Genomic DNA, 248,206 nt, shown 5'->3' with positions numbered 1-248,206 from the left:
TAGCAGTTAGCCTATTTCTTCTTATTTTTGATTCTTTTATTTTCTCTTACTTTCACCTCACTTTCGCACCCAATTTGTATGCAGAAGTGAGAGTTCAATAAAGCCTTTCTGAGAGACCTTAGGAAAGTTCTTATTTATAACTATTAATAATCTTATAGTTAACTAATAATATTTCTAACTATAGTAAAATCCTCTACTGAAGAATCTAATAGTAAAAATATTAAACTATTAGCAGTAGAAAAGGTTTTTAATTTTAAACTACTATTTAGATATAATAATTACTGTAACATACTATATCCTATAGATAACTAAAAAAAAGAATTAGAATTATTTAAAAAAAAATAGGTTAGTTAAATATAGAATAGTAGCAGTTTATTAATTTTAAAACTAATTCTTATTATTCTAAAGATATAGTAAGATTTTAGTAGTTAAATACTGAAGGGAGTTTTTAAGTTGTTGATATTATAACTCTTCCGTCAGGAATATGTAGGCAAGCTGTTGGTGGTTCACCATACCCTTGAAGATTACCCATAACAAAAACTCTACAGTAAGACTTTACTCATTTAAAAATACTTATTTATTTTAATTAATTTAAATAGTTATATATTAATCTTAATACTTGCTATATTAGTATAGATATTATAATAGATTATATTATATTTATATATATATATAAAAACCTTTTAAAGCCGCCCTTTAGAATATTTATTTATCTAGTTTTATTTTTTAATTATTTATTAACCCCTGCTAAAAAGAATAATAATATATTAGCTAACTAAGTTAGAAGTATTATGTTTTATTTAGACTTTTCAAAAACTTTATTATATAATATAAATAGCGAGCTTTTTTATTATTTTTTATACTAATTATTCAAGCACTATTGCTTTATTAAAACAAATATTTTTTAATACTGTTATTTTTAAATATTATAACTTATATTTAGTTTATATAAATTAATATATATAATAATTTAATATATATATCTACTACTATCTAGGTATTACTAATATAGTAGCAGATACATTATTTTAGCTTTTTTAAAAAAAAGTTTTATATACTACTTTAAAAAAGTATAACTTAAAAAATACTTCTATTAATATATATTCTATAAATATTAATATCAATATAATAAAAATCCTTACTATATTTCTATATATTTGTTTTATTAATACTATATTCACTATATATTCTATTAATTTTAATAAAATATTTATGTAATATATGTATAATAGCTATATATCTAATAAACATACTTCTAAGATTATTACTGTTTTTAAAAAGAAATTCTAAAACTAATATATTTTATATATTTGAAAATAGTTCACTTTTTATTTTTTATATATATTATCTATAGTACTGTTACCAGTTGAATCTTAGTTTAAGTTTATAAATATATTAACAACCATACTAATAATATTAAAAATAATAAATTTAAAATTTCTAAAAAATCTTAAGTATACTTATCTTATTTACTTATATCTAAAGATTTTTATATAATCTATAACAATCGCTGTCATTAAGACTATAATAAGTATATTCAAGAACTTCACAGTTTTATTCTATATAAAAAATATAAGCTACTTTATTAATATATTACCTATTATCCTATATATTTTAAAAATAAAATATATTATTATTTATTATATAGTATACTATAACCTATTATTCCAGACAGCCTGTTTAAAATTATTAATATAAACTTTATTATTAAGTTTTTAAATAAATATAGATATAATACTGCTTTTATTATAATTAACAAATTTACTAAGCATATAAATATTCTAAAAAATTATTTTAATTAAAAAGCTGATTAATAGGGACTTGCCCCTATTAATTATATAAAAAAATATAATTAAAATATTCTAATATTCTTTATATTAGACTGTAATACTAAGCTTATATTTTTTTTAAAAATGACTTTTTAAGGCTTTTAATTTTATATAGTTATATTCTATTATATTCTATTTCGAAACTAATAATTAGTAAGAGTATATAATCTAAACAGTTAAAATAATAATATATTATATATATACTTAGTAATAATAGTAGTTTATAGTAATCCTATTAATTATTATTTTTATTACCTTTTTTAAAATATATCTATAAATAAAACACTCTATAGATTAATATTTAGTATAAATCTTTATTAGATGTAGTATTTAGTTAAAAATATTAATACATCTAAATCTTAGAATATTACTATATTGAATATTCTAAGTATCTCTATATCTTATAAATATCTAACTATTTAAGTTATTATTTTCTTTTTTTAAAAAATATTAAAACTAAAAGATATTGCAGTCGTCCCTGTAAAAATACTAATATTTAAAGATATAATATAAAAAGAATTATTCTAAATAAAAATATCTAAGTTATTTAAAATTTTTGTTATATTTTAATACTAATAAAGTATTCAAGTTTGCTGCTGTTTATATAGAAAAGATGTATAACTTATATTATATACCCCTTAAATTAAAATTAGTAATTGTATCTATTTTTATTTATGTAAAGATTATAGTATTTTTATTATTTATAGTATCAAAGCTAAATTACTTTAGCAGTATACTAAACTATTCTATATTATTACCCCTTTTAAAAAATATATATATAAACTTAATCTTTTAGACTTTTAATATATCTATGTAATTATTTTTATTATATATCTTAAACCTACTTTTGTTAGAAAAGACTTGTTTAATTATTTATATTCTTATCTACCGCGCGTTATTAATAAATATTTTCCTAATAAAAAGTAATAAAAAGGTTTTACTATATTTAATAAGTATACTGTTTTTTATAGCCGATACCATATTCTTATAATATAATACTTTGTATATTAAGAAAAATATAGTCTTTAGTATAATAAATAAATCTGTAAAAATAATATTACTGTAGATAAATTAATTTATAATTATAAATACTATATTACTATATCTAACTCCTATATTTATAATAAATATTTATCTATTTATTTATTTTTTTATATTTATATTCTAGCTTACTCTTATTTGTTTGTTCTAGCAACTTTATCTTTTTTAATAATATATATAATTCTCAACATAGGTGTTGTTTTTAAAACTGTAGGATCTGTAGTATTTTATAATATTATTTATAATAATATTCTGCTATTTGTTTGTATGGCCGCCTTCCAGACCACTTACAGCAATCTTTTAGAGTTCTTAACTTTTGCTATTCCCCCATCTTATAATAATTAATCATATTGTTATATACATTCATAAATACTTCGTACAGCGCCACACTACTATTTTTACTTATTTTCAAAAATTAAATTTAAAACTTAAACTAAAGGAAGCCTATATAGAACTTTTATTTATTATATTTTTAAAATAAAAAGTTAATATTCTTATCCTTCTTATATTTAAGTTAAAAGTTAAAGCTATCTATATACCATTATATTTCTATAAACTTTAATAAATTAAAGTATTTTTTAGTTTTACTAGTTAGCTATATTACTATATAAATTAATATATATAAAAAGCTGCTCTGATCTAAGATTAAAAAATATAGTTATTACAACTATATAAAAATAATAATAAAAAATAAAATTACGTATTAAAAATTATAATTTTAAATTTTACTTTTAAAAAACTTTAGTTATTTTATTTATTTCATAATGAATTTATAAATCTGAAGTATCTGGCTTATTTTTAAATAAATAAATATTTTTATATCAATATTAATATAAGCTGTTAAAATATAGATATTATAATGTATTATTTTAAATCTAATTTTAGTTATAATATTTTATTCAAGCTATTTTTACATACTATAATAATATTTATTATATTTATATTTTAGACTTTTACTAATATTAAAAAACTATTAGCTAATAAAGCTTAAAGTATTTTATTTAATAGAAGTACTATAAAATATATAATATTCAATTAAGATATTATAATTAAATATAATCATTTATATTAATTATATATTTACTATTAGAATTTCTAGATAAATCATTTTTAACAATATTTTAGTTAAATAATTCAGTCTATATTTTATATATTTATTTTATTTTATTTAGAACTATTAAGTTTTTATCTATTACTATTTTAAAAAGTTAAATACTATAATAAATATATTATTTTATTTATTTCAAATAAAAAATATTTTTTATATTCGGTATATACAACTATAAGATTTAGAAGACATTTTATTTAATATATTTATATATTTTATATATATTTCTAAAATTAGTAATAATTTTAAATACTATATTATTATTAACAGCTATACTAAAGATCTTTTTATTAAAAAAATTCATTTATTTTTAAATCTAATTTTTAAACCTTTTTTTATATTTTATAAAAAATAATTTATTTTATATAGTTAAAATATTATTTATAATATTAAAATTTGCAAAACTATTACTAATTTTAATAATAAATATTTAAAAATAAATATTTTATATATACTACAGACAGTAATTGTTTTGTATCTAAATATACTTTTATTTATAAAAGTTTTAAAATTGTTTATAATAATAACTAATATTAAGGCTATAAAAAGTAAACTTTTAAGCTAAATAGCTTTTTAAAATATTAAAAAATAGTAGTATATAAATATGTTTAAAAATTTTTATATATTTAGGTAATAATATTTAATACTATAAACAATACAGCTTATTTTAGCTAATTATTTTTATTATTTTATTTTATACTATTATTATAGACTTTTTAATATTACTTTCTCCTAACAGTCCTAATATATATAATTTCTTTATTATTATTAATAAATCTATTAGATATGTTAGTACTATTTTAGGTAAATTAAGCTGAAAAACAAAGCATTAAAGTATTATTTTTATTAATTATATATCGTCTTATATTTGGAGTATACTGTACTATTTTATTTTTAATCAAAACTATTAATCTATAAATACATTCTAAAAGGGTTTTTTTATTTGAATATAAAGTAGGTTTATTTTACTGTAGCCTATGTTTAAACTAATAGATAAAATAAATATATAATTTAAATAATTAAAACTATACTATATTATAAAACTATATAAAAATATACATTAAGATGTTAATATTATTATTTCTTATGTTTATAATTAATTTATTTTTTTAGCTGCTATAAAAAATATACTATATTATTTTATATATAGTATTTTGCTATAATAACTATAGCATTTAGTTGAAGTAATTTTATATAAAATTATTTTAAAATATATTATATTTAATATTACTTTTTTAATATTATATCTATTTTAACTAAGCTAAATATTTTAAATATTATATTTACTCCAATTCTTTCAAATATTAACTTTAAAAATATTTAATCTATTATTTTTAAGAGTTGCTTTAAGTAAAAGTCTAAATATTTTAATATATTATAGTATATCTATTTATTTATTTATTTTATATTTATTTTATATTTATTTTATATTTATTTTATATTTATTTTATATTTATTTTGTATTTATTTTTATATTTATTTTTATATATTAAAATAGTTGTTTTTTTATATCTAATAAGTAAGATATTTTATATAACGTTGTTACTTTTAGAAAAATACTGCAGTTATTTTGAAAAATATTTTATTATTACTTTATTACTAATCTAAAAAATATATAGAAAATTGTTTTATTTTAATATGAAGAAAGCCCTCAAATTTACTATTATATATATAACATATTTATATAATTAATATTATAAGCCTTTATTTTTTATTTTTAGTAATATAATATACCTTTGCCTTTACTATAAATATACTATACTATTTATTATAAAAAACCTGTTACTATAATATATTAGTGTTAAGGGAAAATGGGTTGGTTAGATGTAGAATAGTAGCAGTCTATTAATTTTAAAACTAATCCTTACTATTTTAAAGGTATACTAAGAATCTAGAAGTTAAATAAATACTAAAGGGAGTTTAAATTATTAATATTACAACCCTTTTATTAGAAGTATATAAATAAGCTGTTAGTAGTTTATTATAGTTTAAAAAATTACTTATAATAAGTAGACTTTTTTATTTACAGTTATTTTTAGTAGTATAATAATAGTATAGTAGTACTATTTCAGCAGTTAAATTACTTTATTTAGTTAGTATAGTAGCAGCTGGCAGAATCTAGCTAAAACTAGTTTTAATTAGATATAACTATTATAATTTAATACTATTCTATTTTAGAAATATAATAGTTCTTTATATAGAATATTAATATTATAGTTATATTTTAATATTTATACTAAATAATTTCTTTATTATCTAACTTTGTTGCTGCTGTACTTTACTTATATTTTTATATTATTTTTATTATTATTTATTTTTGAATCTGTTTTATAAGTATAAGTATATATATTTTCTATAATTTTAGTACTACTATAATACTAATAGAGTACTATAGATTTCTTAATAAATTAAAATATTTATATTATTAATTTTCTGTTTTTTAACTATTTAGCTTTTTTTTATACTATATAGTACTTAAAGTGCTTATATACTTTAGTTAAAATTTTTAATACTGCTAATAGAAATAACTTTATACCCTGCTGTATTTTTAATATAATATTATTAATAAAGTACTAGTAATATACTGCTAAAAAATAAACTATAGTTTAGTAAGTTTTTTTTAAAAATCTATTTTATTTTTTTTATTTCTATATTATTTTAATATATAAACTAAATATAGATTAGATAATTATAGTAATATTTAAAAATACTACTAATCTTACTATAATTTTAAAATAAACTAATTCTATTTAGAATATTAAAAATAAAGAAATTTAGATTTTAATATTATATTATTTAATTATTTATACTACTGCTGCTCTGGCCGGTAAATTTATTAATATAAAAAATATATTATATAAAATATTATATTTTACTACTATAAAAAAAGCTATAGCTATAAGTTTTAATATTAATATAATAAGTAAATACTAATAGTTTAATAAAAGTATATAAATATTTACTATAGTTTTATATCTAAATACTATACTCTAACTATTTAGACTAGAAGTGATTTTAAATCTTTTTATCTTTTATTTGATAATATCAGCTATTTATTTTAATCAGTAATAGTAGTTACTTTTTGAATAATATTTTCTAAAAAATTATCTGTTTATACTTAAATAAGTAGAAGATAAAAAAACTGTTAGTATAAATTTTACTAAATAGTTTTTTTATAAAATTAAATAACAGTCTATAAAATCAATATTATTTATTAGTATTTATAGCTTATTTTAATTATTTTTATACTTTTATAATACTATTTTAGTCTGTTAGATATATATAACCTAGATTTTTATTATTATTTACTATGTAGCTTTAAAATATAGATATAAATAAAATTAATATATAATATAACTAATTTATAATATTTTTATTATAATATATATATATTATATACTTTATAATTATTTTATTATTATTTTTATTATATATTAATTTAATTTATGTTTTATAAAGTAGGCAACTGCAACCTAATTATTAAATTATTAAATTTTTTACTGGTAACTATTAATTATATTTTAAAAACTATTTTTATTATTTTATTAAATAAAACTAATTTTTTTATTAGTATAGGCTGTTTAGTATCTGCTCTACCTATTTTTTATTTTTATCTAAATCTAGTATTAGTAAAGTTTTAGAAACATCTCCCCTACCTTTTTAAAATTCTAGTAATAAATATAAAAGATATTATATAACTAAATATATTTATTTTCCTACAGCCTTTAAAATTTGAAAGGGTTTTATAAATTTTAGAATTAATTTTTAAAATGCTTTTTTTAAATTTAATATTTACTATAAATAATTTAATCAAATCTTCTTAAAAGTATATGCTGGTTTATTTTTTTATTTAAGAATAGTATACTATAATAATAATTATAGTAAATCAAATAGCTTTTATTTACTTTCTACTAGTTTTTTTATAGATTGTTTTATAAAATTTTTAACTTTTCTAGTTTTTTAAATATTAATAGTACCACTACTTTTATAGAATTATTTTTAATCTAAAGTCTAAATTTAAAATAATATTCTATTAATATTTTAAAAAAATATTATTTTAATAAATATATTTAAATAATTACTATAAGCAAATTTGGCTTTACTAAGCAGATTTATTGAATAGTTCTGATTTTTAGTAATAAAATACTTTAAATAGTATTTAAGTATTTAGTTTATTTATTTTATTTAGCTATTAGTTTAAAAATAAAATATTATTAACAATTATTATTTAATTTTAGTTTAATAATAAAAATTAGATTAGAATTAACTAGTAAATAAAAAGCTTCTATTAATAATAATACTATATAAAGCTTTATTTTTTAGTAAAATAATTTAGCCAGTTCTCCAGCTTAAATTATATATAATATTAAAAAAATAGTATATTTTTATAAATTATTTAACTATTATTAAAATAAAATATATCCAGTAGCCTTAATAATATAGTTTAAATAATCCTATAATAAAATTTATAGTAATTTTAGTTTATAGTTTTAATAAAATTAGTAGGCTTTTAAACTTTTTATATAGTTAATATCTAAATATAATTTAATATTAGTAGATAGAATATATTATTATATAATTCTTTTTATTATTTTAAAAGCTAATCCAGTAGATCTTTTTTAAAAAAAATTATTTAGTTTTATTTTATTTAAAATACTTACTAATAAATTATTATAGTATTATTATAGTAGCTTTTAATATAGGTCTTCTACCTCTAGTATATAAAATCTATTTTTAATATTCAATAATCTATTAGTTATAGTTTTTTTAAACAGTTAACTTTTTTTTTAAATCTTAGAATATTTATTCTAAAAAGCTTTAATTAAATTTTTTAAATAATTATTATAATTAGATTTATAAACTTAGATTTATTTTTTTTTCTATAGCTGTAATACTAGTAGTTTATTTATAACTTATTATATATATTATAATTTAGTTAGCTAATTTTATATTAGTAGTATCTATAAACCTGTTTAATATTATATAAATACTAAATCTAAATCTTTTTTATAACAATATTTTATTATATCTAAACTAGAATTTTTTAATTTTAGATACTACTAGGATTTTAGATACTACTAAAATAAATACTAACTAATTATAAAATATCTATATAATATTTTTATTATATAAGTTTTTTACTAGTTTAAATAGTTTAAATAAAATATTAGTAGGGTTGCTTTTACTAGATTTATATTTAATTATAAAATTAAAAAGTAAAATTATATACTAGTATATCTAATATCTATTAAATTACAGTTAGTTTATAAAAAACTAAAAATTATATAGTTAAATAAAACTTTAATTAAATATTAAATCTTATTAAAATATTAGTATTAATATCTAAATAAATAAATAACTATAAAAAGTTCTTACTCTAAAGTTCTTTAATTTAGCTTTATACTAAAAAACCTTTTAGACTAAATAGGTACTATATAGTATTATTTTATTAGTATAGATTAGATTAAAATATTTATTATTTTTAATTTTAATAGACTATATAGAATTAAAAAATTAAAAAAAGTAGTTTAAAATATATAAATAAGCCGGTAGAATACTAGTTTTTTATTTAAAATCAAATAATATATACTAGGTCTTTTATTATTTTAGCTTTTTTTTAGTAGATTAGTTAAAGGTAATATTAGTAAAAAAAATATAAATAAATCTTTAATAAAAATTATAAATTTTTAAGATCTAAATATTATAGTCGATAGTAGATAACAGCTATAAAATAATAATATTAATTTAACTAAAATCTATCATAATTCTTACAAAAAAATATAATATAGGCTAGAAATCTAACTTACTATTAAAAAAAATATTTTAAAAGTTTAGTATATAGATTAGTTTATTATAATCACACCAGCACCTATTTAATATATTTAGTATATTTAAATTTTATTATAAAAATATAGAAATATTATTTAGATATATAATATAAATAATATTAAAAGTAGTATATAATATAAAATATATATAATTTAAAAAAAGTAGATATATTAATTTAAATAGTATTATTATATACTTAAAATAGCTGTAATATATATAATATATAGTTTTTTATTTATTTTCTTTTCTAGTCTAGAAATAAAAATAAGTATTTTAAATATTAATTTTACTAAAATATTTATATTTTATAAAATAATCCAGAATCTGAAAATTAAAAGTAGTAGATATTAATTTTTAACTATAATCTTATTAAATCTACAGTAGTCTATATATAATTAAAAATTTTTATTTTTTTTAAATATAGAAAAATAGGGGCCCCTGCAGAACTTTTAAATAAATAAATTTTTTTATTTATAGTATTTTTTATTAATATAGTTTTGAAATATAGACAGTTTTTATTTTAATATCAAATAAATAAATCTAAACAGTAGTAATTTACTTTTAAAAAATTAATAGTATAATTATTATTATAGTATTTTAAAACACTTTAGATTAATTAAATAAAAAATATTAAAAAATTTAATTAGTTTTATTAGAATAGAATTATTTTAATAGTATTTTTATAAATTATTATTACTAGAAAGCCACAGCTTTTTAAAAGCTTTAATAATAGTATAAATATAAGTATAGTTTTAGCAAGCCTTACTAAATTTGTAAAAATTTAATTTTTAGATTTTATTAAATTTAAACTGCTATTACTTACTTTATAAAAATAAATAAATTATATAGTTAAAATAATTATAAAAAATAATATTAAAATATTTCAAATAGTAGTAATATATAGTCTAGTAAAATATTACTATATTTTTTAAATTAATAATATCTAATAAAATATTCTATATTTTATAGCTGGTTATAGTAGTATAATTAATAGCTTTTAATTAAAATAAAACTTTTAGTAATTTTATTAAAAAATTATTATACTAAGTTAATACTAACTAAATTATAGACTATATAATTATTAATATTTGTATAAATTTTTTTAATATAAAATATTTATAGTAGTATTAATATCTTATTAGCAGTTTCTACTTTTTAATATAAAACTAAAATAAAAAGATTAGCTTTAATATATTTTATTTTTTTATATTAATTCTTTTACTTCACAGTTCTTAAATTTAAACTGGTTTTTTTAAAAATATTAATTTATAAGATACTTAGTACTGTTATATAAAAACTATTATAATAATTTTATAATTATATTAGTATATTTAAATCTAAAAATTAAAAATTAGGTATTCTTATAAAATTATAGATATTTTTAGAATATATTAAATATATTAAATTCCTATTTATATTTTTACCATTATATATATAGATTCTAATAATAAATACTAATAGATATTATTTTATTTTATTTTTTAAGCAATTAATATATATACTTCTAATATAACAGTTAAAATTAAAAATAATTATATAAAAAAATAAAGCTTTACTCTTTTTTAGTGGCTCTAGGAAAGTATTATTTTAAAATATTAAAATAAATATAAAATTTATAAAAATTTTAATTATTTTATTAGTAGGCTTTTTTTAACCAACTTATTATATTAGGTTACAATATAGTAGTATTTTAAATAAAAAAATATTTATTTAAAAAAAAGCAGGCTATAAATAGCTAATGTTTTTTTTTTATTTTAATAGTAATTTATTAAAATAATAGTACTATTTTTATTTATAGGTTGTATTTATATAGCTTACAGCTTTAAAAATTTTATAATAATCATTATAAAATTTAAATAGTATTTTTTAAAAGTTATAATTTAGATTATAAAACTACTTCTAATATTTTTAAAAATTAAAAGAAAATTTAAATTACAAAATATCCTTAATTTTAATTTCTATTTTAGATTTATTTAAAAGTAAGACAGTTTTTTAATTCTAAATTAGTTATAATTTAATATTATTATGTTATATTTTTTATTATAGTTCAGCAACTTATTTTTATAACAGCTAATAATTTTATAGAAAATTAATAATATCTCTAACTATAGTAAAATCCTCTATTATAAAATTAAATAATAAAAATAATAAATTATTAGTAGTAAAAAAATTTCCAACTTTAAACTATTATTTTAATATAATAATTATTATAATATACTATATTCTATAGGTAACTAAAAAAAATTATAGAATAATTAAAAAAATAGATTAGTTAAATATAGAATAGTAGTAGTTTATTTATTTTAAAACTAATTTTTACTATTCTAAAATATAGTAAGATTCTAAGAGTTAAATATCAAAAAAAGTTTAAATTATTAATATCATAATCATTCTATCAGAAGTATATAGGCAAGCCATTGGTGGTTCACCATGCTCTCAGGGATTACCCATGACAATTAGCTTATTTTATATTTTAATATTATTAAAGATTCCTAATAAAGCCTTTTCTAATAATAATAATTATTAAAAAATGAACTATATTTTAAAATTATATACTCTTTATTATAGCTGATATTATATACTGGTCTATTATTTTATTTATTAAAAAATATAGTTTTAAGAATAATATATAGGTGTATTTTTTTACATTAATATACTTAATTATACTTATTTATTTAGATAATTTAAATAGTTGCTATATTAATATTTTATTTATTTATTTATTCCTATATATTAATTAATCTATTCTTATATTTTTTATATTTTTTCTTATAATTCTTTATATTTTTTATATTTTTTTATATATTTTTTTATTTTTATATTTAGATACTTATTTGTAGTAATATTCCACTATTTATTTATTATCTTTACTTTTTATACTACTTATATAGCAGAACTCTCTGCATCTTACTGTTCTATAGCTTTTCCGGGAATAATAACTTTGTCATATTTAATACGGATAACATTCTTGCATATAGCAACTTTTACACCTTATGTTAAGAGAAAATGGGTCAGTTAGGTATAGAATAGTAGCAGTCTATTGATTTTAAGACTAATTCTTGCTATCCCAAAGGTATAGCAAGTTTCTAGAAGTTAAATACTGGAAGAAGTTCTTAAATTATTAATATTATAATTTTTCTGTTAGAGATATATAGGCAAGCTGTTGGTAGTTTAATATATTTTTAAAAATTATTTATAATAATTAGATTCTTTTTTATATACAGCTGTTTTTAGCAGTATAATAACAGTATAATAGTATTATTTTAATAGGTAAGCTAATCTATTTAGTAAATACAGTAGTAGTAGGCAGAACTTTTTTAAAGCTAGTTTTAATTAAATATAGTTATTATAATTTAATACTATTCTGCTTTAGGAATATTATTATTTTTTATATAAAATATTAATATTATAATTATATATTAATATTTATACTGGATAATTTTTTTATTATCTAACTTTATTGCTGTTATACTTTGCCTATATTTTTATATTATTTTTATTATTTATTATTTTTAAATCTACTCTATAAATATAAGTATATATATTTTTATATTTTTAGTACTGCTAAAATACTAACAGATTACTACAGATTTATTAATAAATTAAAATATTTATATTATTAACTTTCTATTTCTTAGCTGTCCAGTTCTTTTTTTTTATACTATATAGTATTTAAAATACTTATATACTTTAGTTAAAAATTTTAATCCTACTAATAGAAAAAACTTTGTACTTTACTGTATTTTTAATACAGTATTATTAGTAAAGTACCAGTAATATACTACTAGAAAAATAAACTACAGTTTAATAAGTTTTTTTTTTTAAACCTATTTTATTTTTTTTATTCCTATACTATTTTAGTATATAAACTAAATATAGGTTAGATAGTTATAGTAATACTTAAAAATACTGCCGATCTTACCACAGTTTTAAAATAGGCTGATTTTTTTTTAAAATACTAAAAATAAAAAAATCTAAAATCTAATATTATACTGCTTAGTTATTTATACTGCCGCCGCCCTAGCCGGTAAATTTATTAATATAAAAAAAGTATATTATATAAAATATTATATTTCTACTACTATAAAAAAGACTATAGCTATAAGTTTTAGTATTAATATAATAAATAAATACTAATAGTTTAATAAAAAATATATAAATGTCTACTATAGTTTTATATTTAAGTACTATACTTTAACTATTTAGATTAAAAATAATTCTAAATATCTTTATCTTCTACCCAGTAATACCGGCTATTTACTTTAGTTAGTAGTAATAGTTACTTTTCTAAATAATATTATTTAAAAAATTATTTATTTATACTTAGATAAGCAGGGGGTGGAAAAGCTGTTAGTATAAATTCTACTAAATAGTTTTTTTATAAAGTTAAATAAAAACCTATAGGATTAATATTATTTTATTAGTATTTATAGCTTATTTTAATACTCTTATATCTTTATAATACTATTTTTTCTATTAAATATATATAATCCGGATTTTTATTATTATTTTTTCTATAGTTTTAATATATAGTTGTAAATAAAATAAATATATAATATTATTAATTTATATTTTTTTTATTATAGTTTGTATATATATTGTAGATACTTTATAATTATTATATTATTTTTACTATATATTAATTTTAATCTATATTTTATAGAGTAAGCAACTGCATTCTAATTATTAAATTTTTAAATTTTTTACTAAGTATTTATTAAATTTTCTGCCAGTAATTATTAATTATATTCTAAAAACTCTTTCTATTATTTTATTAGATAAAACTAGTTTTTTTAATAGTATAAACTATTTAGTACCTGCTCTACCTTCTACTTTTTATTTTTATCTAGATCTAATATTAGTAAAGTTTTAGGGATGTCTCCCCTAGCTTTTTAAAATTCTAATAATAAAATATAAAAAATATTATACAGCTAAATATATTTATTAGAAAAATATAGATAAAATATCTGTTTTTTTACAGTTTTTAGAATTTTAAAGGGCCCTATAAATTTTGGGATTAATTTTTAAAAAGTTTTTTTAAACTTAATATTTACTATAGATAATTTAACTAAATCTTTTTATTTAAAAGTATAGACTATTTTATTTTTTTATTTAAAGACTAGTATACTGTGATAATAATTATAGTAAATTAAATAGCTTTTACTTATTTTCTACTAGTTTTTTTATAAATCTTTCTGCAGAGTCTTTAACTTTTCTAGCCTTTTAAATATTAAAAGTACCCCTATTTTTATAGGATTATTTTTAATTTAAAGTCTAAATTTAGAAAAATAATCTATTAGTACTTTAAAAAATATTATTTTAGTAGATATATTTAAATAATTATTATAAACAAACTCAGCTTTACTAAGCAGATTTACCTAATAGTTCTGATTTTTAATTATAAAATATTTTAGATAGTATTTAAATACTTGGTTTGCCCGTTCTGTTTAGCTATTAGTTTAAAAGTAAAATACTATTAACAGCTGTTATTTAATTTTAATTTAATAGTAAAAATCAGACTAGAATTAACTGGTAAATAGAAAGCCTTTATTTATAATAATACTATTTAAAATTCTATATTTAAGTTTAATTTTTTAGTAAAACAGTTCTACTAGTTCTCCAGCTTAAATTATATATAATATTAAAAAAAACTGGTTTATTTTTATAAACTAATTAACTATTACTAGAATAGAATCTATCCAGTAGTTCTAATAATATAGTTTAAATAATTTTATAATAAAGTTTATAGTAATTTTAGCCTATAGTTTTAATAGGATTGGTAGGCTTTTAAGCCTTTTATATAATTAATACTTAAATATAGTTTAATATTAGCAGGTAGAATATATTACTATATAATTTTCTATATTATTTTAAAGGCCAATCTAGTAGAACTTTCTTTAAAAAAGTTGCTTAGTTTTATTTTATTTAAAGTATTCTGCTAATAGATTATTATAATATTGCTGTAGTAACTTTTAATATAGGCCTTTTACTATTAGTATATAAAATCTACTTTTAAAATATAATAATTTATTGGATGTAGTTTCCTAATTTTTAGATAGTTAACTTTTTTTTTAAGTTTTAAAATCTTTATTCTAAAGGGCTTTAATTAAATTTTTTAAATTAGTATTATAATTAGATTTATAAATCTTTTCGGCTTTACTTATTTTTTTTATTATTATAATATTAGTAGTTTACTTATAGTTTATTGTATAAACTATAGTTTAGTTAGCTGATTTTATACCAGCAGTATTTATAAGCCTATTTAATACTATATAAATACTAGATTTAGATCTTTTTTATAAAAATATTTTATTATATCCAAACTGGGATTTTTTAATTTTAGATACTGCTAAGATTTTAGATACTACTAAAATAAATACTAACTAATTATAAAACAGCTATATAATATTTCTATTATATAAGTCTTTTACTAGTTTAAATAATCTAAATATAATATCAGCAGGATTACTTTTACCTAATTTATATTTAATTATAAAGTTAAAAAAAGCTAAAATTATATACTAGTATATTTAGCACCTATTAAATTACAGTTAGTTTATAAAAAACTAAAAATTTATATAGTTAAATAGTATTTTAATTAGATATTAAATTCTATTAAGATATTAGTACTAATATTTAAATAAATAGATAATAGTAAAAAGTTTTTAATCTGGAGTTTTTTAGTTTAGTTTTGTACCAGAGAACTTTCTAAACTAAATAACTACTATATAGTATTATTCTATTAGTCTAGATTAGATTAAAATATCTACTATTTTTTTATTATAGGTATCAGTTTTAATCCAAATAGGCTGTATAGAATTAAAAAAATAAAAAAAAAGCAGTTTAAAAAGTATAGATAAGCCGGTAGAATACTAGTTTTTTATTTAAAATTAGATAATATATACTAGGCTTCTTACTGTTTTAACTTTCTTTTAGTAGGTTAGTTAAAGATAATACTAATAAAAAAAATTATAAATAAACCTCTAATAAAAATTATAAAATCTTAAAAAGATCTGGATACTATAGTAGGTAGTAGATAACAGCTATAAAATAATAGTATTAACTTAACTAGAATTTATTATAATTTTTATAAAAAATATAATATAGCCTAGAAATTTAACTTACTGCTGAAAGAAAGAATATTTTAAAAGTTTAGTATATAAATTAGCTTATTATAATTATACCAGTATCTGTTTAATATATTTAGTATAATTAACTTTTATTATAAAAAATATATAAATATTATCCAGATATGCAATATAAATAGTATCAAAAATATTATATAGTATAAAATATATATAATTTTAAAAAAAAGTAGGTGTATTAGTTAAACTAAATAGTATAACTATATACTTAAAATAGCTGTAACAGATATAAAATACAGTTTTCTATTTATTCTTTTTTTTAATACAGATATAATAATAAGTATTCTAAATATTAATCTTACTAAAGTATTTATATTTTGTAAAATAATCCAGGATCTTAAAAATTAAGGGCAGTAGATATTAATTTTTAAATATAATCTTATTAAATCTACAGTAATTTATATATAATTATAAACTTTTATTTTTTTTTAGTATAAAGAGGATAGGAGCCTTTGTAGGACTTTTAAATAAATATATTCTTTTATTTATAGTATTTTTATTAATATAGTTTCTAAGTATAAAGAGTTTTTATTTTAATAAAAAATAAATAGGTCTAAACAGCAGTAATTTGCCTTTAAAAAAATTAATAGTATAGTTTTTATTATAGTATTCTAAAAGAACTTTAGATTAAGTAAAAAAAAAGATATTAAAAAGTTTAACTAGTTTTATTAGAACAGGGTTGTTTTAGTAGTATTATTAAAAATTATTATTACTAGAAAGCCACAGCTTTTTTAAAGCTTTAATAATAGTATAAATACAGATATAGTTTCAGCAAGCCTTAATAAAATTCTAAGATTTTAGCTTTTAGATTTTATTAAATTTAAAGTACTATTTCTTGTTCTATAGTAATAAATAGATTTTATAATTAAGCAGAGTAGTTATAAAAAATAGGATTAAAGTATTTTAATTAGTAGTAATATACAGTCTAATAAAATAATATTATATTCCTTTTAAATTAATAATATCTAAAGAAATATTCTATATTTTATAGCTGGTAATAAAAGTATAATTAATAACTTCCAGCTAAAGCAGTTACTTTAAAGATTTTAAAAAAAAATATTACTATATAAATATAATACTAACTAGATTGTATACTGCGCAACTATTAATATCTGTATAGATTTTTTTAATATAAAAAATTTGTATTAGTATTAATATCTTATTAGCTGTTTTTACTTTATAATATAGGACTAAAATAGGAAAGTTAGCCTCAGCCTATTCTATTTTTCTATATTAACTTTTTTAGCTTGCAGTTTTTAAATTTAAACTAGTTTTTTTTTAGAGGTATTAATTTACAAGATACTTGGTACTATTATATAAAAAGTATTATAACTATTTTTTAGTTATATTAGTATAATTAGATCTGGGGATTAAAGATTAGATATTCTTATAAAATTCTAGATATTTTTAAAATATATTAGATATATTAGGTCTCTGTTTATATTTTTACTGTTATATATATAAGTTCTAATAATAAGTAGTAAAAGATACTATTTTATTTTATTTTTTAAACAGCTGATATACATATTTTTTAATATAGCAATTAAAATCAGAAAGTAATTTTATAAAAAAAGTATAGCTGTATTTTTTTTAGTAGCTTTAGAAAAATATTACTTTAAAATATTAAAATAGGTATAAAATTTATAAGGATTTTAATTATTTTACTGCCGCGCTTATTCTAGCTGGCTTATTATATTAGATTTAAAAATAGCAGTATTTTAAATAAAAAAATATCTATTTAAAAAGGCAGGCTATAAATAGCTAATATTTTTTTTATATTTTAATAGTAATTTATTAAAATAATAGTACTATCTCTGCCGACAGATTACATTTATATAGCTTATAGTTTTAAAAATTTTATAATAATTATTATAAAATTTAAATAGTACTTTCTAAAAGTTATAATTTAGATTATAAAACTACTCCTAATACTTTTAGATATTAAAAAAGAGTTTAAATTATAGAATATTCTTAATTTTAATATTTATTTTAGATTTATTTAAAGGTGAGAAAGTTTTCTGTTACCGGATTAGTTATAATTTAATATTATTATATTAGATTTTTTATTGCAGTTCAGCAACTTATTTTTATAACTACTAATAATTTTATAATTAGCTAATAGTATTTCTAACTGTAGTAAGATCCTCTACTAAAGAATCTAATAATAAAAATAATAAACTATTAGCAGTAGAAGAAGTTTCTAACTCTAAACTACTATTAGAATATAATAGTTGCTGTAACATACTGTATTCTATAAATAACTAAAAAGAAAGAATTAGAATTGTTAAAAGAAAATAGGTTAGTTAGATATAGAATAGTAGCAGTCTATTAATTTTAAAACTAATTCTTACTATTCCAAAGATATAGCAAGTTTTTAGAAGTTAAATACTGGAGGGAGTTTTTAAGTTGTTAATATCACAACTTTTCCGTCAGGGATACATAGGCAAGCTGTTGGTGGTTCAACATGCCCTCGGGGATTACCCATGACACCTTGGTCCTATAACAACTTTAATAAAAAGATACTATTATTAGATTAATACTTTATTCTGCTGGTCGGCACCGCCTTCGAAACCCGCCTTTTAACTCATTTATTCGGCCTGGCCTTTTTAAGAGTAATAACATCAAGCTTTATATATAATTCATGATTTATACATTTGTATACTAGATCTTCTAAAGATCTGACATCTACATTGCCTATTTTTTGTATTTGAGTAATTTCTAGATAGCTTTATATTTTTGTATATTTCAGCTTTCTATACTTAATTATTTCAATATAGGTGTTGATTTTAATAGCCCGCTTTATATAGCAGTTTAGTTGGTGGTTTTGGTGATATCAATTAATTCTGCTGTTATTTTCTACCTGAGGTGATTTTTATAAGTTCAACCTCCCATCCAAATCCTTAATAGAGTAACTATCATGATTAACAATATTAAGTATACTAACTAAATTCATCGGCTGCAACTGTCACAGTCTTACAGTAGAATCCTGTCAAATTTAGATTATTAACAGTAGACTCGTGTTGTCCACTCTGACAAAGCCATTTTGGAACTATTAGTAGCTTTTCATAGACCCATTACATTCCTGACATGGCTCATAGTCTGTTCGGCATTAGTCCTGGCTGTATGCCTGCCCTGTTCAGACACAGCATCTAAATACCCTCCCTTGTCTGCAATTAGTTGTAAGTATGTTTCCCTGATAGGCGCAAGCTTGCTCGATATCTGATTGGCTAGTGTTTCCTTCAGAGCCTTGAGACTAGAAAATTGGTGCTCCGCCACCAACTCCTCGCATGTTCTTCCGTCAAAATGACTAAGAAGCTCTAAGAGATTCGACACACCGGGCCTGCGAATGGGGTCATATGTTACGCCAGATTCAGAATCCGTGAGCGCAACCTTGATCTTCTTACGTATATCCTCAGGCGAGTCGGTGAGAAGAATTCTGGACCGTGGGTCACTATGAGACTTGGACATCTTAAGAGCAGGCTCTTTGAGAGACATCACTCGCCTAGCGGGTGCTACAGGGCATTCCATAGTCAGTAATGTTTCTCTGCCGTGGTAGAACCTTCATTCGGAAAACCAAAGGCGCCTCACATATAAGAGCCTCCGGAACCGGGAAAACCTGCCCATATCGATGGTTAAAACTATTTGCAATATTTCGAGAGAACTCGAGATGTTGCCTTTGGTCCTCTCCAACTGGAACATGGGTTGCTCTAATCGGCGTTAGCCAAGATCCACGGGGTGTTGAATAGCACCAGACCTGTGAACGAGTATGTCCGCTGCTTGAAGAACAGGGTATGAGAAAAGGCCAAGCCGCAGCTCCGATCTTGCAGCTTGGCTTTCGAGAGTCGCTTCGTCAGGTAATTGAAGCTTGCTCTTTTCAATGTTAATGCTCATGGTTCAATGATATGTCTTTGTTGCAATGCCTGCAACCCGCAGTCTCCGTCTTCCGTTGTGATTACTCACCTTCCATTGAGTCATCCGTGATAGGTATCCCATAGATGCTATCGTACATAAGATCCAGAACAGCTCAGCATGGGATTGAACCTGACGGTGGGTTAGTGGACAAGAAAAACAATCGGCTAATAAGAGCAGCACAGCGTACGGCAGACTGATAGAAGAGCGTGGAGCGACTCGGATCTAAGCCCACGGCAATCAATGCGGCGAGCATTTGTTTCCTCCAATCCCTCAACTGGCTGCGTTCTTGGGGCACTGTGAGCGCATGTAAATCCACGATAGAGAATATCAATCTCGTCCCTTCAGTCGCAGTGTCTTGCAATCGAACCCATTCCTTCAAAGCACCTAAGTAGTTACCCAAGTGAGGCACACCTGTAGGCTGGATACCAGAAAAGATTGTGCGAGGTGCATTGGAAGCGTGGTTCGTAGTACAGATGCCAAATGATCTGTTAGAAGGGCGACAGCTTTTCAGCTTTTCGTATTTGATCGGGGTCCTGGTGGGCCGTCCAGAGCAAGGCCGGTGCCGGTTGGCAGCCAATCTGAGATTCTTATTGAGGCAAAAGCCTATATCATACATGTTGTATTAACAACACCTTGTTAAGGCGAGTTGCATATAGACAAGGTTTTACATACCATGTGGCTTGAAAGCCGCGGATTATACTCGTCCGATATCACGTGACTGGTAACAACTGGTGTCATGTAATATCTCATTTTATGGCACCACCCCTTGATAGGGTGTGTATTGCTTCTACCTTTTGCAAAGTCTACCAAAGAAAACAAGGAAACGGGGCTAATGAGATGATTGTAAGCTGGGGATCCATGGCAACGGTGTCATGTCACTGGTGTATTCTCATTTGCATTTGCGAGACCGGTTAAGGACCATGGCAAGACAGAATGGTTTGTGATGGTGTGGACTGCAAGTTACTCCCAAGATCGCCAAGCAGAAGTAATAGAGATTCCAAGGTCTAGTAATACAGATCAAATAAAGCAGCACCTTATATGGAAGTATGCTGGACTAGTCAGCGCCCGCCGACCTCTGCTAAGGGGCTCTTCACTGTGACTAGGTGGTCTTTGTTCAAGAGGCCAACAAGAGAATCGTCCGATTTTGTATCTTGTCTTTGACCGAATTGTGAAAGGAGTCCTTCAAGTGACTTTTCAGTTTCTGGACCCGCTCTGTCCAGGTTCTCGACGACATCTTAGGTACGAACAAATGGTCAGCTCTTACTGACGGTGAAATGCAGTAGAAGACTAAGACATACCGAGACTGTCGTATTCCCACATGTTTGCTTTCATACCCACTCCATGAAATGCATACTTCCTCAAAAAAGCCAGCCACGCCTGGACAGTCTGTGGATTGCCATCTTTGACCTGAATCAGTCGACGCAGGGTTATACGCTCAAAGTTTTCCTGGCTCTTCTTATGAACAAAATTGCTCCGAGGCACAGTCCATCTTTCGACAATACGCGGTAAAGGTACAGGTCCAGAAACCGGAAGACCCAAGTAATATGCAGCTCGTATAGCGAAATCCGAGAAAAATTCGACATTTCGAACGCTGTATGATCTCAGCTGGAGATCACACACTGGAAGACCATATTCGGCCTTTCTACGAAGCGGCCGTAGATATACTGCTTGCACGCTTCGGGGCAGCCGTGCCTTGCCACTTAAACCCTCCAGACGCTGCACCCTGTAGTGATAGTTAGTCCGTTATTTGATCGATGATTGCGTTCAAGTGAAAGTCAAACCAATCTTTGGCTTGCATCTGAGGCGACGTAGATGACTCTGTCGAGTGACCAGAACTAGACTGAAGTAAGCCCAAGAGTTCGGAAGCGGGGGAGTGGGTTATAGCCGCTGACATTCGTTCGTCCTTAAGCAGACTGGAGTTGCGAGGTACATCAGCGCTGGGTGGATCATTCCTTTGCGGCTCAGTCAAGGAGCTAGATCGGTGAGTTAATATAAGAGGCTGATTATACTCGTGTCAATAAGTGCTATTATTTGACAGTGTGACATTGGAGAGTCACCTGAAGTCGCTGGCCTACCCGTGAGAGCAGCCGCGGGTAGAATGATAAAGACATGAGTACAGCGGTAAACAGTAACACTGGTACATTAAAATCATAAGATGATGCAGTTCAAAAGAGCGATGCATCGGTAATATGCTGGGTTTTCCAGGTCCGGGGCTTTCAAAGGCGGCCGCACATCTGTCTGTCTGTCATTGGCTGTTGGTTGACCGCCTTCCATGAGCCGTCACATCCATGATTAGGTAGATGATCCATGAATCAAGCTGGACCGTGGACGGGACATTATACAGCATCCAAAGATGATCTTACTTGCGCGAGATACGCTTCTTTGGGATTAGTATCCATGCTTCTGCGAACGAACCTCTACTCATTCGGGCTACGTCAACGCCACTAATCTAACTCCAGGTATCCGAGCACCTCCTGTTGCTCGAATCATGTGAGGAATTCCTCATTGGCAACTCTGGTGTACCCGGCTTCTCTTGTAAACCGCAGCTTTTCATTGCTGATCACAACGGCATCTGCTCATGTGCTCGAATGAAGCAGTGAGGCCGAAAATCGCCCAAATGACCGAGAGAGCACTTCCCCAAAGGAAGCCCAGGGCGCTCCGGCAGCCGGCTAGAGAATTTGCGCCATCTTTCGAGGCAGGGAGCCCATTAAAATCTCACGATGCCAGGAATCAGAGCATCGCGCAAGCGAACAATCTTCTGGAAACTACACCAAACAGGAAAAGGTCGCGGGCACACAAGCCCGTGCAGCAGAAGAGACAAAAGCTTACGGCCCCAGAGCAGTTGACCTCAATCCAGAGTGATGGGGACGTGTGTGGTAGTTATGACACCCGACAGGTTGGTATGGCATGTTCGAATGAGCGTCGCGCTCCGTCTCGCTCTGCGTTCTCTGATGCCACCACTGCTGCGGTTGGGAACGAAAAGAATGATAGTCACCATCGGTCTTCCAGCATATCGTCCCTTGTGGCAGGCAGTTCAATTCCTCCGTCTCTGGCGTCGGGTGCTCAGATTAAGTCTGATTGCCAAGCACCAGTACACTCGTTAAGCAGATCGCCAATTTTAAGTCATACCTCACAAACTAGGGACAGATCTGAGAGAAATATGCCGACAGTTTTATATCAGCAACGAGTTAGGCCAACGCGAAGAAGGCTTATTGATTCCTTAAGTGCGGCAGAGGAGTCAGTTTTGAATGAGGTATCCGCCTCCGCCTCCGGAACCTGCGGCGCCAATACATCCTCCGTCCCAGGACTCTTTCAATCAGAGGCCAGGTCTTTGCAATCGGACCAATACCGGGATCAACAAGGTCCCGTCCAGTCCCCAAGCAATGACAGGGAGACAGGAACATCAACATCAAGCACTCTTTTACGTTCCAGGATAACGTACGCTCGCCAACGCTCGTTCTTAGGAAGTACCTTGAACACTTTTGACTCTGAATTACATGGCGCCTCGGCTGCAGCTTTGGACGATGTGGAAGCTGGGGGTTCATCTGCCCCCCTCAAACATCGCAGTACAATTTCCTTGTCTGCCGACGGCGAGGAACACGGCAGGCCTGTCCGTAGCATCCATGAGCTGAGGCAGGCTGGGGACAATGCCCGCTTCCAAGAGTCGGTTGAAGCACTATTCGATGATTTTGAAGAGCCGGGTAGCACGGTTTCCGAGAGATGCAATGGGCTCATTCAGCTGTGTTCGAAGCTACTCAAACCTGACTTCATACATCGATTCTCGGAATATGGCTTTGATGACCGACTAGTCAAGAGCCTCGCGAGCGATCTAGACATTATCTCATCATGTCTAGCACTGTGTGCCTATAGATTGGTCTGTTTCAAAGGGGTATATTCGCACTCAAATTTGAGAACATTTTGGACAACTCTGGTCGACAAATCTTCGTTACTGCTCGCAGTGAAAGACGATATAATATCCTTGGCAGGCAATCCGCGATTGCATGTTTCAAGAGCCGTGCAAGCGTCGCTCAGGGATCTCATCCCACGATTGACAGCTTCGATGTTCTCAGAAAGCCCGACACCGAGACTTTCTCCACGTCTAGCCATTCTTTCCTGCATTAGCGTTTGCTTGCCAGCATTTCAAGACAAGTCTCAACCTATACAGTCAATGTCTCGGTCTTTGCTAGATAACCTTATTGCGCTTCTGCCTCCGAACAGTGGTAAAGTCACAACATACCCTCTATCCTACGACGACTTTCAAACAAAGTCAATAACTCTTCTTGTTCTGGAGAGTTACATAATGCTTTCAGCAACACCAGGCTACGAGTACGATGGTCCTTTCCGCAAATTTGTCCTAATGCATGATGACTTCGTTCGCCCTGCCCTGGGTGACCAAGGCCGACGAATCTTGACGTTATATTTGAGGGTCGTACTAAACCTCACCAATAATGATCCTCTGGCGTGCGAGCAATATGCTGCACCTGAAACTATCACCGGATTTGTTCATATCATTACAACTGAGCTTTCTGATGCGTCTGCTATCGTCGGCTTCAATGAGCACGAGTCATTCAACCTCGTCATCTTGGCTCTAGGTATTCTTATAAACCTGGCAGAACAGAGTGAGAGGTGCAGAGCCTCCTTTCTTGCGCCAATACATGACTCGCATCCACCCCTTGGGACACTTGTACATCAGTTTTCTCTCAGCATCGATCTCATCAACCATGTAAGTGTTGAAGGTACACTAGCCAGCAGAAATCACCGCTCATTTAATTTCCAGGCAAATTCACTTTCCGAGTCACATATTAATGTTGCTGTCGGGTATTTGTCAATACTGTTAGCTCTACTCTGTCTTCTTAAGGAGGCATACTTTCAAGTTCAGGAACTGCTTATGGAATGTGGTAAGGAGATCGCCTCGGTCATGGCAACAGCGAAAGAATTTTTGCTATATCATCAGACAGTCGAAAGAGACTCACGACTCGGCGAATTTCAAAACCGTGACGACACATCCACGACACGTTTGGCACATATCATAGAGCAGATAAGCCAACCGTAGAACAAACCGTTACCATAGTGACAACACCTTCATTCACCATAGCTAGATACTCTTTTAGCACCACGGTCTCGAATGATGTACGGATTTTTAATGATAGAGTAATTGCTCGGTACCATCTTCAGGTAATGTGTAATTCTCTTACGCCGCAGAAAAGTCTCTAAACACCAATATGGCATTATGTTCTCCGGCCAAGAATAAGATCTGGTACTGTAACAGTAAGATAATAATCGATAAGCAATGATCGGCGATAAGTTTAACCCAGTGCGCTAACTGCTCTTCCCGTCCTGACATAATATGTATGTGCAGCCGTTTGATTTGTTTGCCACTCTCGGCTGGACTTCTAATGCCCCGAATCCCATCTTATGATGAGGGCTGCTGGGATCACAGGGACTTATAGATTCTTTCCTCATACTAATCCTTTTTGACCATTCCGGGGAATCTGCCACAGCGCTACGCTCCAGAAAGAAGTCTGTACCACCCAAAAGTCTTTCTGCGTCAGTATACATCTTGCCTATAAGCGTTGATTTGTACTGCTATTTAAGAGGAAGATGCCTAGTGCTCCGAAGCAGCGGAAGATAGCTATCGTTGGCAGTCGCTCTGTGGGTAAGACTTGCTATTATCTTTAATTTCTACTATCATCGCCTCCAACACTGACCCATGAATTACTTGTGACTTTCCAGGTAAATCTTCTCTTACAGTTCGGTTCGTTGAACATCATTTCGTAGAAAGCTACTATCCGACGATTGAAAACACGTTCAGCCGCATTATCAAATACAACGGTCAGGACTTCGCAACTGAAATTGTTGACACAGCTGGTCAAGTAAGAAAGACTCATGTAATCTGACTTCGGGGCGTGGCTAATCTTACAATAGGATGAATATAGCATCTTGAATTCAAAACACTTCATTGGCATCCATGGATACATAATTGTGTACTCGGTGTCATCCCGTCAATCGTTTGATATGGTCAGAGTTATTCGAGATAAGATACTAAATCATCTGGTACTACCCTGCATCCCATTCACTACAGATCCATTATACTGATGCAATCATACAGGGTGCTGACCACGTGCCCCTTGTTATTGTCGGAAATAAGAGTGACCTTAAGTCAGAACAGCGTCAGGTATCTCTGGATGAAGGGCGGCAACTGGGCGAAGAGTTTCACTGTGCATTCACTGAGGCCAGTGCTCGTCTTGATTACAATGTTGCGAAAGCCTTTGACTTGATGATTGGTGAGATTGAAAGGTCCCAGAATCCATCTCAACCTGCAGGAGGGAACAAATGTTCCGTAATGTGATTCTTCTGAAATTCACTAGGTATTACTCAATGAGTAATGTGTCTGGATGAGGTGGAAAGATCTGTTCAAATATGCCTTGTCACCTACAGAGCCCACCTTTGTTCTATCTATGGCGTATTCTTGGTTTCTTTTTACTATCTTATATGTTAATCATCTGATAAAACTTCAGTACAATAAAACAGCTCTTCTTTACTGACTAGACTTCCAAAAAGTATAAAGATCAATCAATGTAGATACTGCGTTCAATTTAATTAAGCCAAGCATAACCAGCTCGAGCCTCTGCTCTGTAGTGGAAGCTGAGATCAGGTGGCACTGGGGAGGGGGGGAGGATGTTGGTGTAGATGAGTGAACTCGGCCTAATGTCATTTCAATGCTATACCCGAATAGTCAGGCCACCTAGAATTTTGCCCCTCATTCTACACGGCAAGAAAGTTCAGCCTTTCTCAAATACCCCTCTTTGTCAGTGGCCGACTACCTTACCATTCACAGATCAGATATACATTCTCACAATTGAGTCTGTAAATTTTTACATATACTCGAGTATACTGAATCATTTTCAACACACCGCTCAAAAATGCTTGACCTTGCCGATTTTATCACCGATCGCGGTGGTAACCCGAACAGAATCAAGGACAGCCAGCGCAAAAGATATGCACCCGAACATGTTGTCGATGAAGTCCTTAATTTGTATGAAGAGGCAAGAAAGGGTATGTTGACACATATTACCATTTCACCATGTAATTGAAAGTCCTAACTAAGATTGCCCTCGCCTACAGCACGCTATGAAGTCATGCAGATCAATTCCCAGCTCAACGCGCTCCAGAAAGAGATCGGAAAGATGAAGAAGGTCGGTTGGATTAGTCAAATTCCATCACTGTATTCAAATGAAATACATGTTTCTAATTAATGCGAGTCATCAAACAGAACAAGGAAGACGCGGGCTCCTTGATGGAACAAAAGGCTGGCCTTGAGCAGCGTAAGAAAGATGCCGAGGAACTTGCCGTCCAGAAAGAATCGCAGAGGGACAAGAAGATCCGGACAATTGGCAACATTGTGCATGATTCAGTTCCCGTTAGCAACAACGAGGTTTGTGTCATCTGTATGGCGACGTGTCGATATAATTGAGATTGACTTGCCGCCTAGGATGACAATGTTGTGGTCAAATCTTGGGTGCCAGAAAATGTGAAGGTCGAGAAGCGCGATTGTCTGTCTCATCACGAGGTGCTTACACGTCTTGACGGTTTCGACCCAGAGCGTGGTGTCAAGGTCGTCGGCCACCGTGGGTACTGCTTGACGGGATATGGTCTCTTCTTAAACCTTGCGCTCATCAACTACGGGCTCGAGTTTCTCTGGGGAAAGGGCTATAAACCAAATCAGCCTCCCCAATTCATGCTCAAGGATATGATGGCGAAGACCGCGCAGCTTGAGCAATTTGATGAGGAGCTCTACAAAGTCACAGAAAGTGAGGACAAATCCACTGATAAATATCTCATTGCCACTTCAGAGCAGCCTCTGTCAGCATTGCATGATGGGGAGTGGCTTCAAGACAAAGACCTCCCGATCAAGTAAGTACTATGGGTGTTTATCCACTTATTGTACTAATGGTTTTCCAGGTATGCTGGGTATAGCACGTGTTACCGCAAGGAGGCAGGCGCGCATGGGAAAGATGCGTGGGGTATTTTCCGAGTTCATCAATTCGAGAAGGTAAGAAACCTGTGATAAGCAGCATTGATTGACAGTACTAATAGTAGCATAGATCGAGCAATTCGTTCTCACAAAACCGGAAGACTCTTGGCAGGCTTTTGAAGAGATGATGGCTACATCGGAGGAGTTCTATCAGTCCCTTGGACTGCCATATCAGGTGGTAGCAATTGTCTCTGGGGCATTGAACAACGCTGCCGCAAAGAAATACGACCTAGAAGCCTGGTTTCCCTTCCAAGGGGAGTATAAAGAATTGGTTTCCTGCTCCAACTGCACTGATTACCAATCGAGGGCGCTCGAGATTCGTTACGGCATTAAAAAAGCCACCGATGTCAAAAAGTCCTATGTTCATGCTTTGAATGCTACTCTCTGTGCCACTGAACGAACACTTTGCTGTGTCCTCGAGAACTATCAGACTGAAGATGTACGTTGTGAGCTGCTCTATACTGTGATCCTCTCGCTAAATTTAGATAGGGTATCATTGTCCCGGAACCCCTCAGGAAATACATTCCAGGAATGCCCGAGTTCCTTCCATTCACAAAGGAGCTTCCTAAGGACAGTACCTCTCAGAAGTCCAAGGCCAAGCAGGCTTCGAAGAGCGCGAATAGTGCGGAAGACGCTGCCAAGAAGTTGCAAAACCTCCAGGTCTGAGTGCTTTCGTCCGCAACATCTCACTACCTATTCAAATCAAGAAATGATCTTTCTGCGGCCCAAATGCAAATGGTTGTGGCTAACCCTCAAGCTTCAATGTCATAGATATGAAGCTGAGATGTCTTGGTCTTATACCGGCGGCAGAGCTTACTTTTAGAATTCGTCTTGCTTTCATTAATTATTTGTGCAATTTGCTTAACTCCACTTTTACCCAAGTATAACTAGTAATAGCTTGGCTTGTCTCTTCACAAACTCAATGCTCCAATCATACAGAGCTATATTCTGGCTTTTCTGTAAAGCTGCAAGTGTTCAGCCTTTGTAGACAACAAAGCAATAGTATACAATACATTGAGTAGTAGTTTGGTGTATTGTACGGGGTACTGGATTGAGGATGAAGCAGGAAGGAAAGGGCCGGCCCCGCTCTTACCCCTCCAATACGTACTTCTTGTTTGCAGCGATGACTCAAACATTCAATTGCAGATGTGGAACATTGCTCTAACACTCCGGTTCCGGAGAACTTTAAAAAAGTCGGCCTCTTTCCCTTCCCATTTTTATACTTCTAATTGATAAATTTTTTTTTTTGGCTCACCTATAAATAATTTTGGTCGGTACCTTCAATTGAGGGATAAATTAGAAGCAACAATGGCAGCATCAGCAAGGGATATTAACTTCTCCACGTCTCCTACGGCCTCATTCCAATCTGCACCGTCGAGCCATGGAGGATCAGCTCTGGGAAGCCGCACCATCCCACTTGCTAATGCGAAACACCTGAAGCCATTCGCCACCGAGGACATCAAAGTACTACTCCTGGAGAATGTCAATCAGACGGGCAGGGATATTCTCACGAAACAGGGCTACCAGGTTGAATTTCTCAAATCATCGCTCCCAGAGGATCAGCTTATCGAGAAAATCCGGTCGGTTTTCCACGGTATATTTCTATCATCGTGTGAGATTCATAGCTGACTTAATGATGAAATCTGAAGTGATGTACATGTCATTGGTATCAGGTCCAAGACGAAACTCAGCGCTCGTGTCTTGAAGGAAGCCCGGAACCTTATTGTCATCGGCTGTTTCTGCATTGGAACCAACCAGGTTGACCTTCAGTACGCGGCTGAACACGGTATTGCTGTCTTCAATTCCCCTTTCAGCAACTCCAGAAGTGTTGCGGAGTTGGTGATCGCGGAGATCATTGTTCTTGCCCGTCAACTTGGTGATCGTTCAAATGAAATGCACAATGGTACCTGGAACAAAGTGAGCAACAAATGCTGGGAAATTCGTGGGAAAACACTCGGTATGCTCTCTCGCCTGAGACAGTAGAAAGTTAGCTGACTTGACTTAGGAATAATCGGTTATGGTCACATCGGCGCTCAGCTTTCAGTTCTAGCCGAAGCCATGGGAATGTCAGTCATATTCTATGATGTAGTGAACCTGATGGCACTAGGCACAGCGCAGCAAGTGCCCACCCTTGAAGGACTCCTTGCCCAAGCCGACTTTGTTACCTGTCATGTCCCCGAGCTTCCGGAGACCAAGAACATGATAGGGCACCAGCAGTTTGAACAAATGAAGGCGGGCAGCTATCTCATAAATGCTAGCCGCGGGAGTGTCGTCGATATCCCAGCACTTATCCATTCCATGCGATCTGGTAAGATCGCAGGAGCAGCGCTTGATGTCTATCCTAATGAGCCGGCTGGCAATGGTGACTATTTCAATAACGACCTCAATACATGGGGGGCAGACCTTCGTAGTCTCAAAAACCTGATCTTGACCCCGCATATTGGAGGTAGCACGGAAGAAGCACAGCGTGCAATTGGTGTTGAAGTTGCGGAGGCATTGGTGAGGTATGTCAATGAAGGTACAACACTGGGCGCCGTCAACCTCCCAGAAGTCGCCCTTCGATCATTGACCATGGATGAATCAAATCATGCTCGGGTAAGGCACTCGATATCATACGATCACATACCCAAAATTAAGCATATATCTAATGTATGGCATGCAGGTCATTTTCATTCACCAGAATGTTCCTGGTGTGTTGCGGAAAGGTACTAGATATGCGATACGTGATTTCTTGGCTGTCTAGGTTGCTGACATTTAACAGTCAATGAGATTCTTGGGGATCACAACGTTGATAAGCAAATGACCGACAGCAGAGGTGATGTATGTTTTCACCGATCAGTTGGGTCCCAGGTCCTTCGATTGACTGAGTGCAGGTGGCCTATTTGATGGCCGATATCAGCGACGTCGACAACTCTACAATCAAAGATTTGTATGAGAGACTTGAGAGCCTTGGATGTAAGTACCACTTTGCTCCATGATGTGGTTTTCTCTTCCGCTCAACCATGTGACCCTTCTCGCTAACTACAACCTTCATCGTTCACTCTTTTGGTTTGTTTAGCTCGAATTATGACTCGCATCTTGTATTAAGAAAGCCAGGCTTGAAGCACGAGGCTGCTTGTCGCGCCGAATTTGTCGACGTGATCTATCAAGGCTGAATCTGCATTAGTGGTCCTTCAACAGCAATATCATTACAGTGTCGAGACGAAAAAGCAATGTAAATTACTTGATGCAGTCAAGTAGCTTGCGTTCATTTGGAGCCTATACCTCAATGGACTTTCATAGGGAATCATTTACAGAGCTTCACTCTGAAGCTCCTTCAGCTACTCTGCAACTACTGGCGAAATGTTCAACACCGCCTCACAATTTGATGCATCAACCAGAATCTCCAGTGAGCTTATATAAACGTTAGCTTTAGTATACAATGCTTTATTTGAAGTCACACGTCATAAGCCGGCAGATTGTGAAGGTACATATGCTTTCTATGTCACTTTCGAGTTCATGGATACACAGACTCATAGTAGTTGAGACCAGATCATCTGCGATAGAAAGTTCTATCCGTGTCACGGACACCATCTCTCGCAAAGGGACTCCGGCTCCTTCTGGATAGACACTCACGTGATTGATCATGTCTGGAGTTTTGGTTTTCGAGGTAATCATGCCTATCAGTACTAAGGTTGATGTTGTTATCCCTTTCGCGAGAATAATCAACTGAATTTGTGTTGACATGAGCAGGAACACGAGAATCCATATAAGCTTCGGGTCGCCCACCTGGACGGTTATAATCTCTTTCACGTCCAACTCTGCTCATGTTACCAGAGTGCCATTGATGTTCCGATGCAGGAGGTTTTGGGGGTAAGCCACCTCTACGCCAAGGACCTGAATGTGACTCTTCAACCATCCTGGTTTGTAATGTGTGCGATTCGGCAAGTCGATTGTCGAAAGAACGAGCTTGAGAATGTCCATGGCTCGCACTGAAAGGCGGCCTGCTCGAACGGACGGCACTAGGAAGTCGGCTACTCTTATTCTCGGCAACAGGCGGTCTGATACCAGATGCAGTAGTCCAGCTTCCATTTGCGGCCATTGCTATGGAACCTCCAGTTGGTGCAGGGGGCATTACGGCTCTGTTGCTCCGAAATCTTCTCCTGTCAAGTTCGTGGGAATCTTCGAACGATGGAAGCTCACCCGGACGTGCAGGTAGCGGTGGATCAGCAAAATAAGGATGCTTTAATGCATCAATAGCATTGATTCTTTTTCTCCAATCAAGCCTCAGAAGTTCCCCCAACAAGGAGATCGCATTGGAGCTTTGGCTATGTGGACGTTAGAACCTTGTGGTTGGAAGTTCACGTTGAAAGGAAAGGAGACACCCATACTCTCTGAAAACCTCAGGCAACCTCCCGGGTCTGTTTCCAAAGCTCTTAACACCATCACATCCAGGAAGCAAAGACCATCCTGGCATCGTCTCTTCTGTAGGTGAGCCGACTAAATTGAAGATAAGGTGAGCCTGGTTTAGATCACTGTTGCCAGCGAGAATCGGTTTTCCCTTGAACATTTCGCCGAAGACACAACTGGCGGTTGTTAGAAAGGTGTTTGACTCATCATGGCAAGTAGAACGTGCTCTCACCCGACACCCCACATATCGATTGCTGTAGTGTAACGCCGAAGTTGAAGAAGAAGCTCCGGAGGGCGGTACCAGCGAGTCACAACAAGAGTGGTGTAATCTCTCTTTGCTTCTCCGCCACCTTTGCCGGGTTGAGGAGGAGGTTCCTCATATGGGCGAGCCAGACCAAAATCAGCAATTTGAAGAATACCCTTATTGCTGATGAGTAGATTGGCCGCTGCTGTACTATTAGCCACCTGTCAATTCCTGTTCGAAAATGGCGAATCTAACCTTTCATGTCGCGGTGCAAGATAGAGTTCTGGAGCAGGTTAGAATCATAACTTTGACCACTAGATAAGTGGATGGTACCGCGTGCAGATATTTAAGCCCTTCCAGAAGTTGTAACATATAGCACTTAATCTGGGCTTCAGTAAAACGGACACTCGGATTTTCCAGAAGCCCCGAAAGATCGTGTTCCATGTATGGGGTGACCATATACATGCTTGGCTTCTTTCGTCCTTCCCCTGGAGGATAATCAGTGAGAGCAGATTTTCCATTAATCGCTTTGACCTACCTTTGCTGCGTTCCACGGCCATCTCTCTGAGGTGTAAGATATTAGTGTGAGATAACATTTTGAGGAGCTTGATCTCGCGGAGAGCGGTTATGGGGAACTTAAAAAGGGTAAGTGAGCTTGATCATACTGCCTAGGACAGTCATTCCTTACCCCATCTCTCTCATTGTGCATAAGAATCTTTTTTAGCGCGACAATGGTGTTGTCTCTCTTCGACCTGGCTTTGTATACCTCCCTGTCCGGGTCTCAATATGCGACACGTATAAAGCAGGCTGCTACCGTACATACCCGAAGGTACCTTCACCTAGTTTGCCCAAGAACTCGAAGTCCCGTATATTGGTACATCCACGAAACCTGGAGCTCCCATTCCCGTCTCTCTCTAGAGGGGTTGCAACCATTCTCGAGAACAGCTATCCTGATCGACAGCAAGAAGCGGGGCCCTAAAATGCGATAAGCCCAGTGCGTGTCTATTCCTTGGGAACATTCAAAGGTTTATTTTTTGAGTCGGCAGATGAGAATTCATGTGTGTGACATGCCAAAGTAAGTGCCTTATGAAGAAAGATATAACACTTTAAAAGTGGTGCTGTGTGTGTGGTATCGGAGCACGGTATCGGACTTTTAAGCCGGGTAGATTGGGAGAAGCACTCTAATGATTAGCAAGGAAACAGGGCGATTTAAGGACTTCACGGTCAACATGACAATTTACGCATAGATTTGACTGCCAGAAATGTAAATACCGAGCATTGCGTAGGATCAGTAAGTGTTTGCCATTGATATTGCAGGTCTGACCCTTGGCGGAGTGCCTGGCACCCGCAAGCATTTCGAAGTGTCCTGAGTCACATGACATATATGCGTTCCCGTGACGCCGGCAGTGCAGACATCATAGGCATCCTCAGAAGACTCACTCTATCGTGCACTTTCCAGCATAAACAGGGGATATTGTCTATCACGCTTAATCCCGAACCAACCAGAAAGTATATTGTCATGGACCCCCATATACTTCACTCAACAAGCTAATGTACGCAATATAGACATGGCGTCAAGTCATCCTATCCATGTTCATCCCGCACGACCTCTGTATCGCTTCACGGCTACGGCGTTGGGAGCTAGCATGTGGTTTTTCGTAAGTGGACTTATGGTTCTCATCGTCCTCAAGAAGTCACTAATAATATTGCCCATCATTATAGTTAATGTACAGAGCCAAGAAAGATGGACCCGCCCTTTTAGGATGGAAGCACCCTTGGGATCATTGAGAGCGCAATGGTCGACTGTATCAAACACTTCGCTGAGAGACAATACAAACATGAACCAAAGGGACATGTCTTGAGATATACAGTCGAAGAGATAAATGGACCAGACAAGCGGGCTTGTGGCCTCGTCAAATCTTAACTCTAGACTCGAGACAAGTTACAGGGTTATGGAAGTTGCAATAACTCTTTCTATTCATCAATATGGACCATTGTCCAGAGAAAGCGATCTAATTTTGCATTTCCTCGAGTAGCATCTTATATCGACGGCGTTTCTTCGACTGACCTGGTCGTAGTTTTTGACGTAATTTCCCAACCTTGCTCGCAAGGTTGGGAAAAAATCTTCTTTCTGCCATCCAAGCCATTAGGAAGCTTCCGGCAACAATTGCGAGCAATTGCAAAGCAAAGAGGTCTGGGAGAGAAGTCAATTGCATGGCACGTCTGAGCCACTGAGTCGGTCTGAAAAGCATGTAGCATGAAAAGAATAGAGCCGTCAGGACCATGATCAGGTATGGTGCTAAGGAAAATCAGCTTCTATATCCTGAAGTGTTGACAGTCATTGAATGGGACTAACTGTTTGAGATCATCGGCTTGCGAAATGGCGGTCCGGCGCTGAGCACGACGCTCGACAATATGTATTGGAAGCTAGAGACCAGGAAAAGTACAGTATTTGCAGAATTCTCGATGTTATCCTCTAAGCCTGCGCGGGGAGGTTTGAACCTGGGAAGTGGATCAGCAAATCTCCTGTACATGTTGTACTTCACGGAAAGCATGAATTTCGACGCGTACCAGGGTTGCAGCTGGGCATATTTGTATGCCACAAGCTGCGTAGCTAAGCAAAGGGTAATCTGACCGAGCAATGGAATCAGAACTTTGCGTGAGACGAGGTCGGCGGTGGGCCGCTTGCGAGAAAGTATAGGATGGGGGTCAGTCCATCCCACTTGGATTCCATTAGTACATGCTTTGATATTGGTTGCGAAATGCACTTACTGAAGATCGCAATCGGTAGGATCAGAAATAGATCAATGAAGAGGAACTTATGCTAGTTAGTGACGATACTTGCATGATCGTTATGGTGTGAAGCATGTACCTGAAAATCACCAAGATTTGACGCTGACGCATACAACAGGCTCACAGTCGCAAACTGTATGGCCGAGTAAAGACTCATGTACTTGAAGCAACAGAAGCTCGTTACCAAGGAACCTCTTCCTTCCCTATAGATAAACTTAACAGCAAGCTCCCTCGACATTAGGCAACATGTTCCTTACCTAATAAGCGTGGGTACACATGAAATATCGAATTGGCGACTGGTGAACGGGGCAGCAACAGAAGCTTCAGCATCGGATAGTGAAATACCGACGTCAGCAGCTTTCAATGCACCGCAGTCATTCGCACCGTCGCCACAGAATCCACAACAGTAGTCGAGGGACTGCAGCTTTTCAACAAGTTCATGCTTCTCATCTGGCGACATTCTTGCGAATACGCTGCCACGCACGAGCATCTATAAGTATGTTTGTTAGACCCGAATTATGGCAGAGGCCACTGCCGGCACTAGTCGTCGCTTTTTTTACACATACTCTGTTCAGAATTGTTTCGCTGCCGAAGTCAATTGCCCATCGGAAGACTTCGCCACTGACAGCAAGAGAGTAATTATTTAGATTGGAAACATTGCCAGGCACCGAAAGGTCAATGCTTGCTGCATTTAAATGGGGCTTCTTAAATCAGCGAAAGTCACCAACCAAGACACATGAGTCATACCATAAGTGTTGTCGGGTCAAGCCTGATCGCTGGATCATCTACGCTTTCCCAACAAAGCGAAGCACCCGAATCGTGTCCATACCCTATAAATGAGTTAGTAGGACTATACTTAGATAAGACATAATCGCAGAGCAAAGAGTTGACCTTGCGAAAAATGAGGAACAAAACAATGTTCGTTGTTCCTGATCAACCCACACTCACGAGCAACACTAACTGCCGTGAGTATGTTGTCACCTGTACACATGACGTTGCGTATGCCTGCTTGATTAAGTTCAGTAATAGTCCCTGCAGTCTTTGGCTTGAGCTTATTCTCAAATATAATGAACCCGAGAAATTCAAGATCACATTCAGCCTCATGACGAGTCATTTTCTGAATCTTCATCCAGCTTAGCTTTGGCGCATGCTTGGCAGCGCAGGCAATAACGCGATAGCCTTTGTGTGTATAGTAACTCAAAAGCTCGTCATAATCACGGGGCACTTAGGAATTGCTGTTAGTAGTGTTTACACCAGAGCAAATTGGACCACTGACAGCTTGCTGGGAGACATATAGCCTTAACACTTTCTGGAGCACCTTTGACAAAAGTGCTTGCTCCAGAATCACCAAATTGGCGTACAATGACACTTGCACGACGTAGCTCTGAGACAAATTCAAAGTTGCGCAATATGCCAAGCTCTACATGTGCCTGTTGTGTATCAGCATCCTGCTTTAGTGAGTCGGAATATTTTATTCTATGTTGCCATACATGTGGGCCCTGCTCCTGGGGGGGGCCAGCAAGGGTGCCAGTGGGCTCTGGAGGTTTTGCGATAGATGGCATGATTCTCTCAGAGTCCGATTGCTCGACATGACTTCCTCCTTCTTTATAAGACCATCCAGTGAACTGAAACATTTTGACGTCGAGAGGATCGCCCAATAATTCACCATCAACCACTCTCAGAGAGTGACATGTTGCCATGGTGTAGAGGATATTATCGTAACGACTTGTCCTCTGTATAGCAGTTCTGTCCGCCAATAATGCGTTATCGAAATAGATGGTAGAGATCAGACCGGAGAAGCTGCAGCATAGTCAATAGACGCACAAAGGACATATATATATTTCCTCAAACCTCGCATTGTTATCGGCGACCCGAATTCCGAGTACGTCTAGTCCGTCCTCAGTGAGGGTTCCAGTTTTATCAAAACAGATTATATCTAGCTTTCCGCCCACATTGACCCTAACTAATATTAAACCAAGTTCTCAAGGCTGGAATATCAGATTTCTCACCTCTGTGGACTGATGCAGAATATTTTATGATTCTTCAGTCTAGAAAGAGCAAAATTTGTTCCTATACTCAATGTAGCGGGTAGCGCCGGAGGCACGACAATTGTGATTAGATCCAGTGCTCGGACAATAATGAATTGCCAAGGAAGCTTGTCTGTGTTAGCAAGGATGAGTCTGGTAGTACAATGGGATTCTCTTACTCCTAAGCGGACGAAGTTCACAAAAGAAGCAATGAACCCTAGAATAGCAATAATGCCCATAACTGAAATATACCGGAATGAATCCCGATAGAATTTGAAGCCCGAGGGCTTAGGAAAGAGCATCGACCGGATAAGGGCGCCTTTAGTTGTGAGAAACCCGGTCCTCACAACAACTGCTAACGCTATAGCTTCATCATCATCGACATTCTGTGGGCGCCGTGCCCTTATTACCTTTGTACCGCTAAAAAGAAAGTGCTTTGCAAGGTTGGGATTGATAGAAGGGCCAGTTAGGTTTAGATACTTCAGTGCATCGTCCGTAAGAGGAAATTTAGTGACTGGGACAGATTCGCCTGTTATGCATTAGTCCATCTACTCAAGAAGGCAGTCATGTTTATCAGACCTGTCAGCATGCTTTCGTTGACTATGCAGTCACCAGACAACAGTATACAGTCACATGGGACTTGCGTGAGGGACGGATCTGAGAATTCGTAGACATCGCCTGGGACAAGCTCTCGAGATGGAATAGATCTCCCTGTAAATCAAAACATGAGCATATTTCTGGCCCACCGGGGCGTGCAAGATAAGCCTCACATGGGTTCACTTACAGAATCCATTGCGAAGAACACGGGTGTCGCATTCGAATAGTGAGAGCTCTCTCAAACGATTCATTGTCTGAAGGAAAATAAGCACCCATGAAGACAGCGACAAGCCCACGGAAACGTACCGCTTTTGTTTCAATGACAGTAGCACCAATGCTGATGAGTGAAATGAGAAATATGCATACAGCATAATAGTAATATTCATCAAGCGACCAAAGTACAAGGCTTGCTAGCTGGAAGATATAGAATGGGTGAAAAGCCTACAGAGTCAGATATCGAAGTAGAAAAGTCCAAGATTTCACACTTACCTCATCCATAAGCAGTTTAGATGCAGGCTTCTGCTGAATGTCAATGAGATTTTTGCCAAATATTTGTTCGCGATCGTCACGATCATCGGCATCCAGCCCGAGTCTCATTCCCTTCACATTTGTCCATAGGGGATCTTTCCACCCATTTACCAGGCAGAATTTGTCCTCGAGTGGATTATAGAAGAAGCGAAGATATCTGTAATCAATACGTCTCAGTTTGGCAATGGTGGGGTCATTATCCTCGTCGTATGAATGGCAGTCAGGATCGGCAAAAATCGTAGACAAGGGGCGCCCGTAATCTTGACTGTCGACTTGTTGTACTTGAAATCGATTCCATTGATCCTAACGCTAAATCAGCAACAGATAAATAGATCTCGGAGGTAAAACTGCCTACCTCAATCGCAACCCATTCAGAAGCACAAAGAGGAGCTGGTTTACCTAACAGGCGAACGCGCCATTTTGGAAACCATCGAAACAATAGGTAAGCGAAACCGAATGACAATGCACACAACATGTAATAGAGTACAAGACCAGTGATGCTTGTCGAAAACCCCGCAATCACAATGGTAAGATCTTCTGAGATGATGTGGACTTTCTGGCTTGTTATATTTTCGCCTATCCGATTTTGCGCGTACGAGGCAACAGAGAATGACCGCCGTAGAAGGGGTTCCTCAACAGAGCCTCTTGAATAAGATTGGCGCTTAGAGGACCGTATCGATTCATTTGTGTCATTTAGGCCAGTCACGGACACCTCGTCCATGTCGCTCTCGACATCCAATGCGTCCTCGGGTGGCCACAATGTGTGATCCTCATCGTCGTGAAAATATGTAAAGCTAGTGGTAGAGTCTTTCCGATCTCGACGGTGAGAGAATGAGACAATGCTTGATGGTATACTCTCTGATATTGGACCATCATAAACCTAGTTAAGTCAGTGATACGTATCGAAACATTTCCCCTCGCGACACACCTCATTACGAGCCATTTCAACCTCGGATACAATGCTATAGCTAGAAGACCGTTAGCAAGGAAAAAGAGAATGTTAGATCTGGTGTCAATGACCTGCTTCTCATAGAATTGCGCCGGTTTTCTGCACCGGGCAAATAGACCTCGGATGGCTGCGACTGCCCTTGACGATCCTCCATGTTTATAAATGCGCCCTGCTGCTCTGCTTCTCGGTGCTCAATGGGGCTGTTGATCTCGGTGATAGTGTCTGCGAGGTTTGTAGTGACGGCGACCAACACGGATATTATGGCAACCTAATCCATTATGACAGTTGGTTGGCTGATTGTTCTGGCGGCTACTGAGGGTCTATGTGGTGTTGGAACGGGAAAAAGTTGCTTTAGTCATTAAGCGCCTGTTAGATTGATTAAGTCATAGCCCAGCATACCCAGTAACTTAGTAGATTGAACGGGGTCGTCCGGAGATAGATAAGTTCCTAGGTACGAAGATTTTACCTGTTGCGAAATACTGTACTATACGTACTCTGTATCAATGAGACACATCAATACACATGCTCGCTGCTCACAACTTCCCTGATAAGACCACTACTTAAACTGTCAAACGCTATACCTACCTTCATCACTAACACTACTCATGTGTCTTCAAAGAGTCTCTTCTATATATGGGCAGAAGGTTGTCTACAGGAATAGCATCAGAATCGAACGTGAAAAGGGAGAAGAAGACAGTCGTAGGGCAAGAAGGAGAAGCAGGAGGGAGGGAGAGAGAGAGAGAGAGAGAGAGATTCTTATGTTTAGTAGAAATCGTGAGATCGGCTGGAATTGGTTTTCTGTCTGGCAGAGATGCCTACCACAATTTATACCCGAGCACCTCTTACAAAAAGGCTTCATCTCAATCTATGTTTTTTAGGGATGCCCGGAAGGCTGAACTGGATTACTGTTTGCTGTATGAAGTCAATGTGTTACGGACACTATTATAGACAAGTTAGTTATACAGAGCATGTAGAAAGCATGTAGAAAGTAACGTCCAGCATGTTACCCCGGTATGGTTTGCTCTAGTTAGCAGCAAATTGAAAAAGATTTGTGGTTTATCAAGAGTTACTGTGTAGTTATTGCTAGAGGGGAGAAAATACGGAGTCGAAGTCAGTAACTAACATTTATTGTTGGGAGTACCGAGCAGTCCTCAACAGCCAGCACTTTCGTCCCGCCAAGCCCCTCGGCCCAAGGGCGCTAATAATCCCACCAAGCCAGTATTCCAGACCTCGCAAAACTTGGGTGTATCAAAATCTTCCTCCACACTCGCCTTTACACACCTCTCAGCCAACTCAGCTCTGTACACCCCAAAATAGTTCCCCTGCTTGTCAGATCACGATGTCTGAACCCATCAGGAACAAGAAAGCGGACATTCCGATCGCGCCGTAAGTTTTTTTTTTGACCATGCAACTGAATCTCAAATTTGCCGCATGATAGGATTCGATTTCTGATGATGCGTGACACCATAGGACACCTCAAAACACTCCAGCTAATAACGCCCCGATCTCTTCTCATGCCCAGCAACCTGGAATTGCCAGCATTAAAGAAGGTAATTTAACGCATGGAGTATCGCCCCCCTTGGTGATTCACCAGACGCTCATTTATTTCCATAGAGTCCCTTGACCATGCTACGGCCGCTTCCCTTTTCGCACGCAATCCGGGTCTAGTCTCCATGATTCAAGGGAAACTGGGATCTCTTGTCGGCCGCTCTTCAGGCTACATCGAGTCTCTACCCGTATCGGTTCGCCGGCGAGTTGCTGGACTGAAGGGTATTCAGAAGGAGCATGCCAAGCTGGAGGCTCAGTTCCAGGAAGAAGTGTTGGAACTCGAGAAGAAGTATTTTGCGAAATTCACTCCTCTTTACCAGAGACGTGCCACAATAGTTAATGGTGAGACGGAGCCCACTGACTCGGAGGTTGCAAATGGCCGCGAAGAGGAGGATGACGCCGAGGTCGAAGGCGAAGCTAGCAAAGATGAAGCCAATGATTCAACGACAGCTGGAATCCCTGAGTTCTGGCTATCGGCTATGAAGAATCAAATTTCCCTTGCGGACATGATCACTGAACGCGACGAAGATGCCCTGAAGTATCTTACCGACATCCGGATGGAGTATCTTGATCGCCCTGGATTCCGTCTTATCTTCGAGTTTACCGAGAACCCCTTCTTTTCTAACCAATCCATCTCGAAAACCTATTACTACAAGGAAGAGAACGGCTACGGAGGTGACTTCATTTATGATCATGCGGAAGGCACCAAGATCGACTGGAAAGCGGACAAGGATCTTACCGTACGGATCGAGAGCAAGAAACAGAGAAACAAGAGTATGTCACCCCCCGCCGAAATCCCAACCTGTCACTAAAATTTTCAGATACCAAACAAACCCGCGTTGTCAAGATAACTGTTCCCACGGAGTCTTTCTTCAATTTCTTCTCACCCCCACAGCCCCCCACCGATGATGATGATACTGTCGCCACTGATATCGAGGAGCGTCTCGAACTTGACTATCAGCTTGGAGAAGATATCAAGGAAAAACTGATCCCCAGAGCAATTGATTGGTTCACTGGGGAGGCTCTCCAATTCGAGGAACTAGGTGACGACATGGACGAGGATGAATTTGATTTGGAGGATGATGAAGACGATGAAGACGATGACGATGACGATGACCGCGAAACTGACCGTGATGTCGATGAGGACTCAGATGAAGAGGTATGCGCTCGTTCTGATCATTTACCATTAATCATGTTCATATGCTGACAAAGTCGGTAGGACGGTACTTCTAAGCCGAAGAAGGAGGCAGCAGAATGCAAACAAAGCTGAGGGCGGCTTGATCTGACACAGCCATAAGAAGTGTATCTCAGTCGCGACCGGACTTTATATGTGCTTGGTTGTCTCAACTGTTTCCTACACCCGTGCGCCTTTTGTTCGATTTCTAATATTGCCTCAAATTGTTTCTCCTATCACATGCCTCCTACTCCTAATCTCTTCTTATATTCATGCACTAGCAAAGTTCTCAGATACAAATATCTTACTTAAAGTCTTACACGGGTCTGCGCTGACGCATGTATTGTAGCGAGTCTCTTAATAATCTTTTGCCGTCAAATTAGGTTACTGGCCTCTGTTAGATTCCCAGGATGCTTGGGGCAATCGGAGTTTAATCTCATTCCTGGTGCTAAATTAATTGTTGCTATGCTTTTACAAATATCACCAGCAGTAGCGGAAGATAACAATTGCCGGAGAACGATATTGTGGAAAGCTCTTTTCATTGAATCGGAGGTGTTGGGTGGATGCCATGTTCAGTTTGAGGGGGTCATTGCATTGTAATATCTCTTCGCGGGCGGTTCACCACACCGCTAATTGCAATAGTAGTCGATATTGTACGTAATACGGAAATTAGTCGCAGTCATGTTCAATGCAAGGGATTGGAACATCATGGTTAAATCAAAACATGCACTTAAGGTCCAGTTAACGGGATTATACGTCAGTTCTCTTCACATGTTTCTTAGACGCGGACAAAAATAGTAGATGTGTACCAACGAAGGCCTTTCGATAATGATGACCCTTGGCATTGGCTTTGACAACTGTGGAGAGTGTCTCGATAAGTGGCGCGGCCGTCCAGGCCCGCCTCAGGGGCTGCGGCTCGCGGCTCGCGGCTCCGGGCTCGGTAACGCCAGCTGTTAGCCAGTTCAATAATTTCTCCCTGGAGGAGAGCATGAAGACTATCTTCTTTCTCAAGCAAACCTCCTACGATCTCCAGCGTGTCAAGGTATGATTCTCTGACCTCTGAATTGAACTCGACTATCTCCTTTTTTTGTTCTCGCTAGATGCGTGCGGCATCGGCCATCCATACAAGATTGTCCAACGTCTTACACTGGTTTTCCGGCCCAATCTTGTTCAGGATATTGTCTTGAGTGCCAACAAAGTTGTTAAATGGCTCACAACTACGAGGTGGGCACGAGGGCCTGGCAGCCCGATCCGACCGAGGGCTGGATTGCTTCTGAGGTGAAGGAGAAGCATGTAGATGGAGACAAAGTGCAACTCGTCTTTTCCATAGAAAATGGAGAGGTACGTTACCATTGTTCGCATCTTTGCGAGTCACCAACGCGAGAGGCTAAATTCTCTCTGGCAATAGACAAAAACTTTCGAAACCAGTCAAGCTGAATTGCAGATTGACAACAACCCGAACTTGCCTCCGTTGATGAACCCTGCCATGCTGGAGGCCAGTGAGGATCTCACAAATTTGTCGCACCTGAATGAGCCTGCTGGTAGGTATCCATCTTGCAGCCGTAGCGCAATGATAACTGAAATCCTTGAAGTCCTCCAGGCTATAAAATTACGTTATGCACAGAAAGAGATCTATACCTACAGTGGTATCGTCCTTATTGCTACGAATCCCTTCGCCCGGGTTGACTCCCTCTATGTTCCGCAAATGGTGCAAGTATACGCTGGCAAACACCGAGCATCTCAAGCACCTCACCTGTTTGCCATCGCCGAGGAAGCATTTGCGTAAGAGCCGATCCTTCGTTCGATCTGTCTCCCCAGCTCACATAATCTGCGCAGCGATATGCTACGAGATGGTAAGAACCAGACCATTGTCGTTTCTGGCGAGTCAGGGGCCGGAAAAACCGTCAGCGCAAAGTATATTATGCGATATTTTGCAACTCGCGAGTCCTCCGATCAGCCTGGCAAGTACACCACAAGTCGGGCAGATGCAATCAGTGAGACCGAAGAGCAGATCCTAGCCACCAATCCTGTCATGGAAGCTTTTGGAAACGCCAAAACAACACGCAACGATAATTCTTCGCGCTTCGGAAAGTACATCGAAATCATGTTCGATGACAAGACTAATATTATAGGCGCAAAAATCAGGACTTATCTTCTGGAAAGATCTCGCCTGGTGTTTCAGCCCCTCAAAGAGCGGAATTACCACATCTTCTACCAGTTGGTAGCCGGCGCAACGGATGCAGAGAAGCAGGACCTTGGTTTGACTTCGATTGAAGATTTCGATTACCTCAGTCAGGGCGGGACGCCGACGATTGATGGCGTTGACGATCGCACAGAATTTACTGCGACCAAAAAATCCTTAAGTACCATTGGCGTGCCCGAAAAGACTCAAGTGGAGATTTTTAGGGTCCTCGCAGCTTTGCTTCATCTTGGAAACGTCAAAATTACTTCCACAAGGACTGACTCCAATTTGTCATCTTCGGAGCCTTCTCTTATGCGAGCCTGCGATATGCTGGGGATCGATGCCATCGAGTTTGCAAAATGGATAGTGAAAAAGCAGCTGATCACGAGGGGCGAAAAGATCACGTCTAACCTCACACAGCAGCAAGCAATCGTCGTGAGGGACTCTGTTGCCAAGTTCATTTATTCGAGTTTGTTTGACTGGCTTGTTGATAAAATCAACCGTGGTTTGGCTACTGATAATATCTTGAGCAACTTCAAGTCCTTCATTGGCGTCCTAGATATTTACGGCTTTGAACACTTCGCAAAGAACTCCTTCGAGCAGTTCTGCATCAACTACGCCAACGAGAAATTACAGCAGGAGTTCAATCAGCACGTCTTCAAACTTGAGCAAGAAGAATACATACGGGAACAGATAGATTGGACATTCATTGACTTCTCAGACAACCAGCCTTGTATTGATTTGATTGAAGCGAAACTGGGTATTTTGTCTCTTCTGGACGAAGAGTCTCGGCTACCCATGGGCTCAGATGAACAATTCGTGACGAAACTTCATCATAATTTCGCCGCGGACAAACAAAAATTCTATAAAAAACCACGTTTCGGCAAATCTGCGTTCACGATCTGCCATTATGCTGTTGATGTAACTTATGAATCTGACGGGTTCATAGAGAAGAACAGGGATACTGTACCTGATGAACACATGGAAATTCTTCGCAGCTCGTCTAACGAGTTTGTGAAGGAGATTCTCGATACCGCTGCCGCTGTCCGGGAGAAGGACTCAGCTTCTATCTCTTCCAAGCCTGTTGCTGCTCCTGGGCGCAAGATTGGAGTTGCTGTCAATCGCAAGCCTACTCTTGGTGGTATCTTCAAGTCGTCATTGATTGAGCTGATGAACACAATCAACTCGACAGATGTTCACTACATCCGCTGTATCAAACCGAATGAGGCCAAAGAACCCTGGAAATTTGAGGGTCCAATGGTTCTTAGTCAATTGAGAGCTTGCGGTGTTCTCGAAACTGTCCGCATTAGTACAGCAGGATACCCAACGCGCTGGACCTACGAAGAATTTGCTATAAGATACTACATGCTCTGCCATTCGTCGCAATGGACGTCGGAGATTAGAGATATGTGTCATGCCATTCTACAGAAGGCTCTTGGTGATGGCACTCAGAAAAAGCAAGGCAAGTATCAGTTAGGCTTGACGAAAATCTTTTTCCGCGCTGGTATGCTTGCTTTTCTTGAAAATCTCCGCACATCCAGGCTCAATGAATGTGCAATAATGATCCAGAAGAACCTGCGATGCAAGTACTACCGGCGCAGGTATCTCGAGGCTCGTGCCTCTATCCTTACAACTCAAGCTCTGGCGAGGGGCTTTCTTGCAAGACAGCACGCGGCTGAGATCCGTAAGGTCAAAGCAGCTACAACCATCCAACGGGTGTGGAGAGGGCACCGGGAAAGGAGGAACTACACTCGAATTCGCGCCAATTTCGTCCTTTTCCAGTCAGTTGCGAAAGGATTTCTCTGTCGACAAAACATCTTGGATACAATACATGGCAACGCAGCGAAAGTAATACAACGATCTTGGCGTTCTTGGTGGCAATTACGCGCGTGGAGGCAGTACCGTCGGAATGTTATCATCGTTCAAAATCTCTGGAGAGGCAAGCAGGCCAGGAAGCAATACAAGAAGCTTCGGGAGGATGCAAGAGATCTGAAACAAATCTCCTACAAACTCGAAAACAAGGTGGTAGAGTTAACTCAGTATCTCGAGTCACTGAAGCGTGAGAACAAGGCTTTAAACACACAATTGGAGAATTATGAGACTCAACTGAAGTCTTGGAGAAGTCGTCACAATGTTCTCGAAAACCGGTCTAGAGAGCTACAGGCTGAGGCCAATCAAGCTGGCATCACTGCTGCTCGGTTGACCGCTATGGAAGACGAAATGAACCGGTTGCAGCAAAATCATAATGATGCACAGGCAACAGTCAAGAGACTTCAGGAGGAGGAAAGGATATCACGAGAGTCAATACGTTCTGCGAACCAGGAGCTGGAGCGACTACAGCAGCTAAATAGTGAAGCAGAGGACGAGAAAGCTTCGCTTCGTCAACAAATCGTCGAACTCGAGGAGCAGCTCGAGATCGCGAAGCGAACCGTTCCCATAAATGGCTTGAGTGGTGACCAATCGAACGGTGGGCCAACCCCACCTCCTGCGACCGGCTTGATCAACCTGGTGTCCTCGAAAAAGCCCAAGCCTAAGAGACGCAGCGCTGGTGCTGAGCGGATCGACACCGATCGTTTCAGTGGAGCTTACAACCCGAGACCGGTCTCTATGGCTATCCCGAGTTCTGCAATGGGACGTCAGCCATTCACCGGCAACACATTTTCTCCAGGACTGGATTCTGTTGAGGTAGAGCTTGAGAATCTACTATCCGAGGAAGATGAACTCAATGAAGAGGTGACGATGGGCCTGATTCGCAACTTGAAGATCCCACTACCCAGTTCCACACCGCCTCCTACAGAGAAGGAGGTTCTTTTCCCGGCATACCTTATCAATCTTGTAACCTCAGAAATGTGGAACAACGGATTTGTGAAAGAATCAGAGCGCTTTTTGGCCAATGTCATGCAGTCTATACAGCAGGAGGTCATGCAGCATGACGGCGACGATGCTGTTAATCCCGGGGCTTTCTGGCTTTCTAATGTACACGAGATGCTCTCGTTCGTGTTCTTGGCCGAAGATTGGTACGAAGCCCAGAAGACCGATAATTTCGAGTATGACCGCTTGTTGGAGATTGTCAAACACGACCTAGAGAGCCTAGAGTTCAATATCTATCATACCTGGATGAAAGTGCTGAAGAAGAAGCTCTTCAAGATGATCGTACCAGCGATCATCGAATCCCAATCACTTCCGGGTTTTGTCACAAGCGAGACAAACCGATTCCTTGGAAAGCTTCTTCCATCCAACAACAATCCTGCGTATAGTATGGATAATCTCCTCAGTCTTTTGAACAATGTCTACAAAGCGATGAAGGCTTTCTATCTTGAGGAGTCCATCATCACTCAGACGGTGACCGAACTTCTTCGACTCGTGGGTGTTACGGCTTTCAACGATCTTCTTATGCGAAGAAACTTTCTGTCCTGGAAACGTGGGCTACAGATCAACTACAACATTACTCGCATTGAGGAATGGTGTAAGAGCCATGATATGCCTGAGGGCACACTGCAGTTGGAGCATTTAATGGTAAGCATGTTTGGCCAGTATTCGATATGAGAGAGTACTAACCCATTCCAAAGCAAGCAACCAAGCTTCTACAACTGAAAAAGGCCACTTTAAATGACATAGAGATCATTCAAGACATTTGTTGGATGTAAGAACATATTTCCTGTCTTAGCCTTGCTACGCCGAATTTACAAGATGCTGACCACTATATATTCAGGCTGTCTCCGAATCAGATACAGAAGTTGTTGAATCAATATCTTGTCGCTGACTACGAACAACCTATCAATGGCGAAATCATGAAAGCGGTTGCGTCTCGTGTCACCGAGAAGAGCGATGTGCTTCTTCTTACTCCCGTTGACATGGAAGACAGTGGCCCGTACGAAATCGCAGAGCCGCGTGTCATCACAGCATTGGAGACATACACACCATCTTGTAAGTGAGATTCGAAGTTTATGGCCGCCACAAGCCTCACTGACAATTCAAAGGGCTACAAACACCGCGCCTGAAACGGCTTGCCGAAATAGTATCAGCACAGGCAATGGCTCAACAGGACAGGTTGGATATGACAGAAACGAGCGAAGGAGCGATGCCTGCCAAATGATTGTACATTGGAAATAGCCCTACCACATCACATGGTGAAAACGTCAGGGACTAGCAGCCCTGATTAGCCGCCCCTTAATCAGCAAAAGCGCACCATCGTCGGTCGTCGATTTTCACACAAAGCTGATCATCACGTGATGTCCTTGCCTTTCTCTTCATTATATATTACCATTGCATCAACGATACTGTTATCGACCGAGCAACCAGAATTCTGTTTTGCGGATTCGCTCAACCCGCAAATTTTCACCGACCAAGGAAAGCTCGGACTTCCGGGCCGACTTCTGGGCATACTTGATTTTGGAGCGCAGTAGTGCTTGTGGGGTTGTGGAGAAAAGAATTCGTACCCGTCGGGGCTGACCAACGTTTTGACAACACTACATTTCTTCCATGTTTCCATGTCCTAGTCGCCAATTTCACCCGAAAGTCGTCTCACATTTGATCAAGCTAGTCACATTTTATTCATTGGGAGCATTGCAAACATGGCGCCTCTAAAACAGTTGAACTTCATCACGGGCAACAAGAACAAGTTGGCTGAAGTGAGGGCTATCCTAGGCAGTGTAATCCATGTCGATAGCCAAGCGATTGAAGTGCCCGAAATCCAGGGCACAATCGAGGAAATCGCCAAGGACAAATGTAGACGTGCTGCAGAAGCGGTGAGCAGCGATCTTCTGATATTTCCGAGGTCAAATGATACTAAATCAAGGTTGTTCCTGCTGACATGATCGAACAGATTAAAGGTCCGGTTTTAACGGAAGACACGGCTCTGGAGTTCCATGCGTTGAAGGGTCTACCTGGCCCATACATGTAATGTCTTCGGTGCCTAAAAAAGCTTAAGCGTGGCATGCTGATGTATGACCAAGCAAATCGTTTCTTGACGCCCTGGGCCACGAAGGGTTGAACCGATTGCTTGACTCGTTCGATATGAAAACAGCGGAGGCCGTCTGTACCTTTGCGTTCTCTGAAGGCCCTGGGTCGGAACCTATCTTATTTCAAGGCAGAACCGAGGTAGGACTGACTAGAACATGCCATCAGTATCTGCAACTGACGCCAGCTTTGAAGGGAGCTATTGTCCGCCCAAGAGGTCCCGCAAACTTCGGTAGGTACAGATGGACAGTCAGTCAGTCTTGAGTCTATCCACCTGTGATTAATTCATGCATTTTTTCCTAGGTTGGGATCCGATCTTCGAATACCAAGGCAAAACGTATGCCGAGATGGATAAGGATGAAAAGGTACCCTACGGGATCCCCCCCCCCCTCCCTTACTACTGTGGTCGCTAATTCTTAATTAGAATCGGATCTCCCACAGATACAAAGCCCTGGTCAAACTGCAAGCCTGGCTAACTCGTGAACGATCCTGATCTGATTCTTCCGTGATGGAGCCTGTTTGAGGCGATTGAATTTGAATTTAACATGTCAGTAGTAGTCAATCTGTATTTAGTGCCTGGCTGCTCTTCCAGGACTCTATCCAGCCAGAAATTCGTGCGCAATTAGATTCTACATCGTCATCCTTTTCACTATTTAACTCGACCACAATTTCTTCGTCGAATGATTCGCGGGCTTCCTCGAGAAGAACCCCGAATATTTCCGCATCCAAATTTTCTTGCAGCTTCGCTTGCTTGTAACCCCTGTGGAAGAATCAAATCATAGTCAGACACCAGGCTCTCTGTAGCAACAGATATTTGAAAACCAGGGTTTGAAGGTACCTCGATGTTAGACGGTCGTATAGAATGGACGTGGATGGGCAACGTAGAACCACCACAAGATCAACCCAAGACTTGGGAAAAAGGTCACAGGCATGCCAATCAATCAAGTAGCCACCCCTCTGCAGCTCCTCTTCGACAGCATCGAGTAGCTGAAATCAAAATTGCTTAGTATGCCCCATAGAACCACAAGCATTGAACAGACGTGAGATCATAAAAAGCACACAAGATCTCGGGGACCTATTTAGACGCACTTTGTCTTCATCAACAACCCATGTTTGCAATTCCTGGTCGTAGGTGTCGTAACAGCCCCGGTCTTTCGCAATCTGATTGATCGAAAGATGTCGCAAACCAGTCTCCTCGGCTAGCTGTGCACAGTGAACAGTTTTCCCTACACCAGGCGTCCCTGTAATAACTATGTTCGGAGTTGATCGCATGCTGAAATCTTGCTGTGGGGGTTTTAGCACTGAAGCCTGCTGCGGTGGTCGATAATCATACCAAGGCAAAATTTCTGGTGGCGGTTCAACTGGTTACTCTGCCTTGTCGCGGGGCACAATCGGAACAACCCACCAACCGATTTTAGCCGGGCGGTTCCAAACCAATTGGTTGCCGGGTATGTAGTACAGTACTTTATAACTTACCTACTTTACAGTATTAAGAGTTCTCGAACGGGCGTGTGAACATCCTATCATGGATTACACCACCATGTGTGGCAGCTTGGCTAATACAAGAGAAAAACTGGTATTCAGTCCTAAAGATATTCGGTAGTCATGCTTCAAATAACCGACAGGGTTGTTACGCATTACTGCTAGGGCGATTCAACCGCCTCTGCTGCCCTATTCTCTACGGGCGGAGCTACGCTTCATAGAAAGTGACTCCGTGCCTAGCTAAACCATTGATAAATTGAGACTAAATAGTCTACTTAGATTCGAGGCTATCCCTATAGACCTCCATGGTATATGGCGAACCTTCAAATTCGGCAGGTGGCTTGGAGTCTAGGAGGATAAAACCGTGAGTTAGCATCTGTCCCGATAGCAGAATGCTGTAACTTACTTGAGAAGTTCGAATGCGGTATATTTTTGTAGGTATGCCGTCCCACGCCTGTATCCTTTGAGAATTCTGGCAGGGTCGGGATTCAACCCTGGAGTGTCTTTTAGTCGCTTGATTGCAGGAGGAGCTTTGAACATCGGGTCGAAAACCAATAAGTTTGCACTTCCATTATCACGAATTTCGAACCCAATAATTGTCATGGAGTGTCCTATGTAAAGATTGTCACATATCAGCGCTTGCGCTTGGGCCGGAGAATGAAAGGCGGGAGTTGTCCAAACCCTGGTGCTGAAAATAGATGGGTGGTAAGTCGGTAGAGATGACCTTATCTTCCCTCTCCAGGTTGCGTGTGCCCCGGAAATAGGAAGCAACATTCATGAACAATGCATCATGGGCTCGCATGCTCTCCGTGGGTTCAATGCTATTGGCTACGCAGCTATAGCTAGTCAGTTTCTCGTATCTGAGGCGTTGGTGAGATGGGCTAACAACTTACAGTATTCCGAGACTTGAAAACAGCGCTTGAGCCTATGCAATAATATATCAACCGAACATTCCTTCCCCGGATTTAAAAGGTGAAGCAGAAAAGTATTACCTCAGGTGTGCCGATATATTTTCTGGTTCCCCGAATGCCACCAGTTTCAATTCTTCCTACACTGTTGAATCCCTTGTCCCATGCATTCTCAATCATATCCTGGAGCTGAAGGATTGTAGGCAGTTCCCCAGAGAACCACTCATGCCCTGGCAATCGAGTGTTTTTGATATAAGTGATTAGCATCTGGATATTCCTGTAGCCGCAAAAGCCGCCTTCCCTAGGCATTTTTGAGATTTGGTGAACCATGGAGCTACAGAAGAAGGCACGCTGGACAGATTTATCACGATCACATAACCGAGCAAGCACAGAGATCACCTCCGTCACCTCGTTCTCAAAGGTTTCCGCCTTTCGAAGTGCATCATTAGAAGATAGGTTGTTGGTCAAAATCGACTTAGGACCTTTTTCAAGCACTCTTCGCAACCACGAGGGCATCTGCTTTTCATGCGCATGGGGCCCTAATTCTGACCGCTACAGAATTGTCAGCGAGATGCATCGCCCGTGAGACAGATGAGCTGTCTCTAAGTGGAACAGAAGTAGGGAGCTTATAGAATCAATACCCCAAGTCGTTTGATGCCTTCAGTAGGAACACACTTCTCCGGTCCAGCTGTTGCCACCGTGAGTGGTTCGGATCCTCCGAGTGAAAGCTTTGGGAGTGATGAAGTGCCAACGCATTGCTTGTGAGCACTTCTAGCGGGTTCTGACAGTTGATTTGGAGGGCGAGCCGAGACCTCCTCAAGGGCGATCTCTTCCGCAGCGTGTAGATCAAGGTGAGCCGGCAACTCCGCTTCCATCACGGCCTCACCACAGCCGCAAGGGCACTCGATGTACCCATCGGGTTGGCCGTCTTGAAAACCCGACAACAAAAATCGCTGCTGATATGGTAGCATGAGAATTTGCTCTGCATACTGGTGGCTTGCTCTGTTACTGGCTCGCATGTCATTCTCGGGGTGGCAAGATTCCACATGTTCCATGACAAAATTACTGTCGGGATCAGAGAAGGGACAAAAGGGGCATGTCGGATCGCCATCAGTTGGGTGATCCATAGAGAGTCGATATTCATGGAATAACGCTGAAGAAGCGTTTGGCGTTCAGCAAAGGGAATCAAAATTAGACCAAGGACAATATCCTAGCGAACGAGAACTGGAGAGTTCGCGTTGTTAACCTAAGTTGCAATTGCTGCCTGTGGGGCCCCGGAGCGGACACTGATAAATATGAATCAAGCTACGGAATCTCGACAAGCTTGAAGCCCGGCGCCCAGCGTCGGCACCCACATACACGAGCATTTGAGATTGATGAGAGACGACTACCTAGAGAGGTATCGTCACTATCATTGGCAACCAAGATTTTCTAATCCGAGCCTCCGAGATTCGCATTCGATTATGATTCCACGTGATATCTCCCGCAGATTTAGGTGGGTCTGAGATGTACCAGTACGTCTGGCCTAAAGGCGAGTAACTTGATTAGATGACTAGTCTGATGGGTCCAAAAAGTAAACATAGCTTCTGTATGCGTACACTGTTCAATTGATGCTAGTGCATCAAAGAGGGGTTTGGAGACATGGTCAGAGCCCGTGAGTGACAGTGAGCTATGGTTTGAGACAATAGTTAATTCGAGGCTCAAAGAGACCTAAGTACGTACATGGAACTGAAACAATGAAATATCCTTGTACCACTGGATACGGACCAAAGCAGATGACTGCATCTGTTGGCTCTCTCTACATAGTTATAAGTAACTAATTAGTACGTGGTTGATTGTCTACTCAGCAGTGATTGAGGTTAAGGTATTTACTCATGGTAAGTCGGTTGATTAACTTAGTTGACTAAGTATAGTTAAGCTCAAAAGCCATGACTAATAAACATACTAAACAATCAGACTTTTTCCCTCCGATATCGTGATCCGCACAATGGAAGGCGGAACAGCAAAAGGTAAAGAATGATTCGCTCACCTTTGTCAATGCTCTGCTCCGCTTTCGCAGACCCCGCCAGGTGCACATAAAAATGGCTGTCCCGCAACCGGAGCCGATCACAAGGGCATGTTACTGACTTCTTGAATTGCAAGGACCCCAAACCTTTTCCCCTGGTCTTCAGTATGAATGAACCGCTAGTCGTCGAGCAAGATTCCTCATCCATGGTCAATACCGGCCTCGAGGGTTCCTCTGGCAGCAATTGGGTTGTGCAGAAGTTTGGTGGTACGAGCGTCGGCAAGTTCGCCTTGAATATTATCGACCAGGTTGTTCTGTAAGTGGCCTCGATTTTCTCCTGCCCGGGATAGAGCCCGCCACAGAGATTATTAACCTCTCGTATCCAGTCCAAGTCTTTCCGAGCATCGTGTTGCTGTAGTTTGCTCAGCGCGAAGCAGCTCGACCAAAGCTGCTGGTACCACCAACCGGTGAGTCATATTCCTCCCAGAGCAGCGATGGCAACCGCGATTGCCCAAAATGTCCCATTGCCATGCCCCCGGTTACCAAATTTCACCAAGCCAGAGTCTAATCAACTACTTCATCATCAGGTTACTCCGAGCAGCGCGGGATGCGGAAGACGCTCTGTCTCAGCAATATGCCTCCCTTGTAGAGGCCGTTCGGTTGGAACATATTCAGGTAGTCCGAGATCAAATCCAGTCAAATACACTCAAGTCACGGCTGGTTTCCGAAATCAATGCGGAGTGTGACCGAGTACTCAAGGTGTTAGAGGCTGCGCAAACACTTGGTGAAATTAGCGCAAGGTGCATCGATAAGGTGATCAGTACCGGGGAGAAGCTAAGTTGCAGACTTATGGCTGCTTTTCTCGAAGATCGGGGCGTCAGGTCGCAATATGTGGACCTGGCCGAGATTATCGATTTCCCCATCTCGAGTCAGGGTCTTGACCAAGAATTCTATAATAACCTAGCTGCTGCTCTCGGAAGAAAGATTGAAAGTTGTGGAGATAGGGTCCCTGTCGTTACCGGATTCTTTGGGACTGTACCTGGCGGTCTTCTTGATCAGATTGGACGGGGCTACACTGATCTCTGTGCTGCTCTCGTTGCTGTGGGGATAAATGCGAAGGAATTGCAGGTGTGGAAAGAAGTTGATGGCATCTTTACAGCCGACCCACGGAAGGTGCCAACTGCACGCCTGCTTTCTGCCATAACACCGGCAGAGGCAGCCGAGTTAACGTTCTATGGCTCGGAAGTGATTCACCCCTTTACCATGGAGCAAGTCATCCGTGCCAAAATCCCTATCCGCATAAAGAACGTCATGAACCCGCGGGGAGATGGCACTGTTATATTCCCCGACTCTTCCAGCGAGCTGGAGAAGACGACCCCCGGCCATGATCCACGATTGTTTCGTACCCGGAGTCCCAGTCTTATGCAGCGGCCGAAGCGCCCCACGGCCGTGACAATCAAACACAAAATCCTCGTCATCAATGTACATTCGAACAAACGATCGCTCTCTCATGGTTTCTTCGCAGGCATATTCTCTGTGCTCGATCGATGGAGGCTTTCTATTGATTTGATCTCGACGAGCGAGGTGCATGTTTCAATGGCCCTTCATTCCGAGATGCCCTTGCTGAATGGGACCGGAAGAGACGAATATCAGATCATAGACGATGACCTGAAGGGAGCTATCCAGGACCTTCAGAAGTATGGAACCGTCGATATCATACCAGAGATGGCCATTCTCAGTCTTGTGGGAAAACAGATGAAGAACATGATTGGGGTTGCGGGACGAATGTTTTCGACTCTGGGCGAAAACAATGTTAATATCGAGATGATTTCTCAAGGTACGTATCCTTAGACACTTGACTACTGTTCAATAGCTGATCAACACTGTGTCTCAAGGTGCAAGTGAGATCAATATTTCTTGCGTCATCGAGGAGAGAGATGCTGATCGCGCTTTAAACATAATTCACACCAGCATGTTCACCTTTTTAGACTAGGCCAGTGCTTTGATGTATGTCACTCTTCGCTTGCTTCATTTGTACTTTCTGTAAAGTGCATCCTGGTCTCCAGCAGTATAAGATATCCTTTGCAAATTCTTGGTTTGTGAAAAGCTCGATTCTGGTCCACGCTGATCCTACTTCCAAGTCAAGGCTATTATCTGGGCCTCGACTTGCTTGTTGTTGCTGGTTGCGTGCAGATGTCATTGTTCTCCTTAGTGATCTTGGTTGTGTTTCTTCTCTGCGATCCCTTGATTCATGTTAATTTCCCCCGCCCCCTCTCATACTAGTCCTGTGTCCTTGCCTTTGTGGGCGTGCATGTGTCGGCGCTATGTTTCACAAGAGTCTTTTCAGATAATCATGTTTCTACTGCATCTTGTCAAAACACAGGACCGACAGAACCTATAATTGATCACGAATAGAACAATTATCTATGTTTTCCTGCCTACTATCTCATAGACTGATTCTAAAAGGATACACCAGAGGTCTACAGGTGTTTCACTACAGGGCGAAACAAGGTATAAAACCACCTACAAAATGTGTGCAACGGGTGGAAGGTTGTTGAAAATAAATGGGTGCAACTGAAATAAGAAATTATTGCCAACGGCATGAGCGGCTGATTACATTCAGGATTGTATATATACATCTCACTAAATGAATCCAGAGGCGGCTGGCCTCTGGTAAATGAAGATCCCGAACTGCAAAGTCAATATATAAGTCTGGTTTCTAATTAATGCGCCCTTACAGATGCAGCCCGACCTTGCACTCAAGGACGTAGGTACGAGAATACTCCCACAAACGCAGTACAATAGATCAGCCTAAGTGCGGAGGTGGGACACAGGATGTTTTCATAGGACTCCGTAGTAGGTCTCCACGCGTACACACAGGTCCATATATACATACATAATATAACTTATACCTTACCTGAAACCGAGGTTGACTGGAATCATGTAAGTAAAGAAGGGATGGGACGGGCACCACTGAATTAGATCTATAACACAACCATACTCATGCATGAGTAAGTATGTACGCACGGCGCTTACGTAGTCATGCAGGTACTGACCAGATTGCACATCCGAGCCAAGGCTAATGTATTCAGACATGCCTCAAGATGGAGGGCACATTGTTCGCGAGGGTCCGCTAGTACTGTCTACTGCCAAAATTTACAGTACTGTACGTAATGATTGTTGTATTCATAGTATAGAATTGACCATCGGGTACTTATCATGTGCAGTGATTATGTACTGTACCTAGTAGCAAGAAATGTGGTACGTATGTTTGTGAGCAAGGACCGGACCTTGCGGGGGAGCATACGGAGTAGTATGGAGTAGTACGAAGATGTACAGTGCTAGCAGGTACGTAATATGAGTATTCCGTACTCCATAGCTTAAACTAGGACCTCGATTCAAGTTCAGTGGTCTAATAATACTCTAATCGATTGAAGGGGAAACGGGTGGCCCACCCGGTCCTCATGATCTGCCGATTGCACAGCAAGTGATTGGAGGAGAGCTTGCTCCCTTCGGGCGGCAATGGAGCAAGGAGACCAATCAGTAATGTCAAATCCGTACATGCCTTGAGAGCCAATTTCAATGTGTATCGTCATTTGTGACAATACTGGAGCGCTGGATCCGGGTCATGAGCATGTTCTCCGCTGGAAGAGACGCGTCTTCATCACGCGTCAAAACCATACCATACTACCTGACTAGACGCGCAAACTTCCTATTAACAGGTTTGGAGTCATGCTTGTCCTTCTTCCCTTTCATTCTTCAATCTGCTAAGAATTGCTATTTTCCAAATCTCTCGCGCATATTCCACTTGACCCCCCCCCCCCCCCCCCCCCCACCTTGCCTGGAGGGACCTACCTTACCAGGCAGGCTAAGGCATCTTGAACTTAGAGGTGAGAGCTGCTTTCCCGCGTACCTCCTCTTTTTCGATATCCCACCGACCTAGTCTTCGTCACTTTGCAATATCTTCGAGCCTAACCTACGAATTAAGTATCTTCCGCATCGCTCTCATCCTTGCAGCATCTGGATCGTTCACCAAGTAGACCAGCAAGTGAAAAGGCCTATTTTGCACTTGAGGCTACTGTGAACCAAAATTCCAGTCACAATCGCGTTTACCAATCTCGCTTCATATGACTTGTGCTTGATTATCACCCTATGCCACCTCTACTACATCAGGTGGCCTGATTGTTAAGTCTCCTAGCACGGATCTTCCCATCCTTCTTTAAGGCGCGTGGGCGACGCCCTTGTCTTCTAGGCTTCATTTGCTTGCGATACAACTTGAACGTTAATTGCTTCCGTTATCGGTGCCCTATCGAAGCCTAACGTCTCTGATTAAAGTCCGTCGCCATTAATTGATTCTCAGAGACCGCGGCGTGTTTGGCACTCATCACTCCCATTCATTCTCCAAAAAAGGTTGCGCTAGCGGCAAATATGAGTTCAACACACTCGGCTTCGACTGTTTCGGGGCCCTCACCACCCCTTCATGGCAGGGTCGTGTCCAAGCCACATCCTCACCTGGAGCCATCGCCTCTACCATTGCAGCCTGTTGAGAATATTCCCCCGACTCAAGTTCGTGAACTGTGTCCGACTCCTCCTGGCTTACGAAGATTGTCACCAACGAAAGCGTATCGAGGCTCGGCTGCTTCAATTTCAGGCCGAGGGAAGTTAGGATTTGTCCCGATTACAGCTCCCCCTCCGCCAGCCTTCACAACCGATTCACCCACCAAGCGACCATCTGTTCCGGCATTCAGTCTTACAGCTGCCACTTCATCGATACCGCAATCCGCTCTTTTCACAACCTTTCCCTCAGTCAACCCTGGGAAACGGTCACATAAGGAAACTCATATCTTAGATGATACTCCCAGTGACAGTTTTGCTGACTTCCCTGAGCCTGCCTTGATATCCAAGCAACCTCTGAAAAGAACCCTTTTGGACGCCGCCCCACTCAAGGAACGGACGATCAAAAAATTGAAGCGCGAAGACATTATCACTGTGATGCGACTCCCAGAACCATACGAGATGCCACTAATCGAAGATGACGGCACAAAACCACCGTACAGCTATGCAACCCTGATTGGAATGTCTATTTTGCGTGCTCCTAACAGGAAGCTGACCCTTGCACAAATATACAAGTGGATATCTGACACTTTCTCATACTACAAGAATAGCGATCCTGGATGGCAGAACAGCATTCGCCACAATCTCAGCCTTAACAAAGCATTCATTAAACAGGAGCGACCGAAAGATGATCCAGGCAAAGGCAATTATTGGGCCATAGAGCCTGGCATGGAGACGCAGTTTCTCAAAGACAAGCCCCTGCGCCGAGCGACAATGTCAAGTCTCCCGCTCCCGGCAGCTCCTCCTAGGGATCCGGCTCCCTCTCAGAGCTCTAGTACAACCACATGGGCTGTTCCTCCACCGACATTTACTACAACAGCGAAACCATCGAAGACTGTAGATCTGTCATCTGACGCGACGCTTCCTGCTTCTGACCCCGCGCTCCAAGATGATACAGGCGACGAAAGTGTGAATTGCAATGCTTTGCAGCCTCCAGCTCCTCGTTCTTCTCCTCCCCAACCGATCCATTCCTCACCTCCTGTTATAGCAGCTCGCTACTCCCGCCAAGGAACCCCTCCAACTCCTTCCCATAATAATACATCTTCCAGCATTGTCCACATCAACAGCAAGCGAAAATCGCATGCTATGAATGACAGCGGTTACTTCTCGTCCTTGGAATCTTCTGCCATGCGACCAAACAAGGCCGGGCACATCCTGACCTCAGATTTGGAAATCGAACCCCCTCGCATCAAACGCGGTCGCGCAGAAGAAGAGATTGCCCGTATTCGAAGCTCGTCGCATGACATAAGTCCCAGTCATTGCGCAGTGGTGAAAGAATCCGGGGTCGTCGTAAATTCCTCTCCACTACGCGGTGAATTCGTCAGCATGCTACCTCCTCCAATTACCCCCTTAATCAAGTTCAAGAAACCAGCAAAACCGCCGCCGTCCGTGTCGCCGAACACTAACCTTCGTAACCATCGAAAAAAAATTCAACAGATGGTGAACTCTCCCATCAAACATCTGGGACTGACGGATGAGGACCTTCCATGGAGCCCTGCCTTCAACATTCAAGACGAGAGTTTTACACCAAGTGACAGTCTAAACACGAGCTTCGATGTTTTTACAGATCCAACTACAGACAACTTATCAAATGCGGCATATGGTTCTCCCGAGAAACGCTCGGCGAGGCGTACCCGAGTTAATCCTGGCGGCCCCAGCAGTAGTATACTGGCTGATATTACAGCAGTGAGTGTCAACACTCGCACTGGTGTGCCGTCGATACCATCGAACAGAAAGGGTCTTCTCTTCCCTGACTCCCCGTCCAAAGCCCCAGAATCAGGGCGCTACATCGATGCCACTCATGATGACTTCTTCTCATTCCATCTTTTCGAGGAGAGTCCAGGAGAAGTTGATGGCGTCGATCTCTTGCAGGGATTCCAGAAGATTGGGGATGCAAGCAAGGAAGAAACTTCGCGTCTAAAACCATACGCACCGAGGCCACAGTTTAATCATCGCAGCAACACGTCCTTGTTTTGATTTCCCAAAAGACCGGTTGAAAATGGAGAGTCGCCGAGTAAAAGAAGTGCATCAGGCTCCAACCATGCTATGATGTGTTGTTCGACAGTATTCCAACTATGCGCGCCATCTAACCACTTTGGCTGAGATACTGTCATCCTACGAATGATGAGATGTTAAGCGGCCTAGGAACTAATGCCCTCTCCTTTCTCGTTCTGGCTCTGTTTGAATTATCTACCTATGATTGAATCGGTGTTTCTGGCGTTTTTCGGATCAAGGGGATAATCATTGCACCTGAGATGACCTTCTTATGACCTTTACGATGACATCTGATCAGATGTACATGAGCAACAATTTTGTTTCACGAACTTTGAGAGTATTAGTCTGATTTTCGTGTGTAACCAACACGAGTCAGTCTGTGGTTCCCATTTGACAGTCATAAATAATTATCCTACTTTGTTCAATTGTTGAATGTCTTGAATTTGGATTTGGGTATCATAATGATCGTAGCAAAGCTAACCAAACAAGGAAACCATGCAAAGATACAGCATCGGCGACTTTCTTCAGGTCCAGGCATACTAGACAGGAAATGAGGAAAGAGTACATTTCAAAAGACAGGCAACATATTATACCCGCCCAAACGCCATATATGAGGCCCGTCTGGTCAGATTGTTACCGCTTTAAAATAAGTGGTTCGGAGCCGCGCGCGCGAAGGTTGTTGTCTGATAATTGCCCCGCTGCCATAAGTCTAGTCGCTGCTTGCACAGCCTCGACAGCCACAGCTTACACATTGAATCGTTTGGTCTTCCTTCAGTTGCGCTTTCGGTACCCGACAAATGCAGGTTGCATTGAAATTCGTTTCTTTTGTCTGTATGCAGCGAAGGCAACAGAGCTTCATCCATACCAAATCAGCAATGCGAACATGTTATTGCAACGCAGGCAGCGTTGAAGGTTATGGGAAATATTTGGGAAAGACCTTTTCGTAGCCTTGCTTTTTCCACTTGGCAATCAGGTTCGCATCGGCATAGTTATTCTTGAGGAGCCACTCATAGAGTTGTTTCGATATGGCTTCCTTCTCGTAGTACAGGTCGTATATATACCGAGACCCTAGGTTCATATCACTTAGCCACTGGAGATATATGTCGAAGTCGATTGCTGTAGAGAAGGTCGACTAATGCGAGGGCTTTAAGTGGGGATAGCAAGACAGGGAGAGTACGCACTTTGATGACTTATCTGAAATATAGGCCACAGCATCTCATGCTTCTTCTTCCCATCGTGTGATGCATTCTCTGCGTCTTTCATCTTGTTGCCGAATTCGAGTAAGGTATCTTCGATGTCATCGAAACCCGCCGGAGGTGGCTTACGGGTACGTGATGTTCGAATAGGAGGCATACTGGGAAAGCACGGCGCAAATGCAGATTGAGGCGGAGGTTTAAGCGAGTGATATATCACGTACGTCAAGATAGATAGATAATGTTCGACTGCTGCGAGATTACAGAGACAAGCCAACAGATGATTGAAACCTCGAACGGTCATAGGAACAGATATTCCTTTTTGCCATCTCACACCGCCATGTGACAGGTCCGTAGAATTGCCTGTGCGGGTTAACTTTGGTTACCAGGAAGAGAAGAGCCCAACCACCCGGTTAGACACCAGCTTCCCGGCTACGACAACATCTTCTTCACAACCACTCTTCCCCTCCTATCCTGTCATTTCTCTGGCCAAGAAAAAAAATTCACCATGGATACTCAAACGCAACTTGACATCGCCAAGCTCAATGATGCCGACAGAAAAGAATTGACCCAGTACCTCGCAAACGAGGCACAGAAATCCAACATCCAGCAAAGTAAGTTGAATAGGGAGTAGTCATGGTGGACTGAGCGAGCGGGCTTTTTTCAAGAGTATCAACTGATTGTCATCACTTCTGCAAGCTGTTCATGGCCTGGCCGATATTTGTTGGAAAAAGTGCATCACCGGAAAGATCTCGTCGGGCCGCCTAGATCAGCCCGAGGAAGCCTGTGCGCAAAATTGCGTGGAACGATGGATGGATACGAATTTTGCTGTTTTGAAGCACCTCGAAACCCTGCGGGGACAATGAAAGCTTCGTGTTCGGGGTACTAATATGTATACAATTGCCTTTCGAGCTCGCTCTCTCTAGACACTCTTGGTCTGTGGTGTTGGTTCCCCAATCTTTCACTCATTTGGATCGAGACCTTCACTGGACAGGAATCCAAAATCGCTATATCTAGGCCATATCAAGGAATTGAAACTCTCAAAGTAGACCTATATACCCGCATATCGTATTCCACCAATCCCAGGAATTAGTCCTGGACCCGAGAAGCGCCATGAGTGACGTTCACATCCACCGCACTTTTACGTCTAGAGGTTTCCGTACTAAGACTCGGGAGAGTATGACGGGTTACCATCCTGTGTTATCTATACTTCATTACTCTAACACAAGTTCGGGTAATGCTTTTCATTTTTTGATTTAATCATTGCAACCTCGTCGTAGCACTGGCAGTTAACTGTATATTTGATATTGATGAACCACCGCACAAAACTAAAAGAAAAACCCATCCAGTCCCAGACAAACCCATCTAGACGATAGCAAGCTTGGTGGCAGCAATATCCAGAGCGTCGACGTCGGGGGTAAGACGGGCGTAAGCCTTCTTGGAGCCGTCGGGTCTGCAGAAGTTAGATTTATCACCGGCCACCTCTAGAAGTGCAGATCAATTCACATACCGGACAAGAGTGTTGACCTTGACGGTATCGACATCGTACAGCTGCTTAAGAGCAAGCTTGATCTGACGCTTGTTGGCCTTGACGTCCACGATGAACACAAGGGTGTTGTTCTCCTCAATCTTCTTCATGGCGCTCTCCGTGTTAAGAGGAAAGAGAACGACCTTGTGGGCATCGAGGCGAGGCGCGTGGGGGATCGACTTGCGAGGGTACTTGGGCGACCGGGAAAGCTGAAGGGTCTTGGGGCGGTGGAAGGTGGTCGAGGTGCGGACCTTGCGAGCCTTGTGCGCCTGGAAATCGAAAACATTCAGCATCAACAAAATCAGAGGTGGCTCGGGTGTTGACAGAACGTACACCTGCACCCTTCAGAACTGCCTTGGCAGCAGCACCAGCCTTGCTGCTGGGCTTGGTCTTGCCTGTAAAATTCCACATGTCAGTCCTTTGGTTCACTAAGAAAAATTGCTCATCTCGACAGCCAGCCCGGGAGATATTCAAAACAGTTTGCGCAAGTGCCAAATCAACGCTGAGTTCAATTTCGCCATGTTGCTCCTGCTTTGCTGTGCTGGGATGAAAATCACGTAGATCCCATAGAATTCCACCAGAATGTACCAATCGATGCGCGCAAACTCGGGATTCGGGAAAGGAGAATCTGCAGGCTCAAACATCATGGGAAATTGGCACGGAATTAACCTACCTTGCTTGTTTTCCACCTTAGGGGCCATGGCTGTCGTCCGGCGCTGTCGTGGTGATTGTCGCAGTGTCGAGAGTCGAATTATTTGGAAGGTATTCGCTTAGCGAAAACCCTACGGATACTGTGTGGGTCACCTGACCTTCCCGCTCTCCAGGCCTCTCAAATATCTTGGCGTCCTCTGAAACAGGCTAGACTTAGCCAACCAGGTTATATGTCTCTAGTATCACGTGTGAATCAAGTGGCCCAATTCACTGGTCTGGCCGACTCGCTCCGGCTCGGTTTAATTCTATGTATCATGCTTCGACTCAAGCCCCGGCGTTAAGTGGTCAGGTTCTCCTACGTAGGCATCGCGTTCGCTCGTATCTTGCTGTGGGATTCGAAGTGGAAAAAAAAAGGAAGCACCCAGCCAACCAGCCAACATGATAAACTCAAAAAGACAAAGGCTCAAAAGGCCGACTCTTCTCTCTCGAACTCGCCCACCAACAATCAAGCCAGGCCACGCAAGCCTCTCGTCAAAAGCGACTCGAAACCTCATTCGCTCACATCACAAACTACTCAAAGCACGAACGCAGGCTTTGCAGAGCGGCGATGCAGCCTCAGTGGCTAAAATCGATGCCCAGATCCAAGAAAACGGTGGTTTGGAAAGCTACCAACACGCGAGCAAGCTGGGCCAGTCATCCACTCGCGGTGGTGATTCCAGCAAACTTTTGGTTGACTGGCTAGCCCCCCGACTACAGCCACAGAAAGGCAAACTTTACAAATATCGTGTGCTCGAAGTTGGAGCGCTTAGCACGAAAAACGCCTGTTCCTTGAATCAATCGCTCGAAGTCACCAGGATCGATCTTAATTCACAGGAGGCAGGCATTTTGAAACAAGATTTCATGGAAAGGCCTCTTCCAGAACACGTGGGCGAGCAATTTCATGTTATCAGTCTCTCTCTAGTACTCAATTATGTACCGGATGCACTCGTCAGAGGTGAAATGTTGAAGCGCTGCACATCTTTCCTGGCCAAATCGCCACCATCCGGTCTTTCGCAAGATGCATGCTCTTGCTTGTTTCTCGTTCTGCCAGCCGCCTGCGTCCATAATTCTCGCTACCTCACGGAAGCCCGGCTGTACGATATAATGTCAAGCATGGGGTTTATCCTGTCAAACAGCAAGAAAACTCATAAACTCATCTACCAGCTCTGGGATTATACTGGTGATTTCAACCCCAGAACTTTCACCAAGGAAATGCTGAATCCTGGCAAGGTCAGGAACAATTTCGCTATCATTGTCAAATGACACATCCGTGGTGTAAGGCATTAACGGAGAAGAATGAGGCATTCGGTGTTCGGAGCCTCACAATGCAGCAATGGTTTCCTGCGGCATAAAGGACCAGGCGGTTCCAATGAGCGCTAGTATCGAAGAAATTACTAGCAAAGACCAGTTCAGTAGTCGCTCTCGTGGGCTAATCTCTTTGCCGAATATCTTCAAGTGAAATGCCAGCGGCAGGATAATGCATATTGTGAAGCACAGAGCCGATCCCATTAGCGCCATAATTCTGTCGAATGACGGAAAGACAACTGCCATGCAAACAATAAGGACGATCACCGCTATGCGTATCGCAGCTTTTGAAGCTTCGCGCAACACAGATTTCATCGCTCCATGCTGGATTGATTGTCCTTCCGGACGCGGAACAAGTCCACATAGAACCTCAATGGTAGCCACGAGAGGCCGGCAGCTGCAGCGCGTCAACCGAAAGAACCCCTTCTGAGAGGCGCGAGAGGAGTAATGTAGATATGCTCAACACTTACTTCAAGGGTACCTTAGTAATTGGAATCGTCGCAATAAATACTATCATGCAGATAGATAAGGCACGTGGGAATTCATTTGTCAACAAAATGTTGGCAGTAATCTCATCCCGGACTGTGTCACCAAACATAAGCCAGCCTACAATGGCCATTGCACAATCGAGGGAATACTACAAGGAAACATCGTTGTTAGTTCCAGAAGAGCTTTCACTATTCTCCCCTGCTTTTTAAATCATCGTTAGCTTACCGTAAAGGAATACGTTACCACGAGACTTTTGCCATACTTCTGCGGATGTCTCATATCCCGGTAGATGTTCGGAAACACACCATGGCCGCCCCACGGTGCTATGAATCGTTAGTTGCTCCCATGAATTTTCTTAATCCTCAACATCAGACTTACACATTATAAGGCCGAAGCTGAGAGGAAGAGTTGCCCAATTATCCGGCAGTAGTGAAGTCCGGGCTGGTTGGAGCAGGGAACCTGGCGCTGTTGCTTTCAGCAGCCCATCGATGCATATGATCAGGACAACTGCTCGTGAGATCAGTATGATATGTCATAAGCCTATCAAGGTAGTAGACGTACTAGATGTGCAAGACAGAATGCCAAGAATACTTGTCACACTGAGAAGCCGCAGTGGTAAGAAGTTTAGAGGGATGAGCATGAGCCCACATATAAACTTCCAATGGAGAATGCTCAGGCCAGGTACCAGAGCTTGCAGGCTATCTGCAAAGAGTACAACAAGGGCAACACACGCACCTATGAGCTCCAAGCAGAACAATAGACTCGTGACTAAGCGCGCATGATACCCAAAACTGATATATGCTAGATCAGCGTAAGTGACAAGACTTCGGTCAACATCCAGGCACTTAGCCAAGATTTTCGCTGTATATGCTGTGGTCATTGCTGCGAAAAGTAAGAACGTCAGGCCTATAAGCCAACCCGCTTGTTTCATTGCCAACGGTAGGCTTAAAAGGCCAACGCCGATTAATACGTTTACGGAATTGAAGATAGTTTGCGGAACAGTAGATTGCCCAACCACCACACATTCGCGTGTACCATCGTTGTGTTGGACTTGCTTGACAAGTAGTGACGCCCCTTCAGGTTCCACTGCGGTATCACCACGATTTTGTTGTTCCCTGTGAAGTTGGGCTGCATTCCTTCGCGCTGTTTGACTGATTCGCGAAGAAATTGTACCGTAGGATGTCCCGAGCATGGGCTCACATCTGTCTGGACTCGTGCTCGGGAACCCCGAATAGACCTGTGTAGCAGTACTGCGATTTTCCGCACCCCCATCCGAGCTCAATAAAGGCTGTGTAGAGCTCACCTCAAGGTCGCGCTGATCGTACGACCTGGGAAAACTTGATCTTATAGTATCCCATTCTTCGTCTGCGTCAGCTGTCACGAAGGAGGGGCGACGGGGTAGAACTTCCGGGAAGCATGCGGCTCGCTGCCACGACCGTGCGAAGTTGTCGATGCTATTGACTCCGCCGGCTTGCCGAAAACGCGCGGAGAAGGAGGCCGATCTGGGTTGCTCATTTTAGAGGCTGTTGTTGACCCATAGGAAATGGGGGCCATAGGTTGTTTACCTTGACCTAGGTATAAAATCCTCATCTTCCAAAGAGCTGCTGAAGCTATCGGTCTGGAACGGTGACGTTGAGATTGGCCTGCCCTGGACAATAGGCCAATGGTGGCTCGAATCTACAACCTCATCGTCATCCAACAAAGCGGGTTGTGACATTTTATCCTTGTATGCGAACCAACTTGGTTTCTCGTGCTAGTCAGCAAGGTGATATCAGTGCGCTGTAACAGCTATAGCCGAACTGAAGCGTGAAGGAGGCGTAATAGAATATTGATGGCCGTCCAATCGGGAATAAGGGCGGCGAACAACGATATCGAAGTGATAACTTGAAAGCCAAAGAGGAGGAAGGGCAGGAGGAGAGAGAGAAGGAAAAGTAGAACGGAAGCAGCGCCCACAGACGTCTTGTTTTGGGTGGAGTGACTTAGTCGGGGCCAACTAATTATCAAGACAATACGAGAACAAGGAAGGTGGGAGACCATTCTAGAGTCTGTGTACACAAGCCAGGGTCGTGACCCTTTTATATGCACAATGGCTGAAACTCATATCGAAAGCGACGCAGTCTAAGACTGATAAGCATCAGGCTAGAACCTGTCGCTCAAGCAAGGAAATGGGAAGTCAAATGAATGAGAAATTACTCATTGATTAGAGAGCTACTACCGGGGCTTGGGTGACGGGAGTGGAGAGTGGATTGGACGGACACCGACTACCATGATGATAACAGCAATGCTAGTCCGTTTAGTCCAGAGTGCCTTATCAATAATATTGATCGTTCGAAGCTGGTGGCTATACTAATACGTAAGCCCACAGAGTCATGAGTTGACTAGTTAGTGTGACCGAAAGAGAGCACGACTTGCACACCGCAGGTAATGGATATTCTTGTCCTTGCTCCGTACTTTTTTAAAGATTCCAATTGAGTAATGAGGTACAGTACCTGGTCCCTCGGGGCCTCTCCCATGGAATCGACTTGTGCCGGTTCAATTTATCATTCAGACACTCCAACTTCTTTGGCCCAGTGGAGGGACTACTGCTGCTGCCACTTGAACTACCACTACTACTACTGCATGGTCTTTGTTTTTTGTTTTTGATTGCTTTCGCCTCAATCCATGCAAATCTAGTACTTGGTGTACAGAACCTACACATACACAGAGTAGATACCTAGGCCTTGCACCTATTTTTACCATGCTAGCTGTGTGTGCCCCACTAAGTTTGTGCAATGTACTGTACTGTACTATATGGCTCACGTCAACCCCTCTTTAGACATTCCTCAAATTTCTGCAAATTCACAAGCTCCAGAGGTTAGCATGAGGTGTCAACACTCTCTCAGTTAAGTTCAAATTGCAAAAGATTGTCCTTGTCGCACTATCAAGGGTGAAATACGATGCAGTGCCTAGCATGTCGAGCCTGACTATAAAAATTAGGAGCTACTGTACTGTTATGTCCAATACGTACATATACTGTACATACATGCAAGCATGTATGTATATAGCTACTCATAACTACCCTACTCCGTAGTGTGGGAAGTAGACGCTTATGTCATCACCAACAGGCGACTTGCCGACCCATTTCAATCCATTCCCGCCCCCTCCACGGTGCCTGATGAAATTTGCTTAACACCCCGCTGGACTCGGAAGGCACATAGACCAGCTCTAGAGGTACGTATGCGCTTTTCCACCCCTCCCATCCTTTCGCCCGTCCGCTGAAACCTCACACCTCCGGGATTTGGCTTCTCGCAACCTCCTTTTTCTACATTTTATTTATTCTGTCCCTGTCTTATTCCCGCGATCATCTTCGCTGATAGCACAATCAGCATTTTGCCAGCCTTGCCTCAACCTTTTCCTGGTCGTCTATCACTGTCGCCTCGCCAACATGAGTGCGGCTCAGCCGAACGAAGCGGAGAAGAACATTGAGATATGGAAGGTCAAGAAACTCATCAAGCGCCTGGAGATGGCCCGAGGGAATGGAACCTCGATGATCTCTCTGATTATTCGTATGTCCTCCATTTTGGAATACATGACCGTCGTTGCCATACTAACTCCAAGCCGCTCGCAGCCCCGAAGGATCAGATATCTAGAGCCGCGAAGATGTTGGCCGAAGAATTTGTGAGAGGAGAACTTCGTAGGCCACTTGATATGGTGTAGTGCTAATGCGGTACGTCTTGCAGGGCACTGCTTCAAACATCAAATCCCGCGTCAATCGACTTTCTGTCCTTTCCGCCATTACGTCCACTCAGCAGCGTCTTAAGCTGTACAACAAAGTTCCCCCCAATGGCTTGGTCGTCTACTGCGGTGAAATCATCACATCTGAGGGCAAGGAGCGCAAAATCAACATTGACTTTGAGCCTTTCAAACCAATCAATACTTCGCTTTATCTCTGTGACAACAAGTTCCACACGGAAGCGCTCAGTGAGCTGTTGGAATCGGATCAGAAGTTCGGCTTCATTGTCATGGATGGAAACGGCGCGCTTTTTGGCACACTCAGCGGCAATACCCGAGAAATCCTCCAGAAGCTGAGCGTCGACCTGCCAAAGAAGCACGGCCGTGGTGGTCAGTCAGCCTTGCGTTTCGCTCGTCTTCGTGAGGAGAAGCGTCATAATTATGTGCGCAAGATCGCCGAGTTGGCCGTGCAGAACTATATCACCAACGACAAGGTCAATGTCGCTGGCTTGATCTTGGCTGGTTCGGCTGACTTCAAGAACGATCTGAATCAATCTGATATGTTCGACCAGCGATTACAAGCCAAGGTCATCAAAGTTGTGGACGTTTCTTACGGTGGTGAGAACGGCTTCAACCAGGCTATCGAACTCGCCGCAGAGACTTTGAGCAACGTCAAATTTGTCCAGGAAAAGAAGCTTATTGGAAAGTACTTCGAGGAAATCAGTCAGGACACCGGGAAGGTCTGCTATGGTATCGATGACACTCTTAAAGCCTTGGAACTTGGCGCAGCGGAAACCCTTATTGTTTTTGAGAATCTTGATATTACTCGATGGGTCCTCAAAAGCTCTAGCGGCTCGGACGTTGTTATCCATACCTCCAAGGCCCAGGAAGCCAATCGTGAGATGTTCATTGATAAGGAGACCGGAACTGAGATGGAAGTCAGTGAGCAAACTTCATTCCTTGAATGGCTCGCGGAAAATTACAAGGACTTCGGCGCAGCGCTCGAGTTCGTCTCCGATAAATCAACTGAAGGAAATCAATTCGTGAAGGGTTTCGGTGGAATCGGCGCGATGCTTCGTTACAAGGTCAACTTCGAACAACTTGCTGACTTCGAAGATGAGGATGAATTCTACGACGGTTTGTGTGCTACGCCTGTTACTCGGTTCACGTTACTAATGCCTTCCCACTACAGATTGACGGTTTCGCAGCCTCGCAGAGAGCGAGGATGCACGCCCAGAAGCTCTCAAACCTGATCTTCTGACGGCTCGCCCCGTGATTCGTGAAGGCGGCTCCCACGGCAACCCCATGGCTCTAGTAGCATTCACCATGACATTGCCTGTGCAAGTATCTTGAAGCTGCCCATAGGTATGTTTCGTCATATACTCAACATAAATAGTCTTTAACAATTCGATCTTCAGCAGGGCCATCCAAGCTCCGCATTATGATAACCCATGTTAATCGGGCAGTCTTCGATGCCGCCAGACCTGACCACTGGAAAACAATGATAGGCTGTCCTATCGCCTCTGGCGATGCTCACCGATGACTGCCGAGCTTATAACTGATGGGCTTGTGCGTTTAGACTGTTGCTTTCCATGTATCGGAGTTGCTCTCATTTATACTTATATTCTACTTTCTTTCACTCTACTATCTCGTGAACCCTGCATTCTCCACAAACCTAGGAATCAAGCTATTGTCCTACCGCCTGGCACGTCCTTCAAACACGTGTAGATGTGATTCGGCTGGACAAATATCATTGCAAAATAAGGTCTCCACCAGTATAAGCATACTGCAAAGATGTTACTAAGCTGGGCCGACTTGGAAAGACAAACCTCAATATCTTACCTATACTGCTTCATCTTCGAAGCTTGGTCCAAGCTGGTCTGTCCAGGTGCCCAGGTATCGGCAGTATTCGGTGACCTGTTTCAGTCCATGTAGAATTCCTGAGACTGCGTCTGCGTTCAGACTGGTAGGGGTCAAGTGTCCTTCAACCAGGAACATATACTTCCATGCCTTGACCTGGCTAGGTCGTGAATTGATGCTTGTCAAGTTCATGCCATGGGTCTTGAATATCAGGAGAGCATCTGCCAAGGCGCCTGCGCGGTCCTGGGGCACCATAAATGAAATTAATGTCTTCTTCTGCGCCGTTCCACCAGGCGTCACAGAGGCCTTGATATGTTTGAAATCCACAGCAGCCGGGCGATCGGCCTGTGCATTCACAAGGACCAGAAAGCGCGTGGTGTTGTTCGCATTATCCTCGATATTTTCTGCAAGAATATTGAGACCATGATGTTCTGCGGCAAAGCGACTCGCTATCGCAGCAGTCCGCTCACTTCTCTCTTTGGAGACAATTTCCGCCCCTTTAGAAGTGGACGACACATCCTGTCGTTCGACACCTTTAAGATTCTTCTCAAGGAAGACATCGCACTGACCCCAAGCCTGCGGGTGGGTGTACAGTCTGCTGATAGACTTATAGTCCTGCTGGTCTGGAAGAAAGTCACTTTTGCGAGTCAACAGACAGTGATGAATGGTCAAATAATGCTCCCCGCACACTTTCACATTGCCATAAAGACCATTGGGATCTGCTAGAAGGTCTAGCGTCTGAACGACAGATCCATTAGTAGAGTTTTCGCAGGGGATGATGGCGTAGTCTGCTTTCTCTTCCTGCACCGCGGCAAAGGCATCGGCGAACGACACGCAGGGTAGCAAATCGGCCGAGGATCCAAAGGTCTCAACAGCAGCCTAAAGTATCCGATACTTTAGAATAGCACTTGAATGGGGAATGGGGTGATAGCTGGTGCTTCTGACCTGATGGGAGAAGGAGGCTATAGGGCCCAGGAACGTGACTCTGATAGGCTGCTCCATTGCTCCGATTACTGTGCTTTGAGTTGTATGATTTGGGACCTTCTGCCAAGCAGCGCTGGACTTCTGCAGCGGCGGCTGACATAACATGTCTAAGTTAGTTAACTCCGTGACTGACTGAGCTCGACTCGACTATCCATTAGATCGACAAGCCCTCCGCCCTCTTGAAAACATTTTTCTTCCGTTTCCTCTCCAATCTACCCACGCATGCTGAGTCTGGTGTCGCCCTCGATGAGGAGGCACCTCCTCCGCTTCGGAAAGCAAGGACCGCCCCCGGCAACTTGTCGACAGCACTCCTTATTGAGCGAGCGTCTGCATCGGAAACTGACTGCCCATTCATTGCCCCTCACGTTTGATTATATTTACCCTCAGCAATCTTTCCTCCTGGATCGGACATTGGTCGATCTCCTTCCCCCGTCAGGCGCACTGTCGGAAGCTTTCCCTTCCATCAGAAGCCCATCCCGCCTGCCTCCCGGCCATCACCTTGTCTATTTCCCTCCCCAGGTCTCTTTGTCCCAGCTATTGCCGGATGGCACGGACTTCCTGCATTCTCCAGGATATCCTTTTACCAGGCGATTATGGGCTGGTGGTAGTGTCCGGTTCGCAGCCACGGGTAGTTTACTCCTCGATGGCTGCCGGGCTGTTTGCGTCGAAACAATTCGGGATGTTCTTGTGAGAGGTCAACCCGGTGAGGAGAAAGTGATTGTCAGGATAGAAAGACGAATTGGCACAGTTCGGGAGGGAGAAAATCCTAGCCAGATTCGCGATCGAATCTGGAAGGTGGAGGAGGCTGACCTAGGCCATTCTTCCATAATTGAGCATCGGCACTTGATCTTCATGCGTGATAAGACGCCAGAGCAGCTTACCGATGATAGAGCCAATTTTAAAAAACTCTCCAGAACCATTAAATGTGCGCGAGGAACCGAAAATGCGCCAATGCCTTTCCCTTGCTGACAGTATTTCTCGTGGCCCGAAGCCCCTACAGGTTCTCACTTCCGCCATTCCCTGACACCAACTCGAGCACTGCTTTTTCGTTTTTCGGCGCTCACTTTCAACGCCCACTCGATACATCTCGATCAGGCGTACACCCAGGATACAGAGGGCTACAAGGATTTGCTTGTTCATGGGCCTTTGACATTAATGTTACTTCTCTCAGTTGCCCAGGTTCATATGTGTAACCTGGGTTTCGCGATCAGGGAAATCAATTACAAGAATCTTGCTCCTCTTTTTGTTGGAGAGGAACTGACTATTTGTGGCAAACCCAAGGCAGGGAGGCATGACGTCTGGGACGTGTGGATTGAGGACAGAGACGGAGGACTTGCTGTACGGGGCACTGTTCAAGGCGGTCCTTTGTAGCTGGTGTGGTGCCATCTTCATCTGCTCTAGCTGTCTCACCTTATCATTGCTTGTCCAGACATTCATGAAGTAACTAATGTATCCTGAGGCAGAAGCCGGATAGGCCAGCTTTGATTCTGACCATAGCAGGCTTACTGAGGCAATTCCTGGTCGCTCTCGGTCGACCGTCAGATGTGGAAGATCAGGTCTGGTCTTGTTTGGCTAGTATCCAATCCTTTTTGGGTTTCAGGTACCACCACCAACTTCAAAGTGGCCCTCCCTCAACTAGATATTCAGAGAACCTGTTCTGTAGGGATTTTCATAATCGGACTCATGGATTGAAGCCGGAGATCGTGCCTTGGGGGAGTGTAACAGAACATTTGGGATCTATGAGTATATACCTTCATCAGGGCACCTCTTCAATGGCTCGAGGGAAATGACGGTGAAATGTCTTCTTTATACATATCAAAGACAATTTCTGGGCCTTAGCATGCATTGAGACCTGGACAACGCTGCCAACGCAGGCATTACATCACAATAAAGCGCCCCTTGTGACTTTTCGAAGTGTAATCGGTGGCAACCTCGGATATATATCCTAATGATTTCCATGCTGCGCTTGAGAGATTTCTTCCTTAGTACTTCTGAAAATACAACATGCTCTGGTCGAACTTCTACTCAGCCTTAATCGTGCACTTGATGTTATCTCTGACCTGACGTCGGGCTACTTGCTAGTTCAAGAATTATACAAATTAAAACACAGTAAGTTACTACGTAACATCATATAGTTACAGTAACACAATACTCCGACATATTACATAAGAGTAATAATGATTGACACTGGCTGCTTTTCCTAAACCACCGGCTTTAAACACTTTTCAATAAGGCATATGTGTTTGTCTATATCCAAAAATACATATATACCTGTGAATATTACCTAATCTTGTATAGACATTGTTATCTCTAAGAACAAAATAAAAGAAGACATTCTAAGAAAAGATCCTAATAACAACATCTTTGGCCAGTGGCCAGTGGCCACTGAAGGGAGAAAAAAATCCTAAAATGACCCTGAGCACAACATGTTTCCTGATGTAGCTATTAGTGGTTCTAATACAAACCAAATGGAGCAGGCTGCCCCGGTCTTAATAACAATATATTGTAACTTATATCTCTTCTCTTCTTCTCTTTTCTCTTCCATGTGTAGGCAATGGGATTTGTACCGTACAGCTTACAATCTTGCCGCCTGCTTTTTGAGGCCGTTCTGCCGCCCTCCGCTACCTACTGATCTCGTTTACCGGAACGGAAAATTACTTACCGAGCCGAAGCTAACAAGTTCCACACAATACTTTCCTCTTCATTTGAGCTACCTATAAGAACCCCCTTCTGAACCTATTTGCGGCCTTCTTCCTTCCCTATCTAAAAGTTGGTGCAGTGTCAAGCGAAAGACATTCTCATGTGAATGTTAAACTTAGCGCCTCACAAAACACAAAGGAATATTTGCGGCTGTCTAATCCCTGATTGACTGACTACATTATGGATCAATTTTGGTCTGCACCCCCTGTCATTAGGTATGTCCCAATTGAAACTGTGCTTTATTCTTGCCTGGATAGGGACTAATAGTGCGACCAGGACTCTTTCTGCACTTACCTTTGCACAGTCTGCTTTGATATATGGTGGATTATGGAATGGCTATTATTGCCTGTTCGATTCCCGCCTTGTATTCAAATTTGTCCCAGAGATTTGGAGACTCTTCACCCCATTTATGGTCACGCGACCACGCCTTTCCCTATTCCTGGATGTTTACTTCAGTACGGTGCCATCTCGGATTGGACTCAAAGGCGTACTAATGTGCCGGTAGTGTACACTTACGGCAGCTCCTTGGAAACTGGATCGCCTAGGTTGTCCGGTCCAGGTGACTTCTTCGTGTATACGATCTTTGTAGCCTTGGTCATAATGGTAAGTCAAGGGCGTCAGTTGTTTTTGTCAACATGGCTTGTCCACTCGTTGCCCACTGGATTTTCTGGACCTTCCAAACCACTCTGCCCTATCCCAATCTTCACCCCTCACAAAACAAAACCAAACCTCGCATATCTGCCCGCCCAGCGCATTCTAGCTGAAGCGGTTCCTGGAAACGAGGAAGATCACTCCTGCATCCGTATAGTGCCTACCTCATCGATCCTTTCAGGGCTATATTTGTTGCAGGTATAGTGGGACGACCAGTGAGATAGCTAGCGTGATGCAATGGTTTACGCTGGTGGTTATGGTGCCCTACATTCCGCAATATACCTTATTCAATTTTGTCTACCAGATTTCATTCCTTCGTTCCGCTTCATGTAGCCTCCCCAATTATCCTCTTGTACTAACAAGCCCTAGCTCACTGCAGGCTGTTTGTTGGGAAGTGTAACTTTTACCTCTGGTGAGCCCGTTGTAGCACCGAGCATGCGTGTATCTACTGATCATACTTCTAGCTCTGATCATGGCCTTCGTCTATACCTTTTCCCAGGAAAATCATGGCAGAAAGGCGACATTCTTTGTGGTCCAGATACCTGTGGAATTTCTGCCTTGGTCGATGCTTGCATTCACCTTGGTCACTATTGGATGGCCAGCCGTTCTAAGCGATGGTATGGGCATAGTCGCTGCGCATCTGTATGATTTCCTTACGCGTATTTATCCGGAACTCGGAGGTGGACAAAATTACCTTGTCACACCGGCACTCATCAGAGAATTCTTTTCCGATCTCACGCCCCGTGGCGATAACCGTGCCTATGGTACTGCCTTTCGGTCAGCGGATCAGACCCAAGCCGCCGCTTCTGGAAGCTGGACTTCCGCGTTCCGGGGGCCATGGAATCGAAGAGGTCCGGGCAGACGACTTGGAGGTGACTGAGACGAGGTCATACCTACGTTGGTGCAAGGAGGAGCACAGAAGGGAATATGCAGCAACGGTATGCTAGCAGCAGGATTTAAGTGCAGCCTCAAATACAAGCCGCCGTTCACAAAGGCTTCGCAGTTACTGCGGCTGGGAGTCCTGAAGAGAGAAAAACGCGCTCTTCAAGCAGGTTTGACGGCCAAGTGACAAATGATCGCTAGCATTTTATTATTCTTTAGTGTGAGGATTAGCAGTAGGGAGCGTACTGTACAGGGATAAGATTATCTTCTGAACGTAACAAGGTTAATATTAATTTTCAACATCAAAGAAATTCTACCTACGGTCTTCATATTGTATCATGAAGAAAAGTCTAGGTCACGGGACATCGAGCCGGAGGGCGAAATTTTTGCGCTAACGGTATTGGTCGCTCCAGCTTTTGCCGCACTTCTAAAATTTCCCAGACTTTCTTCCTCGCTAGTGCCAGAGCAAAACCTTAGCTCGGGAAGTGCAATTTTTCCTGCGCCATCTTCTCAACGCGCGCACTTACTTGGCTATCTCAACACCCTTCAGGCCAGACTGTTCACAATGGCGGTTACAGTGGCTAAGGACGAGATGGACTACACGATTAAGCCAGAGGCTAGTGCCTCCAACATCGATACCTCGGAGTGGCCGCTTCTACTGAAGAATTATGACAAGCGTACGTTCACTTCAATCTTGTGAATATCCAGTCCTATGTAGCCCGTGCTGATTTTGCCATGTCAGTTCTTGTCAGAACCGGTCACTTCACCCCGATTCCCGCGGGCTGCTCTCCTCTCAAGCGTGACCTAAAGTCGTACATCAATTCCGGTGTCATCAACCTCGACAAGCCTTCCAATCCTTCTAGTCACGAGGTTGTTGCTTGGATGAAGCGGATCTTAAGGTATTACTACTCGCGTTGCATGACTAGCCGATTCCAAGATACTGAGACTTTCTTATAACAAAGAGCGGAGAAAACTGGCCACAGCGGAACTCTCGATCCTAAGGTCACCGGTTGCTTGATCGTCTGTATTGACCGTGCCACTCGCTTGGTTAAGTCCCAGCAAGGTGCAGGAAAGGAATATGTCTGTGTAATTCGTCTTCACGATAAAATCCCTGGTGGCGAGGCCCAGTTCAAGAGGGCACTGGAGACGTTGACTGGCGCACTTTTCCAGCGCCCGCCTTTGATCTCTGCTGTCAAGCGTCAACTCCGCATTCGAACAATCCATGAGAGCAAGCTTTATGAGTTCGACAACGATAGACACCTCGGTGTCTTTTGGGTCAGCTGTGAGGCTGGAACATACATCCGGACCCTCTGTGTCCACCTCGGTCTCCTTCTTGGAGTTGGGGCACACATGCAGGAGCTACGACGTGTGCGCAGTGGTGCCATGGATGAGAACAGCGGTATGGTGACTTTGCACGATGTCCTGGATGCGCAGTGGATGTATGACAACCAGCGCGATGAGTCTTATCTGCGCAGGGTTATCAGACCTCTAGAGACTCTTCTCACGACATACAAGCGTATCGTTGTCAAAGACAGTGCCGTCAATGCTGTCTGCTATGGCGCCAAGCTCATGATTCCTGGTCTTCTTCGCTTTGGTAAGTGGAGCCTAACGCAACCACGAGTGAAGTAGTGGCTAATGTCCGCAAAGAGGCCGGCATCGATGTCAACGAAGAGGTGGTACTCATGACCACCAAGGGTGAGGCCATCGCTATCGGTATTGCTCAGATGTCTACTGTTGAGTTGTCTACCTGCGATCACGGTGTCGTGGCCAAGGTCAAGCGGTGCATCATGGAGCGGGATCTTTACCCTCGCAGATGGGGTCTGGGACCTGTGGCTCTGGAAAAGAAGAAGCTCAAGTCAGCTGGAAAGCTGGACGTAAGTCTACGAACCCCAATTCACTAATTTCTTGACTGTTCTGACTTGGCATATAGAAATACGGCCGTACCAACGAGGCTACCCCCGCCAAGTGGAAGAGCGACTATAAAGACTATAGTGCCCCCGAGGAAACCGACACTCAGCCTGCCACCGAGTCCGCTACAAACGAGAATGCGGCTCCTACCGAAGAGCCATCATCACCTCAGACAAAGATGGAGGTTGATGAAGACAATGACGAAGAGAAGAAGCGCAAACGGCATGAGGGTGAGACTGCTGAGGAACGCGCCGAACGTAAGCGTAAGAAGAAGGAGAAGAAGGAGAAGAAGGAGCGGAGAAAGTCCAAGTCGAAGGAAGAGAGTGATGACAGTGACTAGTAACCTCCGGGAATTACATGGGCCTGACTTGGGAGCAAAAGTGTTCCGGATGAGAATTCCCTTCTGTTTGGAGCCTTGCCTGGGCAGGAATCCTGTAACATACTTGTTTCTTTGTATCGGAGTCCTGGGTTTGAAAAGGTTATCAATCATCAAATATATGTTTATTTGTCTTAGTCATAAGTTCTGGGATTTCTTTCAGTTATAGCATTACATTGAAGAACTTCGTCTTAGTTATGCCGACTTGGTTTTGCGTAAGGGTATCGTGACTTGGGCGGTGCCACCTCTCCGCCTTTCCCCACGGCCGCCCCTCCCATACCACTTTGAGGACTTTCTCTATCACTCACTCCTAATGTCTTCGACCCCCTTTGATTACCTACTCCTCCTCCTTCCCCCTTCTTCTTCTTCTTGTTCTTCTTCTTCTTCTTCTTCTTCTTCTTCTTCCTCCTCCTCTTCTTCCCGGGGACCAAAAACTAGCCAGGTTCTATCACACGAGTCTGAAGTAGCAAAAACTTCCTCTGTCTTTGGTGCGACCTCTGCGACGTCATGGCGGCGGAGCTTACCTCAACCCGACTCAATGCGGAGAATCATTTGCTCTTGGTAACTAACAGTCGTCTACAATTCGCCGGCGCCGTCTTGGTTTTAACATTCTTACTATTCCACAGGATCAATCGCTCCTTCGTCTTCCCCATGAACTTGCACGTCGGAACTTCAAGTCTTTTCAACGGCTCGTTGAACGGGAGAGGGAACTTGCTCTTCCCGGACTCAAAGAGACTGCTAATGCCTCCATGTCGAATTCCCGAGCGCCCGACCAAGCCATCGCTGCCCTCGATGCTATGATAACCCGGATGCAAGGAATGAAGCGTAAAATGGAGATTCTGCACCAAGAAGAGAAAAACATCCATGAACAGTCCAGGAAACGCATCCAGCACCTTGAAAGTCTTCAGCAAATCCCAAGTTTGGCAGACGTCAAGTACGACCAGTGGTCACGAGTCAGGTTAAATAGGCTCATTGTCGATCATATGCTGCGCTCTGGATATTTAGAAAGTGCACGTCAGCTAGCTCATGAGAAGGGAATTGAGGATCTAGTGGATCTTAACGTGTTTGTGCAGTGTCAACGTATTGCTGATAGCCTGCGTCATGGTGAGACAAAAGACGCTCTCCAATGGTGTGGTGAAAACAAGGCGGCATTGAAGAAGAGCCAGGTTTGTGGAAATGTCTCAGTTACACTCTTGCGCTCGTATGGCTCGAATGGTTAACATCAAATCACAGTACAATCTCGAATTTGAACTCCGATTGCAACAATACATTGAATTGATCAGGAGTGGGAACAGGAAAAAATATGTTGATGCAATGATGCACGCTAAGAAGTATCTCGCCCCGTATATAGAGACACAATCCGCCGACATACACAGGGCCGCAGGACTACTTGCTTTCCCACAAGATACTAAAGCTGAACCTTATAAGGTGAAGAAAGAGCTCGTTATCAGCGAAACACGGTCGCTCAACTAACAAACGTGAAGTCTTTATACTCTCTTGAGAGATGGAACCGTCTCTCCGAGCTATTCATTCGCACTCATCATGAGCTATTGTCATTATCATCCCGCCCTCTACTTCATATCGCACTATCAGCAGGGTTATCAGCTTTAAAGACGCCCTCGTGTCACTCAGCCTACACCTCTTCAAGTTCCAATTCTCTCTCTACCACAACATCCGTCTGCCCCATTTGCTCTACCGAGCTCAACGAACTTGCCCGCAATATGCCTTATGCTCACCATACGAAGAGCTACGTCGAAAGCGATCCGATAGTTCTACCCAACGGCAGAATTTATGGCCAGCAGCGGCTGATAGAGTTGAGCAAGAATGTCGGTTGTGTTGACTCCGGAAAGGTCAAAGATCCAACCACCGGCGAAATTTATGATGAAAGTGAAATGAAGAAAGTATACATCATGTGAAGACATCGATGCTCGATGCTGGGTTCTTCAGATGATCGAAGCTCTTCCTGACATTTCCGTGTGGTCTCCTCGACTCAATTTATTCATATACATATCTAGGTTTAGTAATAGGATTTAGTTGTGTTCTTAATCACTGTCACTATCAGAAGCTTCTCTCGTTCGTTTCTTCCTCGTGCCATGATTAGCTTTGGTCGATAGTGCATTCTTCCCAGGCACTGGTTGGTCATCTCGCCTAAGCTCGAATACATATGTCCTTGCATCCCTATCCTCACCTCGCCATCCGCCTCTGCCTCCACATTTCCCCTCGATCTCGCCCAGTGTCCGTGCATGCGAATAGTCTTGATAGCAAGCCCACGGAAATTTGAAGCTCGTGACCACTCGCAGGCCAGCATGCCGCGCAAGATCCTTGATGTTCCAGAGGGTATAGGGTTCCCCCTCGAATATGGTCACCAGAATTCGACCCGGACCAGACGTATGCTGGCCTTCAGCCTGGCCGGCGGCCGTTATTGAACGTAATGGCTTATCGTTTTCGGCGACATCGTCGTCATCATCCTGGCTGGTCTCCGAATCTGAAGGTTCATAGTCCTCCCACTCATAACTTTCATCGTCCTCCGCCGGCCCTTGACTGAGCGATAACAATGGGATGCAGGCCTTGAAGAAAGCTACCAAGAGTTCTTGGTTGGCACGAACCTGTCGATTTACATCGGTGGAGAGACCGCCGACATGGGGAAAATTGAAGGAGATGATATCCCATTGCCCACCATCCGGGGCGGAAGCGAGAGCTACATTTCTCGCTTGTTGCCATGCCGGACGCCGCCGCTCTCTTCTAGACCAGCCGATGCGAACGTCCTTGCCGCCACCCGCAGGAAGACCCAGTTTCCGAGCATCGACGGAGAACAGAACCTTGGGAAGCTGACGTTTTGGACCTAGCGATGGGTTCTTGTCTTCACTTGAGCTTGCTTTTGAGCTTGCTGAACTGCTGAATGTCGCCAGAATGTCACGGATGTTGAGCTCCACCTGGGGGTATTTGCGCTGAAGAGTCTCCTTGGAGTCATAGCAAGTAGCCAGGACATTCTTGCAGCGATACTGACGGATCAGGGAGCGGGCAAAGGAAAAGTCACCTTCCCCGACCAACAATATGCGATCTTTCTTCCCAAAAGGCACGATGGGTCGCCGATGCTGTTTTGGCGGTTGCGAGGTGACCGCTCCTGTTTTAGTCTTTGAATCCTTCCCTTCATGCTTAATGGCTGCGGGGGGACCGAGAGTCGTGGTGGTGGTGGTGGTGGTGGATAGTCGAGAAAACATGTGCATTTTCCGGTGCTTTTTGTGCAGATGGGCTGCTGCCCCCGCAGCAACACCGGGGCCTTTCTGAGGGCGGCCCTTCTTGGCTTTGCCCATTGATGATCCAAACCACTAGAAAAGAGAGAGAAAAAAAAAGAAAGAAAAACGAAAGGGAAGTCGATGGGGGCAGAGAGAAAGAGAGAGCTAGCCACTGAATGTAAAGCAGAGCAATAGGTGAAGTCGGGAGGTGGTTGACTATGAGGAAATTGGGTATTTTATGGCCTGTTTCTGTTTGTTTCTTTGTTCTCTCACTCTCTGGGAAATGTTAAGCCGCACTGGTACAACGGGTATGCAATCGTGTATTTTCGGTATAGCTACCACCGCGTAAGTTTGACTGAGAAGTAACTAACTCAAGCAGAGAAGAGCATGACATGCAAGACTCAGACTGCCTTTTTCCTCAAAAGATACATTCTACATCAAGTACAAAACAGACGAAACAGAAAATTTACCAGTATCTATGACTTTATTAAAATGTGATATCCGAATTCCATATATACAGACTCAAGACACTAAGACACATTGGCTCATTCATCTTTCCTTACCCCTCCATGCTGCCTTCGCTCCCATGTTGACTTCGGCATTAACCAGTCTTAAATCAGAAGACACGCTTTCAGCCATGCCCCACACGAATGGAGGAAGAAACGGAGACACCGCACACTATTAAAAATGATATCGCACCTCCTACGCATCCTTTAGGTGAAAATGTAAATGCTGGCGATGCTGACCAAAGTCGAAGAAACTTATGCAGCATAGAAATGAGCTCGAAGTGACTGAGCCAAGACGAAAAGGTGCCTTGAAGATGTAAAACGCAAAAACGAGCATTGAGGGCCTCTTGCAGCTGTTGAATTAGCACGATTTCCTTGTTTCACTCGGTCTAGTGGTTTGTGCACGCTGCACCGTTGAAGTATTACACAAGCAGAGCACCGATCTCGGTAATCAGCTTGGCAATTCCATCCTAGAGCAGACCGTTTGTGCTAAGAAGCGTAACTCTATTTAGGACCGCAATGAATCTCTCATGCTCTGACTGCTGGCGCTCACGGGAGGATTAGCGGTGGGCAAAACGCCCGTTTTGGGCTTGGCATTTTGCTTGATTTTGGCAATGGCATAGACAATACCACTGACGAAACCCACGACAATAGCTGAAACACTGGGAAAGGTAACTGGTGCATCGAAGAAGATCAATCCAGAAACCGCAATGGGCAGCTTGTTGAGAGCGCCGACCATGGAGTACGTCGTGGAGGAGGTCACACGAACGCACCATGCGGATGTGTATGAAATGAAGACCGAAGACAAGCCCGAGAGGATCATAGCGAAGATGATACTGTTACGGTCGACAGGGGGAAAATTGCGGTTGACGTTCGTAGATGACCAATCCTCTAGCAAGCCGGAAAGTACGATCAAGACAGGAATGGAGAGAAGGTTGTTATAGAACATGGCTGGAAAGGTACGTCAGAAACAGGGCGGATGCGCAACCATGATCGGAGGGGAAACAACTCACTATCGAAGTCTTTGAAGTTCGTGAGCTTGATCCGTTTGCGCATGCCCAGTACGTAGGAGGAAGTGCAGAGGCAGTTGAACAGCATCCAGATGTAGCCGGCATTCAATGTCGAAACCTTAGCGGTCGCGTCGGAGCTGCTTTCGACAGCGTGTTTGATGTCTGCCCACGCAGCAATGATGGAGCTCAGAACCATCAGACCGAAAGAAAACAGCGTAAGCCCGGTGACAGAGCCACCGAACCATAGTACTTCACCATAGGCGATAAGGATGATAGTCAAATTCTTGAAAATGGTGTATACTGGGATTGAAAGGAACTGGAGCGCCTTAGAGCCCGTGTAGATCATGCCAATCAACAATAGGGTAATTGGGAACCCTAGGTATGATCGAGATCCAGTCAGCATCTGTTTCAGCGAGTAGGGCTGCCTTTGGAACTACATACACTTTCTGGCCTCGTCCGCGCTGAAGTCACGGTAAGTGATTATACCACAGGCTTTACACGTCTGAATTGCGACGATACAAACGACGGACTGGAGACATAGAAATGCAACTGCGGTCAGCATCTTCTTCGTACACGCCGCTACGCGCGATTTTGAGTCTCGGGTGCTCAATGCTGCATCGACATACCTGAATACAGAGGAGGAAGAAATTGAGATTGAAGTCCGTGCCGGAGAGGACGTATTTATTCATCACTGTCATCAGGATGGACGATCCACAGTAAGCTAATACTGGCAGGATTGGATTATTTTGCAGAGAGCTGGATGGGGCGCCCCTTGGCTGAGGCGGCGGCGGCGGCGCCTCGAAACCATTGTTGCCTTGATCCAATTTGTCCATCTCAATCGTATAGTCGTCTGTCCTCTTTCCTTCGGCCATTTTCTTGACTTGAGACGATGGGTATTGGCGAGAGCGCAATTAGAAAGAGGATGCTCAGGTGGGATTCAGATAGTCGCAGTTGGCGGAGTGAGCGACAACGTGTCGAGAGGAGTTGTTTCAAGGAACAAAAAGTCCTTATAACAACCTTGAGACCAGAGATAGAGGCAAGTCCCTCAGGGAAATGGTTCTAAACGGGGGAGTAAGAGCAGGCGCAAAAGTAATGATAAGAAAGAGAAGGGAAAGGGGTGGAGGGGGGGGGGAATAAGAGTGGTAATTAGTGGTAGGAAGATGGAAGGAATTTGATAAAGGCTGCAGGGTGAAGGAGGAAGAATCGGGGAGTGTTGTTCCAGCAGAACTCTTGGCTGGCTGGCTGCAGGTGGCAGAGGCCGATCTCTGGTTCCGGATGCGGCAATCTTAATTGGTAGTGACTGTAATACAACAAGCATACAATACGATTATACTTCAAATACAAATACAGTACAGTACTCCACACGGACAATACACAGACAAACACAGACAAACACCGACAAACACCGACAATCTTCCCTTCTTCAATTCGCTTCCTCTCTTCGCTGAACACCTCCACGGCATTCCAGTTACCTTTCGCCTTTCCCTTTTATTCCGACTTCCACAAAGGATACCAATTACATACGCAGATTCGCCAACCTTCCTCCAAAACGCTCATCTCCATGGCTCAAGATCTTACCAGGGACCGGGATGAATCCGATGACGAAGCCCTTCTTGAAGCTTTGGAGAACGAAGACGATTCATCGTACCGCGCGCATCGAATCGAACAGCTCAACGCTGAGTTTACCGCCGCCCAGAACGATGCGGCCCGCCGCACCGCTGCTCCTATTGGAACAATCGGAACAATCGTTGAGGATAGCCTCTATCCCATCCTAAGAACCGATCAAATACTTCTGGATTTCACAACACAAACCCACCGATGTGTTATTCACTTCGCACACCCAGATTTCGCGCGTTGCACCACCATGGACGAGCACATCCGGGCGTTGGCTTCTCAGCACCACGAAGTACGCTTTGCGCGGGTTGACGTGCGGGACACCACATTTGTGGTAGAAAAGCTCAAGATTCGTGTCCTTCCCTGTGTCATCGGTTTCAAAGATGGGGTCGCGGTCGAACGTGTGGTGGGATTCGAGGGCCTTGGATCAGGTGGGCGCGATGGGACAGACGCGTTCAGCACGGCAACGCTAGAGAAACGGCTTCTTTGGAAAGGAATTCTCACCCAAGAGAAAATAAAGGCCACGGATGACACATCAGACCAGTCTGATGAAGACAGCGACAACGGCAACAGTCGGCGAGGGTATGGAAGGCAACGGCCCATCCGGAGCGGTAACGTACATCAACGCCGCCTTGCTGGCGGCGAGGATGATGATGATGATTGGGATTAGCATTGAATTCGCTACAAATATAGGGCCTGGGCGTAATGATCAACGCATGATGACCATGAGTTGAACGAAACGAAGCCTTTCCGACCCCAGGAAGCATCATGATGGAAGTAATGGGCCCTTGCATGGTTACCGGATTTGAGTATACCGAACCATGCACTGTGGTGCTGGGACGCCTGTGACTCTGAGTATATGGTGAACAGTCGCAAGTTTCTGCGTCACGCACTAAGCCATAGGGCCTTCTATTTTCGCATGATCAATCAAATGATGGTCAAGCTCGTCTATGGTTGTCGCCGCTATAAGCAAAAGTGCTTTCACTTGGTGGCTCGAAACGTTGAATCAAATGAGCCACGTGTGATTGGTGCAAAGCTCATGTCGACAAAGATTTTAGCCACCTACCTTAGAGATTTTGCGCAAGCTTCATCACGATGGGACGGATGGTCCCTGCAGGCGAAACCAAATCTTGGCAGGTTTACCATTGAACACCTCCTTGAGTCTTATAGCCGGGAACCGAGGGACTGACCAAAAAATTGACTGCATGTGACTCGCCGGAAGTGGTCGAATACCGCATCATTGTCAAGTAAAATTACATACAAGCATCGTGAAGGCATAAGACAGAGATTGAGGGCGATGGAAAAATCCACAGACAACCTCCTAAGCAAGGACGATCGACAGAAATGCTAAGACAGTAAATGAGGTAGAATGAGAAACAGAAGTAAAAGCCATTGGAGCCATGGAGGACGAAGTGAGAAGTTTATACAATGGACTCAGATAATAAGTTGATATCCCCATCGCTGACCAATGAGCTGAGGAGAAAATGGCATGCTCGACAATCTAACAAAAGATCAACCTTCATTAATACTGCGAAAGTATAGAATGTTCATAGTCAGAGCGAAGGCATGATAGAGGAAACGGATGGCGGAAATACAGAAAACAAAACAGCGCTGCAAAAACAGTGTCTAGATAGTTACATTTTTCATCTCGCCTAAAACCTCAGGGTTCAACCCGGTAGCGGGAGGTTGGTCTGACAGCCCCTTGTCGGTTTCTGACGGTCCATGCTCTGGCTCAGCTCCCAGTGCTTCGTCATTCTCTTTCCCAGAAATCTGGGGAGTAGCGATTTCCATCAGATCCTCGGTCTGTTCATCCTTGAATGCAAGTTCTGATTTACTAGCATCCGCTGTGGTGTGAACAGGACTTGTGGCCTCCTCCGTGACGCGAGCCAGGGGACTTGAGATGCCGAACTGAGTCTTTGGGCTTTGAGTAGAACCGCGATTTGAGAAGCGGTGCGGCGACCTGCCTCGTTCTTCACTCGGTGTGGGGCTGCCATATGGGGATGCTTGGCCAGATTTGCCTCCTGTAGTCAGTCCCAAGCCGCTGGGAGTCTTGCGGCGAGGTGGTTTTCGACCATACTTTTGATCAGTTCTCCAGCGTAAAATCTCGAGATAAGGGGGTTCGACATTCTGCGCCTTGAATTCGAGAAGCTTGAGCTCATTGGTTTCTTCGTCCACGTGAACCTTGCCGCTGCAAATATCATCGGCAAACGTGGCCAGAAATGCAGCCCAAGACCGAGCGACCACATATTTGCAGTCATAGTCGCGACCAAAGAGGATGACCTGTCCCCACTTCCCAGCAGGCCCCGGGGCCAGATCAATTGCAATGTGATTGCCGCCCCAGTCGCGAGCCAGAGGTATCCACGCAGGATGAGCATATGCCTTTTGAACAGCATTCGGGGGCTGCGAGTCCTGACGCTCGAGAAGATCCTGTCTCCACATGGGATTTGACGCTTGCGTGGGTGGAACGGCCGAGGACGAGCTGGCGACTGCTTTTGGGACCGCATTCATCATCGAGCTGCTCAAGAATTCTTCATTGACTGTCCTCCAGTTCTTCCATTCCTGAACGATCTCCTCACAGTCAAGGAGCATACATCCGAAGATGATGCCAGTAGGCAAACCCGGGCGCTCCTGCCCATCGTGCATCATCAACGACTCCCGAACCTCTAGTGGCAAGCTACAATCTAGCTCGTGCTCCAATTCATTGATATCATTCTGTGTACAGCCCTCACACAAGTTATCGAATAGCTCCTCGTAATTGTGCTCCAGCCATCTGTCAATCTTTCTCCACGAGTGACCAACCGGGGGCGGGGGCGGGGCGCCGTCATGGAAGCTTTGCATCTGGATCTCCGGGAGTCCTTCCACACCGGGATCGGTTGACTGCCGCTTTTGTGATGACAATGAACGCATACCAGGCGAATAAGGACGATTCGGGGACCCCGTACCCGTAGGAGATCCAGACCAGCCGTTCGAGCCTTTTTGCTGGTCGTCATCGTAAGGGGCAGTTAAATCCGGGCGCGATTCTATAGCACTTGTCGCAATGGACGTGAGTGGCTCGTGTCGACTTTGACTGAGAGGTACATGTTTGCCTGATCGATAAGGTGAGTCGTGGGATGCATGGCGATCATAGGAAGTCATTGTATGCCAAAAGGAACGCCATGCTGAACCGATACTATCTAAGCGGTTAGTGTGGTTGGACAGCAGTAGAGTCAATCAAGATATGGTTTCAAATGTTTCTGTCAACCACAAAGAATATAGAACACTTACGCATTAGCCATTGTGAGAGGCGGGTGGGGAAGGGAGGAAGATGTAACAAGAAGCCGAGTTGCGTGTCCGAACAGATGTTTCTTCGTTGCCTAGGTCAGGAACAGCGGAGGGTGACCATTGGCTCTGTGCCTGGGGTCGATGCAGAAAACCGATGTCTGTCGTATTGGCCAAGGACTGGGGTTGCAAGATATGTTCAGATTGTGGATGTGAATGCCGAAATAAAATGATTGATGGATGAGAAAAAATCGCGTGTTGTAATGGACAGCTCTTTTTTGGGGCCAGGGGATGAAAAGGGATGTGGAAGGGGGGGAGGTGGGGAGGTGGGGAAGAGGAAGAGGAATTGTGAGGGTAAGTGCGAGTGAGTGTGAGTGAGTGTGAGAACAATCAAGATGAGGAGAGAGAGAGAGGGAGAGAGGGAGAGGGAGAGGGAGGGAGGAAGGGAGGGAAGAAAGAGAAGAGAAGTGGACGGAGTGGGAGGGGAAGGCGGCAAGGAAGGGGGAAGAGGGGCGGAGAGAGGGAGGGTGAGGTAGAGGGAGAGTGTAGAAGTAGAATTACAGAAGAAAAGAAAGAAGAAAAGATCTCAAAAGAACAAATTAATCATGGAAAATGGACCTGAAGGTAAGAAGTAAGAGATCGGAGAATTGGAAGGGGAACCAAACCAATAATAATAACAATAAAAAGAATTCAAGAGCCTATTCCTGTGAGCAATGCTTAGGATCAGTATTTGGAAAAAAGCAACTGAATCCGTGGATAAGTACGGAGTAAACTGGGGATGGATGAAGAAAGAGGGAGGGAAGGAGGCAAGAAGAGGAAAGTAAATGGTAAGTAAGGTAATCAATTCACTAGATAGAGCAGTTACTCGGTATAATCTGAGATCTGATTTATATATCACTCCTGTATTCTGTAGTTAGTGACGACTTTGGTCATTAGTACCCGTTTTACTCATCTTTTTCACCAGGGACTATTGTGAGATGGTTAGTGTGCTTACTGCAGTAGTTAAGTTACAAGTCGTTGTATACTAGATGACTACTTTGTTTGTAGTGAGGGAAGAATAAGTAGTCTAACCAACAACCATATGGGAGATTGCCCCCTGGATTTGGGGCATCTGCAACTAGGGAAGGAAGGAGAGACCATGCTCAGCTCCAGGAAGCTGGCTGGCTGGATTTCCCGCCTTTACTGTATGAATGTCGGGGGCTATCCTTAATCTGTACTATATTGTACCGGACTGTATTGTACGGAATCCTGCCATAGCTCTCTCTCTCTCTCTCTCTTTCTTCATCGAACTGCCTAGAAATTCTCCTGAATGCACGTTCTGCGCGAGGGAAGCTCAGGTCCTAGAGAGCGCCACTGCATTCCTGCGCTCTTGGACAAATATTAAAGCTAAGTTCGGATACCAGGAAGTTGTTGTATGTAAACTCTGTACTCATAACTAACTAGTAGTCACGGAGTGCTTATACCTGGTACACAAGGTACCTCCTAGGAGTTGATTATCATCAAACCCCCCTAATATGGATACTTGACCAGCAGTCTTTCCCATACAACCGGTACTGGTATTAGAAATACTTATCTTTTTGTTAGAATACTTCCTATATTAGGAACTACTAGGACTCTTCGAGGCCGAAGGTATTGCTATCGGGGTTCTATGTCAGGGGACCTTTTTTTATTCTTTTTATTAGGGCTCTAGGAGTCTATACCGATATATGTATAATAGTATAAAGGGGAAGAAGCTTAGAAAGCTCTACCGCTTACTTAGACGCGTTCAACACCCAACGTATTAGAAATACAGCCGGTGTCAATATCAATTTTCCCTAAAGCGGCGATCGAACTCAAGTTGCTCCCTATAGTTATACATTGAGGTACAGTATGTTACGGTACATATATAAATAAATACAAACAGTCCCAACAGACTCACTACTTTGTTACGTCCTAATCAAAATAGTAGTGAAACATAGATTAACCTACAAAACTCCATCTTCTTCTTCATCAACTCTTTTCTCTCTGGCCACGTAATTTTTCAGTGCAAAGTGGAGCAGAAGCCGAGTGGGTCATCGGGAACTATTTCGTACCATTTCGCCGTTAGGCTTGGCTTCGTTGTCGTGGCGGCTTCTGTCCACGTTCTGGGCTCCGAGTCTTCCAGTCAAGTTACCTTAATTAGATGGATGACGACCTTTAGGTTATTGGGTGTAATCACGCTGATGTACAGATTCTCTGATAGCTACCTAGTGCCTAGCTATCATGAGTCTATCGCTACTCCTTAACCTTGCCCTTTTCACATTCTCCGTCAGGCAGAAGTAGAGTCTTTATATGTTCATATATGTTCATATATAATATATGTCCATGTTTCCTAAATTCCTTCCTCATGGGAAGTTATCTCCCTCGCTAAGCAGCCAGTTTCAGTGACTATTATCGTCTGTTCTGATCCTTCTTGGCAAGCTCGCCTGCTGCCCATGCAACAAGCAGCAAGGGGGGTGGGGGTGGCTCCCCCCTCAGAGCTGACCCATAGTTATCAGCATCATCATTCATGTGTCCCAAAAAACAGAGTGCTCATCATCACTCATGTGTCCCAACAAACAGAGTGCTCAAAAAAGACCGTGATAAACCGCCGGTACATGATTATGTGCAGACAGAACCACATCAAAAAAATGAATGGCCGACGGTAATGAATGTAGATACAGATTAGTAAGTGTTGAGAAATATAGAAGCATAGGAATGATAGAGATGGAGGTTATGCGGAATCGTGTGTACCACCAACACCTGCTGCAAGATTGCCCTTGATGGAGATTCCTTCAGCTTCATGATGAGTAACCTAGCCAGAAAGTATTGTGCCACGCAATCCTGACATGATATAGGGTGGCCAGAGAATGCGACCATCAGGACAACACAGGAATAGAAGGATAGCCCCCACAAAAAGATGTGGTAAAAGAAACACGACCAGGGGAAGTACTACAATAACAATAATGAAGCATACCACGCGGTCATCAAGCCTTGCCGGTTCAACACCCTGAGAAAAATACTGAAAAGGCAACCAGACTCCAGGTTCGATGCAAATGGGGTATAATTGATCCCAGTGAGAGTCATGATCCCAGCCATCCACAACATAAAGTTACCAACATGAACTGCGGTGAATACCAACAAGGGAGGGCGGACAGGAGGGGATGGAACCAAAACGAAACCCATTTAGGAACAAGAAACAAGGCAAGTAGGGTAAAATAGCTACTGAGCCAGACAGAAAATCGGAATATTTGAAGACATATCAATCAAGTCTGAAAGAAAGACATGCAATGGTGCGAATACGACGATTAGTATCGCCCGGGATGCGCTCAGAAGCGTGGGTTGAGCTCAAATCAGTCATTGAACAGATAGTACTCAAGTTCCGAAGCATCAAGAAGAGAATTGATCGGGAACAAGTATGAGCACAAAAGTCAAGGCTAGCATTTCGTGACGTAGAGATGCAGTCAGGCGAATGAGCTTTGAATGCCACCAGCTGAAACACTGGAGGGCGCATCAAGTTTCAATATACGTCGCAAATCATCCTCCATCTTCTTAGTATCGACAGATTGCGCAGCTGGACTGACCGAGATGGCACGTGACACAGGAGAGTGCTGAGGTGGGGGATAATACATTGGGTACTGTACATACTTAGGCGGAGACCTTGGCTGCCCGTATGTATGTGGGGGAGGGTAGTGCGCTTCTCCAGGAACAGTCGGTCTGTTCCCAACTTTCGTTGAGAGAACCTCCTTTCGAAGAGGCGAGTATGGAGGCTGGGCTTGATGAAAAGCGTGGTGCTGCGTGTATATTGATGGCGAATACGAACCGGTGCCAGGAATGGATTGTTGGTGCTCGGTGGACATGCCATGCGAGTAAGAAGCAGGTGGCCCAGAAGTTGCTCTTAGGGGAGTCGCAAAGTGAGGCACATTGTGATTGGCAGAGGGATGCCCACTGAAGCTTCCATGTTGTTTCTGGGCTGTAACCGAAGCTGAGGACGGTCTCTGAGGACGAGGGTTGAGCAGCAAGCTCTTCAAAGCCTCCGTCTTGACCTGTCGTTCATTTTCATCCAGGTGGCCTGTTGACGGAGAGGGTGAACTGGCTGATCGCAGAGCGTTCATGCGATCCTTGTAGGATGCAGCGAATGAGGCCCCGATAAGCGATTGACCGCTTTCGGGACTATCCACATCGGCTGTGTAGAGTCCATCGCTAGCGCCAGCGCCGATGGTACTGCGGTTATAAAGGGCTTTCGAATCAGTTTGTGGGGATGATCTTCTCAGGATCGACTCCGGACTATGCGGCTGCTGAGCAGTTCGAGCTTCAACTGCAGCTTTGAAGAGGAAATCGAGTGGTGTGGGTTGGCGTCCTTCGTCCTCATAGACCGGACGCACTCTGGATTTGGAGGGCGTACTTTCTGAATCTGGACAGATATCGAGATTGTCGTTGTCGGCTTCTAGTCCTGATGAAATGTCCGACTCAGGCAACGACTTAGAAAAAAAACTTGGTATTGGAAGAGCCGAGGGCGCTGGCGATGCATGAAAAGTAGGACCTGCATAATGCGAGCTGTCCTTTGCTTGGGGAGTGGAAAGATTGTGTGAGTGCGAGGAGGTATGCCGGTGCCCGTTGCTAGAAACAGGAGAGGCCCTTGATGCATCGCGAGGTTTTCTGTTGGTTCGTGCGGGTTTCTTCTTAGACGCACTAGGGTTATAGTTGAAAGAAGAGTCAGTGGCAGTTCCGCCAGGACTCTGATTCCGCGGCGGCGACGAGGGCGGGGTTGCCAGTAAGGCGACCTTCTGAGACAGCGGCGTAGTATTTCTTTTTGAATTCCGACGATTATTTCGAGGACCCTTTGGCGTTGGAGGAGTGGGTGATTGGGTTGACATTGTGAAATGGCTTCGAGGATAGACACGGCTTCGGAAGCGGAAATGAGAAAACAAGCGTGATGACAAGTAGAGCCAAGTCAAAATAATTAGGCGAGGATTTCGCTGTATTAAGCAGTGTGCCCAGCAGCCTGTACTGGATAAACTGACACTAGAATCTCAAGAGACGACGAAGTGACAATTGTGCAGTGTGATGGTGAGGTGTAGCCCAACCAGTTGGCCTTGGATCGGAGGGTGTGAACGAGGAAGATATGTAAAGCTTCTGTGTACAAGTTCAAGTGTGGAATGAGTACGAGAACGGTAAGAAGTATAAGCCAGAGATCCTATACATGCTCACATTTAGACGAGCGATGGAAGACAGAGTAGAGAAAGCAGGCGGGGAAACATTGTAGGAAGTCGCTGAAGCTGGGTTGGGTTCAAAGTGGTTGTTGGACCATGGGAAGGGCGGGAAGAAGAAAGGCTGGGGGGAGGAGCGGGGGTGAACAGTGATGACTCAGCATCCGCCGCCCACCTTGGCTCACTACGTACGGTAAAGTCAATCGAGGATCAGGTAGCAAGCAATTGTTTTCAGTAAGTTACACCTCTTCGAGACATAATCTGGTAATCACGAACTATAAGAAGTTTTGGCAGTTCTCGCAGAAGCCTTGTGTCAGAAGTGTGTCTCCTTGCGTACGTCCTAGTAATCAAGGCGTCTCGCGCTGAATGCCCTGCCTACACTGTACGTACACCGCAACAGGTTATTATCTAAACTGACCCGGGACAGGACCTAGTTTAATTAATCGAGGTACCGCCTGCTCTACCAACCGAACCCTACGTAATCCTTCAAGCTGCGCGCCCCTCTTCCGAGTCCCCCGCAACTAGAGAAGATATCCTCTGGTCTTCACCTACAAACCCGCGCTCACTGAACATATAAGGAACGACCCCGACACAAGTGAAAATGGCGGATGTGGAAATGAAAGAGGCGACCACTTCTGGCGCCTCTAAGGCGAAGGAGATGTCCAAGGCCACAGATACCTCCACTGATGGCAAGAAAAAGTTCGAGGTCAAGAAGGTATAGCCACGTGAAGTCATTCTCCTATCTGCACATGGAAATAACACAAGTATCGCCCTAGTGGAACGCGGTGGCCCTGTGGGCTTGGGACATTGTTGTCGACAACTGTGCGATTTGCCGCAACCATATCATGGATTTATGTACGGTTGTCATCTTCCCTTAACCTGATGCCTGACGTGTCTGACATGTTATTTTTCAGGCATCGAATGCCAGGCAAATCAAGGTTCGTCTACGACGGAAGAGTGTACAGTAGCTTGGGGCATCTGTAATGTGAGTTTATCCTCTCCCTGCTTTTTGGGTACAGAGCACTGATCGGTATTACTCCTGCCAAGCACGCCTTCCACTTCCACTGTATCTCACGATGGCTGAAAACTCGCCAAGTCTGTCCCTTAGACAACAGAGACTGGGAGTTTCAAAAGTATGGTCGGTAGACTATGTCTGCTGCGATTGGGTCTAGACAGCAGGCTGGCCATGGCCTCACTCGTACATTTCCTAACTGAGTATGATCGGATTGGGAGGGATTGGGTGGCGTTGAGCGGGTTTCTTTTGCATTCCTAGCAGTGACTTTTGAATTATTCATACAGATCTGGGCTGTTCCTGAGGGATGCGAAGAGCCGTGATCGAATAAGGCTCAGAATGAATTGTAAAGTCCACAGCTAAATCTCATGCAACCTTTACACCATCTACCATGACCCCTGCAACTCCCATATCCGCCGACGTCGGTGCCAGCCAATTTTCGGGCCTCTTGTTGTACATCGGCCAAGGAGGGATCACCACCAAGCCAGTTGCTGCGGTACCCGCGAGTCCAACCCAGAGGGTTAGATGAATGTCTTGCTGAATGTATCCCACAAGGAAAGCAATAGCCTTTCAAAAATACCTGTAAGCGCGACAGAAATAGCGAGGAACAGAAACACGACATGGGCGAATCCAGCATGTTTGTACTCACACCTGAAATGATGAGAAGGACTGTAGAAAGAAGTTCTGCCATGTGCTGGCCTTGGTAGTCCTGTCAAGGTAGAAAGGACTGGGTTAGTGCCTTGGATGTGTTCGACCAACGAGGTGCACTCCACTTACTATTTGGCCTTCCAAAGCATCTTGGATAGTTGATATCAGATTGTCCATGGCGACTTCTGTGGGTGTGCACTTTGATGAGAATAATTAACGCTCACAGCCGGCTTTGACTCTTCGTGGTCAGACACAGCCCCTTCTACGTAATAACGGCAGCACGAGTTGAAGTCGTGGCATTATCTCCACCGCCTTTGACTTATCGGGGCTCCGATACAGATAAGCCGCCGTGTGCAGCGACTTCTATTGTTCACCAGCTAAACAAACCAAGCAAAAATATAGTCAACACCATCAAGGAGTGTTGGTTGAGTAGCTATATAGTCGACTGTATGGGGGCTAAGCCTAGATCCATGCAAGTAATTCTAAAGGCTCAAAAGATAACGGGCTATTTCCCATTGTAACTTATAGGTCGTTGAGTAGCAAGTCCGCTTTATGATCCTAGCGCCCATTTCCTGTATGCATGCTTTGCTCCGGTAAGTTATTAGTAATTCGCAGACTGGCACGCTATCAAGATCATAGATTCTTGCTCCAGATCTGTAGCCCTATGTGAAATCTCGTAGAAAGCGGCATGGAATTGTGGCAAATTGGCAAGTTCTTTAGTACTGGATAGTGGCACCGGCTTGGGCAGGCTCGAGCAGCTTCCACTGACAAGTGATATTATTGGAAGCAAAGCGAGCAATGATACGATCTGCGATCTCCTCGAAATTATTGGTTGCTAGAGCCAAAATAGTTGGACCCGCACCAGAAAGGCATATTCCCAAGAGACCAGGCTGGGTACGTGGATTCATCGACTGGAGAATCTCCGTCAGACCCGGAATAAGAGTCTGGCGATAAGGCTGATGAACCTTGTCTTGCATAGCCAGATAGATCATGTCCGGGTCCGGTGGGGAACTGCCCAGGGCGGCAGGGAGCAAAGCAGCGCGTTGGAGGTTGTAAACCTGATTGACGTGGTCAGTTAATGCTGTGATACATCTCTTTGATAACCCCCGTTTACCAGTGCGAATCGTGGGCTCAGAAAAACTTACCACATCCGCTCGCGAGTAGGAAGTCGGCAAGACGCTTCTTGCGTTGGCGGTTGGCACCACGAAGTCGGGAATGATAGCGATGGCCTTGATTTCCTTGGCCCACTGAAACTTCCTATAGTGGCCGATTCCAATAGGAGGCTCAGGGGGCCTCTTCCCGGTATCAACGCCACCGGCGGGGGCGGGAAGGACCTCACTAAGGGGGATTTCCTTGCGCGCTACGTCCTCAGGCTTGAGTTCATTGAGGTAGGTTCCGACGAAACCCCCAAAGAGCGAGGCAGCAACGTTGTCAGGGTGTCGCTCTGTAGACATAGTCAGCACCGTCCCGCTGCCCTGTTAGAGTCATGGCTACTCGGCACCTCACTTGTGGGATAACTCACCTATCATTAAGCAATAATCTAGCATCCGCTCCTTGCTCAGACCTAGACGGCCTACTTCATTTCCCAGCATTACACCGGCCACGACTGCAGTGCCTGATGAGCCGAGACCCCGGCCCAGTGGAATTGGGTTTACAATGTGCACATGGGTCTCAGCGGGGAATGCCCTCTGGTCATGGCATCTAAGTACATATAGAGCTACACGGGTGATCAGATTCACTTCCGGGTCCAGGTCGATCTTCTCGACGCTGTTGCTCCGGTCCTCGTAAGTGATCACACAGTTGAGTGGTTGTTGAGAAGAGCTCTTAGAGGTATCAATGGTGACTTGAATTTCGAGATGAAGGGACAATGCCAGGCCGATCACATCAAAACCAGGTCCGATGTTGGCGGAGGAGCAGGGAATCTTTAAAGAAAACGAGGTGGGAGAAGCCATTGTTTTCAAAAAGGTAGGCTAGAACAGAGGCCTTGAGCAAGAGAACGGATTTCAGAAAAAGATAGAGGTCAAGGGGACGGCCTGGAAAAATGATAATGGGATCCAAAGTACGTAGTACTTTTGATAGAAGTCGACTCGATTCCAAGTTGCTCGTCTCGGTGACTCTTCATGTCTTGGCGCGCGCGCAGCCGAAAATTCAACTTCTGGGAAGAAGGGGACCGACCGATGATCGGCCGAGGTCGGACCCAGAGAAGCTAAACCATGCAGAGTCGAGCTCACGACTTCTACAAACCAGAATATACCTACCTACTTACTCTCTGACGATCGCATGTACGTAATCAGGGTATTGGCTACTTCAACAGCCTTGCAACATAAATCGGGTCTCTCACATCCAGCGAACGAACCGAAACCATTCCTGTGACCACGAGGGATCAGACAGGGAAACCCTTAATGTTAATTTCTTTGCAACCAAAATACAGTACCTCCCCTGTAGTAACTTAGTAAGTAGGTAATAGGCGGTGATACGAGTACAATCTCTGGAGGAAGATTCCATGATTACCGACATCACATGCGACCAATCAACTAATCTACCGGCTAGAACGTGGACTTCCGTGCTCGGGACGGAGGAAATACTGGAGCTAAATATAAAATTGGTGCCTGATGCGCTCCAGAATGAGAATCTTTGAAGAGGAGGTGGAGGTGGGCCTCGGGAGAAGACTTACAGTAGTACACTTGGAGGTCGAGGACATCTATGGAAACCTCCACTGGGTTTCCATACTCATACTATAAATTCAGTTAACAGTACCACAACCAATCATAATTATATGTGAAAACATACCAATAGATACCTAGTACTGTACAAAACATCCGAAATCACCTCATGATGCGGAGTACCTATAGTTTCTCTTGAAAGCATGGGTTGCTGTTGCTGACTATCCGCGACCCCCGCTAGAGTAGATATTGAAACAGTAAAAGGCATGGTAATTTGTAGTGGCGGTTGGTGCCTGGACTAAAGCTGTCAAGTACTGTAAGTAAAGTACAATACGGTAATCTCACTTTACTCACTCGCTCCGTACCAATCTTCGTGATCTTGTGCTCTCTTGTCTGTAAGATGTACATATACTGGCCAAGTCAACATTCTATAAGTAGAAGCTAAAGAAGCTAACCTTTAAGAGTCCACGGTGGAATCATTCACACCCCCTATTCACTCAGACCCGAATAAAAAACAGAGACAGAGAAGAAAAACAAAATATACAAGCTATGGTTATGCAATTACACAGGGCAGTCTGGCCTTCGAGCGGAAATCTCTGCCCGCCTACTTGAGCCGTTGTATGTGGGTAAAATAAATCATTGAGCAACTCCGGTTTTGTGCCTCCCTCTTCCCTCATTCCCCCCTCTCCCTTCCATTCCCCTCTTCGTCTCTGGGCTTAAAGACGGAATCACCTTTTCTAGGTGAACAGTTAAGATTTACCACAACTCACCCCATTTTTTGTTGATTCCTCAGAAGGTCTGTTTTGTGTTTCGAAAGGATTTTTGAATAGTGGTGACTAACTGTGTGTGAAGTTCTCTTCCCGAGTGCACTGTGTCCAACCTAATTCCTGAGCAAAGTCTGGCTTTGCGGCCTCACACCAGTCATTTTAACCGACTTTGCAACAACCAAACCTCTAATAACACGATCATCCCTTCCTAGTGTTGGTGCCGAACTTGGGATCACCCCTTCCCAGCATCGAAAATCAACCTGAATTTCTGGCACGCACTCTTGTTCTTGTAGTGTCAAAATCGGCCATCTAACGTCATTGCTCGAATCTCGAGGCAGGCCTCGAAAACACTGGTCAAAGGACTTTCCTTTGTCCATCCACCTCCGTTGCAACCCCCTGGAGCGAAAACGCTCCTATTCACTTGATCCAGTCAAGTTGGCGGGCCTTCGCTACAACCAGTCCTCCCTCCCTCACCCTCTTTTGGGCCCTAAGTTCAGGGTCTTCTGCGGGGGCGACACTAGACCCCCCTAATACGATTTCCCAGCGATACTGAAGCTGGCACACGGACGCGCATCGGTAATGCCAGGCCCTACCGACGGGTCTGGCTAATGGATGGAGGAGCAAATACTCCTGGGAATTCGCCCATCATCCTGTGTGCAATATCGCGTTCTTGAGCCCAGCGGAACACGCCGAGAATCAAGTAGCCAGGGCGCTCAGTACCAGCCACTTGCAACGCTCATCCTATACAAAATCTGATCGACTAGTACCAAAACACAGCGACTACAAAGAAATCGATTCCAGCACAATGTCTGAGTCACCGAAGTCCGAGAAATACATGTTCCTCACTAGATACAGCACTCCTGTTCCCGAACTCGATGACCACCGATTTCAGCTGGATCCGCCTCGAATGGACGCCGCACCCGATGTGCCGCTTAGCCGGCAAAATACCGCGCCGCAGGGCTTGCACCCAGAGACCCCCCAACGCCCAGACTTGCTCATTATACAGGACGCCCTGCGAGAGGCCGGGTCCTTTTCGCGCGACTTTGAGCAAGCAATTGTCGACGACGATCGATCTATTCAAGATCTCACGGCACTGGGACGTCGTTTCTCTGTTGATCCCACCGGCAATGTCCGGCATGGTCGCGCTTACAGCCGCACACATCAGGATTATGCCAACTTATCGCGCGAGTCATCTGTATCAGCTAGATCGACCTCCCCGCCTAACTCAGTCGAGGCGTTCGCAGATCCACGTCGCCGGGAACGGGCGAATACCCTGGAGAGCCACGGAGCTCCTGATCTCGAGGCCATTCTTCAACGTACTGTTTCTGGCGGTACGCACCATCGCCGTCCAACGTTCAGCAATGCCAGTGTGATACGGCCACAGGCTGGGGACGCACAACTGGAGCCCACTGATGATGGCTGTGTGCCAACATTCGAGCAGCCTGGCAGAATCCCAGTCATTGATTACGAAGAGCTGGAAGAATTTGTCGCGCTCAGCCAGCAAGCGAAGCCCACAACAAGCAGACGTAAGCATAGTCTGAGCTCACAGAGCAAGAAACCGCGTATTTTCTACGACCTTCGTGCGGGCGTCCATAATTCCGACAGTAATGGCACGAAACGATCTTCAAGCACAGAGGATTCATCTGATGATATACTGGATTCGATTTCCGCGAAGAATGAAAAGCTATTTGCGGAAGTTTCGAATGAGAAGGAGTTACTTGAGCACATGAAGAATGAGAATGAGCCCACCCGGTTTGGCTTTTTCTCTTCCGAATCTCAAAGTACTGTGCATGCTGCAGAGTTGGGTGACCTGGTCTTGCCCGGGGACACTTTCCGTGATCTCTTCCAGCTTGGCCCGGAAGGTGGCGTCTGGTGGCTTGACGTGTTGAATCCTACAGAAGACGAAGTGGGTGCTTTATCCAGAGCTTTCTCCATCCACCCTTTGACAACGGAGGACATCCTAACTCAGGAAGCTCGCGAGAAGGTCGAGCTTTTCAAGCAGTATTATTTTGTCTGCTTCAGGACCTTTTACCAGATGGATAAAACCAGCGAGCAATTCATGGAGCCCGTGAATTTTTATATGGTTGTCTTCCGCGATGGAGTGCTTTCGTTCTCATTCACTGAGAATCCACATGCAGCTAATGTTCGGAAGCGAATCGGAAAGCTTCGCGATTATGTTTCACTCAGCAGCGACTGGATCTGTTATGCGATGATGTAAGTTTGAGTCAAATTTGTGGGCTGTCATGCTCTTGTGAACTAACGTGTGATGGACTAGCGACGATATCGTGGATAGTTTTGGGCCCGTGATTCGTGAAATAGAGGTCGAGTCGGAGGCTATTGAAGACCTTGTGTTCATCGCGCGTATGGATGATTTCGAGTCCTTTCTACCACGCATTGGTGGCCTTCGCAAAAAGGTCATGAGTTTAATGCGACTCTTGGGTGGTAAGGCCGATGTTATTCGGGGCTTTTCGAAACGCTGCAATGAACAGTACTCAGTGACGCCTCGCGGTGACATTGGTCTATATCTAGGCGACATCCAGGATCACGTTGTAACCATGATGTCTAATCTGGCCCATTTTGAAAAAATGCTTAGCCGCTCGCACACCAACTATCTTGCGCAGCTTAATGTGACCAACCTGATGCTGGGCAATCATGTCAACAAAGTTCTCAGCAAGGTGACACTCATTGCCACCATGCTCGTGCCCATGAACCTCATTTGCGGTCTCTTTGGAATGAATGTGGAGGTCCCTGGACAACACACCGAGAGCCTTGCGTGGTTCTTCGGGATCATCGGCGTCATTGGTGCTATTATCATCATTAGCGGAGTGGCCGCACGTCGCTACAAGCTTGTGTAAGGCAGGTATACTCGATTTCGATTACATGGTCTTTGATTGACTTGATTTGATTTTGGAATCATGCTTGTTTGACATCGAACTTTTGCATATCATGGTTTGGCTCTAATCCCTTTGTGTTCTGTGCTGTTTGTGCTGTTCTCTGTTGAATTTGGAAAAGTGTATTGAAGAAGCTGGGCGGGCTCCAGATAGTGTGTATATACTATAGAGAGATATATGTGTATCTTATGTGGTCCTAAATGCATCTCCATAATCTCTTTTATCGAAATCAAGCTCATATGTAATCTACAAGCATTCAAAGGGAGGGGGCGTGACGTTATTCTCCTGTTTGCACGTTGATATCTGTGGCGCAGTAGGCCGAGGCATCGAATGCTCCCGACAGATGTGTACCGTACCGTACCGTACCGTACTGTACAACCATCAGAACGCTTTCTTCATTCCTCGACAGAGTAGATTGAACCTGTTGTTCCATCTACTCGTTAACTCTCTCACGACTCGGCTGGCCTCAGCCGTGAGAGGAAGCACATCCCTTTTGGATAACCAAATGATTACATCAATTGTGCTCAGGAGGGACGTGACCACATCTATCCATAATGGCTTTGTCGCACAGGCTTGCGATCGCCGATGCGGTTATTTTCTTGATCGCTTTCGCAGTGGCTCTTTGCGCTGGTCCCGTCTCTGCTCACGATGCTGAAGAAGAATCCTCGACGCAGCTGGCCATTACTAGCCACGGGACCATATACCTCGGCGATGTCGACGCACGGTTTGGGTTCCCACTGGACTCATATAATGGGCTGGAGTTCGAAGAGACTCGAGGACGAGAACTAGACTTGGTCCGTCGAGCCCCGACTGGGGTGTCATCCCTGGGAAACAACCAGTACCAGGAAGGCACGCTAAGATTGGGTGAGACTCAGCACTGGTATTTCCCTACAGATTCGATCGCTGGCGACAGCGCCAACGACACTACTTCGAAACGGAGCAAAGATATCGCAAAACGATCGACGACCATATATCTGTCCCTGACAGCCTGCTCGAAACCGACTCTTAACAAGTCGGAAGATGCGACCGGTTCCTCGTCCACTGTGTCACAACTGCAGGTCTTCGTTTCGCTGTCCGACACACTTGAGAAGCCAGGCCCCGACAAAGACAGTGCGGAACAACAGGTGTTTGTCGCGGAGGAGGGCTACATGGGCACGACTCTGGAAGCGGACGGGAATGTGTATATCGGGGTCACCGCTCTCAATAACACTCAGTATTCGGGGTCGTACACGTACCAAATTGCAGTATCCACCGATGCCTTTTTTCACGATGTAAATACTGAGGATCAGCTTCTATACCTGGTGGACTCGGACACAAAAGCCGCACTCTTCACGACGAAAAATCTCACTGAGACAGATATCAACGCCCAGGACATCAGCATATGGATGAACAAGACACCCCCGTACACAATGTTTGCCAATAACTTGAACAGTACTGCGGTCTCGGGCCTGGAGCGATCCTTTTGTGCCCTTGATCGGCTTGCGCAGATCGGTATGAACCACGTGGAGTCCAGTATGACTACACGCGGTGATAAGCTCCGGCCTAAGGAGCAACTCTATGCTACTGGCCTGAATAAAAGCTCTACTTACCTTGGGATCTTGGCCCGATATGGCAATTCTACCAGTGCAGGTAACGGGATAATAGGTGGCGGTGGGAAGGTCTGGAAGCCGATGAACTTCACTACGAAGACAGGTGAGCTCTATAGTCGGACACTGTTGCCTCATACGCAGAGCCTTTGCTGATAGAAGGACAGAGGACAACTGTGCGCTGGTGTACGACCTCTCATTCTGTTCAGAAGTCGCCTATGCCGTGCCATCGAACTCGTCCGCTCAAACCTCGACCTTACGCACATTCTATGACGACAATGCCGAATCTCTCTACCAAAATTTCAATTACTCTCTTCAACAGGTCCAGTGCAATGCTTCCAGCGAAACCATGTTCTCCCTCGCTGTCTCCTGCGACAGCTGCGCCGAGGCCTACAAGCAGTGGCTTTGCGCTGTAACGATTCCCCGGTGCCAAGACTTCTCGAGCACCGACTCCTTTCTTCAAGTCCGCAATGCGGGCCAGGCATTTTTAAACGGCACCTCCATCGCCAACAGTAGTCTATTGACTAACCCTGCCACAAACCGATCACGGAACTCGTTGATCGACACTGACATCAAGCCGGGTCCCTATAAGGAGATCCTCCCCTGCCAGGACGTCTGCCACAGTCTCGTCCGAAATTGCCCGTCCGCTTTAGGCTTCAGCTGTCCCGTGGGGCAGTGGTTAAATTCTTCCTACGGGGTCCGGGACTCAAATGGCGATATCACCTGCAGCTATTTGGGAGCTGCGTACTATCTGAATATGGCGGCGGGTCTCCGTCACAATGTATGGAACGCTTTTTTTGTCCTGACCGCCCTATGGACCGCGCTGTGGGCACTTTAATAGACTCTAGACACCTTCCCTCCCCTCTTCAGGTGCTGTCCCACGCTGGCCGGCTCGGTCTACTTTCCCCTTTCTTCTTTTGGGGGTTGGGAGTATATGCGTGAATCAGGTCCTGGGACTCGTTGACCCCGACACCGTGAGAGTTGAGACTTATGTGTTTCTGGACATATATGAAAATAGATACCCTTCTCGGGTTGACCTATGATGTTACTAAATGTGTATTATTTATTGATGTTGACTTAAGTGCGCTGAATTACCTGAAGACCATTTACTTCGCGCATGATATGAGTATCCTTGGCCAGGAGGCTCGGTTCAATCGAGATGGCCTCTATGTTCCCCTCGACTTCAGGTATCTCAATTTTGATACAAGCGGTGGGAACAAATTCCGAGTCGCCAATGCAGCCTCAAATACCCTAGCTGGTGGTAATTAAGAGCTTCTAGTGATTGAATGCATAGAAAGACGTACAAGCACTAGTTGCCTGCATCCCTGTATTGCTGAGGAAAGAAAGAACTAATTTGAGAAGCTGACACTCGAAGTCAGCAATGTATCCTACCGCTGATTATAATGGCAACTGACAAACCTCGATGCAGAACGCCGTTGTTTGTGTGATGGTATCTAGTCATGCGAGAGAGAAACGCTCATAAAAAAGGAATTGGAAGACAAGAAAGATGATAAGGGAATTGAAACGGCAAAAAAAAGAGCACCATCATTTGCACCTCCTAGGAGTCGGTGTCCACATATTTCTCAAATTAGACGACGAACCGGTAAACGAACCACCTGGGCGGGGAGTGCTTCCCACTTGATGGAGCAGCTTCTGCCCTGCAGGTGTCAGCATCTTGCCTGCTCTGGTCCCTGGAGTAGCTGCACCTAGTGCCTGCTGCCCAAAGTCGAGTTGCGGACTGCTGGCGAATTTAGGGGTCATTGCCACAGGAGTTTTAGTCTCGCGGGTGAGTTTTTGCGCACGTCTCGTCCGTGCCACGCGGTCGACCATACGATGGTGAAGATCTTCACGTTTGCGATTTTCTGTTATCTGGAACGGATTCGGGGCCGCATCACCGCTTCCGAGCAAGTAGAAATCGTCCGTTATGGAGCCATCGCCCCTGGGTGAGGGACGGTCATACTCGGGCTCATCTTCATCCACAAACGCATATCCATTCACTCGGGGTGTTTCCCCGCCATTGTACCCTGGCTCGGAATCAGTCGGGCGAGGACGTCCGGCGATAGCATCCTTGATAGCCGATATCGATGGCGAAGGTGGAGGCATAGTCCCAGAAGTGTGCTGGTGAGCCTCGTTGTGAAGGCGAGTGTTCTGGTATACCACGCATTTCGGCGCTGCTCGAGATGCAGCTTCCGCTTTCTGCTGAGTCGTGTCATGAATGTCTTCGACGGATGAAGGCGCAAACATGAGTGAATTCTCCGGATGCGTCTTCCAAGTGTCGGGCTGAGCGGGTCGAGCGTCCAGGTCGGTCTTGATTAATGCCTGGTTGTTCTGGTCTGGGTTACCTCCCTGGGCCGCGATCCGCTTGGCCTCCTGTCGATGATGAATGATCTGTCGCGCGGTCGGGATCTTGTTCCCGTTCCAAAGCCAGGCATATTTCTCCCGATGCTTGGAATTTCGCTTGTCTAACAACTTATTGAAGGATTCATTGTCCTCGCTAGTGTACTTGGCTTGGAACTCCAGCAACCCCAGCCGACTCACATCTGGGGCTTGGCGCTGGGTTTCGGTGACTGGTGTATGGTTTCCTGATGAGAAAGCAGAAGTCGTCGACAAAGGGGTACCACCGCCCCAGGTCATCGGAGTATCCCCTGGTTTTCCAGTTCCAGTGAACCGTGGTGTCATGGCAGAGCCAATGCGAGTTCGAACTCTTCCAGGAGTTTGCACTAAATCAGATAGTTTCTTCTTTGAACTAGCAATCCACTCTTGATTATGCGAGTCTAATGCATTTAAATAGTCCTGCTTTACCTGAGCCTCCAGTAGGCCTGGGAAATAATCGCGTGCAATGATTTCAGAGAGAGCGTCGGTGTAGACATCTTCATCAAGCACGGTGGCCGGTCGTTTGATGCGCTTCGGTGGAGGCGGAGGAGGCATCAAGCTGTTGTTGCTTTGACGCTTGATTAAGGCTTGCGAAGACTCAGACATGATTTGAAATTGATGAGTATGCAGAGATTCTTATCTATGGGGAAGATGCGGAGTGCGAGAAATAGATATGAGATGCATGCTAACACGAAAGATAAGAAGTGGGTGGATGTATAGATTGTCAGAGTGAAAGAAAAGAGGCGGCAATGCTTAGAGATAACCCGGCAGAATGTTATACCGCCGGGAAGCGGTGAGGATCGTCGTCATGGCATCTCCCTTCCAGCTTGCATCTCGGTAGATGGAATACGTCAGTACTGTACTGTGCTCATAGGTGTGTGAACATATTCCGTACAGTAAAGTCTAGCAATACACTGACTCTTTTGTTTTTTCTTGGGCGATAACCCGTGATGATCAATCTTCCTTCTAGAACCGAATCCCTATATCCTTCTCTTCTCAATTAATTGAATTGCAACTAGAACCAAGCGACCATCGATGCCGGAGAACACAAGCAACAGGCAAGAGTAATATTGAGCATACATGCAAGCTGATCTAGTCACGACCATGGATCCAAAGGGACAGTTATACATTGAAACGCAGCCTACACCCAGCGGGTGTTGTCGACATGAACCCCACGCATAACCAAACCCAGATCCCTATACCCAAGAAAAGTGACAAACACCCGGTTTCTTTTTCTTTCCGACAGAACCAATCGCTGAGAAATGCAAGAGAGGCGCAGATGGACAATGAAAACAAAAAGAGCATAGCGTGCAGTGTTGGTATGCAAATGTACAAGGCAGAATGTCGTCGCAGAGGCCGGGAGAGTAAAGGAACTGAAATCAAGTGTCCGCTAAAACAAGGGGTTGAAATCATAAATTCGTGGAAGATGTTCTATTGCAGAACGAATCGAAAAGACAGCCAACACACATACAATCTTTCAAAATGGAAAGGCCGGGAAGCTGGTGATAGGATGTGTCGGTCTGCCAGTGTTGACCGAACAACAACTCAGTTCGCAGCCGCAGGAAACAGGGAATAAGACGCCCTCCCTTTACGACGAGGCGCGATTCTAGAAGCAGCCGCGACAGCTAAGGGTGCCGCTTCAACTTCGCTCGTGGATTTGGCTCGGTCGTGGATGGAAGGAATGATGGCAGAGCCCGGTCCCATAGGCTCGAAGCTTGCCTCCGGTTCCGCACGATAAATCATCTGTGCTTCAAGTTCCCGTGCAAGGCTCTTGGTTTGTCTATGGTGAGAGGAGTCTGGTCTCCCAACCGCAGTACATTCGCCTGAAAGGATCTGTTCAGTTGGAATCGGCTCGCGGCTGATTGCCAGACTGTGTACTAGGTCTGGGACGCTAGCGGTCGACACGGACGATCGATGTTTGCGCACAATCGACGCCGCGCGGGATAAGATCAAACTCTCCTGGGAATTGCACTTGCTGATCGGGGAGAAGCTGCTGCGAGGGGAGATGGAATGCTCGATAGGCTGAATTACACCTTGCTGCGAACAGAACGAAAAGTGACGATCCGATTCCGCATCTGCTGTCAAGTAGTCCTCATACAAGGACTCTGGATTCATTGACTTGCTCAGGGCAGGCCCGAACCTGACAGGACGGAAGTAATCACTGTCTCTCTGGGAAACGGCCATCCCGGCGTCATACTCAGCAGTAGAAGGAGTAACAGCCACGTGAGAGCTGACTTCCGAGAATGAAGGAATGGAGTCCCGGTCCGTAGCGGATACGGCGGTGGCGCTCAGACGATTGAACGAAAATGTGGTTTTGTCTCCATCTGCCGCAGTGTCGGCCTCAACCGTCATCACATCCGCTCGTGGCTCGTCGACGGAATTGCGAGTCCAGTCGAAGTTCGAATTCGATTCGGCTGCATGCTCATAGCAATAGTCGATATCAGCATCCCACGAGTCATAGATGGTCTCAGGGACAGTTCGCATGGCGACCGAGGATCGCCTCCTGGCATTTTCCGAAATTGTCCGTTCAGTCATCGGTGCTTCTGTAGTGGGTCGGGTTTGGGGGAGGGTCGGAGAGCCAAGTGCCTCAGACAATTTCCTTGCTAAATCCTGAGTCACGTATACAGACAGCTCAGGAGCAGTTGCGGAAGCTGATTGGATCTTGGCCAATGGAAGTGAGCTGAAAACCGTGGTTGCCTGAGAGGGATCGTCGGCAGTGGGAAACTCCGGCTCGACCTCATGCTTTAAGCTTGCAACTGCTTCATCATCACCTTCCTCTTCCTCTGGGACACCTTCCAAATCATAGGACAGGTTGGTCAGAGACATGGACGAGGTCCTCACATCAAGCCCCTCGTGGCCAGCATCCGTGGTAACCGCATGGGTGGCGGGAATTGGAAACATATCCTGCACGTGTAGCTGGGACCATGAAGCATTTCCATATACATCATCAACATCGAGATCGTCACCATCCTGCGAATATACATGCTCAGGGTATGTTGGTTGGCTGGACAAGCCCAAAATCTCATCAATAGCTCGAGGGGCTGGCTCAGGCAACTCAGGAGAAGACGCCAGCCTAGGTGAAGGAGCCCTCGGCGGAGAACTCGCTTCCCCTGGCCCTTTGGAAAACCTGGGAACAGGTCGTGAGAAGTTTTCAAAGGCGCGCGACTCTGGTCGTCTCCGAATGTCGTGCTGCTTAGGACTAATAGAGGAGGAGCCACCCGGCGACGCCGGCGGGCTTACTGGTAATGTGTCAGTAGCGGCATCGTTGTCAGCAATAGCTGCCCCGAAATGATTGAGATCTTCCGAAGAGAAATCATGAAAATGCAGATCTTGAGCTTGGATGCCCTTGAGATTGGTGACAGGTCTTTGTGAGGCACGTATGGCAGAAAATTCCGTGACCAAGTCAGTCTCGCGAGCCTTTTCGAGGGACTGGAACTGAGATGGGCTTGTGTGGGTCAGGTGGTGAAAGTCGAACGGGTCTGAGATCAAGCTCTTCAGCTGATCATCTGCGCAGGTCATCAGCATGAGCATGCCATGCGACTTTAGATAAGGTTCCCCGCGTGAAACAACGGCCATGAACGAGGATGAAAGGTAGGCTCTGAAAAGGACTTACGTGCGTCACTCTGTCGTGGCTTATGATGCCGGCTGAAGAGGTCGGAAACTTCAAACCGGGGCTTTTCGCGGTCCACCTCATCTTCCTCGTCCAGCGTTGAGACTATGTGAAACTTGCTTCCCCGGCGACGCAGAATGCGACTTCCGCGTGATAAAAGCGATTTCGTTACGCTCTCTGAACGGTCATAGCGAAAGCCAGCCGACGAACCGGCCCGGTCCCCCCGGTCCTCGTAGGGGGGCAACGAGGGAGCCTCGACCGAGGTCGTTGAGGAACCCGGTGAACGACGGGAAGAGGTGGAAGTTGTGGTATTGCTGCGAGAGCGGCCGCCCAGGACAGACAGCCGCTTTGGACTTTGCGCATGCGCGGTAGATCTAGAACGGGTGTGAACCGGGTACTGTTCAGGGGAGCCATTGCTGGGCGGTCGGCCATAGGCACGGTCCAGATCCTGCTGAGACATGGTGCGGGTCGGAACAGAGGGACGAGTCGGTGGAAGGAGGTATCAACTCGACTGTGGAGGAAGGATATCTAGAAGGTTATTGAGAGAGGACAAGGTGCGAGCCAAGCATGTGAATGTGGTGAGGTGCTGAGCAAGTGTTAAGCCACCAATTGCGAAGAATTGATTTGGCTTTGGACCATGATAAGAGTACACAATGTCTCACGTGCAGCAAAGGGGACAATGTGATGGATTGAAGCGGAGTCGCAGAGGACGAAGAACGATTGGGGGAGGAGGCCAGGGTTTATAGAAGGAGCGGATGAGCGACACGGGGAGAGAGGGGGGGGTTTGGGGGGATGATGGCGGATGAAGATGGCTAGGCCGTATCGTGCGGCGGAAAGTTTCTGGAGTTGTTTTAGATCGAGGGTTGAAACGGATGTGAGAAACACGTCCAAAATTTCGGAACAGGAGAGCAGAATTGGGAAGCAGCAGGACCGTTGAAGCACCAGCCCAATGTTGGTCAAATGACACAAGAACCGGGAGTAGGAGATAGATATGTTGATCTATGTAGGGAAGAAGTTCGAGTGGGCAAAACCGATTTTAAGACACCACTATTCGTGTTGATACGTAAAGTACGAGAAGAACACTGCAATTGAAAACGAAGGACGACTGGTATCGGATCAGATGAAAGAATGATTCAACGTTGATAGAAGGAAAGAGGAAGAAGGAGGGGGAGGGGGGGGGAGAGGAAGAGAGGAAGAAGAAGTGAGGCTAACGTTATATGGAGAGAAAGGATGAAGGGGCAGGAAAAGAAGTGGTGGTGGTGGTGGTGGTGGAGGAGGTGGTGAAGGAGAAAGATGAAGATAAACAATGATTTTAAAAGGAGGAAAAATGAATTCATTACTACCACTACGCACTCACTAACTACTAACTACGGAGTAGGTACAGTACTACTCGACTTCCACAACCATGACTAGTCAAGTCGACTAACATTTACTAACTTATACTTCATTCAATGCTGGGGAAGTGGGAAAATTACAGGTATCGTGGGTCTGAGTTTGTTGTCAGGTATTGTTACTTCTTGAGAACTAACCCATCAGTACAGTACAGTACACTACACTACACAGTATTCAAAGATGCCGTTAATGAACAGGGGGGCGGGCGACCTGTTTAAGCCTCCCCTATCGGGTCGATTTGTCCGCCGTATTTAGAATTAACCACCAAAAACTAACGTACTACGGCCTGAGTTATTTATAATCTGCGCCATCGTTGAGTGCTACAAGCATAGAGAAAGGTATTAAGTAGTAAATTTGATTTGGAGCAGATACCTACTGAACAATAAGTTATCATGAACTACAATACTACAGTACCAGTCTTAGTTCTAGAATCCACCCAAGTTCTATGTTATTCTAAGCCTACCGAAACGCCTCTTTCCTAGCACCAATATCAGCATCTCCCATCCCAGTTATGGGCTAATGGAACTTTATAACCTACGCGGCGCTTTCAGCAATACACTATCTAGTATATAGCTACAATGGTACACGATTGGTATGTAAAACCAGGTTCATTGGGGATAAGAGAGTGTGCCTCCCAAACGAACTCACCTGCTGAATCCTACTCATAAGTTCGGGAAAGTTATAAGTGACAGCTTCCAAGAAATTGGTCTAAGTATCCGGGGAACCGACGAAGCATTGCCCTTCAATCATAAACTATATCCTGTGCGTATGTAAGTACAGTACGCTGGCTTTTGATAATCCCTCAACTGTTGCCCACTCTGACCCACGGAACCCGCCTTCTGCTGGCTCGATCGGCATTCGGCATTCTCAAGACTAGGTGCTGTCCATTTCTACTCGTAGGTCAATTGAGATATATACATAGGACGTATAAGTCATGGGTCAATTGCAGAGCCTGCCAAAGACTCTCCCATTTCCTTCTACGTATTCATTATGGTCAGTATATACACTAGTCCGGACATCTAGATTAGGTTTTAGGGTCCTCCCTCTTCCTCCTCTATGCTACGGGCAGGGATAGAATAACATGATAGACGTTGTGTTGTGTGTAGCCGCAATGGAAACTAAATGATGACAATCCCTCCAGCCCTGGATTGCAGGCGATGATCCCGCGCAGAGAAATCATCGTTGGGTAAGTATCGGCGGTGGACTTTGCAGTAAATTATTTTTTTCGGGGAAGGGGCGGGGAGTTGCCCTGCACTGCAACAAGAGTGGGATGGATACACGAGCTGAGATGGAAACTGTCCGAACCCCAAAGAGGACCTAGGTGCGTACTGTACCGACGGCCAGTACAGTTGAAGTCCCAGAATCCTGCCCCCATGCAGTGTTTGAAGACATCAAGTTGAACGAGACGTTAGTTCGATGTGGCCTTCCATTGATCGTTGGCTCCAATGCACAATGAGGGACTCGCATGCATGTATCCACCATGGTGTGCATTTCCAGCACATCTGTATGAGATTTGTAGGTACTGTACATACATCCGGGAATGTAAGGTATCTTACATAGTACAGAATGTGCATATCATGCAACAATGGCTGGGCTGGAAGAGTAGTCCATCCACCAACTCCACTAGTCATATCTACTTATGCGTAGATATTGAGTATAATATAGATGCTCGCCTCTGCTCCATTGACGCCATCCGACGCGAGAGGGACAAGATAAGTTACTCATAACGCTGGATGACAAGCAAGCTACGCAGTAGAGAGATCGAGGACTCCATTCAGCCCCAGTTCCGACCATACGAGACGTCAATTCAGGCACCACCGGATCTTCATTCGCTTATACTGGCCGTCGGCCCCGTTCCAACGTCCTCTCCACCACTCACCAGAGATATTCATGCTAGCCCTAGATTCTAGGTGCTTGACTGGACGCCTGACGGGAGCTTCTCGGCCTGGCTGAACTTTGTCAATGCCTAGCGGTGGGTCTAGGACGTCGAATCGAGCTGAGTGGGATCGCATTGGAGCAGCAGCAGCAGCAGGCATAGCGGATTCTATCGGATGTCCTTCCTAAGGGAACGAAATGTCAATAAAGGACTCATTTCACAGACGCGGGAGGAGTAGCTCTCTGACCCATGGTTCTAGGAACCTGGATAGAAGCGGGCGCCATCAAGACCACGACGGGACGTCGGTAATCTCCATCGGGCTGACAGTTTCCATCACATTCTGCGGCTTGCTGCTTGCAGCAGCTGCAGCACCTACGGAAGGAGAGACCAAATACCGTAGTTTTGCCTAGGCTAAAAAGCGGGCGGGGGGATAATGTTATCCACTTAACGTGGTGGGATCAGACTCATCGAGTCATCGTTTTATTATTATATGATTATCGAATCGACACGCGATCATCCTGGTCGGACCCATCCATAGATTCATACCATGACCAAGGAAACCGGGGTTCACTCAAAATGGGATTGTACGAATAATCGGGACGGAAGTAAAGTACAGTACTCGAAACCGAGAACTGGAATCGGGGACTGTCGTTCTTGTTCCCGTTCTTTGTTACTAAGGGAGTACTATTCTCCTCCGGCCTCGGACCCGAATCAAAGCCCCGAGTGTCTCACTGTTCTGTCCCAAGGTAACTTCGGCAATGAACTGGAAGTACCAGCCAATAGGATTCAATAGGCTGAAAGAAGCAATGGAGGCGGAAAACCTACTGGAAGGTACTGGGGTAAACCAAGAAAAACCCCCCCAAGAACGAAAAAGAACGAGGAACCCTCCTTTTGGGTGACACCAGAGAGGCCCGCATCATGTCAGGAACAGGAAGGACGCACACCGCTCGGGGTACAAGATACGAGTAGTACCTGCAGAAGCTGCTCGTGCAGCTCAGGCACGTTTCAGTTCCGATTCTTATTTTCTTTCTTATTTTCTTTTTTCTCTTAGGTTTTTAGCTGGACATAGCTACTGACTTTCATACAATACTCGGTATATGAGGCGGCCATCGGCCAGCTCCTACAAAAATCGTGACTAACTGCATAGCATACCAAATATACGGGCGTGTAAGTTCGATTGTATATTAGATTTACATTGTTATTTATCAATTGACAAGTTGAGCCATCAAACAGTGCTAACATAAACGAGTCAGCTCTTTCCTTATGTTACATCATGAGAGAGGATCTGTATGGATACAAACAAATTACAGGAACAGAGAAAGGGTATTTCAGATACATTACATGATACACCGAGTGTTATTTCTGTACGTATTGTGTCTGGCTCTCATCACCCAACCTCCATTATCATCATCATCAGTATCATCAACATTATTATTCATCCACTGTATCCATCCATCTAGCAGTCGGGCCAAATCTGCCACACCACTGTCTCAGATCTTTCAAACTTCAGCCCCCCCCCCCTTTCCTGATCTTCTTCATTTCCCTACCTTTTATGAACTCTATCCATCTCCCTAGCGTTTTGCACCATCCCATCTTTTGACTCCCAACCTTGTTGGCTCGCTCCATGGTTCGGACTCCTGACGATCTCTGAGGCTAGACCGGCCCGGCACCAGAGCTTGCCATTTTTAGCCGTGTCCTCCTCCACATTGCGCATTACACATTGCACGAGAGGGCATCTCTGCTTGGGGCAGCTTATTCATTCTTTATTGATTATTATGATTATTATGTTTATTATGATTATTATGATTATTCAAGTATAATTGACAGCCACGGCGAATTAATTCAAGCATGGCTTCATCGTTACCCTGCCTTGCCCTGCCCTGCTCTTATTTAGTTTCGGGGCTGCAACCAGCCACTCACTAACTTTCACATCCACAAAAAAGGGTGATCAATCGGCTTCAGCGTCCATATACCAACCACTTACTAACGATTTGTAAGTACGAAGATACTCCTAGGGTGCTCTATAGACCAGCTATGATAGAACTAACTTATAATCTGATCCTTTCCGACCCAACCCTCCATCTGCTGAAATGAATGCCTAGAAATGTCTGTCTGCTTGTGTGTATACTGACTCCTTTGTGTGCATCAACAACTACAGTCCAACAAATGAAATTGTGAACAGTAGGCCTTTCTACACAACAACTTCACTAGATATAGTCGCTACAGCTAGTTAAGACAAACAAGAAAACACTCAACCAATAGGCAGAGTAAAGAATTGATGTTACAAAATGCAAATGCCCTAATCCTACAATTGATTTGTTTCTTGCAATCCCTTGCCCCCTCACCTCATTCCCAACTCAATCCAACACGATTACAGACCTCATTGATCATCCTGCATCGCGGTATCCTCTTCGTCATTTTCACTGAACAAACCGTCATCTCCTTCATATCCTTGATCCTCATCGCCCCCAACAGTAGCTCCTCCGTCTTCGCCCCCAGCACCTGTGCCTTCTTCAGGCTCAGCCCCAGATCCTGCGCCCCTTCCAGCCACGGGAGCGCCAACCTCTGCATTCGCATCCTCATCCTCATCCTCATCCTCGTCATCATCATCATCATCAGCCACGCGCCGCGTGACCTTGGCTCGGCGCCGCTGTACCACATCTTCCTCCTCTTCTTCATCATCACCCGCCTCCGTACCACGCATCGCTTGATCCTCGTCCGCCGGAGCCACCGCCTCGTCGTCCTCGTCATCCGAGTCTACCACCATCTCGCTACTCTTGAATTTGCTCTGGACCTTGCCTCCAGCCCGACGCTCTAGGCGCCGACGCTTTTTCGGTGCCGTCTCACCCTCACTCTCACTACCGCTGCTTCTCGCTGGACGGGGTGAATCCCCACCATCGTTGATGAAGTCGTCCTCAGTACCCTTCTTCTTCCGCTTCGAGGTGGTCCGCTTCTTGCGCTTTACCTTGGCCCCCGTCTCCGACTCGGTCGTCAGCTCCGCTTCTTCGCGGGCGCGTTCTTCCTCGGCGCGCTGCTCGGCCAATCGTTGTGCCTCCTCAACCATGCGCTGGCGCTCCTCGGCAACTCGCTGTTTGCGCTCTCGCTCGGCCTCCTGCGCTTTGCGCACCTCCTCCTCGCGGCGCCGAATATCCGCCTCGCGCGCCTCGCGCGCCTGCTGGAGCTTGGCCGCATTCTTCTCCTCGTAGTCCTTCTGGCTCTGTAGGGCACGCTCAAGCTGCTTGATGATCGTGCGACCCATGTTCGCGCGTTGCTCCAAGGCACTCGCTGGATAAGGTGGGTTCTTGGCCTGCGCGATCCGCCCGAATGTTTCCACTGCTTTGTGGAGCCCATCCGCTGCGTCCTGCACGTCCTGGACCGTCTTCTGCGTCTCCGGAAGACCGTACGTCAAGGAGGCGATCTGATTCTGCACGAAGGCGATGTTGAACTCAAGGTGAACCTGGCCTGGCGCAACGGCATGCGCGCGTTGGGCGTAGTCAAGCGCGGTCTTCATGGCCTGTAGATTCATCTCCTGTTTACCCTTCAGTAACCAGACACGACCCAGGCAGGCCAGGATCTGCGCGTCACGAGCCCGGTCGCGGGACAGCGCAGCCTCATAATGCTCGATCGATCGCGTGAACTGCCGGAGCTCTGCGTAAACGTGGCCGAGATTCAGGTAGACACTAGCATCGCGCAGTGTATCCCGGACCTTGGAGAAGATGTGGACCGCCGAAGCGTGGTCCTTCTTGTCGTCGACAAGCGCAATCGCGATACCCTGCGCTGCGTAGGCGTTCCGCGGATCCAGCTGCAGAGCCTTGTCGAAGAACTCGACCGCACGCTCGTACATCTTCCGCCGCTTTTCCTTGTCTTGGTCGGTGTCCCGTCGCATGTCCCGCGCTGCCGAAAGATGAATGTTGCCCATCCCCGTGAGCGAGTACCGGTCATGCTTATCGTAATATTGCAAGGTGTGTTTGTAGTGGCGCTGCTCGTGGTCTTCCGCCAGATTGGCCGCGCGTTTCTTTGACTTGCTCAGATACCAGCCGAACAGGGCCCGAACCTCGAGGTTCGTCGCGTCGGCCTCGTACAGTTTGGCCATCTTCTTGGGTCCCTCTTCCGTTGGGCTCTGGCGCAGAGCGATGTATGTCAATCGCGCGTTGGCTTCTGTGTAGTCGGCGTGACGCTCCAGTAAGCCTCCATATACCTTCTTGGCGTCGTCTGGCATGTCGGCCGCCTCATAAGTGCGACCCAGATTGTAGCTGATGGTGGTCACCAGGGCGTCGACGTCGAGCTCGCCTTCCTTCTCCTGGGACTTGACGCAGGCGTCCAGCGCTGATTGAAACATGGTCCGAGCCAACTCGATCTTCTCGGCTTGATACAAAAAGCAGCCCATATTGTTGAGTAGTTGCGGAGGTAGCTGTTTGCGAAGCGCAACCTTGATCTGCTCCGCGTCCTCAACCCCTTCAGGGCGTTCCTCTTCAGGGATCTCCGCGAGTTGCATTTCCTCCAGCTGGGTGAGGCATTGCATGCTCTTTTCGGGGGCGGTCTGTTCATAGAGGCGGGACAGATACACCAAAACTGACTCATCAGGCAGTATCTTCTTATTCTCGTCCTTCCAGAGCGCGCGAACAGACTCCAGAAGCCCGATGGCTTTCTTCGCTTCGGCAGACTTATCGTCTTTGCTATTGGCTGCGAACACTTCCTCCGCGTAGAGGGCGCCGAGCAAAATCATACTCTCGGGGTTCTTGGTCTGTTGAATGATCTTCTCCAGCCGGAACTTGGCTCCATCGAGATCTTTGCTGCTTGAAACCTGCATTTGTATACTACCTAGTTTGGCAGGAAGGTAGCCGTTTTCGCCGCCGCGGGCCTGATCCGCTCGATTGTAATACTCCGCTGCGTGACCGAGGTCGCCTTCATAGTGTGCTTTCCGACCGAGCAAATACCAACCATCACTGGCAATCGGCATCACGTCCGTCTGTTGAATGGCTTTGCGGGCCAGGCTCTCAACGGTGCTATATGACTTGCGTAGGAGGAAGTAGCTGCCAAACAGAGCGCATGTCATCGGATACTCTTTGTCCAGTTTGAATGCTTTCTGCGTGTACTGTGTCATGGCGACTTTGTACAAGGAACCAAAGGCAGGGTCTGTGGTGGAGTGCCGGGAACTGTCGTATAAGTAGTAGACTGCAAGAAGGATGTTGGCGACTTTTGAATCGGGGTTCTAGAACGATGTATACGAGTTAGGACTGATATTCTTCTCACCTACCATACGATGGAGTTCACTCACCAGTGCAAGCGCCCGCTCCCAGGCAGCTTTCGCCTGCTCTTTGAATCCCAATTGCCACAGAGAACAGCCGATACCAATGCGGGGATCAGGATCCCTCAGCCCAGGCATTTTCACCAATACTTTCTGATACCCTTCCAATGCCTCTGCATAGCGACCCAACATATACTGTGCACGTGCATGGCCAAGAATCGCCATTGCATTGCGACCACCAAAAGCTTTGGACGACTCATCAAAGCACTTGAGTGCCTGGCGTAACGACTCGGCCCGTTCAGAGGTATCGATACCCCCAGTGCGCGTAGGTCGCAGAGGCTGCATGGACGCGCGCAAGAGAGACAGAACACCGCGCGCCAGAAACAGCGGGGGGAAAGCTGGATTCAGTCGCGAGGCCTCATTCAGTGTAGATGTCGCTTGTTGTAGATAGTAGTCCTTGGTCTTAGAATCTGTGTATATTTCGGAGTCGTTCAAGACACGAGGCGCTTGCCGACACTTTAGCATCAACAGCCAGCAGACCCAGCTCAAGAGCCCGAGCTTCTCCTTGATCGCCCCATGACCGACGGAGGCCAGCCCTTTGTTGAGGATGTCGATCGCATGGTCGAGTTGGTTTTGTTTGGCGTACGCGAGCGCGATAGTCACCCAGAAGTTTTTGGCGGCTTTCTCATTCTCCAAGAGAGTGCACAGCTCGGTAGGATCGTCGGGAAGAACTTCAAGGCTGACTTCCACTTCACTGTCAAGTGTCGACGCGGGAATATCGATCGCAGAAGGAATGTCGGAAAAGCGAAGATTGGCTAGCGATTTCGCATTCGGTAGGGAGTCGCCGTTGGTACCATTGGCGTGGCCATTCTGGGAAGACGCCATGGCTTTGTGATAAGCAATGCCTTGGTAGGCAGGGTGTGCTTGAGAAAGAGCAAAGAAGGCGAAAGGTGCTTGACTTCAGAGAGACAGCTCAGCTCATGTCATGTTCGGAGTCAACTCGGTAGCTTGAACGGGCAGCGCGGAGGAGGTTCTTCTGGCTGAACAGACAAGCGAAGAAGATAGCACTTTCCTGTCGCGATAGCAATGGAGACGCTGGACACGTGAGTAGTTGGTCGCTCGCGTATCGAAGGTTTGGTCAAGTTGAGGATTAACACTTGATCAGGGTTGGATGGAATAGAGTTGGAGACAGACGGGAACTGAGGCTGGAAAAGTAGCACCGCCACACGGATGTGGCTGGGGTCGGCCTGGCATAGTCAAGTTACTCGCAAGTCGCAACTCAGGCCTGGTGGAGTGCCACGATGCGCCACACCAGTCACTGGTTGGTCTCTAACTTTACTCTCAGTTTGGTCATATTGATGCATCAGTGCCTGTCAAGGCTTGAGTTGATAACTAGCACTACATGATGCCGGGTCTAGTACACTAATAATGCTCATCATGTCGTCAACTAAGTATAAAAGTAGGAAAGAAGTCATGGCTCTTAGTGCATCGCTTCATATCATGATAATGTTCAAATTTCCGACCGAGTTAGTAGCTCCTTTCACTGCAATGATTCATTCAACGGCCTCAAAACAGACCGAATAGCCTGGGTAACTTGCATAGTAAGGCAGTGCCCACCAATACCATGAAGATTCTGCCTAATTCAGTCCAGTGCCCTAGTCGAACATGGGTCTCAGCATATCCGGTAGCCGCCGCAGATTTCTGCGCTGGGGTACCAGTGCCAACAACAATAGAGCCTCCCAATTCAGTCGGGAATCGGCCGGTTTCAAACCATTCTTCCAAAAGTTGGTCCTTCTCGGCCCAGCGAGCTCGGATCCAGGCATCAAACTCGCTCTGATTGTCAAGTGGAATGTCCGCCACCGCAAAGCGTCTCCAATGCATGTTAACAGAGGTTGGTGGTCGGCCCTGCAAATACGTTGACCGAAGCGTGAAGTACTTGTCGGGTAGGCTGCCTTTTCTGCGCGAATGAACAGAGTTGGTTAGAGCTTGTGAAGAAGTATGGAATAACCAATTCACTTACGGAGGTCCTTCGTAGGCTACAGTGCAGTCGTAAACCCATTCAACAGTGCCCCGCAGTTGCTGCAGGCAGAAGAAGAGGCCAGTCGACCGGGGAATAATTTGATATTGCAGAGTTGGAAGCCCTTGTTTCGCCGCGTATTCTGCGCTCCGCCGTTTGGTATTGATTGACAGATTCGTTCCCTCGGGGAAGATCAGCAGCCACATGGGATCATACTGTGGCGAACTCGACTGAGATCCCGAGTGCTGCGTCTTCAACTTCTCCAGACGATGTTGGAGCCGCGGCTTGTCCGAGAGCCACTTCCGGGCCATAAAGATGAAGCCATAGAAAGTCATACCTTGCCCGATAATAGGGATGTATTTGAGGGATTCTTTCAAAATGATGAAGATGCGGCCGTGCATCTGGTTCGTATATGCGACCCACCACAAATAAATCCAGTCCGTATAAACCTGATGGTTAGCGATCATCACAAGTCGCTCTGGAAAGTCCGTTCGTAACCGTCCATCCTCCGCCAGGTGAATCTGATTCCGCACGCTCTTGTCTCCGCTAACGCGCACGACTGTTGGACAACCCCACTGTGTAAGAGCCGTGATCACTAGTCCAAATGATTGCTTGGTGTACGCCATGTACGCATAGTAGTAATCCTTGTTGATCAGATAGAGTGGGGAGCCAATGACTTGTGTTGCTAAGATGGCGACGCAACAGCAGTTGAACCATGTTGCGAGCAAGAGGGAGCGGAATATTTGCATGGCGAGGCCATGCTTCAAGCGCGGCTCAGCATCAGTATAAGCATGAGACTCGTTGCTCACAGAAGAAGCTGTCGGATTCACATGCTTCCGCTGACGAAGATTGTGTTCCATGATGGCACAAAGCTGGGGATGGACAACCAGAGATCTTGCCTGGACAGTAGGACTTTTATGGTCGGGACAACCTGAAGTTTATAATTCCAGGTCAGCATTCCCTCAACATGGTCACGCGGGCTGAGCTGTACAACAAATAGCTATGATGAGGGAAGAAAAGCGGTGTCAACCCAAACTCACTAAGAGCACCAGGCCCGCTCAGGGCTAGAAATAAGTCCAAGGACGAAGCCCAGGATGCCTCCAAGGTTCAAAATCTCGATATAGTGGCATGTACGAGTTCGACCAGAAAATGATAAAGTACAGATTAGAATAGCCTGGGTCAAACCATGCTCAAACCAGCAAAAAGAGGCGGTGGTTCCTCGTCTCTGGGGTTGTAAGGTTATTTATACGGGAGCCTCAGCGGTTCCGTGAATCACCGGAAGGGGAAAGCTGAGGGATGACATAACCCAAACTGTATTTAACTTAGTCGAGTTTAGTTAATTAACTTAACTACATAAGTAACTTAGTCAAGTTAAGTTACTCTACCGTATCCGTACTTGAGCTATTGACATATTGTCAATACGTCAGACCCTCCGACTGCGGGCGGTCTACCCAAACGCCGAGTCCGGGGGCGCTGCAACTCAATGCTCTTTTTTTCCCCCTCATTCCCCTGATCTATGATTCCTTTCCTCATTGTCTCCTGCAGCCATTCGAGGAGTTGGTGTCCTTTCCAATCCGAATATTCTGAGAAGATATAGCCGACCTACAACGGAGAATGTATCATCTATGAAGACCTGGTCCTTTAGCAATTGTACAGTGCATTGTTTCCGTAGATGCTGCCTCGGAGCAATGAATCTATCTATTTAAAGTGATTGTGCCTTTCTCTTTCTACTCACTCTGATGCTAATCGAAACATCGCTTCCCAGGATGCTCTTGGTCTTCTCAAGACATACTTCTCTCTAATATGCATTCCACGATTTTCCGAGCCCCGTCCCTCCGGGCCAGATTCACTGGTCAGCTCTCATGGATGCGAAGCTTCTCCTTGTCTTCGCAGCGATACGAGATCAAGGAGCTTGACACACTACCCCAGCGAGTTATACCAGGATACCAAGGTGTGCGTCATTATAGTACGGTGTGCGTGCATGATCACTGATTCGGGGTACTCGAATAGAATCGCAAGTAGGCGATCTCCTGTCCCTGCAATGGCCGGCGCCGCCACGCAACATTCTTGTCGTGAAAAAAGACTGTGTCCCGGCAGTAACTGAATCTCTTATTGAATTTGCAAAGTACGATATGCGCTCTTCGGCCATTTGTCGTGCAATTGATAGGGAAACCGATCCATACTGACCTCCGTGCGTTCTAGTCATGCGACATCTACGTATCCTTCAATATCGATCATCCTTGAACCCAAAGTTGCCGAAGAAGTTCATGCATCGCTGCACGTCCCGGCTTACACGACATCTCTGGATCGCCTTCGACCGGCACTCCACAATAAAGTGGATCTCACCGTTACCCTGGGAGGAGATGGAACTATCTTACATGCTTCATCGCTTTTCGCGACGTGCTACAATGTACCCCCAATGTTATCCTTCAGCATGGGCACGCTTGGGTTTCTCAGTGAATGGAAATTTCCCGAGTATAAGCGCGCATTTCGCGAGGCGTACATGTCTGGGGCGGGGGTGGGAGATCGCGCAACTGTGCTAGGCGAAGTGCGGCCGACTACGCATGATGAGCCACTAGACCTAGACGTGGGCCCAACGGGCTGGTCATCGGTACGGGGCAAGTCGATGGGTTTGACGCGCGGAGCTCGAATTCTGATGCGCAACCGACTGAAGGTAGGGCTTTTCACGGCCGATGGACAGCCAATTCGACAAGAAGCATCAGCGACATCTGTGCCAGGCATCTGGGATCGTCGGGGACTGTATGTCATGAACGAAGTACTGCTGCATCGCGGTAAAGAGCCGCACCTGGCAGTGGTAGATGTGTATGTTGGTGGTCGCTTCTTGACGGAAGCTGTAGCCGACGGGATCATCATCTCGACGCCAACAGGAAGCACAGCGTACAGCCTGAGTAGTGGTGGTAGTATCGTGCACCCTCTTGTCCCTGCTGTACTCCTAACCCCGATCTGCGCCCGAAGCTTGAGCTTCCGGCCGTTGGTGCTGCCGTCGAGTACACCGATCACGCTACGTCTGAGCGAGAAGAACCGCGGCCGCGAGTTAGAGGTGAGCATTGATGGGGTAAACATGGGTCAAGGGATGACGGCGGGGATGGAAGCGCGGGTGTGGAATGAGGAGATGCGGCACGGCAAGAATGAATGGCAAGGCGGAGTGCCATGTGTAATGCGGAGGATCACAGGTGGAGAGGCGCATGATGGCTGGGTGGGTGGTCTAAACGGATTGCTGAAGTTCAATCATCCATTCGGTGAGGATCGCTAAGGACTTTGCTCGATCATTCCGAGTCGATGGACAGACACATTATGAACAGATGTATGGACATAATACAATCATATATGCTTGCTGTCCGAAAATCATGGCCTTGAGAGAAGTGGGCTCGAAAAGGCGTCCGGAAGTGCATCCCCGACGCGAACTCTCCTCACATGTAGTCAACAAGAGCGTGGGCTAACGTATTCATACTGACCGAGAATGTGCCGTGGGAAGCAGGGCGGGATTTACCCTACTATATGTGGGCCGGCTAATGCAGAAGATTGGGTTGATATTCTTGTTGATGTACGTACATACCTCTCTCTAGATAAGTGATTACTGACTCAACTGGAATTTGAATACATAATATGGGCAGATTTGGTTGTTGTACTGATATTGTTGTCGAATTGATCATCGTTTGCGACCCATTAATTTTAGGTTTCTTTGTTCTAGACCTGATCTTCGCAGATTTTTTTTTCCCCTAGGCAGATGGGAAGGAAGATAAAAGGTCAGGCAGGGTCTGATCAGGGTCTGATTATGGATGCGATTTCTCTTTGCTTGTAGCTTGTATAAGGTCTAAGTGGTTACCAGTCACCTATTCTCACTCTTCATGTACACATACTGTACACATGTGTGGAGGCTCCATCCACTTCGCCACTTGTGTCGCCCGAGATGGGTTCGGTGTTTTATTTGTTGTTAGTCTGGTAATGGGCACATACTATATTACTATATGAGGAGCAAATCGGTTCGATTTAGGTTTGAGGTGAAACCACCAGCAATCAAGGTTATTGAGTCAACATTGTCTTGCATGCAAGCAAGCCTTGCCTCTGGATGATAATCCATCTTCTCTTGTACAGTATTCGTACATGTACATTCAATTTGGCTACAATTGCTGACAAGCAGGGAGACTGCCATTTAGAGAGCAAAGCTAGCCAAAATCAGAAGCAAAGAGTGGGAGTTTGAGGAGTTTAGATCATACCAGAGTAGGTTAATACCATGATGATGTGATGTCTAATGATAGACTGAAACAGTGGTATAGAGGAGGAAGAAGAAGAAGAAGAAGAAGAGGAGGAGAAGAAGAACAACTTGGAAGGAGAAGCAGAAGAAGAGGCTTCCTCAATAATAATAAGAGGTAAGTTAATAGTGAAACGACGACTGATAATTCTTTCTCCCCTTCTCCCTTAATGAACTAAAGTCATTCTTAGTTCAGTTATTACTAGTTATTCTAACTACGTACATGCTCCTACCTGCCTACCCTTGTACTGTACAGACAGTAAGTACTTACTGTACGTCGTACTTGCTCTCTCTCCGCTTCTCTCCCCTTTCCTCCCCTCCCCCTCTGTCGCACCCTTTCTCCTTGTTCTTCTCTTCCCTCCTTCCCTTCCCCTCCTCCTCCCCTTCATCCTCCGCCTCTCTTTATACCTGGTCATTTCTTACCTTCGCCTGTGTCATTATACGTGTCTTTCTCTCTCCCCCTCTCCCTTCCCCTTCATCCATCCATCCATTGTCATACAGCTGTGTCTTGCCTGCATCGTGTCCATCGCCGGTGCTCACCCCGCCTGGACTTCGGGGTAGCGACCTCGCGACGTGCCCTTCACGCTCGGTGAGGTTTTCTCAAGGACTTCTTTAAGAGAACAGGTAAGCCAGCATATTCTCATCCTTCGACCAGTGCCGTCACCCTCCATTGTTCCTTTGTTTCCTCCCATGTATTGGCTTTCGGCGTCTTCTCCAATCTCCTTGCCCCCTTTTCACATCTTTCACTCCGCCTCCGACATGCCTGCCCCACGATGTGCTGTACCCGCGGGTATTGATGCTATGCGCATGCATTTTCACCTTCTTTCCTCATTTCCTCCGCCACTCTCAATGCCCCTGCATTTGCGATTATCGGATCGGTTGGTGTTATGCGAGCTTCCTGAGAAATCCTGCAGGGAATCGCATCGCAGCCCCCATCTGGGTTGGTCGGACTGCTTCTTACCCCCTGCGCAATTCGCGTGAAGCCCACCATACACCCCTGACGCCTTCGTCCCCCCTCCGCCCCCCCCTCCCCCCGCCAAATCCGGAGGCTTTCCTCTGGAAAGTAAGCAAGTCTCCGTTTTCTCACCGTCTGCTACCATCTTGGCCCCCAGCCCCATCTCATCCCAATACCATCAGTGCACACTGTCCTTTGAGGGCTATGCTGACTCGGCCGCAGAATGTACTCCCCCGACCAATTCATGAACCCGGGGCCTGCCCCCCGCCCTCCCGCTGATCGGCCAAACCTCAATTTGCCAACAAACCCGACTGTAGCCACCTCGTTCAGCCAAATGAGTCTCAACTCTCCCAGCACTCCCGGGCCCGCCAATCTATCTTTGTTCCCCAACACAAGCACACCCACCCTCACACGTACCAAGACCGAACAGTCCGGTCAGGGAGGTGTCGCTGTAATCAAAGAAGGCTATGTTCGGTGCAAGGAGGACAAGTTTCTGGCAAGTTGGAACCAGCGGTATCTCATCTTACGTGAATTTCGTCTCGATTTCCTGAAGAATGAGACAGGCAAGGTTGTGCTGTCGATTCCGCTGGCCGCTGTCACCGGCGTCTCACGCTCCGAAGATACACGCATGGCGTTTGAGATTCTGCGGCTCGCCAATGCGAAAGATGCTAACTCCAAAGCGGCCTTAATTACTCGCGATGTGCCTACCAAGAGCATCACTTGTGAAGTCAAGAGCGACGACGAGATTTACGATTGGATTGACAAAATTTATGAGCGCTGCCCAGGGATGGGCGGTGTGAGCAATCCGACCAACTTCAGCCATCGTGTTCATGTCGGCTTCGATCCGCGCACCGGCGCGTTTGTGGGTTTACCCCCGGAGTGGGAGAAGCTCTTGACTGCATCGGCCATTACCAAGGAAGACTATAAGAATAACCCCCAGGCCGTCATCGAGGTCCTTGAGTTTTACTCCGACATCAAGATGCGCGAGCAAAATCCTCAATATTACGCCGGTTTGGCCTCGCCTCCGACCCAGCAGGCCAAACCACAGAGCAATAACTCCGTGGGCAATTCCATCGCGCCGCCTCGTCCACCACCCCCCGCTCCCGCGCAACGCCTGGATACCAGTCAATCGTACTCCACTAGTCGCTCGGCAGCCTCGTCTCCCGCTCAGTCTGATCGTACGGCGGAACAGCAACAGCAATTGGAGCGAATGAATGAGCTAGCAGACCAGGAACGGCGGCGCGTAGAGGAAGAGGCTCGCAGGGCACGTCAGCGAGAAGAGGAGCAAAGTAGATACGAGCAGGATGCGTATAATGCCTCACTGCCTAAGACTCGCGTACCCCTAGCGAAGCAGGAACTGGGAGGGTATGGGTCGCCGGATGATCGCTACAAGCCCAGTCGCCCTGCTCCGCAGGCTCCGGGCTCGACTCGTCCTGATCCCTCGCGTCAATTGACTGCCCAGCGCCCAGCACCTTCCCCGCCTACGGCTGGACAGCGACCTGGGGATCATGCTAATGGACGCACAGAGCAGGCCTCGCCTAGCTCAAGATACCCCGCTCAATCCCAAGCTGCACGAACTCCGAACAGTGGTCCCAAAACGCAGCAGGCTCAGGGCCCGCCTCCCAGCAAGCTCCCGGCGCCAGTGCAGCCAGTGAAACCATTGAACATTGCGAACAAGCAGGCGACAGGCAAAACGAATGTGCCAGACGGAGTCCGTCAAGCCGAAGCGGCTTTGACCAAGAAGGCTGAGCCCCGGCAGAGGGAGGTTCGTATGTCGGCTATGAGCGAAAACGAGGTTATGGATCGGTTGCGGTCCGTCGTTTCGAAGGATAATCCGAACGAGTCCTACAGTAAGCAGCGCAAGATCGGACAAGGTGCCTCTGGCTCTGTGTATGTGGCTCGGGTCAAGGAGCATGCCACATCTCCTGTTGCCCGTGAGCTGTACCGTCAATATGGGCCGCGAACTCAAGTGGCTATCAAGCAAATGGATCTGCGTAGCCAGCCACGCAAGGAGCTGATTGTCAACGAGATTATCGTCATGAAGGACAGCCAGCATTCTAACATTGTCAACTTCCTCGACTCGTTCTTGCAAGAGCAGAGCAACGAGTTGTGGGTCGTCATGGAATTCATGGAAGGAGGTGCTTTGACCGATGTGATCGATAACAACCAGGTGATCCAGGAAGATCAGATTGCGACCATCTGTCTAGAGGTACGTTGCAAGGATTCTCCACGCATGTAACAGACACTAACTTGAACTTTCACTAGACCTGCAAAGGCTTGGCTCATCTGCATAGCCAGAACATCATTCACCGTGATATCAAGAGTGACAACGTGCTCTTGGACCGAGCTGGCCACGTTAAGATCAGTGAGTAGTGATCATCTCGGAACACTATTGAAACTGTTCTCCCATAACTGACTCCATTGTTTTCTTTTATCACAGCCGATTTCGGGTTCTGTGCTAAACTCACAGAGTCTAAGAGCAAACGGGCTACCATGGTTGGTACGCCGTATTGGATGGCCCCCGAGGTTGTGAAACAGAAAGAATACGGACCCAAGGTCGACTGTTGGTCGTTGGGCATCATGGCCATCGAGATGATCGAGTCCGAGCCTCCGTACCTGAATGAGGAGCCCCTTAAGGCGTTGTATCTTATCGCCACCAACGGCACTCCTCGTCTGAAGAAGCCCGAAAAGCTCAGCAAAGAGCTCAAATCCTTCCTCAGTGTCTGCCTCTGCGTGGACGTCCGTAGCCGTGCTACGGCGGATGAGTTGTTGGCACACGAGTTCCTTAAGATGGGATGCAGTCTGGCTAGCCTTGCAGAGCTGCTGCGCTGGAAGAAAAACAGCGGACAGTAAGCGAAAAGGGGAGAGATCCCAGCGCGGGTCGTTACATGCTGCAGTGCTCATTCGGTACCCTTTGATGATTTAAACCAGATCTTGTTTCCTCCCACACATATGGGTCACATTTATGCACCACCGGTTGATTTTGTTAACCCCTTTAACGACCCGCCATTGCACCCGAATTCTTATCGTGATATCCAAACTTTGTTACGCACGGACTTGGCATGGATGCTTCGGCGTTTTTGATACTGATTTTTTCCGGCCTACCATGGCCCTCCCTCGCCTTTTTCCCTATACATTTTACATTTGTGCATAATTCTTATTTGCTGCCCGCCTACTTCCCGCTGCGTGATGCTGTGGGAATGGTCTCTGCTGAATTATCTCTGCCCACGGGAGTGCAGCGACATTGAAACAGCAAGATGCGTGAGGCGCTGGATGATTTGACCTGCTTTGTCAGTCGAGAAGCTATTTTACCGAACATGCGCGGACGTTCTGATACTAGAGAAATGCACAGTCGACGAAAAAGACGGAAGGGTGGACGATAGACAGTCCAAATGATGCCGCCGTTTCCTTGTGTTCATTTTCATTTCCCACCCATTTATGTCGGTCAACGAATCTGTGATACGATAGCTTGATCACTGTTCGCTGGCATGCAAAGGAAGCGCAGTCGACCTCATGAGGAACGAAGACCGGCGCAATAGAGCCATTATGTGGTTGTTTTTCCATGCGACTCTCAAAAGTAGGGGACGGACATAGAACCAAAACAATAGAAATATCCTCTCTTTGTGTCTTTGTTGTAATTTTTAAACGAGTTCATATTCATACTCCCATAGCATATATTGACACCCTTACCACACAGTAAGGTAAGTAGACATACATGTAGAAACCACAAGAAGGCTGAGCCCAGCCACCAGATGAGGATGGGTATGGTTCAGAAGAGCATGTTCAGGCGGACCGCTGCGGTACTGTATAGTTCAAGACTGCGGCAACAATCAAGCGAGTATGCAAACATATCACTCGACCAGCCGACCCTTTTTTATCGTCGAGTCATGTTCATTGATCAAGCCTGGCAATGCAGGGCAGGCAGCATCATTTCGTTATATCTTGATCTCCCAGCTAAGCGCTCGACTTTGATGAACTCGGCATCACAAGAATAGTACATGAAATACGAGAAGGGCCGAAACAACCTCCAGGAAGGAGGAGCCAAACCATCAAGGCAGGTCTTCGAAAGGTTTGGTAGGACACAGATCCCCGAAGAACACACCGGTCGGAACGGAGTCGTCATCCGACGCGGACTCGGACTCGGACTCCAGATCCGACTCGGAAACCGGACCGTAGCATGCTTCTGTAAGCCCCTGAATCCACCGAGCGCGGTCGGTCTCTTGGACGTCTCGCCAACGGCGGTAGGATGAAAGGGCATCTGCTGGGGTGGATTCTACGAGTAGACGATTCGTAGCTGAGTCGCAGGTGATGAACGACGGTTTGCCCGATGTGAGGACAGGGATGGGGGAGGGGGTCAATGATGCACATGAGATGGGGCGGTTGTTGGAGGCTCTGACTACCGTACCCGATTCCGGGGATGAGGTTGAGAGGTCAGCGGGAGGGAGTGGGGAGGGAGGAAGTGGGGAAGAAGGAGGAGGAGGAGGGTAATATGGTCGAGCTACAGCGTCGCGGATATGCGGGGGTAGCCATTCGGTAGCGCCGAGGTAGGGAGGCATTGCTCCCCGAATCTCGGTGAACGCCTGCAGGACGAAGCAGACGATGAGGATGGAGAGGAGGGCGGCAAACCCGCTGGAGAAATGGGTCCAGATCTCCGATTCCCCGGGCATAGACAAGACGTAGCGAGGATTGCGGCTAGCGGGGGGGCAGGGGGACAGTGGGAGAGTATGGACGACGACTGTATTGCCCATACTGACCGAGGCCAATCGAACGTATTGCGGAGGAGTCGCGGCCGAGACAGGGTGCTGGGGTGAATGGAAGGGAGCAAAGCAAAGCTTGGTCATGGAAAAAGGGTGCACGTCGGGGAGAGTAGTATAGTGACGGAGAGGGCCGTAGCCGCCCCGGCCGTTGAGCGGATTGAATTCGAGGGTCAGAAGCTCGATGGACTGGTCACTGCCAGAGACTGCGATGATGGCCTGCTGCTGCTGTTTAACGAGATCATCGCTCCCAGAGCCTAGAAGGCAGATATCCAAACCAAGACCGATTTTGATGGTCTTGCGAAGCTTTTTACGCCGGATGATGCTTGCTTTCCCAGTGGTCATCTGCTGCTGCTGTTGCGGTTTCTTCTCCCCTAAATTGGGAACCAAAGCACCTCGGAGGTCGAGGATCATCAGCTCACAGCCCTTACGATCGGGAGAGTTCTGCAGAAGGAGTAGACCGGTTGGCGAGAGGAAGCGCAACGCCCGGAACTTCGGCCTAGTCCGCGGCCCCTTCTCCGGGACCGGTGTCGTATAAATACACTGCACGTCCGGCGCAGCATTTGAGCGAGTGTCAGCAGTAACTTGGCCTACGAAAACATCGACACCATTGCTGTAGGCAAAGCGGAAGGTGCCCGTCTCGTCGTCCAGTTCAATGATATCGATGTCCTCAGCCTCCTCATCGCTGCCTAGCCGAATTCGACCGATAACCTCCGATTGCCCAGGGGTAGTGGTCGCGCTAAAGAAGACGATCTCGCCAGTCGCCGCCAGACCGGTTGCGATGGCAGCTACTCGAGGGGATTGCGCACCGGACTTCCACGGGGAGAGGCGCAGAAGGCGTTGATAGGTGTCGGATGATTTTGAGTCCTTGGCTGTGCGGAAGAGCGACGCGCGGGACAAGGGAGTAGTTTTCCCAAGAGTCGGTGTCGCAGACGAGCCGTCTTCTGACGACTCAACGACCTGATCGGCTCTAGAGTAGGCTTTGCGTGGAGGATAATCGATGCGGAAGGACCGTAGATGTTGGTTGTTGTCTCGCTTCTGTTCTTCAACGGAACTGTTGATGCCAGCCAAGGCAATGACCGAGTCCTCCGTTGGCAGCGCGGCTGCCAGCGAGGTTACCGAATCTTCATCGCGCGACAAGTCTATATCCACGACCGGAGTGAGCGTTTGGCGTTTGGAGGAATCGAGAAGGACCTGTTTACAGCACAGGATAATCGTTAGCAGGTACATTCATAGGACTGGACCGAGGCGGCGACGAGGCAGACGTGCGATTTTGTTTCCCACCCCACTGCGACCCTCCCCTCCTCCACCGGCAACGAGCAAAAACCCAGGGTTGCGCGGGTCGAAATCAGCGGCGAAGAGAGGACAAGAAAGAGTCAGCTTAGCGGAGGGGATGGAGGGCGCCATGTTTGGCGAGCACAAAAGTCAAACAGTCCGCAGAAAGGGAGAACAAAGAAGGAAAAAGTCCGGTAGGTAAGAATGATTGAAGGAGCAGAGGGGGACGAAAAGATGAAAAGGGAGTGAGGGAGGGAGGTGATCAGAGTAAGAGAGACCGAGGGAGAGCGACAAAGTAGACGGAAGAAGACGCAAGGTTAATTGAAGAGCATGCTTGGATCATGGATGGGGAGCCGCCAACTGGCCATGACGTTGATCCAGGCCGCGGGAGGCTGGCTTGCTCTTGGCGCCCGAAATAATTTACTACATACGCTCTATCTAAACTAGAAAGGAAGTGATATTGAATGAAAATAATTCTCTATTAACAAAGAGACACGGGATGTCAAAGGCCGTCATCAACAGCCATTGATGGTCTAAACTCGCTTGAATTGGGCTGTCTAATCAACCTCCTGGCCAGTGAACTCAGGCAGACGCTTGCGGACGTCCTCCCAAGTCTCCTCACCATCGACGAGAGCCTTGAGAGCCTGCAAGATCTCCGCCTCACTGGCACGGACTTGCTTCGTCGAGTCGCGGTCACGAAGGGTGAACGTTTCGTCCTTGACCGACTGGAAATCGACAGTGATGCCGAAGGGGGTTCCCAGCTCATCATTGCGCGCGTACCGCTTACCAATGCTAGCGGATGAATCGTCCACCCGGTTGGAAATACCCATTCGGCGCAGAGACATCATCAGCCGTTGGCTAAGGGGCGCGAAGGAGGCGTGCGTCGACAGAGGGACAATCAATACCTTGGTCGGAGCAATCGCTGGGGGGAAGGACAGAACCTGCATAGCGGATTTAGTTAGTTCGGTGTGTTTGGCAAATGCGGTGGTTTGAGCAAGAAAGGAAGATAAACTTACACCACGAGCTTCATCACCCTCACGAGACCAGTAGACGTGCTCCATCATGCTGTACAAGATACGACCAATACCGAAGGACGGTTCAATCACGTTAGGGGTGTACTCGCGCACGTTCTCCACCCGAGTGCGTTTCTCAATCTTGATCAGCTCACTGTCCAGCTCGACCGAGCCGGCACTGACACCCTCGACAGGCACCTCAATCTTGCCGTTCTGTGTCAGGTCCAGAGAGAGCTTCTCCCGCATATCCTGAGAGAGGGCCTCAATAGCGGCCTCAACCGTCTTACCATCCTTCTTGAAACGGGGACCGAATTTCTTCTTGTCCAGATCAATCTGCCACTCCTCAATCTTCAAGGGCTCAGCGCGAGGCTCGCGCACAACCAGGGGCGCACCAGTCTTGTTCTTGTGCACCGTCAGATCGTAAGCGCTGCGGTCGGCGCAGCCGACACACTCGATCCAGCCGTAGCTGGTTTGGAGTTCAGCATCCCAGCAGTCCGCAGCATAGTGGGCCATTTCGTTGGCCATGTGCTGGCGGAAACGAAGCTTGCTAGGGTCCACACCAAGCTTGAGCAGGAAAAGCTGGATACGAGCCAAGAAATAACCCAGGGTTTCGTTGTCCACCAGTCCGGACTCCACGGCCTTGCCAATGGTCATCTTCTCGGTTTGAGTGCGCCCGGACAGCTGCACGTCACGGTTGAGCAAGGTCAATTCAACGTCCTTAACTTCAGCGAAGCGGGCGTGCTTCTTGCCGCCCTCGGGGTCAACGAAATGTTCGATTTCGGCCATCAGAAACTCACGCACGCGCAGCAGACCAGCGCGGGGGGAGATCTCGTTACGGAAAGACTTGCCGATCGAGGCAGAGGCGAACGGCATGGATTGCTGGTTGAAGTCCAACAGCTTGTGGAAGTTGAGGAACTGACCCTGGGCGGTTTCAGGGCGCAGGAAACCAGGCATGTTGCTGCTAGGCCCAATGGAGGTCTGGAACATCAGGTTGAAGGCCACTGGAGGAAGGAGGTTGCCATCGGTGGTCGGGTTGCGGATATCGTACTTGGCGATAATCTTCTCAAGAGCAGGACCGTCGAAGTTGTCAATTTGAGCCAGGACTTCTTCGTACTCCTTGACGACAGCATCTTCAAGCTTGACAGCCTTGGTTTGCTTGGACTTGCGCTTCTTCTTAGCTTCCTTCTCTTCGTCCACCTCAACCTTCTGTCCACGGGCCTCCTTGTCGCCCTTCAGGCGGCTCTCAAGCACTTCCTCGACCAGGTGGTCAGCGCGGAAGATCTCACCGGTCTTGGGATCCTTGCACATCCAATCGGCGAATTTCTCGACGTGACCACTGGTTTTGAGAATATCATGCGGGGTCAGCATTGTGCAGTCGACCTCGAGCATATCCTCCTCCAGCACGAAGTGCTTGCGCCACAGGTCGACAATGTTGTTCAGGACGGCACAACCGGGCGGGCCATAATCGTAGAGACCGGAGACACCGCCGTAAATCTCGAAGGAGGGGGTGTAGAAGAGGCGGCGGCGCAGCATAGAGTCCAAAACGCTGCGGTCAACGACCTGACCGGTCCGGGTGTTGATCGTAGCCATTTTCTTCTTTTTCTTCTGGCTTGGACTAGATTGAGCGATACGACTCTTAAAAAGGAGGGGCGACGTAGAGAAAAGTCTGGAGGAGGAGGGGGAGGGGGAGGAGAAGGGAGACGAGACGACAGTCGCGGGGATTGAAGCAAGAAAAAGAGGGGCAGCGGAATAAAGTGAAGAAAGAGTAAGTGGGCAGCGGCGGCGGGGAAGAAAAGACGGCGGCGGCGGCGGCGGTGGCCGAACCAGGAGAGGAGAAGTGATGAAACGAGGGAGAGCAGAAAGACGAGAGCAATGCTGCGAGTGAGTCATCCGCCACGTCTCTACAAACTACCAATCAATCACCACGTCAGACCAGCCAATTCGCTGATTCGAAATGATGAAGATGATAAATTGAAATTGAACAGTTCTCTTCTAAGCTAAATTGGCTTGGTTGGAACTGGAGAATGATTGCTGGCTTCCATGCAAAATGAACGGGCATAAAAACTTCCACATTTCCTGATTGGGTATGGTTGTTGTTCCCGCTTCGTGATGTCAGCAAACCGGGTTCTCACCGCCGGAAGTGGTTGTTCCAGTCCCGATATCATTCCGCCCGTCTCAATTCTTTTTTTTCCCCTCCAGTAGTCTTTTTTGCCTAGCGTCACACAAGCACAAGTCAATTGTGAGAAATACCTTGACAGATTCGCTAGGATGGGTTCAGGAAAGGCCCTCGCTCGGCCGCCGCCTGATGCGAGTATGGAACTCAAACCGCGCAACAAACTTCGCCGTCAGATGCTTCATATCAAGAGAAAGCGCGCCAAGGATTCCGCTCGCCGCACCGAACGATACGCCTTCAAGAAGGAAGAGGCCAAGAACCCCCGCTTGAAGGAGGAACGGCTGAAGCGCAATATTCCACTTACGATTGATCGGAAGCGAGTATGGGATGATGCCGGCAGTGACGTCGAAGATAGGTTGGGATTGAGTGTTGATGTGGAGCGCATCAAGAGACGCAAGCAGGAAGAGGAGGATGAATTGAATCGACCCTTGGAGAATTCCGAAAAGTCGGGGGATGAAGAGTCGCAGGATGATGATGATGAAGATGACGATGTGGACAGTATGCTTGCTAGCAGCGATGACGAGGAGGAAGACGATGAAAATGATCGAGAGGGCGATGAAGATGAAAAAGCGGACGACTCTCGTGGACGGCGCAAATCAGCTCTTCCTTCCGCTACCGAGCGAGCGACCAGCCCGTCGCGAGCGACCAAGAGCACTAACCTCAGTCTTGTCCCGGATGCGCTGGCCGCCAAATTCCCCTCGTTGTTCAACCTTGAAAATCCCTCACCCAAGATCCTCATCACCACCTCGCTCAACTCAACCCTGCATCACGAGGCCGAGCTACTCACGGACCTCTTCCCCAACTCGCACTATGTCCGCCGCACCCGCCATCGGTTCGCTCATCAGTTCTCCATCCGCGAGATCGCCAAATTTGCCTCGAATCGGAACTACACTGCACTGGTTATCTTACGTGAAGATCAGAAAAAACCCACCGGCCTGGATATCGTCCACCTGCCGACTGGTCCCATGTTCCACTTCTCCATGTCGAATTGGGTTGAAGGCAAACGCATTCCTGGGCACGGAAACGCCACCGATCATTTCCCCGAGCTCATCCTGAACAACTTCCGCACTCCTCTGGGTCTATTGACAGCCCATCTATTCCGCACTTTGTTCCCCGCCCAGCCGGAAGTTCAAGGCCGACAAGTCGTCACCGTCCTGAATAGTCGCGATTATCTTTTCTTTCGTCGTCACCGCTACGTCTTCCGCGAGAAGCGCGAGACTGAAAAGGCAGTTGTAGGTGCGGATGGTAAGGAGATGAAGGGTGCCGAGGGCATTCGAGCTGGTATGCAGGAACTGGGGCCCCGCTTCACACTGAAGCTGCGCCGGATCGATAAGGGTATACAACGAGCTAGTGGCCAGGAGTGGGAATGGAAGGGTGGTATGGAGAAGACCCGCACCAAGTTCCAGCTGTGATGCATTTTCTCCCATTGTTTATCTCGAAGATATCCAGCCATGTTTGTTTGCATTGGGGTTTGGATGGGCGTTTTGTTGGTTGCTTTACCCGAAGCCCTGTTTTCATTGGGGAGGGGTTTCTTTGCTTGTTCATATTACATCGGGATATCATCCTAGGACTATCTTATTCCGTCATGCATGACGCTTCAAGGCTCTTTTTTTCCATATAGTCTTTATAGACGCTCTCGATGTTGCTTGGAAAAGGGTTTCGAGACCACCTGGTCGCGAAGATCCAGCGCTTTTCTAATTATGCAGCCGTATGTCGCAGTAAATGGCCGCAGACTGGACACTTGCGGTTCCTTCTTGCCCAGAATGAGGGCTTTCTCCCTTTTCATCAGGTCATGAATCTGAGGTATAGATGGACATGACATCAATCAACCAAACTCGTTGCAGGAAGAAAGGGCCCGAGCGATGCTGGTAAGTCTCGAGGAGCGCGTAGGGTAGTGGAATGGAGTCGGAGGTAAGAGAAGGACAATGAGAGAAGTAAGCCACCAGGGCGGGCTGGCTGGCTGGGTGGAAGAAAGCCCTGATTGTACTTGTAGATCAAGGGCCAGTCGGAGGGGTTTAAAAAAAAGTAGAGAAAATAAAAAGAGAAAAAAAAAAAGGGAAAGAACGACAATGCCTTCTCCAACACTACTTTGAACAACAATACTACTACCTACAACACCAACAATCACCTTCCACATTGTACTTTACCATACACCATACACACACACTCCCCTGTGTGCACCAGACTCCTCCTCCTCCTCCTCCCCCTCCTCCAACCAATGTCCATATCTCCCACCTCTCCCGCAGCCGCAGCCGGGCCGATACTCAAAGTCCCGCACCGCTTCCTATTCATCGCCTCGATCGGGAACCGATTCCCCCAGCATTACCGCCAAACCCGGCACAGCGCGGGGCACATCCTGCTGGATGCGCTTCTGCCGCTCCTGCGCGCGCGGGTGCCCCATACAGGCCGCGGGGGGGACGGGGGCGGGGGCGGGCGGCCCTACTTCTACGAGACCTTCGAGTCGCCGGCCATGATGAACGTCTCCGGCGGGAAAGTTGTGCCGGCGCTGAACACGTGGATGAAGAAATTCCCCAGCGCCGGGGTCAATCACCAGCAGCTCGCCGAGCGCGGGGAGCTGACGATCCCGGACGCGAGCCTGCCCGACCCAGGGCGGCAGCTGCCCGAGTGGGAGCGCCGGGGCACCGATCCGCGCAACGTGCGCGACTTCAAACCGACCCTGGTCATCCTGCACGATGAGCTGGAGGCGCCGCTGGGGAAGGTCAAGGTCCGCCGCGGGGGTCCGAATGAGGCCAGCCTGCGCGGCCACAACGGCCTCCAGAACATCTTCGACGTCCTGCGCTCCAAGAAACACTACCCGGCCAAGTCGGCGACAAGCCCGAGGGTGATGCGCGTCGGCGTGGGCATCGGTCGCCCCAAGGAGAGAACGTCCGAGGCCGTCTCGAAATATGTCCTGGGCAAGATGTCCCAGACGGAGTTGGATGCCATTGCCGCCGCAGCGGGTCGCGTCATGGATCTCCTGGCCGACGAGTTCTACCGGTCGGACGATGAGCTCAAGTAAAGGAATTCATCATAAACGGAAGGATGGAAACAATGGATTGAGCAAGCAGCGGACAAGCAGATAGATTTTCATGCTGGGGGAGTCATGGCCCAGCCGTATATTATACAGATACCCATGAAATGCAATTCATTCCCTTATATGAAGAGGAACGCGAATCCAGAGTCTAATTAGATCATACACAAATGCTCCGTGTCTAGCTAAGGAGCTGGAAGATAGAGAGCCACTCCTCCCTCCTCCCTCCCAAACATCCTTTGCTCGACGCACGAGCAAATCAAGGATTAGAGGCAGCCCATCGAGGAAGAAATGGGGTAGTAATAGCGACAGCGCAAATCCGAGAAAGAATAGCAAATAATGGGAACGCCTCCCTCCCTTCTCTGGAAAAATGAACCTGATCGACAACCGAAGCCTCACACAGTGCCCGCTATGCTTAGGTCCCGGATTTCCTGCAACACTTCTTCCACCCGATTGTCCAAATCTCCCCGAGCATACTGATCCCGCGTCTCCGCATCCAGATACTGCTGTACTTGAGCCATTCGCGAGTACGCCTCGGCACAGAAGCGCAGCTGGATCTTGACCAGGGCTTCGAAGCTCGGGTCCAAATACGGGACCCGGAGATCAATCAGTTGCGGTAGCTCCGTGAAAAGTTGCTCGTTCAGTTGCTCATACGCCTGTTTGGCGATCTCCATCTCGCGCTCGGTCCGGGGCAGTTTCGTGGCGTCCTTGTCAGGCTTCTCGACCAACTTCTTCACCTTAGCCCGCATCGAGTCGTAATCCAGGAGTTTGTGGTTGCGTTTCTTGATGCACTCGTTGATATCCGGGAAGTAGGCGCAGAATCGCGAGATCGGTTCCAGCACGGTCGACCTGTAGCAGCCTGGTCAGCATTGACCAGCAAGAGCATCGACGGCAATCGCCAAGGAGGAGTATTTACCGATAGGGTCCATCCAAGGCTTTGATCGTCTCGGCGTCTAGATCTTCCACCGCCTGCTTATAACTCCGACTGACGCCATCGCGTGTACCCGCATCGCCGTAAAAAGCATCGATCGTCTCGGCGATGCGCATCTGGGAGGCGGTCATCGCTGATAGAATTGTCTGCGCATTAGCAACCTGTCCCCGGGGACCTCCCAATGGCTCGCAAGCGGCTTCAGAGAGAAAACACACCTCGCAGCGAATCCAAATATCCCTTGGCCTCCTTTTGTAGCCGGTTGGCAGCAGCCTCCATGGTCCGATACCGCCTGAGTCGGAGCCTATCAGTGACCCGGACCAACCACTGATCACCAGTTCGTTTGTCGGAATGTGCCTTACCTTTCCTCAATCTCATAATCGCGATCGTTGGTCCGCTCCACGTGTCCTAGTCCGCAAGGAAGTATTTCGAGTCAGCCGCGGGTGGTCGTGATCGGTCGAGGGGGATGATGACAGAAGACAATCTCATCGCGGGGTACGCAGGCAGCCAAACATACCGGTCTTCATCATCACCTGCGTCGTTGCGCGGTTCACATTTTTCTTGAACCCTAAAGAGCCCAGAGATGTTAGAGAAGAGGTCTCAAGCGGACAGGCAGAGACTGCAAGAAGCAGGGATGGCGTTGCGCACCTGCCCAGGACATGATGACGATATGGGTCTTGCGAGTCGGGGGTGAAGTCTTCGAGATAGGGCGTTGGATGGCTGGATGTAGGAATCGATTGGGATATGCCGCCGCAAGAGATAGGCGCTCCGATAAGGATTTCACACGTGTTTACCGAAACAAATGGCGAGTTCGTTGTTGTTCGAGTTCCAAGTCCGAGGGAGTGAAACGTAATGGTGGAAAGGGTGCCTCTTTTCCGAAAGCAGATGGAGATGCCCGATGAATGCGGGACAAGGCAGGCTGCCATCACTGTGGCGCGGACCCAATTATGAATGATGTGGCGGTGCTCTGTCTTGTAATGTTCTCTGCATTACAGCCCTACTGTATGAAATATTACGTACACATGTATTGTAATCTGTAAGTATAGCCCGGGATCCGCGGACGGATGACCTCTGTATTGTAGTGTAATGTAGCAGCACGGGCTGTGCCTCTGTAAGTCACAGTAACTACTGCATACAGTACTGTACACTGTGTGTATCACTGTATCTGCTAGGCCCCTTCTACGTCATGTATTGCCAGTATCAACAAACGTTGCAGCCTGCCTCCTGCCTTCTGCTATGTAACTTCCTTTAGTTAACATAGGAAATTGGGAGTGATGTCAGTATGTCACTCAGTTGATCAGTCAACCACTGCAAATATACATTGTTGTGTACGGACTGTACATTACAACATGTCAAGGCTATCTATCTATCCTCCGACTTTCTCTGGCGCGCAATTCTTTTCCTCACCAAGTCATTGCAGCGCATCGTCGGCCGAACCAGGCTCCAGACCCTGAACATTCTGTTGCTCCGCACCCCGGATTTTGAGGAGCCCTCGGTGCAAGCAAAGTGATGATCCTCGAGTATGAGACCTACAATATCATGTGTTGGTCCAATGAAGGATCGACAGGCACAGCATGGCATAGTCACTGTGTACATACATACCCGTATGAAATGTAATCCCCCCTCGGGGCCTCGGAAAAGAAGATCCTCGTGCCCAAAAACAAAATGGACCCTGAACCTTACAGTAAATTCCTTCAAGTATGGATGCACTCTTGGTAGATACCCCGTACTTACATGGTAGCGCACGTTTTCGAAAGTATACTCGAGTATGTCCTAAAGAGAAGCAGTCAATTGGTCTGCCAAGATCCACCCGATATCGGACGCTTGGCCATCAGCCCTGCAGCGGTTGGCGGGTTCTCGACTTCTCCATCGAACCAGAAGGAGGCAATGCAGCGCAGTGACTGACTGTTAGGTAAGAGGTTCAGAAGCTCGCCTCTTCGCCAAGAGAGAAGAAAATGGTGCTGCCTACCCTGAGCGGAAGATCATCCGGAACTCCTCGTCTTGGTCCTTCTCCATCAGCATAGGGCTGGCTGCAGTGCCAAGCTTGACATTTTCCCAACGGAATCAAACAGCAACAACACGAGCACTCAGACTCAAGAGGGTGGAAGGGTAGCAGCCTGAAAACTCTCGGTACAGAGTAGAGGGCCTCTAGATCCCGAAGCGGAGGGTTAACTCCATAGACAGTGAATAGTGAATGACCCTGAACTACCAGATAGACAGACGGTGAGCCCGGCATCAATAACAAACAACCCATCCCATGTCAAGAAAACATGCTGGGTGAGCTGTCAATCTCCACTCCTCAAACTCCTCAATGACAGTCAGTCAGTCAATCAGTCATTTGCACGGCCCGCTGAGGAAACTAACTAATTCCATTGACTAAAAGCTCGAGTTCGTCTTCGGACTGCAGGATGCGCCAAGCGAGCTTGATCTGGCTTGTTGCCCGGCGCATTCTTTCCTGCATACGTACGTACAGTATATATACTTATACATACAATAATACAGAGTACATTATTATGACAATATGGGAGTGTGCATGGCCTGCGTCGTGTATCCTGGGCTGGACCGGTCGAACAAGACATAACCACCAAATTCAATGCGGAATCACAATCCGCTGTAGTCTGTGCATGCAGCGCAAAGTGCCAGTCATGTGTTTGGGGTTACCTGGCAGTTACAGGTCTTGTTCGTGGTGGTAGCGGTGGAGCAGCTGCCAGTTATCGGGAATCCGACCGTGGGATTTTGATCGCGACCGAGGCTGAAACCGTTGCCTTACACATTGTACGCATTTTGGGCGGCTCTTAGTTGGTACAGTAACTAAGGTGACTAGATGCGCCGGAACTCGAACTCATTTTTGACGTTCATTGATCGCTGGCCTATAAATGCAGCATGCAGCAGACTGAGTAACTTGAAAGAGGTCGTCCCTAGTCAGTTGCTTGATCACATAGACAGAAACCAGACAAAAAACCTCGTGCTCTTACGTACTGGAAACAAGACCAGGTCAATTTCTCTATCTTAAAACATTCCATAATTTGGTACGGTACATAGGAGCCATTATTTGTTGAGTCGCGGCCAGGATTGAGTACAACAAACGCCGCTGTGCAGTATAGCCAGCATTCAGATGACTAGATGACGAGCAAGAATATTCAGCCAAGGAACGAGAAATGAGAAGAATGGCATAGATGATCAAATCGGAGAATATGCCGCCAGAGGGTATCCTAGAAACACGCATGCCCGATCCCCGGTCCCATAATAGTTTTGATGGTACAATAATTCCAGGACTTTGACACCAAGAACGACCGGAAAGTGAAGAAGACGCAAGCGAACGATAAAGACGCTAATGGTTAGGACAGATCCCAGCTGAGCCAACTCATGATATCCTCCCAAGGAGAGACTGATCGTCCAGCCGATCTCGAGAAGAGAGGATCACCACGACAAAAGAAATCCCAAGAAAGGAATAGAGAAGAAAAGAGAAGAGGAAAGGCAAGAGGAACAACAAAAGAAGACAAAAGGGCGGTGCCCTTGAAGTGTGAGCGACGAGTAGTCAACCGGAATGGATGTATGTTGCATCAAACATGTTAAAGTAGGAGAAGGTGGCTCATAGATCATGACTGTTCGTTGCATTGACATGGAAACATGAAGACCAAACTAAACCCATAAGCTAGTAGGCAGGAGTATAAAGTAGTGGTAGAGACAGAAAAACATGCGCCGGTATGATAGCTTCGAAATCAAAAGGGCCCCCTTCTATGGTATCAGTCGCAAGACAGACCGAGAAAGAAGCAGGCGGAAGGAAAAGAAGATTCGCCTGTAGAACGGCAGACACATGAACCACCCGGGTCTATGGTTTTGTTTTTGGCACACACACACACACAGACACACCAAGCAAGAGATAGACTTCTTAATAAGGGATGCACAGCCCCGAATAACGCAAGATTGAGCCAGCTGAGACCATGGGGCCCCTTCTAAAGTGACCATCCCCGGTGCGTTGAAAGGGAGCCCAACAGCGGGGATATGTTGCTTGTTGAGTTCTGTTTTAGAATCCTTCCTCACCGGCCTTACATAGCTTGATCTCACGGACCCACTCGGATTTGAGCACCTGCGAGGCATTGATTCGGCGAGAAGGATTGGGATCCAGAATAGAGTAGATGACGTTCCGGCAACGAGCCTGCATACCTACGTGTCAGTCTACATGTCTGCCAACACGAGGTCCACGGTGTACTTACCCGATGCAAAGTTTCGATGGGAGCATAGCCATCTTCATGTTTGCGACCCTCCAGATACCGCTGATAAAACTCATCTTCATCCTTGCGGGCGACTCTCCAAAGGTGTCGTCCAGTCCGCATAGCCATATAGATTACGCCAGTCGCCCACAGGTCGACCGCTCTTGGGTCGAATTCCCTCTCAATGTACTCCTCCGGGGCAATGTAAGGGGCCGAGCCACAGAGCCCAGCAGTCATGTGGGCCTCTTTCTCCCAAGCCATACGGAAACACTCGCCGTTTCCGAAATCCGTGATCTTGAGAGCTCCATGGGTGGTCAGCAGAAGGTTCTCGGGTTTGAGGTCGCGATGAGCGACACCCATTTCATGCATGTATTCAACACCCCGCATGAGCTGCTTGAAGAAGCAATCGGCCTCGGCAACTTCCAATTTGCCAGCGGCCAATACCAGTGTGTACAGATCACCGCCTGCACAATACTCCATGACTTCACAGTAGTCTCCTTTGGCATCCTGCAGGAGATCGAGGGTATGTATCACGTTGGGGTGGCGGAGAGATGAGGAAATGCAGAATTCCGATGTTAACCGCTTCTGATACTTCTTTGTAGTTTCTTGGGGCCGACGGCGAAATTCTTTGACGGCATAGAGCTGCTCGACTCTGGAGTCTTTGGGGTCCACCTTGTGAGATATGCGGACAATACCGAAAGCACCCCGACCAACGATCTCCTGACACTTGCCGTACTTGTCAACTAGCGAGGCCGTGGCATTGGGGCCGCCCTTCTTGTCTGCAGCAAGCTTGTCGCGTTCGGTCTTGAATTGGTCAATCCAAGTAGACATGAGAGACAGTTGCTGTTCCTCGACATGATCTTCCTTCTTTCTCCCGCCACCCAGCATATCGCGGAGCAAGTCGGTCAACTTCTCCTGTCTTCTGGCACTCTTGAGGTGATGTAGGTGAGTACCATCGCCGGGCACCTCAAAGCGTCGATGAGCGACTGGAGCTTCTTTTTGGTCCTTGCCGCTGCTGGATTTGATCTTGCGTTCGTTTGTGTCCTCTCTGGTAGACGTTTGACGGGATGGCGCTCTTGAGGAGGGTTTCGAGGTAGGGCGAGACGAGGGTTTCGAAGGTTTCGTACTACCATTGGAGGATGCTTTGATGCTATCCGAGCTGCTATCCGAGAAATCGCGATGTGGATCCAACTCCTTAGGGGTCGTCTTGCCCGTATTCGAGAACATACGAGAGATGCGGTTGGCCATGGTCGGTTTGGGAGCCTTCACTGGCCCAGGGGAGGAGGGAAGGGTATCCCCGTTCATTTCGGACAGATGTGTGCCCGCAAGAGCACGTGTTACCTGGGACTCTCCATCTCCAAAGTCGTTGAAAATTTGTGACGCTGCGGCTGAAGAGACTGCGGAAGGTACAGGTGAAATCGATTGTGGAGTCATGTGCGGTAGTATGAGATGGTATAGACGGAAAAGAAGAGGAGCGAGAATGCCCCCACGACGTAGGGAGAGAGCAAGAAAGCCTACAGCACGAAGCTGCTAAGGCCAAAGATAGCTTTGAAGGAGAATTGAATATAGAAAGAGAACTGGAGAGGAATGGTGAGAACTGGGGAGGGGGGGGGGGGGGGTGGGGGTGGGAAGGGTAAAAAAAAGTTGCGGTGGCCCCAGCCGGTGGTGATGAGTTGGTGGCCTGAGGCGACAGATTTTTGTCTTTAGGAGGGAGGAAAAGAGGAAGAAGAGGTGTGACGAAAGTGACGGACTGACGGCGGGTGCTGGGAAATTTGCAAAAGTTGCAGAGGTGATTTGTAAAATAAAATACCGAGAAGGAGCTGGAACCCTCAAAACCGGAATGAACTAAGCCGCAGGAGTAATCAAACTCAACGAAAAAATAACGAACAATATGGATAATAACACGGCAATAAGAACGATTCAAGGAACGAGAACCCAGTTGAATTCAAATACTGAGATGCACAACAGAGATTCGGCCGACTGTATCCTTGGGACTGAAGGTACGAAAGCAGAGTAGAGCAAAATTACCACCCGGAAGGTATTCGCACGCTTGATGAAAGGAGGACGAAGTACTGTAGATGAGGAGAGGGAAAGGGAGGAGGGGGAGAGGGAGAGGGAGAGTAGAAAGTGTAGTTACGGGGGAGCGCGGTTGAAATAGTGAGTATCCGATTATCATGAGGGAGGAGGGAATGGTAAATACTAGGTAGCAAGTAAGTAAGTAACCAGGCCAATCAGTAATACTTCGCAGTACGGAGTACGCAGTGGGCAGTGGGCAGTGGGCACTGCAGTGGACTGTGGAAAGTGATTGAGTGGGTTTACCTTTCTGTTCTCCTTCTTCTTTCTACAGTATTCTCTTTCGATTTTATTATTATTATTATTATGATTGAGATGATGATGATTATTAATTTTCGGTTCCCTTAAAATTGCTGTCCCTCTGTAGTAATAACTGTCGACTGAAGGATCAATTCTCCGTAACTACTTCACTAGATATTATCAAGTCGGTTGTCTATTTGAGTCGACCTTGGGTTCCTCGCACATTTGCATACTCTATATCGAAGGAGGGACTGCTTTTTGTAAAGTTACCTTACCAGGGTGCTGAGAGACTTTCCAGTCATATTTCATTGAGGAACAATAGCGAGAGATAGAGAAGAGAGAAGCGACAAGAGAGAGGAAGAGAGGGACACAAGAATCCCCGGAATTCTCCCATTCGACCTTACCATCTTGGGTACCCCCTATGAGTACAGTATCTAGTGAGTTTTCGCGTATATGTAGTTACCGTAGATAGCTTAAAGTGATAAAGTCCTAAGCTGACTCGGCTCCTCCGTTCGCAGGGCTTCCGGGGCCTCGGGTGAGTCGAGAGGAAAGGAGTGGGAGTGAGTCTTGCCCTCTGAGCTGGCCCGCCTGGTACTGTCACCGTATGGTTTTCACCGTCAATCGCAGCCACACCGTTTCTGTCAGAACCCTCGAGTGCAACCCATCTTTGAGCTTGCTAGGAGAGTCAGCAATGGATGATCGGTCTGCAAATTCGAACCATGAATGCATGAAGCAACAGAACTGTTTTTGTTTATAGCCCCGGTCTTATTTCCTCGCCCTTCTGCTGACCTGGCGCTCTTGCAGCAAGCAGGCAGGAACGAAGGAAAGAATCCATCCCATCCTAGATCCTGCATGTGTGTACATGGAGAAGCAAAAGGGCGGGTGCAGTCACTACTTGACTGAGGACTGTACGGTACGAGCTGCTTAGTATGTATGGTACAGTACATGGAATACTTTGTAAGTTACAGGTGAGCACAGCACAATTGAACAGATTGAACAAATACGAAACCAACCAGGGCATGCTGCCAACGGTACGAGTACAAAGAATGTAACAATAATCTAGAACAGAGTGGCGCGGGCGTTGGCCTCCCCTTGACCTTCTATTCTTGGTTTAGGGGGGGCTAAGTTAAGGCAGGCGTCCTGTGGGATTTCTGATCAAGACTCCATTAAGCCGTTCACATTCATCAGTTCTGGTTCCCCTGCTGCCACTTGTTGGCCCATTGACTCATTAATTCATCGTCATAAAGCGTAGTTCCCCCCTCCGAGAAGTCTGTGACGGTCTTTTTCGAATATTCTCCGCTGTCCCCTTTGCTCTAGTCGGATGACGTTCGCTGTCCGTGACCGGAAATACCGAGTATGTAAGAGGAAAGACCTACACGGTTGGATTCGCTTGGCCTCGCACAATTTGTAGATGACGTTAGCTCCCTCGCCGGCGGGAAATGGATTAGTCAACCCTCAGCTCAGCAGCTCTGGGTGATTACATATGAGTACCTGTTAGTTAACTTTACTTGTAAGTTACTAACTTAGCTAAGTTAATCTAAACTGAAGGAAGACTAGGTTTCGGATCGGAACTGCTGAAGACGCCCTGCATTCTGCACAGCCTCAATCCACCCCCATCATTATCACCACCACCACCATCATCATCATGGACTATCATCAAGTCAACTCGGTGACTCTAGCTTAAGTGAGTGGTCAGATTGAGACTCAGATCTCGATCCAAACCATAGTACTAGATATACAAATAGGTCGTAGTCTTCATGGCATATCGTATAGCTTTGCTGTGGCGCTTCTTTCGGAGTGCAGCGAGCTGGCCGGTGGTGGCGTGGCGTCTTGCTACCCCCCACTCTGATTTGCCCATAGTTCAATTGTGAAATCAGGCTACCCGCAAACTGAGGGGTAAGTTATGTGCAAGTCAGAATGGGGGTGGGAAACCCCTCTTTGCCTGAAATCACTTTTTGGAGACCCATTTGCGGTCTATCATAAGCTGTTTGCCTCTGCCTTTTTCTATTACCTGTGCTGGAGAGCCCCGCTATCAATGTTTTAAGCGCAAATGCATCCATCCTAGATGCTGAGTAGGTAGCTTACCCCTCCATCGGATCAAACTCGGCCCCATTTTCCAGACTGCCCTGCAGTGCACCCGAATGAGTTCTTCGATTGACGAGAGGCTGAAACCTACTGATCTACATGAGTACAGTACTATGTACTATCTGCCATGTGGGCGCGTCTTGGATGCTCGGGTACATGGAACAGTCGACCGCGGCGCTCTGGTCTACCTCTGTTTCTGCAACACAGCTTGTCAGTTGAAAGCCCTCATTGGCATGATTAACAACAGGTTTGATAAACCTGCTGCGAAGTATCGAATGAATTTCCTCTAAACAGAACTCGGAGCTGGACACACTGGTGGCTCGTGCGGAAAAAAAGCGTTGAAGGGAGGGGGTTCGCGCTGGAGGCTAGGGTTTACCTTGAGAGAGTCCTTGGCCTTCGTGTGCTATCTCCGAGAGAGTGCTCAGATCATCTTCCTATGAGTACATTGAGTACATCTCTGGCCTCTGATTTGACCAGAATCCATTGCTGCTCGACCGGAGTCAACTATCAGCCATACGCCAATGCTGGCTCCGCGAGGGTCAGCAGATGTGCGAAAAACAGGATAGAAGAAGGTTGTGAGCAATCTAAACTCGACCGCTAGGCATGATTGACAACGTCGGACACAATCGCGTTGTAACACCCCCTCTGGAGACAAGCAACGATAGGACGCAGGGTCAAGGGAACCCTTGGGCCGTCTGGCGGTCATTGCACCGCCGAGCATCGTCAAGAGTGGCATTTTCGTGGGTTGGAAATCACTATCTATGAGCAGCGGCACCCTAGTTTCTAGGTATAACGCACACATACTATACACACTTGGACCTCGACATTTCCTACTCAGGGCTGGGCGAAATGACGTGGGTTTCCTTGGCCAGCGATAACCCGCCTACATACTACCAGAGGACACAAGCAGTAGAGAAGGAACAGCCTCGGTGCCAGGTAAGGAGAGGTAACCCCAGGCATGATAGCTGGTATGCGATTGGCTATTGTTATTAAGGTAGGGATTACAGTGCCAACCATGCAGCAGTCAATTTACTCTTCCATGCGTTTATTTGCGGAGATCCGCTTGATGACCATGTTGCCATCAGTCATCTTTCCGCAGTAAGCTATAGACTAGCCAGCCCATTCATTCGTGATCCATCCATCCCTCACTGCATTTCACCTGATCCTCAGCTGGTCACCTCGCTCATCCATACTGAAAGTCTAACCCTAATTACAAAGGCTGCGAAAATGATGAAGATCAAATGGGAGGGGCAACCTTGCAACCGAGTCAAGACGACTTGTCATTGACAGCAATGATAGTCCGGCTAGGCATGAATGATCGCTCAGCCAAGCTCATTTTGACTGGCCGGAATGTAGCGCTTTGACCAGACGGGAGTCGGAAACTGATGGTTTCGAAGGTGACTTTAAGTAAGCTGATGGACAGATGATTACCTAGTAAATAGTTAGTTAACTACCTTAGTCCGTGACAAATTGATAATCAACTACCAGGTAAGTAGTGAATTGAGTGATTTGCCTACCCCAATTACGGGGAGTACTACGTACTGTAGTCAACTTAGTAGCTTAAGCTAACTGCTGAGATCCAGTTTGCACGAGGGATTTTTTGCAGCCAATGGAAATTCCAAGTTGAAAGAAATGTCCGACGTCGGCACTGCGACCGACAACAAGAGATAACCGAGGAGCCCATCATCCTTGTCAAGCCTCTGGTTTTCTGCTACAGAGTGCTTCTATGTCCACTCTCATTGATGCTAGCTCTATAGTCATGTAGAAACATGTATACGCGCGTGCGCACACACGCACATGAACAGACAGAACAACAGAAGTAGGCATGTCGCAGCAAGAGAACCAACAACTGCAGCCCCGCTAAATGTGGGGAACCATCTCCGATGGAATTCAGGTCTTCCTTTCTAGTCTCGGAATCTAAACCGTGCTGGGCGATAGGACATAAACAAGCTAACTCACCCTGGTTTTTGTGTATCGCGGGGGAAAGGATTGTTTACGCAGCCTGCTCTCTTTTGGTATCTGTAGTTTACAATTCTCTCTCTCTCTCTCTCTCTCTCTATCTCTCTATCTCTGTATTCAACGGATTGATTTTATACAGTAATAAGAGTCTTGTCTTAGCAATCGAAATGACTTCACATCTTAAAGATCCAGCTTCGGTCCTTCAAATTTCTCTTCTCCCTTTCCTTGATAGCTACGCAGATTAGGTAGTGGCTCGTGGATGTACATACTGGACATACCCTATAAGATCGGATCGGAGGTTCGACTGCAGATGCAATGCATGTTTGCTTTTGTTCCTTTTCCTTTTCTACTTATTTGCTTTTTCCTCTTTTTTTTTTTTCATCTCAGGTCTCTCCCCCTTCCTTCCCCTTTCCTCCCCGTCCGCTCGCTCGTAGCTGTGCATCTGGGGAATCCGGCCCGGGATGACGGATGCGAGGTGATTTCCTCCCGCACCTTAGCTCATGCCCAGCTGCTGCAGGAGTGGTCAACTGCCGTTCGGTCTGATCGCCCGGTTTGTCCAAGGAGGAGGAGAGTGAAGCAACGAAAAAGGGGGTCATTATCACATAGCACGGAGTAGTTTGTATCCCAAATGATATTCAGCTTTATGTCCTACGGCCTGACTGGCGACGGGCTACCCATAGTATTTGCAGAGAGTACAGCCGGCCGTATTGATTCGCTTCGGGAGGAGAACGAGCCGTACTCCGATACGGTCAAGGGAATCAACGGCTCAGTAACCCCCATGAATCACTTGAAACCAGTTAGCAAACAACTAAGCCATAACTCCTCCGTAGTACGTTAAGTTAACAACTACATGCTGATTTTGGAGTTGTTGACTACCAATCAAACGTGCCTCTGTTTGGTTACAAGAAGAGGGGATCGGATTTGGGTTACAGAGGAGAACGGCTTGACTGTTGTCATCTTGGACGGAGCTTTGCGAAATACTGTGTACGTACTTGTACTTCGGTTCTGAAAATAACCTACCTTAGATCTAAAGAGTGTCAAATACCTAAAGTGTACGTAATACTAAGAGTAGTAGTTATAGCTTCTTGACCGCTAGTCAGTCAGCCAGTCAGCCAGTTCAGCCAGACAGTCCAACACCCATCCACCAAGATGTTGTAGCGGTGGAATGATCGAATCGGGCCTCAGTGAACCGAGAAAAGCTGATGAGCTGCCTATGAACTAGGAAGTCCCGACAGGTACAGTACAGTATGGGCTGGGTGCATAGGGGTCGGAAGGGTCAATGGGTGCGCCTTTTATTTCAACCAGTCGGTCTCTTCCATTTGGGGACCTGGGACAGCAGCCAGCATGAAGACTACGATACGAGGAGCGTCGCAGCTGGTTGGTCCGTCGTCATCAAACCATGTGGTATGACATTGCGCTGGTACAGCTGTGTAAGTGCACTTCGCGCGGATCGAAACTAAGCAAGCAACCACCCCCCCTCTCCGACCCCAGGATTTTGACCACGGTGGCACAAATTCTGACGGAATCGTCAAAGCAAGCATCTCCGGGTCAAGGCCGTCCTGGCCAGTGGGGACAGAAGATATCGACTCCACGTAGCCGAGCCGTCGGGGCCCAGGACAAATAACAGGACGGATTAATGCCGGGCTCAAGCTTCCTCGCACTTGCGCATCCATTTTGGCTTTCCCGATGGAGATTAAGCTGCTTCTCAAGCCGCTTCAAGTGTGACGGCACGAAGGGCTGCGGCAGCCCGGACTGGATAGAGTTGACGCAGCCAACGATGATCATATCGTTAAAAGCGATCGACTACTCCGTATTGCTATGAGTAAGTGGCATGAGCGGGCACTGGTGGTGTTAATGGCATAGGCGGCGAGACCGGAGCATGGGCCGATATCAGATCAGATGATTGTCGAACGAAGGAAACTCGGTCTGACCTGGTCGGAACTGGTTTGATCAGGCGGATGATCCACGACTGCGGTTTTGCCAGGCCAGTGAATACATACAAATCACTCGTTCGTCCCGCAAACAGGCGATTCTATGCGTGAAGTTTGCCTTTGGGAAACGGTGCGGACGACAACAAATCGATGCCGGAGCGGGAGGCAAAGCGCTCGGAGCACTTCAGCCCATTCCGCGTCCTCCCTCTGCTCTTTTTCCTGTGTTGTCTCACGTACTGTTATTGAATCCAAGCCAGATGTCGAAAAGGTTTGTTTGACCGCCAGATTGTCAATCAATTCAATGGCCATGCTGTTCCCTAGCTAGTTGACCGGTCTCGATATTCTAAAGCGTCGCGCTCATGACCGCAACGGCCCTGCACTGTTCGATCGGTCGTATGTTGCAACCGACACCCAACCCCTTGGCAATGTTTATGTGCTGCGCAGTATCCGTCGTACTTTGACGAGCTCTTCCTCGGACAATTTTTGTCGCGTGGGAAAGAATAAAGGATTCACAACTGAATGAGACATCGTGCTCGAGGACAACGATACGAGTGCAATCAAACGGGGTTAGCGATTCTAGGGACCAGCGACAGCAGCAGCAAGCAGCAGCAGCTTAGGTAAGATTCCCAAGCATGTCGCCTGCTGGAATTTGCACGAATGATCGACCGCCAATCAACCTTCGATGGATCAACCATATATCTACGAGTTTACAAGTCTTTTAGTTGCTGTCTACCTTCGTTCTCTATCACACACGTTTTTCTATTACACACGTTTCACTGACTCGTATCTTGCTACATAGTACATCTTGGAGAGTAATAGTTGCGCCGAGGGCCGTGACTGTAGTAGGCCGACCAGCCCAGGCCGTGGCGAATTACCTCACCTTGAGTCAATTCGATGTCATTTTCCTACATCGCTATCAACCCGAACCACGATTCAGTTGACTCGTAACTTTGGTTCAGAGATTCGTTTCTCTCTATCTTGCATGTCCCTTCGGGAAATGATCGTTCTCTTGTTCCATGGCCCTTATCCCTTGCTACATCAATGACTTTACTACGAAGTGATAGGAGAGGACATTCATTGTGTCAAAAAAGCAGCAGCAGCAGCAAGCAGCAGACATGACCTCAGACGATGATTTCGTCTCGAAACAACGAACCAAGGCGGACTCTCTTTTCGGCTCTATGCTCGTCCTAACCGTTCGATATCCCTGACGTAGAAAACCAAGCATTCTAGAAGGTATCAATGCCACAGACGATTCGATTACTGGACACCAGTCCCTATCCCCCGATGACATCGTCAGAACCTAACCTGAACTCTATCTCAATGTGAATCTCTTTAATCGAAGCGACCGATTTCGTCAGACATTGCTTGACATCAACATTGCATCAGGGCCAATAGATAGAAGTCCCATGAATGAACTTATAAGGCCGCCCAGGGTTGCCGAACTCTGCGTTCAGACCATCCTATGCCCGTAAAACTACAAGTACTCCACACTAAGATCTCATACATAATTCATCAAATCCTCCATCAAGATGTCGAACCGCTACGAAAGAGAAGCCGAAGACCGCTACGAGGCTGACAATGACACCTCTCCGGTTTCGGGAACTGTCTACGACAATTCCTATGCCCATGAGACCCAGTCGGGTCTGAGGAATCAGATTCCAGTTCAGAAAGACGAGGATCGCTATGACGATCCCATGCAGCCTCCCTATTCCAACTCGGACCAACAGCTTGGTAGGTTCTGCACCACATTGGAGACGAATGATGAGCGGATGGCTAACAGCTGTTTTACAGCCCAAGATGAGGACGAGGCTATCGATCAGTCCAACGTCCTGCAGGGAAGCCGCCTGCGTCATGCGAAGCCATCGACAAGAAACGCCTACAACGAAGGTCCGGATGAGGACGACTTGCCTGAAGAAGTGCTCTACGGCAACTCCGGTGTGTCCAGCACTGGTGGCGTGCTTTGAAAACATCCATCACGATGGTGGATTGATGCGCAACGTGGAATGACTCGTACATGAGTTTATTATTGTTCAGTGACGAATTGCTATTATAGTGTTGATGTGTAATTATGTACTGTACACGAATTGAATGTGGACGACCTGCCTAGCCAATTCTGCGGCACGATACCGTTTTCATGAAGGCCTGAATATTTGTAACTTACCGGGTCACTTGATATTGATTAGATCAATTCCAGCCGTAGCCATGAAAGGTGAAAGTGCCCTGAGTCCGTCGAGGATCTCAAACGAGGCTTGACGTATCGCAGACGATGTATGCATGAATGGTGCCGTGTTCCACGTGGATGAGCACCAAAGTCTGGCCTCTGTCGTCAAAACTTCGCGCAGTGTGTGTTGCGGCTATCGAGCCATGGTGGAGGGTGGTATCTTGGAATGGTGAGAATCTCCTGCCGCGCAGTATTGACCCGCCGATGCAGCTGTTGGCAGACCGATTGTGTGAAGCCATTCTAGGTATCAACTCTGAATGACGTATGATTCCTAACGTGAAGGACATGGATGACCGATTCACGACAAGACTCGTGTCTACACAGTGATTAGAAGATACCTTGGCAATGGCATAGCCTCACACGTACCACAAATTGTTCTAGAGACTCTTCGAATAACTCATTGTTGACGCCCACGCCCCCCGGATGCTCGACAGGAGACAACGGATTCTTGACCACTATCGGACCAGGAATAGAAATTAGCTTGGCGCATTCGGACAAAATCATGAAAGGAGGGTGTCTCGATGTACCATATTCGACATAGAGATTGATGTAGATCTGCTGCAGTGCAACGCGCATACTTGGGCTCTTGATATCCGTGAGCATGACGAATTTGATGTTGGTTGGCGTCTCGTAGTAGTGCAGCTTATACTGGCTCGTCTTATACGTGACGAAGCTGGAGTTGGAAAGACCCGGGTCAGTTGAGATTAAACCGCCTGATGCATGAGCCAGCCACAGCCTTACTTGTCGTCCTCTCCTCCCAGTTTGCGCACCATGTTGCGGAGCGAAAACACAGTGCCGAAGATCAACTTCGCATCGTCATCGGTCGTTCGCGCGGATTGGCCGAGAAGCACAGGAGCGCTGGTAGCTGGCACAGAAGCTTCCGAGGTAGGTCGCGAAGATTTGCTGCCGGAAGTAGAGACTGGACGAGGAAGCCAACGTCGTTTGTATATGCATTCCGCTAAAAGCAGGGCGGGATGAGGTTAGCATGTGGAAATCCGGGGGCGTCAGGACAAGGGAGAAAAGGTACTGTACCGTGCCGGTCAAAGATATAGAAAGAATACACCACCATTGCGGTAGAACTGGCAAATCGATGATAGTTTGACAAGGAAAACAGAGGAGGGGATAAGCAGGAGAAAGTATGCGTGTGCAGAGAATATGAGCTCAAAGTAAGAGGAGGATTGTTTGTCGTGAGTCGTGAGTCGTGAGTCGGGATAAGATGCGGAGGTCGGAGGGATGGATAGCGGACAAGTGGACGAGGGAAGCTTGAGGGCGGTGAGCCACCGTGGTGTGTTTATCGATAAGCCCGTTGACTTGTACATACATAGGAGGGTACTGGTAACCCCCCCCAAAAAAATAGAAATAGAAAGGAGATCAAACGCTCAGTAGAGTACTATTGTTATCATTGATCTACTGACCTATTCAAAGATGGAATAGGTAATTCGTCTGTACTGTACACTGTATACTCGGATCTATTTCTGGAAGATGCAAATGAATTAAGTAAAATAGCCCAGCCAGGATTATTGTTCCGACCAAAGAACCAATTCATAAACCAGAGTCCATACAGTCCGGAGTACACACTGTGTATACAATACATACTATTTATACATACTGGCCATCAGCCCTACAGCCTACAGCCTACAGCCTACAGCCTACAACTGACGATCTCCACTGTAAATCAACTACCGAGTGTAGTCTAGGGAGGTTACCATGCATGAGTACTGTACATACGAGTAGTATGTACAGGAAATACTGTAGGGTGAAGGGGGAGGTTGAGTGAGTGTAGTATACAGTAAACTGTACCAATTGTACAGTAATCCCCCTCTCTCCCGTCGATCATTTATTCCCTTCTCTCTTTCCTCCACCCAATAAATTGCGACAATCCACTTCCTTCTGCTTCGTGTATATTTCACCCCGTCTCTATACCTAGAACCTAGGAACTTATCGACCAAGCTGACTATTTTGGCTGACTGGACCGTCTTCTTTTCTTCCGAGGCTGCTTTCTTTCTCTCCCTAACCAGGCACTTGTACTGACCTGTGTGCTGCTTATCTCTAACCCGCCATTCACCTCCGGTCCTTTCTTACCCCACACACATTCGCTCTCAAGGCAGCCGTCAATTTTTGATCCCCTTCCCATCACGGCAATCCAGCATAGTTTCAAAACTGAACAGCCTTTGTGCTGTCATTCCTCCACCCTGCTGCTTCCCATGGCCCGCAAAACCCCCGAGCTGGCCCAACAGAATGGTGCGCCAAGCGGTCAACCTCCGCTGCCACAACCCTGGCCCTTCCGTTCTGCGTAGGTGCATTTACTTGCCATTCATTCTTCTTATGAAAAGTTACTGGACGGGTTGAGATCTGACCGTGTTCACAACGCTCAGGTCAACGCCATCATATGGCAGCCCGCAGAGGCATCATCGCCGTAACCCAATAGTCAGGCGGCCGGTAAAGGTAGCGCCCATCCGAGATTCTCTTCTGTCACATCTGCCGTCTTCCTGTGGCGCTCAGTGTTCCATTGTGCAATGTATCTGACTATCATGGACAGGAGACGCTCGACGCACGCTCTGAGTACACCACGAGCCAGGATGACGGAACTGCTGAACACAGAATCAATCAGTATGTGATTAAGCAGGAAATCGGCAGGGGCTCCTTTGGAGCGGTGCACCTCGCGGTCGACCAATTTGGAAACGAATATGTAGGATCTATCCTCATCCTCGCCATGGTCCAACGGCATTTTACGTGCAATATTAGGCAAGTGCTCGCGTGACTGACTCAGCCGATCAACAGGCCGTCAAAGAATTCTCAAAGGCTCGTCTCAGGAGACGGGCCCAGTCCCATCTGTTGCGGAGGCCACGCGGCCCAAAGCGCCCTCTTGATGGCTACAATTCCCCGCTGCATCGCCACTCGCCAGGCGTCGACGACCACAAGCAAGATGCCCTCTACCTGATCAAGGAGGAAATCGCAATCATGAAGAAACTAAACCATAATAATCTTGTCTCACTGATAGAGGTTCTAGATGATCCCACAGAGGACTCTCTCTACATGGTTATGGAGATGTGCAAGAAAGGCGTGGTTATGAAAGTTAGCCTCGAAGAAAGAGCCGATCCGTACGAGGATGCTCTCTGTCGCTGCTGGTTCCGTGACTTGATTCTGGGGATTGAATACCTCCATGCTCAGGGCATCGTACACCGAGATATCAAACCGGACAACTGCCTGGTGACGAATGACGACGTCCTGAAAGTTGTCGACTTCGGCGTTTCTGAGATGTTCGAAAAGGATTCCAACATGTACACGGCAAAATCTGCAGGCTCTCCTGCCTTCCTTCCCCCGGAATTGTGTGTCGTGAAGCACGGCGACGTTTCGGGGAAAGCGGCAGATATATGGTCGATGGGCGTCACGCTGTATTGTCTGCGCTATGGAAAGCTTCCGTTCGAGAAGCAAAGTATTTTCGAACTTTATGAAGCCATCAAGAACGATGCAGTTGTGTGTGAGGAGGAGACCGACGACAACTTCCGAGATCTGATCTCCCGGATCTTGGAAAAGAATCCGGCGAAACGGATCCAGATGCACGAGTTGCGAGTAAGTTTAGGCGAGTATAGATCCCCTGGAACGTATTTCGCTCATGTAGTGAACTGCAGGATCATCCATGGGTAACTAAAGACGGCTTAGACCCTCTTCTGCCAGAAAGTGAGAACACAGCGGAGATAGTCGACTTTCCGACCGAGGAGGAGATGAATTCAGCTATCACTAGGACTATCGGGCATGTCATGGCTGTAGTAAGTATCTTTTGTCCCCTTTATTCCTAAGCCTTTCATCGGCGCATCAAGAACTCCTAACGAAACATAGATCAAAGCCGTGAAGCACTTTAAAAGGCTACTCGATCCAGCAAAGAGCGATCCTCCAATGCAGAGTATTCTCGGTCAGGAGTATGAGACGCATTTTGTAGAGCCCCCACTGGAAATGGAGCCAGAAGAGAGCTTTGCAGCTGGCCACTTGGGTGTGAAGAGCAAGGCTCAGAGTTTGAACACATACAACAGGACTGCTTGGGAGCAGCATTACGCCTTGAGAGAGCCTCACGGTCAGACCCAAGAACTCACTCATAGCCAACCGTCAGGTGCCGGCCAACAACCCCCCACAGAGGAGCTCACCACTTCCAGCAGTTGCAGGATTGATACGGAATACGCGCCAGAGAGCAAGGACTCAAGCTCCGTACGCAGTATCAATGTTCAAGGAGGATCCATTGACGGCCCGCAACCCACATCTACGCCACAGTCTCCGTGTCCTCTGATACCACTTTCCCGAGCAAGCTCAGCAACAACCAAGCGCAGCGTTGAGGGGACGCGCGGACATGCACGCGACCCTCTCGAAGAAGAATTCCCTTTCCTCTTCATTGGACCGTCAACTTATACAGGCTCCCCTTTGAGCGAAGAGCGTGACTATGCAGCGAATCGTCTCATTCCCGAGGAACCAGAGAAAATGGCTGAGGATCCGGCCGATGTGGATACCGACATGGACCTTGACCTAAACGCTGATATGGCCTATCAGATCGTGAGCGAGTCCCCTGGCGCTGCGGAATTCGATATCTACGAGACTGCCTACCGACAGGAAATCGAGCGGATTCGAGCACCCAGCCTTCCCCGCAAGGGCGGAGAGCCCAAGGTGTACTTGACCCGTCGCGTAGAAGGTAAAGACGACGTGATGAAGCTGGTGGGTGAGAACGCCACAAAGTTGGGGCCAATGTTCGGTGTGAAGAAGACATCTAGCTCTGGATTCGCTTCTACTGTGAGTGCAATCAGGCTTCAACTGGAACAACAGGAGAGAGTCAAATCCTCGGGTGTACTATCGTTGGCCACTGCAGCCGGAGTCACTACGACCAATGCACCGAACCTCGAGCGCTCTGCATCTCATGTACGAGACATAGTCGACCGAGTCAGAAAATGTGCAGATCCATGAAAGAATGGAGGGTAGCATTTCACTAGCAATAGCTTTGGCCTCAACAACAATAGTTGACTAGTGGAATGGTCTATACGTGGATCCGTGATGTGCGTTGTCTCGAATCTTCTGACCTCGTCGCATCAGTAGGTGCTTTTTCTCCCGCTTGCACACCAGCTGTCTAGCATCAAGGACTAAGCTGAATTTTACGCTCACATATAACACCGTGCGAGAATTAGTATCATACAAGTAATCAAGTATGTGACATAGAGAAGTGCGCGGCAGGTTAGCGCATTTGAAAAGACATCAGTAGAAGGCATAACAAGATTGTTGAAAGGGAGGTAGACCAAAAAAAAAAAAAGCATGACTTTGTGATATCATGTCTCATTGTTCATAAGTTTGCTGACCAAGCAATTGTGCAGGACATGAAATGATAGTCCTTTGATTTCTTGTTCGAGAAAATTCATAACTGTCATCGACCCATATGCGCACACGTAAATGCTGGCAGAATGTGATATTCCAAAACTTGGAAACATGTCTCTAGAGGGCGTTCTTGCTTGAACTCATTTCTCCAATTCGACATGTTTGACACGCCTGGACCCTTCTGGTAGATGCTTCAGCCCGAACATAGATAATATGCTTGCGCGCTGTAAGTAAAGATATGTATCGTAGATCGTATAGAAAAGAAGCAGATAATAAAAGTTGCACGTGAGTGGAACGAGTCATGCGTTGGACACGTTCCCTGGTATAGCCGGGCTGTCATCGTTACTTGATCGATCTCGTTCGCGACAACGATTCGAAAAGAGAGGGAAATTGTCTTTTGTGATTGACATGGAATCATTAATCATGAGTCGATACTTTCTGAAAGAAAAAAAAAACGGATTTCCATCTTCTCCGGAATTGTACGTTATTCGGATCGAGTTTCTGCTGGTCTGTCTATCAATAATTCTGGAGCCGTCCCATGCGCTTCTTCTGTGCGCCTGGCGAGAGGATGAATGAGATTCCTTCGATTGCTCTCCACGAATGAACTCCTATCGGGCAGAAGGGGTTCGAATGGCCGATCACCTGTTTCTCTTCTGGGAATCGATTCCCTATGTCCTAATTGTAGCGCTTGTGGCGGAGGCAGAGTTTGTCTCATTTCTGGGGGGCGCGGCAATTCCCTCATGGAAGGTACCAATTCCTGACTGGGCATTTCTTGCAATCGCGCTTCACCAATTGCTCCTCCCATTGATATTGGCCGCCTGGGTGGTGCAGGGTAGTGTAAGTCGGAGTGAGACGAATTTGGCGGCCGGCCAACGACCTGGGGACCGAATAGAGGTGCTCCAGGTCCTAGGCCAGCAGGACTAGTTGGCGCAGAAGGCAACTTCACCTTGGTTGAGCCGGATCGCCGCGGAGGAGGATAGGTTTCCCCGCGGGCCTCAGCAGCCGCCTTACGTCGTTCTGATTCAGCCTTGCTTGGGCGACCTCTTTTCCGCGGAGGTTCGCCTCCGATAGTGATACTCTCTGAGCTGGGAGACAAAAGGGCCGAGGCACCACTTTCGCTGCTGTAAGAAGCAGTACTGGTAACAGGGCGTGGCTGGATTGCCCGAGGGGGGCGAATCCCTTTATCTAGAGGAAACAGAGGTCGTTTACGCAAAGCACTGGGGTCCAAGGGTGCAGTTGCTGGCGGTGCAGATTCGTGGGTATGATGAGGAACCGGCCCACGGCCGGGACTGACAGATAATGGCACGTGCTGACACATGTTGTAGAACGCCATTTGACAAGAGTTGAGTGAGCGACCTAAGTTGATCGGTGTTAGCTAGCAGACATAAATCAGGAGAGGTTCCTTGGCCCAGTGTGGCTAGCACATATGTTCAGTCGAATTGAAACCCCAGGACATCAAATGACAGTATTGTACCTTGAGGCAAGGGAATGTCCGTCCAGCTTGGCGTGATACCAAAATCCCGGATCATTTTTACTAAGTGGCTCGAGGGAACTTTGGCCTTCTTTAAGATCTCGGTAAGTAGCGTGTACTTGAGTCCATCGTTAGTCGTTTGTAAAACAAGTCACAGGATCATTTAACACCTGCGATCCCTTTGATCGAAAGTTCCAACAAGAAAGAACGACAAATGAAGGAAAGATTAAACTTCGTACCTTCTCCTCCTCGTTCCATGGCCTCTCTGCTAGATTCGACATATCCAGTTGACCATGGAAGCTGGGTAGAAGCGACGTTTCTTCCAGAGTCGGCCCAACCGGCGACAGTGAGTCAATAGAAGGGATCGGGATTCTAAACAAATGATAACAAAATGTAAAGAGTGACGCGTCACGCGACTTTGCGAATCCAAAAGTACACAAGCAGTGCCAAAGCCTACCAGGAAAAAGGTGCGAGTTGCGGCGAAACCGGGCGACAGCGTTGGAGAGCCACCAAAAACAAATGCCAGCCAGGGAGAAAACAGCGATAGGGACAATAGAAACACGATATACTCGTAGCAAAATCAAAAAGAGCCTCCCAAAAAGAATGATGCGTCTACAGCAAAGGAGCACCACGCGCGTAATGTGGGCTAACGAAGCCGCAGTCGGAGACAAAGGAAAGGACGACGCTCCAACTAACAACAGTCAGCAAACGAAGGAGAGGGTAAAGAACCGACGCGCAGAGACTTGATAATAGACATTGAAATTCAAAAGAACGATTATTTCAGGAAACGAACGCATAAGAGACGGGAAGCTGGAATAACGAAGGTCATATGAGGCAAGGGCAAAGGATGCCGTAGCAAGGCAAATCCAGGCGAGGTGGGAGACGAAGCACCAGAATGGAAATGAAAAAAAGGCGGCCTTGATGTTGGCAAATAATCACCACACTGGAGAAGGCACTGAAAAACAGAAACCTTTTACAGGACTAAAGAAGCCGGAGATGGAATCAGTCAAACGATTGAACAGAAGCGGATCGGGTCCCTCCCCACAGGAAAGATATCAGATGTCGACGTTGAAATCGAACAAGATTATCTGGAACGAGCAGTTTCAACGGTGCATATTGGCACACCACAGATGGAAGGGGAAAAGAGAATGCAGGAAATGGAAAGGAAGAAACAGGAGAAGCTGGACCAGTCGTTGAGTTGCACTGAATCATCCCAGGGACTTTTTCTAGCCAAACGGACTTTTTTACCCTCGGAACCGCGCAGGACAGTATTGTAGCTGCCACAAATGTGTGGCCGGAGGGAGAAAGGGAAGCTGCAGGGACTCCTTTCCGGGATGCTCACTGTCCGTCAACCGAAGACGATCTTTCGCGAACAATACAGAGGAACCACGATGGGTCAGGACTCAGATCAGACCGAATAATGAAATGCAGCGGATCCAACCAGTCTCAAGTGGGATTAGACCGGGGCCCTACCAAGAACAGTATAGTGTTTCGAAAACACGATGGTTTCAAGTGACCTCAAGTATCCATCCTCCGACGACGAAACAGGAATCAAAGGAATCAAACAATGCCTCACCAGGGAGGGGCTGCAGTAGCCCTGGCCGGCCCACGAAAGGACGAAAAAGACCAGGAGGGGCACGACAGAGCATAGGGAAAGAGCTAAGGATGCATGTTGCTGGGACACCATGGGAACCTGGCCGGGTGAGCGTGTAGGGACACAGGACCTAGCCGGGCTCGGCGTGAAGAAGTAATGCGACAACAGCCTGCGACTACTGCTGTACGCCCTGACTACGGGATGGAACCAAAGTTTAAAGCCGTGTTTGTGGATTGGAGAAATACCGTGGAAATAGATGATGGCTAATAGGCGCGAAGAAACGTCAAGCCACGGCTGTGGACTGCGAAGAAGCTTGCCATTTCTAGACCAAAGGTTCAGTCAACCTCTGGGGCGGAAAGATCCCTCTCATAGGATGGAGTACGGTCTCCATAGCGTGCATGATAAGCGAATTACCGTGGACGCATCCAGACGCACCGATGGGCTGGGTCGGTCGAGAGAGTGTGGGCCGGGTACTGGAAGCAACAGTTCCCAGGAAGATGATATTCAAGTCAAAAACTTGTAGAAGATTGGCTAGAGTGAGCTTCCATGGTCATTAGCCATGTCTGGAGGCCTGCGTACTATGAACCTGGACTTCTGGCGCACAGTTACGGCGCATGTAAAAATGTGCATTGGCCTTATTCACGATAGCGGGAATGCACACCGCAATGACTGGCAGAAATTGGATAGCGGCGGAGGTGCTTGATAACCGCAAGGTGGGGTGAAAGGCTCCGCAATAGGCGCAGACGAGGAGCAAAATCCTGGAGGCTGGGTAAATAAACGGGTCCCGTTAGTGCAAAAAGCAATGGAACGAAGACTGCAAGGATGTTCCGAAACGGCCAGACCGGGATAAGTTGCTACTTGGCTCTCTCCCTCGTTCTTCCTCTCTCCTATTCACCAAGCATAGTAGTGACTTTGATCCGGACAGTCTGTCAAGCTTAGTGGAAGCAAGCAGTATATGTCATGTATGATAACTTTGGGTGGGACAAGGCTGCCCCAATCGAAGATAATTAGAAAAGGCACGGTGGAGGTGGAAGACATGTGAAGGGAAGCGAGTAAAGGTAAGCAACACTCATTGTAAACGAGCTGTACTGGCCCTCCGTCGGGAATAGCCAAAGGTTAAGAGTAAATGGCATAAACATCATATTATAATATCGTGCAGGAAAGGAAGAGGATGGGGGTGGAGGTGTGGTTGGGGTCCTTCTGCTGTCACTGTTGGTTTCATACCTACCATCCCGTCCAACAAGTAACAGACAGGGCGCGCAGGGACGAAAACCATCAGGAAAATGCACTGTACAGCGAACGGGCGATGATATCGGCCCACGGGGCAGGTTCGACGCATGCCGCTGCTGCGCTTGTGAGCTGCAAGTCTTTCGTAAGTAGTAGTAGCGTGTTACTACTACTAGTTACTCGCCCATCGACGGAGCGTCTTGCGAATTGCCCCTGATAATCGACGGGTCAATTATGACCGGAGGAACCAAACAAGCAGCAAGTCTTGACTTATTAGTCGCTGTGGAGGGGGAGCCACTGAATCGAAAGCGAAGATGGCCTGTACTCTGCAGCGTAATGTCTAATTGAGACTGACAATGGTCCATGCACGAGAACCATGCACGCAGGAGGGAGCAAGGCCCCGCCAATTTGAAGCAACCGTCTGAAATGTAGTCTGCTTATAGTACCGTAGTCCTGCGTGGCGTTGAAACTGGGTCTTGGGAGGGGGGAGGTTTGGCCCCCTACTTCAACCTCCTAGCTTTCAGCCACTTGCCAAATGGTGTTGAAGCAAGAACACCCACTTCCTCCAATGAATTGAATTTTGAACTGCGCGAATAGACATGAAAAAGATGGGGCAAGATGGTTGAGGAGGCAGAGGGGGAGGAACAGAGGGTGGAGGGAAAGGAGTGAGAACTCCAAGAGGGAAAGGATGAACAAAGAGCCCCCCGGGAGGGAGGAGGGGGAGGCCACGGGAACCTGTGGCGCATTTGAAGTTACGGAGCAGACTAACAGTAGTCTAGTACGGTATCCGGTACCCGCCGTGAAGGTACCGGTGTCTTTGACTCTTTGTTGGCAGGTGGAAAAAAGACCGTGGCAGCCCCACATCTCAGGTACCCGTTGCGCTTGTACCGTAGTACTCGAGTGACTAGTAAGTTACTATCGGTGTACAGTACTATGTAAGTAAAGTTACCATCCGGAGAAATTCCAGACGGCCAGGAAGGATTCCTATGGGCTGCAGTCGATCTCAACACGCACGCTTTTGATGAGACTTAGTACGAGTATGAGCTGGCCTGTGCATTGAGATCAAATTAGGAAGAGCATCGTACCCATGTAGTCTCAGCGCAGGTATGTACTGTATACAGTTTTTTGTAGGTCCTGTCCGAAAAGGTTTAATTCCATCAATACTACTTGACATGTGCACTTTCCTCAGCGAACCAAATTTTTTCTCCTAGGGCTTGGGCCATCATCTGTCTTAGTGTCCGTAATTTTGTAGGCTATACGCGTACTGTATGTACCTACAGTACGGAGTACGTTGTCAATTTCTCTGTAGTGGCATTTTTCCAACCAAGTCAGTTACCAGCCAACTGGGACGACCAATCGATATTCAGTAATATTGAATAGTCAACCACAGTTTATACTTACACTATATAGAACAATTAATCTCAAGGACGCGATCGATTCGGATGCTAATAATACCTGACACCGGCGTCATTCCATTTTCGGTGGTCCGGCATTACTAGGGCGGAGTCTACTCTGTAGTAAAAGAGTCTAACTTGGTTCCGTTCCACTCTTTCCCCTCCTCCCTCCCTCCATTTAACTATCTGTCACTATGACTTTATCTTTTCTTGCGAAGCAACATCGGTTTATGCATGTTTGCATTCCAAATTGACTATCGTGGGTGTTGATTCCCTTGTTTCTATATTCGAGTATGATTAGTAGTAAGCACTCTTTCTCCTCCGATCAATTATGGTAACATCATTTCTCACTGACAATCGGCTGCTGACTGACAGACTAACATTAACTACTAATCAACGCACTAAGATCTAACAAGTGACTCAGTCACTAATTCTTGTTGACATCTGACACCTGTTTTCACCGTGGTTAGCATATCTACAGATCGAGCAACGGTGCACGATGCGCCAGGTTAAGCTCTGATTACCTCCAATCGCTAACCGCCCCTTGAAGGCACCGGAAGAATGAGAACATCAAAAGTCTCTGGAAGGACGGGAGAACAGCGTTAAGCTTGATAGGTCCCTCGGGATTGACGCCTCTCAGTGCTTCCAACCCACCTTGTCGTCCACGGCCTCTACTGCATGCTTGAGACGGAGTATTTGATACTTGACACGTCCTCTCTAGTGCGTGAGAGGGGGTCCCTGCTCCCCTGCCAACCTAAGGTAGTGAGCTGCAGAAGCAAGGCCCGGCTATAGCTCTAGCACTGATGGTTTGGACTTCTTGTGGCCTATGGTTCCATTCCACGCAAAAGCCAGCCATCACTTGGTTGGGCGATCGGTGCTCATCCACTGCAGCTAGGGCCTGTACTGTATATATTCTCCTAGCCCAGGAGGTACCAAATTTTCCGTGTACTGGTATTTCAATATCCCTCTCCACTTGTTCACCTAATTACTCTCTTAACCTACTGACCACGAGTTTGAAGCGTTTCCGCCTCTTGGAGTGTGGAATGGAAGGCTTAGCTCACGAAAAAAAAAAACCACCATTCCAACCAAATCAAGCCACTCTTAATGGGGTCAAACGCAGTTGACCTTTTGTAAATCGCCTTACACCTTTTCACTACAGCACAATTGCCTTCACATTTGTGTCTGAGTTCCAGTCAATGCATATATCCCTTTTCTGCTCCGTGATTCGTCTCTGGCATGTTTCCATTGTGTGCCAGTCTTCATTGCTGACTCTAACGCCTTAAGAATGATCATCCTACTCTACGAAGCAAATCTTCGCTCCAGCTTCGAGTTATTGCATGCTGACAGTTTTTTGCACCAGAGGGAGCGCGGGGCTGAGTATAAGTGGATCGCCGATGCACCATGCACTAATGCTTCTGCCAGTGCCTATAGTGGGAGAGTTGATCAGCCCCTGGCTGTCCATGTCGACAGTTGATAAACAGAGTTCGATATCGACCGCCCTGTGGTAGCGAGGATGTTGCTGATGAAGGAGCTTGAGTAGGCATGAATCTCGACAGGATAACTACCGATGCTATTAGATGATCGGAGAAATACAACATGAGGCCCTGTAAGACCACCATGTGAAAAGATTGTTCCGCTCGAAACACGCATTATGAGCCCGGCTTGTCCGACAGGAACATGAAGTGTTGCTCGTTACTCATCTTACTATCAAGAGCATGAGCTCAGAGGAATTATCTTAATCTTCTGAAGGAAATCGACCGTGGAAGAAAGAGAAAAGGAAGAAAGAAAGTGAGGAGGATTGGTCTCTCCAGATATTGTGTGTGGCATGGATCCAGAAGATGGCGAATGGTTCATGATGAAGGGAGTTGAAAGGTTGGTTAGGGAAAGAGGTAGATGAGGAAGTCTCCTTGTAAGCCAGGTGCCTTTTTTTTTCTCGATTGCTAGAATTAAGAGAAAGTGAGAAAGGCACAAGATAGAAAGAGAAAGATTTCGTGTGCCAGAGGAAAAATGAGAGAATCATTGTTTAAATATCTCCCTTACATTGCTTGAGTCCTCGATTCATCGATGATTCTTGGCACCCGCGGAAAACGTGGACGATTTGCTGCTTCGGCTTGCGACTTTCACTGCTTCTTGCTCTTCTCGCACCAATTATTTTGCCCGCCATCTTTCTTCTTCAACTTACTGCGAACCCTCCTTTGAGCCTCTTTTCCTTCTTATTTGGTTTTTTTTTTTCTTTTCTTGTCTTTTCCTTTGCCCACCTTGCATCTCATCCTCGAGGTTCCCTTTTTCTCTTTTCTTTTACGATACCTATTCCGCAATCCAGAACACCCTCTTTCACCAACCACCACGCGCTGGGAACCGATCCTATAACAGCGCATTCCCCGGCTGGCTCTGATCGTTTGCGCGCACCGTCCGTGTCGTCATGTCCCCTCATGACAACGCGGACCGTCAGTCAGAGCCCATCGCGAATGCGGTGACCGCGCTGAAGCTAGACTCTGACGCAACCCCCGATACTCCGATACTCAACGGCGCCGGAGCCATGAGCAAGCACGAGTTCGACGCGGCCTCGGACGCCTCCTCTCTTGCAGGTCTTAAGGACACCCACGCGCTTTCGGCGTCTCAGTCAGCCTCGCGGCCTACCTCCCGATCTCCGGTCAAGAAAGAGCCGGAGGACGATTACGATCACAACCAAATCGGCGACGAAGCAAAGCTTGAAGCCACGGAGACGGCCCAGCCAGACAACATGGAGGAAAAAGTTGGAGGTGATATCTCGGTCAAACTCGAACCGGGCCAGCCTCCCAAGTTGACACGCAGTTCCTCGCAGAAGGTCGCTGCAAGACCACCACAACTATTTTTACATTTGCCGGACAGCACGGCGCAGGCACAGGAGACTTTCGAGGTTATGGATGCTTGCACATATGCCAATAAGTACATGGGCTATACTGAGCATGCGATGGAATGCGACTGCGCGGAAGAATGGGGTAAGTACTCAGTTTCTATGTTCCTCCGATCCCGTTGCACCTTTTGTTTTTTGTTCTGTCGCCTTTCCTTGCTTATGTTTTCGTGGGCGGTTTTCCACGCGTGGCGCTGCATTTCGGATCCCCGCTTCAAACACGTTGAGAAATTCTCAAGCACACCACACCAACCCAATGCCTTTCGTTTGCCCCCCCCCCCTCCCCCCCTCATCTTCCCTGTTGAGACCATGCAAAAATATGGAGCGGGCTATTCCTTTACATCCTTGGCTGTCGTAAAATGAAGACGCACTAATTTGAGGCAGATCCCTCGGTTGCTAAGAATTTGGCTTGTGGAGAGGATTCGGACTGCATCAACCGCGCCACAAAAATCGAATGTATGGGCGACTGCGGTTGCGGGCCAGAATGCCAGAACCAGCGCTTTCAACAACGAGAATATGCCCCGGTGGCAGTGATCAAGACAGAAAAGAAAGGGTTTGGTCTTCGCGCGGAGGCCGATTTGCGACCGCATGAGTTTATCTTCGAGTATGTGGGCGAAGTTATCAACGAAGGGCAGTTTCGCCGCCGTATGCGACAATATGACGAGGAGGGCATCAAGCACTTTTACTTCATGTCTCTCAGTAAAGGTGAATTTGTTGACGCGACAAAGAAAGGCAACCTGGGTCGTTTTTGCAATCACTCATGCAACCCAAATTGTTATGTCGACAAATGGGTGGTCGGGGAGAAGCTGCGAATGGGTATTTTTGCTGAACGACACATCCGAGCTGGAGAGGAACTTGTGTTCAACTACAATGTTGACCGTTATGGAGCCGATCCTCAACCATGCTACTGTGGAGAACCCAACTGCACTGGCTTCATTGGTGGGCGGACTCAGACTGAGCGGGCGACCAAATTATCTCACGCCACCATTGAGGCCTTGGGTATCGAAGATTCAGATGGGTGGGACACAGCTGTAGCGAAGCGGCCGCGCAAGAAGAAGATGGGCGAGGATGATGAAGAGTATGTGGACAGTGTTCAGCCCAAGTCTCTGGATGAGAATGGAGTCACTAAAGTCATGGCTGCTTTGATGCAGTGCAAGGAGAAGTGGATCGCTGTCAAATTACTGGGTCGCATTCAGCGCTGTGAAGATGAACGGGTTTCGAACCGCGTGGTCAAAATGCATGGCTATCAGATTCTGAATTCACAACTCAGCATGTGGAAGGAAGATTTCAACGTGGTCTTGCAGATTCTGGATATCCTAGACAGGTTTCCACGTCTGACGCGGAATAAGATCCTCGACTCCAAGATTGAGTCGACCATTCAGCCCTTGACCGGTTGCGGGGATGAGCGTGTCGAGAAGAAGGCAGCCATATTGCTACAGGTCTGGTCCACACTTGAAGTAGGCTACCGCATTCCTCGAATGAAAAGGGACCCCAATGCCACTCCGCAGGCGATCAGTCAGTTCGAGCGCCGTGAGACTACTCGTGACGAGCGACGGCGGTCCAAATCTCGGTCCCGATCAAGGTCCAGATCCATCGACGCACCTCGCGGTCCAGCTGCTCAACGAGCAGGCCACATCCCGAGAGGTCCCCTTCACAACGGTCCTCGGCCCTTCCGTCGTCAATTCAACCCCCTTCCTCCGGGATGGTTCGCTGCTGATTCTAACGGAAGAACATACTTCTACTCATCTCGGGGCGAGGTAACTTGGACACGCCCGAGCGCGCCCGCGCCTCAACCAGGCCCGCCAGCGAAGGAATCGCGGGACAAGGCGTTGCAGGATATCATTGACGGTATCATGAATGCCAAGGAGAATACACCTAAGGAAAAATCAGGCACACCGGTCACCCCACAGACCTTCAAGGCAATCCCAGACCAGAAAGAGGGCCAGGAGAAGTGGCGGAGTTTGAGCGAGGAAAAACGAAAAAAGATTTACGAGAACACGGTTCGTCCTTGCTCCTACACAATCAGACATGCGATTCGATGATCGGGAAGACCCAGAGCTAATCTGATCACAGCTGTTTCCCCACGTCAAGTACGTGGTAGACAAGTTCAAGCACAAGCTTCCCAAAGATGATCTGAAACGTTATGCTAAAGATGTAAGGCCGGTCTCAAGTCTGGGAATGCTGTGTCGATATGCTTACCAAGTATCCGATAATAGGTTGCTAAGAAACTTGTCAACTCGGACTTCAAGAACAATCGTGTCGAAGATCCCACCAAGATCGATGAAAAGCAGCAAAAGAAAGTCAAGACCTTTTGCAAGGAATTCTTCGATAAGGCTGTCGTAAAGCACAGGGCCCACGAGAAGCGCAGGGCAGAACGGCAATCAAAGGAAGCACATATGAGACCAGCCGTCGCGACTGCTGCTGGCCTGGCGGAGGATGATCCTGACGTGAGAATGTCGGATGATGAAGACGACCATGACAGACCAGCACAGGAGGGAGACACAAAAATGCTCTCCGTGGGAGAGATGCAAGGGATCCTCAAGCGGAAGAGGGAAGAAGACATGGCCACCGGCGACGGCAGCGCGACAGATTTCACCACGCCGTCTTCTTCCAAACGACCACGCTCTTTCACCCCGCCTCCGCCTCCCCCTCCACCGATGAGCCCTGGAAACGACATGGAAGATGACCAAGACGAATATAAGCAACAGACCTTGAGTGGCGACGATGCCAACATGCAGGGAGAGAGCGCCGAGCCCACCCCGCCCCCTGCACCTCCTCCACCTCCATCACCACCACCGCTCCTCGAAGAAGACCGTCACAGTGAAGAGGAAGGGAATCAGTTCCAAACATCACAGATTGGCATTAAAGGACGTGTATAGCAATATCTCAAGCGGGGATGAGGACGGCGGGGCCCATAATCGTTGGCCTAACAGCTATTCCGTTGGAGTCGCCGATTGGCCATGGATCTTTTTTTCATGTCGTTTTCATAGCAACAGCATCTGGATTGGTGTTTTCGGAGTTGGCAGTCCTTGGGCGCTATTCTCTCTTTCTCTCTCTCTATATCCACGATTATCATTCTTATATTGCTTCTTTCTCTCTTTTTGTTCATTCCTTTTTATCTTTTTCATAGTCATTTTTCTTTGGCTGGTCTTAAAAATCCCCCGCGATATTATTCCCTTTCCTTTTTGTCTCTTTTCGACGATACTTGTTTTTTTTTCTCTCTTCTCATTTTTTTCTTCATGACCTTAATCATCGTTCACTTCAATCATGTGTTCACCTCCTTACATGAATACCCTCTTCACAACAATCTATTCACTCGAAGCCACATTCGATTCAGTTTGCCGTCTCGCAGATCAGACTGAACTGCGGGGCAGGAGCAGAAGGTGCAAACAGGTTGAAGCTTCCAGGAAATCCATAGCTTAGGATGGAACTTGGTTTTTGTATAAATTGCTTTTACGGGAGTTTTCTCTCATACATTGAACTCCCGGGAGTTTCTCCCTCACACCATGCCACACGGCGTGGTGCCGTTCCGTTCTTGACCAGGATTTTATGCGCAGACTAGCTAGCTACCCCGGGCGCTCGTATCTAACTTATTTCTTCTGGCTTTCGCTTGCAGATCGCGTATGCCAGTTAAACCCGGGCTACTAGTTACGCGATCACCAGCTCTAGTCTGTTCTCATGAGAGTGCGTGCATTATTTGAATGATAAGACCGTTCTCGCTCGGAGCATTCCGGCTTACCCCCAACCTCTACAAAATGATAAGTCTTGGGAAACCTGAAAAATTCCTCGGGACTCGCAAGGTGTTTTCTTCATAGGGTCATGGCACAATAAGGATATTTTGGGATGTAGATGGAATGGGTCATAAACAACATGACAATCGCAGTGAGGGAAAGCGTCGAAAAGAAAATCTAGTAGAAACTCTCCACAATGCTCTCCTTGTTGGCAGTGCCCTGTCCGACACCACGGGGACCCATCTCGCCCAGCCGGAAGACACTCTCGATGACGCTCAGCTCCGTCGCTGTCGTATCCAGACCCGTCACGGCCAGCCAGTCGTTGACGACCATGCCGGCGCCGACCACGGGGCTACCGCGGTTGACACTACCGGCGACGAGGGGCACCTGCAGCAGGGAGGAGAGCTCATCCTGGTCGCGGATGGAGGTCTTCGGGTGGACGATACCGCCCTGGTTGGAGAGGGCCATGTAGGAGCCGGTCAGGACGTTGTCGGCCACGGTTTGTCGGAAGACTTCGACGCCGAGAACGTCGGCAATACTGGAAAAGAGGGAGCGACGGTTAGCAGATGTCAGACGGCCAAGATTAAATGGAAAAGGGGGAGCGTACATCTCTTCCGTCTCACGTTCCAAATCGGGGTGGATTAATGCGACATGGTCGTTACAGCAGATAACGTTGCCCAGGGCCGATAGCCGCTCCTCTATCCGTTGGATTTTTACCGAATCTGGCAGTGTGTTGCGGAGGTGCTGAAGCTCTTGGTCTGTGGTAGTAGTGGGGACAAGGAGACCCTTGCGGTTTCTGTAGGACTCTTCTCGTCAGGATTTGATTCCATGTTTTTGCCCCTTCCACGCAAACGGGATTGACATACCCTGCCGTCAAACGACCGACAATGCGAGTACCAGCAATGGTAGCGTGGCAGATAGGAATAACATCCTGCAATTCAGCCTCGAAAACACTAGTGTAGAAGTCAGTTGACAAAGTCCATGACAAGCGGTCAGGCCAGAACTCAAGAGAAGAAAGACGCACCTGTAAAAGTTCTCGGAAGCGCCAATGGCGACAATGGCGTATGAGTTGGTCAGGCGAGAGAAGACTCCAACACTGTTATGACTGTCAGCAATCTTCCAGGCTCATGACTGGCATATAGTAATCAAGGCGCAGTGCGCAGTTGCAACTGCGTAGGCCGGGTCCATCTTACTCGTTGGAATTCTCGAATTGAGCACGGACAGCCATGATTACTTCGTCTAGTCGCACACGAATTCGCTTATCGGAATGATGATTATGATGAGGTCTGTATGACTTGTATTGGCGTCCAAAAGTCAGTCAGTCGAAACGCTTCCCTGAGTCTGACAGAGAAGTCGCAAATATCAGAAAGACGAAAGAGGGTCGAGGAGGGAAAATAGGCGCGCAGGCGGGGCAAACGGTCGAGTGGAATTGTCTCGTGAGGGGGCGGCAAGACACTCGAAGGAGAGGTTGCAGGCTTCGAGAGATAGCAGCGAGAAGGGCAATTGAGCTCGACTTTAGAGATTGCAGCGTCGGACTCGCAAAGGATGGCAGCCTTAGAACTGATGGCGACTGGGAAGGAAAAGCACGAGGAAATAAAAAGCTTCGAGGCCGAAATGCCCCGCCCCGCCGGGCTAGACCTAATCGGGAGGAGAGCGGAGGAGGCGGAGTTCTGAAGGCGGCGAAACACGGCCAAACAGAGTCAGTCAGTCGCAGTCGAGTCATTATGACCCATCATGATTCATCCGGATTAGAAATATTGGACTTGAATTGAAGATCAACCCTTCAACCATCCATCACCAGTAAATTAGAACAAACGCGGTACTACACGGCTAAGAGGAATCCTCCGTGACTGCTAAATAAGACAAACTTCAAATCGCTCTGCAAGTCCCAAGTCCCAAGTCCCAAGTTCCAGTTCCCAGTTCCCAATTCCCAACACAATCCAAGACAATCCAAGGTAATATGATCTACTCCAAAGAAGAAGCAAGGAAGTGAAGAGATGAATCAAAAGCCTCCGTCACACATCCGCAAAGGAAAGGAAGATAATCAGTAAATCAAAAGTATGACGCCGCGACTGAGGAAAACAACGCCTAGAAACAGATTCTGCGTCTTTTAGTAAGGTGGACGGGGTCCAGGTGGTGGAGGGGGTGGCGGAGGGGGATAATAGAGACTTGGAGCATGATGTCCAGTCAAGTAACCAGGAAGCGGAGGTCGGTGGAAATTCGATCCTGGCGGTGGAGGAAGATGAGGCGGTCCTCCCATCGAGGCAAATGGATCGGGTAGGCCGAGTTGCTCATTGATGGGCGGAATTTGCTGACCGGCAGGGAGCAGCCTTCGGGGCTGTTGTCGCTGAGGAGTGGGCGGAGGAAGGACAAAGGTCCGAGGCTCAGGAGGGCCATGCGTCAGAGCAGGTTGGGGGAGAATGGTTCGATGGGGGGGAGCAGGCGGGAATCGGGGAACAGCCGCAATAGGGGGTCGAGGTGTTTCGGCGGCTGCGATATCCGCCAAGGCCGATAATGCTCGAGGGCGTACATCGTGTATAACCGGGGGCTGCATCTCCCCTGCCGTTGTTGCGTTTGTTCGTACATCCACTACCCCAGTCGCCTTCACAAGCATGTCGATGATCTCATCCGAAGTGAAGCCAGAGAAAGGCCCTGATTCACACATTTCCTTCATTTGCGGGTCGATGTCTTCGCCTACTTTAGCTCGCTGGACGAAATCGTCCCAGCCAAGCCAGGCCCGTTCGTAGGCAGCAGCGCCGGAGGGAATCCGAACGTAAGAAGAATTGAACCCTCTGAAAACTTCCCGCGCAGGTGGCACAACTGGCCCCCGCTCGGGCTCGGTTTCTGAATCGTCCGTCTGTAGGGGTTGATCAGCATATATCACATATTAATGCATAGACATTTTGACGGAGTGTGTCAGAACCATAAAGGCCACCTACCTCTGTGTGCTCATCATCTTCCGCGGCACGTCGGCCTCTTACAAATGTCATGTATGCTCCCTGACTTGCGATCAAATGCTCCTCCCGGATATTGCGAGCGGATGCCTGCTGTAATTAGCAGGCTTCCCTTGAATGCTGGTTGGATGCTTTAGCATATGAGACCTACCTGGAATCGCTCCTCGACTACTTCTCTATAGGCTTGGAACAACCGATTTTCTTGCTCCGCTTTCAGTTCGAATTCTCTGCGGAGTACGTCCTTCTTCTGCCGCAACCGCTCCTGTAGTTGTCGGTTAACTTCCTCAAATTCGGGCACATCCTTGTGTGCATTCTTGTCTCGGGCGATTCTTCTCTCAGACTGCGTCGCCAGCACTGCCAGAGCCAATCGCTGAGCGGCAGCCACTTTCTTGAATGCCTTATCCAGCTCACGCTGTCGATCACGGAGTCTCTGAGTTGCTGCACTAGGAGAAGGAGAGCGGTCAGGCTCGACATCACTTGACCTGTCAAGCTGTCGGCCAGCACGTCCGCGGCCACTACGAGTACCACCTCGTCCTCGTTTGTTAGCTGCAAAGCGCGCGGCGCCCCTGCTGCGGCCCCCTCGCCCTCGGCCCCGAACCCGCCCACCGCGGAAACCTCGAGTAGCTGTAGGCTCCGTAACAATCTCTGGTGTCGAGCCCTCAATTTCCTCTGTGATATGCCGGGACTGACCATTGGCTTTCGAGTCAGTTATAGCCTCCACATGAGACTCTGATTGAGGCCTGCCGTTGAGGCCATTGATAACGGGCCGTGACTGCTGCTCCAAAACACGATCAGATTCGCCCTCTTCCAGCTTAGGTTTTTTGCTGGGTGACTCGAGAAAGGTCTCGGAATCAGCTCCATTATGCTGTAGAAGTCCAGGTGATGTTCGCTTCCAGGACGATGGAGGACTAGGGGTGCTTGGAGCATCGACTGAATCATCAGCTTCAGAAAGTGCTGGTTCGCTAATCCCGTTCTTCTCGTCCTCGACCACCGTACCCTTGGGAGATTCCTCAATAGCCAGCTTCGGGCTCAAGTGAGGCTCCTCGTGGAGAGGCTTCGTATCTTCCACAAGGTTGAGGATCGTCCGGTCGGGTGAGGGTGATTCAGCCTCAGGGATTGCAGGAGCGATAAAATTGGTTGTACCACTGTGAATGGTCTCATTGGAACTGTCTGCGAATTGCCGACTCTTGTTCCGAGTACGGCTACTTGGAGCAGCGGCTGCTAAAGGGCTTGATTCAGAAGGCTTCGGTATCAGACCTATATCAGCAATTCCATCCTCTGTCGAGATGGATGGAACATGTGCTTTGAGCCGCGCCGATTGCCGCGTGGTTCTCGGTGTCTCTTCCATCGTGGGCCCCCGTTTCACGCGTTTATGCCGTGGGGTTTCAGGCACAGGTGCCACTACGCCTTCCGCTGGCTGTGAAGGCAACGAAGCACTGGCACGAGTCCGAGTGTTACGCGTTTCACGACTTACGTTCTCGCGAAGGGCTTGGTCCCGTGCTGCTTGTTCGCGTTCACGAGCTGCAGTGTTTGCCCGAGCGACACGAGTGCTAAGAGTGATGATACGCGATGGGCGATTAGGATTAGGCTTATAAGTGTTGTTGCTGTTGCTGTGACTGCTGTTGGTGTCGCTGCTGCTGCTTCCGCTCATGGCAGAAGCGTTGCTGTGATTACGAGCATCATTTTGAGTAGCACGCACATCTCGACTTGAACGCAAGCTTCGAGTTACGCGGACGTGAGATGCATCGTCAGCGGTAGAATCTGTGGGTCGGGTTAGAAGCGCTGTTGGGTAGCATGCAATTGTAGACTTACTAGTAGTGCTGTGTGCGGCACCAAATGTTGTAGAATTAGCACCTGATACCGCTGCAGCAGACCCTTGGGAGGCGTCAATTTTCCGCTTAACTCCCGCCATCGCTGTCCTTCACCAAGGAATATGTTAGTAGGCGGTCGAAGAGAATCGAAAGGAAAACCAAATCACAATGATGAGACATGACTCGTCCAGGAGTAGAGGAAACAAGCAAGGATGAAGTATAGGGATGTCAGAGTAAAGCGAATACTCAAGTTGCTTGAGAAGGAGACTGAAGAGCAGTGATGGTGAAATTACGATGGTGAACATTTCATGGGACATCCGCCATGACGAAGAGAGAAGGTTGATGATGATATGAGAAAGAAATGTGCAGGAAACACTGCAAGGTGAGTGTGATGGCGATGGTGGAGACGGAAGAAGAGGACAAAAATGGAACCAGGAAAAAGATAGCGGGAAAGAAATTCAAGGACAGGACGAGATACAGCAAAGCAATAGTGCATTGGCCGGAGGGGGGAGGGGGAGGGGAGAATGTGTCAGTTGTGGAAAGTTTGGAGGAAGTCAATGCCAGGAACAAGACATACACAGAAGACGAACAGTTATTCCAGCCGGCAACAACACGGTACGAGGTCCTCAGCAAGCAAACCGGGCATGGATGGAAGTGAATAGATGCATGGAGTATTGTACACTCAGTAGTATGGATTGAACGAAGCGATCGGGAAAGGAAGGGAGACGCGGACGATCCATGGAGCAATGCCAGAAAGTCTATGTCCGAAGGGAGAGGCTGAAGGGCTTTACAACACCAGCCATTGATTGAAGAGGAAGAACAATGCACTGCAATTGAGGGTAGTTGATCGTGACGGTGGCAGATACGTGGAAGAAGGCGACAAAACGGACTGGGACAAGAGTAGGTAGTGGTAATGGGAATGGAAATGTGAATGAGACTGAGAATGGAAGGAGTGTAAGGCAACTTGGAACTCAATGCAGAACGAGAGGTTCAATGCGACAAATCGAAGTCAGGGTCAAAAGAAAGTTTTTTGTAACTTACCCCGGAGTCGAAAAGAAAAAGAAAAGTCAACGGAATTTGCGACAGCGACGGAGATCGGGAGAGGGGGAAGGGGGGAAGGGGGGAGATGGAGATGGAGATGGAGATGGAGATGGAGATGGAGATGGAGATGATGATGATTGAATCAATTGATGTGAGTTGAGGATCAGGGAAGTAAAAAGAGGTTCGGCCAAGTGGATCGATGGGCGTCCAACTGCGGCGCTTGGTTGGCCCGCTGCAAGGCCTGTACTGTGCTGGAGGGTAGAACAAACTCGCCGGATATAGACCCTCTGATCAACTAGCCACTCCTCCCGTACCCAGTAGCAGCCAGAACCCCTCAAGAGAACGTGGAGATCGACAGATTCCGATCGTAGGAGATTTTACTCGTCTCCATGCAGGTTGAAAGTCGGCGAGCGAGGCCTGGAGTCAATAGCGTCACCCGAGAGGAAAAGGTTGGCTAGTATGTACTGTAGTATGAAAATCTCCTTAGGCTTCCCGCAATGCCAGAAGACACTTCATGGATGATCTCCAGAAGCCAAGCAAGCGGAAAGATCACTTAGCAGAGAGTTCGAAGTCAAGAAATGGAGGAGAAGGAGAAGGAGAAGATAAGCCACTTCCAACACGGTGGTAAGTACGAGAGAAAAGAAGGGAGGGGGGGGGGGGGGAGGCCAAGGAGAAAAATTGGCAAAGAAAAAGAAAGAAAAAGAAATGGTCTAGCAAGGCAGAGCACAAGAAGGAGGTGGAGGGTGGAGCAGCAGAAGAGGACGATGAAGAGGAAGAAGAAGAAGATGATGATGATGATGATGATGGAAAGAGGAATGAGGGAAAAGGAAAAAGGGAAAAGATGCAGGCCAATTGCACCAGGATACAAACAAGCACTGGCCCTGTAACTGAGGTAAGACGCAGACAGATAAGTTACTACCTGCCTAGTACAGTACCTAGTAATAGACAGACAAGCTGAGGTTAAATGTTTGCAGCTGCCAAGTTAAGTAGAGAAGTAGGTAAGGTACGGACTGAGTACTCTCACTCACTCGGAGGAAAAAAAGACTAGACTCGGGAGACGCAGTCAGTTAGTTGGGTTTTTAGGGACTCGGGAGCCATTTCCTCTCTCCTCCTTCCCCATGATAACTTAATTCTGTTTACCCCCTCAACCCAACCCTTAACTTACAAGACTAGAATTCAGGATACTAGGGTAAATTGAGCGAAACCCTTCCTCTCGCAATAGTCCCCTGGAAATAGATTTCTGGCCACAATCCAAACCAATCATCGACAATCCGTTGGGGGAGGTTAAGGCGTGCCTCTCTCTCCCTCAATCCCTTGTAATCCCAATCAAGTCTAATTGATATCCCGTCTTCGCCTCTCCAGGGCCCTTCCATGCCTAGACGTATGTATGTATACACACACTGCTACTGCCACTCGAGACACTCATGTTTATCATGTGGCTCCTCGAACTGTGCCCTGGAATCTGATATCGATATCCTTCTACCGGTCGCTAATTTACCTTAATTTTCTGCTGGCCTGCTCCGAGCCTTTGCTTCATCCATCCTCAGACTCTAATTCACAGAACTCATGCTGCTTTACATGCACTATATATATATATATATATATATATATGGATTGCTAAGTACATCAAACGCTATATTTAGGATATCTAACAAAAGAGAACAATGATAACACCAAGTGAAAGGCATCCAGACCCAGATCCTAATTCCTTGTGACCTTCAGGAACGCGCCTGACTAGCTCTCGTCAGGAGATTCATTCAAGTCATATCTTTTCTCGTACCGGGTGATACTGCTTCGCACATCCGCTGCCATGATGAAGCTGGGCATGGGAGACTCCCGACCACTGCGTTCTAAAGACTCAGACTTCCGCTCCAGCTCGACAAGCGGCTGGTCCACTTGCTCAAATAAAGGTGACCGACTTCGGGGTACGTGGGACCGGAGAGACCGGGTCGATCTCACTCGATTCAAAGTCTGCACCGAGATGGTCTGCCCAGCGGCCGGTGAGGCGATTACAGTGGTTCCTGGCATCGGAGTTGGGGGAGGCGATGCACTATCCGACCGGAACAATGGATGGATAAAGCTTTCGTCGGTGAGCTTCAGCTTCGGAGGAATAGGCCGACCAGGAGTCGCAGGAGCTGCTAAATGCGTGGAAGATGTGGCAGGCGACGATCGAGTTGACGAGGACTGACGGATTAAGCCTTCGAAAGATCTTTTGGCCCCGGAGTAGCTTCGTCGGATCTTAGGGGGGTCGCTCCGTTCTTCCATGCTAGAAGGGTTGACAGTCGGGTTACCAGGCTGGTCATCTGTTCGGGAACGAGTCACCGTAGTCTCAGTAACCGCCATATGAGTTCGCTGCAAGTCGAAAGAGCTCTGCTTGGAGTCCTGTTGGTACAGCGTCCGACCGGAATAACGATTCGAATTCTGTGAATCTGTGCGGGAAGCAGAAGGCTGAAGCTCCGGCACAATGTCGCAGCTTCTTTTCACCTCAGTGGAAGGCCGTGGGGACTCAAGGATGATTGACGGAGACTTCACCACGTCATCCTTGTCCCCAACACTGGCTCGGTCGGGAAGAATCTCAAGCTCCTGAGAAAGGGACCTTGACCATCGACCACCAGCTTCACGTTTTGTCAGTGAGGTTAGGAGATAGCCACCCAGGATTCCTTGGCTCAAAACGGAGATAGCCCAGATGATACAGCGGGCTAGCATGAGGGTCTGGTGCTTGTGAGTCATAGTTGTTTTCCCTGTCATGGACTGGACTGCACTCCAGGCGATTCCTCCTGCCGTGATACCGGTGGCAATAGAGAGGTAGACGGCGATCAGACCGTAGAGGATAGCCGGGTGACCCCTCCACTGCGCCCTCACTTCTGCTCGGACATCCTTGACCCAAAGAAATAACAAGGCAGTGATCACTGCACAGTCGATTGCACTCAAGCTCACAATCGCTGATTCGACCGAGGCAATGTGCGATGATAAAGATTTGGAGAAACTGTAGCAGATACCATCCAAGACAGTGGCGATGAACGTTGATAAAAGGGTGAAGCCTCCCAGAATATGGGCCAGAGAAGTCCTGAAGATGCTCAGCAACATGAGATCGAAATTGGGTCTGCACGGACAAAAGATCGAGACTGAGAGTTGTGTGTGCGTGTGTGATGATTTCCACACGATCAAGGCTATAGCCCGAAGGAGGTAGCAAGGCCACCCGAACAATTGCTGGGAACAGAAAGGGGCAGTTACTGGTCGCGACTCAATAGATCATAACCCGCTCAAGACTTCTCTCATGATACTGAAGACCGCTATGGTGTCGTTCTAGGCTGGGTAGATTTGGCAGATGATCAGGGAAAGACGAAGGGTACTTCCAAGACAGAGGAAGCAACCAAAAGAGAAGAAGATGGTGAAACTTCGATATGAAAAGGAATGAGGTGGCTAATATCGTGAGCGTGACTACTCCGTAGTTGGCAATGATAACGATAATGGTAATTATAATAATAATAACAATATCAACTTGATAAATGGTAAACGAGGGACAAGGTGTGGCAGACAAGGGTCGAACCGGAGGAAATTCCCAGCAACCGGGAATGATCGCAAACAATCAATTAACTAAAGAAGGAAGGCATTGGGAAAAAGTCGGACCCCGAGGATAATTGATTCCAGATGCATGGACTTTTCGAAGAAGAGTCACGTATGCAACGCCTAGGGATCAGCGGGACAGGGGGGGGTTGCAGAAGGAGGACTACATCGGATAATGGTCGACGTTCATACCGAATGGTCTCGATCATAGGTACTACCACTAGTAGGTCGAACTAGGGGCTGGCAGCGATGATGCCGAAGAGGTAGATGCCAATTCCACGGGTCCAACTGTGATCCCGATCGAAGTTGGGGGTGGAGGGCAAGTCTCGCCAGCTGTCATGCCTTCTGCCTCTGAGGCCCTTTTTTTTTCAGCTCGGGCATTGAAGCAGCGAAGAGGGGCCAAAGACCAAAGGGAACCCGGGAAGTCGTGCATGCTCCTATGAAGAGTTCTTCATCCAACATCTGATACAGCCATGCCATGCTGAGATCAATCGTTTGGGTCCTAGGCCGAGATGGCATGCTCATGACGACAAGGTTGGTTCTCAACCTGAGATGCGTGGATACCTCCCTCCCAGATGTCCCTATCATGGCTGGCTACAGCACTGGATGAGTGCAGCCTTGAGGTATCTTAGCCGCGTGGAACAGGTCTAGAATGGATTTGTCAAGATTCAGTGGCGTCCTGTACAAGGCGGCCGGGATGATTTCCAGAGTTCCGGGAAAGGCTTTAATGGAAGGATCGACCATCTGGGCTCCAGGAAGGGATACGGAGGGGCGCAATATTAGCGCTGGTGCTGCAGACTAGAGATATGACATATCATCCACTTTCTGACGAGCGAACTCTTTGCGTCCGAGGTGAGAACAAAAAGTGGGTGGCGGTGCGTTTCATCCATGATGCGTTTATCGTTATAGCATCAGTGCATGGAAACCGAGATACCTGGAGCAGAGAGTCAAGTGGTAAGCAATCCCACCGGGTAAGAGATGAAATGTGAATTTGAATAGGCTTAATGGTATGAGTTGGCTTCTCCAATATCATTTTCGAGGCGTCCGTATTTTCTTCTTTTTTTTTTTTTTTTTTTTTTTTTTCCCCTCGTCTTCTTTCCCCTCTTCCCGGCAACTGCAGCCGTGGTGTGATACATCCATGCGATAGATCTATAGGGCTGCCTTCCTCGCCACGGGACAACGCCACTGGTCTCAATGAAAGTGAGTGTACGGAGGACAGACGAAACACTGTGTGAACAACAAGAAACACCATTATGTTCAGCTGCAGGTGTGATCGGGACGGGGCGTGCCGGCTAGCAGCTTGGTTGGTAGGTTGGTTGGTGGACATTGGGAAGTGGAAGAAAGAAGATTCACTTGGCTTGAATGAAGGGAAGGGTTCCTTGTCTCAAGGTTGGTATGAGGTATTAAGAGAGTCTCGCTCGGGATAGGCAAGACCAGTTTGTTTATTGTTATCTATTTGTTCGTTTCTCTTTTTCTTTCTTCGTCCTCGTGTACAGGTAGAAATAGCTTATGGATGAGAATGAAATCTTATCTGTAGTTCTAGTCGGGTAAAGAGCTGTTTGGTGAGTGGGAATCAAGAAATATATACTCCGTACTAGTGGATGGACTTTTCGTTCTTCAATCACAAGCTGATACACCCCCATTTGAAAGTTCATCTTTAGTTCTTGTCGCCTTTTTCAATAGATGTGTATGCACTCTGGTCAGTAGTATGAGTAAGTTGACTTGAGTCACTCATACGGACTAACTAGTTACATAGGAGCAGAAAAGGGAAGTTGGAACTGTGGCTGAGGCACTCACTTGGATTACTCATAGCCGGCGGATGAGGGGGGGAACAGTGTGGCGGTGGTAACTTACCTACTGAGTACTGGGTAGTACCGGCGAGTGCTGACCGCCTCCGATCATGGATTCCCAGCTCCCTCCACCTTCTGGGCTTCCTTCTCCCTCTTTCGGTGCCATTCATGATCCGTCTTCGTCATCAATCATCCTCATCCTCGTCTTCTTCTTCTTCCTTGCTTCTGTCGCAGGTTTTTCATCCTCTACCTCATCTCCTTCTCTACTCAGGATCCTTAAATCTTACTACCATTCTTTTGTTCAATCTATTATCAGGCTTTAAGTCCTGCAACCCTCTGTCGCCCCTCCCCACTACGCCCCCTCCCGTCCTTCAAGTGTCAATTCTCTCATAACCCCTCCGCCCACGTTGTCGAGCCATCTCTCAACCTTCGGTGGCGCAAGATGAAGCTCACGTTCAAGGTATGTACCTGTTCTTTGCTCCACCATTATCGTTCTACTTTCAATCTGACCTGCATCTCCTCTTCAGGACCTCAAACAACAAAAGTTTGTAATCGATGCCGAACCCTCGGAGACGGTAGGTTGTTCCCTGCTTCAAATCATGGAAGCCTGTGAAGGTTGGTGCGGGGCTAAACCTCTTTCTCTTCTAGGTCGGAGAAGTGAAGGGAAAAATCTCCCAGGAGAAAGGATGGGAGGTTGCCCAGTTGAAGCTCATCTATTCAGGTCAGTCATCAGTGTCCGACGATGCTTGGCAGAAATTGTTGCTGGGAACGACGGCTTCGTGCTCCGATCCTCTGACGACACGCCCGACATGTGTAGCTGACAGATTTTGCCACAATAGGAAAGATCCTTCAAGATGACAAGACCATCGAGTCGTACAGCATTGAGGAGAAAGGTTTTATAGTGTGCATGGTGTCCAAGGTATGGCTTATCGTACATGGCAATCTCTATCCTCCTAGCAAGCTAATCTTGGCGCTTCATTTAGCCCAAGCCTTCTGCCTCCGGCGCTTCTACACAAGCCCCCTCCACCCCTGCAAGAGTAGCTGCTTCGACGCCCGCTGCCCCTGCTGCCCCTGCTGCCCCTGCCCCGTCGGCATCTACTGCTTCACCGGCAGCTCCCGCAACTCCTTCTCCCGCCGCCTCGGGAACATCTCAGCCCGCCGGTCCCGCCTTCAACGATCCCTCGGCTCTGCTGCGTGGCGCCCAAAGCGAGGCAGTGATCGCTCAGATGGAAAGTATGGGATTCCCAAGAAGCGATATCAACCGTGCAATGAGGGCTGCCTTCTTCAACCCTGATCGCGCCATTGAGTACCTCCTGAACGTGAGTCTATAGGTCGTCCCAGAGCCTTCTGGCTTTCTCCACAATCCGCTGACATGTCTTCAGGGCATTCCGGATAACATCCAGGAGGAGCAACAGCAGCAAGCCGCCGCCGCAAGCGCACCCCAAACACCCGCGTCTCCTGCAGAAGAAAGTGCCCCGGCCCCGATTAGTGACGAACATGTTAACCTGTTCGAAGCTGCCGCTCAGGCGGGAGGTCAGGAAGGCGGCACTCGAGGTGCCCGCCCGGGAGCTGGGTCTGGCGAAGGTCTTCCCAGCCTCGATTTCCTCCGGAACAACCCTCACTTCCAGCAACTTCGTCAGCTTGTCCAGCAACAACCGCAGATGCTCGAGCCTATCCTGCAACAAGTTGCTACTGGCAATCCTCAAATTGCGCAGCTCATTGGACAGAACGAGGAGCAGTTTCTCCAATTGTTGAGCGAGGAGGATGACGCGGCTCTCCCCCCCGGCACGCATCAGATCCATGTCACAGAAGAAGAACGGGACGCCATCGAACGCGTATGTATTTTCTCATGTTCTTTGATGAGGAGCAATTTGAAGACTAGGAATGCCGCTAACCTTATTACCAGCTATGCCGACTTGGATTTTCTCGGGATCTCGTCATCCAGGCCTACTTCGCTTGCGACAAGAACGAAGAGCTCGCTGCTAATTATCTGTTCGAGAACCCGGACGACCCTGATGATCTATGATTCCACTCCTATTTTTATGTTTCCATCTAGCTGAACACCCTATCACTGGATGATGCTCTTCCCTATTGATCTCTCATCTTCTCTCATAATGAACGTCGTGATGTGTCCCTGTTATCATACTCTTGCAATAATCTCTCACAAGGGCGACTATGTAGAATAGATCGCGGTCAAGCCCAAGTCTCCCCGGCAGCTCGTACCGTCCCGTGCAAGCCTCCTAGCCGACCGATGCCTCGTAACATCTTCTCTTCTTGTCTTTATCTTCTCCGCCTCCACTGGGCATGTCTTTGTATTATTCCGTGCTTCTATTTAGGAGCTCGTACTCAAGCTTATACATCTTCTCTGCCACTCTTCATTGGCCCACATTAACAAACCGTGAAGTCCTGGTCCTGTACTCAGTATCCAATCGGAAAGTTCAGAAGCATGAAGCCTTTGTCCTAGAATCACGAGAACTTGTTTCCACGGCATGTAAGTAGGGTTGGTGATCTACGTCAGGTTCGTCGATAGCTCTTCTGATTGGATCGATTTGAAAGTTTCGACGCTGGAAAGGGAGGTGGTGCGAGCGTGACTCGATGGGGGGCCACCAACCCCCTTTCGGTACTGCCCGTGTGACTCCACGAGCTCAGTGTACCGCGGGAAAGATGGTACACACAGCGAGTATACAGAAATGGACGGGATACTTTCTGAGCTGGTTGTCAAGCAATGCGACTTGAGCTCAACAACGTATTTGCAGGATTGACTCCAAGGGACTAGGTCGTGAATGGTGGACCTTGTAGGAGCCGCCGGCGGATAGACTGAGAAGAGAAAATAGACTGGGTATATATGTATGATATTTGGAAGGGGAAAAGAAGGGTATATTGTATCGCAAGATGTTTACCTCACATGTTCCATATGGGTCCCAGGCAGTGTATGTGGTGAAGGTAGTGAGATAGAGGCGAATGATATGAATAGACAAGATGATGGTGGAGACCGAAGAGACAGCACGCTATGAGGTTGGCATGTGAAGATATGAGAGAGGGGGGGGGGGGGGGAGAGATAAGCAAGGTAATGAGAGTATCAAAAGAGCAAGAATGGTTAAGCTGGTGAACTTAGATTCGATGAGGTAAGCCGATGTCAAACCTGTGACAACCATCGCTTCCAGCACCAGGTGATCGGTGTCAGCTGATGTGGTCAGGACTTGAGTCAAGCACATCTAGCTCTCCGTGCTCCCCACACAGCCAGTCCTCTTCTCCCAATCACTCGTTGGAGTGTCGGCAGGATGCCGTCGTCGCCAAAGTCGAGATCATCTAAATTCAGGTGATTGCTCCAGTGCCACAGCTCATGCAGCTCCAGATCCGACGGGTCGGATGATGAGGCCAAAGGTGCAACATATTGGTCTAAAAATGTAGCAGACTTGGGAGCAACCATGAACACCAAGGGTGAAGACACGCCTTGGCTCTCAGCTTTCTCCTTCTCGTAGCATGAGGGTACCAGTTTGTCGAGTTCTTCAACCACTTCTGATCCTGGCATTCCCATCAAGTCTCGAGTTCGGATTTCTACTGGAAGGGTGGTGTCATTTCCCAGAAGCCAACGTGGGGGAGAATACGTTTTCCACCAGAGCACGGTGGCATCTGTTTCGAGCTGAGAATTGAGCGAGCCAAGACTTGACCCACGTACGCTTTCTGAGATGATAGACGGCATCGCGAGCTGTGTAGGCACAACTCCTCCTTGATGGTATACTCCCATGAGGAACCCTAGGATAGCATTGAAGATGGCCCAGGCGGCTAAGAACCACCGAGAATTCCGGGTGTTGCGTATGCGCAAACAACTGAGGAGAAGGGGGACACAAGGAAGCAGGAATCTGGGTTCTTGGTGAGGGAATATTGAAAGTATGGCAGTTGCTGAGATGGCTGAGATTGCGCGCATATCCCTAAGCCAGAATGGAACGGCCGAGAAGTTGAATAGTGACAAGATCATGGCTATATATGCCGGGCCTAGTAGTTGTGGTAGATTCACTAGGAAGTGGTGGTATCGAGGGTGGAGTCCATGAAGCGCTAGATTAGACTTGTCGGAGTTATAAAGCAAATTGTTGATCGGGGTAATGACGGGACTGTGAAGGGCTTCCCAGAAAGTCGCAGGTGAGCTGTAGAACTTCGTATCAACCAAGACAGCGAGGCAGAAAAAGCCTAGGCCAAAACCAACTATCGAAAGGAAAGATGAAGGCCTATCATTGACGGTCAACATTGTGAACCTACAAGTTGTAGTATGAGGCATATAAACTTACCTGCGCCAAAGATGAGGGAGGAGATAGAGCCCTGGAGCGATCACAAAGGCAGGAAAGGTGATTCTGTTGAATACACCGATGATTGCGATCAACGACAACACAGCGCAAGAAAAAAGGGAGGAATGTCGCTGTCAACAAACTTAGCCACGGAGTTTTTCTATGATTTCAGCTCAACTGGATGTGCCAACCTTATTTTCAGCAATGCGACGAATCAAAACTAAACTCCAGGTCACCAAGAGGGTCTCGAGTGAATTTGAGAAGGTGTGCGTCTGATATGTCCAGGTGACATACGAAGATGCCACCAGCACCACCGTCGCGCGGCGGTGGCGCGGCAAGGGCACCAGCTCATATACAGCCCAGTCTTCTAAGACAAAGCTAAGTAGAAACATGACCCCGCGCAGCACGTAGTATACTAGCTGTGGAGGAGGGGTCTGGGTTCCAGTTTCCGTATAGAACCATTTCAGAAAGTTCATTGGCACCTCGTAGATAGGCCATAGTGGGAAGACGCTGCGGATCGGCTTATCGGCAGTGAATTCCCAAGGTAATTGAGATGGATAGGCGAGAATCCGACCTGTGTAGTAACTGGTAAGTGTATGCGGCCGAAGGAGTAGCGAATTATTGGTGAAACCGTATCGCAGGTACGGCATTTGTGAGCGTTGGGGAGCCGGCGGATCCGGTTGCTAATATGCTAGAAACATACCTGCAAAGACCTCAGGACCTTGGAAGTTTTCATCTGGGTGTAGATAGCTTGGTGACAGCGCAAAATATACCCGGATTACCAGCAGCAACAAATATGTTCGCCGCCACCACATGACTCTGTAGGATGTGCGGGAGATTTAGAAGGTAACGAAGGTCAAGTCCGGCGGAAAGTATGGTACATGCCTTCGGGGAGTTCAGGCACCTGAAGAATGAGATAAAGGAACAGAAGAACAGATCAAGGAACGACGGTCTTAGGCATAAGCGCGAAACGAAGGAAGGAGGGAGACAAGAGGAAGGAGAGTTAATAAGATAAGATTCCGGTCAGGGAGTGTAGGGCAGAGGATCGGGTTTGACGGGCGGATAACCGGCGACGCGTTGTTGGGTGATATCTTTGAGCGACGAGGACTAAATACAACATTACCCTCTTCGTTTTGGGGGCGAAAGGAGTTCCCTGCGCGTAGAGCAACAATGCTGGAGGTGGGGCAAACGAGAGAGCTTGGTAGCTAGCTGAACTCTCGCTACGGAGAGGGAGATGTATGGAATATCCTGGTTGACTGTCCACTGTACGGAGTAGGGGATGCATCGATTCGGACCTACTGCGACATAGATTGGATTGTTCTCTGACACCCTCTAGTATTCATCCCGTTGCAGTCAGATTTGGTTCAGTATGATTGATTTTGTTCAAAGAAATCAATGGCTGTGTAGGGCTTCGATCCGACAAGAGGGAGGGAGTGATTGAGTTGTAGGCACAGTACTCCGTATGCTCTAGTCCTTTGAGAGACGTTTGTCTTGGTTCAAATGAGATGAATCGCTTTCTTCTTGATCGGTTGAGGGCGTACAGTACTGTACGGTAAGTAAAGTACTCTCTGTGGAAAGATTCCCACTAACACCCAGAGTTGTTGAATGGAACAGGGGCCACTGGCATTGAATAAAGAACGAATCCTTGAAGCATCGATGAGGACCAAGTGTACAAGTGTTGTATGCTATGACATTCTCTTGATAAAACCACGAGGCACAATGCATTCAGGATCTTGTTTGTTGATTTGACGGTGTTCTTCTGTGAAAGTTTGTACAATTGCCTCACCCAGGCACCCAGGCATTCAGGCACTGAAGCACTAAGGCATAAAGGCACAAAGCAGATAGCATAATCAAGGCATCCGCCAGGCAGCCACAGGCGGCAACCGCGCAAGTGGGGCGTCACAGCAGCAAATGATGACGGAGATTTCCCGCCCCCTCAAACTAGGACCAGTCATCAGCCTCAGTCAGCCATCTGCCCTTCCCTTTCACAACGTCGGTCCCTTTGATCTCCAGTTCGGGCTTCTCCTCCTCCTACACAACTCACTTTGACGTACTAAATTTCAACGTTTCCTGCCTTCACTTACCACGAAGCCCCTGTCGTCTATTTATACCCTCGACTTCCCACCTCTGTTTCCTCCAGCTTCTATCCGAGACTCACCCTCACCTCAAAAACAATTCCGGATTGTAAGCAGCAACGAACCCCCACTTGAGGTACCCCTCAGAGCAGGTTTCTATCCTTGCGCTTGACGAGTAACATATCCTAACATATACTTATTCATTCTAGCCCCGCGAATACCCTTCAACAGATCCTCAAAATGTCTGCAACGATGCTCACTTTCCAGAGCAACGATGGGGTTGAGATCACTATCGGTTAGTACACGCTCCCCACTTCCCTGTCGCCTTAATATTTTCCTGCTGGATTTGAAGTCTGACTTATGCTGCCTACTTCAGCCCGCGATGTTGCCGAACGCTCTGTTCTGATTAAGAACATGCTCGAGGATCTTGGTGATACGGATGAAGCCATCCCTATCCCCAATGTATGTTATTCCTACCCCCCATCCCCACCTATTCCCACCATCAAACAAAACTAACATTCGGCTCCGTAGGTCAATGAAGCTGTCCTGAGGAAGGTCATTGAATGGTGCGAGCACCACAAGGGCGACCCCCCCAGCACCGGTGACGACGACGACTCGCGCCGTAAGACCACTGACATCGATGAGTGGGATCAGAAGTTCATGCAGGTCGATCAAGAGATGCTGTTCGAAATTATCTTGGCCGCGAACTACCTCGATATCAAGGGTCTGCTGGATGTTGGCTGCAAGACCGTCGCCAACATGATCAAGGGCAAGTCTCCCGAAGAGATTCGCAAGACTTTCAACATTCAGAATGATTTCACTCCTGAGGAGGAGGACCAGATCCGCCGGGAGAACGAGTGGGCTGAAGAGTAAGTGCATCATGAACTCCGACCGGGTGCTGTAACAACAGAAGAGACGTATGCTAACCGGTTGCTTTGCAGTCGCTAAATTGGTGTCACTGGTCAGCGGCGCTGCATATCTTCTAAGGATCGCAGGCTCGCTATGGGAAATGTGGTCTCCGTGAAGATAAGCATCCTCAACGATGTTTTGGCCTGATACACCTTATATGCTCTCCAGTTGCTGCAGTTCCCGGCGTTCGGTTCTCGCTTTTTCATGTCAGCGCATGGTTGTTTTTGTTTCCTTTTTGTCCTACTGGTCCTGGACCATTGTCTAGAGGCAACAGTGGGATATATCTTAATCAAGTAGCTGAAATACAAACTTTACTATGATTTTCAAGTCCTTGAATTTAAATTTAAATGAATTCGCTCTTCTATACGAGATTTGACTAACCGTGCTGTGTGAAGAAGATACTCCGGGTCTTGGTGGACCATATTTCACCCGATTGAAGACCCCAGGGTTGCGTCCGTAGGGACATGATTGTATGCTTGCGGGTGGAAAGAAATACGAAGGCAGCATTTTGAGTGGCCATACTAGCAGCGATAGATAACTTCCTACGAGATCAATCCACAACTTGAAACAAAAGCTACCTCGGCATAGATAAGGTGAGCGAATCTCTTGTTTGGGCAGATTTGTCGCCCCAGGTAGCCCGCGTTCAAGTTGGAGCAAAGAAGAGACCCCGGAAGAAAAATAAACCTTCGTTCAGTGCTCGTTATCCTTCATAAGTTTTCGATTTTTGTTTTTCTCAGCTCGTGTAATTAAATTGCATGATTTCATAACCGTATCACAGAACCAGTCGAGAACGACTGCTTGCACCTCAACCAGACCTGTCCCAGATATCGTTCGAAGTTCGAGAACCGATATTCGCTTGTCACATCAAAAATGCTTGCCGGGAAACAGGAGCAAAAACCGAAGGAGAGAAGATGAAGGGTGTGGATCAGAAAGCAGGCGGGGTCGACGAGATCAGGATGATGCAGATTTAATCATCGCGAGCAAGAGAGGCACACAAGAGTTGGCGGTATCACAACTGAACGAAACATTCCCAGGGATAAAGAAAAGACATCTCGGGCGAAATCGATGAAGTCGGTTGGTTGGCTTGATCGAGTTTAGATACCGAGACGGGTCTTGCGCCAGTGCCTCCGCTTGGCGTTGTATCTGGAAAGAGAGAGAAAGCGAGGTCAGCCATTTGCCCTATTCCCGAGTATTATCTGATCGCCCGTGTGTGCGGCTTGGAAACAGTATTCCGACCCCCGAAGGAAGAGTGTCGTGGAATTCCAGCAAGTAAAAAAATGGCCGTTGTAGTCGTTCATTTGGTAGTGATTCCCAATTCGTTCCGTTGTATTGATTCCAACTTCTGCCATTTTGCCAGGCGATCGAAGGCCATCGAGGGGTCGCAAGCGTCACACGGGAATCGAATAGTGGTGAAAACAAGGGTTCTTTATTTACCTGATGGTGTTACCAGTGCGGAGACGAATCCACTGGGGGATAGGACGGTTCTGTTTCTGAGCTTTGGCAAGCTTCTGCTTGGTGCGGAAACTCTTGTGGCTCTATATTGAGAAAAAAGATAAAAGCGTTAGCCTGCCTTCTTGGTCCTCATCCTAGCGGATTCCATGCTGATATCCGTCTGGCCAAAATGGCAAGACGTGAAAAATATCCCATCTTGATATCCGTTCATGTCATATAGGGGCTGCTAACCGGCATCTTGAAGGCTTGTCGCGACGGCGAGCTGAGTGTATGGACTGGCGGTAGTGAGGTTGTCGACCGTCTTCAATCGCCGTTCGTAGTGGTAGTTTTTTTGTGCGGGCAGGGCTTAGCGTTTCGCTTCGGGTAAGTCATGTGATTCACGCCTGAGGCAACAAGCATATCTGCCCCATCAACTGATGTACAGTGTACTGACCGTGTCCTTGGTATGGTCTGAATCGCTAGTCCACTTCAGTCATTTTCAATTCGGCATCTTGTTATATCAATATCCTGTCTCGCTCTATTTCCCTCTTTCTTCCACCTGAAGAGCAAGTATTCTATATCTTGCGCCGATGGTCGAGACTGATCACAAATAACTTGATAGTAACCCGGCGGGATTTGCCCGGAGGGGATACCCGCATGGCCTTCGCTGACCGCCAAATGCCAAATATCCGATTAGACAGGTGAACTACCTTAGTACTATGACTACGAGGGGCCATAGCAAAATCAACAGATCAATACTGCACCATTCTTGCTATCTGTTCCCATGCACATATTCTCACGGTGTTTCAATATCCTCTGCGCTATCTGCACCTAGCGCATAATTGACTCAGGTTCAGCATTGAGTCATCGTATCGTCACCTGGGTGAGGGTCATCAGGTCAACCTTGATGCATTATTGAGTACCACGTTGGGACTTTCTTATGATTCATCCAATACTCGATGACTCACACGAGAAGTTAAACAACTCTGTAACTTGTTATGCCATAAGGAGTAAGTAGGTTGAACACCGTGGACATTGAGAGGACCGAGTACCTATCAAAGAGCCATCGAACTCTCGAGTGGCCCAAGTCTGAGACAGTTCCAGGCAAAACTACGGACGATGGGCAGTAAGCAACGGTCGGAATTCCGTTCCCTGCTTCCACTTATCGAGGCCCCAAAAAGGATCGGGGTCCCTTTATAGTAGGTCGGGTCAAGCTCCTCCCGCCTTTTTATGCAACAACAACCATCATCGGAGTGCACTGGTCTTTTGTCTCATGACAAAACAGAGTCGATGGTTTTTCTGTACACGTCCATGATAAGTTACTCGATGCATACTGCATACTAATGGAGTAACAGCTCTGGGAATCACCCATGTCTTTCCCTTTGTTAAACACGGACCTCCGATGAAGATTGATCCGTACTGCAGACCAATTCACAAGTAGTAATTTGCTCGATAACTTAGTCACTCCAAGCAAGCTACCAGCGCCTGATGGTTGGTTGAAGGAGCGGAGATAAGCGGTGTTTAGTCAGTATTCACTGTGTAACTATATTTACAAGTCTTGTACGTTAGAGTGTATAGGACTTAGGCTAAGATACCATCCATGGAACGGAATCGATTTCAAGCCCGAAGTTCAGTTGGCTGGTTTTGTCATGTCATCGAGGAGACCGGAGATTATAAGCACCGACCCCGATGACAACCAATGGTCGCCTTGCATCAATCCAATCAAATTGAAGATTATCTACAACTACAAACGAAGCACTCCGTTCTCCGTACTCATGCTAGGCATGATATGCACGTTACCTAGTACTCTTTAAGTTCACAACCGTATTTCTTTGGTAGCCGAGTACACCTGCCTGGCAGTTGTACAGTACCTGTCCAGCGAGCGGGTCTTTTAACCCGAGGCAGACCCCGCCCTGGTCTTGTTGCCCGCACTAAAGCTCTTTAGGCACCGATGCTGGACGTCGCTCTGGGTGTTTTCTCGATTCCTCCCTCGCCATTGGCACGCATCGATTGCCCGTCTGGTATGATATACCTGACCTAGGCCTAATGAAGTGCCCGCAGATGGCCTCTTTAATTTCATCGATAGGGGATGCCGTCCTGATTGTTCTAGAACCAAGCAGAGACTGATGGACCAATAATAACCCTTCATCATGCTCCCAGGTCGCGACTGATAGTAGATCATATCTCCCAGGGGAACTTGGTCTGGTTATGCCTAATTTTTTTTTCTGTTTTATCATACGTAGTCTCCCCGAGTGCCTTCAATAAGCAAGCGAGTTGTGAACCGTGGCTGGAGACTATTTGCAGGTCAGGTTCATTCTTACCTTCATCCTTCGTGCATGTGTGGTGTGTGGGCGAGTGAGCGCTGATCTCCGTTCCGGATGAGTGGCTCGTGGTGGCTTGACTGTCGCTTGATTATCTCTATGATTTTTCCGACATACCTTACCTACTACCTTCTTCTGTAGTACAACAAATACTATGTAGTCCAGGGGTACAGGATGTATATGTATTTAATTCACCGTAGTCACGCTCAACCAGTTACCTTCTGTCCTTTCCATGTTTTCATGCAATTACATGCAATTACATGCAATTGGAATGATGCTTTTGACTCAATTAGTAATTAGTAATACGCCCGATACGCATGAATCGGTTGATGATACGCAGTTTAACTTTCCTGAGTAAAACGCAAGCAATGCATAAAACAGGCTCGGGAAGTCGGGGCTCCGATGACGCTAAAAAGCGGAGGCTAAAATTGAATGTTTCCTCTTCCGTACCACACATGACGGGGACAAGCGCTGACGCCGACAATGAGGCATCAGGATTTAAATCCCCAGTCTTTCAAGTCAAGTCCCTACTCAGGGCTACGTATTAAGTAACAAATAATTAGCTTCCTAATTATATATCCCTCTACAAATCCCCTCCTCCTTCCTACCCCCTCATTTTCACCTTGCAGTACCTTACACCTTTAATTTTAATTAATCAACAAACCCATTTCCCCCCTCTCCGAACGACCTTGAGGTTGGATCAACATTGTACATTCCATTCCATCCCTTTCTAGGTCCTCTGCGCGTGGAAGCATATCTCGCGACAAGATTTGCGTCCAGCTTGCGAAAAACACCTTCGCCTAACTTGAGAATACCACCCTTCCTTCGATTCTTCTTAACATACAGGGTGGTCAATTCGAAATCCCTCCCAGCGTCTCCCACCTACCGAAAGCCACCTTCCTCATGGAGTAGTGCGCTTCGTCCTCTCGTTTCTCTCTCTCTTTCGACACCACGCCTTCCGACCTCACAACTACAACTGTGAGGCTTCACATTTCTGCGTGTCATCAAAAGAGCAAAGATGGGTCTCCCAGAAAATGAGCGCCTTCCTGGGGACAAGGCCGAGAACACTGATATCGAGTTGATGGAACGGGGAAGCGCATCCTCAGCCGAACATCGCAAGTCGGCCGGCCGTTCTTCCATATCTAGTTCGACGGTGGTCCCAGCAGGAGAGAAGGACAAGGGTTCGCGTCCCAACGCTCTAGCCAAATCCGAAGATCCAGATGCGCTTTTCGCGCACCTCCCCGAGCATGAAAAGGAGATTCTGAAGAAGCAACTGCATTCGCCGGATGTGAATGTGTCGTTTTTCGCTCTCTTTCGCTATGCCTCGCGCATGGACATCTTGATCATGCTTGTCAGTGCGCTTTGCGCTATCGTGGCAGGTGCCGCTCTACCTCTATTTACCGTAAGTAGCTTGGTGGGGTGTTCCTTGTTGGCTCTGCAACTAACCTGGGCTTTCTTAGATTCTCTTCGGCTCACTGGCATCGGCATTCAGAGGAATTGCTCTATACGAACTCTCGTACCACGACTTCTATCACCAGTTAACCAAGAATGTTCTTTACTTTGTGTATCTTGGAATTGCCGAGTTCGTTACCGTCTATATTTCCACCGTCGGCTTCATCTACACTGGAGAACACATCACTCAAAAAATTCGGGAACATTATCTGGAGTCTATTTTGAGACAAAACATGGGCTACTTTGATAGATTAGGAGCCGGTGAAGTTACAACTCGCATTACAGCCGACACGAATCTGATCCAAGACGGTATCTCGGAGAAGGTTGGACTCACACTAACGGCCCTTGCAACCTTCGTGACTGCGTTCATTGTCGCCTATATCAAATATTGGAAACTCGCTCTGATTTGTACCTCAACCATTGTTGCCCTTGTGATGACTATGGGAGGTGGCTCTCGCTTTATTGTCAAGTACAGCAAAAAGTCCTTGGAGAGCGCTGGTGCCGGCGGAACTGTTGCGGAAGAGGTCATCAGCTCAATTCGCAATGCCACTGCATTCGGTACTCAAGACAAATTGGCCAAGCAATACGAGGCTCATTTGGCCGAGGCCGAAAAATGGGGTATCAAGACCCAGATTATTCTCGGCTTTATGATTGGTGGCATGTTCGGTATCATGTTTTCCAACTACGGCCTTGGTTTCTGGATGGGTTCTCGTTTTCTCACTGATGGAGAGGTTAACGTGGGACAAGTATTGACTGTTCTTATGGCTATCCTGATCGGATCATTTAGTCTAGGAAATGTCGCCCCCAATGGTCAAGCCTTCACGAATGCTCTTGCCGCAGCCGTCAAGATCTATGGGACTATCGATCGTGCCTCTCCCCTGGATCCCTACTCCGAGGAGGGCGAGAAGCTCGAACAATTCGAAGGCAATATCGAATTCCGCGACATCAAGCACATTTACCCATCTCGTCCGGAAGTTACTGTTATGGATGGTGTTTCCCTGGCCATGCCCGCCGGCAAGACAACTGCGCTTGTTGGCCCATCGGGCTCGGGAAAGAGTACTGTTGTTGGGCTGGTCGAGCGATTCTATTTCCCTGTGGGAGGTTCCGTTCTCTTGGATGGCCATGACATTTCGACTCTTAACCTTCGTTGGCTGCGTCAACAAATATCGTTGGTGAGCCAGGAACCTGTCCTCTTCGGTACGACAATTTACCACAACATTCGACACGGTCTTATCGGCACGAAGTATGAAAACGAATCCGAGGAAAAAATCAGGGAATTGATTGAAAACGCAGCGAAGATGTCCAACGCTCACGACTTTATCACAGCCCTTCCTGAAGGCTACGAGACCAATGTGGGTCAGCGCGGTTTCCTACTCTCCGGAGGACAAAAGCAGCGCATTGCTATCGCGCGCGCTATAGTCAGTGACCCGAAGATCCTTCTGCTCGACGAGGCTACATCTGCTTTGGATACGAAATCTGAAGGTGTTGTTCAGGCAGCCTTGGATAGAGCTGCTGAAGGCCGCACTACTATTGTTATCGCTCACCGTCTTTCTACCATTAAGTCAGCCCACAATATCGTCGTTATGGTGAACGGCAAGATTGTGGAACAAGGCAATCATGACGAACTTGTTGGTCGCAAGGGCACCTACCACAGCCTCGTGGAAGCACAGCGCATTAACGAGGAGAAGGATGCGGAAGCCTTGGCTACTGATGAAGCCGATATGGACGAGGATGACTTCGCGAGAGAAGAAATTGAACGCATCAAGTCAGCAAGCAGTGGCACCGGCTCCCTAGCTGATGACGACGAGAAGATGTTCGCTGGTAATGACCTTGGACGCACTGGAACACACAAGTCAATTTCAAGCGCCATTCTGGCCAAGAGAGAGCCGGAAGTTGCCAAGAAATACTCGCTTTGGTCCTTGGTCAAATTCATTGCTTCCTTCAACCGCCCTGAGATTCTCTATATGCTCATCGGATTGGTGTTTGCGGTACTTTCCGGTGGTGGCCAACCCACCCAGGCCGTTCTGTACGCTAAGGCCATCAGCACTCTTTCGCTGCCTACGAGCGAGGCCGCTAAAATTAGGCATGATGGTGCTTTTTGGGCTTTGATGTTCTTTGTGGTTGGAATCGCCCAGTTCATTAACCTCTCCGTCAATGGTGCCGCTTTCGCCGTGTGCTCGGAGAGATTGATTCGGCGAGCTCGAAGTATGGCCTTTAGATCCATGCTGCGTCAGGATATTACCTTCTTTGATAGAGAGGAAAACAGCACCGGTGCACTCACATCCTTTTTGTCGACTGAGACCAAACATCTGTCAGGTGTCAGCGGTGCCACATTGGGTACAATCCTTATGACCAGCACGACCCTGGGTGCAGCTATGATTATCTCTCTCAGCATCGGTTGGAAGCTGGCTCTGGTCTGTATTTCCGTCGTTCCGGTTCTGCTGGGATGTGGATTCTACCGCTTCTACATGCTCGCGCAGTTCCAACAAAGATCTAAGAGCGCCTACGAGGGCTCTGCAAGCTACGCCTGTGAGGCGACCTCGGCTATTCGCACCGTGGCCTCTCTCACCCGGGAAAAGGATGTTTGGGATATCTACCACGGCCAATTAGCGGCGCAAGGCCGTACAAGTTTGATCTCAGTGCTGAAGTCCTCTATCCTGTATGCTGCCTCGCAGGCTCTGGTCTTTTTCTGTGTTGCCCTCGGCTTCTGGTACGGAGGTACGCTTCTGGGTCATCACGAGTATTCTGTCTTCCGTTTCTTCGTCTGCTTCTCCGAGATTCTGTTCGGTGCTCAGTCTGCTGGTACTGTTTTCTCGTTCGCTCCAGATATGGGCAAGGCGAAGAATGCGGCGGCTGAATTCCGCAGACTTTTTGACAGGAAGCCGCAGATTGATACCTGGTCGGAGGAAGGCGAAAAGCTTCAGTCTGTGGAGGGATCTATCGAGTTTCGTGACGTTCATTTCAGATACCCTACTCGTGCCGAACAGCCTGTCCTGCGCGGACTGAATCTGACCGTCAAGCCCGGACAATATGTTGCCCTTGTGGGCCCAAGCGGTTGTGGTAAAAGTACCACCATTGCGCTTCTTGAACGGTTCTATGATGCCATTGCTGGAAAGGTTCTCATTGATGGCAATGACATCACTCATCTGAACGTCAACTCTTACCGCAGTTTCCTATCGCTTGTTAGCCAGGAACCCACCTTGTATCAAGGCACCATCAGGGAGAATATTCTCCTGGGCGTCACTGGTGAGGACGTGCCCGAGGAGGCGCTGGTCAAGGCTTGCAAGGAAGCCAATATTTATGATTTCATCATGTCTCTCCCGTGAGTTCTCGTCCTGGAAACCGTTCTCAAAGTTCTTTAACTAATGCTGCGTCTCACAGAGATGGATTTAATACGGTAGTCGGCAGCAAAGGAGGCATGTTGTCCGGAGGTCAGAAGCAACGTGTAGCTATCGCGCGGGCCCTGATCCGGGATCCCCGAGTCCTGCTTCTTGACGAAGCTACCTCTGCCCTCGACTCCGAATCCGAGAAAGTCGTGCAAGCAGCACTCGATGCTGCTGCACGGGGCCGAACCACCATTGCAGTTGCACACCGTCTCAGTACCATTCAGAAAGCCGACGTCATCTACGTATTTGACCAAGGCAAGATCGTGGAGAGCGGAACACACCAGGAGCTAATCCGCGCCAAAGGTCGCTACTTCGAGCTGGTTAACTTGCAGAGCCTGGACAAGGGCCACTAATTCAATTGCGCTATATATCCTGTACAGTTGGTTTAATATCCTGCCTTATTTTTTTACCGCTTCTTCTTAGATCTCCAGCTCTTCTATGTTTTTTTTTTTTTTTTTTCTTTACGCCCTTGTTTCTCATGAGACATGAATTTGGAGGCATATGCATGAGATCGTGTCCCCCACCGAATATTGTGACTCGCATTTACGATGTTGTGGAGTTGGCTGGTGGTATCTTGGGCTTGCGATGGAGAACATGAAACCTGTTTATCTTGGAGGTGAATTAGAATACAGCCTCCCCTCCTTGCCGTGCGCACAGGTCGATGACCTGTCTTGTACCTTTTGTACCTCTTATTAAAGAATTTTCCCTCATATCGAAACAAAAATTTGAAATGAAGTAGAAGACACAACTCAAGCTCCCATGTCCCGTAAGCCCTCAGTGGTTGCTATGATGCCACGGGAAGGGTGATTCTCAATCGTGATCACCCACTCCATACTCTTTCTGCACGTCAATTTGTCGCACTCCCCGCGCATCTGCGATCAGGCCCAGTAGCCCCTGACCCACGTCCTTGATTTCGTTGTATTCGTGTAACAGACGGATATGTTGTTGCACCGTGACTTTTGGGTCATTCCTGGCCATCACGGTGAAGTTGACCGGTAAGCATTTATCTTGTCCTTGATTCTATGAGCGAGCGGACTCGGGGGATTTTCATACTTCAAGTGGGCCTTGGCTTCGGCAATCTGAGCCTCCAAGGCGGCGATCTGGGTTTGTGTATCTGCAATCGACTGGCGTAGTATCGACTGAAGCGAGATGAGTCAAGATATGAGATGTTCTTCCTTTTTAAGTGAAACGTACCAGCTTCTTCTCTTTGAATGCTTGTTGGTCGGCTGGAGATGTAGGTTTGTTGGCGGGTTCGGCGGTGGAGCCTCGCGGAGATGGCATGATGATTGATAATGATCCCGTCCAGCAGATTAATTGTTAAATTGGAGATTAGGAATCTCCTGGGGTTCGTATCAGTGGCAATGAAGAAACAAAGTGAAATAAAAGGGTTAACTTGAAAAAGAGGTGAACTACATACCACTTGACCAGGTATCGTACTGTACTGTATGTACACAGTTCTGTACAGAAGCAATAAGGTAGTGTGGAGTATGAGTAATTTGTTAGTTCCTTTTCCAAGTAGTTACGAAGTAGTCACGGATGGTTCTTATGGAATTCTGGAATCCTGTAAGTTACCAAGTTAAAGATAGGTTACTCAGTATAAGTATAGAAATGCGGAGCCCGTGGTCCAATCCGCGTTGCCCGAATGCGCTTTAGATGCCGGCTGTGGATGCTTACGTCCTCTCCTCCGCCATCCGATCGGCCAACACTCTCTCTTACTCACCCGCTCTTTGTCCCCTCCCTCTCTTTCCTCCCTCTCTGTACATCCTCCATCTCTCTTCTCTCCCTATTGTCCCCTCCCTACACACTCTTTTTTTTTTTTTCTTTCGGGTTCCCTCCAGAAAGAAAAAGGAAGTGGCAACCATGGCAATAACGAGTCGATCTCACCTGTCCGGGTTGCTGGTAACCTTGCTGCTGGCCATCCCAGCGTGCGCTCACGAAGGCCATGAAAATGTCCCTGACGGTGCCGCCATCTCCGAAGATCCGATTGTAGGTTTCATCTTGCTTTGGAGCTACAACCCCCCTCCTTTCTGTCTCAAAGCTGACAAATTGTCCCTCAGGATTCAACTCTATGGCTACATATGATTCTCATGGGACTTGCCTTTGGCATCATTTTCCCCTTGGGTATGGTTCTCGGGGTAAGTACAATTCTCTCCGTACTTATCTCCGACAGTCTCATTTGAGTGGCTGCGGAGTTATACTTGAGGTGTATGGACCTGGGCCTTTAACGTTTCCTGCTTGACAACTAGATTGTACGGTCGCGCTGGCATGTCCCTCTCCAGATTGTCGGCACAATTGTCGCAGTAGTCGCATACTTCCTGGGCCATGCTCACAAGGGTCGCCAATTCGCCAAGAATGTCCATGCGTCTTTCGCAAACACACTGATGTTGATGATGGTGGTTCAAATCGTCCTGGGCGTCTATCTCAAGCTACACCTCACCAAGGGTATCCACGGGCGGATTCGTCGGGTCATGGTGGTTGCGCACGGAGTCGTCGGCAAGGCCATGCCGGTCGCAAGCTGGGTTCAGATGCTGTTTGGAGGGATCACGGCCATGGGCTTCTGCCGGGATGACCACTTGGGACAGTGTCTGGCTCACTTCATCATGGGCAGCGCTTTCATCGCCTATGGAATTCTGCTCACCATCCTGCTCCTCGTTGGTCAGTACTGGCTGCGCCGCACGGGACGCAGCCAGGAGTTCTTCGACTCGCTGATCATCGCCGCCTGGGGATGCGTCAACACCTTCACTGAGCACCGGTGGGGAGGTCCCTGGGTGCACAACGATCTACAGCATACCACGATGGGAATTGTTTGGTGGTGTGCCGGGCTGCTGGGTATTTGGCTGAGCCGGAAACGCAATGGCCGCCCCAAGCGCAATCTCATCCCAGCCCTGGTTATTTTGCTCACCGGTTATGCCATGTCCGCTCACCCCCAGCATCTGATGATCAGTACTATGATCCACTCCATCTTCGGTTACACCTTGATGGCAGCCGGCTTTACCAGGATTATCGAAATCTCCTTTGTGCTCAGAGACAAGGGCACCGTCAGCCCGGACGGTTCCGACCCGAATAGCTTTCAGTATCTCACGCCTTTCGTAAGTCGCCTGGTCACTCTCGATTTCTGAGCTACCGTACTGACTCGATGCTAGTTGTTGTACGCTTCTGGGTTCCTCTTCATGGGCGCCACCGAAGAACAAATGCAACTGCTCAGTGACGCTGGGATCACACATGTTTCATACGTCCTGATCCTGTACAGTATCGCTTTCATTCTCTTCCTTTGTACGTTGTACCTGACTATCCCACTGATATGCCCGGAAGCCTTGCTCTAACATCCTTCCTCTCAGTCGTTAATGTCCTCCTGCACATCTACGCTGTTCACGCATGGCCTGAATCCACAAAGCCACCGTCCCGCTCCCGCTCCTCCAGCTTTGCAGATGATGCCGGCGAAAGTGCGCCTGGCTACAAGCCTAATCAGCCCAATGGCCGCTTTCTGAACGGCCACGCCCGCTCGGCATCTGAGAACCAGCACGTCCATGACGCCGAGGAGTTCGAGCTGCAGGGGCTAATTTCCGATGAGGAAGACAACGGGGAGCACAGTAGAAACACAATGGGACCTCGGAAAGTGGACGACGAGGAAAGCTCTGCTCTCGTTGGCAAGGAGACGTCAACGCATTGATACTAAGGCGTTTAAATCTATATCATTTTCTTTCGGGTGTCTTCTATTTCAGCAAGCTTGAACTGTTTATATTTCATTTCCGACTACCAAAATGCATTGGACTTTACTTGGAATACCATTGAATCCTTGGAAAACTGGTTTCAAATGACTTGTCCGGCCCGGTCTTTGAAAGGGTTGGGTCCGAGGTTGCATTGCAGCGCAATAAATAGGTGGCGATGACTGGCTCAGGGATATAACCTATGAGTGTCGTGCTTTTACCAAAAGTCTTAAATATTCAGGCGCGCAGGACGTTGAGAGAGACACGCCACCTCCAACAACCACACAGTCGACAGCCATGGGTAGTGCTTTAAAAGTGTTCGACTGTAGTATTGTCAAATCTATCATACACGTCGTTACCTCTGGTGGTAAATCGCTAGGCGTGGAGCATTACAGCGCAAGCGTAGATATGCAAAGATCCGCACTGCCCCAAAGCAAGGAACAAGAACTCCCAATTGACCCTTTTCATTTCCGGCACCAAACTCCAGAAGGTGGATTCCTTTCCCTGTTTCTGCGCCTCAGCATTCTTTTATCCTCTACAGGATGCTTGTGGGGGCTGGCCGGGGCTCATCAAGGTGCCAGAGCGGGTGCCCCGTTCAAGGGGATTGGGTTTATAACTGGAATCACAGCCGGAAGCAGATTGTCGACCTCGGGCGGGAAGATGGGATGCAGGGGATAGATGGGGGCGGTCAGCCGTTCCCCGTCGAACAGCAGCATGTTCTGGAGGGGCTGCTCGCGGGCACTGAGCACATTGATCACATCCTGCGCCAGACTGCCACCGACGAAGGCGGCCACGGGACTCAGCTCGCTGTTCAGGTTCTGCAAGAAGGTGCGCAGGAATTCCGCGTCGAGGGTGGAGATGTCCAGTTTAAGTTCCTGGTGGCCGTCTCGCGCGAGCTTGGTGAAGACCTCGAGATCTTGGTGGGAGAATGTCGGGAGCGCGCCGGCGGAGAGTTTCTGGTACTCCCACAGCGCGCGGAGGCAGGTGAGGAGTGGGGTGACCTGCTTGCGTTTGCGGGGCAGACGCGTGAACTCCTCGGGAAGGGGGGAGGTGTTGGCCAGGATCAGCGGGGAGTAAACCTCGCGCTTGGTCACCATCTCGATGACCTTCTCGTTCTCCTTCTTGGTGGTGATGTTGAGAATACTCCGCGTTGGGGTCTCTTGGGTGACCGATGCCACGTTGGATTTGGACCGCTCGATCACAAAGTCGTGGGAAATCAGATCGGCGAAGACGAAGCCGTAGAAGCCGTGCAGGCCGGCGGCGTAGAAGGGCCGATTGGCTATCCGACAGGCGGCATTGATGGTCGTGTAAGTGTGGAAGTCGAGTTCGGTGGCGATCGTGATGTCAAATTGGGCAAAGTACTCCGGTTGCTTGAGGTGAACATCTTCCGTGTCAATGTGGAGCTGGACCCGAGGGTTCATGGCACGGATGGCCGGTGCTGCAGCTTGTGCTCGCTGGAAAACCGCGTCAGCATCTGAATGAGAGTTCGACGGAGGATAAGGGTTCACTCTTACATTCTGGCCTACACAGTCCTCATTCACGAAGAATTGCGCGCCGAGATCCTCCTCCGTCACACTCTCGTGGTCGATGATGGTAAGAGAACCGATGCCCGCAAGCACCAGGTTTTTGGCGACCTCGTTCGCCAAAGCTTTGAAAGTGATAAGTAGAATATTCGCCGATCGTAGCCTATGAGAAGACCGAGGGTCAGGATACGCTGGGCAAGCCACGGAGGGTACTACCGAGGTAGCTCACTTTTCTTGAGCTTTTACTCCCCAGAGACGGATTTGGCGGTCATAGAGCGCGATTTCATCTTTCCCGTCCCACGGCTACTGTTAGGAGGCTATTCATTGCTGACAATCTTTGGAGGTTATGAGCCAAACACACCTGCGCTCATCGCCGGGGCTGGCGCCGGGGCTGGCTGCGAGTCCATGGTTGAATGACGTACAATGCGGGAAAAGAGGCAATCTCCAGCTCACGCGACAGAGAGCCCGTCCTGCACGGTGAATGGACCTGAGTTGAGTGACACGCTTTCAAACCGAAGAGATAGTATTCCGCAGCAATCAAGGGATGGTGGCTGACTTTTGATGGGTAGGCGGACGAAGGATGCGCGCAGGTCGGGGGGAAAGGTGGGGTGAGGGCCAGTCTTGGAAGCAAGGGTTGGGCAGTCTCTAAGGAATTAGACACAAGTAGATAGAAGAGATGGAGAAGAGAGGAGAGAGGAGTGGATGAGGGTGAGGGGAAGGAAAACCGAGTTGGGGATTAGAAGGAAGTCAAAGTGAATGTGAAGGTTGAATGTGTACAGAGTACAGTACAGCATCTCCTCCGCAATCTTTCTATCTATCGTCATCACGTGCGAGGTCCCCCCCGGATAGGCAGTCGATAAGTTCGTCGCTTATCGCTGGGAGTTGGCAATGCCCGCGGGCGGGCGTCATTATGGACCATCACTTGGGTCTTTCTCCACCTCCACTCGCCTTCTCAATATCCGTCATCTTTCCTTCTTCTTCTTCTTCCTCTGCCTCCTCGTTCACATACTCTTTCAACTTCATCTTTCCTACTCACACATATACACAGTCTCTGTCTCCCTCTCTTTCATCCCCTTTCCCCCCATATCCTCCTTCATTGATTCATCTTCCGGTTTTATCTCTGCATTGTCCTTGTGTGGCACCCTTATCCTTTGCGTGGTTATCGGGTTCCCGTATAGTTGCCCGCTGTACGCCCTCCCCCCAAATCACCACGGTGGATGGTTTAATTCTTAACATCAAGTGATGGTACGTAGCGCACAGCCATTTGCGGAGAATGCATTATACCGCGTATCATCGGCAATGCTGACTTTCTGACGTCCTGCAAATCAAGTCCGGGAACTACGATTATCCTCCCGCCTCCCGCCGTCCTTCTCGAGGGTCTCGTACCAACAACGACCGACAGCAACGCCCTGTTTTAAATCGTCTACAACATCTACAGGAACTGCTCAATTCCGAGCGTAACCGTGACATTTCGGCTCGTGCGCTTGAAACTTTAAACCAGGAGTTGGAGGAATACCGGGGCAGGTCCTCGTTTATCGCCGAAGAGGCCAGGGCAGCTCTGGACCGGCAGTTTCAACAAGTTCGAGCGGAACGCCAGATCTGGAATCAACATCAAGCCAACAGCAGCACGGCAGGCCTTGTGCGTCCTGGTGGTCAGAGACCGCACGCGTTGAATGTGACAGTGGTGAATTCGGCGGCAAGTGCTTCTGACCTGAACCGACCTGGCAGTAGGACTCCGAGGTTCCGTCCTCTCAGAGCGGAGGATCGGATTGGTCGCGTGAGAAGAAGCAGAGGCGCAAATCAAACGTCTCTGCTGGATGAGCCTGTTCCCCGTCTCGAGTCACCAACAGTCATGCCGCAGCAATTGGACAGTGAATCCCCAATGGATCACTGGAGGACAAAGCGTCGCAAGTTGGAGACGGATGATCATAGAGAAGGTCTGCAGAACTTTCGTTACGGTCAATATGGCCAGGTGGTGCCAGGACCACTCAGAATGGAGTTAGCCAGCTGTGACGGAGGCACATACGAACCGGACGGAGAAAGCTCCTGGCCCGAGAACATCCTTCGCAATGACTCCACCGTGTACTGCACAAAATCAGACCGATGCAACTTGATTTTGAAACACCAAGCTGGAATCCCTTTTTGTTTGCAGAAGATCGTCATCAAGGCGCCGAGAATCGGTTATGATGCTCCGTAAGTGATAGCGGCTTCAAAATGTCAATGTCGCTGCTGACTCTGTTAGTAGGATTCAGGAAGGCATGGTTTTTGTCTCAATGACATCTGACGACCTTTTGGCTCGTACAGCCGCATCTCATGTTCAATGTGAGGCGAACAGACGGACTGGGCGAAATCGGCACAATGGAATGCAGCCATCTCAGGAATACCTGAATGCGCACCGGCCTCGCCTGCCGAATATTCGAGGGAACATGGCCGAATCCAATCTCAACGCCGAAGCGCCTGACACTGACAACAATAACCCCGCGAGGCCCATCGAGGGAGGCGAACCTGATCCCATACCGGAGTTTCGCACCATAACCAATTACGATGAACAATCGGACGCACGTTCGGATGCCCACGGACGGAATGACGATGATGACGAGACTCCTTACCTCACCGAGATAGAGCGTCTGGAGTATGATCGGTTCGACGACGCCGCCATCTGTTCGGACACCAGTGACAGTCTAAGCGAAGCTGAACTCGCTGAAATGGGTACATTTCCTCGCCGCCGCCGGGCTTTATCAAGGCAGATTCGAGCCATGCGGCGTCGCTATGAAGCAGCACACCCAAGGCACCGTCCACATTCGCCCGATACACCTCCCCCCCAGCGCTGCGAAGACTCGCAGCCCCTGGATTCTTCGCTTATGAAACCCCATGCACGGTTTCACATTGCCAGACACAAGAGCATGGTCAGCATCAAGTTTGATCCCCCACCGTAAGTTCTATGTCTTGCCGCTCGAGAAGACCCTACGTGTCTAACTTGTTGCCATCATACAGCTCAGGAAGATACATCCTTGTCAAGCTGTGGAACCCCCATAGCGGAAAGAACATAGACATTCAGAGCATCGTTGCTTACGGCTATGGTGGCCCGAGGTTCTTCCCAGCCGCAGGTCTCAGATGAGCCCATAATACCTCTTTCGTGCAACTCTCACCACCACACGGATCTGTGTGTTCGCTTCATGCTTGCCGGTTGTGCAAATGTGCACCGCAAGCCACCTTCGGGCACTCTCAGGAACTGGCCTTTCATTCCATTACGCACAGCCAGGACTTGTTGGTCCCTTGTCTTCCTTCGTACCCATACTACTCATACCCATACTCATACCTCTGATCGAAAACAATACCCAACTTAGATAGAAATGTTCTTCATGCATCCGTATGTTTCACACCTCTGAGGTGGTGAGACGATGTTCCGAGTATTCTGGTTACCCGTGCCTGAAATCCGGCGTTGTATTAATGTGGGATCACAAATGAAACAGAATGGTCTTCCTTTTTTTTTTTCTTTAAAGAGAAACAAAAGGGTCTGCTCCGTGACGTAGCCTTGCTATCAACATGTGTTCGCCACTATTGGGCTCCGGCTCCAGTAGGCTTACGAGGTCGAGGGTTGGCTAATCGAGAAGTGGACGCTACCTAGTAAGTCACCTCTCCATGTGCATGCACATTAACTACTACTCGAGTCAAACAAGCAAAGCTGGAAAGGAATACCTGGAAGGAGCCGCCGCTTGCGAGGCGTAGAGAAGTGCCGGGTTACAGGAGCGCAATTCTGTTCGGTTTGAAAAAATTCGTAAGTATTAAAGTATGGTATGTGTAGTAAGGCAACGACTGCAGATGGTTCAGTGAACAAGTCGCCCCTCCGCCCACAGGCTAAACATCAAGAGTACACAAACAGATAGATTGGTAGTCCCCAATGCGTAAAACTCGGACAAAAATGAGCAAATGAGCCATCTAGCGCCAGTGAAGCAACACATAGGACCTTCCAACAACCTCAACATGAAACAAAGCCAACGAGTTTTGTGAGAGATCACATTAGCTCTCGTCAGCAGATCGGAAAGTAGTATGCGTATGTATGTACAGGAAGAGATGGGTGAGTCGTAGCTCGGTCGTGCGCATTATCGAGATCGGGAGAGAGAAGTCAGGGATGAAAAGAGGACAATCAGAAGAGGGAGCCAAGCGGGATCAACCACGCTTTGGGGTAGGAGTGTGTGTGTGGAGAGAGGTAAAATCAACCTGATACCATAGGCAACAGTGTGATTGGTGCTAGGACGACGTATCGAGGCCGACGTTATCTCGAATCGATTCTCTCGTTTCTCGTCTCTCATGCAAAGATCGTCGAACGCCGAAGGTGAAATCTCTTCAGGCGATGAGACATCAAACAGATAATTAAACCAAAATGGTACTCCTGAAATATAAAAAGAGAATCCAACTCCACCCTTAAACAAAGAAAACTCGTATTTTGGATCCAAGAACAGAAATTCGAAGGAATATGTATAGGTAATTCATATGACAACGACGTCTCCCTCAGCATCCGCTGGGTCGGAAGCCATCATATCACCATATTTACCCACGGTCATCAACATCGAGTCGTCGTCAAGATCAATGGCGCTATCGTCATTATTCGGAGCATGGAAGCCAGCAATGCTCTCGGGAATATTGGTAGGCTTCTCGGTTTCGGTATCATTAGGGTTTGACTCTGCATCCACTTGGGGCCGCAGAGAATCCTGAGTTTGACTCACGCTCTCTGCTGATGTGGAGCTGGGAGCCGGTCGTACTCTTGCCTCGCCTCCGAGCTGAGAACCTGTTGTCATCATCGAGTCACTTCTCTCGTGACCCGGTAAGTTTGAGGGCTTCATGAGAAATCCACTCTGCCCTTGCTGGCTCGCAGCCATACCAGCGTGTTGCAGAGTACTTGGCTTGTAACGCATAAACCCTCCCTTTTCAGCTTGCCATAACATCATTTCATGAAAGAAGACCTTGGTCATCCACCAAGCGCTGAAACTTTGAGCGCCTCCCAGGGTAAGTCGCCGCAGGATGCAATCCCACAGAGCATCGACTTTCTCAATTATGCACTGAGTGCGGTGATGCGGGAAAGCTCTCGGAAGATTTAGAATGAAAGAAATCCACTTGTCCGGGAAGTTGTAGTCATCGCCGGTCGCCTCGTCAACGGGGAATTTGTGTACTTTGGTGTCTTCTTCGGTATCAGGCCTGGCGAAGAAGGGGAGAGTGGTGGATGGGTTGATGTCTGTAACTGGGGTGAGAAGAGATCGAATGTCGTGCTTCAATATCTGTTCAGTTGCACGCTCAGCACAGCTGGGAATATTGGCTTTCATAATCATTTCTTTGGGGTCAACCAAGGTCTTGAAATCGAACCACATCTGATTTCTGTTATCGGGATGACACAGCCATGCGGCAGCCGCGTTGGCAGACTGGTTGACATCAAGCATATGCTTAAGTAAATTACAAAAGATATGCGCTGGGAGCAGTCTGGCCAGAGAAACATGTGTGGGTTGAGTCTTGAATGTGTCCGCAATGTGGGCGGTCAGCCGTTGCGAAATGGAGCAAAAAGCATCCAGAACCAATTTCGGCACAACCTGAGTGGTGAGCGGTGCGACGAATGCAATCATTTTCTGATACATGATCCAATCGCATTCCTTGATCCATGGTGCAAGGTTAGGATGCGTCAAGAGCTTCTGCACAGGAACTGTCAGAGTGCCATGGAAGGCCGAGAAATATCGGAGCATGTTCTTTTCCTTGCAGTATCGGAAACTGTCAATGACAGAAATACAATGTGAGCGATAAAGTGCTGCAAGGGCAGCAGCGATTTTTGGGTCCGTGTTTGCTGGGAGGTATTGCTGTATATCAGGAAGGTGAAGGTCTTCATTATCGATGGAAGGCGTGTCGCATGAAGGTAGGTCGAGCATTTGATGGATGATTTTGCCGGCTTGGCTTGCCATATTATCCAGGGTGATGGCGGAATCACCATAAGAGTAAGATGAGACTGGACAACCACAACCCGGATTCGAGGTGTTGGTCGAGAATCTGGGCGTGAATGATGTTGTGGGGGAAGGGAATTCGGCGGTATCAGCAGGTGGTTGGGCTGCGACGCTGATGCTACAGGCTTCATCAATATTTTGCGTCAGTCAAATAGCATAAGACAGTATCATACCTTTTCTGCATGATGTCTTCGACCTTGGTATCCGTAACACCAGTGGAACCATTTCCACTTATCGGTAACTGGGGGTTTAGTGGTGGGGGCTTCTGCTGTTTCTCCTCAATCACGGTCAAATCCACGTAGTGGTACTTTGATTCGCCACGAACTCCCAACCGTCTCGTCTGAACATTGGGAAAGATGATTCGAACCAATTTCCCAAATGACGCCGGGTTCAACACCGAGACACGTTCCGTGCCACATTTCTCGGCGTAACAGCAATAGACGCGATCACGTCTGACCGAGCCGCTACTTTTTCTGCAGTTCTCCTTCAACCTATAGCCAGGTGAGCATGGCTGACAGAGTCCAAGATCAAACCGCTGCTTACCAGATCATAGCAAAGACCTGCTTCACCTTTTCAGCCTTGCCGCCAGCACCTTCATGCTTCAGGACCTCAGCTGCCATCTGCTTCAGGGTGAACCCCTCATATTGGCGTAGTAGTTTCCGGAGCTCGTTATCGTTGGCGAGGGATGAGCTGGACCCTTTCTTCTTCTTTGCGCCTGCCTCGGAATTTTCATTGTCCTCCAGAACGTGCTCCGGCACATGGTTCTCGATCCCACTATCATACATAGCCGCAAACTGTGGCATCGGCATAGAGAGGCCGTGAGCCGGTATACCGGCCGACAGTGAGTGATGGGATAGATGGTGACTGTGCATTGCATGGGCCGGGAACTCCTCAGCACGCGGCATAACGGGATGATGGGCCTCTTGCAGCGTCGGGTCAAGAGATGCGCCGTTTACCTGGTGCGACAGCTGCTGTCCGAATCGCATGATGATTTCTTCCGGGTTACTGGCGAAGACACTATGACCGGTGGGCTGCGTGGGCAAGAACTGGGGGAATCCGTCTGTGATCTGTTGATCCTGGGTCTGTTGAGTCGTGGTGGAATGAATGCTAGCCGTTGAGCCTCGCGACCGTGGACGACGGCTGTTCCTTGATACTACAGTTTCCGATCGTGATCGCATGAGATCAGCGGTACCGGGGCGGCTGAGTGGTGCTACTAATTGGGTTGTCTGAGAAGCAACACTCGACGCCTGCGAGGCCGCTCGGCCCACTGTGCCTGCACGATTAGCCGGCCAAACTTATAAACTTATGAAGCAGCAGCAGGGCAGGAAGCAACCCAAAACCCCAAGGGACAGACGGTACGGAACGGTCAAAGCCCGATGAACCACCGAGACAGGTCGCATGCAGGAAGAAAAGCAGTGTCTCTTACCCATATCAGGAGGCATATTCTGCTTAATTCCTCTTTATTGACTGGGAGGGGAAGATTTTCGGGTACTGCTACACACAGCACACGTTGCTGGGTGAGAGACGGGTGTGGTTTGGTGTGGTAACCACGGGCAATGGCGTCTGTTTTGATCCTTCACGGAACCACCCTCGATCCGCACGAATCCCCACCGCAGCAGACGCAGAGCAGGCACGAACGCTAGAAGAAAGAGGTAGCAGGTTGTATATCTTGTCGTCGTCACGGCATTCACAGGCTTGTCGTAGAGCTGCAGCAGACTGGCTATGGAAGGCTCATAGCGGCCGCGTTTGCAGGGTCGAAGTGGGCGAAGGTCGATGGAGGAATAAACAGAGAAATCCGTCTCTCAAGCAACGAACGCAGCGGTTGTTTGGGTCCCCGTCACGTGCTCCCATGCGGCTTAGCTAAGATGCATTCTTCGCGGCCAAACAAAACATCCCTGCAGAATGCAATCAATCTTCGCTAGTCCTTGCGTGCGTTAGGGTCAAATGAGCTGTTCACAGCACTCTGGGTAGTCAATGTGTTTGATTTGACCAGTATTTCCCTTCGACACTAAAGTCAGTACAGTATGTACGTTGCACATATGTGTGATGATATATTGTTGTTGAAGAGATGCAACTCTTCCGTCGACCCATGGTTCGTCAGCTCACTGACTAAGCCAATTAGTTCTCGGCCCCAACCTCACCTGCCACTACACAACAAGCTTATGACCTCATTTCATGTTTGAAAATTATCGTCAATAGTTCATACTCACTCAGCCTATAGACTACATGAACCTTAATCGGCCAGCATTGATGCATATCATTGATGCATATCATTGAATGAAAAAGAGTACAGAAAAAGAAAAGAGAATCGAATCGTATAACTTATATAACCATCTGCACCATTCAAGACTCTTAAGCATTTATAATCAACGCCGTGCCAAAAACAACTCAGGAGCCATCATCATGTGCCCCAATGTGGTATAAGAATCAACACAAAAACCTGTAAGCAGCTCCAAACTCCATTGAGCGCCCGCACATCCGAATATCATTGCCCATGGAGAGAAGCCCGGTAGACTCAAAACAGTCTATTGTATTTGTGCTTTGAGCCTCCGCTCCCGGGCGTGGCGCCAACCAGGGCCCCAGCGGTCTTCAATCCACAACAATGGAACCATCACCAATGTGATACCCGCAAGTAAGACAAATGTGTAGTCTGCCCCCAACGCTTCCAGAATGGGCTGTACAGCCGCCACACCTGCAGCTCCTATCAAACATCGCATCAGGTTGTTCACCGCCGTTGCGCTGGCGCTTGCTCCGGGATACAGATCGATGACCAACGCGCTGTTGATGGTGAAGATTCCCGTCGCACAGAAGGCGATGAAGTATTGCAAGATAATGGGAACGGCAACATGGGTGCGGAGAGACACGCCATAGACCGCTGTAGTCACGATGAAGATGGCAGTTATCCACCAAGTGTTTCGCATCCGAGCAACCTCAATGGGAAAGTCCGAGTGTGATTTGAGATTGATTCGAGTGCCCGCCGGATATCCATGTTTGTCGCAATATTCGCTCTCCGTCACGCGGTGGTTGTAATCCATAAGATACCCCACCAGGTAAGATCCTGACATACATCCAAATCCTGTTTTGTTGACGTTAGCAATCTGAAATTTCTGGTAGTGTCTGCTGAGAGCTCGACGTACCGTTGCCCAAAAATGTCAAGCCTACTTCAAGAGACGATAGGCCATAGACCTCGCTGAAGAGATCCGTGGTGCTCGATGTCACCATGCTCCATACAGTATACACTATACTCCCAAAGAATAGTGTGATAAAGACATCCTTTTCGGCCAGGAACTTCAGTGGTGCACACACAGTCCGCCAAGTCACCTTCGCCTTTGTGGACCCCGGTTCTGCACCCTCGATGACACCGGGCTGGCTCGTGAAGTGGTATAGAAGAGGCCTGTGGAGGCCATGAAGTTTCACAGTGCCATTGCCAGCAATGGGGCGGAGCGTTTCTGGGAGGAGAACCAGGATTGACACTAGACTCACGCCTCCAAGAATGGTCAGGAACCAGAAGATAGACCTATACCCCAGGTACTGGGTCAACAGACCACCAAAGACTGGGCCAATGCCCTGTCCAAGCATGCGGACTAGCATTCTTGTCAGCGTACATGCCACCGGAATCCTTCTGAATCTGCAATCAATTCTACTTACCCCCGCCGAAGATACCCACTAAGCTACCCCGTTCTGCGGAAGTGGTGATGTCGCCAATAACTCCAGCCCCTGGATAAATGTTAGGAGTGCTGCAGCAGTGAAGCCCGAATGTCAACCTTACCAATGGAAATGGTAGCCGCACTACCAGCAGCCTGAAGAGCGCGAAATGCCATGAGCTCGCCATAGTTCTTGGACTCGGCTAGTGCGATGTTTGCTACTAAGTAGACAACAAAGGTGCCGATGAAGACAGGGCGTCTTCCTAGAGCATCTGAAAGCGAACCCCAAAAGGTCGGCGCGAGGCCTTGGACAATCATGTATATTGTGATAGTGAGAGTCGTCAGCGTCATGCTGACATTGAGTGACTGTTCCACATTCAGTAAACATGTCTGGATCTTCGAAGGTCTGAGCACTGCATGGATTATGCTCTGTATACACACCTTCGATACATCGTCCAAAGCAGGGAAGTAGATATTGGAGGACAACGGCGAAAATATGGCGGCCATGGAGACAATGCATACCATCTGCAATTTGCGAGACCGAGTGAAAATATGATGTGGTGGAGGCTCAGATGATTGTCCCTCGAATGTGGATGGGTCTCGCGAGATCGAGCCCTTTTCCGAATCTTGATCCGTTGAGGAAGCCACCAAGGAAAGTTGTGGCTCTGGGACCTTTGTGGTATCTTCTCTCGACACGGACATGTTTATGGCTTGATTGCAGGTCCAGCCCTGAAGCAACTTGCTAAACAATAGTACCCAATTCAAAGAGGATAGACAAGAAGAGTGTTTCTGCAGACGGACAATGTGCGAGGCCAGTGCACTATATGTCCCGGAGTTTTCCATGTCGTTGATGCCACGGACAAAACGCGCTCGGACTCCGACAAAAGAAAGGACTAGGAATCTCCACTGCGGAGCATGTTTGATGGATGAGGTCAATCCGAGGACCTTCCTAGATGGGAGTCAAGTGGGTAACACATAGAAGCCTTATCGCATGCACGAGGGCCCGAGTTGGAGGGACCTTCGTCTCCGACCAGTCTCACTTGGCACCCAGGAGGCTAGGTCACATTGGGGCAGATCCAAGCCATTGGGCAGCCGCTGGAAGTGGGAGATATGAAGTGGGAACAACAAGGGTCTGGGAGAGACAAGATGGGGCTGTTGTGACGACGAGTGGTCAGGAGTATGAGCTCTGCAATCCATTGAGGGCTGCCGAGACCGTCGACTAGCGCTCGAAGCTGGGAGCTGACGAATGCAATCCACCTGCAGCATAGGATTGGTGTGTTTCAGGGATCCGGCGCATCTGTCATGTATCGCAGAATCTAGAAAGAGCGGAGCAAGTGTTCAGGAATCTGGACGGTCTATTGAGAGACGGCGGCATCAGGGCCAGCGGGTCATTGTGGCAACGGACGATCATAACCGGCGAAACTGTTGACCAACGGAGCCGGAGTCTTTCACGTGCATGTTCATGACCGGAATATCCTCAAGGCGTGGTTGTCATCTGAGATGCCTTTGAGCTTTTCATCGGCTTTGCCTGTCAATAGCAGATCCGACTGGCAATTCGTTGGTACAGTACAAACAATCTGATCATATTCAAATGTGTTCGGCTCTGTTGTTATTCTTGTCCCTTCAGTGCCAGAAGGCTTGGGCATGGACGAAGATTTACAGCAGAGACCGATATGGTCATTGATAGGCAAGATCCTCATTCTCAGGATTTGCATGGATCTCGGGGATCTACATCGGCACCATTCGCACTCAGGGTGGAGGGAGGGCTAGAGTCCGGTTAGCCCGAAAACCGGTGCCCACTGCCTCCGAGGTGTTGCCTTGGCCTTGACATGATGGCCGGTCCCGCATGCTAAGGTGTTAGACTAGAAGATCTGATTTCCATGCAGCTTCGCCCGCCGCGGAGTTTGGATTCTGCTCTGGTGGATTTTCAGCGGCAATCACGGCCTGGATGGAGCCTAATGCCTAGCCTCTCCCTTAAGCTTAATTATGTGACCCGGAAAAAGGGGGAGGGTGTAGAAAGATAATAAAAGCAATTCTCTGGTCTTCAACAGCAAGGCCATATTGAAGACAAAGATCTACAGCATAGTGCGGATGGACAGGGCCAACTGCGGCGTATGCAATAATAGCCCGTGATGACGAGGACTCTCGAGCATCGGTAAATCACTGAATGTGCGCAATCGCAATCATCTATTTGGGGGGGCGGGCGGGCGCGGAGGGGCACCGGACAACAGAGCAGGGCAGAGACAGATCACAAATAGTGTATTGCTCCATTCGGTCAATTGCGGAGCACGATGATGCTGTTGATGCTCTTGGGGTTTTCCCAAGGAGGAAACTCGTCTCGGCCGTCATTAGGTGAGATACATAAACATGTTTCTGTTGGCCTGAGATCGGTATCACATTGTTCAGAAACTAAGAATGTAAAATAACCTGGACTAACTGTAGTAAGATACCTGTGACCTATGTGTCAAGGATCAGTTCATTTCAGAAGAGAATAAAGAAGGCCAAGCGATAAGAGAAGATGGATGGGATGTGACGGTAGTGACGGAAGAAAGTCGGAGAATCGCACTACTGTACTGTACTCGTTCTCCAGAACCTCCGATCATCCGCCATGTCAATCTTGGCGAACAAGACTCGGGGGCCAGAACAGGGGGAGAAACAAAGCAGAAATCAGGGATAAACTGAGGGAGGGAGGATTGATAGACGGTGTGATCCTCGGGACTAATTGGGTTCTGAGATGACTAGTTCAAGAGATTAACGAGGTTAACTTTGAGAAGTGGAGCTTTCGAGGGATGGTTCGGTGGCGGCGCAGATCGACACCGCCCGCGCCAAGCCCCGGTTGGCTTGCCGTGATTGAGCCTGACTTTTCGAGTCCATCCAGTACTACTACATATTGCAAGTATCCCACAGATATGTATACTCCTGGATTGACCAGTAGAAGCCTCAATCTCACCGGTGTTGTAGCATATATATAGCAATATATGTTGTGGATAAGCTTCAAGTACATCTATGGAGGGTATGAAGTAGAAAAAGATATAAACACCCATCAAACTACACTTACTATACATACCACGTAAAAAGGGCCTGCACTTGCTCACCGTCATGCTACTAACTACTAACTACTCATTCTCATTGACGGGACCGCATCGCATGACAATTAGCCACAGTGGTCTTATCGCAAACCACATCACAACAATCCTTGGCAACAATCGACCTCTATCTTCACGAGTATGACAAGACAATAGTGTCTCAGTCCCAAGCCCGCGTTCTGCAAGTCGCGTGAATTGGAAGTGGCTTGGAACTGTCAGTGGCCCACTTGATTCAAACACAATCAAGCTGGAAAAGAGATTCCGTCATGGATAGGCCATATTTAGTTATCACACACTCAAGGGGTGTGCCGCTAGTTAACCTACTATGAATGGCTCCAATGCAGCTCACTATTCTACCCTATTCACCCTAGTCGGTCCGTTTCTCAACACCACAACATAGGTAAGTATTATTCTTTATAAGACCAAAAGTGATCCCACATGGCCACTGGTGTTCTCTAAGAGGACCCTTGTCACTATTCGTCACTATGTCAAAAGTCATCACCCGTTCTTATCCCCTTCAAGTTGGACTCGATATTTCATTGACCATCGCTGGAGGTGTATGTCGTTATCTGCGGCTACGGCTACCGATCAACCAAATTGATATAGTGTGCAGTTTGCATCCCATGGACCCATGTCACATCCCTGCTGGCTCGGGAATTGATTGATGGTACGGAGTACTTACTCCGTACCTAGTCAGTACATTATCTTCCACTCTCCTATTCGGCCAACTACCTACAAGTGGTGAATGCGCTTCTTCTGACACCCCTACCACGCCGAGTCTTGGCTGCAGCTGCAGGGCATTCGGTTGAAGAGAGGGGCAAATGCAGTTCAATCAATCAATTTGGTCTAAGCCTCCCTACCCCTCCCTCATTCCGTTCATGGCGTACGGAGTAGTCATTGGATATTGATCTATAGTACTACAGAGTACTACAGGGTATGACCGGGATGGAAGGCCCCGCCGCTAAGTATACTGACCCTGTGCTTTTGGTTCTGAACAATGTCATCATGAGGACCCTGGCAAACAATGTCCATACCTGACCTGTGTGCTAAGGAACTGTGAACTAACTGTGAATTAACTGATAGTTCTAGCCGTTCAACCTGCACAGGGGAGTAGAGAGCAAGTAATTCCCGAGTCACGATCGACACCGTCGCAAGAAGTCAGTACAGGATGATTCGGCAAGCACGAGTGCTTTGTTTGATGAGACCCTGTTCTCCCACACCACATTACATCAACCAATCCGCTGCGTATCCGAGTTTTTCTTTTCTGTGTTTTTCTCAAGGGTAGACAATTGTTTTCCTTTTGGCCACGAGACTGGCTGCTGCATTAGTACTGGACTTGGTGGATCTACTCGGAGTTGTCTGGACGTCGGACGGCAGGCTCGGGAAGCCGAGAATCGAGCTTTCGGGCATCGACCGTGACTAAACGGCTTTCGGGTCCTTCATGTGAAGATCGCTGCTGTTGTGGTCCTCGAATAAAGACGAGAAGCGCCATGCGTCATGTCTAGGATAAGTCAAAGAGGTTGGCCATCTTGTGTGTGGCTAGGCCGATCTACACCAGAATCCCGCGGCAGAGACTCGCATCAACAAGCCGTCCGTCTTGGCCGATGCTCATTTAACGGTGGTGCCTACAAGAATTCTCCCGCACATGGGCCTGTGAATAATAAATCAAATTTACATACCAGACCTAATTACTGCCTTGCATCTTCTAAACAAAGGAAATGTATCGACGAGGGGGATAAGAGATCAGATAGAAAATACAGAACAGCCACCATGGCTCGGGCAAATAAGGAGAAAAGGTCGTCTAAATGATAAATGGAAAGGATGAGCGGAAGCACAACCTCCTTCACATGTCTGCCTGATTGATAAAGATAAGAAAATCGCTCATACCATCCAGAAACAGACGCTGCAGGATTATGTCATATCTCCGCCGGGTGCAAAGTGATGATCACTTAATCTAGACCAGGTCCCTCTTGACGAATTCGGCCAACAGGGCCTTGCCAAGAGCAGCGGGACTTCTCTCGACAATGACACCAGCCTTCTCCAGGGCAGAGATCTTCGAGTCGGCACCACCCTTACCGCCGCTGACGATGGCACCGGCGTGACCCATACGGCGGCCAGGGGGAGCACTGATACCAGCAATGAAACCAACAGCAGGCTTGTTGTACTTGTTGTTGGCCTTGAAGAACTCGGCGGCGTCCTCCTCAGCGCTACCACCGATCTCACCGATCATGATGATACCATCAGTCTCGGGGTCCTCGAGGAAGATCTTCAAGCAGTCGATGAAGTTGGTTCCGGAGAAGGGGTCACCACCGATACCGACAACCAGAGACTGACCCAGACCGGCCTGGGTGGTCTGGTTGACGGCCTCGTAGGTCAGGGTACCGGAACGAGAGACGATACCGACACGGCCACGCTTGTGGATGAATCCGGGCATGATACCAATCTTGCATTGGCCCTAGCGCACCGAATAACACCAAATGTTATTACAGGGATCACTAGTGGCTTGGGCTGGGTACTTACGGGAGCAATGATACCTGGGCAGTTAGGACCCACCAGACGGGTCTTGTTCTGCGTCTTCAGGATGTCCGTGATACGGACCATGTCTGAGCACTCGTTTATCAGTATTCCGAGCCGAACAGGGATCTAACGCGCTCGCTTATCTAAGAGGACATACCGTGCTGGGGAATACCCTCGGTGATACTATATCAAGATCAGCGCCAACACACTTTCCGAAAGATCAACAAGGTACGTACCAGACAGCCAGAGGGATTTCGGCCTCGATGGCCTCCTCGATACCCTTGGCAGCCAATGGGGGACTACAACCATTAGCACCTCACATGGAAATCTTCAGTCCAACAACACCGGGTTCTTACGGAACGAAAAGTGCAGTAGCAGTGGCGCCAGTCTCCTTCACAGCCTCGCTCACGTTGGCGAAAACGGGTCTGTCGAGGTGCAGGGATCCGGCCTTCTTAGGGTTGGTTCCACCAACGACCTTGGTGCCTGGCATTTGTGAGTTTCGCGTACGTGACCATTTAGAGGGTTCTAATCTGCTTGGCGCTTGCGCAGATAGGGAGAGGGATTGGAGAAATTAATACCGTAGGCGATAGCTTGCTCGGCATGGAAACTGCACCCGGATGGGAAAAAGCAACGTCAGCGATATATCCCTGACAAGCTTGCCAAAAATGGAACAAAATACGTACGTTCCCTGCTTTCCAGTGAAACCCTGGAAGATCACCTTGGTGTCCGAGTTGATGCGAAGGTTGTTGACGGTCTCAGAGTAGATGGGGCTAGCTGAAGCTGCGTATCCCCGGCGCTGCGTGGCAGCAGCATTGCGAAGAGCAGAAGCGGTGTTACGGCGGAAGGCCTGCATTTTGGCTTGGAGGGGGGAGAAAAAGAAACCGGGGAGGGAAAAAAAAGAGAGGAGAGGGGACGGAGATAAAGAAGCACTCGAAAAGGTGTGAGTGGTCCTGGGAGGAGGAGTGTTGAATTAAGAGGGTATACAGAGGGAAGAGGCCGGTTCAGAAACGCGATTTGGGAACTTTCGGGACAAAGCTTTAAGCGGATCCGAATTGTCACGGGCGGTCGGTTTTCGCTCTTTGTCTCTCTCTCTCTGCCTATTCTCTCCCCCAGTCAACTTTACTTACTCACCCTCGGTCCTCCCGCTTTTTTTTCCCTTTTCCTTCCACGCTTGCCGCGTGCCATACCCGAGTCACAAATCACAAGTCACCACTTATCCAGTTGTTATTCCAATCATTACAATTATTATTATTATCCCTCACTCACTAAACTATATCCTTGGACCCCGAGCGAGCGAGCGATCGTCACGGTCGCCGCTACTTATTTGAAGAATAATTTCCATTCCACAATCTCATTTGCGCGACCGTCGACCGTCGACCGCCCGCATCTCCAACCCAACCCAAGATGGCGACCGTCACCATGACTATGCCGCCACCATCCTCGAAGCCCAAGAAAAATGCCAAACTTCCCTCAGAGAATGAACGTTTCATGCGAGCTTGTTCTGACATTGCGAATGCCCTAATTCAGGACCATGATTCACAGAGGGATCCCACGAAGCCCCGCAAAGATATCAACCTCAACAAGCTGCGGGGTCAAATCGCCAAAAAGCATGCCTTGTCCACTCAACCCCCATTGACAGCCATCATCGCGGCGGTTCCCGAGCATTATAAGAAATATATCCTTCCCAAATTGATTGCCAAACCAATCCGTATGTTGTTTCGTGCCTCCCTGAAGTATGCCGTCTGCATATACTAAACAGTGGCCGCCTAGGAACCTCCTCCGGTATTGCCGTCGTCGCCGTCATGAGCAAACCCCACCGCTGTCCCCATATCGCATACACTGGAAACATCTGTGTCTATTGCCCCGGTGGCCCCGACTCCGATTTCGAGTATTCGACGCAGTCCTACACTGGCTACGAGCCCACCTCGATGCGCGCCATCCGTGCCCGCTATGATCCTTTCGAACAGGCTCGAGGGCGTGTTGATCAGATCAAGTCCCTCGGCCACAGCGTGGATAAGGTGGAATATATCATTATGGGTGGAACGTTCATGTCTCTTCCGGAAGACTACAGAGAATCGTTTGTGGCCCAGCTTCATAACGCTCTGAGTGGCTATCAAACAGACAACGTCGACGAAGCGGTGCAGGCCGGTGAGATGAGTAACATAAAGTGCGTTGGTATCACCATCGAGACCCGTCCGGACTACTGTCTCGACACTCATCTGAGCAGTATGTTGCGCTATGGCTGCACGCGACTGGAGATTGGAGTCCAGAGTCTGTACGAGGATGTTGCCCGGGACACGAACAGAGGCCATACTGTCGCGGCGGTGGCGGAAACCTTCAGGCTCGCCAAGGATGCCGGCTTCAAGGTGGTCAGTCACATGATGCCCGATCTTCCCAACGTGGGCATGGAGCGCGATCTCTTCCAGTTCCAGGAATACTTCGAAAACCCAGCTTTCCGGACCGATGGTCTGAAGCTATACCCCACCCTTGTGATTCGTGGAACCGGTCTCTACGAGCTATGGAGAACCGGTCGGTACAAGAATTACACCCCGAACGCGCTGATCGACCTCGTTGCCCGTATTCTTGCCCTAGTGCCACCGTGGACTCGTATCTACCGTGTCCAGCGCGACATCCCCATGCCGCTCGTCACTTCCGGTGTCGAGAACGGCAACCTGCGCGAGCTCGCCTTGGCCCGCATGAAGGACTTCGGAACGACCTGTCGCGATGTCCGGACCCGAGAGGTGGGCATCAATGAGGTCAAGAACAAGATCCGACCTTCGCAAGTGGAGCTGGTTCGTCGGGACTACTACGCCAACGGGGGCTGGGAGACCTTCCTGGCCTACGAGGACCCCAAGCAGGATATCCTGATCGGTCTTCTGCGCCTCCGCAAGTGCAGCGCCACGCACACCTTCCGCCCCGAATTCACCGGCCAGCAGACCAGTATTGTCCGGGAGCTGCACGTCTATGGCTCGGCGGTGCCCCTCCACGGCCGTGATCCGCGCAAGTTCCAGCACCGCGGATTCGGCACCCTGCTCATGGAGGAGGCCGAGCGGATCGCCCGTGAGGAGCATGGCAGTCAAAAGATCAGTGTCATCTCCGGCGTAGGTGTCCGCAGCTATTACGCTCGTCTGGGCTACTCCCTGGACGGCCCGTACATGTCGAAGACGCTGGTCCCAATTGAAGATGAGGAGTTCTTCTGATGTCTCCACGAGCCATATCGCTGATGTTTTCATGATCCCATTACCTCCGGTTGAAAGAGATTTCCGAGGTCTGTATTATCTGTCCAAAAGTGCTTGTTTTCTCTGGGCCATGGGTTGGTCCGCGCATCGGGGCGTTTCAAGGAGTGTTGTTGTTCGAAACGAAAAGCGATTTACGGCGGCTGTGTGTTTTTTTTTCCCCCTTCTACCTTACATATTTTTTGGCTGGGTTTTAAGAGCGACGTGAATGAATGGCCTACTTGCTTACAGGGGTGCCAATGACTTATAGAATGCGTTGTATCTAATCAGAAAAGAAAGAGGCGGGTTTGGAGTCTATACTTCTACAACAATAATGCATAGGCGGTGGTTTAGAAAGGACTTGTGCCATGGCTAGATGGATTGGATGCCGGGGAGATATATAAGCAAGGACAGAAGTTACCAACACGGACGCAGCAACACGCGCGCTCTTTCACAGGACTAAACGTACTATATACAGACATACCATACCATACCATACACCATCTTCATGGGTCTATGAAGAATAAACAAGTGAACAATATCACCAAAAATGGGAGTGAAAAGAGGATCGGCCACGTCGCTCGAGGAAGAAGCGGATAGCGGCGGTTCTAGTGCCCCTTCTACCGCCGCCGACGACCAGAAGCAAACCAAATCAAATCGCCTACTGCGGCCTGTATAGCAAGGCAGCTCGTGATTCAATCTTCTTACCCCCGGAGAGGAAGATGACACACAGGCACGCAACTTCTTTGGAAAGGGGGTCGAACGATGCAGCAGCCAGCGCCTAAATCAGCAAAGAACCATGATCCCCCGGATCCGCGAACCCGACAAAGCAAGCCCACACGCAGTTGTAAACGACGTTATTTCAAGATAGGGATATAAAACACGGTACGTAGTAGAGGGCGGGAATAAGGTTTGCGGAAGACATAAGAGCAGGGGGGATTTTCGGAAACACCGGGTGTGTGTTGTGGATTTAGCTCAAAGAAATGGCGCCGCCCCTGCGGCTTCTCGTGTGCAGGTAGGCCTGGAAGGCGCAGAATACGAAGAAGGCCTGTAGGAAGCGAGGAAAGAAGACCGTATGTTAGCATTTGTCATGAGTGATTCTCTTCTGGTCTGGCAGGAGCTGGGTGGGAATCATGGATGTGGGTGGGTGGGACGTACGACGTATACAAGGACAGCGGTGTAGATGGAGGCAGCGACTGCGGCGCCATTCTCGGGCTCTTCTTCACCGCCGGTGAAGCTGTGGTGTTCTCTCTGTTTGTGTCCGGGGTTAGTCGGGGCGGTTTCTTTGAGCGGGGTGTGAAGCGGCTGGGGTTTCGTGGTAGGAAGTGAGATAAGGTGCCATACTTGGAATAGCGATCCGAGGACTGAGAGAATGACGATGGCGAAGAGGGATATGACCACGCTAGTGATGTTCAGTCAGTTATCTCAAATTGGCACTTGAGGTATTGCAGCTTGAGGGATCTGAATTTACCAGGACCAAGCGTTCAACAAAGATACGACGGGCTTCATCTTGTGGGCTGAGGAGGGGGCGATAGCGTTTAGGCTGACGATACGAAAGACAGGAGGAAGAGTGAATCGGGCCGGTCAAGCTGTATTGAAATAGGCTGAAGGTAGATAATATACTCTTGTATTGCGCGGGATCTAATTGTAAGACAAGCAAGATGCAGACAGATGAAGCGAGCGAGATAGAATTGAAGCAGGGCTGAGATTCAGTTGGAGAAGCTGTGATGTCCAGGAAGTCGGCGGTGCGGGTGCTGGAGCGGTCAACGCTAGGCCGCATTCGGCGGTTGCTCGACCTGCGACGAATGGCCGCGTCATTCCACCGGGGAATTAGGATATAGATAGAGGTATATACTATGTGTTCTACATATGTCTGTCAGTAAGATGTCGCGGTCTGTTGAGAACAATAGTACCTTGTGAGTAACTGAGTTGAGAGATAACCATTAATGGTAGCATTGAACGTTGCTAAATAGTATATATTTCAGCAGCTGGCCGCTTGCGGGCGTATATATATGTACATCGGCTCAGACATAATCGGCTGTCCTGGATCTGGGAGGTATTTCCCTGGATGTCCACCTAATGCACCCTGTTCCATTCTATACATTCATCGAACGTCACCCCAGAGCCACCAAAGATATCCAAGGCACTTCCAATGGTCAAGTCAACCCTCCCCTGACTGCTGGCATGAACCATCTCCAAATCCTGCAAACTGCGAGCGCCACCGGCATAGGTGACAGGAATTGTGCACCACTGGGCTAGTTTGGCGATGAGCTCTTCATCAACACCCTGCTGCAGCCCCTCTACATCAGCAGCATGGATGAGAAACTCGGAGCAGTAAGGTTCCAGCAATGAGATCGACTCTGCTTCAGTTAGTCTTACAGCCTGACTCAAACAGTAGCAAAACGATAGCACAGGGACTGCAGTCGCCAGGCATATTCAACACCTGTCCAGTCCTGCCTATTGAAATACGAGCAAGGATGGGCGAGACGGTCAATGGAATTCATGGGCAGGACTTGCCTTGGTTGATCTCCATCTCGGTAATGGTCTGCCAGCGGTTCATGGCTACAAACCAGGTATTGTCCTTTCTACGGCAGCTCAAATCCAAGACCAGCTTTGATCGATCGCCTCCAAGGGCAGAAAGAACGGCTTCAAGTCGCTCCTTCGAGAACTTGCCCTCTGGAAAGAGGAATGATGTAATGATCACCTACGGGAACGGGTCAGTCATGACAAGGCTGCACGCTGCTAGTGCCAGACACAGTGAGGTCCAGGCTTAAAAGCGAGAGTAGATGAAGCAAAATCGATCCCATCAGAGTACCGTGAGGGAAGCGATACCTGCAGCTGAGTTGCAGGCTGGATACCGCTGTGAGACAGCAAGTGCAGGCATAGAGGCTCACCTTCTCGGCACCCTGGTCAATCCAGTACTGAGCGTTCTTATCGGTGATTCCTCCAGCCACTTGCAAACCGTTGGGCCAGGTTCGGAGTGCCTCATGTGCTGCCTCATCGTTGCCTGGGCCCAGCATCACGACATGCCCGCCGCGCAAATCGTGCTGCCGATATAACTCAGCGTAGTGGCCGGCGGGGAGCTTGGAGACATAATTCGTCTTCAGATCGGCGGCAACATTGCTTAGGGTTCCGCCCACGATCTGCTTGACTTGCCCCGAGTGGAGATCGATGCAAGGGCGAAACTTGGTCATTTTGGATTCAATGATTTGTTCAATGCCTTCTTGGAATTGCCGCGGCACACTACGAACTCGATTATAATCTGTGAAATCCGACGAGGGGTCGGGCCTATCTTATCGCACGTGACAGCGCACGATAACGGCTGACATAAGCGCATTTTTGCGGCTAGTTCTTAATCTCAATCGCATGGGCCTTTTTTTTTCTCGTGACTTTTCTATACTTTAGGCTTTGGGTTCCCGACGCTCACTCGTTCAGCAATACAAGGATTAATAAAGATGATTGGGAAACGGAAGAGGGACACGGCCGTTGTGTCGAGAGCTACAACTTCAGATGACGAGGAGACGCCGCAGACAACCGCTGAGTCCTCCCAGGACATTTTCCGCAAATTCTTCGAAGCTCAATTCCAGCCGTTGGATGTACCCGGGGGTCAGGTAGCCCGCAGCGATGACTCAGAAGATGAAAGCGACGAGGGAGACTTGGAGGCTTCCGATGCGGAGTCGGATTGGGATGGTATGAGCGGAGACGAAGAAGAACCAGAGGAAGTTCAAGTAATTGAGCATCGGGACGTAAAGTCTCAGGACTTGATGGACAAGAAAGCTCGCAAGGCCTTCATGGTAGGACATACTTGGTGGCCCATTGAAATCGAGTCTCCTAACGCTGGTGCAGACCGCCAAACCGCCATCCTCAATCTCCGAGCGAACCACGACCAAAACGCTGAAGAAAGAAACCGGGGTTGACAACGATGACAACGATGACAACGAAATTGATGCGGACCATCTGAAAAACGATCTCGCACTGCAACGTCTCCTTAAGGAATCTCACCTTCTCGACTCAGCGTCCGATCTTGCTCCGACCGGCAAGAATCGCATCAAAGCTCTTGATTTGCGGATGCAGGAACTAGGATCTAAAGAGTCCTTGTACAAGCAAATGATGCCATCTTCTCACCGGAGAGGCATCAAAGCTAAGGCGGAAATGAAAGAAAACAAGCGTCGGAAGGAAGCCAGAGAAAATGGAATTATTCTCGAAAAGCCGGCACCTAAGTCGAACACCAACAGCGACAAACGGCGAGAACGTGGTGTTGGAGGGCCCTCGATCGGAAAGTTTGCAGGCGGAACTCTGAACCTGAGCAAACATGACGTAGCCGCTATCCAAGCATCAGGCCGGTCAAGCAGCAGAGGCAGGGGCGGCGGTAGAGGCAGAGGCAGAGGGAGAGGCAGAGGCAGAGGACGTCGCTAGTTGTCGATTCTGACCTATGACACCTGACAACTACGCATGACATGCATCGCGTCCACATTCCCTCGAACCTCTTACATTCAAAACACGCTACCGCTGTGCATAGTGCCTCCGGCTGAGGGCGTATGCTTGCCTCAGTATCGATTATCCGCGAAGAGAGGGGCTGTAGTTGCTTCCGACTACGCGAGTGGCCTCGAACTGCGAATCCGTTTCACCAGCTCGCCTTGACCCCTATTTGCGAGAACGGACGCCTCTATTGACGGCGTGATAGGATGTTTCCAGTGTTCCTGACTCGCGTCAAGTTGGAAGAATGACAGAACCCTCACCGCAACTCCTCTCGTATTGAGTGTACCTAGATGGAGCGGACCTTCAGCCTGCGACGTTGAGTCTACTATCGAACTCCTAACTTGATCGCACAAACCTTATTCTGCCCACCCTTGGACCGGGGCTGCGAAGCACGTACCCTTAGCGTGGGATTGTTCCAGATATGGCGAATTCTCCGAGTCGAGCTAATGTTTGAGAAGGGGGACCCCCAAACCTGAGACAGATCGCCTCGTTTAGCATGTTTGGGGATTCTCAACATGCATGGAGATATAGCGAATGCCGTTTCCCCAGTGGTTGACTCCAGACGGTCACATAGCGCTAATCTACAAACACTTGAATAAAGCATGATCACGCGTTGATTTTGTGCCTGAATTTCTTACTACGTAAAAATAGAACAAGTGCGGGTTAGTAGTTAGTGGTTTCGCAGTTTAGTATACGGTAGTTCAAGCAACGCGTTGTGCTTAGGGCCCTGCCGACTTCTAATGAATTGACATTAGGCGTATTTAGATTATACTTGCATTAGCAGTGTGATGCAATGGCACGAGTTCTCGCCAACACAAGGTTGAGATGGAGCATCTTCTTTCTTGGGGGGTTCTTTTGTTTGTTTGTTTGTTTGTGGACTTCCGTCAATTAGGCCTATTTTTCTTCTAGTTTAGATTGGGGCATTTTTACCCCTATTTTTTTTTGTTGTTGTTGTTGTTGTTTCCTCGGGAGGGAAAACTTCAGACCAGACCAAAGCTGAATGGGGACTAAGGGGAAATCGAACATCCGATGATATGATTGAGTTTTTGCGGTTCTGTGGTTGAACTAGTGGTGACGAGCCCACTTCATGGATCATTGTTCCTGGATCCCCACCGGAGAACAAGCAGTTCGAGGTCCTTTTCCACCCACTGTGCCCACTGTCGGGGTACCTGCATGAAGGAACCTGAGAGTAATGGGCTTAGTGCGCCGGGGATTCGTAGGGTAATGAATCTAATGATGGAGTGGGAGTTTTTTTTTCCCATCGGCGCCGTAACCGTGGATGACGGACTGACTAGTCAGGCACAATATCTACCAGTCGATTGTGATTTGTTCAGTCCACACTCGACTTTTGGGACGACTATGGGGAGAGGTTCGAATCAGTCTCATTAGTCAGTCACGAATGAGTAGTTACTTAACTAAACTGGAAAGAAGCCCGGGCCATGTGCGAAATTCCGCAGGAAGCAAAGAGGAAACAAAAGAAGCCGGGAGGAGGAAAAGACTCCATCCAGGGCTGCTTGTCGTCGTTTCAGATTCTGCATGTAACCCAATTCTGAGCAGGGCACCAACCCCATCAGAGCTTAGAGAACGTGTCTCCTTCTTTCTGCTAATAATACTATTACCATGACCATAGAAGTCAAATGGGACGGAGGTTAACTAGCAGAAAGGGTCAGGATAGCGAAGTAATTGTTGCATTTTTTTACTGAGTAACTAAGTGCAGGCACTTTTTCGTCACTGGGATCCACCAAAACAAAAAATAAGAAAAGAAATAAGAGAACAAAAAAAAAATGAAAGAGAATGGACTCGGGCCACTCTGGGTTTTTAGGCTCTTGATAGTCGAGTAAGTAGTATCGGATTTCCTACCACACTGACCTATACCACCCATCAACTAAGACACAACTGACATACCAAGGGCACTTCGGCGTTCAGCGATATGTCAAAGCATGCGTAATGGCTAGCTACAAGGTGACTCTATACCATCTTCATCGTCCTTGAAGTCCGTTTGGACCAATACAAACGATGTATCGAGTAATCGCTAGTTCGAGTCCGGAGCCGGCTTGATTCATGGTCTAGTTAGTCTCGACGGACGGGAGGGAAATCTGATGGTTTCACGGGTTGACCTGCCGGATCTCCAGTCATGGTGGTGGAAAGGAATCTGGTCCGTCCATTGCAACGCCGAGGTTTACACGAAGGGGGAACAATGGCGCTGATCAGCCAGCCCCAGCCCGACGTATCCGATTTTCCCTGTGAGGTTATTCGATATCCCCGTCCTACGTTGCTTGGCCGTCACTTAGCCTGGCCAAGATGGCAACAGACCGGCCTGCTTTCCGTTGCTCGTCGGATCCACGGAACAAGGCCAACTTTGGGAAAGCAAGCCAGACACTTCTCCTGAAGAACGGAGGCGCTGCTGGATGCTATCGTGACGAAATAGCTTCCGGAGCAGGCCTTCCATGACGTAGTCTGGCGAGTAGTTATCGCACCGTATACTGTCCTGATGAAATGCTCATAGCAGCTTCGCTAGTCCAACGGCAGGTGCGCCTCGACCTCCTTCCCCCCACCCACGTTCTCGAGATATCAAGTCATATACGAGGATGTGTTGACTGTGCGCCTGGCTCGCTAGCCTCATCTTTGGATCATGCTCTAAATCGAGAACGGAAGGCAGATACAGCATCTTGCAACTTACCCGAATATAGACCAAGCGCTGACCCATCCGCTCTAATAGATATGAGTAATGGTAGGCTTTAGCTTCCAAAACCCGAGGGTGAGCCTCGTCGCGACTCGCGAGATGTTCGTACTCGAAGCAGTGACAGGATCCATGATGTCGCTGGACTTTTCCGGATGGGTTCTCGGGGTCGGACGATCAAACAAAGACTCCGTTGCGCTGAGCAGGCCAAGATCTTCCTAGAATTCTGATGAGCATTGTACATAGTTAGATCAATATTTTGTCCCGGGCACCGATGTTTACAGTCCACAGTCCACAGTATCCGTAGCTGTACGGAGACAGTATCCATAGTTAGCGCGGGTTGTTTTGGTCCACGACGGCGGTAATTTATGGTTCCAGTCCCGTCCGCCGAGAACCCGGTAGAGTCAGGTACAATTACCGGATTGGGTTTGGTAGCCACAACCTCTCAAGGTCTAGAAGGATTTTATCCATCAGGAGAGCTTCTCTGCTAACCCAACTTTAGCAAAGGCTAGAGGAGGATTCGGAGTCTAGGACCTCCTCGTCGCTCCACTGCTCCATACGCTGGGCCCGTACGGAGTACCTCGCCTTAATCGCATTGTGTCGCTTCGCAAAAAGCAGGGCTCTTTCTCCCGCGTACGGAATACGCCCACTGAACTCATCCTCCTCGCCTCTCCTCTCTCCGTCGGGAGATCTGGCACTATCCGCGCACTCCGAAGAGTGTACGGGGTACGTACTACGTAGCTCGCTATAGGGCTCGTCCGCAACCTCGGCGATCTCCCAATGTAGCAATCAACACCCGCCTTTTAGACTCCTGATCACTGGGTCATCGGAGAAATCTTCTCGGAGGGTCAGTACGTATTCAATAGTGAACTTAGTTAGCCTCAAAGGGTCTTTTGACTCTTTTGCCACTGATCCCGGACAACGACAACGCTTTGATGTTGATCAAGACTGTCTAGATTCCCCCCTGGATTGATGACTCTGACCCCAGCAGCACGGCACCCCCTCAATGCTCTGTACGTTTGTATGTGTAAGTGCAATTGATGATCGCTTCGGCCGAGTCAGTGGAGTGAGTGGCTGGTAACTTAGGGGTGACTGGAAAGATGGAGCTCGAAGCTTACATAATCAGAGACAAGCCAATGAGGACGAGGCAGTACTGCACTATGACGGTACTCATGTAACTTGGGCCCGTACAGTGCATACATCCACGATACCATGAACAGTCCTTTGTCTGCCCCGTGATGTATATCAAGTCACTTCTCCAAACAGATCATGTACGATGACAAAGCTCAAAGGCAAACATTGATCTATCACATATCTCGGAAATGGCCACCAATTCAGATGGCCAAATCAGAGTGCTCTGTGATTAAGCTTCGCCGTTTGCCGGTTAATCTGTCGGTTGTGCAGATCAGTCCCCGTTGATGTTCAAGACATTCAACGTCGTGCTTCAGACGATGATGTTCTGGTTCCAAGTGACATGAAAAAGAACAAAGAACGAAACGTATCCTCCTTAGATTTTGTAAGCTATTCTTGATCAACTTTCCGCTCACCTGGTCGATGCCAAATCGGACAGGAAGAGGGTGATTGGAGAGCCGATTCCGATAGCCGGGCGTGTCGGTCTTCAGCTTCGACTTGCGAAAATCATGAGTGCACAGAACGAATGAGCCGAGAATTTGAAAAACTCCAGTGGTGAATAGCTTACAACCCATGTGATTACAGCCTTATGCGCATGGTACGGGCAGGTTGCACACGGACCAAATTTATGTGTCTCAAAAATGAGCTTGGATAACGCCCCATCTCCCTCTAATACCCTATGGTATGTCAATTTTAATTAAACTACCCCGTAGGATCGACTGCTGGTATATGAGATTAACGGCAGTGCACTCTATTACGACGCGCGGAGCCCAAATGTTGTGCATTCCATATTCTAGGAAACCCCTGCGATTATGGCCTGATAGGCGACCTGAGAGTGTGCGCGGATTTTATGGTAGCCCTTCTAGGCCTTTGATCTTCTCCTCCTCGGAGACGCGACATTTGGTTTGCCTTGATGATTGATCACCTCGAAAAAAGACTGAAGGAAGAGATAGAGATAAGAAGATCGCTTTAGCTATGGTACTTACTAATTTTGAGAGCCAGGTTCAATCATAAGTGGCGTCATTTGGTGCTGCCGTTTGGTCGCTTCTAGCACCATATATGGATGAGGACCAGGAGATGGACCATTCAAGAACCTGGCCCTTAAGGCTGCCATATTACAGCATGGGGTCCATGCAGGTTTATGGAGATTAGACCATCGCAGACCTACTGAGTTGAGGAAATATCAGCACCCCATGAAAGCTGGGGCAATCAATAGGAGAGACAAACTCGTTGATGTACTGTAGACAGTCGATCGACGCTGCGAGACCCCAACAAAATTCTATTGCCCCCAATCCCGAGTTCACGTAAGAACTATTTCCAGTTGTAATCCAAACATAAGCGAGAGTAACTCTTCCTTTTCTGCCTGCTCGGATGCCCGCAGATAACTCTGCATTGTGCATGCAAAATGTCCGACCACCAGTACAGTACTGTACATACTAGCTCTGAAGGGTGCAGTCAGATCCCGGCAGATAGATGATCCCCGACGACGACGACGACGACGACGACGATGATGATGATGATGATGATGAGCATTGACCGTGTCACAGCACTGCCATTATTTTGCTGAGCTATAACATCGCATCACATAACATAACCGAATGGAGATGATTCACGGGCTAACTAAAGTGTACTCTCCAGTACAAATGCTATTTACAGCCAGGAGGAGGCGGGTTTGGAGGGGAAGAGAAGGGCAAGGAGTCAGGGCACGGCAGGGTAGGCAAGGGCACGGACCGAAATCAAATCCAGTCTGTGAGGAGCTGGACTGGAAGAAGGTGGTGGAGATGGAGGCAGGAACTTGTAACCTTGAACCTGAAGCCGCCTGGCTCAATCCCATCATCCATGCCATGGAGTTTTTCTCATCCTGGATTGGGGCCACTGAGAGGCTGAGACGAGCATCGCAAGCAGTAGCCGTGCGGGCCAAAGGGATTACACCTTGCTTGCCATTGGTGGGAAGATAAGCGCTCACCCTGAAACAAGGGGGCGAATGCTTCACGATTGTTTCCCGCGCCAGTTTTATCGGGGGTGTGCAGTCTTGTCTGGGCTTGGCATGGATGGGGACTTTTGGTTCCACCCTGTGCAGCAGCGCCGTTGGATGATTGCTCAGTCGACTGTTTGCAGCTAGCTATAGAGGTACTGGACTGTACTCTAGGTACCTACTACGTAGTAGCAGGATGTTTGTTGTCTTGTCCTGAGAGTCCGTCAGTCACCTTAGCCGCCGCGGTGAACAGTTGGCTGCGTGTGGGGACCGAAAGGGGGAAGGAGAGGCAGAGGTGATGAGGCAGGAAATGCTGGAATTGGCCCCCCAGGAAGCGCCCCCAAGAAAGGTTGATTGATGCAGGAGCTGTTAGTTATGCATGTATGTAGACATATCATCCACACAAGCTTGGTTTTCCCTTGATGACCAGCCCATCCTTTCTGAAGGCTGCACGGTAAATATATGGATGTAGATACAGTCCTATACACAAGCAATTCCGTGCTTGCTGTGATAAGCGATGCTTGCCCCATAACTCTTAGTAGCGAGATGAGGTATCAAGACCAGGTCTTCCCCTCATATCTACAGGGTAAGTAGGCGGTTTAGCTTCCCCCACTTCTGGTACCCGTGACTTGTGATGCATACTTACACAGTAGATTTCGGAGTATGCAGTCTACAATCTCTCGGACATAAGCCGTTGCTAGGAATAAGAAGCTCATAAGCCTACCACAGACTGGGTTGATGTCTGCCATTCTTCGATCACTGATCTTGTATATTCAACTTGTTACCCCTGAGTTGGCTCTCCGTTGGCCGACTAATAGGGACCAGCGAATACGAGGCTTGTTTGCTCGTCATAAGGAAGTCGAGAACATTGGAGTTGCTACTTGGTAGTGCTGAATTCACTAATCCGAGAGAAGAGCTGGACTCCAGCCATGACAACAATAATAATCCAGGATGCTTCCCAGTCAGTCAATAGTGGTGGGGCCCTTAAGGGCAGAAGCCAGAACGGGTCAACCGAATTGATTGATTGAATAATGGATGGAGAGATGCCCCACACCTTCTCGACTTACGTTTGTTGTCATTGGGGTTCAGTCTCCCCTGAAGGTGGAAGAATGGTGGATAGTGGATAGACTGTACCAATACCGTGGTTACTGGTATCTTACCGCCCGGGTGCCCGTCGAACAATGAAAGTTAACTCTCCGTAAACTTCCCCTCTTTCCCTCCCTCTTCTGTCCCCTTCACAAAGTTCAACCCCACCTCTTGGTGCTTCTTCAAGCGTTATGATATTGGTAGCGTTATTGGGAGGATATTTTTGGACTCGGATGAGAATGGTGGAAAGGGGAAGCTTAATTGAGAAACGGTAACTAAGGCACTACTACGGAGTACTTTTACTACTACTCATAGTTACGTACTGCCGGATCTTTAGGATCTCAGAAGAGTAGCCCTCTCCGTAGTCTACCTACCAGGCTTCCTTCCCTTGACTTCTGGAGCCGGTCCCTGGCGCCAGTCTCCGCTTATGCCTAGGTCGAACCGTCGAAGCCCTACTTTTTCGCCGTGCGCGTTTCTGGTGTCTAACCACTTCGAAAGTCAATTAAGGTGGTCTAGGACAATAGGATTGACAAGGTGTTAAGGAGAAAAAGAAAGAGAGTGTGTGTTCTTGTGTATGTGTATGTGTGTGAGAGAGTGATACTCTTAACCAGATGCACCGCGGTAGAAGTCTACCTCAATAATATCAATGTTCAGGCTTTGGCTTCTTTACATCCTATACAGAGCAGAAAGGCCTCTTTCTGAGTAAGTAGCTAGCTAATTAGTAATTTGCTGAGTACTCACGGTCTGTTAGTGTTGTCTACTCTGTAGTCCGTACTGAGCACTGAGTAGACTTAATCCGCGGGTCTCGGTCGGCGCTCCCTGAATTCCTTCTTCCCAGTTCTGACGCCGATTTTTCCCTCTTTTCCTTTTTTTGCCCTTTGGATTTTCTCGGTCTTTCTTTCTTTTTTTTTTTTCTGAATATTCTTATTTATTTTTAATCTCTTTTTTTTTTTTTTCCTTTTCTTATTGCCCCCTCCCCATTATTATTTATTATTATCGATTGGCGTTATTATTACTACTTACTGCTGGACTGACATACCTAAACCTATACCTTCTTACCTACTACCTCTTTCTCCAACCACACCACTGTAAAAAAGCAAGTCCTACCTCAACTCTCATCTCCCTCTTCCTCTTCTTCTTCCTTTCCCCTCCCCCTCTCTTCCTCCCATCACGACTTGCCTCTTTCTTCTTTTCACCTCCTTTCGTTTCATTTCTCCATATCACCCCCCCCCTTCGCCGTGCGAGTTATTCTAAGAGACTTGTAATCGGGCTGGCCCAGTTCAACTCTCCATTGCTCTCTTTTTCTCTTCGCCCTTTTCTTACCCGTTTGGACGAGGGGCCGGCAACGTCAGCGCCTAATCGACGACGACAACAACAACAAGAACAACAAGAACAACACACATCTTACTCAAGAGGCCGGTACTCTTTTCTTCAGATCGCGTGTTTGGATCTCACTTGTTTCACGATTTATCGTCGACATACATCCAAACTACCCACAATATCAATCCACATCTCCGGGTCCTTTTCTCTCTCTCTAGCGGCAAAGTCACCTTTGGTGATTGCGTGCGGTCCTTCCGCTTTTTCTTTGATCAGGTTCATTTGGCGGTGCGTCTTCCTTGTTCGGCCTAACGGTAGCTATGTTTAACATCCCGTCCACCATGATTCTTTGTTTGCGCACATGCATACAAACTTCGCATGTCGACTCGGGCTGATGGAATTCTCACCAGACCACTGTATCACATTCACAATGTATCCTCAACATGGTGCCCCTATGGCGCCTCCCCAGAAGCCGGAGACATTCATGCTCTCAAACGAAGCCCAGCGAAGCCTTCCTCATGATGCGCAAGTCGCACTGCAGCAGGTTGACAATCGTAAGTTCTATATCATGCCACTGCAACATTATCCCGGGCTTCCCCTCCCCAATTGCCACTCTAGAAGCTGACATTGTGCCGCCTCTCCCCAGTCAAATATTTCCTTCTCTCAGCGCCCGTAGACTGGCATACGGATCAACTCATTCGCAGGTTCCTGCTCCCGACAGGCGACTACATATCATGTGTTCTCTGGTTAGTTTGGAATAGAAGAAACAATTGGTAGAGAAGGGCGCACACGCTGATTGGTGACAGGAACAACCTCTTTCATATCTCAGGCACGGATATCGTGAGATGTCTGGCCTTTCGATTCCAAGCCTTCGGTCGCCCGGTCAAGAACTCGAAGAAGTTTGAGGAGGGTATCTTCTCGGATTTGCGGAACCTCAAGGCCGGAACTGATGCCACGCTCGAAGAACCCAAGAGCCCATTCCTCGACTTCCTGTACAAGAACAACTGCATTCGCACTCAGAAGAAACAAAAGGTATTCTATTGGTACAGCGTGCCTCACGACCGCCTTTTCCTCGATGCGTTGGAGCGTGATTTGAAGCGCGAGAAGATGGGCCAGGAGGCGACCACAGTTGCAGTCAGCGAGCCTGCTCTGTCTTTCGAGTTTGATTCATCGCAGTCCTTGTATGAACAGCTCACAAAGGCACAACAAGCAAATTCATCATCGTTTGCTGCTCACGCAAGTACGACATATGGCCAACCTGCATCCCCAGTGGTTCGGACCGTTGACGCTATGCCTCCTCCTCAGATGGCTCCCCAAATGGCTCCCCCGGCGCTACCCCTTCTCCCGGACGAGTCCGGCAACCCGGCGATGTACAACCCGATCCCCATGCCTACGACTTTAGCCCAAAACGTCATTAAGCGTGAAGCAGAGTATGGGCAGATCCAGTACGATCGCAACGGAATGCCGATTGCTCGCATCCACCAGCGTCATGCCTCAATGCCAACCTTCGTCGAATACTCCCCGGCTCCGTCCTTCGTGTCCTCGCAGTACGAGGATTATTCCAATCGGGGTCTATCGTTTGAACCAGTAACGCCTCCGCAGCACGGTCACCTTGGCGCCGAACCAGCCTATATCGCCAACGAAGATACCGGTCTCTACACTGCTATCCCCGATATCTCCTCGGCAGCACCTTTCCATCCGATGATGCAGCTTCCTCCTTCGAATTTCACAAGTGCTCACTTCCCGACCCCGGCTAGATCCTTTCCCTCAAATGTCTATTCCATGCTAGAGGGCTCACCGACATACAAGCAGCGTCGGCGCCGCTCCTCTATCCCTCCAGGCGTCACCAGTGCTGCTGCTACTATGCACCCGCAGGTGACGGCCCCGCAACCCCAAGCTGTCACTTATGCCGCCCATCGGCCAAGTGACCTTCGGCGGTCTGTGTCCAGCTCCGTGGCCCCTATTCCAGAGGCAGCAGATGATTCGCATCACGACATCCATCGGTCCCTCAATGGTTATCGTGCGGCGCATCTTCCTCAGAAGAACTTGTTGCATGAGATGTCGCGCCATAGCACTCCCTTGTCGAGCTTAGATGAAACTTCCGAGTCGCATGTCATTCATCCCACGAATGGTACAGATGAACTTGCTCCTCTTCCAGATGGCGAGTCGCTCGACATTCCCGCCCAGCATAGTGCGGGAAGCAAAGTCGAACGATATGCCCCTGGGCCTGTTCGCCGGGCTCGGAGCGCTACCATGATGGAACTTGGCCCCTATCCACAGAAATCGCACTCTTGTCCGATCCCATCATGTGGACGGCTGTTCAAGAGATTAGAACATCTGAAAAGGTTAGTGACCATCTTTTGTCTGGTTATCCTGTCCGCTACGGCTATCTGCCAGCACGGCTCCTGTAGCCACTTACTGACATGTGATGCTTAGACATGTGAGGACTCACACTCAAGAGCGACCTTATCCTTGCCCCTACTGCAACAAGGCCTTTTCCCGGTCGGACAACCTTGCACAGTAAGTCTTCCTAGTATGTTATTCTAGTATTATAGTTGACTAAGATTGTAAATCAGACACCGTCGTATTCATGAGGCTCAGCAAGATGGTCAGCCGCCAGTTTCTGTTCCGGATGATGACCTTGAGAACGAGGAGAACGGATTCGGCTCCCAAGACGAGGGATCCTCGCCGTCCGACTCGATGCCAAGTGCTGTCGTCCCTAGTGTGACCGCAATGCCATCTGCAATGACCTTGCCGGCTTCTATGCCCACCATGATGGCTCCTCATATGATCGCGCCCCAACTCTTGCAACAACAGATCTGAGGAGCTTGATATTCTTCCGAATTGCGTGAACTATATCAACGTTTTTTATAACGCATATACTCTGCGGATCACATACCTTGATCTTCCGTCATATTATGCCGCCTTCTTTCGGACCTGGCTCATGCGGGTCCTATGTTCATACTGCCTGCTTCTGGATGACCTATCATATTTATGTTTGACCTGGTAGACCCTCATTGATCATGCCACGTCCCAGAGATATTCCTCGAACTATTTCTGGCCACTGTAGTGGCTTTTTGTCTTTAGGCCTGTCATTTGTTCGACAGTCACAGCGATACCCTGGCAATACCCTGGCATGGACGAGCAACAGCTTCCCTGTGTCTGATTTTCACGATCGCGCTGGATTTACTTATCCCTAATAAGCGACATCGACATTTGCGATTGTGGACTACGCTGGTAGATTCCCATCACAATCCGTTTTCTTTTTCTTTTCTTTCCCCCCCTGTCCTCTGCGCTTCGGTTCGGTCTCTGGTTCTGTTTCTTCCTCATGTGTTATGTTGATAATGGGAATCTCTTGTATCATTTTTTTTTCTTTTTTTCCCCCTATCCCCTTTCTCTTTGACATCTTTTCTCATGATCCTGTCACTTCCTTTGCCTGCATTTCGATCAAATAAGGGGAGGTGGGAATGGCCGCCTTGAAGACGCAGGTTAAGACAAAATTGGGTTCCCAGCTCCAAGAGGCTTTAACTATGGGAGGTTTATCGGGCGACCAATCCGGCGCGTTTGGGCTGAAAAGCCCGGGTATCCTGGACCCGAAACATGGAGTCGCCATAAATGGGAAAGGAGAAGGTGGAACTTGTGACTGGCAGGAGTGTTCCGGCGAAATACATGCATATAGATATGAATCCAATGGTAATGAAATTTGGCCCAGTCAGACGACCTTCAAGCACCCCGTAGGCTCCATCCACAATCTGTTTCATGAATGGATGGATTGCTTTTCCCCGGACTAAACGGGAACAAATCGTGGCTCAGTCACGTGTCTGGCCTGCTGACGTCGACCCAACCTTACCAAGAAGAAGCGAGGCGCGACGGGACACATGACATGCTTGCTGTTCATCATCATCTCATCTCCTTATCCTTGGAGCTGGCTCTCATTATTTAGATATCCTCGACAGTCTCATGCAGTCATGGATCAGTATCAGGACTGAATCATTTGCATTTAAAACTCCACTTCAGTAAATATTCTGGTTCTGCCTGCTCCAACCCGCGTTGCCTCTATAGCCTCCGTCCGACCTCGTTTAGAGCTACACTTGCTTGAGCCTGGAGCAAGGAAATCATCTAGACGCAGTGACTTGGCTTTAACTTTCTCCCTCCGGCTGCTTCGACGCGCTCGGCTGTATCACCTCTGACAGGCACTGTCTTCCCACTTCGTCCATACGAAGCGTGGTCGCCTCTACCTCAACGGTTGATACCCTGGTCATCTTTAGAAGATTACAAACGGACTGGACTATAGCCTAAGCACATCAGCTCAAAGTAGCCTCTGCCAGCTTATCCTTGAGGGAACACCTTTGAGAACATTATTTCAATGCCGGAAGCACATCATCGGTTTGCCAATGAAACGTCCCCTTTGGTGGGAGCAGCTGACAGGAATGAAGTGACTTCAATGACGCACTCCGGAGAATCAAGTGCAACTACTGGATCGGGAGATACTCCCGATCTTTCGGAAACCAAGAGCAGCTGGTATTTGTTCTTGTTGACCTTGAGTATCGGCGGGTGAGCACTAAAACTCCTCCATTTGGAAGCATGAGTCTGCTTCCCACAGCAGCCGGAAAGCTGATAACTATATCCACTGTCTCAGTCTTCAGGTCGTATGGTCTACTGAGCTATCCAATGGATCGGTAAGCTCGCAAGGTCCTGTCGCATGATCCTGCTTGGACTAATCTCCGGGGCGTGACTGTAGCCCTATCTTTTGTCTCTTGGAATGAGCAAAGCTCTACTTGCTTTCGTTTGGATCGCCGGTCCTTTGACAGGAACCCTCGTTCAACCCTACATCGGCATCTGCAGTGACAACTGTCGCATATCATGGGGGAAGCGAAAGCCGTTCATGGTGGTTGGCGGTGCTGCGAGCGTTGTCTCCCTCCTTGCCTTAGCTTGGGTCCGAGAGCTCACGGAAGGCCTTCTTGGAGTATTCGATGTTGCGCCGGGCTCCGATGCGTCTCAAACTGTGGTTATTGTGCTAGCCACTATCTTGATGTATTGCTTGGACTTTTCTGTAAATACTGGTAAGGCCTGGCCAGATGTTGCCCTCTTGTGGCTTGATCGCAGAGAATGCTGACGGGATTTTGGCTACAGTCCAAGCAGGTATCCGGTGCTTCATTGTTGACAATGCGCCCTCGCACCAGCAGGAATCAGCGAATGCGTGGGCCAGTCGCATGACTGGTCTAGGCAACATCCTTGGTTATATTTTTGGATACGTGGACTTGCCCAAGTACTTCCCATTATTGGGCAACACGCAATTTCAAGTGCTGTGCGCTTTAGCATCACTATCACTTATCTGTACATTGTTGGTCAGTTGTTCATACATCAGAGAACGAGATCCACGACTGGAAGGACCTCCATCCGGGGGGAACCCTGGCTTGATCGCCTTCTTCAAGCAGGTCTTCAAGTCGATCCGATTTCTACCGCCCGAGATAGCAAAGGTCTGCGAGGTCCAGCTAGCCGCCTGGGTCGGCTGGTTTCCTTTCCTGTTTTACTCGACCACATACATTGGACAGCTTTTTGTCAATCCGATTTTCGAAGCACACCCAGGTTTGTCAGAGCATGACATCAACAAGGCATGGGAAGAAGCCACCCGCATTGGAACATTTGCACTTCTTGTTTACGCCATCATCTCCTTTGTGGCTAATCTGACCCTGCCGATGCTTGTTGTGCCCACATACAAGCCGATCATTGCCACCGAGTCTGAAGTTTCGGATGATCAATTGGAGGAGGAGCCTTTCCTCGGCGGTCGGAGGCGATCATCCTCAATAGGGACTGCGATGGAAGCACCTACCGGTATCTCTCCTGAACCTAAAAATGGGTATGCCGAAGGGGCCGGGTGGCTCTCCAAATTACAGATTCCAGGCCTCACCCTCCGCCGCGCTTGGTTAATGTCGCATGTCAACTTCGCCATCTGTATGTTCAGTACGTTTTTCATATCGTCATACCAAGCCGCGACCGTGGTTGTCGGGCTTGTTGGAGTCTCATGGGCGTTGACGCTTTGGGCGCCCTTTGCCCTAATCTCGGCGGAGGTATCGCGCATTGACACGGAGCGCCGGCTTCGACGCCAGCGGGCTGACCGTACGGAACCGGACACAAGCGTCTCCGCCAATCCGGCTACAGTTGGGGAAGACCTAGAACACGGACACGATGTGACAACTGATAAAGGAGAAGAGGAGGAGAATCTGGCGCAGGCGGGCATTATCCTGGGACTTCATAACGTTGCCGTGTCGGCGCCTCAGATCCTCTCAAGTCTGATCTCCAGTGCCATCTTCAAGGCCTTCCAGAAACCTCGCGGGGAGCCGTGGGATGATAGTGTTGGATGGGTGCTGAGATTTGGAGGCTGCGCGACGCTAGTTGCGGCATGGTTGGCTCACAGGCTCGCTGAGGAAACTCGGTGAGTGTATGCCTTATAGTAGGAGCAAATGGCGCTTTTACCAGATGCCGAAGAGGACTCGGGGAAGAGTGTCTTCGATAAGAGTAGAGTGTAATTAGTCAGGTATGTAAGTAGTCAGCCCGAGCTAGTCAGAGAACATCAAGAACCATTTAGAAATTAGGTGTCAGCGCTCATTGATAATACTTGAGACGTTGAACATATCATCACATCGAAAGGGCTAGAGAATAAGATAGAGAGGAGACCGTTCCATACATACCAGCGGAGGATCAATTGCGGGCCGAACACATCCATACCACCCACCAACAGCGGGACCCCGACGGGTGTTGACGAATCCTAGCGGAGTTACTTGCGTAGCTTCCCCCCTTGTGTGATTGATTGATTGATTGACTGACTGACTGATTGAGTGCCCGCCCGCAGTCACTTAGCAGCAACAGCAACAACACCAGTTATCGTTGTCTGTCTTCTTCCACTTACTAATTTAATCTCCTCCATCCTTAACTATTCTAACTAATCCTTATCGTACAACGACTTCTTCTTCTCCTCCTCCTCCTCCTTCTTTTTCTTCAAATCGACTTTTTTCTTTGTCTTTTCCCTTTTTTTCTCTCGTCTCGGTTTTTTTACTTCCATTCTCACCGACTACTTCCCTCCCGTTGGATCGTGCATGATCCGCGGATGATTATGTGTGTCTGCGATTCCACTCTGGCGCCAGACACTCGCCGTTGGGGTTAATCGTCCGTCCGCCGTCGTGCGCGTCGACAAGCCAAATCGCCAAGTACAATGGCTAGTCAAGTGGTAGGCGATGTATTGCACCAGTTGCTCCGTATGTGTCCCTTATTTGATTGCGTCTAGATCGGGGGATTGCATTCCCCCTTCCGCGGAAGAGCGTTTTCCCCATCTCAGGCGCGCCCATCCTAGGCACGATGGCTGACTAGAATTTATGTATCCTAGGTAGAGCGGTGGACTCTGACACAGATCCCGACGATGGTACGCGATCCGATCCTGCTCACAAGGGCCACACACTGTATCTCGAGCTCTTGAAACTGACATGCCTACTCTTCAGCTGATGCTCCCGAGGCCGGCACCAAGGAGTTCTTCAGCTCCTGGGCACTCTTCATCTTGATTATGCTCTTGATGTTCGCGCTCTTCACCAGTTACATACTACAGCAGAAAAAGATCCAGGCGGTCCATGAAACAGTCCTGTCCATCTTCGCGGGTGTGTTTTGTCCAACCATCGAAGGCGGACGGGCCGCGATGCGGTGTCCTTGCGGTTAATAACAAAGGCTGATGGATGCATATAGGCATGTTTGTCGGGCTGATCATACGCTTAAGTCCTGAATCACCGATTCAAGACAGTGTCGCGTTTGACTATCAATTCTTCTTCAACCTCCTCCTACCTCCGATCATTCTGGCCTCAGGCTACGAGTTACACCAAGCGAACTTCTTCCGAAACATCGGCACTATATTGACCTTTGCGTTCGCGGGGACCTTCATTTCCGCCATCGTGCTGGGTTTGATCCTGTTCGTCTGGACGAGAATTCCGTTGGATGGGCTAGATATGACTTTCGTCGAGGCAATCTCGGTGGGCGCTACCTTATCGGCGACGGATCCCGTCACCATCTTGGCTATCTTCAACCTATACAAGGTCGAGCCCAAGCTCTACACGGTCATCTTTGGTGAATCGATCCTGAACGACGCCATCGCGATCGTCCTGTTCGAGACCGCGCAAAAGTATGCCGATAGTGAGGCAGGCTCCCTGACTTTCTTGAACCTATTCGAAGCTATTGGACTGTTCCTGCTCGTCTTCTTCGGAAGTATGATTGTTGGCGTTATCGTTGGCATCATGACCGCCCTTGGTCTGAAATATACTCACGTCAGACGTCAGCCGAAGATTGAAAGTTGTCTGATCGTGCTTATTGCCTACGCTAGCTACTTCTTCTCTAACGGTGTCTACCTCTCCGGTAGGTTGCCGTTCCTCATTGATCTCGAGTCCAGCTGACAATAGACCAGGTATCGTGTCGCTCCTTTTCTGCGGCATTACCATGAAACATTATGCGTACTACAACATGTCCCGCCGGACACAATTGACGACGAAATACCTCTTCCAGGTGATGGCACAATTGTCCGAGAACTTCATCTTCATTTACCTCGGTTTGGACCTTCTTGTCCAGAGGAACTTGCAGTTCAAGCCCTTATTCATTCTTGTGGCCGTTTTCGGTATCTGCATTGCCCGCTACCTGGCGGTGTTCCCATTGTCTCGAGCGATCAATTGGTTCATTCGGTACAGAGCTCGTCGCCGTGGCATGGACGTTGCAGATGAGCTACCATTTGCTTATCAAGCCATGCTCTTCTGGGCGGGGTTGCGTGGAGCTGTTGGCGTGGCCCTCGCCGCCGGCCTAAAAGGCGTCAATGCTCCAGCACTCCGTGCTACGGTACTTGTGGTCGTCGTGTTGACCGTGATTATCTTTGGTGGCACCACCGCTCGAATGCTAGAGATTCTCGGAATCCGGACCGGTGTCGTGGAGGAAATCGAGTCCGATGATGAGTTTGATATCGAGGTAACCAACGGCGGCACATATTACAAACGCTCCGACACAGGCTTGGGATACACACCTCGCCGCATCGATTCGACCATTCCTTTGGATGGCATTCCGCGGGGCGAGCTCGACCGCCACGATAGCTACTCCAGTGGCAACAACCGTCGTCCCAGTCCTCCGCCGTCTGGCTCTCGAGGACATTCCCGAATGTACTCGAATGCCTACAGTCAGCGAGACACTGCTCGTGACCGTTCCTCGACGGCCACTTTGTTGGGTGGCCGGCCTCGGAGCCACAGCGAGAGCAGCGCGGCAAGTGAGGATGAATTTGGATTGAAGAATAATGGCAAGGGTCGTGCGACAGACGCCGATCAGCTCGATGCCTTCGATCTCGATGTGGGTGATGAGCCTTCGGATGACGACCTCCCCCCTTCGGCTCCTACGTCTCGACTGCGGCGGTCTCCCTCGCAACCCCAACAGTATGTGGGAGGATCCCAGGATCAAACTCCGACAACTACCTCTCCTATGCGACGCGAAACAACGCTGAGCGCAAGGGCGGCCATCCGGGACCTCTTCTCGGGTGCATCGGGAGACCACGCGGCGTGGTTCCGACAGCTGGATGAGGATTACATCAAACCCCGACTCCTACTAGATCAGTCCAATCACAAGGGGCCCGGTGCAGTTTGAATGAAGCGAGTTTATGCATAGCTGCCGCTATTGCCATTGGTTTTGGCGTCACCTGTATACATGTGCTATATATTGGGTGCGGTCTACCGGTGTGTGTTTGTGATTCATTCGTGCCTCTTCGGTTTGATTTTGTTTGCCCTCCATTTCCTTTTCCCCATTGGCATATCTGGGCTGGGTCTGGTTACCCCGGGGAGGCCTCCAGCTATCATTACGCGAAAGGAGACGGAGACGGAGACTTGGTAGATGGGACAGTCGCCTTCTACTACAACTACTGCTACTTCCTACCTAGATACCACTTCCTACTAGTTGAATTTCAAGAATGTTCGAACCATTAGCCTAGACTCAGTGGTGAACCAATTGTAATACCGACCGGTTGTTGGCTGATGAACTTGGGTCATAATTAGATCAATTCCAGCCTAGAAGCGTGAAGTGGTGGATGGGGGGGGGGGGCCAATTATCATGTGCGATATGATACCCCTAAGTCTCATCTACCCTTTCTCTTTCGTCTCTTTCACTTCCTCCTCCTCCGCTTCCCCCTCGTTGACTTTACTCTTTCAAGAGGCACTATAAAAGCACCACACGGCAGCTTATCAGTCCAACTGGCTTTCACATTGGCCACTTTCTGCCCTGTTCGGCCTCCCAGCGATAAGGTGATGATAACAACCGCTTGGTGATGGTGGTGGCGGCTATGGCTGAACCCTGCCTGTCCGTGTCGCATGCGCCATTAGAGTCTGGGCGGAAGTGAATGGTCCCCCGCCGGTCGTTGCTTATCGGAGAATAAAACAACGATTGATGAAGTGATGCAATATGCAAGGGTCGGTTGGTATAAGTAGCGTTGCGCTTTCCTTTTGCGCTGTCGACCATTCGAAAGTATAGTCCTTTCATTTGCTGGGTTGACGTCCAGAATCCTGTCACCATGGCGGAGAAGTCCCAAGACATGGACTCCATGTCTCAGGTTATACCAGCAGTGAGCGAGGAGCCCTCGCTGGAACACGGCGATATGCAGCTTCTAGGTACGCTGGCTTATCGTGTGTCTCGTGTGTCTATGCTGACAAGACCAGCGGCCCTGGGATACAAGCAGGAGCTGCGCAGACACTATTCGACTGTACAGGTCTTCGCAATTGCATTCAGTATCATGGGACTCTTGCCGTCCATCGCATCGACCTTATCGTATTCCATCCCTGCTGGACCTGTGGGCATGGTTTGGGTACGTTGCTCTGCTTACACGGACTAGATGAGGCTTGTGGCTAATGCACCGCAGGGTACGGTGTCTCTTGAGAGTTCAGTGTGATGTGCGCTAGGCAATGGTCTGACAGGGATTCTAGGTTGGTTTGCTGCGAGTGTGTTCATCTTCATAGTGGCTTTGGCTATGGTCTGTCTCTCTCAGCTTCTTTTGTCCCCATTACTCTGGTCGGACGTTTACAACTCTGTGTCAGTTAGGCCGATCTAGCGTCTGCGATGCCTACCGCCGGCGGTCTTTACTTCTGGACCCATTACTTCAGCGGAGAGAAGTGGAAGAATCCCCTAAGCTTTGTCGTTGGATACAGCAATACAATCGGGCTTGTTGGAGGGGTCTGTTCTATAGATTGTAAGCGGTACCCTTCATCCTCGTGGCATGCTTCGGCCTGGGACTGATTTGGAGGATAAGATGGGTTTGCTACCATGCTGCTGGCGATTGTTTCCATAGCGCGCGATGGCGAGTGGACTGCTTCCCGTCCGGCCCTTTACGGTACGTATGTCGCATGCGTCGTCGTGCACGGCCTGATTGCCATCTTCTTTGCGCGCGTGATGCCCAAAATCCAGTCTGTCTGCATCATCCTCAACGTGGGCCTGGTCTTTGTCACTGCTCTGGCACTGCCGATTGGGAAGGCAGTCCGCGGCGGGCAGATCAACCCGGGTGCCTATGTCTTCGGCCATGCTGAGAATCTCACCACTTGGCCTGAGGGCTGGAGCTTCATGATCGCGTGGATGTCGCCCATCTGGACCATCGGGGCGTTTGACTCCTGTGTCCATATGAGTGAGGAGGCCACCCATGCTGCGCGAGCGGTCCCACTGGGGATTGTCTGGTCCGCGGGTCTGTGTGGTCTGCTGGGATTTGTCTCGCTGGCAGTAATGGCAGCTGTGATCGACGTCGATCTCACGGCGGTCCTCGACTCCAAGTTCGGACAACCCATGGCACAGGTGGGTTTCCCTATTTATTCTGTCAATCGAGGCCGATATTAAGCGACTGCTTCCTATAGATCTACTATGACTCTCTCGGGAAAAGCGGCGCGCTCGGCTTCATGGTTGTGGTAGCCGTTGTCCAGTTCTTCATGGGCTTGAGTCTTGTAGGTTTACTCGGTCTCTTCCAATACTGCGACAACGATACGAGCACATTTCACTGACACCATATCGCGGAATCTCACAAACAGGTGGTCGCCGCCTCCCGTCAGAGCTGGGCCTTCTCTCGCGACGGCGCCCTCCCCTTCTCCTCCTTCTTCCGCCACGTCAGTAAACGCATCCGGTTTCAACCCGTCCGCATGGTCTGCGCCGTGGTCGTGATAGCCATCATCCTCGGTCTGCTCTGTCTGATCGACAACGCCGCGGCCAGTGCACTGTTCTCTCTCGCCGTGGCGGGCAATGACCTCGCCTGGATGGTCCCGATTCTCGCGCGGCTCGTCTGGGGCCAGGACCGGTTCCACCCCGGAGAGTTCTACACAGGCCGGCTGAGCAAGCCCATCGCAATCACCGCGATCGTGTATCTGGCTTTTGCTATCGTGCTGAGCATGTTTCCTACCGAAGGACCAAACCCGACCCGTAAGTTTCTTCCGTTTATCTTGGCGGGGCTGTGGATGGATTCTGGGCTGACTTTGTTACTGCGTAAATTTTGCAAAATCAGCTGCAAATATGAATTACACCATTGTTATCAACGGTGCACTGTGGCTCGGGGCGCTGCTTTACTATGCGGTCTATGCTCGCAAGGTGTACAAGGGCCCGCAGACGACCGTGGGAGAGTCGACTAGTCCGTCCGAGACGAGGCTTTCGCAGGAAGGGGAGGGAGAAGAGAAGAAGAAGAAGGGCAACACTGCTTGAGCACCTTTCTTTTAATGACTTGTAACTCGTTTCCCGAGAGATCTCTCGCTTTTGTGCTTAGCAGGGACTCCAATTGAACGCCTCTGCTTGGCTCGTTTGGTTATCGCACAAGGTACCGTTAAGACGCAAGGATCAAGATACTGTAAGCCGGTTCAAGAGACCAGAGAATCATTTGATTGGAGAATTGATTGGCAAACGCTGTGGTACATTACATCGTAGGGCACCCCATTGACACCCATGTATTTAGCAATGGGAAGAGAGGACGGTTTAGAAATTAAGAGACAAACAGAAGATAAGGGAAAAGATGTCTCATCATCGTCACCTTCGTAAAACAGATACTATCCCGGTCCAGCGAGAAAGGCGTGTATCGAGAAAATGCATTTATTCGGGCACTTCGAGGACATAGCGGCCAGCGATCTTGCCTTGTTCTGTTTTGGAGGACACAGTGTGTTAGTCATGACGTCTGTCGAATGCACATTCGAAAAGCAAGAGACAGAGAGGTAACAGAACATACCCATCAACTCGAAGATCTTTGGAAGGTCCTTCAATGGCGCCGTCTTGAAGGGGGCGTTGATAAGCCCGCGGGCGAAGAAGTCGACGGCCTCGACGCCATCCTGGCGGTTGCCGACGTAGCTGCCCTTGATGTTGACCATGCGGACGACGGTATTGAAGACGGGGGCCCGCAGGAAGGCGTTGCCGGGCAGGCCGATGGCGACGACACTGCCGCGCGAGCGCACGTACTCGGTCGCCTGCTGGAAGGGCTTCTCGGCCACGGCCAGGAGGATGACGGCGTGAGCTCCAAGACCCTCCGGGGTGGCGGCCTTGACGTCGGCGACGATGTCGCTGGA

The 248,206-nt window shown here is 47.1% G+C and overlaps 76 protein-coding genes across 76 annotated transcripts in view; 36 read left to right on the top strand and 40 right to left on the bottom strand.

Annotated features, from left to right (window-relative positions):
- Nucleotides 1-19,904: 19,904 nt before the first annotated feature.
- On the bottom strand, nt 19,905-21,516 carry BO82DRAFT_350356 (tryptophan--tRNA ligase MSW1). Its single transcript, XM_025634130.1, has 5 exons — nt 21,052-21,516; nt 20,913-20,993; nt 20,707-20,822; nt 20,541-20,659; nt 19,905-20,464 (listed from the first exon to the last, which is right to left on the bottom strand). The coding sequence occupies exons 1-5, from the start codon at nt 21,478-21,480 to the stop codon at nt 20,016-20,018; spliced, it is 1,194 nt and encodes a 397-aa protein (XP_025496845.1). The 5' UTR covers nt 21,481-21,516; the 3' UTR covers nt 19,905-20,015.
- A 144-nt stretch (nt 21,517-21,660) lies between these two features.
- Nucleotides 21,661-22,841, bottom strand: BO82DRAFT_326028 (mitochondrial 37S ribosomal protein uS10m). The gene is made up of 4 exons (XM_025632897.1): nt 22,757-22,841; nt 22,646-22,699; nt 22,163-22,587; nt 21,661-22,098 (listed from the first exon to the last, which is right to left on the bottom strand). The coding sequence occupies exons 2-4, from the start codon at nt 22,660-22,662 to the stop codon at nt 21,923-21,925; spliced, it is 618 nt and encodes a 205-aa protein (XP_025496844.1). The 5' UTR covers nt 22,663-22,699; nt 22,757-22,841; the 3' UTR covers nt 21,661-21,922.
- Nucleotides 22,842-24,024: 1,183 nt separating this feature from the next.
- Nucleotides 24,025-27,213, top strand: rhbA (Rheb family small GTPase rhbA; the record flags this gene model as incomplete). Its single annotated transcript, XM_025631037.1, has 5 exons — nt 24,025-25,587; nt 25,642-25,858; nt 26,643-26,737; nt 26,790-26,918; nt 26,974-27,213. 5 exons carry the CDS (start codon nt 24,025-24,027, stop codon nt 27,211-27,213), a joined length of 2,244 nt encoding a protein of 747 aa, XP_025496843.1.
- A 428-nt stretch (nt 27,214-27,641) lies between these two features.
- On the top strand, nt 27,642-29,766 carry BO82DRAFT_350353 (serine--tRNA ligase SES1). The gene is made up of 7 exons (XM_025634129.1): nt 27,642-27,920; nt 27,990-28,060; nt 28,138-28,299; nt 28,357-28,778; nt 28,827-28,917; nt 28,970-29,338; nt 29,389-29,766. Exons 2-7 carry the CDS (start codon nt 28,004-28,006, stop codon nt 29,563-29,565), a joined length of 1,278 nt encoding a protein of 425 aa, XP_025496842.1. The 5' UTR covers nt 27,642-27,920; nt 27,990-28,003; the 3' UTR covers nt 29,566-29,766.
- Nucleotides 29,767-30,207: 441 nt separating this feature from the next.
- Nucleotides 30,208-31,877, top strand: BO82DRAFT_272589 (D-3-phosphoglycerate dehydrogenase; the record flags this gene model as incomplete). Its single annotated transcript, XM_025631028.1, has 6 exons — nt 30,208-30,479; nt 30,549-30,856; nt 30,905-31,494; nt 31,562-31,604; nt 31,661-31,719; nt 31,773-31,877. The coding sequence occupies 6 exons, from the start codon at nt 30,208-30,210 to the stop codon at nt 31,875-31,877; spliced, it is 1,377 nt and encodes a 458-aa protein (XP_025496841.1).
- Nucleotides 31,878-32,218: 341 nt separating this feature from the next.
- On the bottom strand, nt 32,219-34,843 carry BO82DRAFT_350350 (CDC2/CDK family serine/threonine-protein kinase). Its single transcript, XM_025634128.1, has 8 exons — nt 34,356-34,843; nt 34,221-34,302; nt 34,071-34,167; nt 33,866-34,020; nt 33,788-33,815; nt 33,521-33,734; nt 33,270-33,464; nt 32,219-33,206 (listed from the first exon to the last, which is right to left on the bottom strand). The coding sequence occupies exons 1-8, from the start codon at nt 34,463-34,465 to the stop codon at nt 32,432-32,434; spliced, it is 1,656 nt and encodes a 551-aa protein (XP_025496840.1). The 5' UTR covers nt 34,466-34,843; the 3' UTR covers nt 32,219-32,431.
- Nucleotides 34,844-35,098: 255 nt separating this feature from the next.
- On the bottom strand, nt 35,099-40,759 carry BO82DRAFT_388754 (putative P-type ATPase). The gene is made up of 21 exons (XM_025638402.1): nt 40,498-40,759; nt 40,406-40,445; nt 39,833-40,357; nt 39,439-39,780; nt 39,256-39,390; nt 39,137-39,203; nt 38,932-39,063; nt 38,532-38,881; nt 38,335-38,480; nt 38,177-38,284; nt 37,816-38,125; nt 37,602-37,755; nt 37,217-37,549; nt 37,073-37,155; nt 36,892-37,026; nt 36,583-36,815; nt 36,405-36,528; nt 36,305-36,350; nt 36,104-36,254; nt 35,889-36,034; nt 35,099-35,831 (listed from the first exon to the last, which is right to left on the bottom strand). Exons 1-21 carry the CDS (start codon nt 40,578-40,580, stop codon nt 35,545-35,547), a joined length of 3,930 nt encoding a protein of 1,309 aa, XP_025496838.1. The 5' UTR covers nt 40,581-40,759; the 3' UTR covers nt 35,099-35,544.
- BO82DRAFT_326011 (uncharacterized protein) lies at nt 35,101-35,594 on the top strand (the record flags this gene model as incomplete). Its single annotated transcript, XM_025632896.1, has 2 exons — nt 35,101-35,190; nt 35,255-35,594. The coding sequence occupies 2 exons, from the start codon at nt 35,101-35,103 to the stop codon at nt 35,318-35,320; spliced, it is 156 nt and encodes a 51-aa protein (XP_025496839.1). The 3' UTR covers nt 35,321-35,594.
- Nucleotides 40,760-41,765: 1,006 nt separating the features above from the next.
- nap1 (histone chaperone NAP1) lies at nt 41,766-43,181 on the top strand (the record flags this gene model as incomplete). The annotated part of the gene is made up of 4 exons (XM_025631025.1): nt 41,766-41,812; nt 41,897-41,976; nt 42,041-42,748; nt 42,796-43,181. The coding sequence occupies 4 exons, from the start codon at nt 41,766-41,768 to the stop codon at nt 43,179-43,181; spliced, it is 1,221 nt and encodes a 406-aa protein (XP_025496837.1).
- Nucleotides 43,182-44,246: 1,065 nt separating this feature from the next.
- Nucleotides 44,247-49,708, top strand: BO82DRAFT_91557 (type V myosin). The gene is made up of 7 exons (XM_025641653.1): nt 44,247-44,489; nt 44,557-44,689; nt 44,741-44,930; nt 44,985-48,846; nt 48,900-48,973; nt 49,043-49,257; nt 49,311-49,708. The coding sequence occupies exons 1-7, from the start codon at nt 44,355-44,357 to the stop codon at nt 49,424-49,426; spliced, it is 4,725 nt and encodes a 1,574-aa protein (XP_025496836.1). The 5' UTR covers nt 44,247-44,354; the 3' UTR covers nt 49,427-49,708.
- On the top strand, nt 49,666-50,957 carry BO82DRAFT_91435 (non-canonical purine NTP pyrophosphatase). The gene is made up of 6 exons (XM_025641652.1): nt 49,666-50,078; nt 50,156-50,229; nt 50,286-50,430; nt 50,485-50,521; nt 50,593-50,654; nt 50,714-50,957. Exons 1-6 carry the CDS (start codon nt 49,905-49,907, stop codon nt 50,780-50,782), a joined length of 561 nt encoding a protein of 186 aa, XP_025496835.1. The 5' UTR covers nt 49,666-49,904; the 3' UTR covers nt 50,783-50,957.
- Nucleotides 50,762-51,645, bottom strand: BO82DRAFT_350345 (nucleoside triphosphates FAP7). Its single transcript, XM_025634127.1, has 3 exons — nt 51,379-51,645; nt 51,128-51,276; nt 50,762-51,049 (listed from the first exon to the last, which is right to left on the bottom strand). The coding sequence occupies exons 1-3, from the start codon at nt 51,559-51,561 to the stop codon at nt 50,848-50,850; spliced, it is 534 nt and encodes a 177-aa protein (XP_025496834.1). The 5' UTR covers nt 51,562-51,645; the 3' UTR covers nt 50,762-50,847.
- Nucleotides 51,646-52,094: 449 nt separating this feature from the next.
- On the bottom strand, nt 52,095-53,806 carry BO82DRAFT_360913 (C78 family peptidase; the record flags this gene model as incomplete). The annotated part of the gene is made up of 6 exons (XM_025636794.1): nt 52,095-52,119; nt 52,178-52,382; nt 52,453-52,592; nt 52,665-52,696; nt 52,764-53,231; nt 53,321-53,806. The coding sequence occupies 6 exons, from the start codon at nt 53,804-53,806 to the stop codon at nt 52,095-52,097; spliced, it is 1,356 nt and encodes a 451-aa protein (XP_025496833.1).
- A 964-nt stretch (nt 53,807-54,770) lies between these two features.
- Nucleotides 54,771-57,102, top strand: BO82DRAFT_325993 (aspartate kinase). The gene is made up of 4 exons (XM_025632895.1): nt 54,771-55,000; nt 55,071-55,151; nt 55,272-56,521; nt 56,580-57,102. Exons 1-4 carry the CDS (start codon nt 54,852-54,854, stop codon nt 56,675-56,677), a joined length of 1,578 nt encoding a protein of 525 aa, XP_025496832.1. The 5' UTR covers nt 54,771-54,851; the 3' UTR covers nt 56,678-57,102.
- A 1,767-nt stretch (nt 57,103-58,869) lies between these two features.
- BO82DRAFT_91368 (forkhead box transcription factor) lies at nt 58,870-61,713 on the top strand. Its single transcript, XM_025641651.1, has one exon. The coding sequence runs from the start codon at nt 59,113-59,115 to the stop codon at nt 61,273-61,275; it is 2,163 nt and encodes a 720-aa protein (XP_025496831.1). The 5' UTR covers nt 58,870-59,112; the 3' UTR covers nt 61,276-61,713.
- A 77-nt stretch (nt 61,714-61,790) lies between these two features.
- BO82DRAFT_325988 (BUD31 family protein) lies at nt 61,791-62,759 on the bottom strand. Its single transcript, XM_025632894.1, has 3 exons — nt 62,475-62,759; nt 62,231-62,361; nt 61,791-62,146 (listed from the first exon to the last, which is right to left on the bottom strand). Exons 1-3 carry the CDS (start codon nt 62,644-62,646, stop codon nt 62,003-62,005), a joined length of 447 nt encoding a protein of 148 aa, XP_025496830.1. The 5' UTR covers nt 62,647-62,759; the 3' UTR covers nt 61,791-62,002.
- A 235-nt stretch (nt 62,760-62,994) lies between these two features.
- Nucleotides 62,995-63,535, top strand: BO82DRAFT_325984 (Tim10/DDP family zinc finger protein; the record flags this gene model as incomplete). Its single annotated transcript, XM_025632893.1, has 2 exons — nt 62,995-63,100; nt 63,186-63,535. The coding sequence occupies 2 exons, from the start codon at nt 62,995-62,997 to the stop codon at nt 63,350-63,352; spliced, it is 273 nt and encodes a 90-aa protein (XP_025496829.1). The 3' UTR covers nt 63,353-63,535.
- Nucleotides 63,536-63,756: 221 nt separating this feature from the next.
- Nucleotides 63,757-64,716, bottom strand: BO82DRAFT_350341 (60S ribosomal protein uL23; the record flags this gene model as incomplete). The annotated part of the gene is made up of 4 exons (XM_025634126.1): nt 63,757-63,939; nt 63,997-64,283; nt 64,348-64,409; nt 64,688-64,716. Coding segments are annotated over 4 exons (466 nt in total), but the record flags the coding sequence as incomplete, so codon positions are not given.
- A 235-nt stretch (nt 64,717-64,951) lies between these two features.
- On the top strand, nt 64,952-66,405 carry BO82DRAFT_350339 (25S rRNA (adenine2142-N1)-methyltransferase). The gene has a single exon (XM_025634125.1). It carries the CDS (start codon nt 65,104-65,106, stop codon nt 65,965-65,967), a length of 864 nt encoding a protein of 287 aa, XP_025496827.1. The 5' UTR covers nt 64,952-65,103; the 3' UTR covers nt 65,968-66,405.
- On the bottom strand, nt 66,025-68,002 carry BO82DRAFT_272660 (putative transporter; the record flags this gene model as incomplete). The annotated part of the gene is made up of 5 exons (XM_025631030.1): nt 66,025-66,406; nt 66,480-66,646; nt 66,724-66,821; nt 66,877-67,005; nt 67,060-68,002. Coding segments are annotated over 5 exons (1,719 nt in total), but the record flags the coding sequence as incomplete, so codon positions are not given.
- A 1,859-nt stretch (nt 68,003-69,861) lies between these two features.
- BO82DRAFT_350335 (translation termination factor eRF1) lies at nt 69,862-71,760 on the top strand. The gene is made up of 5 exons (XM_025634124.1): nt 69,862-70,057; nt 70,106-70,155; nt 70,218-71,346; nt 71,402-71,574; nt 71,628-71,760. The coding sequence occupies exons 2-4, from the start codon at nt 70,138-70,140 to the stop codon at nt 71,404-71,406; spliced, it is 1,152 nt and encodes a 383-aa protein (XP_025496825.1). The 5' UTR covers nt 69,862-70,057; nt 70,106-70,137; the 3' UTR covers nt 71,407-71,574; nt 71,628-71,760.
- A 129-nt stretch (nt 71,761-71,889) lies between these two features.
- Nucleotides 71,890-73,087, bottom strand: BO82DRAFT_350334 (prephenate dehydratase PHA2). Its single transcript, XM_025634123.1, has 2 exons — nt 73,015-73,087; nt 71,890-72,948 (listed from the first exon to the last, which is right to left on the bottom strand). The coding sequence occupies exons 1-2, from the start codon at nt 73,069-73,071 to the stop codon at nt 72,052-72,054; spliced, it is 954 nt and encodes a 317-aa protein (XP_025496824.1). The 5' UTR covers nt 73,072-73,087; the 3' UTR covers nt 71,890-72,051.
- A 71-nt stretch (nt 73,088-73,158) lies between these two features.
- BO82DRAFT_300715 (uncharacterized protein) lies at nt 73,159-77,608 on the top strand. Its single transcript, XM_025632063.1, has 6 exons — nt 73,159-73,978; nt 74,225-74,420; nt 76,021-76,208; nt 76,259-76,356; nt 76,774-76,816; nt 76,869-77,608. Exons 1-6 carry the CDS (start codon nt 73,276-73,278, stop codon nt 77,282-77,284), a joined length of 1,644 nt encoding a protein of 547 aa, XP_025496823.1. The 5' UTR covers nt 73,159-73,275; the 3' UTR covers nt 77,285-77,608.
- Nucleotides 77,609-77,742: 134 nt separating this feature from the next.
- cbf5 (pseudouridine synthase CBF5) lies at nt 77,743-79,534 on the top strand (the record flags this gene model as incomplete). Its single annotated transcript, XM_025632891.1, has 5 exons — nt 77,743-77,963; nt 78,029-78,185; nt 78,249-78,880; nt 78,934-79,160; nt 79,217-79,534. The coding sequence occupies exons 1-5, from the start codon at nt 77,852-77,854 to the stop codon at nt 79,532-79,534; spliced, it is 1,446 nt and encodes a 481-aa protein (XP_025496822.1). The 5' UTR covers nt 77,743-77,851.
- A 543-nt stretch (nt 79,535-80,077) lies between these two features.
- BO82DRAFT_370964 (FYV10 family protein) lies at nt 80,078-81,486 on the top strand (the record flags this gene model as incomplete). The annotated part of the gene is made up of 4 exons (XM_025637244.1): nt 80,078-80,131; nt 80,197-80,736; nt 80,804-80,998; nt 81,055-81,486. 4 exons carry the CDS (start codon nt 80,078-80,080, stop codon nt 81,484-81,486), a joined length of 1,221 nt encoding a protein of 406 aa, XP_025496821.1.
- A 66-nt stretch (nt 81,487-81,552) lies between these two features.
- BO82DRAFT_350331 (25S rRNA (uracil2634-N3)-methyltransferase) lies at nt 81,553-83,012 on the bottom strand. Its single transcript, XM_025634122.1, has one exon. It carries the CDS (start codon nt 82,882-82,884, stop codon nt 81,613-81,615), a length of 1,272 nt encoding a protein of 423 aa, XP_025496820.1. The 5' UTR covers nt 82,885-83,012; the 3' UTR covers nt 81,553-81,612.
- Nucleotides 83,013-83,655: 643 nt separating this feature from the next.
- On the bottom strand, nt 83,656-85,280 carry gmtA (GDP-mannose transporter). Its single transcript, XM_025641649.1, has 4 exons — nt 84,949-85,280; nt 84,764-84,851; nt 84,326-84,697; nt 83,656-84,263 (listed from the first exon to the last, which is right to left on the bottom strand). Exons 1-4 carry the CDS (start codon nt 85,192-85,194, stop codon nt 83,821-83,823), a joined length of 1,149 nt encoding a protein of 382 aa, XP_025496819.1. The 5' UTR covers nt 85,195-85,280; the 3' UTR covers nt 83,656-83,820.
- A 639-nt stretch (nt 85,281-85,919) lies between these two features.
- On the top strand, nt 85,920-86,606 carry BO82DRAFT_247779 (thioredoxin domain-containing protein; the record flags this gene model as incomplete). Its single annotated transcript, XM_025630843.1, has 1 exon — nt 85,920-86,606. A coding segment is annotated over one exon (687 nt), but the record flags the coding sequence as incomplete, so codon positions are not given.
- Nucleotides 86,607-87,343: 737 nt separating this feature from the next.
- Nucleotides 87,344-89,508, bottom strand: BO82DRAFT_91009 (SMI1/KNR4 family protein). The gene is made up of 2 exons (XM_025641648.1): nt 89,201-89,508; nt 87,344-89,105 (listed from the first exon to the last, which is right to left on the bottom strand). The coding sequence occupies exons 1-2, from the start codon at nt 89,209-89,211 to the stop codon at nt 87,563-87,565; spliced, it is 1,554 nt and encodes a 517-aa protein (XP_025496817.1). The 5' UTR covers nt 89,212-89,508; the 3' UTR covers nt 87,344-87,562.
- A 3,008-nt stretch (nt 89,509-92,516) lies between these two features.
- On the bottom strand, nt 92,517-94,465 carry BO82DRAFT_90985 (uncharacterized protein). The gene is made up of 2 exons (XM_025641647.1): nt 94,403-94,465; nt 92,517-94,327 (listed from the first exon to the last, which is right to left on the bottom strand). The coding sequence occupies exon 2, from the start codon at nt 94,066-94,068 to the stop codon at nt 92,656-92,658; it is 1,413 nt and encodes a 470-aa protein (XP_025496816.1). The 5' UTR covers nt 94,069-94,327; nt 94,403-94,465; the 3' UTR covers nt 92,517-92,655.
- Nucleotides 94,466-94,625: 160 nt separating this feature from the next.
- BO82DRAFT_350325 (SCF ubiquitin ligase complex subunit HRT1) lies at nt 94,626-95,792 on the top strand. The gene is made up of 5 exons (XM_025634121.1): nt 94,626-94,783; nt 94,829-95,116; nt 95,178-95,256; nt 95,316-95,386; nt 95,449-95,792. The coding sequence occupies exons 2-5, from the start codon at nt 95,003-95,005 to the stop codon at nt 95,545-95,547; spliced, it is 363 nt and encodes a 120-aa protein (XP_025496815.1). The 5' UTR covers nt 94,626-94,783; nt 94,829-95,002; the 3' UTR covers nt 95,548-95,792.
- BO82DRAFT_388735 (signal peptidase complex subunit 1) lies at nt 95,640-96,292 on the bottom strand. The gene is made up of 3 exons (XM_025638401.1): nt 96,191-96,292; nt 96,063-96,122; nt 95,640-95,980 (listed from the first exon to the last, which is right to left on the bottom strand). Exons 1-3 carry the CDS (start codon nt 96,236-96,238, stop codon nt 95,780-95,782), a joined length of 309 nt encoding a protein of 102 aa, XP_025496814.1. The 5' UTR covers nt 96,239-96,292; the 3' UTR covers nt 95,640-95,779.
- Nucleotides 96,293-96,389: 97 nt separating this feature from the next.
- On the bottom strand, nt 96,390-98,148 carry BO82DRAFT_300691 (homoserine kinase). The gene is made up of 3 exons (XM_025632062.1): nt 97,584-98,148; nt 97,207-97,505; nt 96,390-97,119 (listed from the first exon to the last, which is right to left on the bottom strand). Exons 1-3 carry the CDS (start codon nt 98,011-98,013, stop codon nt 96,778-96,780), a joined length of 1,071 nt encoding a protein of 356 aa, XP_025496813.1. The 5' UTR covers nt 98,014-98,148; the 3' UTR covers nt 96,390-96,777.
- Nucleotides 98,149-100,296: 2,148 nt separating this feature from the next.
- On the top strand, nt 100,297-104,806 carry BO82DRAFT_370954 (magnesium transporter CorA family protein; the record flags this gene model as incomplete). Its single annotated transcript, XM_025637243.1, has 4 exons — nt 100,297-101,705; nt 101,785-102,326; nt 102,998-104,074; nt 104,136-104,806. 4 exons carry the CDS (start codon nt 100,297-100,299, stop codon nt 104,804-104,806), a joined length of 3,699 nt encoding a protein of 1,232 aa, XP_025496812.1.
- A 272-nt stretch (nt 104,807-105,078) lies between these two features.
- On the bottom strand, nt 105,079-107,048 carry BO82DRAFT_350320 (splicing factor ESS-2 family protein). The gene has a single exon (XM_025634120.1). It carries the CDS (start codon nt 106,945-106,947, stop codon nt 105,514-105,516), a length of 1,434 nt encoding a protein of 477 aa, XP_025496811.1. The 5' UTR covers nt 106,948-107,048; the 3' UTR covers nt 105,079-105,513.
- Nucleotides 107,049-107,585: 537 nt separating this feature from the next.
- On the bottom strand, nt 107,586-110,739 carry BO82DRAFT_90863 (uncharacterized protein). The gene is made up of 2 exons (XM_025641646.1): nt 109,955-110,739; nt 107,586-109,847 (listed from the first exon to the last, which is right to left on the bottom strand). Exons 1-2 carry the CDS (start codon nt 110,409-110,411, stop codon nt 107,887-107,889), a joined length of 2,418 nt encoding a protein of 805 aa, XP_025496810.1. The 5' UTR covers nt 110,412-110,739; the 3' UTR covers nt 107,586-107,886.
- Nucleotides 110,740-115,401: 4,662 nt separating this feature from the next.
- Nucleotides 115,402-119,616, bottom strand: BO82DRAFT_350317 (putative RNA polymerase II transcription elongation factor (Ctr9)). The gene is made up of 2 exons (XM_025634119.1): nt 118,498-119,616; nt 115,402-118,431 (listed from the first exon to the last, which is right to left on the bottom strand). Exons 1-2 carry the CDS (start codon nt 119,350-119,352, stop codon nt 115,600-115,602), a joined length of 3,687 nt encoding a protein of 1,228 aa, XP_025496809.1. The 5' UTR covers nt 119,353-119,616; the 3' UTR covers nt 115,402-115,599.
- Nucleotides 119,617-119,835: 219 nt separating this feature from the next.
- On the bottom strand, nt 119,836-121,706 carry BO82DRAFT_350315 (lysophospholipid acyltransferase family protein). The gene is made up of 3 exons (XM_025634118.1): nt 121,525-121,706; nt 120,488-121,415; nt 119,836-120,424 (listed from the first exon to the last, which is right to left on the bottom strand). The coding sequence occupies exons 2-3, from the start codon at nt 121,342-121,344 to the stop codon at nt 120,034-120,036; spliced, it is 1,248 nt and encodes a 415-aa protein (XP_025496808.1). The 5' UTR covers nt 121,345-121,415; nt 121,525-121,706; the 3' UTR covers nt 119,836-120,033.
- Nucleotides 121,707-121,980: 274 nt separating this feature from the next.
- BO82DRAFT_350314 (NADH kinase POS5) lies at nt 121,981-124,008 on the top strand. Its single transcript, XM_025634117.1, has 4 exons — nt 121,981-122,191; nt 122,250-122,435; nt 122,495-122,609; nt 122,687-124,008. The coding sequence occupies exons 2-4, from the start codon at nt 122,288-122,290 to the stop codon at nt 123,756-123,758; spliced, it is 1,335 nt and encodes a 444-aa protein (XP_025496807.1). The 5' UTR covers nt 121,981-122,191; nt 122,250-122,287; the 3' UTR covers nt 123,759-124,008.
- A 1,924-nt stretch (nt 124,009-125,932) lies between these two features.
- Nucleotides 125,933-128,832, top strand: BO82DRAFT_415753 (serine/threonine protein kinase CLA4; the record flags this gene model as incomplete). Its single annotated transcript, XM_025639965.1, has 3 exons — nt 125,933-127,921; nt 127,978-128,077; nt 128,153-128,832. 3 exons carry the CDS (start codon nt 125,936-125,938, stop codon nt 128,563-128,565), a joined length of 2,499 nt encoding a protein of 832 aa, XP_025496806.1. The 3' UTR covers nt 128,566-128,832.
- Nucleotides 128,833-129,761: 929 nt separating this feature from the next.
- Nucleotides 129,762-131,873, bottom strand: BO82DRAFT_360889 (uncharacterized protein; the record flags this gene model as incomplete). The annotated part of the gene is made up of 2 exons (XM_025636793.1): nt 129,762-131,660; nt 131,751-131,873. The coding sequence occupies 2 exons, from the start codon at nt 131,871-131,873 to the stop codon at nt 129,762-129,764; spliced, it is 2,022 nt and encodes a 673-aa protein (XP_025496805.1).
- A 306-nt stretch (nt 131,874-132,179) lies between these two features.
- BO82DRAFT_350312 (glycine--tRNA ligase) lies at nt 132,180-134,765 on the bottom strand. The gene is made up of 2 exons (XM_025634116.1): nt 132,758-134,765; nt 132,180-132,682 (listed from the first exon to the last, which is right to left on the bottom strand). Exons 1-2 carry the CDS (start codon nt 134,342-134,344, stop codon nt 132,299-132,301), a joined length of 1,971 nt encoding a protein of 656 aa, XP_025496804.1. The 5' UTR covers nt 134,345-134,765; the 3' UTR covers nt 132,180-132,298.
- On the top strand, nt 134,679-136,531 carry BO82DRAFT_350311 (rRNA-binding ribosome biosynthesis protein RPF1). The gene has a single exon (XM_025634115.1). The coding sequence runs from the start codon at nt 135,023-135,025 to the stop codon at nt 136,337-136,339; it is 1,317 nt and encodes a 438-aa protein (XP_025496803.1). The 5' UTR covers nt 134,679-135,022; the 3' UTR covers nt 136,340-136,531.
- An 851-nt stretch (nt 136,532-137,382) lies between these two features.
- On the top strand, nt 137,383-138,055 carry BO82DRAFT_350310 (aminoacyl-tRNA hydrolase). The gene has a single exon (XM_025634114.1). The coding sequence runs from the start codon at nt 137,398-137,400 to the stop codon at nt 137,944-137,946; it is 549 nt and encodes a 182-aa protein (XP_025496802.1). The 5' UTR covers nt 137,383-137,397; the 3' UTR covers nt 137,947-138,055.
- Nucleotides 138,056-138,149: 94 nt separating this feature from the next.
- BO82DRAFT_90710 (amphiphysin-like protein RVS161) lies at nt 138,150-139,798 on the bottom strand. The gene is made up of 6 exons (XM_025641645.1): nt 139,535-139,798; nt 139,404-139,454; nt 139,249-139,294; nt 139,105-139,178; nt 138,875-139,022; nt 138,150-138,807 (listed from the first exon to the last, which is right to left on the bottom strand). The coding sequence occupies exons 1-6, from the start codon at nt 139,545-139,547 to the stop codon at nt 138,354-138,356; spliced, it is 786 nt and encodes a 261-aa protein (XP_025496801.1). The 5' UTR covers nt 139,548-139,798; the 3' UTR covers nt 138,150-138,353.
- A 3,115-nt stretch (nt 139,799-142,913) lies between these two features.
- Nucleotides 142,914-144,534, bottom strand: BO82DRAFT_360884 (serine/threonine protein kinase SAT4; the record flags this gene model as incomplete). Its single annotated transcript, XM_025636792.1, has 2 exons — nt 142,914-143,045; nt 143,104-144,534. The coding sequence occupies 2 exons, from the start codon at nt 144,532-144,534 to the stop codon at nt 142,914-142,916; spliced, it is 1,563 nt and encodes a 520-aa protein (XP_025496800.1).
- A 6,073-nt stretch (nt 144,535-150,607) lies between these two features.
- Nucleotides 150,608-151,310, bottom strand: BO82DRAFT_90440 (uncharacterized protein). Its single transcript, XM_025641642.1, has one exon. It carries the CDS (start codon nt 151,128-151,130, stop codon nt 150,750-150,752), a length of 381 nt encoding a protein of 126 aa, XP_025496799.1. The 5' UTR covers nt 151,131-151,310; the 3' UTR covers nt 150,608-150,749.
- Nucleotides 151,311-152,832: 1,522 nt separating this feature from the next.
- Nucleotides 152,833-153,512, top strand: BO82DRAFT_90454 (uncharacterized protein). The gene is made up of 2 exons (XM_025641643.1): nt 152,833-153,119; nt 153,180-153,512. The coding sequence occupies exons 1-2, from the start codon at nt 152,918-152,920 to the stop codon at nt 153,350-153,352; spliced, it is 375 nt and encodes a 124-aa protein (XP_025496798.1). The 5' UTR covers nt 152,833-152,917; the 3' UTR covers nt 153,353-153,512.
- Nucleotides 153,513-153,873: 361 nt separating this feature from the next.
- On the bottom strand, nt 153,874-154,811 carry BO82DRAFT_325897 (TRAPP subunit BET5). The gene is made up of 4 exons (XM_025632890.1): nt 154,642-154,811; nt 154,351-154,567; nt 154,137-154,282; nt 153,874-154,064 (listed from the first exon to the last, which is right to left on the bottom strand). The coding sequence occupies exons 1-4, from the start codon at nt 154,676-154,678 to the stop codon at nt 153,937-153,939; spliced, it is 528 nt and encodes a 175-aa protein (XP_025496797.1). The 5' UTR covers nt 154,679-154,811; the 3' UTR covers nt 153,874-153,936.
- Nucleotides 154,812-155,505: 694 nt separating this feature from the next.
- On the top strand, nt 155,506-158,556 carry BO82DRAFT_380217 (putative calcium/calmodulin dependent protein kinase; the record flags this gene model as incomplete). The annotated part of the gene is made up of 6 exons (XM_025637744.1): nt 155,506-155,902; nt 155,985-156,054; nt 156,149-156,298; nt 156,391-157,182; nt 157,242-157,379; nt 157,450-158,556. The coding sequence occupies exons 1-6, from the start codon at nt 155,814-155,816 to the stop codon at nt 158,554-158,556; spliced, it is 2,346 nt and encodes a 781-aa protein (XP_025496796.1). The 5' UTR covers nt 155,506-155,813.
- A 795-nt stretch (nt 158,557-159,351) lies between these two features.
- Nucleotides 159,352-161,037, bottom strand: BO82DRAFT_90409 (putative AT DNA binding protein). Its single transcript, XM_025641641.1, has 3 exons — nt 160,669-161,037; nt 160,433-160,547; nt 159,352-160,314 (listed from the first exon to the last, which is right to left on the bottom strand). The coding sequence occupies exons 1-3, from the start codon at nt 160,708-160,710 to the stop codon at nt 159,443-159,445; spliced, it is 1,029 nt and encodes a 342-aa protein (XP_025496795.1). The 5' UTR covers nt 160,711-161,037; the 3' UTR covers nt 159,352-159,442.
- Nucleotides 161,038-166,955: 5,918 nt separating this feature from the next.
- Nucleotides 166,956-170,440, top strand: set2 (SET and WW domain protein). Its single transcript, XM_025641639.1, has 4 exons — nt 166,956-167,625; nt 167,922-169,537; nt 169,611-169,691; nt 169,754-170,440. Exons 1-4 carry the CDS (start codon nt 167,067-167,069, stop codon nt 170,414-170,416), a joined length of 2,919 nt encoding a protein of 972 aa, XP_025496794.1. The 5' UTR covers nt 166,956-167,066; the 3' UTR covers nt 170,417-170,440.
- A 623-nt stretch (nt 170,441-171,063) lies between these two features.
- On the bottom strand, nt 171,064-172,831 carry BO82DRAFT_350301 (translation initiation factor 6). Its single transcript, XM_025634113.1, has 5 exons — nt 172,462-172,831; nt 172,293-172,364; nt 172,135-172,221; nt 171,876-172,064; nt 171,064-171,806 (listed from the first exon to the last, which is right to left on the bottom strand). The coding sequence occupies exons 1-5, from the start codon at nt 172,494-172,496 to the stop codon at nt 171,446-171,448; spliced, it is 744 nt and encodes a 247-aa protein (XP_025496793.1). The 5' UTR covers nt 172,497-172,831; the 3' UTR covers nt 171,064-171,445.
- Nucleotides 172,832-173,049: 218 nt separating this feature from the next.
- On the bottom strand, nt 173,050-176,430 carry BO82DRAFT_300633 (uncharacterized protein). Its single transcript, XM_025632061.1, has 4 exons — nt 176,035-176,430; nt 174,374-175,983; nt 174,208-174,312; nt 173,050-174,125 (listed from the first exon to the last, which is right to left on the bottom strand). Exons 1-4 carry the CDS (start codon nt 176,132-176,134, stop codon nt 173,379-173,381), a joined length of 2,562 nt encoding a protein of 853 aa, XP_025496792.1. The 5' UTR covers nt 176,135-176,430; the 3' UTR covers nt 173,050-173,378.
- Nucleotides 176,431-178,693: 2,263 nt separating this feature from the next.
- BO82DRAFT_350298 (uncharacterized protein) lies at nt 178,694-180,464 on the bottom strand. Its single transcript, XM_025634112.1, has one exon. The coding sequence runs from the start codon at nt 180,159-180,161 to the stop codon at nt 178,809-178,811; it is 1,353 nt and encodes a 450-aa protein (XP_025496791.1). The 5' UTR covers nt 180,162-180,464; the 3' UTR covers nt 178,694-178,808.
- A 2,348-nt stretch (nt 180,465-182,812) lies between these two features.
- Nucleotides 182,813-184,466, top strand: BO82DRAFT_350295 (putative UV excision repair protein (RadW)). Its single transcript, XM_025634111.1, has 7 exons — nt 182,813-182,891; nt 182,959-183,006; nt 183,080-183,152; nt 183,271-183,350; nt 183,415-183,750; nt 183,814-184,266; nt 184,338-184,466. The coding sequence occupies exons 1-7, from the start codon at nt 182,874-182,876 to the stop codon at nt 184,455-184,457; spliced, it is 1,128 nt and encodes a 375-aa protein (XP_025496790.1). The 5' UTR covers nt 182,813-182,873; the 3' UTR covers nt 184,458-184,466.
- Nucleotides 184,467-185,540: 1,074 nt separating this feature from the next.
- Nucleotides 185,541-187,623, bottom strand: smp3 (glycosylphosphatidylinositol-alpha 1,2 mannosyltransferase smp3). Its single transcript, XM_025641638.1, has 4 exons — nt 187,418-187,623; nt 186,906-187,288; nt 186,718-186,845; nt 185,541-186,657 (listed from the first exon to the last, which is right to left on the bottom strand). The coding sequence occupies exons 1-4, from the start codon at nt 187,527-187,529 to the stop codon at nt 185,637-185,639; spliced, it is 1,644 nt and encodes a 547-aa protein (XP_025496789.1). The 5' UTR covers nt 187,530-187,623; the 3' UTR covers nt 185,541-185,636.
- Nucleotides 187,624-188,758: 1,135 nt separating this feature from the next.
- On the top strand, nt 188,759-190,018 carry skpA (SCF ubiquitin ligase subunit skpA). Its single transcript, XM_025634110.1, has 5 exons — nt 188,759-188,898; nt 188,999-189,084; nt 189,166-189,251; nt 189,321-189,658; nt 189,731-190,018. The coding sequence occupies exons 2-5, from the start codon at nt 189,030-189,032 to the stop codon at nt 189,735-189,737; spliced, it is 486 nt and encodes a 161-aa protein (XP_025496788.1). The 5' UTR covers nt 188,759-188,898; nt 188,999-189,029; the 3' UTR covers nt 189,738-190,018.
- A 373-nt stretch (nt 190,019-190,391) lies between these two features.
- On the bottom strand, nt 190,392-191,429 carry BO82DRAFT_350293 (60S ribosomal protein eL39). Its single transcript, XM_025634109.1, has 3 exons — nt 191,382-191,429; nt 191,133-191,233; nt 190,392-190,841 (listed from the first exon to the last, which is right to left on the bottom strand). The coding sequence occupies exons 1-3, from the start codon at nt 191,385-191,387 to the stop codon at nt 190,793-190,795; spliced, it is 156 nt and encodes a 51-aa protein (XP_025496787.1). The 5' UTR covers nt 191,388-191,429; the 3' UTR covers nt 190,392-190,792.
- A 3,102-nt stretch (nt 191,430-194,531) lies between these two features.
- mdr1 (ABC multidrug transporter Mdr1) lies at nt 194,532-198,641 on the top strand (the record flags this gene model as incomplete). Its single annotated transcript, XM_025631035.1, has 3 exons — nt 194,532-194,852; nt 194,911-198,224; nt 198,284-198,641. 3 exons carry the CDS (start codon nt 194,532-194,534, stop codon nt 198,639-198,641), a joined length of 3,993 nt encoding a protein of 1,330 aa, XP_025496786.1.
- Nucleotides 198,642-198,740: 99 nt separating this feature from the next.
- BO82DRAFT_428503 (SWI5/SAE3 family protein) lies at nt 198,741-199,834 on the bottom strand. The gene is made up of 4 exons (XM_025640447.1): nt 199,706-199,834; nt 199,483-199,628; nt 199,342-199,427; nt 198,741-199,258 (listed from the first exon to the last, which is right to left on the bottom strand). The coding sequence occupies exons 2-4, from the start codon at nt 199,567-199,569 to the stop codon at nt 199,099-199,101; spliced, it is 333 nt and encodes a 110-aa protein (XP_025496785.1). The 5' UTR covers nt 199,570-199,628; nt 199,706-199,834; the 3' UTR covers nt 198,741-199,098.
- Nucleotides 199,835-200,058: 224 nt separating this feature from the next.
- Nucleotides 200,059-202,216, top strand: BO82DRAFT_350291 (Ytp1 family protein). The gene is made up of 5 exons (XM_025634108.1): nt 200,059-200,274; nt 200,346-200,423; nt 200,535-201,377; nt 201,432-201,561; nt 201,627-202,216. The coding sequence occupies exons 1-5, from the start codon at nt 200,149-200,151 to the stop codon at nt 201,956-201,958; spliced, it is 1,509 nt and encodes a 502-aa protein (XP_025496784.1). The 5' UTR covers nt 200,059-200,148; the 3' UTR covers nt 201,959-202,216.
- Nucleotides 202,100-204,276, bottom strand: BO82DRAFT_380206 (E1 ubiquitin-activating protein AOS1). Its single transcript, XM_025637743.1, has 4 exons — nt 203,880-204,276; nt 203,748-203,805; nt 203,510-203,681; nt 202,100-203,449 (listed from the first exon to the last, which is right to left on the bottom strand). Exons 1-4 carry the CDS (start codon nt 203,923-203,925, stop codon nt 202,565-202,567), a joined length of 1,161 nt encoding a protein of 386 aa, XP_025496783.1. The 5' UTR covers nt 203,926-204,276; the 3' UTR covers nt 202,100-202,564.
- Nucleotides 204,277-204,477: 201 nt separating this feature from the next.
- Nucleotides 204,478-206,991, top strand: BO82DRAFT_380205 (uncharacterized protein). Its single transcript, XM_025637742.1, has 4 exons — nt 204,478-204,763; nt 204,849-205,711; nt 205,764-206,450; nt 206,513-206,991. The coding sequence occupies exons 1-4, from the start codon at nt 204,761-204,763 to the stop codon at nt 206,634-206,636; spliced, it is 1,677 nt and encodes a 558-aa protein (XP_025496782.1). The 5' UTR covers nt 204,478-204,760; the 3' UTR covers nt 206,637-206,991.
- A 928-nt stretch (nt 206,992-207,919) lies between these two features.
- On the bottom strand, nt 207,920-210,779 carry BO82DRAFT_89792 (RFX family transcription factor). The gene is made up of 3 exons (XM_025641636.1): nt 210,046-210,779; nt 209,676-209,993; nt 207,920-209,620 (listed from the first exon to the last, which is right to left on the bottom strand). Exons 1-3 carry the CDS (start codon nt 210,678-210,680, stop codon nt 208,009-208,011), a joined length of 2,565 nt encoding a protein of 854 aa, XP_025496781.1. The 5' UTR covers nt 210,681-210,779; the 3' UTR covers nt 207,920-208,008.
- A 701-nt stretch (nt 210,780-211,480) lies between these two features.
- BO82DRAFT_89788 (uncharacterized protein) lies at nt 211,481-211,728 on the top strand. The gene has a single exon (XM_025641635.1). The coding sequence runs from the start codon at nt 211,527-211,529 to the stop codon at nt 211,683-211,685; it is 159 nt and encodes a 52-aa protein (XP_025496780.1). The 5' UTR covers nt 211,481-211,526; the 3' UTR covers nt 211,686-211,728.
- Nucleotides 211,729-211,832: 104 nt separating this feature from the next.
- BO82DRAFT_388705 (putative MFS multidrug transporter) lies at nt 211,833-213,672 on the bottom strand (the record flags this gene model as incomplete). The annotated part of the gene is made up of 5 exons (XM_025638400.1): nt 211,833-212,578; nt 212,640-213,086; nt 213,151-213,219; nt 213,272-213,512; nt 213,588-213,672. Coding segments are annotated over 5 exons (1,393 nt in total), but the record flags the coding sequence as incomplete, so codon positions are not given.
- Nucleotides 213,673-217,883: 4,211 nt separating this feature from the next.
- Nucleotides 217,884-219,776, bottom strand: BO82DRAFT_350285 (succinate--CoA ligase (GDP-forming) subunit alpha). Its single transcript, XM_025634107.1, has 7 exons — nt 219,433-219,776; nt 219,328-219,356; nt 219,106-219,232; nt 218,986-219,048; nt 218,907-218,932; nt 218,753-218,835; nt 217,884-218,687 (listed from the first exon to the last, which is right to left on the bottom strand). Exons 1-7 carry the CDS (start codon nt 219,600-219,602, stop codon nt 218,187-218,189), a joined length of 999 nt encoding a protein of 332 aa, XP_025496778.1. The 5' UTR covers nt 219,603-219,776; the 3' UTR covers nt 217,884-218,186.
- A 117-nt stretch (nt 219,777-219,893) lies between these two features.
- BO82DRAFT_325849 (Elongator subunit ELP3) lies at nt 219,894-222,149 on the top strand. Its single transcript, XM_025632889.1, has 2 exons — nt 219,894-220,457; nt 220,520-222,149. Exons 1-2 carry the CDS (start codon nt 220,154-220,156, stop codon nt 221,947-221,949), a joined length of 1,734 nt encoding a protein of 577 aa, XP_025496777.1. The 5' UTR covers nt 219,894-220,153; the 3' UTR covers nt 221,950-222,149.
- A 785-nt stretch (nt 222,150-222,934) lies between these two features.
- Nucleotides 222,935-223,473, bottom strand: BO82DRAFT_397742 (uncharacterized protein; the record flags this gene model as incomplete). The annotated part of the gene is made up of 3 exons (XM_025638968.1): nt 222,935-223,012; nt 223,123-223,366; nt 223,436-223,473. The coding sequence occupies 3 exons, from the start codon at nt 223,471-223,473 to the stop codon at nt 222,935-222,937; spliced, it is 360 nt and encodes a 119-aa protein (XP_025496776.1).
- Nucleotides 223,474-223,925: 452 nt separating this feature from the next.
- Nucleotides 223,926-225,194, bottom strand: BO82DRAFT_350282 (1-(5-phosphoribosyl)-5- ((5-phosphoribosylamino)methylideneamino)imidazole-4-carboxamide isomerase HIS6). The gene is made up of 3 exons (XM_025634106.1): nt 224,859-225,194; nt 224,482-224,668; nt 223,926-224,324 (listed from the first exon to the last, which is right to left on the bottom strand). The coding sequence occupies exons 1-3, from the start codon at nt 225,156-225,158 to the stop codon at nt 224,041-224,043; spliced, it is 771 nt and encodes a 256-aa protein (XP_025496775.1). The 5' UTR covers nt 225,159-225,194; the 3' UTR covers nt 223,926-224,040.
- Nucleotides 225,195-225,419: 225 nt separating this feature from the next.
- Nucleotides 225,420-226,380, top strand: BO82DRAFT_272675 (uncharacterized protein; the record flags this gene model as incomplete). Its single annotated transcript, XM_025631031.1, has 2 exons — nt 225,420-225,758; nt 225,811-226,380. 2 exons carry the CDS (start codon nt 225,420-225,422, stop codon nt 226,378-226,380), a joined length of 909 nt encoding a protein of 302 aa, XP_025496774.1.
- Nucleotides 226,381-235,062: 8,682 nt separating this feature from the next.
- steA (sexual development transcription factor SteA) lies at nt 235,063-237,455 on the top strand (the record flags this gene model as incomplete). The annotated part of the gene is made up of 5 exons (XM_025636791.1): nt 235,063-235,186; nt 235,279-235,378; nt 235,439-236,977; nt 237,069-237,152; nt 237,209-237,455. The coding sequence occupies 5 exons, from the start codon at nt 235,063-235,065 to the stop codon at nt 237,453-237,455; spliced, it is 2,094 nt and encodes a 697-aa protein (XP_025496773.1).
- A 1,939-nt stretch (nt 237,456-239,394) lies between these two features.
- BO82DRAFT_397738 (bifunctional K:H/Na:H antiporter NHX1) lies at nt 239,395-244,286 on the top strand (the record flags this gene model as incomplete). Its single annotated transcript, XM_025638967.1, has 6 exons — nt 239,395-239,695; nt 239,766-241,068; nt 242,021-242,052; nt 242,129-242,281; nt 242,367-243,026; nt 243,076-244,286. The coding sequence occupies 6 exons, from the start codon at nt 239,395-239,397 to the stop codon at nt 244,284-244,286; spliced, it is 3,660 nt and encodes a 1,219-aa protein (XP_025496772.1).
- Nucleotides 244,287-244,824: 538 nt separating this feature from the next.
- BO82DRAFT_350276 (putative GABA permease) lies at nt 244,825-247,704 on the top strand. Its single transcript, XM_025634105.1, has 8 exons — nt 244,825-245,299; nt 245,348-245,493; nt 245,611-245,658; nt 245,727-245,874; nt 245,935-246,467; nt 246,527-246,613; nt 246,698-247,082; nt 247,165-247,704. Exons 1-8 carry the CDS (start codon nt 245,203-245,205, stop codon nt 247,356-247,358), a joined length of 1,638 nt encoding a protein of 545 aa, XP_025496771.1. The 5' UTR covers nt 244,825-245,202; the 3' UTR covers nt 247,359-247,704.
- The window catches only part of BO82DRAFT_89429 (zinc-dependent alcohol dehydrogenase), a 1,743-nt gene continuing 1,047 nt past the window's right edge, over nt 247,511-248,206 (bottom strand). Inside the window, exons 2-3 of the mRNA XM_025641633.1 lie at nt 247,873-248,206; nt 247,511-247,780 (exon numbers count right to left, since the gene is read on the bottom strand). The exon at nt 247,873-248,206 is cut by the window's right edge and continues 21 nt beyond it. Of these exons, the coding sequence (XP_025496770.1) occupies nt 247,740-247,780; nt 247,873-248,206 (375 nt within the window). The 3' untranslated portion in view covers nt 247,511-247,739. The remainder of the gene's footprint in view (nt 247,781-247,872) is intronic.

Source organism: Aspergillus uvarum (genome assembly GCF_003184745.1).
Source record: "Aspergillus uvarum CBS 121591 unplaced genomic scaffold BO82scaffold_3, whole genome shotgun sequence".
NCBI lineage: Eukaryota > Fungi > Ascomycota > Eurotiomycetes > Eurotiales > Aspergillaceae > Aspergillus > Aspergillus uvarum.
This window is presented reverse-complemented; position numbering and strand designations above follow the sequence as displayed.

What these genes read in the sequence shown, in the direction of transcription:
- BO82DRAFT_350356 (XM_025634130.1), bottom strand. Translation starts at nt 21,480, where the DNA reads ATGTATGATATAGGCTTTTGCCTCAATAAGAATCTCAGATTGGCTGCC. An exon ending in CACGGATGACTCAATGGAAG is followed by an intron (nt 20,823 to 20,912) that starts GTGAGTAATCAC and finishes AACATTGAAAAG; the next exon opens with AGCAAGCTTCAATTACCTGA. An exon ending in GCGGACATACTCGTTCACAG is followed by an intron (nt 20,660 to 20,706) that starts GTCTGGTGCTAT and finishes AACGCCGATTAG; the next exon opens with AGCAACCCATGTTCCAGTTG.
- BO82DRAFT_326028 (XM_025632897.1), bottom strand. An exon ending in GTGGGAATACGACAGTCTCG is followed by an intron (nt 22,099 to 22,162) that starts GTATGTCTTAGT and finishes TTCGTACCTAAG; the next exon opens with ATGTCGTCGAGAACCTGGAC.
- BO82DRAFT_350353 (XM_025634129.1), top strand. Translation starts at nt 28,004, where the DNA reads ATGCAGATCAATTCCCAGCTCAACGCGCTCCAGAAAGAGATCGGAAAG. An exon ending in AGATCGGAAAGATGAAGAAG is followed by an intron (nt 28,061 to 28,137) that starts GTCGGTTGGATT and finishes GTCATCAAACAG; the next exon opens with AACAAGGAAGACGCGGGCTC. An exon ending in AGAACTATCAGACTGAAGAT is followed by an intron (nt 29,339 to 29,388) that starts GTACGTTGTGAG and finishes AAATTTAGATAG; the next exon opens with GGTATCATTGTCCCGGAACC.
- BO82DRAFT_350350 (XM_025634128.1), bottom strand. Translation starts at nt 34,465, where the DNA reads ATGGTTGCAACCCCTCTAGAGAGAGACGGGAATGGGAGCTCCAGGTTT. An exon ending in GGCTTAAATATCTGCACGCG is followed by an intron (nt 33,816 to 33,865) that starts GTACCATCCACT and finishes AACCTGCTCCAG; the next exon opens with AACTCTATCTTGCACCGCGA. An exon ending in CTTGCACCGCGACATGAAAG is followed by an intron (nt 33,735 to 33,787) that starts GTTAGATTCGCC and finishes ATAGTACAGCAG; the next exon opens with CGGCCAATCTACTCATCAGC.
- BO82DRAFT_388754 (XM_025638402.1), bottom strand. Translation starts at nt 40,580, where the DNA reads ATGGAGGATCGTCAAGGGCAGTCGCAGCCATCCGAGGTCTATTTGCCC. An exon ending in GCGAAACAATTCTGAACAGA is followed by an intron (nt 36,816 to 36,891) that starts GTATGTGTAAAA and finishes ACATACTTATAG; the next exon opens with ATGCTCGTGCGTGGCAGCGT. An exon ending in TATGCCCAGCTGCAACCCTG is followed by an intron (nt 36,035 to 36,103) that starts GTACGCGTCGAA and finishes TCCACTTCCCAG; the next exon opens with GTTCAAACCTCCCCGCGCAG.
- BO82DRAFT_91557 (XM_025641653.1), top strand. Translation starts at nt 44,355, where the DNA reads ATGGCTCACAACTACGAGGTGGGCACGAGGGCCTGGCAGCCCGATCCG. An exon ending in TTTCCATAGAAAATGGAGAG is followed by an intron (nt 44,490 to 44,556) that starts GTACGTTACCAT and finishes CTCTGGCAATAG; the next exon opens with ACAAAAACTTTCGAAACCAG. An exon ending in ATCGCCGAGGAAGCATTTGC is followed by an intron (nt 44,931 to 44,984) that starts GTAAGAGCCGAT and finishes TAATCTGCGCAG; the next exon opens with CGATATGCTACGAGATGGTA.
- BO82DRAFT_91435 (XM_025641652.1), top strand. Translation starts at nt 49,905, where the DNA reads ATGGCGCCTCTAAAACAGTTGAACTTCATCACGGGCAACAAGAACAAG. An exon ending in GTAGACGTGCTGCAGAAGCG is followed by an intron (nt 50,079 to 50,155) that starts GTGAGCAGCGAT and finishes ATGATCGAACAG; the next exon opens with ATTAAAGGTCCGGTTTTAAC. An exon ending in TATTTCAAGGCAGAACCGAG is followed by an intron (nt 50,431 to 50,484) that starts GTAGGACTGACT and finishes CCAGCTTTGAAG; the next exon opens with GGAGCTATTGTCCGCCCAAG.
- BO82DRAFT_350345 (XM_025634127.1), bottom strand. Translation starts at nt 51,561, where the DNA reads ATGCGATCAACTCCGAACATAGTTATTACAGGGACGCCTGGTGTAGGG. An exon ending in GGGTTGTTGATGAAGACAAA is followed by an intron (nt 51,277 to 51,378) that starts GTGCGTCTAAAT and finishes TTTTGATTTCAG; the next exon opens with CTACTCGATGCTGTCGAAGA. An exon ending in TACGACCGTCTAACATCGAG is followed by an intron (nt 51,050 to 51,127) that starts GTACCTTCAAAC and finishes ATTCTTCCACAG; the next exon opens with GGGTTACAAGCAAGCGAAGC.
- BO82DRAFT_325993 (XM_025632895.1), top strand. Translation starts at nt 54,852, where the DNA reads ATGAATGAACCGCTAGTCGTCGAGCAAGATTCCTCATCCATGGTCAAT. An exon ending in ATTATCGACCAGGTTGTTCT is followed by an intron (nt 55,001 to 55,070) that starts GTAAGTGGCCTC and finishes TCTCGTATCCAG; the next exon opens with TCCAAGTCTTTCCGAGCATC. An exon ending in GCTGCTGGTACCACCAACCG is followed by an intron (nt 55,152 to 55,271) that starts GTGAGTCATATT and finishes CTTCATCATCAG; the next exon opens with GTTACTCCGAGCAGCGCGGG.
- BO82DRAFT_91368 (XM_025641651.1), top strand. Translation starts at nt 59,113, where the DNA reads ATGAGTTCAACACACTCGGCTTCGACTGTTTCGGGGCCCTCACCACCC.
- BO82DRAFT_325988 (XM_025632894.1), bottom strand. Translation starts at nt 62,646, where the DNA reads ATGCCTCCTATTCGAACATCACGTACCCGTAAGCCACCTCCGGCGGGT. An exon ending in ATTTCAGATAAGTCATCAAA is followed by an intron (nt 62,362 to 62,474) that starts GTGCGTACTCTC and finishes ATATGAACCTAG; the next exon opens with GGTCTCGGTATATATACGAC. An exon ending in AAAAGCAAGGCTACGAAAAG is followed by an intron (nt 62,147 to 62,230) that starts GTCTTTCCCAAA and finishes GTATGGATGAAG; the next exon opens with CTCTGTTGCCTTCGCTGCAT.
- BO82DRAFT_350339 (XM_025634125.1), top strand. Translation starts at nt 65,104, where the DNA reads ATGATAAACTCAAAAAGACAAAGGCTCAAAAGGCCGACTCTTCTCTCT.
- BO82DRAFT_350334 (XM_025634123.1), bottom strand. Translation starts at nt 73,071, where the DNA reads ATGGAGCAGCCTATCAGAGTCACGTTCCTGGGCCCTATAGCCTCCTTC. An exon ending in TAGCCTCCTTCTCCCATCAG is followed by an intron (nt 72,949 to 73,014) that starts GTCAGAAGCACC and finishes CGGATACTTTAG; the next exon opens with GCTGCTGTTGAGACCTTTGG.
- BO82DRAFT_300715 (XM_025632063.1), top strand. Translation starts at nt 73,276, where the DNA reads ATGCTGAGTCTGGTGTCGCCCTCGATGAGGAGGCACCTCCTCCGCTTC. An exon ending in ATTCCTGGATGTTTACTTCA is followed by an intron (nt 76,209 to 76,258) that starts GTACGGTGCCAT and finishes ATGTGCCGGTAG; the next exon opens with TGTACACTTACGGCAGCTCC. An exon ending in TTGTAGCCTTGGTCATAATG is followed by an intron (nt 76,357 to 76,773) that starts GTAAGTCAAGGG and finishes AACAAGCCCTAG; the next exon opens with CTCACTGCAGGCTGTTTGTT.
- BO82DRAFT_350331 (XM_025634122.1), bottom strand. Translation starts at nt 82,884, where the DNA reads ATGGGCAAAGCCAAGAAGGGCCGCCCTCAGAAAGGCCCCGGTGTTGCT.
- gmtA (XM_025641649.1), bottom strand. Translation starts at nt 85,194, where the DNA reads ATGGCCGAAGGAAAGAGGACAGACGACTATACGATTGAGATGGACAAA. An exon ending in TCTTCCTCCTCTGTATTCAG is followed by an intron (nt 84,852 to 84,948) that starts GTATGTCGATGC and finishes CTATGTCTCCAG; the next exon opens with TCCGTCGTTTGTATCGTCGC. An exon ending in GAACTTCAAAGACTTCGATA is followed by an intron (nt 84,264 to 84,325) that starts GTGAGTTGTTTC and finishes GTACCTTTCCAG; the next exon opens with CCATGTTCTATAACAACCTT.
- BO82DRAFT_90985 (XM_025641647.1), bottom strand. Translation starts at nt 94,068, where the DNA reads ATGTCAACCCAATCACCCACTCCTCCAACGCCAAAGGGTCCTCGAAAT.
- BO82DRAFT_350325 (XM_025634121.1), top strand. Translation starts at nt 95,003, where the DNA reads ATGGCGGATGTGGAAATGAAAGAGGCGACCACTTCTGGCGCCTCTAAG. An exon ending in AAAAGTTCGAGGTCAAGAAG is followed by an intron (nt 95,117 to 95,177) that starts GTATAGCCACGT and finishes GTATCGCCCTAG; the next exon opens with TGGAACGCGGTGGCCCTGTG. An exon ending in TAGCTTGGGGCATCTGTAAT is followed by an intron (nt 95,387 to 95,448) that starts GTGAGTTTATCC and finishes ACTCCTGCCAAG; the next exon opens with CACGCCTTCCACTTCCACTG.
- BO82DRAFT_388735 (XM_025638401.1), bottom strand. Translation starts at nt 96,238, where the DNA reads ATGGACAATCTGATATCAACTATCCAAGATGCTTTGGAAGGCCAAATA. An exon ending in ATGCTTTGGAAGGCCAAATA is followed by an intron (nt 96,123 to 96,190) that starts GTAAGTGGAGTG and finishes CTACCTTGACAG; the next exon opens with GACTACCAAGGCCAGCACAT. An exon ending in TCCTTCTCATCATTTCAGGT is followed by an intron (nt 95,981 to 96,062) that starts GTGAGTACAAAC and finishes TATTTTTGAAAG; the next exon opens with GCTATTGCTTTCCTTGTGGG.
- BO82DRAFT_300691 (XM_025632062.1), bottom strand. Translation starts at nt 98,013, where the DNA reads ATGGCTTCTCCCACCTCGTTTTCTTTAAAGATTCCCTGCTCCTCCGCC. An exon ending in AGATTATTGCTTAATGATAG is followed by an intron (nt 97,506 to 97,583) that starts GTGAGTTATCCC and finishes CTATGTCTACAG; the next exon opens with AGCGACACCCTGACAACGTT. An exon ending in CCTACTCGCGAGCGGATGTG is followed by an intron (nt 97,120 to 97,206) that starts GTAAGTTTTTCT and finishes CACGTCAATCAG; the next exon opens with GTTTACAACCTCCAACGCGC.
- BO82DRAFT_350320 (XM_025634120.1), bottom strand. Translation starts at nt 106,947, where the DNA reads ATGTCTGAGTCTTCGCAAGCCTTAATCAAGCGTCAAAGCAACAACAGC.
- BO82DRAFT_90863 (XM_025641646.1), bottom strand. Translation starts at nt 110,411, where the DNA reads ATGTCTCAGCAGGATCTGGACCGTGCCTATGGCCGACCGCCCAGCAAT. An exon ending in GCCACGACAGAGTGACGCAC is followed by an intron (nt 109,848 to 109,954) that starts GTAAGTCCTTTT and finishes TGACCTGCGCAG; the next exon opens with ATGATCAGCTGAAGAGCTTG.
- BO82DRAFT_350317 (XM_025634119.1), bottom strand. Translation starts at nt 119,352, where the DNA reads ATGGCGTCTTCCCAGAATGGCCACGCCAATGGTACCAACGGCGACTCC. An exon ending in GGGAGCGGGCGCTTGCACTG is followed by an intron (nt 118,432 to 118,497) that starts GTGAGTGAACTC and finishes ACATCGTTCTAG; the next exon opens with AACCCCGATTCAAAAGTCGC.
- BO82DRAFT_350315 (XM_025634118.1), bottom strand. Translation starts at nt 121,344, where the DNA reads ATGGAACACAATCTTCGTCAGCGGAAGCATGTGAATCCGACAGCTTCT. An exon ending in GTAGCCTACGAAGGACCTCC is followed by an intron (nt 120,425 to 120,487) that starts GTAAGTGAATTG and finishes TCATTCGCGCAG; the next exon opens with AAAAGGCAGCCTACCCGACA.
- BO82DRAFT_350314 (XM_025634117.1), top strand. Translation starts at nt 122,288, where the DNA reads ATGCATTCCACGATTTTCCGAGCCCCGTCCCTCCGGGCCAGATTCACT. An exon ending in AGTTATACCAGGATACCAAG is followed by an intron (nt 122,436 to 122,494) that starts GTGTGCGTCATT and finishes GTACTCGAATAG; the next exon opens with AATCGCAAGTAGGCGATCTC. An exon ending in TCTCTTATTGAATTTGCAAA is followed by an intron (nt 122,610 to 122,686) that starts GTACGATATGCG and finishes CGTGCGTTCTAG; the next exon opens with TCATGCGACATCTACGTATC.
- BO82DRAFT_350312 (XM_025634116.1), bottom strand. Translation starts at nt 134,344, where the DNA reads ATGGCTACGATCAACACCCGGACCGGTCAGGTCGTTGACCGCAGCGTT. An exon ending in AGGGTGATGAAGCTCGTGGT is followed by an intron (nt 132,683 to 132,757) that starts GTAAGTTTATCT and finishes TCCGCTATGCAG; the next exon opens with GTTCTGTCCTTCCCCCCAGC.
- BO82DRAFT_350311 (XM_025634115.1), top strand. Translation starts at nt 135,023, where the DNA reads ATGGGTTCAGGAAAGGCCCTCGCTCGGCCGCCGCCTGATGCGAGTATG.
- BO82DRAFT_350310 (XM_025634114.1), top strand. Translation starts at nt 137,398, where the DNA reads ATGATGAACGTCTCCGGCGGGAAAGTTGTGCCGGCGCTGAACACGTGG.
- BO82DRAFT_90710 (XM_025641645.1), bottom strand. An exon ending in GATTATGAGATTGAGGAAAG is followed by an intron (nt 139,179 to 139,248) that starts GTAAGGCACATT and finishes GCTCCGACTCAG; the next exon opens with GCGGTATCGGACCATGGAGG. An exon ending in GCCTTGGATGGACCCTATCG is followed by an intron (nt 138,808 to 138,874) that starts GTAAATACTCCT and finishes AGGCTGCTACAG; the next exon opens with GTCGACCGTGCTGGAACCGA.
- BO82DRAFT_90440 (XM_025641642.1), bottom strand. Translation starts at nt 151,130, where the DNA reads ATGGATGCGCAAGTGCGAGGAAGCTTGAGCCCGGCATTAATCCGTCCT.
- BO82DRAFT_90454 (XM_025641643.1), top strand. Translation starts at nt 152,918, where the DNA reads ATGTCGAACCGCTACGAAAGAGAAGCCGAAGACCGCTACGAGGCTGAC. An exon ending in CAACTCGGACCAACAGCTTG is followed by an intron (nt 153,120 to 153,179) that starts GTAGGTTCTGCA and finishes GCTGTTTTACAG; the next exon opens with CCCAAGATGAGGACGAGGCT.
- BO82DRAFT_325897 (XM_025632890.1), bottom strand. Translation starts at nt 154,678, where the DNA reads ATGGTGGTGTATTCTTTCTATATCTTTGACCGGCACG. An exon ending in CTGGGAGGAGAGGACGACAA is followed by an intron (nt 154,283 to 154,350) that starts GTAAGGCTGTGG and finishes TTCCAACTCCAG; the next exon opens with CTTCGTCACGTATAAGACGA. An exon ending in CAATCTCTATGTCGAATATG is followed by an intron (nt 154,065 to 154,136) that starts GTACATCGAGAC and finishes CTGGTCCGATAG; the next exon opens with TGGTCAAGAATCCGTTGTCT.
- BO82DRAFT_90409 (XM_025641641.1), bottom strand. Translation starts at nt 160,710, where the DNA reads ATGTCGAATCTAGCAGAGAGGCCATGGAACGAGGAGGAGAAG. An exon ending in CATGGAACGAGGAGGAGAAG is followed by an intron (nt 160,548 to 160,668) that starts GTACGAAGTTTA and finishes GATGGACTCAAG; the next exon opens with TACACGCTACTTACCGAGAT. An exon ending in GGACATTCCCTTGCCTCAAG is followed by an intron (nt 160,315 to 160,432) that starts GTACAATACTGT and finishes CGATCAACTTAG; the next exon opens with GTCGCTCACTCAACTCTTGT.
- set2 (XM_025641639.1), top strand. Translation starts at nt 167,067, where the DNA reads ATGTCCCCTCATGACAACGCGGACCGTCAGTCAGAGCCCATCGCGAAT. An exon ending in AAAAGATTTACGAGAACACG is followed by an intron (nt 169,538 to 169,610) that starts GTTCGTCCTTGC and finishes ATCTGATCACAG; the next exon opens with CTGTTTCCCCACGTCAAGTA. An exon ending in TGAAACGTTATGCTAAAGAT is followed by an intron (nt 169,692 to 169,753) that starts GTAAGGCCGGTC and finishes ATCCGATAATAG; the next exon opens with GTTGCTAAGAAACTTGTCAA.
- BO82DRAFT_350301 (XM_025634113.1), bottom strand. Translation starts at nt 172,496, where the DNA reads ATGGCTGTCCGTGCTCAATTCGAGAATTCCAACGA. An exon ending in CAATTCGAGAATTCCAACGA is followed by an intron (nt 172,365 to 172,461) that starts GTAAGATGGACC and finishes CAGTCATAACAG; the next exon opens with TGTTGGAGTCTTCTCTCGCC. An exon ending in GTCGGTCGTTTGACGGCAGG is followed by an intron (nt 172,065 to 172,134) that starts GTATGTCAATCC and finishes AGAGTCCTACAG; the next exon opens with AAACCGCAAGGGTCTCCTTG.
- BO82DRAFT_300633 (XM_025632061.1), bottom strand. Translation starts at nt 176,134, where the DNA reads ATGGCGGGAGTTAAGCGGAAAATTGACGCCTCCCAAGGGTCTGCTGCA. An exon ending in TGCCGCACACAGCACTACTA is followed by an intron (nt 175,984 to 176,034) that starts GTAAGTCTACAA and finishes CCCGACCCACAG; the next exon opens with ATTCTACCGCTGACGATGCA. An exon ending in AAGATGATGAGCACACAGAG is followed by an intron (nt 174,126 to 174,207) that starts GTAGGTGGCCTT and finishes CAACCCCTACAG; the next exon opens with ACGGACGATTCAGAAACCGA.
- BO82DRAFT_350298 (XM_025634112.1), bottom strand. Translation starts at nt 180,161, where the DNA reads ATGTTGCTGAGCATCTTCAGGACTTCTCTGGCCCATATTCTGGGAGGC.
- BO82DRAFT_350295 (XM_025634111.1), top strand. An exon ending in CCATTGAGTACCTCCTGAAC is followed by an intron (nt 183,751 to 183,813) that starts GTGAGTCTATAG and finishes ACATGTCTTCAG; the next exon opens with GGCATTCCGGATAACATCCA. An exon ending in AACGGGACGCCATCGAACGC is followed by an intron (nt 184,267 to 184,337) that starts GTATGTATTTTC and finishes CCTTATTACCAG; the next exon opens with CTATGCCGACTTGGATTTTC.
- smp3 (XM_025641638.1), bottom strand. Translation starts at nt 187,529, where the DNA reads ATGTGGTGGCGGCGAACATATTTGTTGCTGCTGGTAATCCGGGTATAT. An exon ending in AGGTCCTGAGGTCTTTGCAG is followed by an intron (nt 187,289 to 187,417) that starts GTATGTTTCTAG and finishes GTTACTACACAG; the next exon opens with GTCGGATTCTCGCCTATCCA. An exon ending in GTCGCATTGCTGAAAATAAG is followed by an intron (nt 186,846 to 186,905) that starts GTTGGCACATCC and finishes GTTTGTTGACAG; the next exon opens with CGACATTCCTCCCTTTTTTC.
- skpA (XM_025634110.1), top strand. Translation starts at nt 189,030, where the DNA reads ATGTCTGCAACGATGCTCACTTTCCAGAGCAACGATGGGGTTGAGATC. An exon ending in TGGGGTTGAGATCACTATCG is followed by an intron (nt 189,085 to 189,165) that starts GTTAGTACACGC and finishes TGCCTACTTCAG; the next exon opens with CCCGCGATGTTGCCGAACGC. An exon ending in AAGCCATCCCTATCCCCAAT is followed by an intron (nt 189,252 to 189,320) that starts GTATGTTATTCC and finishes TCGGCTCCGTAG; the next exon opens with GTCAATGAAGCTGTCCTGAG.
- BO82DRAFT_350293 (XM_025634109.1), bottom strand. An exon ending in CGCACTGGTAACACCATCAG is followed by an intron (nt 190,842 to 191,132) that starts GTAAATAAAGAA and finishes CTCTCTTTCCAG; the next exon opens with ATACAACGCCAAGCGGAGGC.
- BO82DRAFT_428503 (XM_025640447.1), bottom strand. Translation starts at nt 199,569, where the DNA reads ATGCCATCTCCGCGAGGCTCCACCGCCGAACCCGCCAACAAACCTACA. An exon ending in CATTCAAAGAGAAGAAGCTG is followed by an intron (nt 199,428 to 199,482) that starts GTACGTTTCACT and finishes ATCTCGCTTCAG; the next exon opens with TCGATACTACGCCAGTCGAT. An exon ending in GAAGCCAAGGCCCACTTGAA is followed by an intron (nt 199,259 to 199,341) that starts GTATGAAAATCC and finishes CGTGATGGCCAG; the next exon opens with GAATGACCCAAAAGTCACGG.
- BO82DRAFT_350291 (XM_025634108.1), top strand. Translation starts at nt 200,149, where the DNA reads ATGGCAATAACGAGTCGATCTCACCTGTCCGGGTTGCTGGTAACCTTG. An exon ending in CCATCTCCGAAGATCCGATT is followed by an intron (nt 200,275 to 200,345) that starts GTAGGTTTCATC and finishes ATTGTCCCTCAG; the next exon opens with GATTCAACTCTATGGCTACA. An exon ending in TTCAGTATCTCACGCCTTTC is followed by an intron (nt 201,378 to 201,431) that starts GTAAGTCGCCTG and finishes ACTCGATGCTAG; the next exon opens with TTGTTGTACGCTTCTGGGTT.
- BO82DRAFT_380206 (XM_025637743.1), bottom strand. Translation starts at nt 203,925, where the DNA reads ATGGACTCGCAGCCAGCCCCGGCGCCAGCCCCGGCGATGAGCGCAG. An exon ending in AGCCCCGGCGATGAGCGCAG is followed by an intron (nt 203,806 to 203,879) that starts GTGTGTTTGGCT and finishes GGGACGGGAAAG; the next exon opens with ATGAAATCGCGCTCTATGAC. An exon ending in AGGACTGTGTAGGCCAGAAT is followed by an intron (nt 203,450 to 203,509) that starts GTAAGAGTGAAC and finishes GCGGTTTTCCAG; the next exon opens with CGAGCACAAGCTGCAGCACC.
- BO82DRAFT_380205 (XM_025637742.1), top strand. An exon ending in AGAATCGGTTATGATGCTCC is followed by an intron (nt 205,712 to 205,763) that starts GTAAGTGATAGC and finishes CTCTGTTAGTAG; the next exon opens with GATTCAGGAAGGCATGGTTT. An exon ending in ATCAAGTTTGATCCCCCACC is followed by an intron (nt 206,451 to 206,512) that starts GTAAGTTCTATG and finishes GCCATCATACAG; the next exon opens with CTCAGGAAGATACATCCTTG.
- BO82DRAFT_89792 (XM_025641636.1), bottom strand. Translation starts at nt 210,680, where the DNA reads ATGCGATCACGATCGGAAACTGTAGTATCAAGGAACAGCCGTCGTCCA. An exon ending in CAGGTCTTTGCTATGATCTG is followed by an intron (nt 209,994 to 210,045) that starts GTAAGCAGCGGT and finishes ACCTGGCTATAG; the next exon opens with GTTGAAGGAGAACTGCAGAA. An exon ending in GAAGACATCATGCAGAAAAG is followed by an intron (nt 209,621 to 209,675) that starts GTATGATACTGT and finishes TGAAGCCTGTAG; the next exon opens with CATCAGCGTCGCAGCCCAAC.
- BO82DRAFT_89788 (XM_025641635.1), top strand. Translation starts at nt 211,527, where the DNA reads ATGTACGTTGCACATATGTGTGATGATATATTGTTGTTGAAGAGATGC.
- BO82DRAFT_350285 (XM_025634107.1), bottom strand. Translation starts at nt 219,602, where the DNA reads ATGCAGGCCTTCCGCCGTAACACCGCTTCTGCTCTTCGCAATGCTGCT. An exon ending in TTCACTGGAAAGCAGGGAAC is followed by an intron (nt 219,357 to 219,432) that starts GTACGTATTTTG and finishes ATCCGGGTGCAG; the next exon opens with TTTCCATGCCGAGCAAGCTA. An exon ending in GAAATCCCTCTGGCTGTCTG is followed by an intron (nt 218,933 to 218,985) that starts GTACGTACCTTG and finishes ATCTTGATATAG; the next exon opens with TATCACCGAGGGTATTCCCC.
- BO82DRAFT_325849 (XM_025632889.1), top strand. Translation starts at nt 220,154, where the DNA reads ATGGCGACCGTCACCATGACTATGCCGCCACCATCCTCGAAGCCCAAG. An exon ending in ATTGATTGCCAAACCAATCC is followed by an intron (nt 220,458 to 220,519) that starts GTATGTTGTTTC and finishes GTGGCCGCCTAG; the next exon opens with GAACCTCCTCCGGTATTGCC.
- BO82DRAFT_350282 (XM_025634106.1), bottom strand. Translation starts at nt 225,158, where the DNA reads ATGACCAAGTTTCGCCCTTGCATCGATCTCCACTCGGGGCAAGTCAAG. An exon ending in TTGACCAGGGTGCCGAGAAG is followed by an intron (nt 224,669 to 224,858) that starts GTGAGCCTCTAT and finishes CCGTTCCCGTAG; the next exon opens with GTGATCATTACATCATTCCT. An exon ending in CGAGATGGAGATCAACCAAG is followed by an intron (nt 224,325 to 224,481) that starts GCAAGTCCTGCC and finishes TAACTGAAGCAG; the next exon opens with AGTCGATCTCATTGCTGGAA.
- BO82DRAFT_350276 (XM_025634105.1), top strand. Translation starts at nt 245,203, where the DNA reads ATGGCGGAGAAGTCCCAAGACATGGACTCCATGTCTCAGGTTATACCA. An exon ending in TCGGACAACCCATGGCACAG is followed by an intron (nt 246,468 to 246,526) that starts GTGGGTTTCCCT and finishes TGCTTCCTATAG; the next exon opens with ATCTACTATGACTCTCTCGG. An exon ending in TCTTCATGGGCTTGAGTCTT is followed by an intron (nt 246,614 to 246,697) that starts GTAGGTTTACTC and finishes TCTCACAAACAG; the next exon opens with GTGGTCGCCGCCTCCCGTCA.